Source organism: Phyllobates terribilis, unplaced genomic scaffold (genome assembly GCF_046119375.1).
Source record: "Phyllobates terribilis strain yellow unplaced genomic scaffold, ASM4611937v1 Scaffold_2__4_contigs__length_985480577, whole genome shotgun sequence".
In the NCBI taxonomy this organism is placed as follows: domain Eukaryota; kingdom Metazoa; phylum Chordata; class Amphibia; order Anura; family Dendrobatidae; genus Phyllobates; species Phyllobates terribilis.
Genome location: NW_027362762.1, coordinates 658908917 through 659197274, shown reverse-complemented (window position 1 = coordinate 659197274; position 288358 = coordinate 658908917).

Below are 288358 nucleotides of genomic sequence, written 5' to 3'. Positions count from 1 at the left end.
CTTCTTTTTGTGAAAACATTCTTACTTTGCAGAATTTTTTCTAACAATGCTAAGAACTTTGGCTCAGTACTGTATGTCCAGATGTATAGAATTGTAAACTTGGCACTCTGATGTGAAAACGGTAGATATTTAATTGTGCAGGCAATCCAAAACAGACATTTTGGTCCTAAAATGGATCTTCTTCAGTAACACAGATTGCACAGGTAAAAGGAAATCAGAAGTAACAGGGTAGGTGTCAGGCAGCCGCTGGCGTCTCCACACCAGCTGCGGCTGCCTGACACTTGCGCTGTTATTTCTGATTTCCTTTTACCTGTGCAATCTGTGTTACTGAAGAAGATCCATTTAAGGACCGAAACGTCTGTTTCGAATTGCCTGCACAAATAAATATCTACGGTTTTCACATCCAAGTGCCAAGTTTACTTTACATACTTAAAGGGATAGGATCCTATTGGGGCACCGAATACAGGAGTACCATGCTTTATTCTTGTACAGAATTATATTGGCTGACTATATGCCACAGACGAATGTGGTGAAAATTAAGCTTGAGGCCATATTCACAACATAGTTGTAGATCCTACAAAGAAAACAACAATGATTCACATCTGTTCTGTGTGTTTGGAGTTACTCATGACATACAAATACTGATGAAACACTGACCAAAAATACTGACTTGTGTTTAAGTCATCAGTGACCAACTATATGAAACCAACAGTATATAACTGTATTTTCACAATGACACTTCTACTTATTCTCTATACTATATACAATGTATGTACATCTAAAGCTATAACTAGCAAATTCACTGGACAAAAATAATTGAAAAGTTACAAAAAAATTGTTATTATAGATTGATGGTAAATTCATCAGATTTTTAAAACTAAACTTTATATGTTTATGTGCAACTGTACATCTATGAATTGTATTTAAGACTACTAAGGCTAAGTTTCTATGTAATTTTGCTCTGATTTGTTTATGAAGCCTCTCTTTTGCTATATTTTGTTAAGTCTGTATGTATTTTGGGTTTTGGCTGTCCTGTCATTACCTACTTTATTGTTGCTGTCTCTTTCTTTCCTCTTTATGTCTTTTTTTTTTTAATTTTCTGCCCCCCTCCGCACTTCTCTTTCCCTATGTTTTCTTCCTTTCTATTTTTTGTGCTCCCCCTGCAGCTTTTCCCAACTGCCAGCGGATGACATTTCCTTTCATGTTCGGGCTGTGCGGAGGCTTTGAATGGGGGTTTGATTCCTTTAAGATAATAGCTGGTTCCCTGTCAGATGCAGACTGATCAGTTAAAACCTTAATCACTGGCTGTCTGCTTGCATGGCACTTATTTTTAAGAGATTAATCCCCTAAGCTCTGCACCAGCACACATTCAGAGGGGAGAAAAAAGGGCAGCATTTTCTTTTTCTTATTGTTTCCTCTTCTCTTTCCTTTGTTCAAACCACTTTCCTCATTTGCCTGACCTGGGGAGTACCATTTACAATCTTATTTTCCCTACATTTGTCAAGCAACTTGAGAAGTACAAATATGTAGCTATCTATCTGTAAATGGAAAATTACACATGTAGGTTTTATATTCTCCTGCCAGATATGACATAACTACATTCATTTTTTTCACAACTACTGGGATGCTATCTAGTATGATGATTATATTTCAATTGAATATCTAAGCCCCTATAACTCCATCACTTTTCCAGTTTAGAAAGACATCCGTGCTCTAAATACCTTAATAGTTTAATTCATGCTTTCATACTAACTTTTTTTTAAGGAATGTTAACTTGAAATATAAAAACATTTTAGAATTATTTTCTGACTGAATGAAACAAGTTATAAAGATACCTGATTCACAAATACTAATCAAAAGCGGTTAACTTGGTTCTCATTGAATACATTACGGCAAACGCATTATTGTTTTTGTTTTTGCTAGTTTTGAATGTCACACATTTTGGTACATCTTTTTACAAAAAAATTTGCAACATTTTACTACTTTATGCCACTCTCGTCACTTTGGAAAAGTTGGTATCAAAGTCGGCGTACTTAACTCTGTAATTAACCTGCGATCCAGATTTAATTAATTTTTAAAATGTCAGCAAAAAATTGTCACAATTCCTCTCCAGTGGGGGGGTAAGAAATAAATTTAGACACTAGTATTTATATTTAGATATGCGCCAATTTATGTGCAGCACCTTAATGAAAATGGCACAGATATGGTAAGGCATTCAAAAGGAAATGCGTCTTTAAAAAGTCTCCTCTTAACAGCACTCTACAATTTCCACCGTTTTCAGTTATTATTGATCTATGAGATGTATGGGTAATTTCTGAGTAATTATGGGCAACCTTATGTTGCCACAAATTTGCACCAAAGTCTGCTCACCTTCTGTCTGCAATTGAGCACAGGCAAAGACAACTTTCAGCATCCATGTATAAAATAACTTTCAAACTATATTAATTCCTTTAAAATCCATCAACAGAGTCAAACTGTTAGCGCTTACATATTATGATGTCTACATCAATTAGAAACTTGATAAGAAGCAACAGATGCATATGTGTACAAAATGCGATAAGAAAATGATGGATTAACTTGGTCAATGCGCTAGAGGTGGTGCTCTCATGAACCCAGTAGAAATATTAGGACACCACTGATACATTATTATAATTTGCATCTAATTGTTTAATGTACAAAAGCCACAGTATAGAGATATCACTTGATAAAGTGGCCCATGAACCCTGAAATGCATTATGTTGCTGAGAATATCCAATAAAGAAGATTATTATTCACTTTGCACCAGGATCTGTCTGTTAGGTTTTTTACCTCTATCCACAGACATTACATTTCTTGGATCATCGCCTCCTGGCTCCATCTGGCAACAGCCAGCTGTGGGACAAGGACAGACTCACAGGAGTTGTGCTCACTTGGCACAATCCAAAAAGGTGAGCACCTCTACTATTTATCCATTGATCTCACCTTATTTCCGTTTTTTTCCCATTACCATCGTCTATCTCTTAGCATTTATTCATTAGACAGGCTGGTTATTAGTAATTTCCAGTGACCCTCTTAAAATCCATCCTCAGCAGCTTAGAATGAGCCATCTCCTAATATAAAACTGTATTTTATCACTAAGCGGGGGGCTGGGTTATTTTGGAATCAGAATTCTACTAATTAAATCTCTCAAGTTTTAGTGTATAAATGTTTTCCACAAACATGTTTGACTTTTTTTGTTGTTATGCTGCTCCCGGCATATGTTGTTCTTTTTGAAAAATGCCCCATGTCCCAACAAACTCACTATAATTTACTATAAAAAAATTGGCATAAATTATAAACAAATTTTCATCAGCCCTTAGTAAATTTGCTCTATTATCACACAGATAGGCAGAGGCCTGTATCTCATTTTAACTTGTCGTTTGTTCCATTGCATTTGTCATTAAAACCAGCGTAGAACCGTTGATCTTAAGTAAATTTGGGCCTTATTGCCTGGTATAATCACTATACAGTGGGGGAAATAAGTATTTGATCCCTTGCTGTTTTTGTAAGTTTGCCCACTGACAAAGACATGAACAGTCTATAATTTTAAGGGTAGGTTAATTTTAACCTAGAGATAGAATATCCAAAAAAAATCAAGAGTAATCACATTGTATAAATTAGATAATTTTTTTTGCATTTTGCAGTGAGAAATAAGTATTTGATCCCTCTGGCAAACAACATTTAATTCTTGCTGGCAAAAGCCTTGTTGACAAGCAAAGCAGTCAGATGTTTTTTGTAGCTGATGATGAGGTTTGTGCAAATGTCAGGAGGAATTCTGGTACACTCCTCTTTGCAGATCATCTGTAAATCACTCAGATTTTGAGGCTGTCACTTGGCATCTCAGAGCTTCAACTCCCTCCATAAGTTTTCTATGGAATTAAGGTCTGGAGACTGGCTAAGCCACTCCATGACCTTACCGTGCTTCTTTTTGAGCCACTCCTTTGTTGCCTTGTTTAGATGTTTTGGGTCATTGTCTTGCTGGAAGACCCAGCCACCACCCATCTTCAATGCTCTTACTGAGGGAAGGAGGTTGTTGCCCAAAATCTTGTGATACATGACCCCATCCATTTTCCCTTCAGTATGGTGCAGTCGTCATGTCCCCTTTGCAGAAAAGCACCCCCAAAGTATAATGTTTCCCCCACCATGCTTCACAGTTGGGATGATGTTCTTAGGGTTGTACTCATCCTTCTTCTTCCTCCAAACACGGCGAGTTGAGTTAATGCCAATGAGCTCAATTTTTGTCTCATCTGACCACAGCACCTTCTCCCAATAACTCACAGAATCATCCAGGTGTTCATTGGCAAACTTCAGATGGGCACATGTGCATTCTTGAGCAGGGGGACCTTGCAGGCACTGCAGAATTTTAAACCTTTAAAGCATAATGTGTTACTAATGGTTTTCTTGGTGACTGTGGTCCCAGCTGTCTTGAGGTCATTAACAGGTTCCCCCTGTGTAGTTTTAGGCTGATCTCTCACCTTATTCATGATCAAAGATACCCCATGAGGTAAGATTTTGCATGGTGCCGTAGATCAATGTCGATTGACAGTCATTTTGTATTTTTTCCATTTTCTTACTATTGCACCAACTGTTGTCTCCTTCTCACCAGCTTATTACTTATGGTTTTGTAGCCCATTCCAGCTTTGTGCAGGTCTATGATCTTCTCCCTGACATCCTTAGAAAGATCTTTGGTCTTGCCCATGGTGTAAAAGTTAGAGTCTGACTGATTAATTGAGTCTGTGGACAGGAGTCTTTTATACAGGTAACTATGTAAGACACCGGTCTTTAATGCAGGTAACGAGTTGATTAGGAGCGTCTAACTGGTCTGTAGTAGCCAGAACTCATAATGGTTTGTAGGGGATCAAATGCCTATTTCTCACTGAAAAATGCAAAAAAAATTATCTAATTTATACAATGTGATTTTCTTGTGATTGCGATTCTTTTTTTTGGATATTCTATCTCTCAATGTTAAAATTAACCTACCCTTAAAATTATAGAGTGTTCATGTCGTTGTCAGTGGGCAAACGTACAAAAACAGCAAGGGATCAAATACTTATTTCCCCCACTGTATATAGAACCTCTTTATTATTTGGGTGGGGAGGATGATGTAGCAACCATACCAGACTTGATTTCATATACTAATTCTAATTCTGTGGTTCTTCAATTTACTTTTTCTGCTGATCCCCATGAGATTGTCTTCTTGTACTGAACTCTGAGGGTATATAATGTAATACTACAGCTAAAAGCACTATTCTCCATGCTATATCTTGCAATCCAAGTCACACCTTAAAATGCATTTCAGTTTGGCAAGTTTACATCACTTTAACCTGTACACTGGAAATTATATATTAAAAATATCATGCCCTGTAGAGATATGAAGTTGATAACTCTTTTTGAAAGTGCCTCGCTTAGAAGTAACCCTGGTGTTGAATTGTCAGGCAACAGCAAAAGAGAAATAAGAGAGAATGACTTAATTTAGAACAGTTTAAAAGGTTAGTTGAAGTATCGGGCTTCAACTTCAAGCATATACACTAGTGGCCAAAATCGAGGCAACACCCTCAAGATTTATGAATTTTTAACATTTTGCCAATACAAATCCAAATTTCATGAATGTTTTTGATTTCACAGTAAAGTTTTTAAGTAGAAATAACAAAATCTCAAATATAAACACAATATTAGCAGGAAATTTGTTCATTTGTCAACAAATTGGACACTATTGTCACTCAGATGACTATGGGAGTTAAGCCATTTATTTGTCCTATTTTTATATCTAACACTAAAATGTTAATACTTAGTTGGATAGCCTTTGGCCTTGATAATTGGCTGGCATTTACTTAGCATGCTATCTACCAGTTTGTTTAAATCAGATGGTGTGATGATATGAAACCATGATTTGATGATGGCTGCAATGAGTTCCTGCCTGTTTGAAGCCCACTGTTTTGACACTGCTCTTTTGAGCCGAGCGCAGAAATTCTCAATAGGATTGAGATATGGGCTGTTTCCTGGCCAATTCAATAGCTGGACATTTTTGTCCTTGAACCAAGAGAGATATTTTTTAGCTATATGGCATGGGGCTCCATCTTGCTGAAAAATAAACGGTGTCCCTTCACCAAATACATCACGTGCCGAAGCAATGAGTTTAGGCTGAAGGACTTCCTTGATGTACTTTTCAGCATTAACTGTTGCTTCAATTACCTGCAGCCTACCAACTGCATCTCTGGACATGCAGCCCCATACCATAACACTCAGAGGATGCTTCATGGTGGGTACTGTACACTCTGGCAAGAAATCCTATCCAGGTCATCATTGAACGTAGCGGACACCGTCGCTGCCAAAGATGTATATGTGTGTCTCATCATTCCATAAAACATTTCTCCATTGTTCAATGGTCCATTTAGAATGTTCTTTGGCCCACTGCAGACGTTTCTGACGCAGTGAGGCATTCAAAAATGTCTTTTTACGTGGTATTCTGGCTCTTAACCCTGCGATTACCAATCGTCGTCGAACTGTCCGATAGGACACTGTCACTCCAGTGTTGACAAGCTCCTTGTTGATGTCAACAGCAGTTGATTTCCTGTTATTTAGGGCAATTCTAACAATTCTTCTATCAGTCTGAGGAGTTGTAGCCTTCTTCCCTCCTCTACCTGGTTTATTCTTTATCCAACCAGTCTCTTCAAACCACTTGCACACTTTGAGAACGCTGGCCGGTTAGATCCCTTTTTCAATTTGTGCTGCAATTTCCCAGTAACTGGACCCTTCTTCTCTTAAAGTAACAGCTTTGGCTCTCTTCTAAGGTGACCACTCCTGTCTAATAATGCTGGCACAATATTGGTCACTATAAACAAACATAGAATACATATCACAGAAGAGGGCGTGTGTTCAAGTAAGTATGCCAGTGAAAACTTTCATTAAATATTGGTGATGGTGAAAAACTGTAGGTGTTGCCTCAATTTTGGACACTAGTGTATATGAGGAGCTGTTATGAAAGTCTGTTATACCTTTGAGGGTATATTAAAGGTGTACAATATTGTAACCACAACTATAACAGAAGGACAGGATTTCCCAGTAAATGTTGTGGACCATTTTTGGAAGCATTGATAGTGTCATTTTTATTGCACAGAGGCAAGACTTCATCTGCACAGTTCCAATTGATTATGGTGGTTAAGCGAGATGTCTTGTGGGCTTGGTTAAATTCCATTCATTTAGAATTGAGGCAGCAATGGTGCTGGGGTTGAATGCTAAGTGTGAGAAAGATGAGATTTAGTTTGAAACATAGAAGTCAAAGGCATAAAAATAGTATGTATGTGGAATTAACTTTTTTTTATTTTTCTCAACAGCCAATAAATGGCTTGGTTGTTAGCCAGTCATTTATATAACTGTCATAAGAGAGAGTGAGAAGACCCTACTGAGAGCAACTAGAAGCTTCCGGTGCCCAGATGCAATGGTTTAGAAAATAAAGGCCCCCCCCACTACCGTCCTACCTCATCCCACTTTTCATTTCCCTATCCCCTTACTCTCCTTCCTTCCCCCTTATTCTGATTAAAAATGTTTCAATAAAAATTATTGCATTATTGAAAAAGAAAATAAAGGTCGGGGACACTAGAAAAGATTGACAAAACTAGTAACACACATGCAGTTTTGGACACAATATTTTAGCCAAAGGCAGAAGTAGACTGAGCAGTAAGTAAAAGTATAAGTCCTTTCTTTATATTTTCCATTTATTTTTAATCCTCTCGTGGACTCCTGGCAGTGGCTTCAAAACCTGCATAAAATTATTCACAAATCTTCATGTGTGATTCTATCCTTAAAGTACCACTCCAAAGTTTTTTTTTTATTCTAGCACTGGAGTGGTGTCACTAATCTAAATTTTCTGCCCCTGGTCTTATACTTACCTGCCGTTTCGGCTCTTCCCGGCGCCGCTCCAGTCCCACACCACCATCTCATGACCCCAACTTCTGACTGACCGGAAGTCAGAGGTAACTGTCACAAGCGCTCAGTGTAAGTCTATGAAAGTCTCGTTCTGGCCTCATTCTGGCTCTCATAAACTTACACTGAGTTGTGACTTCCAGATCTCCAAGCAAACACTAGACCGATCCAACAGGTCACAAACTGCTATGCACTTATAGTCCTTTTTTGTGAGGGCTTAACATGTGTGCATCTAACAGCTACCATGTAAATTTGTTTAAGGTGTATCTAAAGCAGCAAGGGTCCAGTAATCACATTTTGGGGTCCATTTTCTCCCGTTACCCTTGAAAAATGAAAAATTTGGTGCTATAGTAAAATTTGTGTGAAAAAAGTAAAATGTTAATTTTTTCTTTCAACATTCCATTAATTCCTGTGAAGTACCTGACAGGTTAATAAACTTGAATGCTATTTTGAGGGCCTTGAGGGGTGCAGTTTTTAGAATGGTGTCACTTTTTGGCATTTTCGGTCTTATAGGCCCATTAAAGTCACTTCAAATGTGATGTGGTCCCTAAAAAGAATGGTTTTGTAAATTGTGTTGGAAAAATGAGAAATTGCTGATCAACTTTGAACCCTTCTAACTTTCTAATAAAAGAAAATTATGCTTCAAAAATTGTGCAGATGTAATGTAGAAATGTAGTAAATGTTATTTATTAACTTGTTTGTGTAACATATCTCTCTGGTTTAAGGGCATAAAAATGAAAAGTTTGAAAATTGTGAAATATTCAATTTTTTTTGTCAAATTTTCGTTATTTTCATAAATAAACGCAAATCATATTAACCAAATTTGATCACTATTATGAAGTACAATATGTCATGAAAAAACATTCCCAGAATCACTGGGATCCTTTGAAGCATTCCAGAGTTATTACCTCATAAAGTGACACTTGTCAGATTTAAAAAAATTTGGCCTGGTCATTAAGGTCAAAATTAGCTCTGTCACTAAGGGGTTAATTATTTTATTTAATTTTTAATTGTGTGTTAAACACTAAACTTGCAAATTAAAAAAAAACATTTTTTAATTAACTCCTGGTGTTTTCACTGGATCTGGAACAGCTCCCACAGGAAGAACCCATTTTCTAGTTTCTTCTCCATTAATTCATGCAGTGGTAGAACTATGTTCTTGTCATTTGAATCTATACCATTTTTGATGTACCCTTTAATTTAATTTGCTTTGGCAGCAGTTGTCTGACACTGATCAAAATAAATTTTTAGCAAGTGTGTCCCAGTTTAATACGTCGCTTTGTCTTGTATTTTCCTTTCCCAAATGCATAAATTTAATTAAATCTTAGATCTTTTGTTAACATTTATCACTTCTCTGTCCAAACCTCCAATTGACGCAATGCTAAAGTGAACCTGTCAACAAAAAAAAAAAGCAACAGTATTTACCAATTGCCATAGTGGTAATCTGTAGGTAAATACCATTTTAAAAAGTCTAAGGAAAAAGTTACAGAATCGGAGCGCAGTGCACGGATGACTTGCAGCTTTCCTGACCCGAGCATGACAGCTGCATGGAAATACAAGAACCTGTCAGGAGAGATACTGGTCAGTTCGTGCACTGCGTTCTGAGCTCCATCTGATTTATATGACCATCTGACTCTTCCCTAAATGGAAATTGTCGATGTCAGTCAAGAAGCAGCAGAGTGATTACAGCATGCTCACTGTACACAGAAGACACACTGTTTGCAACCGAAAGGTTTGCCACGTGATTGCAAGCGAGTGGCTGCAGGGATAATAAAACTTAAACTTCTCCCTGCAGCCAAAATTTCATTTAGAATGCCGCACATATTTTAAATGGCATTTCCTGCAGATTGCCACTATGGCTGCAGGTAAATACTGTTTTTATGACATGTTCTCTTTAATTACATACTTTAGTATCATCTAGAAAAAATGTACGTTTTACTGTGAAATCCTTCTATAAGGTTCAGGAAATTATTCGTCGGTACTATTATTAGTATGCACAGTCGTGGTCCCACAGACTGTAAGTGTTCTATTTGTAGGTAATTGTTTTGTGATCAACTCTTGTGGTGTTGCCTGTAATTTTTCCCCGTTGCTCTACTTGATATTGGACATTGACTACAAGACATTTATTACCTTACAACTGCAACCTGATAAACTATTTGGAAATACAATCTGTAAATTCTCCGGCATCAAAGTTCACAGCTCCTTTGGGGTTAAAGGTGAAGTCCAGAAAATTCTGTAGACTCTAAGGACTCATTCACACATCAGTATTTTTGATCAGTATTTCATCAGTATTTTTATGCCAAAAACAGGAATGTCTCCAAAACACAGAACAGGTGTCAATCTTTATAAATTTTCTCTGTAAGTTCCACTCCTGATTTTGGCATACAAATACTGATGAAATATTGATCAATAATACTGACTTGTGAATGAGGCCTTAACTCCAAGATAGGATCTGCCAACCAATGTCCCCGTAATTCATTGTTCCTGACTGCTGCCAAACCTGTAAATGAAACTCCTTTAAGTGTGCGTAATTCTTCCATATTCAACTCATATTCTTATAATTCTGCACAGTGTAGCTGACGTGTAAACATGCTAGGTTGTGTCAATCCATGTCACCCCTAAGACATAACCTAAGTTCTGACTCCACTAGCCAGGGACCAACATTGAATACTCTTTTGGTCTTCTACTTAGTATTGATTATTACCGTACATAAATGTAATGGCCTATTGTTTCCTGGCTCATTTTTCATATTTATGAAAGTTACTTTTTTCACACTTTTTCCAGTGTACATATATTGCAGCAATTTAAACAATAAAATAAAACCAAACACCCTTGCCGTCCCTCCCGCCTTGGGAAAAAATGCATGGAATACAACATTTTCTTCAAATCATATAACATATCATGTCACTGACATTAGTAGTAAGTGTTCTGTGTGCATACATAATAAACAGAACCTCTTATGAATATTGGCACCCCATGTGCTACAGTGGTTGTTGGAAGTTTATGACCCCTTCATTATTTTCCATGTTTCTGCAGAAATTTGAGCTAAAACTACAGATTTTCACACGAATACTAAAAGTAGAAGAAATCCATATCAAACAAATGAGTGAAAATGTTAGACTTTGCTTGTTATTATGTAAAATCATCCCTAAAACCCATCCTATGTGATAATATAGGTGAGGCTAATGAAAATGTAGAGTCCCTGTGGGTGGAGATAAGGGAAGGGAGAAAGAATAATAAAATATTGATAGGGGTTTGTTATAAGTCTCCAAATATAATGGAAGTGGCAGAAAATATCCTCATAAAGAAAATAGATGAGGAAGAGATTCAGGGAGAAGTCATTATTATGGGGGTCTTCAAGTACCCTGATATCAATTGTAGAGCAGAAACCTGCAGGTCCAGCAAAGGAAACAGGTTTTTGACAGCAATGCTCCTTTTCAAGTGCAGCTTTTTTAAGTGCACAGCAGAAATATACCAGAAATGTACCAGAAGTGAGCAGAAGGTAAGAGCTACCACTTTTATTAACTGTGCTTATCTCTTTATTTTCCCACCTCACTCTTTCACCATGCTTACATATGCCCTTACAATTTTTGTTCCACTAATCCTTACTCTCCTTCACTATCCTCAAATCCCAGCACTCTCCAAACAAACAACTATCTCATCTTACCTCCTACCCCCCACCTGATCTCATCTGCAGACATACTCCTAAACCTCAAATACCTCCAACTAGAACACAAAACAAGCCAAGCACTCTCCTTCTCCAACTGGTTTGCTCTCTCTTTGCTTCTACTCACTGCTGGCGATATATATGTCACGGGTGTGTCGCCACGAAGATCGTCACGATTACACAGCCTGACTTCTCGCAGCTGACTTTTTGGTGCTTTGTGTTTTCGGCAGTGAGGGAGTTAATTCTCTTTCTCTCTGTGCTAGACGAGGTCCAGCCTCGCCCAGCTGCAATCAATGCTGCTGTAGTGAGTCTCCTTCAAATGCCTGCTGGTCTGTTTGGGAAGTGTCGGTGAAAGCTTTTCATACAGACTTACAGAGCGGATCGTGGTATTTGGAGTTTCTGAGATAAGTGTATTTGGAGTGTATTTTCCCTTCCTCGCTTTATCATTTATCTCCTTTCCCGTTCGTGTTCCCTCTGTTGTAGTAGTGTAGTCTTTGTATGCAAGGTGGTTTTGGTTTTTCCCTTGTACTGTCTCGTTCGTCTAAGTACTGTGTGTGGGCATATTATTACTTGTCCTCTTTTGTTGTGATCGGGGTCCTTCTCAGGACTAGATTACTTAGGTGCAGGGATCCTCAGGAGGTAGGGGTTACGCTGGCGGCCTGGACCTCTGTACCTTTAACAGTACCTCCAGGTTGAGGGATTAGTCAGGGCCCCAGCTTAGGGTCAGCTTAGGCCCCTACCTCCAGTATACAGAGACAGTGTGACATTTTCACCGACCCACTTAGTTTTTCTCCAGCTACCATGGATCCAGTAGCCGGTCTAGCTCGGCAGTTGCAGAGTTTGTCCATGGAGCTGGCGGACGTTAGGTCCAAGGTTTTGCATCCTCTGGAGCAAGCCGGACCAGAACCTAAAGTAGCTCTCCCTGACAGGTTCACTGGGGGGCGGGACAAGTTTTTTGTTTTCCGGGAGGCATGCAAATTGTACTTTCGGCTGCGGCCTCGGTCATCGGGGAGTGAAGAACAAAGGGTGGGAATTGTCATCTCGCTCCTACAAGGGGACCCACAATCTTGGGCGTTCTCTCTTCCCCCGGGCTCCCCGGCTCTCCAGTCAGTGGATAGGTTTTTCGCTGCTCTGGGACTCGTATATGATGACCCAGATCGGATCTCCCTTGCTGAGTCTAAGTTACGTAGGATCCAGCAGGGAGATCGTCCGGCGGAGGAATTCTGTTCGGAGTTCCGTAGGTGGGCCACGGACACCCAGTGGAATGACCCGGCTCTTAGGAGCCAGTTTTGTCAAGGTTTATCCGACAAATTACAGGATGTGTTGGCACAGTATGACTCTCCCGCGTCACTGGAAGCCGCTATGGCCCTGGCTATTCGCGTTGACAGACGGCTTCGGGAGAGGTGCGGGATAACTCGACCCCCTGTGATGACTCCACCTCCTACAAGGTCCCCTCATATGGTGGTTCCCCTGGTCAGTCCAGAGGAGCCTATGCAATTAGGAGGGACATCATTTCGGGGGAGGGGACCGGTGGTGCGCCATAAGACAGGAAGGTGTTTCTTCTGCGGGAGAAAGGGACATTTTATTGGGGGGTGTCCTCCCGTCCCTTGCAGAGTGAAGAGTCGTCGGAAAACTGTTGATCCCAGGTTGTGTGGTGGACGGCAATCTGGGAGTAGGTATTTCGTCCCTAGGTTCGTCTCAGTTTCTCGTACCGGCGGAGGTGGTGGTGGGTACGAGAACTGAGAGGATATCTGTTCTTCTGGATAGTGGGGCCGGGGCTAATCTGGTTGATGCTCGGTTTGCCCGGGTTCAAGGTATGCGATTGAGTGAGTTGGCTAAACCCATCCCCATATTCTCGATCGATGCCAGGCCTCTCGGTCAGGGAAGTTTTTTGCAAGCTGTGCATGACGTAAAACTTCAAGTGGGGGCGATACATAAAGAACTGTTGTCTTGCTACGTGTTGGAGGGTCTTCCCACTCCTATAGTGTTGGGCCTTCCTTGGTTAACTAAGCATAACCCGGTTATTAATTGGCAAACCAGAGAGATAAGCCAATGGAGTAAATTCTGTAATAAAAACTGCATGAACACGGTCATCGGTGCGGTTACTCCTTGGGTCTTACCTCCATTTCTGGCGGACTTTGAGGATGTATTCTCGGAGAAAGGGTGTCAGGAACTACCTCCTCATCGCGAGTATGACTGTTCTGTAAAACTGCTCCCTGAGGCCAAGTTACCTAAAGCTAGGTTGTATAACCTTTCTGGTCCTGAGAGGCAGGCCATGAAGGATTATATTTCAGAAAGTCTGGCTAAGGGGCATATTAGACCTTCATCTTCACCGGTGGCTGCGGGGTTCTTCTTTGTTAAGAAGAAAGATGGAGGCCTACGCCCTTGCCTGGATTTCCGTGAACTTAATCGGATTACGGTCCGAGATCCGTATCCACTCCCACTTATTCCCGATCTCTTTAATCAGATCGTGGGCGCCAAATGGTTCTCTAAGTTGGATCTCAGGGGGGCGTACAATCTGATTAGGATGAAGGAGGGGGATGAGTGGAAGACGGCGTTTAACACTCCGGAGGGGCATTATGAGAACCTTGTCATGCCATTCGGTCTGACTAATGCCCCGGCGGTGTTACAACACTTTGTTAATGACATTTTTCGCCGCCTGGTGGGACAGTTTGTTGTCATATATCTGGATGATATCTTAATTTACTCGCCGGATCTGGTGTCTCATCAGGAGCACGTTAGGCAGGTGTTACAGATCTTGCGGGATAATAAACTGTATGCCAAATGGGAAAAGTGTGTGTTCGCCGTACAGGAACTCCAGTTTTTAGGCTTCCTGGTTTCAGCGTCCGGTTTTCGTATGGACCCTGGGAAAGTGCGGGCAGTTCTTGAGTGGGATCGGCCAGAGAATCTTAAGGCACTACAACGTTTCCTGGGGTTTGCTAATTATTACCGGAAGTTCATTCGTAATTTCTCGTCCATGGTTAAGCCTCTCACAGACATGACTAAAAAGGGGACGGATTTTTCTAGGTGGTCTGACAAGGCTTGTCAAGCATTCTCCTGCTTGAAAAAATGTTTTGCCTCGGCACCCATACTCATTCAACCTGATGCGTCACAGCCATTCATTGTAGAGGTAGACGCTTCCGAGGTAGGGGTGGGAGCAGTATTGTCACAAGGTTCGTCCCCTGGTAAGTGGCATCCGTGCGTCTTTTTCTCTAAAAAATTGTCGTCCGCTGAGAGGAATTACGATGTCGGCAATAGGGAACTCTTAGCCATTAAGTTAGCTTTTGAGGAGTGGCGCCATTTTTTGGAGGGGGCAGTCCATCCGGTCACCGTCATCACCGATCACAAGAACCTGCTATATCTGGAGTCCGCGAAACGTCTGAATCCCAGACAAGCTAGGTGGTCATTGTTTTTTACCAGGTTTAATTTTGTCGTTACATATCGTCCTGGGTCAAAAAATGTAAAGGCGGATGCCTTATCTCGTAGTTTCCCTGGGGCCGGGAATACGGACGACCCGATTCCTATCCTTCAGGAGGGGGTGGTGGTTTCGGCAGTATGCTCTGAGCTGGAGGAGGAGGTATTGGAGGCTCAGGGGGACGCCCCTGTTGGACCTCCGGGGAGACTGTTTGTTCCAGATCAGTTGCGACAAAAGGTGATCGAGGCACACCATAACTCAGTTTTGGCAGGACACCTGGGGAGTAAAGCAACTGTGGATCTTCTCTCGCGTCGGTTTTGGTGGCCTAACTTACATAAGGAGGTGGTAACTTTTGTCGCGTCCTGTGGGGTTTGTGCGCGCTCTAAGACCTCACATACCCGTCCGTCTGGGGCCCTCTTACCTTTGAAGATCCCGGAGCGTCCTTGGACTCATCTGTCTATGGACTTTATTACGGACCTCCCTCCGTCTTCGGGTAAAACGGTCATACTCGTTGTAGTGGACAGGTTCAGCAAGATGGCACATTTTATCGCTCTTCCGGCTCTCCCTAATGCTAAAACTCTTGCGCAGGTGTTCATTGGGGAGATTGTGAGGCTTCACGGGGTACCCTCCGATGTGGTGTCTGATCGGGGGTCTCAGTTTGTGTCCAAGTTCTGGAAGGCGTTTTGTGCACGGCGGGGGATGCATTTGTCATTCTCATCGGCTTTTCACCCTCAGACCAACGGTCAGACGGAACGTATGAACCAGAGCTTGGAGACATATCTCCGGTGTTTTGTGTCAGAGAACCAGGAGGACTGGGCTTCTTTCTTACCTCTGGCAGAGTTTGCTCTCAATAATAGGCGGAGCGAGTCCACTGGTAAGTCCCCGTTTTTTGGGGCATATGGTTTTCACCCCCAGTTTTGTACTTTCAGTAGGGGGGGCTCTTCGGGGGTTCCTGAGGAGGAACGATTTTCCTCATCACTCGCTTCAGTATGGAGAGGGGTGCTGAAGAATCTGAATACTATGGGGAACCGATACAAACGTATGGCTGATAGGAGGAGAGTGTCTGGTCCGGACCTAAGTGTGAACGATCGGGTATGGTTGTCTACCAGGAATATTAAACTTAAGGTTCCCTCCTGGAAACTGGGTCCCAGGTTCATCGGGCCGTACAGAATCAGTTCTATTATTAATCCGGTGGCATTCCGTCTTGACCTCCCCCCTACGTTTAAAATTCACAACGTGTTCCACAGATCGTTGCTTAAGAGGTATGTGGCGCCGGTGGTACCGTCACCTTTACCTCCCCCTCCAGTGGTGGTCAATGGTAACTTGGAGTTCCAGGTATCAAGGGTCATCGATTCACGTTTTAATCGCCGGTCCCTTCAGTACCTGGTTCATTGGAAAGGGTATGGTCCTGAGGAGAGGATGTGGGTTCCTGCGTCGGATATTAACGCAGACCGATTAGTTCGGGCCTTCCACACGACTCACCCGGATAAACCTGGCCCTGAGGGTCCAGAGGCCCCTCGTAGAAGGGGGGGTACTGTCACGGGTGTGTCGCCACGAAGATCGTCACGATTACACAGCCTGACTTCTCGCAGCTGACTTTTTGGTGCTTTGTGTTTTCGGCAGTGAGGGAGTTAATTCTCTTTCTCTCTGTGCTAGACGAGGTCCAGCCTCGCCCAGCTGCAATCAATGCTGCTGTAGTGAGTCTCCTTCAAATGCCTGCTGGTCTGTTTGGGAAGTGTCGGTGAAAGCTTTTCATACAGACTTACAGAGCGGATCGTGGTATTTGGAGTTTCTGAGATAAGTGTATTTGGAGTGTATTTTCCCTTCCTCGCTTTATCATTTATCTCCTTTCCCGTTCGTGTTCCCTCTGTTGTAGTAGTGTAGTCTTTGTATGCAAGGTGGTTTTGGTTTTTCCCTTGTACTGTCTCGTTCGTCTAAGTACTGTGTGTGGGCATATTATTACTTGTCCTCTTTTGTTGTGATCGGGGTCCTTCTCAGGACTAGATTACTTAGGTGCAGGGATCCTCAGGAGGTAGGGGTTACGCTGGCGGCCTGGACCTCTGTACCTTTAACAGTACCTCCAGGTTGAGGGATTAGTCAGGGCCCCAGCTTAGGGTCAGCTTAGGCCCCTACCTCCAGTATACAGAGACAGTGTGACAATATATCTCCCAATCCTGAACCTCTACAGCTGATACCCACATTAATTCTCCCTCCTATCACTCACCACCTACTAGAAACTACCGCAATCTCTACAACACAAAACCCATTCTTTTGACTCCTACTTCATCACTCCCTTTCTCGGAAGCACTTTGGAACGCCTGTTCCGTCTGAAGTAAGCTCCATGTCATTCACAACCTCTTTATCTCTCACACTCAATCCTTCCTGAGCCTCACTGAAGCATTGATGATGCCCTCCGATATGGCCTAACCTGCTGCACTGTGTTAGGGTGACTTCATTTCACCCACACTCCTCACCCTGGCAATAGTCATGGTGGAGGAATGGGTCCTCTCCTTTCTAACAATAGCTCTTTCAACAAAATCCCACCTCTACTCTCCCTTATCCTTCTTTCTTTTGAAGTGCACTCTGTCCACAGCTACTCTTTCTCCAATCTCCAAGTGAAAGTCATATACTGACCCCCGGGCCCCGCAACTGCCTTTATTGACTACTTCTCCACCTGGCTTCTATACTTTCTTTCTGCTGACATTCCCACCATCATCATGGGTGACTTCAACATGCCCACTGACACCTGCCAGCCGACAGCCTCCAAACTCCTGTGGCTACTGTAGTTTCATCTTGCTCAGTGGTCCTCCACAGCCATCCACACAGACGGACATACACTAGACATTATCTTCACCCACCTATGCTTCCTATCCAACCTCACCACCTCACCTCTCCCCCATCTGACCACCATCTACTCACTTTCTCATCTCTGTCCTCATCATCTGCCCCCCATGTCCAGAAACTAGCACACCCCCGCTGACACCTCGCACGTCTAGACATTCACATACTCTCTGACTGTATTCTACTGCTGTCTTCCATGTCTTCACTCCACAACACAGAGACAGCCACCATTTTCTACAATGCCACACTGCCATCAGCTATCGACTTGATCACCCCTCTCATGCATGGCAGAGTGTGATGAATCAATAGACATCTCTGGCACAACAACCTTACTAAAAATATTCGACAACTTTCGAAGACTGCGAAGCGACACTGCACGATAACGCACTCAATAGACGACTTTCAAGTCAGACCTCACCTCTGCTAAAGTGGACTTCTTCGCAACCCTCGGATCCTCCTTTTCCAAAAACCCCAAACAGTAATTTAGCACTTTTAACTCCCTCCTCCACCCACCCCTGGCCCCTACGACCTTCCTCATCTCTGCAGAAGACTTTGCTACACATTTCAAAAATAAGATCAACCAAACAAGTCTTTACTGCTCAAACACTACAAACCCTCCATAAATACTAATACCCTACCCCATAACATTTCTCTCTACCACAACTGAAGGAGAGCTTACTCATCTTCCCTACAAATCACTCGCCACTTGTGCATTTGACCCATCCCACCTCCTCCCCAACCACCATGCTTATCCCGGCCCTAACCCACTTTTTTAACCTATCGTTATCTTCTGGTACCTTCCCTTATGCTTTCAAACATGCCATGATCACACCTATCCTGAAGAAACCATTCCTCGACCCGACCTCTAGATCCAGCTATCGTCCCATATCTCTGCTCCCGTTTGCCTCCAAACTCCTGAAACAGCATGTCCATGCTGAACTTTCCTCCCACTTCTCATCTAACTCGCTCTTTAACAAGCTACAATCTGGCTTCCGTCCCCACCGCTCAACTGAAACTGCCATGGCCTAAATTACTAATGACCCATTTACTGCCAAAGCTAACTGGTACAATGTGACAATCTGAACTAAGGGAAAGGGGCCTAAAACTGTCCCTGGAACTGGGACCCTAACTATCCGGGTCCCAGGGATACTCTGGATGGGCCACATGGAAGGACTGAATAAGTTTACTGCCATTAACTTCTGATGCCCATACCCACATCCTCTCCTCAGGACTATATTCCTTCCAGTGCACCAAGTATTGTAAAAAAGGTGAACCATTTGGGAATCCAAAATTCTTGCTTCCAGGAACACCAAATTACCATCAACAATAACCGGTGGCAGTGGCAATGGTGACGGCTCCACAGGCGCTACATATTTTTTGAGAAATGACCTGTGGAAAAATTTGTGGATGTTGACAGTTAGAGGAAGCTTAAGATGAAAAGCCACATGATTAATTACAGTGACCACCTTGTAAGGATCAATAAACCTAGGACCTAATTTCCAAGAAGGAATTTTCAGTTTAATATTTCTAGTAGACATATTAAATCATTCACACCCAGGTCTGGAATTGACAACCGTTTCTTATCATCCATGCATTTGTATCTGTCGCCCATGTTTTTTAAGTTGTTCTGAACCCCTTGCCATACAGATGAGAGTGATGAGGAAAATCACTCCTCCCCAGGATCCCCTGAAGACCCATCTTTACTGAAGGTACAGAACTGCAGATGGAAGCCATATGCACCAAAAAATGGCAACTTACCAGTGGACTCACTGCGACGATTGTTTAAAGCAAACTCAGCTAATGGTAAAATATAATGACCAATCCTCCTGATTATCAGACACAAAACACCTGAGGTATGTCTCCAAAAAAAAATGCCCTCCAAAATTTAGATGCAAACTGGGTTCCCCGATCTGACACCACATTGGAGGGAACCCCGTGAAGCTTCATGGTCTCGGTGACAAAGACCTGAGCCAGAATCTTAGCATTAGGGAGAGCAGGTAAAGCAATGAAGTGCACCATTTTACTAAACCTATCCACCACAACTAAGATAACAGTCTTACCAGAGGAGGAAGGAAGATCCATAATAAAATCCATGGATAAATGTGTCCATGGCCAGTCAGCTATGGTTAATTGTAGAAGAGCCCCAGACGGACGAGTATATGCGTGGTCTTCGAACGCGCACAGTCATTACAGGAAGAAACAAAGTCAAGACATCCCAATACAACTTTGGCCACTAAAAACGACGAGAAAAGAGGTCCAAGGTTGCTTTACCACCTGGATAACCAGCAAGAGCCAAGCTATGATGTGCCCATAGAACTTAGAGATGCATATGCCATGGTACAAATAATTTCCTGAAGGACAAGCAGGGGCATCCCCCTGAGCCTTCAATACTTCTCCCTCCAGCTCACAACACACGGCGGAGACAACCACCCCTTCTTGTAAAATTTGGACAGAGTCATCAGAACTACCACCCCCAGGGAAACTCCGAGATAAAGCATCAGCTTTGACGTTTGACGTTCTTAATCCCAGGACGGTAAATGACAATAAAATTAAACCTGCTAAAAAGCAAAGACCATCTAGCTTGTCTAGGATTAAGACATTTAGTGGATTTTTGGTACAACAGATTTTTATGATCAGTAATGACAGTGACAGGGTGTACTGCCCCCTCCAAAAAGTGACACCTCTCCTCAAAAGCCAACTTGATGGCCAAAAGTTCTCTATTGCCCACGTCATAGTTCCTTACAGCCAACAACAATTTTTTTGAGAAAAAGGCACATGGATGCCACTTACCAAGAGGTGACTCTTGTCAACACAGCCCGACCCCTACCTCAGATGCATCAACCTCAACAATAAATGGTTGGGATACATCGTGTTGAATGAGTACAGGATCAGTGGAAAAGCATTTCTTCAAAGAAGAGAATGCTTGACGGGCACAGTCGGACCACCTTGAGAAGTCCGTACCTTTCTTTGTCATGTCAGTGAGGGGTTTGACAATTGACAAGAAGTTTTTAATAAACTTCTGATAATAGTTAGCAAACCCCAAAAAGCATTGTAACACTTTCAGATTTTCTGGCAGATCCCATTCTAGAACTGCACGGACTTTATCAGTATCCATCCGGAAACCTGCAGCTGACACTAGGAAACCCAGGAACTGAACCTGTTGTACGGCGAATACAGTTTTCTAATTTGGTGTACAGTTTATTATCCTGCAACACCTGCCTGACGTGTACCTGATGTGACATGAGATCAGGTGAGAATATCAAAATATTGCCAAGATACACCACTATAAATCTACCCAGAAGGTGATGAAAAATTTTGTTTAAACTGATTAAATAAGTCGGGAATGATTGGGAGGGGATATGGGTCTTGAATATTAATCTGATTTAACTCATGAAAATCTAAACAGGGATGCAGGCCCCCATCTTTCCTCTTAACAAAGAACAACCCTGCCACTATAGGGAAAGAGGAGGGCCTAATATGTCCCTTAGCAAGACTCTCAGAGATGTAATCTTTCATGGCCTGCCTTTCAGGACCAGACAGATTGTGTAATCTGGTCTTGGGTAATTTCACTCCAGGAAGCATGTTTACTGGGCAATCATACACACAGTGGGGAGGCAATTCCTGTCACCACTTTTCTGAGAACTCATACACAAAATCAGACAGAAAAAAGGGTATGCTTTTAGAGGAAACAGTAGAAATTATGGTACTCAGGCAATTATTTTTGCAGAAATCACTCCAGGGAAGACATAACACAATAGAGGTACCTTCCATGATATAACAAGAAGGAGCTCCCTATGAAGAGCCCTTATGCGAAGGTTCACATTATGCACTACCTGCGTAGAATTATCCCTGCCAGAGAGGTGCAGAGCAATCCCAAATATATCCGTACTATAAGAAAGACCATGGTTCCATGCAAACCGAGCATCCTCCATATTTCCCCATTGTTCAAGAGGATAGATATTTTCTCAGTTTTCAAACTTATAACCACTTCTGCTGGTAAGAAAAACTGAGATACACATGCAGAGGAGATATATACACCCAGATTGTCATCCTCCACACAACCTGGGGTTAGAAGTTTTCCGACGGCTTTTTGTGCTTTGGTAATGAAGGACACACCCCAATGAAATTACCCTTTTGACCACAGAAAAAATACACCACCGGTTTGCGGTGAACCGCTGGGAACCCATTCCAAAGAGAGGCCCCCTTAACTGCATAGGTTCCTCAGAGCACACTGGGATAACTTTGGTTTTAGGGAGTACCATAGAGGGAGTCACAACAGGTTTATCCCTGAGGCGCCTATAGCCAGAGTCATTGCGGCCTTGAACGACTCAAGAGTTTCATAAAGCACTAGTGCGTCTTTCAGACAGGCCCTGACAAAACTGACTTCTAAGAGCAGGATCGTTTCACCAGGTGTCAGTAGCCAATCTACGGAACTCTGAGCAAAATTCCTCTGCTGCCTGTCTCCCTGCTGGAGCCCACGTAGATTAGTCTCAACAAGGGAGACATAGTCCGGATCGTTGTACACAAGGCTGACTGGAGAGACAGTGAGTCTGACAGAAGTGAAAAGGCCCAGGATTGAGGATCTCCTTGAAGGAGGGAAATAATTATCCCAACCCACTGCTCCTCACTCCCGGATGAATGTGGATGAAGCCTAAAATAAAGCTTGCAGGCTTCACTGGAAGCAACAAATTTATCTTGTACCCCAGAAAACCTATCCGGAAAGGCCACCTCAGGTTCAGGTTCAGCCCGACTGCCCGCCAGACCAATAGTCTGCTGCTGCGAGACCCTAGACTCCAGGTTTGACAGTTCGAGCAACAGACCCTGCAATTGTTTAGTAAGGACTTGTGGGGCCTGTGTCTGCAGCACCACAAAACACCTGCATTTGTAGTATAATTTGATATGTATTGCCAGCTATGGTGGGGGCTGGTTTCTCTGCTGTTATAATTGCATCCACACATTGTACCCAATCTCTTACTGAAGGACTGTGCACTTTTGTCTAAACCAGGAAGTGTGCTTCTGAAGTGAAGTGTGCTTCAGTGGAGCAGTGAAATGTGAGGATGATGGAGCATCATGGAGGTGCAGGGGAGAGCAGTGTGTTCTCTGCAAGTACCAGCTGCACGAGGCAGGGTATCAGTCCCTAGAGCACATAGACTTCCAGAGTCTGTGCTAAACTGAGAGACTGCTCAGTCTTCATATAATGAAGCTTTTGCCCAGGAGCTCAGTAGCCGCATAGAATCAAGAACACTGTTACAAGAGAAAATAAGTGTTTTCCCAGAGGATTAAAGTTGCCTGCTCGCTGGAAGGGATGAAAGATCCAATAACTGTTCACCTTGGATCCCTAGGGATCAAGTGACCAGCACTTGAACCACCGCACACCAGTACCGTGACCACAGAGACCGGCCGGGGTGGCACAGACTGCTAACAAAATGTGGGGTCGGTGAAAATGTCACAATATGAATGTCTGAAGTAAGGGTGAGGGGCCTACAACTGTCTCTGGAACTGGGACCCTAACTATCCCTGTCCTAGGGGTACTCTTGATGGTAGAGAGGCCTAGGTCTCCAACCTTACTATGCTCCTGTCAAACCCTAATCTGTCCCCTCCCCCACTTCAGGAGACATGGGACAGAAATGTAAGGGAAACCAGACACAAAGACAGACAGGGATAACTGAAAAACAATATCATACAAAACACTCACGAAAAATAGGGAGGAAGATAGGAAAAGGGAGGAACAAACAAAATAAATAGGAATAAAGACAAGGAAATCAACTCTCACAAACCCACTGCACACAGAACACTCCAGTAACTACTACGACCTCCAAAACTACACACCTCTACACTTTCCAGGAAGAAGATTCTTTCACTGGCAAGTAAGAAACACCCAGAGCCAGTATATGTAGGAGAAGGAGGTGATTTTTAGCAGCTGCAGCTGAGAGCTACAACCTGTATGTTCCCTGCCAGCAAGAAAAGAGTTCTTAAACCTTTCAGCACCGAAAGGAAAACCATTTCAAATAGGACACGAATCACACCATCTTTAAAGAGGACCTGCAATTCATTACCTGTTGTGACTTTCTAACTCCAGGTCTCCCAAGGGGACATGACACCCTTGTGACACTAACAGACAATACTCTATACTAGTGTTGAGCCACCCCCGTAGTGTTCGGGTTCGGTTCGGTTCGTCGAACACCGGGATGTTCGAGGAACTGTTCGTCGAACTGTTCGTCGAACACCTTAGAACACCGTCGAACACCGTTAAAACCAATGGCAGGCAAACAAAAACACATAGAAACACATAGAAAACACCTGCAAAGGTGTCCAAAAGCTGACAAACTGCTCAGAAGACACTCTCTTTAAAAAAGCCGGCCGGCAAATTCAGCAGCGGCATACACCGGTACCCGACAATTTAGACAAGAAGGAATAGAGCATCACACATAGATTAGATAGATAGAAACATGTCAGTCACACATATAAGAAGCACAGTGACAGTGTTGGTTACTGCACTTGTCATTTAGTGTAAAGGATTTATTAAAAAAAATATTAGTGTTTTCATGCACCGTCTCTTTAAAAAAGCCGGCCGGCAATTCAGCATCTGTACCCAACAATTTAGAACAGAAAGAATAGAGCTTCATACATAGATTAGATAGATAGAAACATGTCAGTCACATATATAATAAGTACAGTGACAGTGTTGCTTACTGTACTTGTCATTTAGTGTAAAGGATTTATTTAAAAAAATAATAGTGTTTTCATGCACTGTCTCTTTAAAAAAGCCGGCCGGCAATTCAGCAGCGGTACCCGACAATTTAGAACAGAAAGATAGAGCATCACACATAGGTTAGATAGATAGAAACATGTCAGTCACATATATATGAAGTACAGTGATAGTGTTGGTTACTGTACTTGTCATTTAGTATTAAAATAAAGGATTTATTATTAAAAAAATTGGCGTGGGGTTCCCCTTAATTTTAGGCTCTAGCGGAGGTTAAGCAGACGGCTGGGGCAGATGTTTGAAGCCTGGGAAGGGGGTAATACCCACGGAGCTTCCCAGGCTACTAATATCAGCCCCCAGCTGAATACATAGCCTTTACTAGCTATTAAAATGGGGGACCCCCCAAAAAAAATGACGTGGGGTCCCCCCTAATTTAATAGCTAGCAAAGGCTAGGCAGACAGCTGGGGGCTGATATTAATAGCCCAGGAAGGGTGCCATGAATATTGGCCCCCTCCCAGGCTAGAAACACCAGCCGTCAGCCGCCCCAGAAATGGCGCATCCATAGGATGCGCCAATTCTGGCACTTAGCCTCGCTCTTCCACGCTGCCCTGGTGCGGTGGCAGGGGGTAATAGGGTTGGGGTTGATGTCAGCTTATAATGCCAGCTGACATCAAGCCCAGGTTAGTAATGGAGAGGCGTCTATAAGACACCCCCATTACTAACCCCATAGTCAAAGTTAAAAAAAACACAAACACCCAGAATAAAGTCCTTTAATTGAAATAAAGACACAATCCTTTATTGTTCTAAATTAAACCATACTTACCATCACGCCCATTCCAGCTGAAGCCAACGATCTCCTGCAATAAAAGAAAAATAATAAAGCAACCTCATCCTTACCTTTCCATGGTTCCCACGACAGCTTCAGCTCTGCTACATCGAGATGACAGGCTGGACCGCAGCAGAACGCTGCCATCCAGCCTGTCATCCCGCAGACACTGAGAAGCGCAGGCTTGCTTGCGCTGCTCAGCGTCTCTCTGTGACGACATCCAGAGGAGCCGAGTTCATGTCCAATGAACTCGGCTCACCTCATGCACGTCACTGACAGCGTGGGAAAATTCTCACGCTGAAGCGCTGATTGCAGGAGAATTTTCCCACGCTGTCAGTGACGTGCAGGAGGTGAGCTGAGTTCATTGGACATGAGCTCACCTCATGCACATCACTGACAGCGTGGGAGAATTCTCCTGCACTCAGCACTTCAGCGTGAGAATTTTCCCACGCTGTCAGTGACGTGCATGAGGTGAGCCGAGTTCATTGGACATGACCTCGGCTCATCTGGATGCCGTCACAGCGAGACAGTGAGGAGCGCAAGCATGCCTGCGCTTCTCAGTGTCTGCGGGATGACAGACTGGATGGCAGCGTTCTGCTGCGGTCCAGCCAGTCATCTCGATGTAGCAGAGCTGAAGCTGTCGTGGGAACCATGGAAAGGTAAGGATGAGGTTGGTTTATTATTTTTCTTTTATTGCAGGAGATCGTTGGCTTCAGCTGGAATGGGTGTGATGGTAAGTATGGTTTAATTTAGAACAATAAAGAATTGTGTCTTTATTTCAATTAAAGGACTTTATTCTGGGTGTTGTGTTTTTTTTAAATACTTTACTAGAAATTCATGGCGGTCATGTCTAATACTGGCGTGACCCCATGAATTTTGGGCTTGGGGCCAGCTGATAATACCAAGCTGGCCCTAACCCCTTTATTACCCAGTGAGCCACCGCACCAGGGCCCTGGATGAGTTGGGTACAGCGCCAGAAGATGGCGCTTCTATGAACGCGCCATTTTCCGGGGTGGCTGCGGACTGCAATTTGTAGCGGGGGAGGGCCCAGAAAGCTTGGGCCTCCCTGCGCTGCAGATTCCAGCCCCCAGCTGCCTAGTTGTACCTGGCTGGACACAAAAATAGGGCGAAGCCCCACGTACTTTTTTTTTAATTATTTCATGAAATTCATGAAATAATTAAGAAAAAAAGGCCTTCCCTATATTGTTGTGTCCGGCCAGGTACAAATAGGCAGCTGGTGGTTGGGGGCAGCCCGTTCCTGCCTGCTGTACCTGGCTGGACACAAATATAGTGCGAAGCCCCACTTCAATTTTTTTTAATTATTTCATGAAATTCATGAAATAATTAAGAAAAAAAGGGCTTCCCTATATTGTTGTGTCCGGCCAGGTACAAATAGGCAGCTGGTGGATGGGGGCAGCCCGTTCCTGCCTGCTGTACCTGGCTGGACACAAATATAGTGCGAAGCCCCACTTCAATTTTTTTAAATTATTTCAGGAAATTCATGAAATAATTTAAAAAAAATTGACGTGGGGCTTCGCACTATATTTGTGTCCAGCCAGGTACAGCAGGCAGGAACGGGCTGCCCCCAACCACCAGCTGCCTATTTGTACCTGGCCGGACACAACAATATAAGGAAGCCCTTTTTTCTTAATTATTTCATGAAATAATTTAAAGAAAATTGACGTGGGGATTCGCCCTGTTTTTGTGTCCAGCCAGGTACAACTAGGCAGCTGGGGGCTGGAATCCGCAGCGCAGGGAGGCCCAAGCTTTCTGGGCCACCCCCGCTGCAAATTGCAGTCCGCAGCCACCCCGGAAAATGGCGCGTTCATAGAAGCGCCATCTTCTGGCGCTGTACCCAACTCATCCAGGGCCCTGATGCGGTGGCTCACTGGGTAATAAAGGGGTTAGGGCCAGCTTGGCATTATCAGCTGGCCCTAAGCCCGAAATTCATGGGGTCACGCCAATATTAGACATGACCACCATGAATTTCTAGTAAAGTATTTAAAAAAAACACAACACCTAGAAAAAAGTCCTTTAATTGAAATAAACACACAATTCTTTATTGTTCTAAATTAAACCATACTTACCATCACGCCCATTCCAGCTGAAGCCAACGATCTCCTGAAATAAAAGAAAAATAATAAAGCAACATCATCCTTACCTTTCCATGGTTCCCATGACAGCTTCAGCTCTGCTACATCGAGATGACAGGCTGGACCGCAGCAGAACGCTGCCATCCAGCCTGTCATCCCGCAGACACTGAGAAGCGCAGGCTTGCTTGCGCTCCACAGTGTCTCTCTGTGAGGGCATCCAGATGAGCCGAGTTAATGTCCAATGAACTCGGCTCACCTCATGCACGTCACTGACAGCGTGGGAAAATTCTCCTGCACTCAGCGCTTCAGCGTGGGAGAATTCTCACGCTGAAGCGCTGAGTGCAGGAAAATTCTCCCACGCTGTCAGTGACGTGCAGGAGGTGAGCTGAGTTCATTGGACATGAGCTCACCTTATGCACGTCACTGACAGCGTGGGAGAATTCTCCTGCACTCACCGCTTCAGCGTGAGAATTTTCCCACGCTGTCAGTGACGTGCATGAGGTGAGCCGAGTTCATTGGACATGAACTCGGCTCATCTGGATGTCGTCACAGAGAGACGCTGAGCAGCGCAAGCATGCCTGCGCTTCTCAGTGTCTGCGGGATGACAGGCTGGATGGCAGCTTTCTGCTGCGGTCCAGCCTGTCATCTCGATGTAGCAGAGCTGAAGCTGTCCTGGGAACCATGGAAAGGTAAGGATGAGGTTGCTTTATTATTTTTCTTTTATTGCAGGAGATCGTTGGCTTCAGCTGGAATGGGCGTGATGGTAAGTATGGTTTAATTTAGAACAATAAAGAATTGTGTCTTTATTTCAATTAAAGGACTTTATTCTGGGTGTTTTTGTTTTTTTTTTTAACTTTGACTATGGGGTTAGTAATGGGGGTGTCTTATAGACGCCTCTCCATTACTAACCTGGGCTTGATGTCAGCTGGCATTATAAGCTGACATCAACCCCAACCCTATTACCCCCTGCCACCGCACCAGGGCAGCGTGGAAGAGCGAGGCTAAGTGCCAGAATTGGCGCATCCTATGGATGCGCCATTTCTGGGGCGGCTGACGGCTGGTGTTTCTAGCCTGGGAGGGGGCCAATATTCATGGCTCCCTTCCTGGGCTATTAATATCAGCCCCCAGCTGTCTGCCTAGCCTTTGCTAGCTATTAAATTAGGGGGGACCCCACGTCATTTTTTTGGGGGGGTCCCCCATTTTAATAGCTAGTAAAGGCTATGTATTCAGCTGGGGGCTGATATTAGTAGCCTGGGTATTACCCCCTTCCCAGGCTTCAAACATCTGCCCCAGCCGTCTGCTTAACCTCCGCTAGAGCCTAAAATTAAGGGGAACCCCACGCCAATTTTTTTAATAATAAATCCTTTATTTTAATACTAAATGACAAGTACAGTAACCAACACTATCACTGTACTTCATATATATGTGACTGACATGTTTCTATCTATCTAATCTATGTGTGAAGCTCTATTCTGTCTGTTATAAATTGTCGGGTACCGCTGCTGAATTGCCGGCCGGCTTTTTTAAAGAGACGGTGCATGAAAACACTATTATTTTTTTTGATAAATCCTTTACGCTAAATGACAAGTACAGTAAGCAGCACTGTCACTGTACTTCATATATATGTGACTGACATGTTTCTATCTATCTAATCTATGTGTGATTCTCTATTCTTTCTATTCTAAATTGTCGGGTACCGCTGCTGAATTGCCGGCCGGCTTTTTTAAAGAGACGGTGCATGAAAACACTATTATTTTTTTTGATAAATCCTTTACGCTAAATGACAAGTACAGTAAGCAGCACTTTCACTGTACTTCGTATATATGTGGCTGACATGTTTATATCTATCTAATCTATGTGTGAAGCTCTATTCTTTCGGTTCTAAATTGTCGGGTACAGGTGTATGCCGCTGCTGAATTGCCGGCTTTTCATGTTTCACTGTTGGCACTGTTCCCATCGATTTGGGCAATCACTGTAATGCCACAACCACCATGGCTGTGGCATTACAGTGAGTGGCAGACAATCCCTGCATGATTGGTGCTCTAAATAGCGCCAGACATGCAGGACACGCTTTTGGTGCACGAACAGTTATTGAACATAACCTCAAACAGCCGAATTTTTTGCAAATCGTTTGGGTTCGTCGAACAACTCGAACACCGCCCAAAACAGCTCGAATTTGAGATTGGCGAACAGTTCTAGTCGAACACCGCTCATCTCTACTCTATACTCCTCCTTCTAGACCTGTCCTCTGCTTTTGACCACTCCCTCCTTCTACAGATCCTCTCTTTGCTTGGCAACAAAGACCTTGCCCTCTCCTTGATCTCCTCATAACTTTCTAATTGCACATTTAGCATCTCCTACTCCCATACTACCACCTCATCCTGCCCTCTCTCTGTCGGTGTCCCTCAAAGTTCTTTCCTGGGACCCCTACTATTTTCAATCTATAACTTTTGGTCTGGGGCAACTTATAAAGTCCCATGGCTTCCCGTACCATCTATATGCTGATGACACTCAGATCTACACCTCTCTGGTAGTGTTGAGCCACCCCCGTAGTGTTCGAGTTCGGTTCGGTTCGTCGAACACCCGTGTGTTCGCCGAACTGTTCGTCGAACTGTTCGTCGAACACCTTCGAACACCGTTAAAACCAATGGCAGGCAAACAAAAACACATAGACACACATAGAAAACACCTTCAAAGGTGTCCAAAAGCTGACAAACTGCTCAGAAGACACAACTAACACTTGGAAAAGTGACAAGTACATATAGTCATGCGAAAAGAAAAGAGGTGGAGGAGTAAAAGGAGGGGGAGACACAGATATAGGCATGTCATGCCCTTCTAAAATCCAAAAAGTGAGAAGCCGACACGTTCAGTCCGCTCCTGCCCGTGCCACCTCCGCGTCGCCGGGTTTGTGCCAGAGCCGCGGTGAACCCTGATGGCCAGCCCCCCTCTCCCAATACTGGTGCCTGTCCGCTGGTGGGTCGAGCGAGCCCCCCTGTGGTGGAGGCAGCTCTAAGCTTTTTAATTTAAATTGTCTCTCTAATTTGAATGAATACACTTTAAATCCATTTACAAGGATCTATTGGAGGGCAAGTCTCATGCCAGCAGCCGCGTAATTCCAGCTCCAGTAGCGTCCACTAAAGCTGCTGCAGTTAAAAGCTTTTATAAGGATCGAGCTCGGCTGTCCACCGCAAGGCATCCTACTGCCAGTCCCAGCCCCTATGCCTTGGGGTGCCTCCTGATGCTCTTCACTGAGTATCCCGTGGTCCCGAAGCATTTCCTTTGAAAAAATTAAGTGTCCAAACTACAGGTGGTGTAGCTTGGTTAACAGCCGGGATAATCCGCTGACTAGCAGACACTGCTACTAGGCACAAAGTATTTCCTGGGCTAGATACAGTTAAAAATTTGTAATTAGATACTCTCGTTGGATGCTGAGAAAGCATTCCATAGAGTCTCCTGGCACGCCATATATGATTCTCTTAAAAAGCTTGGGGTAGGGGTCTAGGGGACCCTTTTATAGCCAAAATCACGGCCCTGTATCGCAATACGTCACCTAGGCTGAAGATAAATGGAACTGTAGCACCCTGAGGGCTCGGTTGCTACAGAGGTATTGCACCTCACCCAGAGGTGTGATATCTCACTCTCAGGTAAGGATGTAGTGTGGATCAGCACCCGACACCTGCATGCATTACACCACATTGCCGTGGGGCAGAGCGACCAATATGCCCCTGAGATGGGCACGACAGTCCCTGTCCCTGGCTGGAGTGGGGGGAGGGAACACTGAGGAAGGGGAACCCTGTAGTGCAGGAGCAGGGAGGAAGCAGTTCCTGGGTGCATTGAGAAGGGAGTATAAAAGGTGGGCACCATCTTAGTTCAGTGCAGAGAAGTCTGAGCAGAAGTGGCAGGGAGCAGGGGCTCTGCATGAGCTCTGCTCCGGAGGCGGGCCTAGTAACAGAGGCCCAGGCCTGGAAGAGGGAGAAGGAAGGAAGAGGAGCGGAGAAGGCTCCAGGAACGAGGAACGAAGGGATCTCAGGGTGCGGACGGGCGAGTCGCCACCGCACGCCCGAATCCACCTGCGTGGAGGGGTCAGGCCAAAGGGGGAGACCGGTCCCCGAAACTAGTGGAGGCAGGAAACGACCCTCAGCTAGAAACAGGAGGCTGTGACATTTTATGTGGCGCAGCCCCTCGCTACACCCGCTAGGAAGGCACCACATAGGGTCAGGGAAATTGGCGCCAAGTTTACCAAGAGGAGGCCCGAGGCAGCCGGACAGAAGGGTTGGTAAGAAAGGCCAGACAAAGGACACACAAAGGGGGTCCTGTGAAGCACTCCAAAGTTATCTGGGAGTTGTCTGAGCCCCTCACCTGGTGAGCACAGTACGACGTGGGCAGCCGTTACCTGCAGACGTGGTCTGGATAATAAGAACTGTGAGTAAAGGCCCTGGACTGCATCACTGACTCCGTGTCATTACTGCTGCTGCCCTGCACCATCACCCCCATCCTCCGCATACACTGCCCTGAGGCTATACTCCTCCCGTGGGGAGTTATGCTACGCTCTGCTGCACCCACAACACCAGCCTCAGCGGTCTGCCCTGGAGCGGCGGTTCACTCTGACCGCAATCCACGGGTGGCGTAGTCGGACATTTAAACATCAAAACCACATAAATAGTTCCGCCACTGGTTTGACTGCCCTGAGCCACGGAACCGGGTTGCCGCCACGGAGACTACAACCACCAGCATCCACCAAAAAGGGTCCGGCTCCGGGTGTCCCAAGGCCCAGGGGGCGCGTCAGAATATTTTCATCACCTTTCACAATCACCAATGGGACAAGGCAGGGATGTTCTCTGTCCCCTCTCTTATACATCCTAGTGACGGAGCACCTGCTCTCATCAATTCGCCATAACCCCAATATTAGGTGGATTGAGGTGGGAGGCACCGAGTACAAGTGCTCTCTATTTGCTGATGATGTCCTAGTATATATCACTCAATCACATATATCCATCCATGCTGTTATGGCTGAAATAGATCACTTTGTTACATGGTCAAATTTTAAAATCAATGCAGCGAAGTCTGAGGCCCTCGATGTCTCCCTCCCCAAATCCATATAGGATTCCATCCAGTCCAACTTTCCCTTTGCCTGGCCCTCACAGGGTATCAAATACTTAGGAATTCCTATTCATAGAGACCTCTCCCATCTATGTTATCTTAATTTTGGGCCCTTTATTGAACAACTCCATACAGACCACGGTTGGCAAGTTAGAACTGTAAGATTCACTACGTGAACCACTGGTGTTTTGTGGAAAAGCACATGTACACTGTGTTCCAAATTATTATGCAAAAAGTGTTTAGGAGTGATAAGGGAAGAATTTGTTTGTTTGTCAGTTAAACTCATTGATGGTGATGTGTGTCAGGGCTCTTTATATCACAGTAAGCAATTGCAGACACCTGTGCTAATTAGTTTGGCAGGTGTGTCCAATGAAAGGCAAGACTACTTAAGAAGGCTGTCTCACATTATTAAGCAGCCTACATTTTCTGCCAAAATGGGAAAGAAAAAGGATGTGTCGGCTGCTGAGAAGCAACAAATTGTGGAGTGTTTAGGTCAAGGCATGACTACAATCAACATTGTGCGATGATCAGGATGAAGTGTCTTGGCAATCAAGAAGTATGTAGCTGATTCACAGTACACACGTGTGCGTGCTGATAAGGGCAAATTGAGGACTCTTTCCTACAGGCAATTACGTCAGGTTGAAAGAGCAGCGGCAAAAAAGCCTTGTCATAGCAGCAGACAAGTTTTTGAAGCTGCTTGTGCCTCCAACGTCCCACGAACAACAAGATGCAGGGTCCTTCAGAGGTTTGCAGCTGTGCATATGCCATCCTGTCAACCTCCTCTATCCACTTCACACAAGCAGAAACGGCTCCAGTGGGCCAAACATTACATGAAGACTGATTTCAAAACTGTTTTGTTCACGGATGAGTGCCGTGCAGCGCTCGATGGTCCAGATGGATGGAGTGGAGGATGGCTGGTTGATGGACACCCCACGCAAACACGGCTACAGCGCCAACAAGGAGGAGGTGGAGTAATGTTTTTGGCTGGAATCATGGGGAGAGAGATTGTCGGCCCTTTTAGGATCCCTGAAGGCGCTAAAGATGAACTCCATAATGTATGTGGATTTTCTCAAACAGCACTTCCTGCCATGGTTCAAGAAGAAGAACCGTGTATTTCACAGCAAGATCATTTTTCTGCATGATAATGCACCATCTCATGCTGCACATAAAACATCTGCATCTCTGGCTGATATGGGCATAAAAGGGGACAAACTTATGGTGTGACCCCCATGCTCCCCTGACCTCTACTCCATTCAGAACCTTTGGAGCATCATTAAAAGGAGTGTCTATGATGGCGGGAGGCAGTTCACATCTAAGCAACAGCTCTGGGAGGGTATTCTGTCCTCATGCAAAACAATTGAAGCAGAAACCATCCAAAACCTGACAAATTCAATGGACGAGAGAGTTCAGAAGCTCCTTTCGAACAAGGGGTCCTATGTGAAAATGTAACATCACCTAGAATAAAGTTTTGAGTTGAAAACTGTTTGATTTCAGTTTCTAACAACCTGCTAATGCTTATAATTTCAAAAATGACCATTTTTTTGGTCTTTATTAAAATGAAAAGGTTGATCGAAAAGTTTGGGGGATCTAAGAGTGTGGCAACCCAGTAGTCATGATTACTTCGAATTCTGACAATATGAGGGTCATGCTGAAAGTAGTGCAGCAAGAAGGCACTTATGTGTCTTGCGCATATCGGAGCCCCAAAATTATTTTCCGGGCTAGATGCAGCTAAAAATTATTATTAATTTTAAATCTGGTGAAGCTTTAGTATAGATGGCCTAATAGGATCAGTGCTGCACACTGCTACAAAGCCCAAATTATTTTCCAGTCAAGATACAGATAAACATGATTAGTAATTTTAAATCTGGTGGAGCTTATTATAGATGGCCTAATAGAATCAGTGCTGCACACTGCTACAAAGCCCAAATTATTTTCCAGCCAAGATACAGATAAACATGATTAGTAATTTGAAAGCTTAAAACGGTTGGTAGGGTGATTTTAACCAATCATCAAGCTTTTACTCTCCCCAGGATGACACAGGGGTAGAAAAGTCGTTTCGGATCCATGATTTGTTCATCTTTATGAACGTGAGTCTGTCTACATTATCAGTGGAGAGCCGCGTGCGCTTATCTGTCAGCACACCACCAGCAGCGCTGAACACACGTTCAGACAGAACGCTGGCTGCGGGGCATGACAAGATCTCCAAGGCGTAAGTGGCTAGCTCCGGCCATTTATCCAGATTGGAAGCCCAAAAAGAGCAAGGGTCCAGTGACACAGTCGTGGCTTCAATGTTTACTTGGAGATACTCCTGTACCATCGTCTCTAGGCGTTGACTATGTGTCAGACTTCTTGTCTCCTGTGGCCTTGCAAAGGATGGGCTAAAAAAGTGGTGAAATGATTCCGCAAAATTGATGTTACCAGCAGATACTGTGGTTCTGTTACGGTTTGAGTGCTGAACACTTGACGGTCCCACGGTTGGCAAGTTGGAACTGTGAGATTCACTACGTGCACCACTGGTATTTTGTGGAAAAGCACATGTAAGATTCTGCAACAGTCTCTGCTGATACTCCTGCATGCGTGCATCCCTTTCTATGGCAGGAATAATTTCTGCAAATTTACTTTTGTACCGGGGATCTAACAGTGTGGCAACCCAGTAGTCAGGATTATTTCTAATTCTCACAATTCGAGGGTCATGTTGCAGGTAGTGCAGCAAGAAGGCACTCATGTGTGTTGCGCATCCAGGAGCACCAAGTCCCTGTTGTGTTGGTGGCGAGGTAACAATCATGCTTCCTTCCTCTGTCCTCTCCCCCCAACCTCGCACAACAGAAATGTGATCAAGGTCTCCCTCATCAGATGAGTCTTCCATCAGTCCGTCCTCCACTCCTTCCTGGGCTCCTGCACCTTCCTCACTAGTTTGGCTGCTACCATGCGCCCTGGTAAAACCATCTTCCCCACCCTCACATGCCTGCCGCCTTGGTGCTGCCGACCGTCTGGACCTTGCAGATGTTAGCCCTTCCGCATACAACTCCTCCTCCTCTACTTCCTCCACCTCCTCTTGTGCCACCACCTGACTCCGAATTCTGTTTAACATGTGCTCCAGCATGTAAATCACCGGAATAGTCATGCTGATAATGGCATCGTCAGCACTAAACATCTTCGTCGCCATTTCAAAACTGTGCAGAAGAGTGCATAGGTCCCTGATCTGAGACCACTCCTCCAGCGTGACTTGCCCCACCTCTGGATCTCGTTGGCCCAGGCTATACGTCAGAACGTATTGCACCAGGGCTTGTCGGTGCTGCCACAGTCGCTGCAACATGTGCAGAGTTGAATTCCACCGGGTAGGCACATCGCATTTTAGCCGGTGAAGTGGCAGGCCCAACGACTTCTGTAGAGATGTAAGTCGCTGAGCTGCGGGATGCGAACGGCGAAAGTGAGCACACAGCGACCGTGCCCTCTGCAGAAGGCCATCTAGTCTGGGATAGTGGGCTAAAAATTGCTGGACAACCAGGTTCAACACGTGAGCCATACAAGGCACGTGTGTGACATTGCCCCGGCGAAGGGCCGCACCCAGGTTTGCAGCATTGTCGCACACGGCCGTCCCTGGTTTCAGGTCCAGTGGAGACAACCATTCATGAAATTGGTTCTCCAGAGCTGACCACAACTCCTCAGCTGTGTGACTCACATTTCCCAGACATTTCAATGTAAAAACCGCCTGATGACGTTGAGCCCTACTGCCAGCATAGTAAGGAGGTGTGCAGGATCCCTTCTGCGCAGTTAGAAAGCTTGTGGCATGACCAGACAGGCTTTGGGTGCAGGTGGAAGACCGAGAGGAGGTTGAGGAGGCAGAAGCAGTGGAGGAACTTTGACATAAAGAGGATTGACGCACAACTCGTGGGGACTGCAAGACTTGGACAGCAGCCCCTTGTCCTGCTGTCACCATAGTTACCCAGTGCCCAGTCAGCGACATGTAACGCCCCTGTCCATGCCTACTCGTCCAAGTGTCTGTGGTGAAATGCACCCTGTCACACACAGAGTTTCTCAAAGAAGCGGTGATGTTGTGTGCGACATGCTGGTGGAGCGCAGGCACACCTTTCTTTGAGAAGTAGTGCCGACTGGGCATCTGGTACTGGGGCACTGCGACGGACATAAGGTCTCGAAAATCCTCTGTGTCCACCAGGCGGAAAGGCAGCATTTCTGTAGCCAAGAACTTGCAGATGGTGAAATTCAACCTCTTAGCTTTCTCATGGCTAGGAGGAAATGGTCTTTTACTTGTCCACATCTGAGGGACCGAGGGCTGGCTATTGTGCTTAGACGGGGTTGATAAGGGTGTCCCCGGCAAACTGCCGGTCTGTGAGGAAGATGCAGGCGGACATGTTAGGTTGCCTTGATCCAAAGGTGGTGCTATCGATGTCGGACAGCGCTCAACACCAGCTGGTGTTACCACCTCCAAAGAAAATGATGACCTGCCAATCACGCTGGCTGTTGCGGGTAAAGAGGTGGCAGGTCTGCGCCCCAAAACAGGTGTGACTGCTGTCCCCCCAGTCACAGAGGATGAAGAGGCCGCGGATGCACAAGATATGGCAGACGGTGGTTGGCCCGGCCGGCTAGGCCGCATTGTAGCACACTGAGCTTCCCACTGCAACTTATGCTTCATGTCCATGTGCCGGTTCATGCATGAAGTACTCAAACTATGTATTTTTTGGCCTCTACTTAGCTTTTGCTGACAAATGTTACAGATAACACGAGTTGGGTCATCTTTATCGATCTGAAAAAATGCCCAGGCTATGCAAGGCTTAGCACCCATGCGACCTGAAGAGCCACCACGACTTGTGGTGAGAGGCAGAGTTGTGTTTGAGGATGCAGTTGTTGACGTGCTTCCAGTACTACGTCTCTGTCCAGGAAGGCGCAACCTGACCTCGTCGTCACTAGCATCTTCCTCCACCTCCTCTGCTGACCTCATCTCTTGGCTGACTGTGGGTTGACAGTAAGTGGGATCTCCAACCTCATCATCATCACCCTGTGCGTTATCACACCCGTCGTCCTCAGAGCCAACCTGTTCCTGCCCTGACAAAAAACTAAAGTTGTCGCTCCAATCAGGTATTTGAGTCTTATCATCGTCTTCCTCATTGTCTCCACCAACAGGAGTTACAGTTTGGGAATGAGGGTCTACATTATTGTCAGAACCTTCTGCGTCTGGTCCTGGATCCGACTCATAAAGATTCTGGGCATCAGTGCAGATCATTTCCTCGTCTGGATTCACAGAAGCGCTGGAGTCGACCTCTGATTCCCAGGCTATAGTATGAGTAAACAGCTCTGCAGACTCAACCATCTGTTCTACCTCATACTCAGACGGGCAGCTGGAGATTTGCGAGCTGTGAGGAAGCAAGTGCGATTGGGGTGACATCTTTGAGGACTGGAGTATTTGTGATGTTGAAGTTGATGTGGAGGAGAGCCCACTTAAAGGAGCACTTGATATCCGTTGAAGCACCTGCTGTTTTTGTGCCTCATCTGGAATTTGTAGCGATTGGCGTGGCGGTAAGAAAGGGATCTTATCACATTGTCCGCTAAAAGAAGTAGACATTTTAGTTTGGCTGGAAGATGGTCTTTCTTCTGCAGATGTTACTGTTGCTTTAACACCTACCGCACGGACACAACCTTTTTTCCCCTTCCCAACACGCCTATTCCCCTTTCCACCAGCAGCAGGCCTTTTTCCACTCATTTTGGTGGTTAACTAATTAACAACTCTGGAGTTGTTTGCACAAAAAAACGATGGATGGGAACCGAGCAGAGCTGAGTGGCCAAACTGTGGTATTAGGCCAAAACTATTGGCTGGGTTAGATGCAGAAAAAAATTATATTCAATTTGCAACCTGATGGAGGTCAGTATAGATGGACTAATAGAGAAAGTCCCACACACTGCTAGAAGGCCAAATATTTTTTCAGAGCTAGATGCAGATAAAAATTATTTTTAATTTGCAACCTGATGGAGGTCAGTATAGATGGACTAATAGAGAAAGTCCCACACACTGCTAGAAGGCCAAATATTTTTTCAGAGCTAGATGCAGATAAAAATTATTTTTAATTTGCAACCTGATGGAGGTCAGTATAGATGGACTAATAGAGAAAGTCCCACACACTGCTAGAAGGCCAAATATTTTTTCAGAGGTAGATGCAGAAAAAAATATATTCAGTTTGCAACCTGATGGAGGTCTGTATAGATGGATTAATAGAACAAGTCCCACACACAGCTAGAAGCCCAATATTTTTTCAGAGGTAGATGCAGAAAAAAATATATTCAGTTTGCAACCTGATGGAGGTCAGTATAGATGGACTAATACAACAAGTCCCACACACAGCTAGAAGCCCAATATTTTTTCAGAGGTAGATGCATAAAAAAATATATTCAGTTTGCAACCCGATGGAGGTCTGTATAGATGGATTAATAGAACAAGTCCCAGACACAGCTAGAAGCCCAATATTTTTTCAGAGGTAGATGCAGAAAAAAATATATTCAGTTTGCAACCTGATGGAGGTCAGTATAGATGGACTAATACAACAAGTCCCACACACAGCTAGAAGCCCAATATTTTTTCAGAGGTAGATGCAGAAAAAAATATATTCAGTTTGCAACCTGATGGAGGTCTGTATAGATGGATTAATAGAACAAGTCCGACACACAGCTAGAAGCCCAATATTTTTTCAGAGGTAGATGAAGAAAAAAATATATGCAGTTTGCAACCTGATGGAGGTCAGTATAGATGGACTAATACAACAAGTCCCACACACAGCTAGAAGCCCAATATTTTTTCAGAGCTAGATGCAGAAAAAAATTATATTCAATTTGCAACCTGATGGAGGTCAGTATAGATGGACTAATAGAATGATGCTATGCCCAAAAGATTTTACTTCACTAGGTGCAGTAAAAAAATTGGTATTCTATACACAGGTGGTATATCTTGCAACACAGATAGGCTACTCCACTGACTAACACACTCTGCAATAGGCCAAAAAGGATTAGCTTTGCTAGATTCAGCCAAATGCTGTGAAAAAAACTTGCACAGCACTGGCACAGACCTGCCTGGCAAAAACTGATAGGAACTGATGTAACCTAGTCCTGAAAAGGACTCCAATTACAATTAGTCTTTACTCCCACAATCTATCTATTTAAGAGCACAGACCTCCCTGATAAAAGTCGTAGGAAATGCTGTAACCTAGTCCTTAAAAGGACTGCAATCACAACTATTCCCTACTCCCAAGCTATCTGTAGATTTGTGCGAAAATTGGCTTGAAATTAACAAGGTATAGCGCACACAGCAACAGCGGTGCCGTCTAACACGCAGCTGCAGCAGTGAGAAAATGGTGGCGACGGGGAAAATGGCTTGGTCTTATAGGGCAAGGACATGTGACATACACTGCCAATGACACATGCCCTTGCTTGTGTGAAAAAAAGCACTTCGCTCCGTGTGTGCGCTGCTGATAGACTGACAGATTGCACCTCCCCACTGTAAATGCGGGAAAGAGAAAAAAAAAATGGAGATCTTCATTGTTCCTGCAGAGATCTATTCCCTGCCCCTCCCCCCACCCCGCTGTACACTCAAACTGCGTATTAACATTAATTTTCATCATTACTGAGAAAAAATCCAGTTATGATTTTGGTGCACGAACAGTTATCGAACATAACCTCGAACAGCCGAATTTTTCTCAAATTGTTCGTGTTCGCCGAACGGCTCGAACACCGCCCAAAACAGCTCGAATTTGAGATTGGCGAACAGTTCGAGTAGAACAACGCTCATCTCTACTCTCTGGCCCAGATGTCACCTCTTTGCTATCCAGAATCCCAGCCTTATTCTCTTTCTTCTCTCTATTCCTAAAACTCAATGTGGACAAAACTCATCTCACCTAACTCCTCCACCTGATCTATCTATCACAATAAATGACATCACACTTTCCCCTGTACCTAAAGTTCACTGCATCAGAGTAGCCCTCGACTCTGACTCGTCCTTCAAAATGCACATCCAATCTCTTGCCACCTCCTGCCGCCTCTAACTCAATAATATTTCCAGACTCTGTCCTTTCCTTGACCCTCATTCTACTAAAATGTTAGTCCATGCCCTCATCATCTCCCGCCTCGACTACTGCAATATCCTCCTCTGTGGCCTTCCTGGTAACACTCTCACATCTCTCCAGTCCGTCCTTAACTCCGCTGCCCGACTGATTCACCTCTGTTCCTGCTAATCCTCTGCTTCTCCTCTCTGCAAATCTCTAATTGGCTCCAGTTCCCCAACATATTGAGTTCAAACTGCTAACACTGACCTACAAAGCCATCCATAATCTGTCTTCACCTTATATCTCTGAACTAATCTCGCAATATCTTCCAGCACGTAATCTCCAATCCTTCTTCTTTCCTCCACACTTATATGTTCCTCACCCAATCGCCTCCAAAATGTCGCCTGCGTATCCCCCATCTTCTGGAATTCGGTGCCCCAACACATCTGATTATCCATCGAACTATGAACTTTCAGACGGAACTTGAAAACGCATCTCTTTAAGAAAGCTTACAGCCTGTAATAACCCACCTCACCACCATCGAAGCTGCGGCGAATCCCCTATCCTACTGTCTCCTTCCCCATTACCCTATAGACCATACGTGTCAAACTCTGGCCCTTGGGCAAATCTGGTCCACAGGGTGATTAGATTTGGCCCGTGACACCAGAAACACCACCCCTATGTTTGGCCATTTTTATGCATGGAGGACTATATGGGGCTATTATTCTGTATGGAGGACTATGTGGGGCCCATTATACTGAATGGAAAACTGTGTGGGGCCCATTATAATGGATACTGGTGGGCCCGCAACTTTGTCCCAAGTTTTTCATTTTGGCCCTCCAGTGTGTTTGAGTTTGACATCCTTGCTATAGACTATAAATCCGCAAGGGCATGGCCCTTTCATTTGTGTGCCAGTCTTTCATTGCTAGTTTCTTGACTGTAATTTATATTTGTATTTTATATGTAACCCATTCTCATGTACAGCATCATGGAATCAATGGTGCTCTAAAAATACATAATAATAACAACAATGAATGACAATTACCTTTAAAAATTGGTTCAGGGCTCAACAAGAAGGGGAGCACTTCTAGACACAATAGGGACTGCACCAGGTAAACGTAATGGATGTTGTCTATATCGACTTTTCAAAGGCCTTTGACACTGTGCCACACAAAAGGTTGGCATATAAAATGAGAATTATGGGACCGAGGAAAAATATATGTAACTGGGTTAACAACTTGCTCGGTGATATGAAAGGGTAGTTATTAATGGAACACACTCAGATTGGGTCACAGTTAACAGTGGGGTACCACAGGGGTCAGTATTGGGCCCTCTTATTTTTAACATATTTATTAATGACCTTGTATACACAGTATAAAATTAAAATATTTGCAGATGATACTAAATTCTTCAGGGTAATAAACACAGAGGAGGATAATTGAATATTACAGAAGGATTTATATAAGCTGGAGGCTTGGGCTGTGAATTAGCAATTGAAGTTTAATGTAGACAAATGTACTGTTATGCACTTGACCAGAGGAAATAAAATTTATAATTATGTACTAAATTGTAAAACACTGAGAAACATTGTCACTGACCAAAGATTTGGGTGAATGGGTGGATAGCAAAATGCATTTTAGTGACCAGTGTCAGACAGCTGCTGCCAAGGCAAATAAAATAATGGGATGCATTAAAAGAGGATTGGATGCTAATGATGAGAAAATTATTTTGCCTCTATACAAGTCATTAGTGCTGCCACACTTAGAATACTGTGTACAATTTTGGTCTCTGGTGTATTAGAAGGACATAGCTGAACTAGAGCTGGTGCAGAGAAAAGCAACCAAACTTATTAAGGGAATGGATGGACTACAATACCAAGATAGGTCATTCAACCTTGACCTACACTCACTCTCTGAATCCCTTCTCCCTCTTACAGGCATTAGCTCCTTACATGATGCAGATGTTGCAACACCACAACAGCTAAAGCTCTCGATTCGGTCGACCCCCTCACACATACCAAACCTCGCACAATCAACAGACAACCCTGGCACACCAGCCTAAATAAAGAACTGCGACGGGCCTCCAGGGTTGCTGAGCGTAGATGGAAAAGGTCCCACTCCAATGAGCACTTCATCGCATTCAAACGGTACTTCTCCACCATTACGGAAGATCAACTTTCCTCTTTACTTTACAAATCACACCTCACCACCTGTAAACTTGACCCAATCCCGTCCCACCTCATCCCAAACCTTACCACTATCTTCATCCCAGCCCTAGCCCACCTCTTCAACCTGTCACTAACAACTGGTGTCTTCCCCTCATGCTTCAAACATGCCTCAATCACACCCATCCTCAAAAAGCCCTCCCTTGACCCATCCTCTCTGACTAGCTATGGTCCCATATCACTTCTCCCCTATGCCTCAAAACTACTGGAACAACATGTCTATTCTGAGCTGTCCTCCCACCTCTCCTCCTGCTTCCTCTTCGCCTACAATCTGGTTTCCGACCGCACCATTCTACTTAAACCGCACTGACTAAAGTCACCAACGACCTACTAACCGCCAAATCTAAGCGACACTACTCTGTCCTCCTCTTCCTAGACCTGTCATCTGCCTTCGACACAGTGGACCATTCCCTCTTACTACAAACTCTGTCATCTCTCGGCATCACAAACTTGGCCCTATCCTGGATCTCCTCATACCTAACAGACAGGACATTCAGTGTCTCCCACTCACACACCACCTCCTCATCTCGCCCCCTATCTGTTGGTGTCCCCCAAGGTTCAGTTCTAGGACCCCTGCTCTTCTCCATCTACACCTTAGGCCTGGGACAGCTCATAGAGTCTCATGGCTTTCATTATCACCTCTATGCTGATGACACACAGATCTACCTCTCTGGACCCGATATCTCCTCCTTACTAACCAAAATCCCACAATGTCTGTCTGCTATTTCATCCTTCTTCTCTGCTACATTTCTAAAACTTAACATGGACAAAACAGAATTCATCATCTTTCCGCCATCTCATTCACCCCCCCCCCGACTGACCTATCTATCATAGTCAATGGCTGTCCACTCTCCCCAGTCCCTCAAGCTCGCTGCCTTGGGGTAACCCTGGACTCTGAACTCTCCTTCAAACCACATATCCAAGCCCTTTCCACTTCCTGCCGACTCCAAATCAAAAATATTTCCTGGATCTGCACATTCCTCAACCATGAATCTGCAAAAACACTAGTGCACACCCTCATCATCTCCTGCCTTGACTACTGCAACTTCCTGCTCTGTGGCCTCCCTTCCAACACTCTCGCACCCCTCCAATCCATCCTAAACTCTGCTGCCCGACTAATCCACCTGTCCCCCCGCTATTCCCAGGCCTCTCCTCTCTGTCAATCTCTTCACTGGCTCCCCAGTGCTCAGAGACTCCAGTTCAAAACCATAACCATGACATACAAAGCCATTCACAACCTATCTTCTCCATATATCTCTGACCTAGTGTTACGGATCCGGGTGGTGGAACCTCTGTGCCGCGGTGCAAGGAGGGACCCAGAGGGGCGTGACTAAGTATCAACTCAGACCGACCCTGGTTGTACGGCGGCTAAAGACTCCTTGACCAGGGAGGGACCAGGTGCTACTCTGGGGACGACCTTATAAGAGAGCAGGTGGCTCCCACGGGTCAGCAGACTGGGACTGACCGGTATAGCGGATGGACACAACGGGCAGGCAGGAGTCTCTGGATAGTTGACAGGTGGTCACGGCACGTGACGGCAGAGCAGGTTGAAGTCTCTAGGTAACAGACAGGTGGTCACGGCAAGTGACAGCAGGAGCCTCCAGGTAGGCTACTGCAAGTGATGGCCAAGCAGGCTGAAGTTTCTAGGTTAGTAGGCGGGTGGTCACGGCTAGTGACAGCAGGAGCCTCCAGGTAGGCTTTCAGGTAACAGGCAGGTAGCAGGCGAGTGCTCCCAGGTGAGCGGGCTAGCAGGCACGGCAGGTAGCAGGCAGGTGCTTCCTGGTAAGCAGGCGGACTTGCTCATAGACAGACTGGCGGGTAGAACGGAAGGCAGACTGTCGGGCTGGAGAGTAGTCAGGCTGGCGGACTGGAACAGTAGTCAGGCTGGCAACTGGACCTGAGGGCTGAAGCAGAGGTAAGTATGCTGTGCATCAACTTTTGCTCGGGCACCTCTATTTTGGAGGAGGTGCTTTATATATGGGAGGACCCTCGGCTATTGGCCGGGGACTCCTTAGAACGGCGCGCGCAGCCCCTTTAAGAGAGAGGGAGCGCGCACGCCCTAAGCACAGTGCCCAGGAAGCTGCGTGCGCCGGCAGCAGCAGGAAGAGGATCGCAGGAGGATGCCGCGCGGGGAGCGGGGAGGGGAGAGGGACGGCGTCTCTGCCTGGCAGGGGGCAGAGACGCCGATGCTACACCTAGTCTCCCGTTACATACCCGCACGCAACCTCCGATCCTCACAAGATCTCCTTCTCTACTCCCCTCTTATCTCCTCCTCCCACAATCGCATACAAGATTTCTCCCGTGCTTCCCCCCTACTCTGGAACTCTCTACCCCAACATATCAGACTCTCGTCGACTGTGGAAACCTTCAAAAGGAGCCTGAAGACCCACCTCTTCTGACAAGCCTACAACCTGCAGTAACCACCACTGCACGACCAGCTCTACCCTCACCCTCACCTACTGTATCCTCACCCATCCCTTGTAGATTGTGAGCCCTCGCTCCTCCAGTACCAGTCGCTGTCACATTGTGTTCAAGATTATTGTAATTGTTCTTGCTTGTATACCCCTTTTTCACATGTAAAGTGCCATGGAATAAATGGCGTAATAATAATAAAGAATAATAATAATTCAACTCGGGATAATTCAGTTTGGAAAAACAAAGGCTTATGGAGGATCTTATTAGAATGTATAAATATATGAGGGGACAGTACAGAGATCTTTCTAATGATCCTTTTAAACTTAGGCCATCGACGGGGGCATCCTCTACATCTAGACGAAATAAGGTTTAATCATAATCACAGATACAGATTCTTTACTGTAAGAGCGAGACTATGTAACTCTCTGCCACATGATGTTGTAATGACTGATTCACTATTACAATTCAAGAAGGGTCTGGTGCTTTTCTTGAAAAATATAATATTACAGGTTATGGACACTAGATCCTGTGTTGGACTTTGATCCAAGGAACTAGACTGATTGCTGTATGTGGAGTCGAGAAGGAATTTTCCCCTAATATGAAACTATTAGTGTCTGCCCATGGGGGGTTTGCCTTCCTCTGGATCTATGTGTTAGGCTATAGTTTGAACTTGATCGATTTATGTCTACTTTCAACCTTAAAACTATGAAACTATTATGTTTGGAGAATGAAAAACACTGCTTAAGATGAGTGGATCTAACAAAATTCTAATTCACCTCTTCTCATGGATTTTCCCTAGGAAATTTGATTTTCAGAAAACTTAGACGTTATTATCATCAAATTTATTGTCCCAAATAGTACAGCCAAGAAAATTAAAGAAAAGCAGCACTCACCAGGTATGCGATTCAACCAGTCCTTTATTTCCAATTCATTGAAGCAAGATAACTGGGCAGGGAATGTGCAAAGGAAGGAAAGAGAACGACGGCGTTGCTGCGCTTCAACGGATTCAAATTTAATGTCCCTTATCATGCTTTCTAGATCCCAAAAGATAATAAACAAAAGATGAAAAAAATAGAAAAATACTTATAGTTACTTCACCACTCACCTTTCTGCCCGCTGTTAGGTTCTCCAAGCCTTCATTGCGTCATATCTCCTTCCCCAGTATTCATTCTAGGCGGAAGCTTCCAGCTGTGAGCAGACCAAAGAGTTTACTAGACTGCGCACTGACCTCCGGAGCCTGTGTCAAGAAGTTGTGGCCCAGTGTTCACTACAGGCTGGGACTTCCCGCCATGAGTAGGTACCCGAGCATGTCTAGTGAGCTCCAGGGCCTGCTCTCGGTCAGAAGCCCATGCCTAGAGTGTACACCGGGCTGGAAATGCGGTATGACTGAGGCACAAAAGACCGTTGATCAGCAAGAGTGGCCAGAGAAATGAGCAGTGAGATGAGTATGTTTCTTTTTTTTTAACCTTTTGCCAGCACTCATTTCATCAAGATGGCAGGCGCAGCAGACCGCGTATTCTCCATAATGCGGATTTTTGTAAAATTTGAGTTGAATTCAATTCCACTCAAATAAATTCACCCATCTATAGTCACTGCGTTACAGCATAAAAACCTCAGACCAAATATGAAACACGGAGGTGTTAGCATCATGGTTTGGACCAGTTTTGCTGAATGTGCATCAGGACGGCTTGCCATTACTGATGGAATGATAAATTCTAAATCATACAAGCAAATTCTAAAGGAAAATGTCAGGACATCTGTCCATGAGCTGAATCTCTAGAGAATGTTTTTGGTCACAAGAACACAACCAGAAGCATACAAGTAGTTCTACAAAAGAAGAGTTAAAGAATAAAGTTAAAGTTTTAGGATGGTCAACGCAATGTCCTGACCTTAATCCCTCTACCCCCGAAGGTGATTTGCACGTTAATGACCAGGCCAATTTTTACAATTCTGACCACTATCACTTTAACTTTAACAGATCCCCCTGATTCTGAGAATGTTTTTTCTTGACATATTGTACTTCATGATAGTGATAAAATTTATTCAATATGACTTGCGTTACTTTGTGAAAAAATCAGAAATTTGACGAAAATGTAGAAAATTTTGCAATTTTCAAACTTGGAATTGTCATGCCCTTAAATCAGAGAGATATGTCACACAAAATAGTTAATAAATAACATTTCCCACATGTCTACTTTACATGAGCACAATTTTGGAACCAAAATTTTTTTGTTAGGTAGTGATAAGGGTTAAAAGTTGACCAGCGATTTCTCTTTTTTCCAACAAAATTTAGAAAACCATTTTTTTAGGGACCACATCATATTTGAAGTGACTTTGAGGAGCCTTTATGACAGAAAATACCCAAAAGTGACACCATTCTAAAAACTGCACCCCTCAAGGTGCTCAAAACCACATTGAAGAAGTTTATTAACCCTTCAGGTGCTTCACAGGAATTTTTGGAATGTGGTAGAAAACAATGAACCTTTAACTTTTTTTTCACAAAAATGTTACTTTAGACCCACATTTTTTTATTTTTGCAAAAGTAACAGAAAAAAAATGGACCACAAAATATGTTGTGCAATTTCTCCTGAGCACGCTGATACCCCATATATGGAGGAAAAACACTTTTTAGGCGCACAGCAGGGTTCGGAAGGGAAGGAGTGCCATTTGACTTTTTGAATGTAAAATTTACTTGAATAATTAGCGGATGCCATGTCGCGTTTGGAGAGCCCCTGATGTGCCTAAACAGTGGAAGCCGAATACAGCTGACCCCATTTTGGAAACTATACCCCTCAAGGATTTTATCAAGGGGTATAGTGAACATTTTGAGCCCAGAGGTACGACACAGAATTTGATAACATTGCTCGCTACTTGAGTTTGCATCAGGTACTCAGGAGTCCCCGCTTTGCATGTTGTTTGACACCCAAAAATAACATGCGAAGATCGCTTGTGCATGGCAGGCAATCAAGTGGTTTTTTTTGGCTCCATAACAGCCTCAAAACATATGGGGCGGAGACTCGAGCATGTCACTAGAGCACCCGAGATACTCGCTTCATACCCGAGCACCCGATGCAAACTCAAGTAGCGAGCACTTAGGCTCAACACCAGTTGCCATATCGTCATCATTTTTTTTCTTTACTTTTGAAAAAATCCCAACCCCAACACAACCCTAAGCCCAACCCCTATACATCCCCAGCCCTAACACAACCCTAACCCTAGCACAAACCTAATCCTAGTACAACCCTAAACTTAGCACAACCCTAACCCTAGGACAACCCTAACCCTAACACAACCCTAACCCTAGCACAACCTTAACCCTAGCACAACCCTAACCATGGAAAAACCCTAACCCTAGCACAACCCTAACACAACCCTCCATTCCTCGTGCGGTATAAGTGATTAGACGACTTTATTCTTCAGGTCAGTGCAATTACAGCAATACCAGATTCACATGGGGTTTTTATGTTTGGCAGCTGGCAAAGACTAGTTTTTACAATAATTTTTCCATATTTCAGCAGACAGACTCATGTAAGGGCTTGTTTTTTGCGGGACAAGTTGATGCTTTTATTGGTGTCATTTCCAGGAAAATGACATTTTTGATCGCTTTCTATTCCGATTTTTGGGAGGCAGAATAAAAAAAAAAGAACAATTCAGGAATTGTTTTGTTTTTTTTATGCCGTTCCACATCTACTATATAATTGCTTTATCCCGTCTGTCTGTCTGTCTGTCTGTCTGTCTATCTGTCTATCTGTCTGTCTGTCTTTCTGTCTGTCTGTCTGTCCTGGAAATCCCGTGTCGCTCATTGGTCCGGCAGCGGCCAATCAGCGCCGCGGGATTTCTGAAAAAAGATGGCGGCCGTTAGCGGCTCATCTGCGGGACGGAGCTCAGCGGCGATGCAGCCGGGAGATGACCGGCGCGAGGCGCTCATTTCCTGGCCGGTAACAGCAGAAGGACCTCGACCGCCGGAGCCATCTGCGGGACGGAGATGCAGCCGGGAGATGACCGGCGCGAGGCGCTCGTCTCCCGGCCGGTAGCAGCAGAAGGACCGCCGGCGTCGTTGACCTCCATGCGGAAGGGAGGACCGGGGAGCGGCGCTGCGGGTCGGGATACTTCTGCTGCGAGCACCCGCTCATGTGCCGGGTTCTCGCTGCGGAAGTACCCGCACAGGCAGCGCCGCTCCCCGGTCCTCACCAAGACGATTCGATGATTGGTCACGGTCTTCGGACTCGACCAATCACTGATCTTACCACAAAAGTTAAACAACACTGTGCTGATTGGTCGCGGACGTTGCCCGCGACCAATCACCGATTTGGGCGCCAAATTTAAATATCGGCCGCGACCAATCACCGATCTTGGCTCCACATTTAAACACCGCTGTGCTGATTGGTCGCCGATGCTGGGCGCGACCGATCACCGATTTTGTCGCCACATTTAAATAGCGTCCGCGACCAATCAGCACAGCGGTGTTTAAATGTGGAGCCAAGATCGGTGATTGGTCGCGGCCGATATTTAAATTTGGCGTCCAAATCGGTGATTGGTCGCGGGCAGCATCCGCGACCAATCAGCACAGAAGTGTTTAACTTTTGCGGCAAGATCAGTGATTGGTCGCGGGCCAAGACCGCGACCAATCACAGATTTGTGCGGCACATTTAAATAGCGGCCGCGACCAATTGGATGTCAGCGCCGCTCCCCGGTCCTCCCTTCACACCCTAGGCGCATGGATGTCAGCGGCGCTGCCTGTGCGGATACTTCCGCTGCGAGAACCCGGGACATGAGCGACTGCTCGCAGCAGAAGTATCCTGACCCGCAGCGCCGCTCCCCGGTCCTCCCTTGACACCCTAGCCGCTGATGTCCCCACAGTATCCGCATGGTGTTACAAAGGTCCGGACATTTGTGTTAAAAATTGCTGATTGGTCGCTGGCGCTGCCCGCGACCAATCACCAATTTGGCCGCCACATTTAAATATCGGCCGCGACCAATCACCGATCTTGCCGCCACATTTAAACACTGTGGATGCCAGCCACGACTAATCAGCGAGCTTGGCGCCAAATTTAAACAATGCTCTGCTGATTGGTCGCGGACGCCAGCCGCGACCAATCAGCGAGATTGGCGCCAAATTTAAACAACGCTCTGCTGATTGGTTGCGCCCGCCAGCTGACCGCGACCATTCAGTGAGATTGGCGCCTAATTTAAACAGCGCTATGATCTCCCGACGGCAAGTGTGAACGGAGGACCGGGGTGCGGCGCCGCCGGTCGGGATGCTTCTGCTGCGAGCAGCGGAAGTACCCGCACAGGCAGCGCCGCTCCCCGGTCCTCACTAATACGACGCTGATTGGTTGCGGCTGCCGGCCCCGACCAATCATCGATATGGGCGGCAAATTTAAACCCCGCTCGCGGTGGCCGGCATCGACCAATCAGCGATTTTGGTGGCAAATTGAAGCACCGCTCTGCTGATTGGTCGCGGATGGCAGATGCGACCAATCAGCGAGATTGGCGCCAAATTTAAACAATGCTCTGCTAATTGGTCACGGTCGCCGGCCGCGAACAATCAGCAGTATTGGCGCAAAATTTAAACCCCGCTCTGCTGATTGGTCGCAGCCGCTGGGAGTGACCAATCAGCGATTTTGGCGCCAAATGTAAACCCCGCTCTGCTAATTGGTCGCGGTCGCCGGCAGTATTGGCGCCAAATTTAAACACCACTTTGCTGATTGGTCGCGGTCGCCGGTCGCGACCAATCAGCAGTATTGGCACCAAATTTAAACCTCGCTCTGCTGATTAGTCGCAACCACCGGCCGTGACCAATCAGCGATATTGGTGCCAAATTTAAGCACCGCTTCGCTGATTGGTCGCGGTGGCCGTCCGCGACCTATCAGCGATATTGGCGCCATATTTAAACACCACTCTGCTCATTGGTCGCGGTTATCGGTCACGAATAACCAGCATTATTGGCGACAAATTTAAACACCGCTCTGCTGATTGGTCGTGGCCGTGACAAATCACCATTATTGGCGCCAAATTTAAATACCGCTCTGCTGATGGGTCGCGTTGGCTGGCCGCGACCAATCAGCATTATTGGCGCCAAATTTAAACCCCGCTTTGCTGATTAGTCGCGACCGCCGGCCGTGACCAATCTGCGATATAGGCGCCAAATTTTAACACCGCTTTGCTGATTGGTCGCGGTTGCCGGCCTCGAGCAATCAGCGATTTTGGCGCCAAATGTAAACACCGCTCTGCTGCTTGCGCCCGGTCGGCCGCATGCCTATTCTAGAATACCCGATGCGTTAGAATCGGGCCACCATCTAGTATGGTAAAATTGATAAGGCAGCTTTATTCTTCTTGTCAGTATGTTTACAGCGATACTACATTTATATAATTTTTTATGTTTTGGCGCTTTTACTAATGATGAGCAAGCACTAAAATGCTCGGGTAACCGTTGCTCTGGTCGAGCCAATTGGAATGCTCGAGTGCTCGGTCCGAGTAACGAGTAGTGTTGAGCCACCCCCGTAGTGTTCGAGTTCGGTTCAGTTCGTCGAACACCCGTGTGTTCGCCGAACTGTTCATCGAACTGTTCGTCGAACACCTTCGAACACCGTTAAAACCATTGGCAGGCAAACAAAAACACATAGAAACACATAGAAAACACCTTAAAAGGTGTCCAAAAGCTAACAAACTGCTCAGAAGACATAACTAACACATGGAAAAGTGACAAGTACATATAGTCATGCGAAAAGAAAAGAGGTGGAGGAGTAAAAGGAGGGGGAGACACAGATATAGGCATGTCATGCCCTTCTAAAATCCAAAAAGTGAGAAGCCGACACGGCCAGTCCGTTCCTGCCCATGCCACCTCCGTGTCGCCAGGTTTGTGCCAGAGCCGCGGTGGAACCTGACGGTCAGCCCCCCTCTCCCAATACTGGTGCCTGTCCGCTGGTGGGTCGAGCGAGCCCCCCTGTGGTGGAGGCAACTCTAAGCTTTTTAATTTAAATTGTCTCCCTAATTTGAATGAATACACTTTAAATCCTTTTACAAGGATCTATTGGAGGGCAAGTCTCATGCCAGCAGCCGCGTAATTCCAGCTCCAGTAGCGTCCACTAAAGCTGCTGCAGTTAAAAAGCTTTTATATGGATCGAGCTCGGCTGTCCACCGCAAGGCATCCTACCGCCAGTCCCAGCCTCTATGCCTTGGGGTGCCTCCTGATGCTCCTCACTGAGTATCCCGTGGTCCTGAAGCATTTCCTTTGAAAAAATTAAGTGTCCAAACTACAGGTGGTGTAGCTTGCTTAACAGCCGGGATAATCCGCTGACTAGCAGACACTGCTACCAGGCACAAAGTATTTCCTGGGCTAGATGCAGTTAAAAATTTGTAATTAGATACTCTCGTTGGATGCTGAGAAAGCATTCCATAGAGTCTCCTGGCACGCCATATATTATTCTCTTAAAAAGCTTGGGGTAGGGGTCTAGGGGACCCTTTTATAGCCAAAATCACGGCCCTGTATCGCAATACGTCACCTAGGCTGAAGATAAATGGAACTGTAGCACCCTGAGGGCTCGGTTGCTACAGAGGTATTGCACCTCACCCTGAGATGTGATATCTCACTCTCAGGTAAGGATGGAGCGTGGATCAGGACCCGACACCTGCATGCATTACACCACATTGCCGTGGGGCAGGGTGACCAATATGCCCCTGAGATGGGCACGACAGTCCCTGTCCCTGGCTGGAGTGGGGGGAGGGAACACTGAGGAAGGGGAACCCTGTAGTGCAGGAGCAGGGAGGAAGCAGTTCCTGGGTGCATTGAGAAGGGAGTATAAAAGGTGGGCACCATCTTAGCTCAGTGGAGAGAAGTCTGAGCAGAAGTGACAGGGAGCAGGGGCTCTGCATGAGCTCTGCTCCAGAGGCGGGCCTACTAACAGAGGCCCAGGCCTGGAAGAAGGAGAAGGAAGGAAGAGGAGCGGAGAAGGCTCCAGGAACGAGGAACGAAGAGATCCCAGGGGTGCGGACGGGCGAGTCGCCACCGCACGCCCGAATCCACCTGCGTGGAGGGGTCAGGCCAAAGGGGGAGACCAGTCCCCGAAACTAGTGGAGGCGAGAAACGACCCTCAGCTAGAAACCGGAGGCTGTGACATTTTATGTGGCGCAGCCCCTCGCTACACCCGCTAGGAAGGCACCACATAGGGTCAGGGAAACTGGCGCCAAGTTTACCAAGAGGAGGCCCGAGGCAGCCGGACAGAAGTGTTGGTAAGAAAGGCCAGACAAAGGACACACAAAGGGGGTCCTGTTAAGTGCTCCAAAGGTGAGCCCCTCACCTGGTGAGCACAGTACGACGTGGGCAGCCATTACCTGCAGAAGTGGTCTGGATAATAAGAACTGTGAGTAAAGGCCCTGGACTGCATCACTGACTCCGTGTCGTTACTGCTGCTGCCCTGCACCATCACCCCCATCCTCCGCATACACTGCCCTGAGGCTATACTCCTCCTGTGGGGAGTTATGCTACGCTCTGCTGCACCCACAACACCAGCCTCAGCGGTCTGCCCTGCAGCGGCGGTTCACTCTGACCGCAATCCACGGGTGGCGTAGTCGGACATTTAAACATCAAAACCACATAAATAGTTCCGCCACTGATTTGACCGCCCTGAGCCACGGAACCAGGACGCCGCCACGGAGACTACAACCACCAGCATCCACCAAAAAGGGTCCGACTCCGGGTGTCCCAAGGCCCAGGGGACGCGTCAGAACATTTTCATCACCTTTCATAATCACCAATGGGACAAGGCAGGGATGTCCTCTGTCCCCTCTCTTATACATCCTAGTGACGGAGCACCTGCTCTCATCAATTCGCCATAACCCCAATATTAGGTGGATTGAGGTGGGAGGCACAGAGTACAAGTGCTCTCTATTTGCTGATGATGTCCTAGTATATATCACTCAATCACATATATCCATCCCTGCTGTTATGGCTGAAATAGATCACTTTGTTACATGGTCAAATTTTAAAATCAATGCAGCGAAGTCTGAGGCCTTCGATGTCTCCCTCCCCAAATCCATACAGGATTCCATCCAGTCCAACTTTCCCTTTGCCTGGCCCTCACAGGGTATCAAATACTTAGGAATTCCTATTCATAGAGACCTCTCCTGTCTATGTTATCTTAATTTTGGGCCCTTTATTGAACAACTCCATACAGACCACGGTTGGCAAGTTAGAACTGTAAGATTCACTACGTGAACCACTGGTGTTTTGTGGAAAAGCACATGTACACTGTGTTCCAAATTATTATGCAAAAAGTGTTTAGGAGTGATAAGGGAAGAATTTGTTTGTCAGTTAAACTCATTGATGGTGATGTGTGTCAGGGCTCTTTATATCACTGTAAGCAATTGCAGACACCTGTGCTAATTAGTGTGTCCAATGAAAGGCAAGAATACTTAAGAAGGCTGTCCCACATTATTAAGCAGCCTACATTTTCTGCCAAAATGGGAAAGAAAAAGGATTTGTCGGCTGCTGAGAAGCAACAAATTGTGGAGTGTTTAGGTCAAGGCATGACTACAATCAACATTGTGCGATGATCAGGATGAAGTGTCTTGGCAATCAAGAAGTATGTAGCTGTTTCACAGTACACACGTGTGAGTGCTGATAAGGGCAAATTGAGGACTCTTTCCTACAGGCAATTACGTCAGGTTAAAAGAGCAGCGGCAAAAAAGCCTTGTCATAGCAGCAGACAAGTTTTTGAAGCTGCTGGTGCCTCCAACGTCCCCCGAACAACAAGATGCAGGGTCCTTCAGAGGTTTGCAGCTGTGCGTATGCCATCCTGTCGACCTCCTCTATCCACTGCACACAAGCAGAAACGGCTCCAGTGGGCCAAACATTACATGAAGACTGATTTCAAAACTGTTTTCTTCACGGATGAGTGCCGTGCAACGCTCGATGGTCCAGATGGATGGAGTGGAGGATGGCTGGTTGATGGACACCCCACGCAAACACGGCTACAGCGCCAACAAGGAGGAGGTGGAGTAATGTTTTGGGCTGGAATCATGGGGAGAGAGATTGTCGGCCCCTTTAGGATCCCTGAAGGGGTAAAGATGAACTCCATAATGTATGTGGAGTTTCTCAAACAGCACTTCCTGCCATGGTTCAAGAAGAGGAACCGTGCATTCCACAGCAAGATCATTTTCATGCATGGTAATGCACAGTCTCATGCTGCACATAACACATCTGCATCTCTGGCTGATATGGGCATAAAAAGGGGACAAACTTATGGTGTGACCCCCATGCTCCCCTGACCTCTACCCCATTCAGAACATCTGGAGCATCATCAAAAGGAGTGTCTATGATGGCGGGAGGCAGTTCACATCTAAGCAACAGCTCTGGGAGGGTATTCTGTCCTCATGCAAAACAATTGAAGCAGAAACCATCCAAAACCTGACAAATTCAATGGACGAGAGAGTTCAGAAGCTCCTTTCGAACAAGGGGTCCTATGTGCAAATGTAACATCACCTAGAATAAAGTTTTGAGTTGAAAACTGTTTGATTTCAGTTTCTAATAACCTGATAATGCTTATAATTTGAAAAATGACCATTCTTTTGGTCTTTATTAAAATGAAAAGGGTGTGGGGGATCTAAGAGTGTGGCAGCCCAGTAGTCAGGATTACTTCGAATTCTGACAATCTGAGGGTCATGTTGCAGGTAGTGCAGCAAGAAGGCACTTATGTGTCTTGCGCATCTAGGAGCCCCAAAATTATTTTCCGGGCTAGATGTGACGCGCCCCCTGGGCCTGTGCTGCTGCTGCGGAATACCCGGAGCCGGATCGCTGAGATGCTGGGGGTTGTAGTCTCCGTGTGGCGGTGACCCGGTCCGTGCCCAGGGTGGTCAAACCAGTGGCAGTCTATTTGTATTGTAATAAGTGTCCGACTACGCCACCCGTGGATTGCGGTCAGTGGGGACCGCCGCTGCGCTGCCGACCGCTGAGGCTGATGTTGGTTGCGCAGCTGAGTATGGGATAACTCCCCATGGGAGGAGTATTGCCTCAGGGCAGCTAATGTGAGAGATGATGGGAGTGATGGTGCAAGGGTCCCAGTTCTAATGGTGCTGGTGCGGCAAGGAATCACAGAGACTTGTAATTGCAGTTTCCAAAGCTTTACTCACGGTTGTTATTCAGGTCAATGCTGCAGGCGATGACTGCCCAAGTCGTGCTGCGTCCACCAGGTGAGGGACTCGGTCAACTCCCAGGCAATTCCAGAGCGTGGCTCAGAGCTCCCCTCTCTTCCTTTCTACTGGCCGTCCCCACTAGTGACCCACCTTTGTCCAGCTTCCTCGGGCCTTCTGTTGGCGAAACCTCTCCCGGTTTCCCTGACCCTATGCGGTATGCCTTTCTGGTGGATGTAGTGAGGGGTCGCACCAAGATGTGGTCACAACCTCCGGTTTTGGCTGAGGATTAGTCGCCTCCACCAATTTGGGTTCCGGTACCCTATTCTGCCAACCCTTCACCCAGTTTCTCCTCTGGGCATATGGGGTTCCTTCTGTCTTCGTGTCTCTGGGCCTTTCTCTGTGTTCCTTGCTTCCTTTCTCCTCTGTTCCAGTTCCTTTCTTACCTTCCTTTCTGTTCCTCCTCCTCTCTCTCTCTCTGCTGCTTCTGGCCTCCACTCCAGGCCTGCCTCTGGAGCTGGGCCCAGACTGAGCCACAGCTCCCTGTCAGCCCTCTCTGGCTGAGCTCCTCTCCTCTTCTCCTCCTGCCTGAACTGGACCGGACTGAACTCTGTTCTAAGATGGTGCCCACCTTATATACCTCCTTCTAACACCCGAGCCCAGGTGACAAGCAACCAATGGGCTCCTACCTATGCCCAGAGACCCACCCCTATCTGCTACTACACCACTGGGTGTACTTTCCCCTCCCCACTCCAGCCAGGAACAGAAGCTGTCGTGCCTGCACTCTGTCTAGTGGGAGCACCGTTGGTCTGTTCCTCGGAAATGGGGTGTGTGTGGTGCATGCAGCTTACTGAGCCCTGGTCCACACTCCATCCTTACCCGGGAGTGGAATATCACACCTCTGGTTTGAGGTGCAATACCCCTGTAGCAGCCGAGCCCTCGGGGTGCTACAGATGCAGCTAAAAATTATTATTAATTTTAAATCTGGTGGAGCTTAGTATAGATGGCCTAATAGAATCAGTACTGCACACTGCTACAAAGCCCAAATTATTTTCCAGCCAAGATACAGATAAACATGATTAGTAATTTTAAATCTGGTGGAGCTTAGTATAGATGGCCTAATAGAATCAGTGCTGCACACTGCTACAAAGCCCAAATAATTTTCCAGCCAAGATACAGATAAACATGATTAGTAATTTTAAATCTGGTGGAGCTTAGTATAGATGACCTAATAGAATCAGTACTGCACACTGCTACAAAGCCCAAATTATTTTCCAGCCAAGATACAGATAAACATGATTAGTAATTTTAAATCTGGTGGAGCTTAGTATAGATGGCCTAATAGAATCAGTACTGCACACTGCTACAAAGCCCAAATTATTTTCCAGCCAAGATACAGATAAACATGATTAGTAATTTGAAAGCTTAAAACGGTTGGTGAGGTGATTTTAACCAATCATCAAGCTTTTACTCTCTCCAGGATGACACAGGGGTAGAAAAGTCGTTTCGGACCCATGATTTGTTCATCTTTATGAACGTGAGTCTGTCTACATTATCAGTGGAGAGCCGTGTGCGCTTATCTGTCAGCACACCACCAGCAGCGCTGAACACACGTTCAGACAGAACGCTGGCTGCGGGGCATGACAAGATCTCCAAGGCGTAAGTGGCTAGCTCCGGCCATTTATCCAGATAAGAAGCCCAAAAAGAGCAAGGGTCCAGTGACACAGTCATGGCTTCAATGTTTACTTGGAGATACTCCTGTACCATCGTCTCTAGGCGTTGACTATGTGTCAGACTTCTTGTCTCCTGTGGCCTTGCAAAGGATGGGCTAAAAAAGTGGTGAAATGATTCCGCAAAATTGATGTTACCAGCAGATACTGTGTTTCTGTTACAGTTTGAGTGCTGAACACTCGACGGTCCCACGGTTGGCAAGTTGGAACTGTGAGATTCACTACGTGCACCACTGGTGTTTTGTGGAAAAGCACATGTAAGATTCTGCAACAGTCTCTGCTGATACTCCTGCATGCGTGCATCCCTTTCTATGGCAGGAATAATTTCTGCAAATTTACTTTTGTACCGGGGATCTAACAGTGTGGCAACCCAGCAGTCAGGATTATTTCTAATTCTCACAATTCGAGGGTCATGTTGCAGGTAGTGCAGCAAGAAGGCACTCATGTGTCTTGTGCATCCAGGAGCACCAAGTCCCTGTTGTGTTGGTGGCGAGGTAACAATCATGCTTCCTTCCTCTGTTCTCTCCCCTCAACCTCGCACAACAGAAATGTGATCAAGGTCTCCCTCATCTGATGAGTCTTCCATCAGTTCGTCCTCCACTTCTTCCTGGGCTCCTGCACCTTCCTCACTAGTTTGGCTGCTACCATGCGCCCTGGAATAACCATCTCCCCCACCCTCACATGCCTGCCGCCTTGGTGCTGCCGACCGTCTGGACCTTGCAGATGTTAGCCCTTCCACATACAACTCCTCCTCCTCTACTTCCTCCACCTCCTCTTGTGCCACCACCTGACTCCAAATTCTGTTTAACATGTGCTCCAGCATGTAAATCACCGGAATAGTCATGCTGGTAATGGAATGGTCAGCACTAAACATCTTCGTCGCCATTTCAAAACTGTGCAGAAGGGTGCATAGGTCCCTGATCTGAGACCACTCCTCCAGCGTGATTTGCCCCACCTCTGGATCTCGTTGGCCCTGGCTATACATCAGAAAGTATTGCACCAGGGCTTGTCGGTGCTGCCACAGTCGCTGCAACATGTGCAGAGTTGAATTCCACCGGGTAGGCACATCGCATTTTAGCCGGTGAAGTGGCAGGCCCAACGACTTCTGTAGAGATGTAAGTCGCTGAGCTGCGGGATGCGAACGGCGGAAGTGAGCACACAGCGACCGTGCCCTCTGCAGAAGGCCATCTAGTCCGGGATAGTGGGCTAAAAATTGCTGGACAACCAGGTTCAACACGTGAGCCATACAAGGCACGTGTGTGACATTGCCCCGGCGAAGGGCCGCACCCAGGTTTGCAGCATTGTCGCACACGGCCTTCCCTGGTTTCAGGTCCAGTGGAGACGACCATTCATGAAATAGGTTCTCCAGAGCTGACCACAACTCCTCAGCTATGTGACTCACATTTCCCAGACATTTCAAAGTTAAAACCGCCTGATGACGTTGAGCCCTCATGCCAGCATAGTAAGGAGGTATGCAGGATCCCTTCTGCGCAGTTAGAAAGCTTGTGGCATGACCAGACAGGCTTTGGGTGCAGGTGGAGGACCGAGAGGAGGTTGAGGAGGCAGAAGCAGTGGAGGAACTTTGAGGATTGAAGCACAACTCGTGGGGACGGCAAGACTTGGACAGCAGCCCCTTGTCCTGCTGTCATCATAGTTACCCAGTGCCCAGTCAGCGACATGTAACGCCCCTGTCCATGCCTACTCGTCCAAGTGTCTGTGGTGAAATGTACCCTGTCACACACAGAGTTTCTCAAAGAAGCGGTGATGTTGTGTGCGACATGCTGGTGGAGAAGTAGTGCCGACTGGGCATCTGGTACTGGGGCACTGCGACGGACATAAAGTCTCGAAAATCCTCTGTGTCCACCAGGCGGAAAGGCAGCATTTCTGCAGCCAAGAGCTTGCAGATGGTGAAATTCAACCTCTTAGCTTTCTCATGGTTAGGAGGAAATGGTCTTTTACTTGTCCACATCTGAGGGACCGAGGGCTGACTGTTGTGCTTAGACGGGGTTGATAAGGGTGTCCCAGGCAAACTGCCGGTCTGTGAGGAAGATGCAGGCGGACCTGTTAGGTTGCCTTGATCCAAAGGTGGTGCTATCGATGTCGGACAGCGCTCAACACCAGCTGGTGTTACCACCTCCAAAGAAAATGATGACCTGCCAATCACGCTGGCTGTTGCGGGTAAAGAGGTGGCAGGTCTGCGTCCCAAAACAGGTGTGACTGCTGTCCCCCCAGTCACAGAGGATGAAGAGGCCGTGGATGCACAAGATGTGGCAGACGGTGGTTGGCCCGGCCGGCTAGGCCGCATTGTAGCACAGTGAGCTTCCCACTGCAACTTATGCTTCATGTCCATGTGCCGGTTCATGCATGAAGTACTCAAACTATTTATTTTTTGGCCTCTACTTAGCTTTTGCTGACAAATGTTACAGATAACACAAGTTGGGTCATCTTTATTGATCTGAAAAAATGCCCAGGCTATGCAAGGCTTAGCACCCATGCGACCTGAAGAGCCAACACTACTTGTGGTGAGAGGCAGAGTTGTGTTTGAGGATGCAGTTGTTGACGCGCTTCCAGTACTACGTCTCTGTCCAGGAAGGCGCAACCTGACCTCGTCGTCACTAGCATTCTCCTCCACCTCCTCTGCTGACCTCATCTCTTGGCTGACTGTGGGTTGACAGTAAGTGGGATCTCCAACCTCATCATCATCACCCTGTGTGTTATCACACCCGTCGTCCTCAGAGCTAACCTGTTCCTGCCCTGACAAAAAACTAAAGTTGTCGCTCCAATCAGGTATTTAAGTCTCATCATCGTCTTCCTCATTGTCTCCACCAACAGGAGTTACAGTTTGGGAATGAGGGTCTACATTATGGTCAGAACCTTCTGCGTCTGGTCCTGGATCCGACTCATAAAGATTCTGGGCATCAGTGTAGATCGTTTCCTCGTCTGGATTCACAGAAGCGCTGGAGCCAACCTCTGATTCCCAGGCTATAGTATGAGTAAACAGCTCTGCAGACTCAACCATCTGTTCTACCTCATACTCAGACGGGCAGCTGGAGATTTGGGAGCTGTGAGGAAGCAAGTGCGATTGGGGTGACACCTCTGAGGACTGGAGTATTTGTGATGTTGAAGTTGATGTGGAGGAGAGCCCACTTAAAGGAGCACTTGATATCCGTTGAAGCACCTGCTGTTTTTGTGCCTCTTCTGGAATTTGCAGCGATTGGCGTGGCCGTAAGAAAGGGATCTTATCACATTGTCCGCTAAAAGAAGTAGACATTTTAGTTTGGCTGGAAGATGGTCTTTCTTCTGCAGATGTTACTGTTGCTTTAACACCTACCCCACGGACACAACCTTTTTTCCCCTTCCCAACACGCCTATTCCCCTTTCCACCAGCAGCAGGCCTTTTTCCACTCTGGAGTTGTTTGCACAAAAAAACAATGGATGGGACCCGAGTAGAGCTGAGTGGCCAAACTGTGGTATTAGGCCAAAACTATTGGCTGGGTTAGATGCAGAAAAAATTATATTCAATTTGCAACCTGATGGAGGTCAGTATAGATGGACTAATGGAACAAGTCCCACACACTGCTAGAAGCCCAAATATTTTTTCAGAGCTAGATGCAGAAAAAAATTATATTCAATTTGCAACCTGATGGAGGTCAGTATAGATGGACTAATAGACCAAGTCCCACACACTGCTAGAAGCCCAAATATTTTGTCAGAGCTAGATGCAGAAAAAGATTTTTTTTAATTTGCAACCTGATGGAGGTCAGTATAGATGGACTAATAGACCTAGTCCCACACACTGCTAGAAGCCCAAATATTTTTTCAGAGCTAGATGCAGAAAAAAATTATATTCAATTTTCAACCTGATGGAGGTCGGTATAGATGGACTAATAGAATGATGCTATGCCCAAAAGGTTTTACTTCACTAGGTGCAGTAAAAAAATTGGTATTCTATACACAGGTGGTGTAGCTTGCAACACAGATAGGCTACTCCACTGACTAACACACTCTGCAATAGGCCAAAAAGGATTAGCTTTGCTAGATTTAGCCAAATGCTGTGAAAAAAACTTGCACAGCACTGGCACAGACCTGCCTGGAAAAACTGATAGGAACTGATGTAACTTAGTCCTGAAAAGGACTGCAATTACAATTAGTCTTTACTCCCAACCTATCTATTTAAGAGCTCAGACCTGCCTGATAAAAGTCGTAGGAAATGCTGTAACCTAGTCCTTAAAAGGACTGCAATCACAACTATTCCCTGCTCCTAAGCTATCTGTAGATTTGTGCGAAAGTTGGCTTGAAATTAACAAGGTATAGCGCACACAGCAACAGCGGTGCCGTCTAACACGCAGCTGCAGCAGTGAGAAAATGGTGGCGACGGGGAAAATGGCTGGGTCTTATAGGGCAAGGACATGTGACATACACTGCCAATGACACATGCCATTGCTTGTGTGTAAAAAAGCAGTTCGCTTCGTGTGTGCGCTGCTGATAGACTGACAGATTGCACCTCCCCACTGTAAATGCGGGAAAGAGAAAAAAAAATGGAGATCTTCATTATTCCTGCAGAGATCCATCCCCTGCCCCTCCCCCCGCCCCGCTGTACACTCAAACTGCGTATTAACATTAATTTTCATCATTACTGAGAAAAAATCCAGTTATGATTTTGGTGCACGAACAATTATCGAACATAACCTCGAACAGCCAAATTTTTTTCAAATCGTTCGTGTTCGCCGAACGGCTCGAACACCGCCCAAAACAGCTCGAATTTGAGATTGGCGAACAGTTCGAGTCGAACAACGCTCATCTCTAGTAACGAGCCCAATGTAAGTCTATGGGAAATTCGAGCATTTTTCTGGGGGCCCCCTCGGCTGTCCGCAGAGGGCCCAAATCGATGGGAAAAGTGCTCAAATGGCATGGTAACAGCATGGGGAAGACCTCTGGAAGCATTTCTGACTCCCAGGTCACTGCTGTAATCAATGTTGTCAGAGGTATTACGCCACTTTTGCAGACTCACAATAAAACATACAAAAACGAAACCAAAATGGATTTACCTTGGAAATATGTTAAGGAACATCCTTTCCAGGGTAATGACTTGTATATAAGACAAAATAAATATACAAAAACAAAAATGTTCCTCCACACATTGAGCTATGTTCACATGTAGCATTTTTGATGCATTTTTGCACTTTTGCATTGCTTTCAACCAAGACAAATGCATTCACCTGGAAATGTCATTTTAACATTTTACAACCTCATCTGGCCATGTGGTGTGTGAGACACTTGAATACAGTGCTGAAAAGACATGAGAACAGCATGGGAAAGACTCCTGGAAGCATCTCTGACTCCCAGGTCACTGCTTAAAAGTCTGCCCATCATAAGTTATCCGTGGCGCATGCAAGGATGCCTCCCGCCATGCACCTGTCGTTGCAGACTTGCAACAATCACCATCCACGTCCTTGTCCCAGTGCAGCGTTCAGTTGTCCCTACCCCATTCCTTGGAATGCAAGCACAAGTATGCAGCCAGTCACCGACCCACAGGCCGCAATAGCAAACTGTCAGATTTCTGGGCAGCTGCTTGCACTTGAAATGTGGCCTTTTAGGCTCGTGGAGGCGGAAGCTGTCCACAGCCTCATGGCGGCAGCGGCTGGCTGTCCATACTTGGTCCCCAGCCGCCACTATTTCTCCCAGTGTCATCTCCCCCTTCCACATGCACGGGTCCCACAACATTATCCGTGCCCTCCCCAGTGGACTTAAGTGGGAAGGACGGCCCAACCGCAAACACGTAGACAGGTGAATGTGGCCATGGATGGTACATCTCACTAGAGCCAAGTCCACAGTAAAAAAGCAGCCATAAAGTGTCCAGGAACCTTCCCACACACTTTTCTTAGCCAGGGCTGCTGCTCGGCCGGGTTGGACGGGCCCACCAGAGAACCGGAGACTCCTCCGGTGGGCCCTAGCTTCTCCATCAGGAGAGTTCATAATGCCGAGGTGAGGTCGTGATGATGATAGAGGCCACCATCTCCTTAGCTTGCTGCTGGTACTTTTCTATGGGAATCAGCTTGGATCCAACCAGCCTGGAATATTTCCAGTGAACTATGGCACGACGCCATGGTATTAGCAGTGCCCCCAGTACCAGTAGCGAAGCCATCCACAATTTCCTTTTCTATTGCCCAAATACATCAGTTTCTCAAAAAAGGAGCTGAACATACTGATTGGCAGTAGGTGCAAGTTTCTCCAGGATGTTAGATATCAGAGGGAGAACAGAGAGGGCAGCACAGTAGCTCAGTGATTAGCAGTGCTGGGGTCCTGGGTTCAAATCCCACCAAGGACAACATCTGCAAGGATTTTGTATGTTCTCCCGTGTTTGCATGGGTTTCCCCCTGAGTAAAAAAGCAGCCATAGAGTGTCCAGGAACCTTCCCACACAGTTATCTTGGCTAGGGCTGCTTCTCGGTAGGGTTTTACGGGCCCACCAGAGAATGCTTGGGTGGGCCCTGGCTTCTCCATCAGGAGAGTTTATGATAGCGCAAACTTTGCAGCTGCTATGGAGCTCTTGAGTGGGGGGAAATGTGGGCCCTCAGAATCAAATCCTCTGGTGGGCCCAATGTTTTTCAGTTTGACACTGCTTCTTGGTGAGAGTTGTATTTCACCACAGCCATATTCTTTAGCTCGGTGAAAGGACTGGCATAGAGGGAAACCGTATCTACTCCAGCTGTCATTTCTCCACCATCAGGTTCCACCCATTGTCACACACGACCATGCCTGGCTGTATGTTCAGCGGTGAGAGCCACAGATCAGGCTGCTGTGTTACAGCTTTCAACAACTCTGCCACGGTAGGCGGTTTGTCACCTAAGCATTAAGCATATTATTTTCAGCCAAGCCTGTTACCGCTTGGCCAAGGCAGTGCTGCAGTGCTTCCAGCTTGTGACTAATGTGGTCATTTTGGAGATGGAGTCTGAACTGGAGGAGGAGGTGCAGGAGCTGAACAACGTGATTACATTGAGGTTACATTGATGAGTCTGGTTTTTATAGTAAAGAAAGATCCTACTGTGTGTTTTTTTTTTTTTTACGTCTCTTCGAATGTGTATTGGAGTGTGTCCTAATTTTTTGAAGCCCTTGAAATTGTTGCATATGCAATAACAGTATAGGAGACACACTCCTTAAAAATGGGAAGGACAATTCAAATAGATTCTATGTTCTAAAATATTAACTGTCTTATCTGAAATTATTTTACAGGTGAGGTATCACAGTATGGATAGCGTATTACACCAATCCAGCCAGATATAATTGCCTTATACTGCGTGCTGCTGGTGCTGCCCAAAAAAAATGTAAATCTATTCTGTTCTCTATCGATAACGCTATCAGATGCATTTACAATAGGAACAGATGCTGCTGCTAGGTGGTATCATCACCAGCTACACATGAGTGTTCATTCTGGTCGCATAAATGTCTTCCACAGTCCATAACTTTAGTTTTCTTTATTTCTTTGACCTTATATACAAGTCATTACCCTGGAAAGAATGTTTCTTAACATTTTTTCCATTTTATCTTGTTTTTTGTATGTTTTTTTTGGGTCAGTCCACAAAAGTGGCGTAATACTCTGACAACATTGTTCACATATATGCTATTTGTCAGCGGCCAACTGAGAAAAGCTTTGAACCCTCAACTTCAATACTTTAAATGGAGTGTAATATTTGACATGCTCACAATAATATGGATTATTAGGGCAGTCATATGGGATAACGTCTGATGGCCACGGTTATAGACAGTCGCCTAATAGTATGGTATTTGTCAGCGACTAAGTGTCAATTGGTTCAACAAAACACAGGTGGCTGACTTTAAAAGGAGTGGAATATTTGGCACGCTCCACAAAATGTCTGTATTATTATGGCAGTCATATGGATCACATGCATCTGATCATTGAAAAAAGTTCCTCTGCTTCCACAATACAGTAATATGAAAAAAAATTAAAAAATCTGGCTGTATTCTGCGAACAAGCAAATGGAGCTGTAAAATGGTGTACACTGACACACTGCTACACTCTATAAATGGAGGAAAATATTTTCCACGTTCACTACAAATGGCTGGATTAGAACCGCAGTTATATGTGATACATCTGACTAAGAACCACAAATTTAAATAGCAATCCTGTAATTTACTAATGTTATTGTACACAGAGACCTAGTGTGAACAGCTTGACCGACACACTGCAACGAAATGAAAATGGAAAAAATGGCTGATTTTGGAACACTCGTATAGGTGATATGTCTGATAGAGAACCACAGTTTTAAATAGCAGACCTGTAAATTACTAATACTATTCTTCACAGACACCTAGTGTGAATAGCTTGACCGACACACTGCAGCGAAATGAAAATGTGTTATGCACACGCCCGGGCTGAGCGGCGTGTGCGTGTGATTGTAGTGATTCCACTGGACCATGAACCGGAGAGTGCCTGGAGGGGCGTGACTAAGTATCTGGCCGATCCGACCAAGATGGCACGACGGCATACGACGCCAGTGCACCAGGGAGAAACCGGGCAGAGGGACCAGGTGCTACTCCAGGTCAAACTCCGGACACGGGGGTTGACCCACACAGGGATTACTGGATCAGGCTGGTTAGGCTGGCGCACAGACTGGAGGGTATAGGCAGGCACGACTGGTATGCAGGCAGGCGGGTAAAGGCAAGCGCAGCTAGAGTGCAGACAGGGAGGCACTAGCAGGTAGGAACACAGGCGGGATAGGACCCAGTACACACTGGGACTCAGGAACAATACAGGTAGAGGGGTACAGGCAAGCACAGCTAGAGTGCAGACAGGGAGGCACTAGCAGGTAGGAACACAGGCGGGATAGGACCCAGTACACACTGGGACTCAGGAAAAGGCAGGTTAGGCTGGCACAGACTGGTGGATATAAGCAAACACGGCAGGTATGCAGATGGGTGGATACAGGCGAGTATGCAGGCAGGGAGGTACTGGCCGAAAGGATGGGCTGGAGCACAGAAAGGTTAAGACCCAGTACAGACTGGGTCACAGAACCGCAGATGCGGTAGACAACCACAGCAGAGAGGGAACGCCCGAAGCGGTGGGCAAGAACAGAGCAGGACGGGGCTGCAGGAGCAGCGAGCACAAGCAGGGCAGGACAGGACTGCCGGAGCAGCGGGCAGAAGCAGGGCAGGACAGGACTGCCGGAGCAGCGGGCAGAAGCAGGGCAGGACAGGACTGCCGGAGCAGCGGGCAGAAGCAGGGCAGGACAGGACTGCCGGAGCAGCGGGCAGAAGCAGGGCAGGACAGGACTGCCGGAGCAGCGGGCAGAAGCAGGGCAGGACAGGACTGCCGGAGCAGCGGGCAGAAGCAGGGCAGGACAGGACTGCCGGAGCAGCGGGCAGAAGCAGGGCAGGACAGGACTGCCGGAGCAGCGGGCAGAAGCAGGGCAGGACAGGACTGCCGGAGCAGTGGGCAGAAGCAGGGCAGGCTAGAACCGCCGGAGCGGTAAGCAAAGGAGTCAGAGCAGACTAGAACCGCCGGAGCGGTGAGCAAAGGAGTCAGAGCAGGCTAGAACCACCGGAGCGGTGAGCAAAGGAGTCAGAGCAGGCTAGAACCACCGGAGCGGTGAGCAAAGGAGTCAGAGCAGGCTAGGCTGAGTAGGGGGGACAGGGCTCTGTTCACACGGAACAGACAGGAAGGGAAAGGCAGAGCCAGACACCCACAGGGTACTAGCAGAGAAGTAGCGAGTGGACCACAAACTCACAAACGGGAGTACAGAGACAACAAGCAGGAGTTAGGTACGAGTTCAGACTCTGCAGAAAAAGGAAGGGAACGGACATAGAGGCAAAACAGGTAAAGGATAGGAGAGAGTTCAGACTGGAACTGAGTGTACGGAGGAGACCGACACTGCAGCGGAATACAGGAGCGGGTCTGGGAATACGGCCCCCAGAGAGGCAGGACGAACAGGCAAGGTGCGTGTTCAGACAGGACAGACAAGATACAGGAGCAGGTCTAGGTAATCGGCCCCTAGAAGGCAGGAGGAACAGGCTAGGAGCGTGTTCAGACAGGTCAGACAAGATACAGGAACGGGTCTAGGTAATCGGCCCCTAGAAGGCAGGAGGAACAGGCTAGGAGCGTGTTCAGACAGGCCTGGAAATACAGCCTCCAGGATAGGCAGACAAGAGAACACAGAACGGGACCTGGCACCTTCAGAGTGCAAGCACACACTGAATGAAACACTATGCTCAGGCAGGGATAGATGGGCGCAGCTGAGCTATATACCAGGTGACAGACAGCAATAGGCTGAGGACGCACAAGAGGTGTGACCCACAGCAGGTACAAAAAGCAGGAAGTGATCGGGCGCCGCCCTTAAGCAGCAGAAACAGACACAAACAGACAGCATGGAGGGAAGCCAGAGAGACATTCTGGACAGGAGATCAAGTGCGCGCTCTTGCACAGTGGGAGATGGACCACTATGCAAGGACGCCGCCAGGTATGTTACAGTACCCCCCCCCTTACGCCCCCTCTTCTTCAGGCCTGCCAGAATCTTCCGCAGGGAATTCGAGGGCCAATTCTTCACTTCGAAGAGATCACTTCCACTGTCCACCGGAAAAACTGGTCTCCTCTGGGTAGCTAGGATGCTACCTCCCATCCAGCCACCCTTAGCAACAGACGAAACGGGTGGAGTACCAGGAACAGCACACAAGGAAGTCTCTCTCCACATATTTTCAGGTGGCACCCCAGAGGGTACAGGAGACAACTGGAAGTCCTCCACCGGGTTGGAGGGGGACAGAGACTTGGGGGTAATCTCTGCTTCGAGGTACATCTTGTCAAGCTCACAGGAAGAAATAGACGGGTTATCAGGTACATAATGAGGAAAAGTCACTGTCTCTTTGTTTTCTGGTGGTACCCCGGAGGATTCAGGAAACAACTGGAGGTCCTCCGCCGGGTCAGAAGAGTGCAGAGGCTCAGAGAAAACATCTGCTTCAGAGTACACTAGGTCGGACTCACTGGACGAAGCAGGCGAGGTATCGGGTACCGAGTATAGGAAAGTCTCTGTCCATTCTCCACCAGGTGGCACCCCGAAGGGTTCTGGAGACAACTGGCGGTCCTCCGCCTGGTCAGAGGGGTGTAGAGACTCACGGGTAACCTCTGCTTCAGAGTACACTAGGTCGGACTCACTGGACGAAGCAAGCGAGGTATCAGATCCAGGATATAGGAAAGTCTCTGTCCATTTACCACCAGGTGGCACCCCGAAGGGTTCTGGAGACAACTGGAGGTCCTCCGCCTGGTCAGAGGAGTGTAGAGACTCGGGAGTAACCACTGCTTCAGAGTACACTAGGTTGGACTCACTGGACGAAGCGAGCGAGGTATCAGGTACAGAGTATAGGAGAGTCTCTGTCCTTTCGCTACCAGGTAGCACCCCGAAGGGTTCAGGAGACAACTGGAGGTCCTCCGCCTGGTCGGAGGGGTGTAGAGACTCGGGAGTAACCTCTGCTTCGGAGTACATTAGGTTGGACTCACTGGACGAAGCGAGCGAGGTATCAGGTACAGAGTATAGGAGAGTCTCTGTCCTTTCGCTACCAGGTAGCACCCCGAAGGGTTCAGGAGACAACTGGAGGTCCTCCGCCTGGTCGGAGGGGTGTAGAGACTCGGGGGTAACTACCACTTTGGGGTACCCATTGTCAGGCTCACAGGACGAAGCGGACAAAGTATCGAGTACCGGGTGTAGAGAATTCTCTCTCCATTTGTCATCGAGTGGTATCCCGGAGGATTCAGGAGGCAACAGGGGGTCCTCCGCCAGGTAGTAGAGGTGCACAGACTCTGAGGTAACCACAGCTTTGGAGCATCCTTGGACATGCACACCGGTTAAAGTGGGTGAAGCATCTGATGCCGGGTGCAGGAAGTTCTCCTGTGTGGAGTCTGGATGGGCAGAAGTCTCTTCGGGCAGGAGAACTGGTGCACTACCCACGCACATTACCCGTTGGGGCTTCTCCGGGATACAGGGAGATGAAGCTTCAGTAGGGACTTCAAGGTTGGGGTCAGGAGGTCTCAGGGAGGACAGACCCTGGCGTGACGGCTTGCCTCTACGTCTAGCACATCTGGACTGCCTCTTGAGGTTGGGAGAAGTATTCCGGAAAGCGTAGTCACCCTGTGAGGATTCTGGGTGGGCAGTAGTCTCATTGGGCTGGAGGACTATTGCGCTACCCACACACATTACCCATTGGGGCTGCTCCGGGATATTGGGAAGTGAAGCTTCAGCAGGAGCCTCCGGGTTAGGATCATCGAAGACCATTAGAAAGGCCATCAGGAAGGCCATTAGGTCCAGGAGGATCGGATCCTGTGTTTCATATAGGGGGTTGATCCATTCCAAGGCATCACCCGCCAGGTAAGACATAATGAATGCCACCTTAACCCGATCGGTGGGAAAACATAGAGGGTAGAACTTGAAGTGTAGCATGCATTGCTCCACAAATGCACGACTTTGTCTAGGATCCCCATAATAACGTAGCGGATCCGCGGGAACGAGAGCAGATAGATCCATCTGGACGGGTGCGTAATTCGCCTGGAACTCAGCTAAAGGAAAAAAAAAAAAAAATTATTTATTTATTTTAATGCATGTATTCGCTGGAAAACTTCTCAGAGAGCGAAGGCCGTGGGGCTCAACGGGAACCATGGCCTGAGCATGCTGTTATGCACACGCCCGGGCTGAGCGGCGTGTGCGTGTGATTGTAGTGATTCCACTGGACCATGAACCGGAGAGTGCCTGGAGGGGCGTGACTAAGTATCTGGCCGATCCGACCAAGATGGCACGACGGCATACGACGCCAGTGCACCAGGGAGAAACCGGGCAGAGGGACCAGGTGCTACTCCAGGTCAAACTCCGGACACGGGGGTTGACCCACACAGGGATTACTGGATCAGGCTGGTTAGGCTGGCGCACAGACTGGAGGGTATAGGCAGGCACGACTGGTATGCAGGCAGGCGGGTAAAGGCAAGCGCAGCTAGAGTGCAGACAGGGAGGCACTAGCAGGTAGGAACACAGGCGGGATAGGACCCAATACACACTGGGACTCAGGAACAATACAGGTAGAGGGGTACAGGCAAGCACAGCTAGAGTGCAGACAGGGAGGCACTAGCAGGTAGGAACACAGGCGGGATAGGACCCAGTACACACTGGGACTCAGGAACAGGCAGGTTAGGCTGGCACAGACTGGTGGATATAAGCAAACACGGCAGGTATGCAGATGGGTGGATACAGGCGAGTATGCAGGCAGGGAGGTACTGGCCGAAAGGATGGGCTGGAGCACAGAAAGGTTAAGACCCAGTACAGACTGGGTCACAGAACCGCAGATGCGGTAGACAACCACAGCAGAGAGGGAACGCCCGAAGCGGTGGGCAAGAACAGAGCAGGACGGGGCTGCAGGAGCAGCGAGCACAAGCAGGGCAGGACAGGACTGCCGGAGCAGCGGGCAGAAGCAGGGCAGGACAGGACTGCCGGAGCAGCGGGCAGAAGCAGGGCAGGACAGGACTGCCGGAGCAGTGGGCAGAAGCAGGGCAGGACAGGACTGCCGGAGCAGCGGGCAGAAGCAGGGCAGGACAGGACTGCCGGAGCAGCGGGCAGAAGCAGGGCAGGACAGGACTGCCGGAGCAGCGGGCAGAAGCAGGGAAGGACAGGACTGCCGGAGCAGTGGGCAGAAGCAGGGCAGGCTAGAACCGCCGGAGCGGTAAGCAAAGGAGTCAGAGCAGACTAGAACCGCCGGAGCGGTGAGCAAAGGAGTCAGAGCAGGCTAGAACCACCGGAGCGGTGAGCAAAGGAGTCAGAGCAGGCTAGAACCACCGGAGCGGTGAGCAAAGGAGTCAGAGCAGGCTAGGCTGAGTAGGGGGGACAGGGCTCTGTTCACACGGAACAGACAGGAAGGGAAAGGCAGAGCCAGACACCCACAGGGTACTAGCAGAGAAGTAGCGAGTGGACCACAAACTCACAAACGGGAGTACAGAGACAACAAGCAGGAGTTAGGTACGAGTTCAGACTCTGCAGAAAAAGGAAGGGAACGGACATAGAGGCAAAACAGGTAAAGGATAGGAGAGAGTTCAGACTGGAACTGAGTGTACGGAGGAGACCGACACTGCAGCGGAATACAGGAGCGGGTCTGGGAATACGGCCCCCAGAGAGGCAGGACGAACAGGCAAGGTGCGTGTTCAGACAGGACAGACAAGATACAGGAGCAGGTCTAGGTAATCGGCCCCTAGAAGGCAGGAGGAACAGGCTAGGAGCGTGTTCAGACAGGTCAGACAAGATACAGGAACGGGTCTAGGTAATCGGCCCCTAGAAGGCAGGAGGAACAGGCTAGGAGCGTGTTCAGACAGGCCTGGAAATACAGCCTCCAGGATAGGCAGACAAGAGAACACAGAACGGGACCTGGCACCTTCAGAGTGCAAGCACACACTGAATGAAACACTATGCTCAGGCAGGGATAGATGGGCGCAGCTGAGCTATATACCAGGTGACAGACAGCAATAGGCTGAGGACGCACAAGAGGTGTGACCCACAGCAGGTACAAAAAGCAGGAAGTGATCGGGCGCCGCCCTTAAGCAGCAGAAACAGACACAAACAGACAGCATGGAGAGAAGCCAGAGAGACATTCTGGACAGGAGATCAAGTGCGCGCTCTTGCACAGTGGGAGATGGACCACTATGCAAGGACGCCGCCAGGTATGTTACAAAATGGAAGAAATGGCTGATTTTGGAACACTCTTTTAGGTGTTATGTGTGACAGAGAACCATGGTTTTAAATAGCAGGCCTGTAATTTACTAATACTATTCTTCACAGACACTTAGGGTGAATAGCTTGACCGACACACTGCAACGAAATGAAAATGGAAGAAATGGCTGATTTTGGAACACTCTTTTAGGTGATATGTCTGACAGAGAACCACGGTTTTAAATAGCAGGCCTGTAATTTACTAATATTATTCAACACAGAGACCTAGTGTGAATAGCTTGACCGACACACTGCAACAGAAGAGAAAAGGAGGTTAAAATTTCTGGATTTTTAAATATGGAACAGATCTTGCTGTATTCTGCAGTGCTAACAAGCAAATGGTGTACTCTGGATTGCTTTTTAAGCAAATAACTAGGATTAAGATAAAAAAAAAAAATTGCCCTGGCCCCTGATATCTGAGGCTATGTCCACAAATATCTGTAATTATTACAGAAGCAGAAGACAGGACGTTCAATGGACCCTCTTGCGCTATATGCATTGCAGTCTGCCACATATACTGCCTGCCCGCCTAACTCCTGCCCAACACTGTTTATATGCAGCTGGATTAGTCCTCAGAAGGACTGTTAGTTCAGATGGATATATACAGTATATATATATATATATATATATATATATATATATATATATATATATATATGTTGTGGAATACCTATACTAACTAGAAACAAGCAAATCTCTCCCTGGCTCAGCAGCACCTTTTTCTACTCCTCCTGTTTCCGGGGTAGACTGTGATGAGCATAGAGGCGCCAGGTCTTATATAGACCTGATTATGCTGTGCGGCCAGCTAATCACTGTAATACCCAAAATCAACATGGCTATGGTATTACAGTGAGTGGCAGGCAATCCCTGCATGTTCATTGGCTCTCTAAAGAGTGCCAAAAATGCGGAGAGGGGACCCGAGTTCCTGCCCGAGTAACCCAGAAATACTCGCCGAGCACCGAGCTTGTCTAGCACCGTGATGCTCCGGCGAATACCGAGCAGTGGCAAGCATGTTCGCTCATCACTAGCTTTTATCCAATAAAAACTATTTTATAAAACAAATATTTTTTTTGCATCGCTTTATTCTGAGAGCAATAACTTTTTTATTTTTGGGCTGATGGAGCTGTGTGGCAACTTGCTTTTTGCGGGACAAGATGATGTTTTCAGCGGTACCATTTTTATGTACATTCATCTTTTTGATTGTGTTTTACTCCAATTTTTGTTTGGCAGTATGATGATAAAGCATAGTTTTTGGTATCTTTTGGACCCGTGGAAGCCCGCTGTGCGCGAAACGGCCATCGTCCTTCAATGTCTACCATCGACCCCCCCTGCTATGGATTTTTAACGGATGAAATAAAGGAGGATTCTTTAAACCGATGAGTGCTCTCTTGTTTTTCTCCATATTGTTACTTGTACTCGCTTTTCGCACTTGGAGTAGCACCCGGTTTCCACAAGGCGAGGTGCCTCAGTTTACCTTAAACAGCAATTGATTACAGACTCCATGACAGTACTTGGTGCTGGCTTTCTCTTCTTCCCAATTTGGAAGCATCATTTTTTGCTTTGTTTTTTATTTATTTTTTTACGGTGTTCACTAAAGTGGTTAACTAGTGGGACAGTTTTATGAATCAGGTCGTTCCGGGAGCGGCGATACCAAATACGTGTACTTTCATTGTTTGTTTTTTTTTCTCATAATAATATTTATTTATGGGTACAGTATATTTTTATTTTTTGGGGATTTTTTCATTTTTTTTATATTTTTACAATTTTTTTTTCACTTTCTGACACTTTCTTTCACTATGGGACTTTCATTTTTTGCGGGACCACTCCTGGCACATAGTACCGGGTGTCAGCTGTTAGAATCAGCTGACTCCTGGTGGCAATCATGCCCGCACAGTCTCTGTGTGGGCGCAATCGGTGAGGCGTAATAATACATACCTGGTCATTAAGGCCCAGGTCACAGATACATATTATTATGCCTCATGTCAGAAAGGGGTTAATCTTATAGAAATGTTATGGAAAGACCTGAGACAAAGAATTTAGGGGAAAGAATTCACTAACATAACAGAGTTGAAACTATTTTGTAGAGCGGAATGGGCTAAAATTCCTTCAAGCTGATGTACAGGACAAATCAACAATTACCAGAAACACTTAGGCCATTGTTGCTACACTAGGGGGTCATAACCAGATACGATAGGAAAGGTTCAAATAATTTTGCCACTCACACACATGTGATATTAGATCATTTCCTTTATTCAAAAAATAGCAAAGTCCAATATTTTTAACTCATTTCTCTGATTTGGTTCTCTTTATGTAATTTTAGGTTTGTGTGAAAATATGATGTACTTTTAGGTCAAAATGCAGAAATATGAAAAATTATGAAGGCTTCCCAATCCCTAGAAGTCTCAGGCAGCCCTTAACCAACTGAGCATTGAAATGCTTGCTGGTATGTTCACAAATAGTTTCCATGTTAGTGTGAAGTTAAAGGGAACCTATTAGGTACCCTATGCCTGGCAGATCAACACTATAATGTTTGATTGGCTTATCCTTACATTCTAACAGTGATTGATGTCCAACACAAATCTGTCTATGTAATAAAAACAACTTTTATGCCCCATTCGATATTTGCAAATAAGTTAGGACTAGCCAAGCACAACTTCGCTTCTGCCAGGCTAGTCTTGCCCAGGGGAATGTGATTGATATCCTCTATAATCTCCTCTGAATTTTGGACAGCCTGTTTTAGAATTAGCAAACATGCCAGGTGTTCTTTCCCCTGCTTCATCGATGCACAGTGTTGAAAAACTAAAGAGAGCTCCTCAATGGCTGCTTGCTGTGTATTAGTGCAACATATCCATGACTATTTTGGTGACTTTGATCTAGAGAACTCCTTGCATTTATTATGGGTAAGGTACAAGGCATCCTTATAACTTTACAACCAAATTTAGTCAGTGCTAAATGGATTTATACTTAAAGAGTCCCCATGTCTGCTATGTGAACATATGTATTAAAGTAGCACTCCAGTATTTGTTTTTTTTTAATTTTGTCATGGGTCCCATATTTAGTTGTATCTTTCTATCTGAAAATTCATGATATATTTTTCATCAGCTAGGTTACGTGATCTGACAATGACAGTCTGCATGTTCTTTTAAGGGGTCACCATCTAAGTTCTTCAAAGGGTGAATCTGAAACTCCTATCACAGATGCTGATGATGATTGCATATCTTCTGTCACACAGTTATAATGTAGAAGAACACTGCTCAGTCTCTCTGATTGTACACTTATAACGTAGGAGAATATAAAGGGAAGGATAATCACAGTGTTACAACAGCGGTCAAATATGGTTCTGACTCTAGGTGATCATTTGATGCTGTACTGAAGCATGATCGGATTTATAGCAAAGCTTAGAGGAGTAAAATCAGGATAAAATTTGAGGCTGAAGATGAGGATAAAGGCAAAGATGAGGCTAAACTACAGAACTACAGGAAGTAAGTTCAATGTATATCAGAGATGTAAGTTGAAAAGGAGATCCAGCTTCAATTATATAAAATCAAAATATTTTTATTATGTCCATTAAAATATAGGCCAAATCTTTCACATACGATGGAGGAAAAGAAGGTGCAAATGAAAAACAACTGAACGCGTTTCAAGCACCTTACGTGCGCTTAAACTCAATTTGACTGGATCTTTCCTCCATTGTATCTGAAAGATTTGGTCATTACAATTGCCTATATTTTAATGGACACAATAAAAATATTTTGATTTTAGATAATTGAAGCTGGATCTCCTTTTCAACTTGCAAGCTGCTTACTACGTTTGGCAGGGACGTGTTTCCGTGCTTCATTCCATGGATCATATGGGACAACTCCCAAGGAGTTAGCTGAAAATACCTCTCCTTCTTTTATGATATCAGAGATGTGCAGAGTGTGATTGACAATCAGGTGAGGGGTACAGGGTTGGAAAAAATGCTGGACTTATTTTTTATATCATGAAATTTCAAAATGTGTAATTTGCCATTTGCATGCAGTATTAAAAGATGTTTATTTTTCTATTATGTTGCCATATATGAGATTCTACATATGAAAAGTAGAACATTAACATAGTGAGCATAATAGTGTACATAAGCCTCTTGGCTCTGATAAATGTAGAGCAGGCAGGAAAGAAAGTTAAATAGTGGGGATATAATTAAAATGATGAACTGATGATTCTAATTTAGCCGTGGGCTCTCCCTCGGTTGGGCAGCTTGATTGCTCTTTCACTGATGGTAGCTATTAATTACACTTGTGTTATAACAATGGCCTAGCGCTCACAGGAGAGACAAGACTAAATGGCTCATACTAAAGGACTGAATCTTGTGCAGTTAAACAATACTGGATTTGAACAATTCTCTGATAGTGAGAAGTCTTGAACTAGGTTTCAAACAATTAAATTCTACTTGACCTGCTGCAATTTTTAAAGGCAACCATTGCAAAACCTTTGGTAATATTCCTAAAACTAAATCCCTAAATATTTAGCATTATAGTTAATTCATGATTTTATAGTTATCATGATGTTGTGTAACTTTTTAAGTATATATAGAACAGCATTACTTGTCTTTGCCTTTAAAATACTAAGAAATAACTGGTGGGGCCTAAATGTTTATACATTTTACAATAACATTTGTATTCTTAGCGGCATGAAAAGGATTAATAAAAAATAAGTCCATATTGCCGCAGTAAGAGGTTTAGCAATCTGAGAAAAACTCTTGTTAAATTTCCTATAATAGTTGGCGAATCCCAGAAAACGTTGCAAAACCTTAAGATCACGAGGTGAAACCCAATCAATTATGGCCTGCACCTTCCCAGGGTCCATCCTAAACCCTTCTGCTGACAAGATAAACCCCAAGAATGAAATTCCCAGAACAAAAAAATAAATTTCTTTAATTTAGCAAACAAAGAGTTCTCCCTCAGCCTTTGTAATACAAATACGGACATGTTCCTGGTGAGAGTCCAAATCGGGCGAGAAAATAAGAATATCATCCAGGTAAATCACTGCATATCTTCCAATGCAATCAGAGAAAATATCATTCTTAAAATTTTGAAAAACAGCAGGTGCATTGGATAACCCAAATGGCATGACAAGATTTTCAAATAGACCCTCAGACGTTTAGAACGCCGTTTTTCACTCATCACCCTTCCGGATGCGTATCAAATTGTAGGTCCCTCTAAGATCAAGTTTAGAAAGCCACCTGGCCCCCAAAAGCTGATTATATACAGCACAGACTAAAAGTTTGGACACACCTTCTCATTTAAAGATTATTCTGTATTTTCATGACTATATATACTTAACAAAAAAGTGTGAAACAACTGAAAATATGTCTTATATTCTAGGTTCTTCAAAGTAGCCACCTTTTGCTTTGATGACTGCTTTGCACACTCTTGGCATTCTCTTGATGAGCTTCAAGAGGTAGTCACTGGAAATGGTCTTCCAACAATCTTGAAGGAGTTCCCAGAGATGCTTAGCACTTGTTGGCCCTTTTGCCTTCACTCTGCGGTCCAGCTCACCCCAAACCATCTCGATTGGGTTCAGGTCTGGTGGCTGTGGAGGCCAGGTCATCTGGCGTAGCACCCCATCACTCTCCTTCTTGGTCAAATAGCCCTTACAGAGCCTGGAGGTGTGTTTGGGGTCATTGTCCTGTTGAAAAATAAATGATGGTCCAACTAAAAGCAAACCGGATGGAATAGCATGCCGCTGCAAGTTGCTGTGGTAGCCATGCTGGTTCAGTATACCTTCAATTTTGAATAAATCCCCAACAGTGTCACCAGCAAAGCAGCCCCACACCATCACACCTCCTCCTCCATGCTTCACGGTGGGAACCAGGCATGTAGAGTCCATCCGTTCACCTTTTCTGCGTCGCACAAAGACACGGTGGTTGGAACCAAAGATCTCAAATTTGGACTCATCAGACCAAAGCACAGATTTCCACTGGTCTAATGTCCATTCCTTGTGTTCTTTAGTCCAAATAAGTCTCGTCTGCTTGTTGCCTGTCTTTAGCAGTGGTTTCCTAGCAGCTATTTACCGTGAAGGCCTGCTGCACAAAGTCTCCTCTTAACAGTTGTTGTAGAGATGTGTCTGCTGCTAGAACTCTGTGTGGCATTGACCTGGTCTCTAATCTTAGCTGCTGTTAACCTGCGATTTCTGAGGCTGGTGACTCAGATAAACTTATCCTCAGAAGCAGAGGTGACTCTTGGTCTTCCTTTCCTGGGGCGGTCCTCATGTGAGCCAGTTTCTTTGTAGCGCTTGATGGTTTTTACAACTGCATTTGGGGACACTTTCAAAGTTTTCCCAATTTTTCATACTGACTGACCTTCATTTCTTAAAGTAATGATGGCCACTCGTTTTTCTTTACATAGCTGCTTTTTTCTGTCCATAATACAAATTCTAACAGTCTATTCAGTAGGACTATCAGCTGTGTATCCACCAGACTTCTGCACAACACAACTGATGGTCCCAACCCCATTTATAAGGCAAGAAATTCCACTTATTAAACCTGACAGGGCACACCTGTGAAGTGAAAACCATTTCCGGTGACTGCCTTTTGAAGCTCATCAAGAGAATGCCAAGAGTGTGCAAAGCAGTCATCAAAGCAAAAGGCGGCTACTTTGAAGAACCTAGAATATAAGGCATATTTTCAGTTGCTTCACACTTTTTTTGTTAAGTATATAATTCCACATGTGTTAATTCATAGTTTTGATGCCTTTGGTGTGAATGTACAATTTTCATAGTCATGAAAATACATAAAAATCTTTAAATGAGAAGGTGTGTCCAAACTTTTGGTCTGTACTGTAGGTCGAGGATGAGTGGAAGCACGTAAGTGTTTTTAACCATGATTTTGTTTAGTTCTCAAGGTAAGGATGGAGACCCTTATCTTTCATTTTTACATAGAAAAATCCGGCAGCTACAGGGGAGGAGGAAGGACAGATATGATCCTTCCGCAAACTTTCGTTAACATATTCTTTCATGGTGGTCCGTTCAGGCAAATTGTAAAGTCTAGTTTTAGGTAATTTGGCATTGGGGACAAGAGTAATAGTACAGTCATAAGGACTATGGAGAGGTAGCATCTCTGACGCTTTTTCCGAGAACACATCACCGAAGTCGTCAGGTACCCCGGCAGACCCTTCAGACTAGTGAAGCATATTTGTGCAAATTTTAGACATTTCTTGTAACAATTGGGGCTCCATGTAACAATCTCCTTCTGACACCAATCAATAACAGGATTATGAATATGCAACCGTGGAAGCCCCAGTACCAACCCAGTAGGTAAATTATCCAAAACAAAACAGGAGACGGATTCTGACTGCTCCCACTTGGAGAGTGAAACCCACCGATACCCTCTTGACCAAATTTCGAGCTAATGGTGCCTTGTCAAGGGCAAAAATTTGAATGGGTTTTTCTAAGCTAACTGTCCCTAATCCTATCTTCAGAACCAGTCCTGAATCAATAAAGTAAGCAGCAGACCCACAGTCAATGAACACTAATGTTAATAACATCTGTTTCTTGAAGGATAACACTATATTTATCAGTACATTATCAGAGGAAGAAAAGGTGCATGTGAGTCTGGGTGACCTCCTCAGCCATCACCCAGACTCAGACATTCTCCTGATGGTTTGCATGTCTAAGGACGAGTTGGGCAATTCTGGAGAAAATGTCCAGAGAGACCACAGTACAGACAGAGTCCAAGATCTTGTCTACGTTTTTTCTCCACAACACGATGACTGGCAACTCTAACCACCAATGGCTCCACCCCGGTAAATGGACTTGCTCTGGGGAGGTATAAGGGGCAGCCTGCTGTTCACCACATCTCTCACAGATTCTGCGGTCCATTTGTATGGCCTGGGTCATGGCCTCTGCCAGAGAACAAGGGGTGTCATGAAGGACCAGAGCATCCTTAAGAGTTTCAGACAGGCCTTTGTGAAACTGGCACCTGAGAGATGCATCGTTCCACAGAACTTAAGTGGACCACTGCTGTAACTCAGTGTAGTAGTCCTCAGCTGTGCGACCGCCCTGTGCCAATTTATGATCATAGCCTCAGCGACCTTGATCCTGTCGGGTTCATCATAGATCAGACCTAAACTGTCCAAAAAGGCATCAACAGAAGATTGTTCTGGGGCTTGTGGGGACAAGGTAAATGCCCAGGTCTGAGGACCCCCTCGCAGTAGGGACATGATTATTCCCACTCGCTACAACTCATTCCCTGATGACCAGGAGCGCAGGGTAAAATATAACCTAAAGCTCTCTCTGAACACCCTAAACTTGTCTCTCTCTCCCGAAAATTTAACAGGGAGGGCCAATACAGATTCAGGATAGACCAACTGTACATCAGAGGGTACTGACGTCACAGCCACTGCCAGCAGTGGAGGACTATAGGAAGTATTCATAAAATTAATTATCTGACCCTGCAACTGATATAGTGATGACTCCAGATTCTGGCATTCCTTAGCCATATCTTTAGACATCTGCCTCAAATTCGCCACCTCGTCTCTAAGTGTGTGAACAGGATCCATAATGGCAAATAAGAAAAACAAATAGACCAGACGTAATGTGATGCTGAGTCAGTTCTCACGGACAAGCCGTGAGTTGGGATAGTCAAGAAGTCCAAGGTCAAAAGCCAAGAGGGTATGTCATAAACTGAGGGAATCAAAGAGCGGTGAAGGTAGAGATATACGTCCGCACTGCTGAAAAATCCTCAAATCAGGAACATATAATAAAATCCTTGTTTATTGGTAAATGCCTACGTGTTTCTGAGTGTTCCACACCCCTTTATCAGGGCACCAACAGATATAAACTGAGGGAAGAGACAAAGGTGTAGTCAGGTAAAAAAAAAACAGGAAGATAGCAGATCAGAACAAAGGGATTAAACAGATGGATGGTCAGAACAAGGTCCAAGGTCAGGCAACAAAAGATCAACAAGCAGAACACAAGGTACAGAAGGACAAACCACACAGAGCAGAATGTACGTCTGGCAGAGGTCTGGGACTAACAGCCCAGCTAAGTAGCAGAGCAATCACCTGGGACAATGGACACCTGGAGACAGCCAGCACCTCCCAATCTCAAATTGGATGGCCGAGCTGTCAATCAAAACATCGACAGCTCAGCACGTCCCTGCAGCAGGCTGGACACTGAGCTGTCAATCAAAGTACTGACAGTTTCAACACGCCACTGTACCAGATTGGACAGCTGAGCCATCAATAACTGTTTCCCAGACACACTGAGGGATGTTATAGTGACATGATGCCTGTGTATACTGACATCTTTCTATCATGGTCAGCAGTAACTTTTTCAGCAATTTATGCTACAGTAGTTTTTTTTTTTTTAGATCCCCCGCATCCCATGTGCATAAAAGAGCTTTGGGTATCCTTAGGCTGTGTGCCCACGATGCGTTTTTTAAGCGTTTCCGCAGCGGCAAAAATGCTGCAGAAACGCTTAAAAAACGCATGGTAGAAGGCCTGCCATGTCCCCCAATGATAATCCGCATGTGCTGTGCACATGCTGCTGAAATTTCCGCTGCGGATTATCATTGCGGAAAAAAACGCAGCACTACCAATTATTTTGCGGAAGTGCTGCGTTTTTACCACCATTGACTTGCATTAGAATGTGCCAATTCTGCAAGACTGCATCTGTACTTGCGTAATTGGCGCTTTCTAATGTGCGGATGGTACCCGGGTGTGGAGGACAGGAGACTCTCCTCCACACCCAGGTACCATTAAAAGCTGTAAAAAAAAGAATGAAATAAAAAATAAAGATTATATTCACCTTCCGACGGCCCCCAGACTCCTTCCCTGTGCTTGCCGATAGATCGTGCAGGACTGAAGGACCTGCGGTGACGTCACAGTCATATGACAGCAGGTCCTTCAGTACAGCGCACCTCGATCTGCCGGCAGCCAGCACAGGAGCGCAGCAAGACTCCGGGGGCCATCAGAAGGTAAGTATAGGTTTATTTTTTATTTTTTACCAGACTGAGGGGACCCCCAACCAAAACCCACACGCTCAGCCCCCCTACCGCCACCCCTTCCTTAACAATACAATAATGTAACTCTTACAACTGGATGGGTGAGGATCGGTCACAGCTTCATTATCTCTTTAACTCATTCCATTAGAAAGGCATTTTATTTCCAAAAATAATTCAGCTTGTTGCAGCATGCCCTGTGTCTCCACACCGGCAAGTTGGCCAACAAGAGTAACTTTCCAACATGTCCTTTCTATTTCAGGCCGCTGTGACTTAAAAAGTCTTTGATTGTCCTTCTTGCAGTCTTCACATCAGGGAAGGCGGGTGGGATGTTCGACTCCGGGACCAACAAAGAAAGGAGGTAACGTGGGATGTCCCGGTGTTTATGTATCCATGGGACGGCTTGTAGCAGCCGTCCCTTTCGCTTCATTGGACCCTTCCGGGGGCTTCAGGATCACTGGTCAGTAAGGGGCAGCGAAGGGAGGGGGTCACCAATCGCCACGGCCCGGGGAGGGGCCACCACAGTCAGTAACTCCTTTCTTATTTAGTATGGAGTCTACCATTCTCTCAGGTCACACTATATAAATCCATGCCATTTGCATGGATTTATATAGTGTGACCGAGTTGACAAGCACTTTCCAAGTGATACTAAAATCGCTTGGAAAGTGCTTGACAACCCGCATGCGGAAATGCATGTGAAGAACGCTTCACATCCGCATGTCCCTGGCAGGAAAACGCATGTATAATCCGCATGCGTTTTTCTGCCAGGGAGATGCTGAAAAGCTCAGGAAAAAATCCTGTGCATTTCTGCATTGTGGGCATATAGCCTTAATCCAAATAAATGATTCACAATTGATCTTCCTTGGTTTAATTATGGTAGCTATCAGCCATTCTTTATCAGACACACTCCACAAGTCGTACCCTTACTCAGACCAATAGTCATGTAGTTATCTAGAATTTACTGCTTCTAACACATCAGTGTCAAGATCTAGATGTTTACTTGCTGCTTAATATTTCCCACTGCTTTGAGTGTTGCCATTGTCACCAGATATTTTTATCCATCGCTGGGTTTCATGTAATGACTGATAGATTTAAATTCCTGTTGCTTATAAAGCGCCAACATATATCGTAGCACTGTACAGAGATAACCAGTACTCAAATCACATTCTAAATTACTTTTCTCTGTAATATTCTTTACATGCTATAGCAGTTCTCAAAGCCATCCAATTACTTTTCAATATGTTTTAAAAACCCTTTTCAGACAATTTTTGGAAGCTATACAGTATGATAGAGAGAGAGAGAGCAAGACAGACAGACACAGTTAATTCCTGAGGATTCCGATCAGTGTGATTTAGGAAATGCTGCAAATTTGACCTTTGCCAGTTCTGCTCTCCAAACATCTTAAAATAATGTTTTATGACTATTTTGACATTTTCTGGAAAAGATTTGTAGTTTTAGACTTTGAAACTTTGAAAGCTTCATTACACAGCTTAAATTATATGCAGCAGAAAAACATAAGACATGGCAAACAAAGTGTCAAATATGTGATACCTTCACCCTGAGCACCCTAAAAGTCCAATTGTGACTAGAATTCCAGGGTCAACAAGTGTCCAACATGCGGTAATAGGGTCACTGTGAGGTTAAGAAAGACTCTTTTTTTTGTCCAGTCCATCTGTCCAGTACAGGACAGCTTTCACAAAGAAGCACTGTATTGATCAGCTGGACCACAGCTCCTACCCCCCATCCCCTGCTGCCTCAGACAGCAGCAATTAACATAATCAAGCAGTTGACTCCAATTAAGGCTTCCTCTTATAAGAGCCGATGGAAGGGCCACGGCAGGACTGAGAGAAAATTAGCAGCCGCCTCGGTTTTGCATATCTTAATTTAAAATGACAGGGTGTGTCACGGGGGGATGGTGACCCTGCCAGTGCTCAGAGGCTTTCGTGTGGCAACAATTTCCCCGCACTAAAATGACTCCTCTTAGTTCATTCTCCCCTGGACGATGGAGGCCGCAGGAGACAGCCAATGGGGTCCTCAGCTCCCCACCTCCCACAACAGGCTCATTTGCATTACGAGCCCCTTCTCATCTCTCCATAATTAAAAATGATATTATCATTCGCCTGTGTGTTTATAAGATTACCCAGGACGCAGTGCTGCTCCTCTCATTGTGACACTGAGGAGATTTATAACTGTCACCAAAGCTATTCACAGCAATTACACTGACAGAAACTTCCCTGAGCGTCTTGAAGTGGCTCCGTTCAGTGGAGTCTTGGCTGATTATAACACTAAAGGCACGTTAACGATTATTGTTATTCTCAGGAGGACTAGAGGCATTTGTACGATTTCTCACTGAAGATGCACAAGTAGCAATAGTATTGCTTAACAGTGGAGAAAATCAATGAGAATGGCTTAACCATATCACAAAAAAATCTCCTGTAGAATTTTTACCTTTTAACACTTGATATTATTATGTACTTTGCTTATATAGCGCCATCATAGTCCACAGCGCTTTACATATATTATCATCACTGTCCCCATTTGGGATCACAATCTAAATGTGTTGGCAGTGGATCAGTCTCTGTACTGTCCAGCCATTCAACAGTGAATATATGTTTATGTAGGAACAAAGATAACACAGCTTACAACTGGTATTTCATATAGCTTAGGATCTTAGCATCTTCTCTGTCAACTTGCAAAGTGAAAGTGTACTTCAGGTACACACAGTGAACAGGAACTTCCTGTTTTATTTCTTATTTTTTTAACAGTGCTTTACTGGCAATATAATACTATTGCTGGAGGCAGAAACTTATGCACTATTAAACAGTAGTAAAAAGTAGTTGTTGCAATATATACAATAATAAGTATTATTCCAACACCTCCACTCAACAACTACTCACAGTATACTATTACTTCCACCATAGTGGTTCTGAATTCTTCATATTTGGCTCTTGGAAGTGTCTTTGTCATACCATCAGTTATTATGTGGTCAGTCTCACAATAAACAAACTCAATTATGCCACGTTCTATCAAATCATGCAGGTAATGATGTTTAACGTCAATGTGTTTGGTTCTCGCATTGATCTTCTCACTGCATGTAAGATTAATGCATCCATGGTTGTTGCTAAGGGGACGGTTGCAAACAACTTTATTAAATAATGGAAAGCAACCGAACCCGGGGTCCACGATGCAGCCTGGTGGACTGCGGCCGAACACCTTCCGGGTGAGAAGGTTAAAACAACCAACTTAAATAACAATTCCCTCCGTGTTACAGCACACCGGAGCGGGAATAGGGATTCGCACTATCTCCGTTAACTGCACGAGAGATGTGCGATAAATAAAGTATCTGTAGTCCTGTTGCAGCACAGGGACTACACAGTTGGCGCTGGGATGCGTGTGTGACTCACGCCGGCGAATACGTGTTCCCAGCCAGCGTGCTACTGGACTGAGGTGTATCTCTCCATGTGGCTTACAGGTGGTACCGGGAATAGGGTGTCTGCAGACTGCTCAGGGTGTAAGGCGACCCCTTTGTCGGAGCCAGACTGTCAGATGAAGCTGCCTGCCTATTTCATCTAAACCTGCCTGCCAGAAACTAAAGCACACATGGAGCCCAAGAGACCAAATGTCCACACAACACCATCACAGCTCAATGATCAGAGCGCGCCGCCATGTTTGTGAGCGGGCTTTTTAAAGATTAAGCCCTGCCCACCGTCGCACCATTGATGACGTCACTCGCGACCAATCAGGCGGTGCCAGGTCTCAGGATCAGCGGACTCCCAAACCACCAATCACGGTCCGCCATTTCACGGGCATGCTCAGTACAGAGAATCCTGGACTTAAGCTTTAACAGCCCTGTCTCCCTCGGCAACCTATCCTTCATGTTGCTAGGAACAAAGACCCAATAGACAACCTGTACGTCTCGTGGACCAGCTGGGCGTTGGGACTGATGATGATGCTGAGCAGCATCAGCCCTGGCTTGACCAGAATGGGAGACCACAGAAGGCTCTGAACCCATTTCAAATCCAGCAAATGCCTGACACCTAACTGTTGTCTTCATAAATCACCATTAGCTGAGTTGATAGCTTACCAAAAGCACCTAACAATTGGTTTAACCAAATGACCTCTTGATTTGTGTGGGCTGCAGACACATAGTCTGCTTCTGTAGATGACAATGCTCCAGACACCTGTTTTCTGCTAGACCAAGAAATTTTACTTTCTCCAAGCTTGAACAAATAGCTGCGTGTCGATTTACAATCACTTAAAGTCAACAGCCCAGTCTGCATCCACATAGCCTGTGAGTTTTAGATCTCCTGTTGCAGATATCCTTAAATTTATGTCTGTCTCTTTCAAATATGGAAGAACTCTCTAAATGGCATTCCAGTCCTTTTGGCACGTTTTTTCCACATATCTGCAGAGAATTCCAATTGTTGCTGCGATATCCGGTCGAGTCATAGTTGCTATCTATAGAAGTGTCCCCAATGCCTGTCCGTATTTCTCATTGTTAGGTAACAGATCATCTTCTCCTTCCAACTTTAAGTAGGATGGTTCCATTGAAGTTTATATACTTTTGGCTTTTGACATTCCAAACTTATTCAGAATTGAGTTGATTTTTGCACTTTAGTTTAGAAGAAAGCTTCCATTTTCTTCTCTTTGGACTTGGATTCTTAGATAATATGTCACATTTCCAAGGTCTTTAGTTTCAAAATGCTGATTCAGAATTTTAGTCATCTGTGCAATTTCTGTTTCCTTTTGATGAACCATAATCACATCGTCCACATATAAGAGAATATACATCCATTTTCCATCTGTACATTTTGTATATAAACATAGATCTGCTTTAACTCTTTTAAATCCTTCTTCCAATAAGACTTTGTTCATTTTGGTATTCCATGCTTTTGCCAATTGTTAAGACCATAGAGAGATTTTTGTAGTTTGCAAATGAGATTCTCTTCACCCTGTTTGTTATAATCCTCAGGTTGAGTCATATACAAGTCCTCTTCAATGTCACCATTTAAAAAGGCAGTTTTGATGTAAAAATGTCTGACAAACATCAATTTATGAGAACATTCTTTTGCAACTAATCTTGCTTTACATCTGTGAACCTTGCCTTCAGAGTCATACTTGGTCTTAAAAACCTATTTACATTTGATTGTTTCTTGCCTTGTGGTAGTTTGGTGAGTTTCCAAGTTTGAAATTGATGAAAGAACTTAATTTCCTCATTAGCAGCATTAATCCACTTCAGTTTTTCATGGACAGGTAGTTATTGCATCTCATCCTATGAATATGCCTCTGACTTAGGTAGTGTTTTGACAAAGTAGGATAGACGCTTAGCTGGTATACCCTTGTTTGATCTCGACGTTCTCCTGACTTCAGGTTGACCTGATTTTTCTGTTGCCTCTTTAGTGGTTGAAGAACCTAACCAAGCTACATGCTTTTTCCTGTTGTTTTAAAATTGTGACTGAGATTGTTGTTGCTTCAGCTGGACTACTGGTATGATGTAATGAAACTTGAGAGACACACAATTCTCATCAATCATTACATCACTGCTTATTATGTCCTTGTTCGTTTCTTGGTGCAGAATTCTATATCCTTTCTGGGTTTCACTGTAGCCCATCAGGATACTTTCTTTTGCATGAGATTCCCACTTGGGACATTTTTCTTTGGGAACATGTACAAATTCTTTATTTCTGAATATTTTTATGTGTTGTAGCTCAGGCTTCTTGTTGTTCCATTGTTCAAATGGAGTTTTCTCAGTAGCTTTACCTGGTAGTCTGTTTTGAAGATAGCAAGCTGCCATGATTGTTTCACCCCAATAAGCCCTTGGCAAATCTTCATCAAATAGCATACTTCTTCCACTTTCACAAAGTGTCCGGTTCCTTCTTTCCTCTACACCATTTTGTTCTGGGTTGTATGGCACAGTGGTCTGAAACACGATTCCATTTTTCCTTAAAATGTTTTGTGTCTCATTACAGAATTTTTTACATTTTCCCAAGTGTGTTATATACTTCAGCGAGATATATTTCCAGTTTCTCTGGAACTTCATCTTTGCTGTGAAGCAGATACACAATTGTGTATCTTGAATAATCATTGATGAATGTGAGAAAATAGTTTCAGTACTCATTGGACCACAAACATCTGTGAGTATTAAGTCCAGAAGCTGCTCTAATTTTGTAATACTATTCTTAGGAAAGGATTTTCTTGCCATTTTCCCTTTAAGACCACTAGTGCATTTCATTGATTACACTGATCGACTGTAATATCATCAGCCAGTTGTTTTTTAACTAATTTTTTTATTGCTTCTGAGTCATTATGTGCAAGACGCCTGTGTCATACATGGATCCAATTCTTGTGCTGTTCATGCTTATCAGTGTATACACTTTCCTTGCATTTTAGCTGGTACAACTCATCTTTGATTTTTCCTTCTGAATTCATATACTGACGATTAGCCAAGATCACATTCTCTGATTTACTTTGGTCAAGGTTAAAGAAGAAGCTTCTTTCATTAGTCATATGACTAGCTGCCCCAGAATCTATACACCATGCATGCTTTGATGTACTTGCATTAACAGTAAACGCAGCTTCAGTACTTGAAGTGTCATATTCTTCAGTAATGACACTTTTAACCCTTTGATGGTTATTTTGCTTTTTCAGCTGATTCATTCTAGCTTTCCAGACTCTGCAGTCAGCCTTTAGGTGCCCAGTTTTTTTTGCAGACAAAACATTCACATGTTTTCCTCAAATAAATGTTATTTTTTGGTAGATCTTTGGTTTTTAAAGTGGATTCTGCTTTGGATACCCTACTGCTGATTACATTTTCTGTCTTTTGCTTAAATGCATCAACAAGCTTTCCTCTGACATGCTCCAATGTAAGCTCATAATCTGAATGCGCATTTAGTGCAGTTACAAGTGTGTCATAGCTTTCTGGTAGATGGCTTAATATTAGTGCAGCAAAGTGCAAATCTTTTAGATCTTCCCCAATGCCCCGTAGGCTCTCCACAATTTCTTGAGTATTTCTTCAGTAATCCTGCATATCTTATCCTTTATTTAGCTTAGACTGATACAGCTTTCTCATTAAATAGAGCTTATTGCTCAGATTTATCCTTTCATGCACTTTCTGCAACTGTTCCCACTGTAACGGGTCTGGGAGGTGGAACCTCTGAGCAACGATACAAAGGGGCAGTCCTTGTAAGGAAACGGGTGGCTCCCAGGGTAGGCGGGTAGGTAGTCACGGCAAGTGACGGGGACAGTCTCTGGGTAGAAGGGCAGGAGGTCACGGCAAGTGACGGGGACAGTCTCTGGGTAGAAGGGCAGGAGGTCACGGCAAGTGACGGGGACAGTCTCTTGACAGGTGGGTGGTCACGGCAAGTGACGGCTAAGCCTCCAGATAGGCTAGCAGGCGGGTAGCAGGTGGACGCTCCCAGGTGAGTGGGTAAGAGTCTCTGGACAGGCAGGTGGTCACAGCAAGTGACGGCTAAGCCTCCAGATAGGCTAGCAGGCAGGTAGCAGGTGGACGCTCTCAGGTGAGCGGGCAAGAGTCTCTGGACAGGCAGGTGGTCACAGCAAGTGACGGCTGAGCCTCCAGGTAGACTAGCAGGCAGGTAGCAGGTGGACGCACCCAGGTGAGCGGGCAAGAGTCTCTGGACAGGCAGGTGGTCACAGCAGGTGACGGCAGAGCCTCCAGGTAGGCTAGCAGGCAGGTAGCAGGCGGACGCTCCCAGGTGAGCGGGTAAGAGTCTCTGGACAGGCAGGTGGTCACAGCACGTGACGGCAGAGCCTCCAGGTAGGCTAGCAGGCAGGTAGCAGATGAGCGCTCCCAGGTGAGCGGGCAATCAGATCCATAGACAGACTGGCAGGCCTGGTAGGCAGACTGTCGGACCGCAGGAATGTAAGTAGATAGACAAGTATCAGGCAGGTATCAAGTAGGAATCTGGCAGGTAACTGGCAGGTAACTGGCAGGTATCTGGTAACGGGACCTGGGGGCTGAAGCAGAGTGATAGGCTATGCAACAACATTGCTCGGGCACCTCCATTTTGGAGGAGGTGCCTTATATATGGTGAGGTCCTCCGGCCATTGGCTGGGGACTCCTTAGGACGGCGCGCGCGGCCCCTTTAAGAGAGGGGGAGCGCGCGCGCCCTAAGCACCGTGGCCGGGAAGCAGCGCGCGCTGCCAGCAGAGCGGGAGGAAGACGCCGGGCACGGAGCTGAGAGGTGAGGGGAACAGCGTCCCTGCCTAGCAGGAGGCAGGGACGCCGACGCTACACCCACATTTCTTTTGCAGTTTCACATTTACATACATGGACAATCTGATCATCATCTATACTGAGGGAGATAGTGCTTTCTGCTTTTTGATCCTTCTCTACCCAGTCTTCTGGTAGTGAGTCAGGTCTAGACTCCTGTATGTATTTCCACATACCTTCTCTTATCAGCAGCATCTTTATCTTGAATTTCCAGAATTGGTAGTTCTGGTTAGTCAGATTTGGCACTGTGAACTTCACAGAGTTGCTGCTGATGGCCATCTTAGCTTCTTCTTCTTAGTACACTGTTGTTCTCTCTCCTCTGGATTGTTCTCTGGGTCTTTGGGTTTCTGAGTCATTGTGTTTCTGGGCCCATAACCTGGTGGCAGCGGATTAATCTTTGTACTGTCTTGCCCTTCAAAAGTGAATATATGTCTATTTAAGAACCAAGATAACACAGCTTACAACTGGTATTTTTTATAGTTTAGAATTAGCATCTTGTCTGTCAGCTTGCAAAGTGAAAATGAAAGTATGTTCCAGCTACACACACACAGTGAACAGGAACTTCCGGTTTTGTTTTGGAGTTTTTTTTAACAGTGCTTTACTGGCAATATAACGGTATTGTTGGAGACAGAAACTCATGCACTATTAAACAGTAGTAAATAGTAGTTGTTGTAATATATACAATAGTAAGCAGTATTCCAAAAAACTTCCCTATCAGTATGTCTTTGAAGTGTGGGAGGAAACCCGGGGAGAATATACAATCCCCTGCAGACGTTGTCCTTGGTGAGATTTGAACCCAGGACCCCACTCTACAAACCATCAGTGCTAACCACTGAGCCACCGTGCTGCCCATACATGTAGTTCTTGTCATGGTTTTCCTCTCAATTTCTGTTCTGTTTTAAAATTTTCCAAGGGAAACCGCATTATGGTATAGCATTAAAACAAAAAAATTTGAAGCTGTCCCATTCAACAAAGTAACAAAATGTGATGTTAGGGTAATGCATTGTACTTTGAAGCATACAGTTTTCATTTGCACTTTGCAACTGAATTCTGACCAAGATTACATAAAATGTAACATCTGTAGTAATTGAGCTATTTTACATGTGGCATCAAAATAAACAATCTCTCAGAATAGTTTTATTTAAAGAGGAACTAAACTTACACTCTACTTATTTAATCATTTTTCCAGCATGGAAAGTTATGAAACTTTTCAAAACACTTTATTAGGGGATTCCTGTAAAAGAATTGCATGTAGGTGGCTCCCAAACCCCTGCTTTTCCCAAGTCTGCTTGCCTATCCTCAGCTGGATTGATATCAGAACGTATTTGGAGTACTGATGATGGTAGTAATGGGTCAGCACCTGTCTCCTCCTCTAAATGCACTTATCAGAACATTCTACTGCAGCAGCTTATCCTCAGTTAGTGAAAGTGCTCGCTCACACTAGCGAGAGAATCGAGCCTATTATACTAATGAAGAAAGGAAGTAATTCCCGACACTCACATGTTCAGTGAATAATTGCTCTTTTATTTCATTGCCAATTCCAGTGGATGCTTCAGCCTGTCCCAGGCCTTTTTCAACAATGTAGTCAATATACAATCCCTAGTTTATAAAGGGTTATGTGTCACCCTGGCCTGGATGCCACAAGTGTAATTAAAGCTGTGTCTGAGAGCAAGGGGGGGTTCTCTAGTCAGGGGAACATTAGCATGCAGTACCTCCTGTCTCAGGCCAGTAGGGGGAGCAGGCTGCCCCTATAAAAGCTGGTGCTGGGTGCAGGGTTAGAGAGAACTTGATGGCCTGTCTCAGCACTGAGACTTGTCCCAGAGCAGAGAGGGACAGACAGTTGCACTGCACCTAAGAGGAAGTGTGGCAGGCGGAGAGCCACAAGCCAGAGACAAGAGGCGAAGCAAGCCTGTCTTGGCAGATAACGGACTTAATCTACCAGACTTTGGTGTCTGAGGCTGGGAGGATTCTACATCCTCCAGCAGAGAACCAGTCCGCAAGGGACTGTATATTCCTTGGCCTAAGAAGCCTGGAGGCCCTGCCACAACCGAGGGGACCAGTAAAGCCGTACAAGGCTGGGAGCAGAAAGGAACCCACGTCGCAGGCCATACAGGCGAGAATACACGGAAAGCTTGGAAACGTGGGCTGTTACCCTATAACGAGGAGATAGCCAGAAGGAGCGCAGAAAGCACGGTAGGCCTACACCCTCACCCTGACCAGGGCCAATTTCCCCGTTGCTCTCAGACATCCAGGTCCCCTCCTAGCCGGGACTGTTTATGGGTCAGTTTACCTGTTTTAGTAAAGACCCTGGACTGCAACTTGTTGTCTGTGTGCTCCTTGCTCCTCCAGCACTATAGGCACCGGGACTCTCACTACCATCACTCCCACCATCCACCACACTGCCCTGGGGCCGCACTCTTCCCGTGGGGAGTCACACCATCCCAGCTGCATATAACATCAGCCCCAGCGGTCTGCCCTGCAGCGCCGGTTCCTAATGACCGCAAATCCACGGGTGGCATAGTCGGACATAATCAATAGCACATAACGGACTACCACTGGCCTGACCACCCTGAGCCACGGAACCGGGTTGCCACTACTACTCCCATCGTTCCCCTATTGCCCGGATCCGAGTGCCCCACGGCCCAGGGGGCGAGTCAGCTTTGGCGTAGTTGGCAGGATTTCGTGCCCGCAACCACCGGGTACTGCGTGCCTGAAAAAGACTTTTGTAACTTACCTGTGGCGAAGTTTCCCGCCGTCCGGAGTCGTTTCCCGCCATCCGGAGCCGATTCCCGCCATCAGACGCCATCTTGGACCGGTTCCCGCCATCTTCAGCTGTTTTCCCGCCATCTGAAGTCGTTTTCCCGCCGTCGGACGCCATCTTCAGGACGCCGCGTGGGAAGAAGAGGGGCGTGGACGTCCAAAGTGCGCGAGACCTGAAGCTCCGCCGCACCGACGCTGCGCAAGGTCCTGGAAGGGAGAGAGAGCGACGCTGACGTCATCAGGACGCGACGCAAGGTCCTCGTCCAGCGCAGCAGCAGCGGAGCCGCGGCCTACAGAAGAGGATCGTCGGAAGGTAGGCCACGCTTAACTAGGGGGGAGGAAGATGTCGGATACAGAGGCGCCCACTACCACCAACGCAGCTGCAGCAGCGGTGATGCCCTTTTCCCTGCCCTATATCCCTGGAGCAGCCTGGCTGCCCAAATACTCAGGGGAGCCCCATGCCCTAACTGACTTTAAGGAAAGGCTGTACAGTTTGTTCCAAGTCTACCCCCTGACAGAGGAACAGAAGGTCAGCATACTAACAGGGCAGTTAACTGGTGCAGCCCAAAGGGAGGTAAAATCATGGCCCACTGAGGAGAAAAGGACTGTGAAGGGTATTCTGGCCCGGCTGCGGGGTACCTTTGACACACGTACCTCCGCTGAGATTAAAATGAGGTTCTATGGATGTAAGCAGCGGGCACAGGACAGCATCAGAGACTATGCCCTAAATCTGCAGGAAGCCTTGAGGGCTATTCAACAAACTGACCCTGGCAGTGTACAGGAAACGAATAAGTAGCTAACAGAACAATTCATAGAAGGTCTGCTGTCTAGCGCCCACAGGGCCCAACTGCGCCTCATGCTCTTTCAGAACCCTGACCTGACCTTTGCCCAATTTAAGGACAGGACCATAAGGGTGCTCCGTGAATCGGCAACCAGTGGCGCTATAAACCCCCGGCGCCCTGCTCTCACCTACCACAAGGAGGCGGCGTCCTCCTCTATGGACCCCGTGGGGGCTGATGCACAGGCCCTGAAGCAAGCCCCGTCGAAAGACCTGCACCACCAAGTCCAGGAGCTGACCAGGAGCGTCGCGGCGTTGACCAAGACCGTCCAGGCGTTGCAAGTGGACCCGTCAAGACCCATCGAGCTGGCTTCAAGTCCGGAGGATGTCCCGTGGCGTCGACAGAGGAGGATCCCGTCGTTCCGAGGGAGGCCCACAGACCGCTACACAGAGGATGGACAGCCCATTTGCCGTCGATGCAACCAGCCCGGACACATTTCCAGATACTGTAATTTAAACGGGTCCAACCTGGGGCAGAGGGCCAACCCCCAGGCATAAGATCACCAGGCCCTTACAATTGGCGTAATAAGTACGTTGGGGGGCGCCCGGTTTTACCCGTGGTGCTGGACGGTATCCCCATGAGCGCTTTGCTGGATACTGGGTCGCAAGTAACCACTATCCCTTATGTACTTTTTAAGCAGTATTGGACTGATGCTGATATCACACGGTATCCAGACAGTAACTTGAGCATCATCGCCAGTAATGGCTTACCCGTGCCGCAGATGGGGTTCAAGGAGATGACCATTAAGATTGGTAAAGTTGAACTACCGGCACAGGGAGTGATTATTGTGGACATTGACCATCGTGAAAGTCACCCTAAAATAACTGTGGGTACTAACGTAATTGAAAATTGTCTTCCAGAGGTAATTGCAATTTTACAACAGGTGGCGGTGAATGCTAGTTCCAGCCAACAGAGAGTCCTCACCAAGGAGATAAAAGCCCTGATGAGACGGCAGCAGGTAGAACTGTCTGGCGGTGAGATTGGTAGCGTAAGAATGAGTGACCCATTCCCCATTTCCATGCCTCCCAAAAGTGAAATGATGATCTGGTGTCGGACTGCAATCGGGTTGAGAGGTAGAGACTACCAAGCCATGGTAGAACCCGTGTACTCAGACAGCAGGCCCACCATTTTGACAGCCCGGGGGGTGGTTGATGTCCGTCATGGGAGGGTGCCCGTCCGCATCCTCAACATTGGGGAGAGGGAGGTACACTTACCCAGGTACGCTACACTCGCCAAACTGTTTGTTGTCGAACACAAAGCTATCAGGGCCGTGGAACCCTTGCCTCCATCTCCACAGGCGGAGGGTAATGGCTCCCAGAAACAAAAGGAGGACTGGTGCCAGAAACTCCATGTGGGTGCTGACTCCACTCCCCTGCACCAAAAACAAGGAGTCTACCGGGTGGTACAGGAGTACGAGAGAGTCTTTAGTAAGCACCCGCTAGACTTCGGCAGAGTAAAGGGGATAGAACACCACATCCCCACAGGGAGCCACCCACCGATAAAAGAAAGACACAGACCTGTACCCCCTGCACACTACCAGAACGCAAAGGGCATGCTAAAAGAAATGAAAGAAGCTGGGGTCATTAGAGACAGCTGTAGCCCCTGGGCAGCCCCCTTGGTTCTGGTCAAAAAGAAAGACGGCACCATGAGAATGTGCGTGGACTATAGACAAATCAACCGTATCACCCACAAAGACGCATACCCGCTGCCTAGAATAGAGGAGTCTTTAGCCGCACTAAAATCAGCTAACTTCTTTTCTACTTTGGACCTTACTAGCGGGTACTGGCAGGTTCCTGTGGCAGAGGCTGACAAGGAGAAGACCGCCTTCACCACCCCGATGGGACTGAGCGAATTCAACTGTATGCCTTTCGGGCTCTGCAACGCACCAGGGACCTTCCAGCGGCTGATGGAATGCTGTCTAGGGCACCGAAACTTCGAGACGGTCCTCCTTTACCTGGACGACATGATCGTCTATTCGAAGACCTACAAGGACCATCTCAAACACCTGGCGGAGGTGTTCGAAGCCCTGGCAGGCTATGGCCTGAAGGTGAAACCATCGAAGTGTCACCTGCTGAAACCAAAGGTCCAGTACCTAGGGCACGTGGTAAGCGCGGAAGGAGTGGCCCCCGAACCTGACAAGGTCACGGCAATCAAGAGCTGGCCAAGCCCCTCGAACATCAAAGAGGTGAGACAGTTTCTCGGGTTGGTAGGCTACTACCGAAGATTCATCCCCGGGTTCACCAAGATGGCAGCTCCTATGCAGGACCTCCTGATCGGACAGTCTAAGTCCAGGAGCCAAAAGCCGCCCTTCAAGTGGGATAAACCGGAAGAGGAGTCCTTCCACCAGCTAAAGATGGCCCTCACAGGGGACGAGATCCTGGCCTACCCTGATTATGGCCAGCCTTTCATTCTCCACACAGATGCCAGTAATGTGGGACTGGGAGCCGTACTGTCCCAAAACCAACAGGGCAGAGAACGGGTGATCGCATACGCCAGTCGGAAGCTGAGGCCCACCGAGAGGAACCCGGAGAATTACAGCTCCTTCAAGCTAGAATTCTTGGCGGTGGTGTGGGCCGTGACGGAACGCTTCAAGCATTACCTGGCCTCCGCAAAGTTCACCGTGTACACGGACAACAACCCGTTGACACACCTGGACAATGCAAGACTGGGTGCCCTGGAACAGTGGTGGATGGCCCGTCTCTCCAACTATGATTTCGTGATCAAGTACCGGGCAGGCAAAACCAATGCCAATGCGGACGCCCTATCAAGAATATATGCATAATACCTACGCAACGGGTAATAAACTCACATAATGTCCCATTCATGGGAGAAGCGGGGATTTTACCATATTATAATATATATGAACCTATAAGAGAGATGGTACACCCCAGAAAATACAATTAGTGCGGACAGATGAATTTAAAAGGTATATATTTTATTTAGGTATGTTAAGAACAAGAAACACTACAAAAGTATAAGATGAAGGTCAATAGGTATGAAAGTGAGAAATACATAAAAAAGACGATCACAGAAGGACATAAGGGCTCAATAGGCAGTGCATGAGGAATCCTCTATGTAAATTAGCACAAAAAAGGACAGTGTACATCGTTAAAGGCACAAACATACATGGACCCATATGACGGTACCACTGTCATACGCATAATTACCAGTGTCAATTTAACCATTAGTGTATGGGTATATCTATGCGCTCGCTATTAAATATAAGTCAGTGTAAATCAAGCTTACCCATATATGTCCGCTGTGATCGCGCCCCGACGCGCGTTTCGCGTGGTGGGCTTCCTCGGGGGGCAGTGTGGTGTGTATGTAGTCCCATGTCTCTTTATATATCCCTCCTTACCACAGCCATTGGTAGCGGCGCACGCAGGCGAGATCCCGGTGTCCATACATAATTTCCGGCTGTCCTGATGACGGCGCGGGTCAGGAAAGCATTTCCTGTGACGTCACTTCCCGCGTCGCATCATACGGATGCCTTAGATGATAATGGTACTATGGGGACTCACTACGCGTGCGCACATCCAGTTGGCCATCTTTCTTGTGGGCAAAAGGTGAAGGGCAGGACTTATCACTCACTCATTCAAAACCAATGTTAAGTTCTTATCATATGGGAGATATTTAAGAACAGGGAGCCAGGAGAGGAGCGTAAAAGAGCAGCAGACAAAACAGTCACAGTTCATATGAGAGGAAAAAAGCATATTAATCTCATTATATGGGACAAACACTCAAATGTATATCAGCATATGTGGTCCCAAAGGAGACAGTCCTATATTTCCTCTGCATTTCCAGACATGTGACTGTATTTTTCTCCATACGCGCTCCATTCCTCACAAGATCCCATAAGGATATATAGAGTTGAGATCACGTCCATCAATAGGTAGGGCATATAGATAGAGACATCAAATATAATCGTATCCAACTATAAAGTGTGAAAAAACATATAAATAAAAAGATAATTAATTAAAAGAATAACATACACTTTAAAAACAAATAGAAGAGAGAGGTATCGAATGACGCGGATTGGTTTTTATAGAAAAGGTGAAAATGATAGTTTTTCATTAAGTCCAGAGGGGGACATGGTATTCAGAGTAAAAATCCAACGACATTCTCGTTGGGCTAAGATTTACCTTCTGTCACCACCCCTGATACCATACCGCACAATACTCTGTCTATTCCAATGAATTTGATTTCATCAATATTGCACTTGTGATGTAGCCTGAAGTGTTTTGGGATGGTTTTTAGTGTAGAAATATCCTCAGCTGTACTCGCAGCTTTAATATCTCTAATATGTTCCCTCACTCGTATGCGGAACTCACGAGACGTGAGTCCCACATAGTGGAGGTTGCAGGTGCAAGTGGCCCGGTAGATAATATAACTCGTGCTACATGAAATGTAGTGAGTGATCCGGTAGTCCCTACCCCCATCAAAAGATGCAAAATTAGTGGCTCTAGTGATGTTTCTGCATGCCATGCAAGATCCACATGGAAAACAGCCCCATCTCTGTAGACCAGCACCGAACTGATTCAGAGGATTTGCCACATCAAGAATGCCTCACTTACCTGAGGATGACGAAGACCCAGAAGAGCTGAAGGAGGTAGAACTCCCCGCGTTTCACCGGTATGGAGCCGCTCAACACTCTCACCGCGTGAAGGAGGAGGATCTAACAACTGTGATGATCAATCCCCTACCTCACCACAGCTGGGCCGAGACCCAAGATAGTGACCCTGCAGTCCGCCTGGTGAAAGATCTGCTGACCCGGGAAGACGCCCGCCTAGATCCAGATGCCCCAGAGGAAGCCAAGCAGCTATGGAAGGAGAAGACCAAGCTGTTCCTCTACGAAGGCAAGTTGTGCAGAAGGATTGTTAACCACCGGACGCACGAGCTGACCTGGCAAGTCGTGGTCCCAAGGCGGGATGCAGCTATGGTCCTGGGGGCTTACCATGACAGAGCGGGACACTTCGGTTGGAAGAAACTGGAGTTCCTGCTAAGAGGAAGGTTCTTTTGGGTCGGCATGAGAGGAGCTGTAGAAAAGTGGTGCAGAGACTGTGGCCCTTGTCACCTAAGGAGGAAGGACCGCACCAGCCAGAAGACACCCTTGAGGACCATCGTCACCACGCAGCCTCTTGAGCTGGTAGCTCTAGACCACGTCAAGTTGGCTCCAGGCCGGTCAGGGTACATCTACGCCCTGACAATCGTGGACCACTATTCCCGTTTTCTCGTGGTGGTCCCGGTAAAAGACTTGACAGCCCAAACAGCGGCCAGAGCCTTCCAGCAATATTTCTGCCGTCCACACGGGTATCCGGAACAGGTCCTGACAGACCAGGGTCCAGCGTTCGAGGCTGAAATCTTCCAGGAGTTCTGCAACCTCTATGGCTGTAAGAAGATTCGTACAACGCCTTACCACCCCCAAACCAACGGGATGTGTGAGAAGATGAACAATATAGTCATTGATCTGCTGAAGACGTTGCCCCTGGAGGAACGCAGCCTGTGGCCAGAAAAACTGCTGGACCTGATAGACCTATACAACAATATCCCGGTGAATGCTACAAACTGCACCCCGGCTTACCTGATGCGAGCTAGACCAGGTAAGCTGCCCGTAGACCTGGAGATGGGATTCCTAATACCTGAGGACACCTCCCCGGATGCGGACTGGGATACGGAAAGGCAACTGCAGTACAAGAAGGTACAGGAGAGTGTGGAGAAGAGCCTGGCCCAGGTGAGAGAGAGGCAAGAAAAACTCTTCAATCAACACGCCCCTGCTGGTCCCCTAGAATCTGGTGAGCAAGTCCTAAAGCGAAAAAGAAGGCTACATAAGTTGGACGACCAGTGGGAAAGGGAACCCTACACCGTACTGCAGTCTGACCACGACAACCTAAAGGTGTGCGTGATCACCAAGGACGGAGGAGAAACCACTAGCACCGTCTCCAGAGACCACCTCAAAAGACGCCCCGAGCAACTCCGTAGTGCAGAAGAGGATCAGAGTGACCTTGAACCCGCAGAGGACAAGGAAGAAATGATCAGCACCGTTCTCGGAGAGTTCCCTCAGTCCTGGACTCGCATAAATGATGCCATAGTGGTACCTGTCCTGCATTTCCTGCAACCAACTGCGCAACAACCTGCACCAGAGCCGGAAGGTGAAGAGGAGCAAGCAGTTCCAGAGGCAGAAGAGCCTGTACCAGCAGCCCAGGAGAGTCACCCCTCTGCTGACAGTGAGCCTGCCATGCCTGCGGTAAGCCAAAGGACCCGCAGACAGCTGCCTGCCCTACCTGTACACCCAGCTGGTAGCTGTACCCCTAACGCTAGTGGGGAAAGCCAGGTTGGTCCACCACCAGACAGTGGGTTAAGGAGATCAACCAGGAGCACAAAGGGGCAGATACCCGCTCGCTGGAGAATATAGAGCGCGCTAAGATTGTAAATTACCCTGTTGCCAAATGTTGAATTGTTTGCAAAGTTACATGCATGTTTGGTAATTCTGTGTTTCAGTTTCTTGCAGCTACCGTAAGGACTCAAAGGTTATGGACTTTTTATAACCGGGACCTTGTATGGACTGCGTTCGGAGCCTAACCCAGGAATGAACTAAGACTGTAAAGGACTTGGGGTAGGACAGACCCCCACCTGGTTAAGGCTCCCCGTTGTGCTGGTGATATGGACACCTGGTCACAGGCCACACTGTGACCTTAAGAACTCAAACTGTGCGTCGTTTGTCTATTAATGTTTTATGGTCATGTATATTATCTTTGTTTACTGTTTAGTCCCGGAGTACTAAATTTCATTAGGGGGGAATGTGTCACCCTGGCCTGGATGCCACAAGTGTAATTAAAGCTGTGTGAGAGCAAGGAGGAGGTTCTCTAGTCAGGGGAACATTAGCATGCAGTACCTCCTGTCTCAGGCCAGTAGGGGGAGCAGGCTGCCCCTATAAAAGCTGGTGCTGGGGGCAGGGTTAGAGAGAACTTGATGGCCTGTCTCAGCACTGAGACTTGTCCCAGAGGAGAGAGGGACTGACAGTTGCACTGCACCTAAGAGGAAGTGTGGCAGGCGGAGAGCCACAAGCCAGAGACAAGAGGCGAAGCAAGCCTGTCTTGGCAGATAACGGACTTAATCTACCAGACTTTGGTGTCTGAGGCTGGGAGGATTCTACATCCTCCAGCAGAGAACCAGTCCGCAAGGGACTGTATATTCCTTGGCCTAAGAAGCCTGGAGGCCCTGCCACAAATGAAGGGACCAGTAAAGCCGTACAAGGCTGGGAGCAGAAAGGAACCCACGTCGCAGGCCATACAGGCAAGAATACACGGAAAGCTTGGAAACGTGGGCTGTTACCCTATAACGAGGAGATAGCCAGAAGGAGCGCAGAAAGCACTGTAGGCCTACACCCTCACCCTGACCAGGGCCAATTTCCCCGTTGCTCTCAGACATCCAGGTCCCCTCCTAGCCGGGACTGTTTATGGATCAGTTTACCTGTTTTAGTAAAGACCCTGGACTGCAACTTGTTGTCTGTGTGCTCCTTGCTCCTCCAGCACTATCGGCACTGGGACTCTCACTACCATCACTCCCACCATCCACCACACTGCCCTGGGGCCGCACTCTTCCCGTGGGGAGTCACACCATCCCAGCTGCATATATCATCAGCCCCAGCGGTCTGCCCTGCAGCGGCGGTTCCTAATGACCGCAAATCCACGGGTGGCGTAGTCGGACATAATCAATAGCACATAACGGACTACCACAGGCCTGACCACCCTGAGCCACGGAACCGGGTTGCCACTACTACTCCCATCGTTCCCCTATTGCCCGGATCCGAGTGCCCCACGGCCCAGGGGGCGAGTCAGTTAGACATCGGAAGTGTCATCATATGCAAAACACAAAAAAATCGCCTACCCAACATAATTCTTTATACATAAATCCCATATAACAATTCAAAAAATACATAAAATCTGAAAAAATATATATTATTCACAATTATATTGACATCATTGTGTTAGATATAATTATTCAGAACTATATTGATGAATCACATACTATACAAAAAAAAATATTTTGTTTTTTCCTACAATACTATAGTATATCAAATTTATTCTATTAGTTCTTTTAAATTGGTTTTCCACTATTAAATTCCAAGTGCTGGAACTGGTGATAATCCCTAGGAGGGGTGCTAACATTAAGACAATGCTCCTCCGAAGGGAGGCGTATTGGATAATCTAAAAAAGTTATCCCCGAATGGATTAAATAAAGATTATGAAATAAGTCGCATTATATGAAATTAGATTTTTTATTTTCTCTTTGAATTTGTTTGTGTTAATAGGAAATATCAATGATGATGAAGTGAGGGATTTTTTTATCTCAATGGAAAGGAAAGGGAAAGAAAAAGAAAAGAAAGAAAAAAATATATATTTTTTAAAAAAAAATTATAAGATAATTTACATATGATACAATATAATGGGATAATCATATTTCAACTTCATATTAGTAAATTGAATAAATAATAAATTTAATAGAGGAGAACCAATTTAAAAGAACTATTGGAATAAATTTGATATACTATAGTATTGTAGGGAAAAAAAAATTTTGGATAGTGTGTGATTCATCAATATAGTTCTCAATGATTATTTCTAACACAATGATGTCTATATAATTGTGAATAATATTTTTTTTTTCTTATTTTATGTATTTTTTGAATTGTTATATGGGATTTATGTATAAAGAATTATATAGGGTAGGCGTTTTTTGTGTTTTGCATATGATGACACTTCCGAGGTGTAACCCTTTATAAACTAGGGATTGTATGTTGACTACATTGTTGAAAAAAGCCAGGGACAGGCTGAAACGTCCACTGGAATTGGCAATGAAATAAAAGAGCAATTATTCACTGAACATGTGAGTGCCAGAAATTACTTACTTTCTGCATATTTTACTCCATGTGCACCACGCTAACAGAGTGCTGATCCACTATTCCTGCGTCCATATTATACTAATGACACTTGGCTCAAACTCTGTCTGAGTTTGAACTGAGTGTCACCTTACTGTTAACCGATTCTCTATGAGTAGTGTTGAGCATTCCGATACTGTAATATCGGGTATCGGCCGATATTCGCGGTATCGGAATTCCGATACTTAATTCCGATACTTTTACAATATCGGATACCGGAATCGGAAGTTCCCATAATGCCTGCGCTCTGTAGTGTCTGTGAAGGATGACAAGTTGGATGGCAGCGCGATCCAGCCTGTCATCAGAATGCCATCCCAGCGGGGGAGAATTCTCCTGATTGTTTAAAAGCCGGCGCGCGGTAAAAAGCCGCCGGCTTTTAAACAATCACACAGCCCCATACTGCTTCCCCGCAGCCTCCCACCCCGATCCTCCGCTCCCCTCGCCACCTCCCATCCCGATCGTAAGTTAGGACCGGGCGGGGAGCGCAGCTCCAAGGAGCGGGGAGTGAAGGACCCGGGCGGGGAAGCCGGCAGTGAAAAGACTTCACCGCCGGCTTTCCCGTTCTGTGCTGCGCTTTCCCGCCGGTTATTTCAAATGAACAGCTGAGGTATCAGGTGATGCTGATCAGCTGTTCATTTGAAGTCGCCGCGTTGCCCTCAGAGGGTTCATGTGAGTTCATGCTTGACTGCATGAACTCACATGAACTTTCCCACGGCCGCACAGGTCAGCCTCACCTCCCAGACCCGTCATGATTAGTGTGTGTGCGGGGTGTGTGTGCGGGATGTTTGTGCGGGTGTGCGCGGTGTCTGTGCGATGTGTGCGGGGTGTGTGTGCGGGGTGTGTGTGCGGGGTGTCTGTGCGATGTGTGCGGGTGTGTGCGGTGTGTGTGCGTGCAGGCAGACATAGGCCGATGTGACACTACTACTCCCATCGGCCTATGTCTGTCCCCCGTCCACTCCTGCCAGCAGGATCAGCTCGATGGGAGCAGTAGTTCCCATCAGACTGATCCTGCTATTTAAATTGCCCTACTGTGTCCCCAATAAATGTTAAATACATGTCATTGGTGGCCAGTGGTTACCTAAAAGAAATTAGTTCATACATTACCTGTCCCCGCCGATCGCCACCTAAAATAAAGTAAAAAATAAAAAACTACACCTATACTCACCAAGACACCTAATTCCCCGAAGCCATCGATCTCCTGTAATAAAATATAAAATAATAAACCACAACCTTATCCTTACCCCTCCGTAGTAGTCCACGAGTGTCCCATGAAGATCTCCAGTTCAGAGCAGCCACATAGAATGTGACCGCTCTGAACCGCTGCCGCCGCTAGAATGACAGCATAAGCGGGTTCACCGGAGTTCAGGCAGCGCTGCTCCGGTTAGCTGCTTTACGGCCCTGCTGTATAGTGAGAAATTCCCACGGTACAGCAGTGCCGTAAAGGAGGTCTCCGGAGCTGCGCTGCCTGAATGCACTCCGGTGACCTCAGTCAGTGGCTCCCGCTGCCGGGAGCGGACGTGTTCCCGGCAGCGTGAGCTTACAGCAGCCATGCACAGCTGTCACCATCTCCAGATGTGACAGCTGTGCATGGGAGATCAGCGCAGGAACGTGGACAGGTAACTATTATTTTTAGTAAACTAAGAATTAAATAAAATTGTGTGTTTTATTTCAAATAAATTATTTTTTTCTGGGTGTAGTGTGTGTTTTTTCTTTTTAACACTTTGTAGGTTAGTAATGGGGGTGTCTTATAGACGCCCATAATTACTAACCTGGGCTTCATGGCAGCTGGCGCTGACATGAACCCCACCACTATTACCCCCTGCCACCGCACCAGGGCAGCGTGAAAGAGCGAGGCTAAGTGCCAGAGTTGGCGCATCCTATGGATGCGCCATTTCTGGGGCGGCTGACGACTGGTGTTTCTAGCCTGGGAGGGGGCCAATATTCATGGCACCCTTCCTGGGCTATTAATATCAGCCCCCAGCTGTCTGCCTAGCCTTTGCTAGCTATTAAAATAGGGGGGACCCCACGTCATTTTTTTGGGGGGGGTCCCCCATTTTAATAGCTAGTAAAGGCTAGGTATTCAGCTGGGGGCTGATATTAGTAGCCTGGGAAGCTCCGTGGGTTTTACCCCCTTCCCAGGCTTCAAACATCTGCCCCAGCCGTCTGCTTAACCTCCGCTAGAGACTAAAATTATGGGGGATCCCACGCCATTTTTTTTTTAAATAAATCCATTATTTTAACACTAAATGACATTTGAGGAGTTAATAAAGATGCAGTCCCTAAATTATTATTTATTTTTTAATTAATTTTTCCCAAAACTTTTGACGTGGGCTTCGCCATATTTTTGTATGCCAGCCAGGTACAGCATCCAGCTTCTATGAACGTGCCATTTTCCGGGGCGGCTGCGGACTGCAATTTTCAGCGGGGGGCAGAAAGCTTGGGCCTCCCTGCGCTGCAGATTCCATCCCCCAGCTGCCTAGTTGTACCTGGCTGGACACAAAAATAGGGAGAAGCTCCACGTTTTTTTTTTTTAAATTATTTCATGAAATTCATGGAATAATTAAGAAAAAAAGGGCTTCCCTATATTGTTGTGTCCAACCAGGTACAAATAGGCAGCTGGTGGTTGGGGGCAGCCCGTTCCTGCCTGCTGTACCTGGCTGGACCCAAATATAGTGCAAAGCCCCACGTCAATTTTTTTTTTAATTATTTCAGGAAATTCATGAAATAATTAAAAAAAAATTATGTGGGGCTTCGCCCTATATTTGTGTCCAGTCAGGTACAGCAGGCAGGAACGGGCTGCCCCCAACCACCAGCTGCCTATTTGTACCTAGCCGGACACAACAATATAGGGAAGCCCTTTTTTTCTTAATTATTCCATGAATTTCATGAAATAATTAAAAAAAAAAATACGTGGGGCTTCGCCCTATTTTTGTGTCCAGCCAGGTACAACAAGGCAGCTGGGGGCTGGAATCCGCAGCGCAGGGAGGCCCAAGCTTTCTGGGCCCCACCCGCTGCAAATTGCAGTCCGCAGCCGCCCCGGAAAATGGCGCGTTCATAGAAGCGCCATCTTCTGGCGCTGTACCCAACTCATCCAGGGCCCTGGTGCGGTGGCTCACTGGGTAATAAAGGGGATAAGGCCAGCTTGGCATTATCAGCTGGCCCTAAGCCCGAAATTCATGGGGTCACGCCAATATTAGACATGACCACCATGAATTTCTAGTAAAGTATTTAAAAAAAACACAAACACCCAGAAAAAAGTCCTTTAATTGAAATAAAGACACAATTCTTTATTGTTCTAAATTAAACCATACTTACAGTCACGCCCATTCCAGCTGAAGCCAACGATCTCCTGCAATAAAAGTAAAATAATAAAGCAACCTCATCCTTACCTTTCCATGGTTCCCAGGACAGCTTCAGCTCTGCTACATCGAGATGACAGGCTGGACCGCAGCAGAACGTTGCCATCCAGCCTGTCATCCCGCAGACACTGAGAAGCGCAGGCATGCTTGCGCTCCTCAGTGTCTCGCTGTGACGGCATCCAGATGAGCGGAGGTCATGTCCAATGAACTCAGCTCACCTCATGCACGTCACTGACAGCGTGGGAAAATTCTCCTGCACTCAGCGCTTCAGCGTGAGAATTTTCCCACGCTGTCAGTGACGTGCATGAGGTGCGCCGAGTTCATTGGACATGACCTCACCTCATGCACGTCACTGACAGCGTGGGAAAATTCTCACGCTGAAGCGCTGAGTGCAGGAGAATTCTCCCACGCTGTCAGTGACGTACATGAGGTGAGCCGAGTTCATTGTCGGCTCATCTGGATGCCGTCACAGCCAGACACTGAGGAGTGGAAGTATGCCTGCGCTTCTCAGTGTCTGCGGGATGACAGGCTGGATGGCAGCTTTCTGCTGCGGTCCAGCCTGTCATCTCGATGTAGCAGAGCTGGAGCCGTCGTGGGAGCCATGGAAAGGTAAGGATGAGGTTGGTTTATTATTTTTCTTTTATTGCAGGAGATCGTTGGCTTCAGCTGGAATGGGCGTGATGGTAAGTATGGTTTAATTTAGAACAATAAAGAATTGTGTGTTTATTTCAATTAAAGGACTTTTTTCTGGGTGTTTGTGTTTTTTTTAAATACTTTACTAGAAATTCATGGTGGTCATGTTTAATATTGGCGTGACCCCATGAATTTCGGGCTTAGGGCCAGCTGATAATGCCAAGCTGGCCTTAACCCCTTTATTACCCAGTGAGCCACCGCACCAGGGCCCTGGATGAGTTGGGTACAGCGCCAGAAGATGGCGCTTCTATGAACGCGCCATTTTCCGGGGCGGCTGCGGACTGCAATTTGCAGCGGGTGGGGCCCAGAAAGCTTGGGCCTCCCTGCGCTGCAGATTCCAGCCCCCAGCTGCCTAGTTGTACCTGGCTGGACACAAAAATAGGGCGAAGCTCCACGTTTTTTTTTTTAAATTCATGAAATTCATGGAATAATTAAGAAAAAAAGGGCTTCCCTATATTGTTGTGTCCGGCTAGGTACAAATAGGCAGCTGGTGGTTGGGGGCAGCCCGTTCCTGCCTGCTGTACCTGACTGGACACAAATATAGGGCGAAGCCCCACATCAATTTTTTTTAATTATTTCATGAATTTCCTGAAATGATTTAAAAAAAATTGACGTGGGGCTTTGCACTATATTTGTGTCCAGCCAGGTACAGCAGGCAGGAACGGGCTGCCCCCAACCACCAGCTGCCTATTTGTACCTGGTTGGACACAACAATATAGGGAAGCCCTTTTTTTCTTAATTATTTCATGAATTTCATGAAATAATTAAAAAAAAAAAATACTTGAAGCTTCTCCCTATTTTTGTGTCCAGCCAGGTACAACTAGGCAGCTGGGGGATGGAATCTGCAGCGCAGGGAGGCCCAAGCTTTCTGCCCCCCCCCCCCCCCGCGCTGAAAATTGCAGTCCGCAGCCACCCCGGAAAATGGCGCGTTCATAGAAGCTGGATGCTGTACCTGGCTGGCATACAAAAATATGGCGAAGCCCACGTCAAAAGTTTTGGGAAAAATTAATTAAAAAATAAATAATAATTTAGGGACTGCATCTTTATTAACTCCTCAAATGTCATTTAGTGTTAAAATAAAGGATTTATTTAAAAAAAAATTGACGTGGGGCTTCGCCCTATATTTGTTTCCAGCCAGGTACAGCAGGCAGGAACAGGCTGCCCCCAACCACCAGCTGCCTATTTGTACCTGGCCGGACACAACAATATAGGGAAGCCCTTTTTTAAAAAAATTATTTCATGAAATAATTTTAAAAAAATTGACGTGGGGCTTCGCACTATATTTGTGTCCAGCCAGGTACAGCAGGCAGGAATGGGCTGCCCCCAACCACCAGCTGCCTATTTGTACCTGGTTGGACACAACAATATAGGGAAGCCCTTTTTTTCTTAATTATTCCATGAATTTCATGAAATAATTTAAAAAAAAATGCGTGGGGCTTCGCCCTATTTTTGTGCCCAGCCAGATACAACTAGGCAGCTGGGGGCTGGAATCCGCAGCGCAGGGAGGCCCAAGCTTTCTGGGCCACCCCCGCTGCAAATTGCAGTCCGCAGCCGCCCCAGAAAATGGCGCGTTCATAGAAGCGCCATCTTCTGGCGCTGTACCCAACTCATCCAGGGCCCTGGTGCGGTGGCTCACTGGGTAATAAAGGGGTTAAGGCCAGCTTGGCATTATCAGCTGGCCCTAAGCCCGAAATTCATGGGGTCACGCCAATATTAGACATGACCACCATGAATTTCTAGTAAAGTATTTAAAAAAACACAACACCCAGAAAAAAGTCCTTTAATTGAAATAAACACACAATTCTTTATTGTTCTAAATTAAACCATACTTACCATCACGCCCATTCCAGCTGAAGCCAACGATCTCCTGCAATAAAAGTAAAATAATAAAGCAACATCATCCTTACCTTTCCATGGCTCCCACGACAGCTTCAGCTCTGCTACATCGAGATGACAGGCTGGACCGCAGCAGAACGCTGCCATCCATCCTGTCATCCCGCAGACACTGAGAAGCGCAGGCATACTTCCACTCCTCAGTGTCTGGCTGTGACGGCATCCAGATGAGCCGAGGTCATGTCCAATGAACTCAGCTCACCTCATGTACGTCACTGACAGCGTGGGAAAATTCTCCTGCACTCAGCACTTCAGCGTGAGAATTTTCCCACGCTGTCAGTGACGTGCATGAGGTGAGCTGAGTTCATTGGACATGAACTCGGCTCATCTGGATGACGTCACAGAGAGACACTGAGGAGCGCAAGCATGCCTGCGCTTCTCAGTGTCTGCGGGATGACAGGCTGGATGGCAGCGTTCTGCTGCGGTCCAGCCTGTCATCTCGATGTAGCAGAGCTGAAGCTGTCGTGGGAACCATGGAAAGGTAAGGATGAGGTTGCTTTATTATTTTACTTTTATTGCAGGAGATCGTTGGCTTCAGCTGGAATGGGCGTGATGGTAAGTATGGTTTAATTTAGAACAATAAAGGATTGTGTCTTTATTTCAATTAAAGGACTTTATTCTGGGTGTTTGTATTTTTCTTTAACTTTGACTATGGGGTTAGTAATGGGGGTGTCTTATAGACGCCTCTCCATTACTAACCTGGGCTTGATGTCAGCTGGCATTATAAGCTGACATCAACCCCAACCCTATTACCCCCTGCCACCGCACCAGGGCAGCGTGGAAGATCGAGGCTAAGTGCCAGAATTGGCGCATCCTATGGATGCGCCATTTCTGGGGCGGCTGACGGCTGGTGTTTCTAGCCTGGGAGGGGACCAATATTCAAGGCACCCTTCCTGGGCTATTAATATCAGCCCCCAGCTGTCTGCCTAGCCTGTGCTAGCTATTAAATTAGGGGGGACCCCACGTTATTTTTTTGGGGGGGTTCCCCCATTTTAATAGCTAGTAAAGGCTAGGTATTCAGCTGGGGGCTGATATTAGTAGCCTGGGAAGCTCCGTGGGTATTACCCCCTTCCCAGGCTTCAAACATTTGCCCCAGCTGTCTGCTTAACCTCCGCTAGAGCCTAAAATTAAGGGGAACCCCACGCCAATTTTTTTTTAAATAAATCCTTTATTTTAACACTAAATGACAAGTACAGTAATCAACACTATCACTGTACTTCATATATATGTGACTGACATGTTTCTATCTATCTAATCTATGTGTGATTCTCTATTCTTTCTATTCTAAATTGTCGGGTACAGATGCTGAATTGCCGGCCGGCTTTCTTAAAGAGACGGTGCATGAAAACACTATTATTTTTTTAAATAAATCCTTTACACTAAATGACAAGTACAGTAAGCAACACTGTCACTGTACTTCTTATATATGTGGCTGACATGTTTCTATCTATCTAATCTATGTGTGAAGCTCTATTCTGTCTGTTATAAATTGTCGGGTACCGCTGCTGAATTGCCGGCCGGCTTTTTTAAAGAGACGGTGCACGAAAACACTATTATTTTTTTAAATAAATCCTTTACACTAAATGACAAGTACAGTAAGCAACACTGTCACTGTACTTCATATATATGTGACTGACATGTTTCTATCTATCTAATCTATGTGTGATGCTCTATTCTTTCTGTTGTAAATTGTCGGGTACCGGTGAATGCCGCTGCTGAATTGCCGGCTTTTCATGTCATTCTACATTATTCTTAGTTGTTTTACTTCATGTAGAATTAACCTACAAGGAAAGAAAGGGTTTATTTTCATTCCGATATTTGTGTCCCATTGACTTGCATTGGTTTCCGGTATCGGAATCGGCGATATCCGATACTTTTTGGGTATCGGCCCGATCCAATCCGATACGATATTTCCTGATATCGGAAGGTATCGCTCAACACTATCTATGAGTAGATATTTTACAAAAACATACAAACACAGGACGCATAAGCCCACTGGCAGTAATAATCTTTATTCATATTTCCACAATGTACATGATTAGCCCCTTACCGTCATATGGTCTAATGTGGGCCTGCAAGCTGAGCCCACATTTTTCCCGGCAAATGATGCCTGATTTAATCAGTCATCATGTGCCTTTAACAGCAGCAGGTAAAGCAGAGTTCCGCCCCCCGCAGCTGTTAACCTGTTAAATGCTTCTGTCAATCTTTGACAGCAGTATCTAACATGAACCGGCAAGGGGGGGGAACGCTCTGTTCCACACTCCCATAGGCACGCCCGTGATGTGATCGGGGGAAGAGATGGGCTGTCATACCAGCCGGGGGTCTGCTGATGACCCCGTGCCTGTCATTATGATCATCCTGTGAAACGTGGCTGGCATTCATAGGAGATCATGGTCTTCTCTGTACATAACAGTGCTGATTCACAAGCGATCAGATGATCGCAGTCCCCTAAGTGGACTAAGAAATACAGTGTAAAGTGAAAAAGAAAAAGTTTTTAAAAATACTATTTTTTTTAAAAAACACAAGTTCAAATTATCCCACTTTAGCCCCATGAAAATAAAACAATAAAAAAATACACATATTTGGTATAGCTGCCTTCGTAAAAGTCCAATCTCTCAAAATATAAAATAAATTAATCTAATTGATGAACGGCATAATGAGAAAAAAGAATTGAAACACTAGGATTAGGGGTCTTTTTGGCCACCGCAACATTGCAAAAAAATGCAATAAGGCATGTTCAAGACATCTACCCCAAAATGGTATCAGGAAAAACATCAGCTAAGGGTGCAAAAAACAAGCCATCACACAGCAGCATATCCAGAAAAAGGAAAACGTTACAGGTCTAAGAAAATGGCAGCAAAAGCCAATTTTTTTTTTCACCACTTAAATAAAAAGCCATACATACAGTAATTGTTATCTACATAATCATACTGACCTGGAGACTCATATTGCCAGGTCAGTTTTACCGTATAGTGAACATAGTAAATAAAAAAAATAAAAAAATTGTGGAATTGCACTTTTTTTGCTATTTCGACACACTTGGAATTTTTTTGCCACTTTCCAGTAGATCACATGATAAAATGAATGGTGTCATTCAAAAGTACAACTCGTCCCACCAAAAACAATCCCTCACACAGTTATGTGGACAGAAAAATAAAAAAGTTATGGCTCCTAGAAAAACGAGAGGAAAAAAATAAAATGAAAAAGCGGAAAATGGCCATGGTGTAAAGGGGTTAAAAGCATACAATAATAATAGAGAATGTAGTGCAGGAAGGAAAATCTGTACCACAAAGGGATAGCCCAAACAGAATCAGAAGTCAACAATGCACAAAGCTATAGCCAATGGATTGATTCTCATTTGGTCTGACATGCACTGTGAGCTGTGAGGTCTTATATAGACAGGTGTGTGCCTTTCCAAATCAAGTCCTATCAGTTTAATTAAACACAGCTGGACTCCAATGAAGTAGTAGAACCATCTCAAGGAGGATCACAAGGAAATGGACAGCATGTGACTTAAATATGAGTGTCTGAGCACAGGGTCTGAATACTTATGACCATGTGATATTTCAGGTTTTCTTTTTTAATAAATTTGCAAAAATTTCTACATTTCTGTTTTTTTTCAGTCAAGATGGGGTGCAGAGTGTATTTTAATGAGAAAAAAATGAACTTTTTAGAATTTTCCAAATGGCTGTAATGAAACAAAGAGTAAAAAATTTAAAGGGGTCTGAATACTCTCCGTACCCACTGTATGTTTAATTTAGGGTCTGCATTTATTTTGAGTTTTTTTGGCGTGAGGTATTGTTCTAGGGTAAGAATTGGAATTCTTACCTGCAATATAATCTGGTGCTGTATATTTAAATAATCAATGGGGGAACACACTGTGGCTAATGAATATTTATTTTGATAGAAACCATAGTTATCAATACATTTATAGTTTTAATTATATTTTTTATACTTTTAATTTGTAGCTAAAGGGGAGTAGCACATAGCTGGTTAATTAATTAATATTTTATTGGGAGGTGCAGTAACGAATTCTATTAATGGTGTGATATATATTTGTATTCACGGTCACAGCCTGTATATTTTTTTATTCAGAAACTTTATATATATATATATATATGTGTTTTTTCAGGGATGTGCACATCTTTTGAAACAGTGAAACATCTAGGTGGAAACTCTTTGGAGACTAGTTTTGGCAGGAAGAAGAAGAAAGGAAAGAAATGACTCTAATCAGATGGGAAGTCACCAGAAGTCACTGAATGTAAATATCTATTCTATATCTAAACTGAATAACCTGCAGAGAGATGATGAGAAGTCTTGCTTGTAAAACAACTTCCTTTATTTTGTATAGCACTGTCCCATACAATATTGTGTCCTCCCTTATTTTGTATAGAACTGTCCATTTATTATATATTATCCTCAATTATTAACATATAGTGTTGTCTCTTATTATTATATGCATTGTCCTTTGTAATTATATACAGTTAATGATGTCTCTTTGTATATGGAGTAGTATGTATTTACGTACCTACTTTTAAGTAGTGATATCTATTACTTGTACATAGGGTAGGTAATGCATTGGATGAAACACTACACAATGCCCATTTAATGCCTCCTAGATGTGCACTGGACAAGATAACCTCCGAGTCACATGAACCCAATCATGTGATCTTAATCATGTGACCAGGGGCCCAAAGTGTTGAAGAACCCAGGGCCCATAGTACCCTTTATTCACATATTCTATTTACCACTTAAACATATCAGATACCAATAATCAATACTAAATATAGAATTACAAGTAGTAGAATTTCTGCTTAAGACAACAAAGAGAAAATCAGGACCAAATTTTATCTCTGATACCTCAGATTTTGCCCAGGGTTTTAACAAAGTTTGACCACAAATTATATCCTTTTGAATTTCAATATGAATCTAAGGCCTTAGCCTCATAGAGAAAAAATAAAAACCATAAAGACATCTCCGGGGAGGGAACATATCACCCTCACATTGAATAAATGGGAATAATTATAACTAGGGAAGTCAGAAACTAATTATAACTGAGAAAGTGAGAGAGAGCTGACGCCTCGACCTCCATTGAAGTAGGGACCTCCTGCAGCGACCAGGTAATTTCAGCAGAGATCGGCTCTGAAAGCCAGACACTAGGTCGGAGATTTTTTTACATAGAGGCAGAGAACTACAGGGGCTTCTTCTGTTCAAAGGATTGTCTGAGACATTGACAATATGGAAAGGAGTCTGCTGCTCACTGAGCAGCTGCTCACTGGGGTAGATGTGGGGGAGGGTGGTAGTAGGGAGCTGCAGGACAGTGAGGCAGCAAGCTGGGTGACAGTTAGAAGGAGGGGTAGAGGGAAGAGTGTCAGGGAGGCTAGTCCTGATCTGGCACACCCCAATAAGTTTGCAAAGTAGGCAGATGAGGGGGGTGTCGGTACAGGGGTAGCACTGCTGCAGCAAGGCATGTCCTCTGAAAGCCGGAGGAGTGTCAGCTCCAGTAAGGGGGGAAATAAGAGAGCAGGGCAGGCCAGGCAGGTGCTGGTAGTGGGGGACTCAATTATTAGGGGAACAGATAGGGCAATCAGTCGCAAAGACAGGGATCGTTGAACAGTATGCTGCCTACCTGGCGCTCGTGTCTGGCACATCGCTGATCGGGTTGACAGATTACTGGGAGGGGCTGGTGAGGACCCAGCGGTCATGGTGCACATTGGCACAAATGACAAAGTTAGAGGTAGGTGGAAGGTCCTTAAAGATGATTTCAGGGAATCAGGCTGCAAGCTTAAAGCAAGGACCTCCAAGGTGGTATTCTCTGAAATACCACCTGTACCACGTGCCACTCCAGAGAGACAACGGGAGATTAGGGAGATAAATAAGTGGCTTAGGAACTGGTGTAGGAAGGAGGGGTTTGGGTTCCTGGAGAACTGGGCCAACTTCTCAGTTGGCTACAGATTCTATGCTAGGGACAGGCTGCGCCTCAGTGGGGAGGGTGCAACTGTGCTGGGGGAGAAAATGGCTAGAAGGTTGGAGGAATGTTTAAACTAGGGATTGGGGGGAGAGTATTCATTTTATAAGTGGGGAAGATAGAGAAGATAATGAGCTGGTCACAAATAAAGAAATTGGGGGTAGGGTTAGAACAGTCAATATAGTAAGAAGGAATAGAGGTACAGAGAGATACATAAAATGCACGTACACTAATGCCAGAAGCCTCACCAACAAAATGGAGGAATTAGAATTAATTTTGTTGGAAAATAATTATGACATGGTGGGGATATCTGAGACATGGCTGGACGAGAGTAATGACTGGGCAGTTAATTTACAGGGCTATAGTCTGTTCAGAAATTACCGTACAAACAAGCGAGGGGGGGTGTGTGTTTATATGTAAAATCATCCTTAAAACCCATCTTGCGTGAGAATATACGTGAATCTAACAAAAATGTAGAGTCTTTGTGGGTGGAGATAAGGGGAGGGGGAAAAATAATAAATTACTGATAGGGGTTTGTTATAAATCTCCAAAAATAATGGAAGCAGCGGAGATTATCCTCATAAAGCAAACAGATGAAGCAGCGACTCAAGGAGAAGTCATTATTATGGGGGACTTCAACAACCCTGAAATACACTGGGGAACAGAAACCTGTAGTTCAAGCTAAGGTAATAGGTTTTTGACAACTATGAGAGACAATTATCTTTCACAACTGGTTCAGGACCCAACAAAAGGGAGGCACTGCTAGACCAAATATTAACCAACAGGCCAGACCGCATATCAAATATACGAGTTGGGGGTAACTTGGGTAATAGTGATCACAGAATAATAAGTTTTCATGTATCCTTTAATAAGATGTGTAGTAGAAGGGTTACAAGGACTCTAAACTTTAGGAAGGCAAATTTCCAACGGTTGAGAGATGATCTTAGTGCAATAAACTGGGACGATATCCTGAGACAAAACTACAAAAAGCAAATGGGAAACATTTATTAGCATCCTGAATAGGACCTGTGCACAATATGTACCCTATGAGAATAAACATGCTAGAAATAGGAGGAAACCACTATGGCTAAATAGAGCTGTAAGGGGCGCAATAAGTGACAAAAAGAAAGCATTTAGAGAACTAAAGCAAGTAGGTAGTGATGAGGCATTAAATGAATGCAGAAAATTAAATAAATTCTGCAAAAACCAAATCAAGGCAGCAAAGATTGAGTCAGAGAGACTCATTGCCAGAGAAAGTAAAAATAATCCCAAAATATTATTTAACTACATAAATAGTAAAAAACTAAAAAATGATAGTGTTGGCCCCTTTAAAAATAGTCTGGGTGAAATGGTGGATGAGAATGAGGAAAAAGCCAATATGCTAAATGATTTTTTTTTCAACCATATTTACAAAAGAAAATCGCATGACAGAAAACATGATTAGTGATGACAAAAATTCTCCATTAAATGTCACTTGCTTAACCCAGCAGGAAGTACGGTGGCGTCTAAAAATCACTAAAGTTGACAAATCCCCGGACCCGGACGGGATACACCCGCGAGTACTGCAGAAATTAAGTAACATCATAGATAGACCATTATTTTTAATCTTTAAAGATTCCATAATAACAGGGTCTGTACCACAGGACTGGCATATAGCAAATGTGGTGCCAATATTCAAAAAGGGGACAAAAATCGAACTTGGAAATTATAGACCAGTAAGCTTAACCTCTACTGTGGGTAAAATCCTGGAGGGTTTCCTAAGAGATGCTATACTAGAGTATCTGAAGAAGAATAACCTCATGACTAAATATCAGCATGGGTTTACGAGGGACCGTTCCTGTCAAACTAATCTGATCAGTTTTTATGAGGAGGCAAGTTCTGGACTGGACCAAGGAAATGCAGTGGATGTTGTGTATATGGACTTTTCAAAAGCTTTTGATACGGTTCCACACAAAAGGTTGATACATAAAATGAGAACAATGGGGATAGGGGAAAATATATGTATGTGGGTTAAGAACTGGCTCAGTGATAGGAAACAAAGGGTGGTTAATAATGGAACACACTCAGACTGGGTCACAGTTAACAGTGGGGTACCACAGGGGTTAGTATTGGGACAGCTTCTTTTTAAAATATTTATTAATGACCTTGTAGGGGGCATACAGAGTAATATTTCAATATTTGCAGATGACACTAAACTCTGCAGGGTAATCAATGCAGAGGAGGACAATTTTATATTACAGGAGGATCTACAGTATGTAAACTAGAAGCTTGGGCTGATATATGGCAAATGAGCTTTAATGGGGATAAATGTAAGGTAATGCACTTGGGCAGAGGAAATAACATGTATAATTATATGCTTAATTGTAAAACACTGAGCAAAACTGTAACTGAAAAAGACCTGGGTGTATTGGTGGACGACAAGCTCACGTTTGATGGCCAGTGTCAGGCAGCTGCTGCAAAGGCAAATAAAATAATGGGATGCATTAAAAGAGGCATAGATGCTCATGAGGAGAACATAATTTTACCTCTATACAAATCACTAGTGCGACCACACTTAGAATACTGTGTACAGTTCTGGACTCCGGTGTATAAGAAAGACATAGCTGAACTAGAGCGGGTGCAGAGAAGAGCGACCAAGGTTATTAGATAACTGGGGGGTCTCCAATACCAAGACAGGTTATTACACTTGGGGTTATTTACTTTGGAAAAACGAAGGCTTAAGGGTGATCTTATTACTATGTACAAGTATATGAGGGGACAGTACAAAGAACTTTTTACTGATCTTTTTACTCTGAGGCCTGAGACCGGGACAAGGGGGCATCTTCTACGTCTGGAGGAAAGAAGATTTAATCATAATCACAGACGCGGATTCTTTACTGTAAGAGTAGTGAGACTATGGAACTCTTTGCTGCATGATGTTGTAATGAGTGATTCACTACTAAAATTTAAGAAGGGCATGGATGAAAAGTATAATATTACAGGTTATATATACTAGATTCCTTGATAGGGCGTTGATCCAGGGAACTAATTTGATTGTCGTATGGAGTCAGGAAGGAATTTTTTTCCTCAATGTGGAGCTTAGTGTTTGCCACATGTTTTTTTTTTGCCTTTCTCTGGATCAACATGTTAGGATATGGGTTGAACTAGATGGACTTAGTCTTCCTTCAGCCTTAAAAACTATGTTACTACGTTACTTTGGAGCCATTGGTCAGTGATAAATATTGGGGTTTGCATTGATCCGATATTTATGGGAGGTATATTCTCGGCATCGTAGCGAAGGGGCAAACATAACGCATTCACTCACATCACTGTCAGGTCGGCAGACCCCCTTCAACTTAATATGATGCTATCTATGCCATGTTTCATCTCTATAATATGTAAGATCGCGATAGGACACATGACAATAATATCTACATCCTGGGACCTCCAGGGGCGAAGATATCCTGAAACTTAGGGATCTCATAAAATTCTAACAGACTTAGCACATTCCACGACCAGCCACCATATGAACTCACCAAAGGGAGGTATAAGGGCGTAACCGAGAGCTAATAAAAATTGGAATTTGGGTTTCTGTCATTGTTCATTTTGGAAGACATAGTTCACTGTGAGAGTGTTCCCTTTTCCTAATCTGAGCGCTTCCCTCCATAAACATAGGAGTCATTCATGTAGTTTAGTACTTGTCTTTCATTCCATTTTATTAATTGTAATTGTATATACCATATTGTCTTATTCCCATTTTGTATCATCTTTGTATTTTTTTTTATAAACACTGCCTTTCCGGATTAAATAGATAAAATTTAATAGCTCTGTTCCTCTTATTCTGTAAACTGCACCCCTGAAGCTATTAGCATACCTGTAACAGTGGTCAATCAGTTTGTATAAACAATTTCTGATGGCAGCTAGTAGTTCCCTTTTTGTTATTGTGGAGTTGGCTGTGACCATACTGGGGTATATATATATTCCATGAGCTGAAATCGGAGGTGTATATACTATATGCTCACTGTGACTTCCCCAATAACCAGACTAGTAGCGGAAGCAGCCGCGGCCTCGTCCATTACTCATCAGTTAATTGCGTAATTGCTCTGATGATTCGAGGCAGCAGAGATGCTTTCCGTGACAAACTGATGACAGCGGTGAGATTTGTGTGATCTCTCCGGTGTATTCTGTGACACTGAGCAACAGCAAAGTCTGCAAAATAAATAGCACATGCTTCAATACAGTCTAAGCAGATTTCATAAGATCTTAAAGTTGTGGGGCAAACAAGCCAGCTGCCACACACAGCCAGACTTCCCAGAGAAATTATAAACATGGTTCAGTACCATGGTTACCTTGTCAATCTCTGTGTATACTAGTGCAGTATGTATAGATTAGAAAGCACTTACCATGCTTCCATCTCTTTTCCCAATGAACATGTGATCACTGGGTGTAGGGATGGATCCAGAGTGGCTGAGTCCTAGGAAATCCAGACAACTCTGCTCTACAGTCTGCATGCTGAAATTCCGTTGTAACCCCAACCCCAGTTACAAGGGAAATTCACAAAAAAACATTTTATTGATATGTTAACATGCTGCCCCAAAGGTCTTTTAAGACTTTATGAGTGGCACAGACTATAAAATAAATGAAAAACTAAATACATTTTTGTAAATTAGCAGAAATAAAATAGAAATAAAAACAAAACGAAGAATCACTGTCAGTCTAAATCGCTGTTTCCAGCATTGGCCTCATCAGAAAAAAATTGTCCAATATATAAAAATAATTTCTAGGGATAAATAAAGTAAAAAAAATAGCATAAAATAAATATAAATAAATAAAAAAGTGAAGGATAGACAAGTATTGTAATGGGGATAGAGCAACAGAGAGGAGCCAAAATCGCGGCGTCTGGTTTCACGAACTCCTGCAGCAATTAGAACTGCTTCACCATCCTATTAAACAGTGCAGTTTTTTTCCTTGCTGGCAGTGCAAGGGTTAATCAGTTTAGTTGATCACCTGGAGCTCAGTGTTGGCCACTCCCCTCTGCTACATATGCTCACCACTATCACTTGGGAATTGCCAGTGATAGTTCTTTCTGACTAGTTAGTAGTTGGAAGTGAAGTTCATGTTTGGAGTAGGCATTTTGAGAGTTGTTCAGGAGATTATTTTGTGGAGTTTGTTTGTGTGTTCATCCTCATCCACTCCTATTTGGTTTCACTTTCCTATACCTCCCCTGTGTTACACTCTGTTATTTGGTGAGTGTATTTTTTGTATGATTGTAGTTTTCATTTATCCCTGTGCGTCTTTCCTTGTTTGTCTGGTTAGTGTTATCCTATACACTTTGGCCTCACACCTCCCTGGGTGGATGAGGGAACAGATAAGGGTAAATATAAGAGCATAGCAAGGCACGTGACCCTGGCATCTTCACCATCAGGAGTAAACATGGGGACAGAGATAGACTAGGGCGCCCTTAGTTTGAGGGATTGGTCTCTAGTCACTATGTGACAAGTAATTTCTGTATTTCTGTGCATTTTACCCTGATATAAAAAAAATAATATAAAAATGACATTAAAACTAATCACCATGTGTTGAGGGAAATAAAGTAAAAGATATTTAAATATCCGAACGAGAAAAAATTGTAGTGGCCTTAAAAGCACATTTACGATAAAACCCCAAAATGTGCCTGGTCTGCAAGAGGGGTAAATGACCTGGTCATGAACTAGTTAAGCAGCAGTAAGGCTAGGTATGCTTATAAATTTCGTATCAGTAATTTAATCTAAATGCTTCTGGTCAAAAAATATCCAGTAATCTAGACATGGGAAAATAGATATAAGACACTGATTTACAAACCATATGATGTCACAGATTCCCAAGGTATGTATATGTAATGACAGACATAATGTTCTAAAAAATATATGTTTTGGTGCACTAATTACAATATTCAGCCAGGCAGTCAGCCAAAACAGGATAAGGATGTTATCAAATAACAAACATGTGCAGCCAAATCACTGTGCCCTGCATTTGTCAATAGCCACTGGCCACCGTGAGTAGGCGGGTTTGTCATTTGACAGCTTGCATTCAGTCCCACCAATTGGGTCCAGAGATTTTCCGACGCTCGGGGGCGCTACACTGTTATTCCTCAGCGCTATTAAACAGTGGTGCTGAAGAATAAGTACCCATAACTGACACAATGAAAATACATTATGGCTCCCATTAAGGGGCTAAACTATCAATCTGTGGAATAGTCTAGCTCAGGAGCTGGTCACAGTGGGAACCGTTGATAGTTTAAAAAATAGGCTTTCATGCCATTTTTTTATACAAGAAAATAACATATGTAATTGTATACATGTGTAAAGTTCTTTTCTAAATGTTTAATCCAGTTGATCGACAATTGGGATCAGGAGAGAAAGATTAGCTCTTCTGAGGCGGACCGGATCATGTGTTGCGGTTGTTTATACAGTGCGGAAAATAAACAATTGATAAACTGCCGATTTTGCAAATTTTCCCACCTACAAAGAATGGAGAGGTCTGTAATTTTTATCGTCTGTAATTTTTATGTGCCTGCTGAGATCTGCCAGCAGGTACCCGGCAACAATAGGGAACCCTATCACAGTGATCAAAAGAAAATAAATAAATAAATCATATCCCCTTTTGTCATCACCTTAGGAAGATAAAAATTATAAAATAAAATACATTTTTTTCCTATTCTTTTCAGTTAGGGTTGGGGTTACGGATACGATTAGAGGCAGGGTTAGAGGTAGACTTAGGGTTACGATTAAGGTTAGGATTAAGGGTAGGGTTATGTTGTGGTTAGGGTTAGGATTAGGGTTAGGATTGTGTTAGGGTTGGGGTTAAGGTTGCGTTGGGGTTAGGATTAGGGTTGTGTTAGGGTTAGGATAGTGTTAGGGTTAGGGTTGTGTTAGGGTTATGTTAGTGCTGTGTTGGGGTTGGGATTTTTTCAAAAGTAAAGAAGAAAAAAATGATGATGATATGATGACTAATGTTGAGCGCAAGTGCTTGCTGCTTGAGTTTGCATCGCGTGCTCGGGCATGCACCGAGTATCACGGGTGCTCAAGTGACATGCTCTAGTCCCCGTCCCATAAGTTTCGCAGCTGCTATACAGAAAAAAAACATTCAGGGATTGCCTGCCATACACGGGTTATCCCCGCATGCTTTTTTCTGGGTGTCTAACACTCGCAAAACGTGTGGGGTGGGGACTCAAGCATGTCACTCGAGCACCCTCCATACTTGGTGCATACCCGTGCACCTGATGTAAACTCAAGTAGTGAGCAATTGCGCTCAACACTAATGAAAACATATTCAATATGACGACCTAATGTTATCAAATTCTGTGTCGTACCTCTGAGTTTAAAATGCTACCCCTTGATAAAATCCTTGAGTGGTGTAGTTTCCAAAATGGGGTCACTTGTGGGGGGGTTCCACTGTTTAGGTACATCAGGGCCTCTCCAAATGCGACATGGCATCCGCTAATTAGGCCAGCAAATTTTACATTCAAAAAGTCAAACAGTGCTCCTTCCCTTCCGAGCCCTGCCGTGCCCCCAAACAGTGGTTTTTCCCCATATATGGAGTATCAGCGTACTCAGGAGAAATTGCACAACAATTGTCAGGGTTCATTTTCTCCTCTTACCCTTGAGAAAATAAAAAAAATGGGGCTAAAAGATCATTTTTGTGGAAAAAGTTTGATTTTTTTATTTTCATGGCACTACATTATAAACTTCTGTGAAGCATCTAGGGGTTCAAGGTGCTCACCACACATCTAAATAATTTCCTTGGGCTTCCACTGTTTAGGCACATCAGGGGCTCTCCAAACGCTACATGGCATCCGCTCTCCTAGATTCCAGCCAATTGTGCGATCAAAAAGTCAAACGATGCTCCTTCCCTTCCAATCCCTGCTGTGTGCCTAAACAGTGGTTTTCTCCCACATATGAGGTATCAACATGCTCAGGAGAAATTGCACAACATATTTTGTGGTCTATTTTTCTTGTTACCCTTGCAAAAATTAAAAAATTGGGGTCTGAAGTAAAAATTGTGTGAAAAATGTTAAATGTTCATTTTTTCCTTCCACGTTGCTTCAGTTCCTGTAAAGCACGTGAAGGGTTAATAAACTTATTGAATGTGGTTTTGAGCACATTGAGTGGTGCAGTTTCTAGAATGGTGTCACTTTTGGGTATTTTCTGTCATATAGACCCCTCAAAGTCACTTCAAATGTGAAGTGGTTCCTAAAAAAATGGTTTTGTAAATTTTGTTGGAAAAATGAGAAATCGCTGGTCAACTTTTACCCTTATAACTTCCTTACAAAAAAAAAGTTTTGTTGCAAAAATTATGCTGATGTAAAGTAGACATGTGGAAAATGTTATTTATTAGCTATTTTGTGTGATATGACTATCTGATTTAAGGGCATAAGAACTCAAAGTTTGAAAATTGCAACATTTTCTAAATTTTAGCCAAATTTTTATTTTTTCACAAATAGTCATATCGAAGAAATTTTACCACTATCATGAAGTACAATATGTCACAATAAAACAATCTCAGAATCAGTGGGATCTGTTGAAGCATTCCAGAGTTATTACCTCATAAATTGACAGTGGTCGGAATTGTAAAATTTAGCCTGATCATTAAAGGGAACCTGTAATGTCCTATCTACACTGCCCCCATTGCATTGTTAGTGATGCAATGTGCATCACTCACATGCTTTTTTCATTAAAATTGGAGGTAATATAATGAGTCTAACTGACTGAATTCCAGGATCACACCCCTATGATTAAAAACGAGCAGGTAGGATATGAGTGTATAAAATGTTATAGACTCATTATATTACCACCAATTTAAAAGAAAAAAAACTTATTAGTGATGCGCATTGCATTACTAACAATGCTATGGGGGCAGTGTAGATAGTAGATAGGACATGACAGGTTCCCTTTAAGGACATAATTGGTTCCGTCACTAAGAGGTTGAGGTAAAGAAGGTTTGTCTCCTCTGGAGATTGAACCTTTTTTTCTCCATGTGAAGGGAGTCCCCACTTGCCTTTTGAGGGGGTTCTAAATGAAACAGTTTTTGACCATACTTTTTGTATCGGCCATTTATGTACCTGTCCAAATTAATCATATCCCCCATAGATGGCTCTTCTGAAGACTAGATAACGGAATGAAAGATAGACTTTAAGGATCACCCTGCTGCTGCAGAAGATAAGAAGTTTCACACTCCAAGGTTGATGCAAATAGTTTTTTATGCATTGTTCCTCTGTCCTCTTCATCTCCTGACAGTTGCTCGCCTCTTCCACCTCCATTTGTTCCTCGGCTCTTGCACCTTGATTAACAGTTTGTCTGGTATCACCAGCCCACCTTGATCTCAGTAATTCACCTTCCCTTGGCATCCGCCTGTGTGACGATAGTCTGGAACTTTGAGACATTGTTATCCCTTCCGCATCCTCCTCTTCCTCCGTGATCACCACTGGTGTTGAGCAAATTTGTTCGGCAAATGTTCGAAAGTTTCAAATTCGGCATGAATATGGCACATTTGGATTCGTGATCGCAAAAGCGAGCAAATTTTCTTAAAATCGGAAAAGTTTGATGACTTTGCGCGGGACCGCGAATACAGGGCAACCACGGCGTTTTGAACAGTTTTGTTAGCATAGTGAAAGTGTATAATGAGCGGTGACATGTGCCTTCTGAGTGTGGGGGCTGTGGAGAGCTTAGAACAGCTCAGATCAGCGGCGCATTGTTTTTTTGTTGTTTTTTTTCCTGTAGGCAGTAACTTTAACTGAGGAAAGTGCGGCCAGCCAATCATAGTGCAGGAAGCATCTACACCGTCCAGACATAAGGGCTTTTGCAATTGGCTGCAGAAATCACATGTCCTCTCAATATAAAAAGCGGCCACGTTCCCTCAGCGCCATTATATCCATGTCACTGCTGGAGGCAGACGCAGCTCAGTGTTCTCCTGTGTAATGAGAGATATTAGCTAGATAGATGGGCGCTTGTGTGGTAGTCAGATAGTGTAGAGAATTTCTGGCCTGTGTACCTCTGCAACCGCTGGTGCAGCACATTTTTGGTGTTCTTGTGCAAGTACTGAGATTCGGACAGAAACAGAGGGCCCATGCCATACAATAGTGCTGTGCACCGCTGGTATAGAGCTCTAGGTCTCAGTATACCTTGAATTTTTTTTGCAGTTGCTAATGTGATCAAGCAAGCGCAGTGCACCTTTTCATTTAGTGGGGTTGAAATTGTGCTCTGCAAAGTCTGCAGAGCTTCTTATTGCAGAGCACAAAATCTGTTTATTTTTTCTGTTGATATTGTGATATTGAAAGCTGTGTGCACTAAAGTTTTTTTAGTGTCAGATACTATTTTAGTGGAGTTGAACTTCAGTGGTTTCAGAGTAAAAAAAATACATTTTTTCTCTTGCTACGCCCAGTCCAAAAAATATTTTTTCCTGAGCCAAAAGTTATACAATTCAGCTTCTACGCACAGTTAAACCTATATATATTTTTGGCTGGCAGGCAGAGACCATCAAAGGTTTTTTACTGTGGCAAAGTTGATCCAGTCCGCTAAAAGGCAGATCCTATTTTTGTGGCGTTGAACTTGTCCTGGTTTCACAGTGAAAAAAAACAACTTCTCTTACTAGGCCCAGTCCAAAAAATATTTTTTCCTGTGCTAAAGGTCATACAGTGCTATAAGCCAGCTACTACGTCAGTGGCGGTCAAAGTCAGCTGGACGCATTGTTTATGCAGAGTAACCCAAAAATATTTTTTGCTCTGAGTAAAGTGATACAGCTGGCTAGACCTGAGTTTGAAATATTTTGGAGCATATATTCTATGTCATACTGGCCTCATCCACATTCAAAAAAAAAATTTCTTCTGTTCCTAAAGTAATACAGCAGGGGACATCTCAGTTTGAAATTATTTGGAGAATATCTCATAGGTTTTATCGGCCTCATGCACACTAACAAATTTCTTTTGTCTGTTAGTAATGTTATACTGCAGGCCATATCTTACCTTGTCATTTAGTGTCGCTGAAATTCAGGTGTGTGCTGAGCTATTGCACAGGAAAAAAACATATTTTTCTTTAGTTAATTGCTTGCTCCTACAACTGTATCTGACCAACATGAGTGAGAAAAAGAGAGGGCGTGGTGGAAGGGGGAATAGGCTTGGTGTATGTGGGGTACGTGGTAATGTTAGTGAAAGCACAAACAGGTCCTATCCAAAGACAACTGACAACTTATGTTAGTGGACGGCCTACTGCACTCCCTTCCTTCGGCAGCCGCACAGCGATACGCCTTGTTAATAAGGCCCAGAAAGAGCGAGTGCTCCAGTGGATGGCAAGCTCTGCTTCCATTGGCCTCTCCTCTTCTTCCTCCACCTCAACATCACACACAGTACAGTCCACAGAGGTGGCACCCCAATTACCCATGCTTCCCCCCGCGTCATAACTGGTCAACTGCCCAACTGACTGTAGCAAACCACAGATGGGTGAGTCTGTAGAACTCTCCACCCTTTCTATACCATCAGCATCAGAAGTGTACTCCAAACAGTCACAGAGTCAAGGCACAGATGCCCAAAATTTTTTTAGCTTTGATTCGGGGCAGGACGTAGTAGGCTATTGACCCTCTTCACCAGATGTTAACCGCAGGAGAGAGAGGTGATCCCGATGAGACTCAGATACGTGAGGCTCATGCGGGCTGTAATGTGCTGTAAGTCGCAACAAGAGAAGAGGGGTCACTCTGAGGGCAAGGAATGGGATAACACATTGGATGATGACGAGATTGAAGATCCTACTTGGTGTGAACCCAGAGTCACGCAGCCGAGTATCTCATCTGAGGAAGTGGAGTAGGAAGATGAGAAGGTTACATTTCGCCCTACAGCACAGAAACGGAGTGATGCAAGCATGAGGAGCACTGTATCCTTAGCCACAAGGATGTGGCCAGCAGCGGTCATGGGTCTGCAGCTGGCAGGGGCAGCAAGGGTTGCCTAGCATGGGCCTTTTCTGTCACTGCAAAGGATGAGCCAACTCACATTATCTGCAAACTTTGCGATAAAAAACTCAGTAGAGGGAAAAACTGCAATAATTTGACTACATGCATGAACGTTCACATGCTCAAACAACATTCTTTATGCTATGGATGTGCCATTTCTGGGGCGGCTGACGGCTGGTGTTTCTAGCCTGGGAGGGGGCCAATATGCATGGCACCCTTCCTGGGCTATTAATATCAGCCCCCAGCTGTCTGCCTAGCCTTTGCTAGCTATTAAAATAGGGGGGACCCCACGTCATTTTTTTTTTGGGTCCCCCATTTTAATAGTTAGTAAAGGCTAGGTATTCAGCTGGGGGCTGATATTAGTAGCCTGGGAAGCTCCGTGGGTATTACCCCCTTCCCAGGCTTCAAACATCTGCCCCAGCCATCTGCTTAACCTCCACTAGAGACTAAAATTAAGGGGAACCCCACGCCAATTTTTTTTTTTAATAAATCCTTTATTTTAACACTAAATGACAAGCACAGTAATCAACACTATCACTGTACTTATTATATATGTGACTGACATGTTTCTATCTAATCTATGTGTGATGCTCTATTCTTTCTGTTTTAAATTGTCGGGTACTGATGCTGAATTGCCGGCCGGCTTTTTTAAAGAGACAGGTGCATGAAAACACTATTATTTTTTTTAATAAATCCTTTAACACTAAATGACAAGTACAGTAACCAACACTGTCACTGTACTTCTTATATATGTGACTGACATGTTTCTATCTATCTATCTAATCTATGTGTGATGCTCTATTCTTTCTGTTCTAAATTGTTGGGTACCGGTGTATGCCGCTGCTGAATTGCCGGCTTTTCATGTCTCACTGTGAGCACTGTTCCCATCGATTTGGGCAACCACTGTAATGCCACAACCACCATGGCTGTGGCATTACAGTGAGTGGCAGACAATCCCTGCATGATGTGAAAAAATCCAGTTACGCTTTTGGTGCATGAACAGTTATCGAACATAACCTCGAACAGCCGAATTTTTTGCAAATCGTTTGCGTTCATCGAACGACTCGAACACCGCCCAAAACAGCTTGAATTTGAGATTGGCGAACAGTTCTAGTCGAACACCGCTCATCTCTACTTATTTACACTATTTCTACTGTAGTGAAATTGATTAGACATTGCTAGAGTCTGCCACTAATTTTTTGAAATGTGGAGAATAATGAATGGGTTGGCTGTAGTGGAATCTTCCTATTCTGCAGTCTAAGTTGTGTAAGGTTGCGTACCAGTCCTGGCTGCACTCCTGATACAGACTCTGCCTGCTGCACTATGATACAGACTCTGCCTGCAGCACTCCTGATACAGATGCTGCCTGCTGCACTCCTGATACAGACTCAGCCTGCTGCACGCTGAAACAGACTCTGCCTGCTGCACCATCTAGTCTGTCCTACTGGGTCCAGCTGCTGCGTGTCCATTGGTCTGTCCTGGAGTGGCACCTGGCATTCATCATGAGCCAAGTCTAACCTCACCATCAGAGGCTCTAGTGAACAGTCCGGTGCTCGCTTAGTCATGTCCCTCCAGGCTCTCCGTGGTCCTTGGCACACTGGTTCCACAAACCACGTCCGTGACAGTGCACCCTCGCAGGCAGGGTCCTCTCTACTGTTGTACCAGTCGGTGACCCCTTTTGACATGTAAAGCGCAACTGAATAAATGTCACAGTAATAGTAATTATAGTACTTGTACTCTGGGTCAATTGATAGCACTTCCCTGGTGTCTACACCTAATTTGATGTGTTTTGGCAGCTTCTGGTCCCGTTTCTAGGTGCTGTCTATGTATTTTTTTGGTCCCCCCATTGACTCCTATGGGTTCGGAAATGTTCGACGAACATTCGGCGAATATCAATTTGTTTCCGAACCGAACATTGAAATGTTCGCTCATGCCTAACCACCACCTCCTCCCACAGCCTATGCAAAGTCTGCTCCAGCATGTAGGTGACCGAAATAGTGATGCTGATGACGGCATCGTCAGCACTATCCATCTTAGTATGCATTTCGAAACTGTGCAGAAGGGTGCAGAGGTCCTTAATCAGTGCCCACTCCGTAAACATCATACAGTTGAAACCAGAAGTTTATATACACTATATAAAAAGACACATATGCATGTTTTTCTCAACATCTGACATGAAATCAGAATAAACCTTTCCTGTTTTAAGTCAATTAGGATTACCATAATTTTTAATATTTGCCAAATGCCAGAATAATGAGAGAGAGAGAATGTTTTAAAGCATTTTATTATTTTATGAGGTGCAGGCAGAGATGTTACGATGGATTGATAAAGTTGTGGTGTGCTCGTTCTCTGAGATCGGTCAAAAACAGCAGGCATGTCCGCTTCCGTTACAGCTGGTGGCCTCTCACTCAGCCTGACTGGAGCAGGTAAAGAACCGGAGGTTCTGCGGTTGGAGACCTGCGTGACAATACTTGGCACGATAACAGAGGAGGAGGAAGAAGCAGCAGATGTGGTTGATGGGGTGGCTGATGGTTCTTGAGGTCCGCTGGTCCATATTTTATTGCAGTGGGATTGCCAGAGTAACGCATGTTGATTGCGCATGTGAAGGTTCATGCATGTAGTAGTCAAATTATTGCACTTTTTCCCTCTACTGAGTTTTTGTTTGCAAAGTTGGCAGATAACGTAAGTTGGCTCATCCTTTGCAGTGTCAAAAAGGCCCAGACTAGGTAGCCCTTGCCGCCCCTGCAAGCTGCAGACCCACGAACGCTGCTGGCCACAGCCACAGTTGTGTCTGAGGATGCAGTGCTCGTCGTGGTTGCATCACTCCGTGTCTGCGCCATAGGGTACAACATAACCTCCTCATTTTCCTCCTCCTCCACCTCCTCAGATGAGCTATTCAGCTGCGTACCTCTGGGTTCATGCCAAGTGGAATCTACAGCCTCATCATCATTCTCTGAGTTATCCCATTTCTCGCCCTGAGAGTCACCCTCCTCCTTTTCCTGCCCTGACAGCACATTAAAGTCCGCGTGAGCCTCAAGTATCTGAGTCTCATCAGGATCACCCCCCGGTTAACGTCTGGTGGTGAGGGTCAGGATGCTGCTTTGGACCCTACTTCATCCTACCCTGGCTCCAACCTAAAAAAAATTGGGCAGATGATTTCCTCCTCTTGACTCTGTGAATCTTTGGAGTACACTTCTGATGCCCATGGCATAGAATGTGTGAACAGCTCTGCAGACTCACGCACCTGTGGTTCCCTGCAGTCAGTTGGGCGGTTGGAAAATTGTGATGTAGGGAAAGCAAGGGTAATTGGGGTGCCACCTCTGTGGACTGTACTATGTGTGATGTTGAGGTGGAGGAAGAGGAGGAGTGGCCACTTGAAGCAGCGCTTGCCATCCACTGGAGCACATGCTCTTTCTGGCCCTGTGCGGCTGCCAAAGAAAGGGAGTGGAGTAGTCCGTCCAGTCACAGAAGTTGTCAGTTGTGTTTGGATAGGATGTGACTGTATTGGTTCACTAGTGCTTTCACTAACATTACCACCTACCCACATACACCTTGAACACCAAGCTTATCCCCCCTTCCAGCATGACCTCGCTTTTTCCCACTCATGTTGCTCAGATAGTGTGGTAGGAGCACACTATTAGCAACAAAAAAATAAATTTATTTTTTTACTCTGCACCATTTTCCTGTGAAATAGATCAGCACACAGCTGAATTTCAGCAGCACTAAATGACATGGTGAGATATGACGTGTTGAATCATGTTAACAACTGAAATAAATGTTTTTTACTCTGCACACAGCTGAATTTCAGCGGCACTAAATGACAAGGTGAGATATGGCATGCTGAATCACGTTAACAACTGAAAAAAATGTTTTTTTACTCTATAATAGCTCTGCACACAACTGAATTTCAGCGGCATTAAATGACGAGGTGAGATATGGCATGCTAAATCACGCTAGCAACTGAAAAAAATAGTTTTTTTTACTCTGCACACAGCTAAATTTCGCCGCCACAAAATGGCAAGGTGAAATATGGTGTGCGGAATCACATTAGCAACTTAAAAAAATATGTTTTTTTACTCTGCACCAGCCCTGCACACATCTGAATTTCAGTGGCACTAAATGACAAGGTGAAATATGGTGTGCTAAATCACATTAGAAGCTGAAAAAAGTTTTTTTTTATTCTGCACACAGCTGAATTTCAGCGGCACTAAATGACAAGGTGAGATATGGCATGCTGAATCATGTTAGCAGCTGAAAAAAATACTTTGATGAATGGCAGCAGAGAGATCCCGCAAAATCCCACCGCTGCCACCAGTGTGATGAATGGCACAGAGGGACCCCGCAGAATTCCACCGATGCCACCACTTGTGATGAATGGCAGCAGAGAGATCCTGCAGAATCCACACATAGCCACCCGCTTGACGTCACAATTACGTCAGACGGATCACGTGATACAGATCTGCCTTTGCACTACACCCTCCCGGGGACTCGTAAGATCAGATTGGTACAGTTCTACACAGACACCCCCTGTCCACATGGGTACAGGAAGGCACCGGGAGTGAGAAGAGGTGGCCCACTCAGTCACCGACGTGGCACCACACTCGCTCACACCCCCGACAGGCTGAGAGGTCCCTTCACTAGCCCCAGTGAAGCAGAACCTTGTTAGCCTGGTCGAGCTGCCACCAGTTTCTATTAGATATAAGTCCCTGGTCCGTTAACGGAGATTATATCTGACCAGAAACCCGCTCCGGTAGCATGAGGATTAAGCCGAACAATGGACGTGTGGGTTCGTGGATCGAGATAAAAGAGCAGCCCAAAGTTAAATTATATATTTTATCATATATCACACTAGACATTACACTATATACATAAGGGTTATACATACATAATGGTTAGAGATGCAAACACAATAGTAGAGGTACAAAAGATATAAAGAAGTTATTTAGTCAATTACCAGTCAGATGAAAGGCCTGGCTTGCGGGGGAGGGGCTGCCACATGGGAAGCTTGTGGGGCCCTCTCTCTTTGTTGCAGGACTTCTCCCACACAATGTATCCTTGTGACCTCCCAGGGAAAAAGACAATGAAGCCAGAGCTGCTGGGCTCTTAACCCCTCTGGGTCACTCCCCCTTCTGCCTCCTGGCTGCACCTAAATCTCCACCCCTGGCCTCTATCAGCTAAAAACTCCAAAAACTAAAATGGGCTATACATCCTTAATGGACAGTCCTAGGGGTGATGGTTCTGGTGTAATCGGATCCAGCTGGGCCCCTTCTACGCGTGGATACCAAGCACAGGGGCTCCAGCAAGGCTATGCCGTGTATCTCCCTTTCCCTATGCGCTGGACTGTGCTGAAAGCCAGGGTGGCATTCAGCCAGTTTGTGTATTTCCAAAAATCTATTTGGTGTATCACTGGGATGTTTCGTATTCCCATAACTCGGTGTTGAATTATAATTGCCTGATACAAAGAACATGGCTTGGAAGCCACAGGGGGCCTTCCTGTGGCAGCTCACAGCAGCTGGTGGGGTTTTTTGTCACTTACTGTGTCACTCAGCCCCCTCCATTGCAGAGTGTCCATTTACATCTGTAAACTGTGATCTGTATAATCCCCAGCCAAACAGGGCACAATGATTGACATAGGATTATGTTTTCAATATTCTTCACAAATACATTTTTTTACTCTGCACCAGCTCTGCACACAGCTGAATTTCAGTGCCACTAGAACACAAGGTGAGATATCGCATGCTGTATCACGTTTGTCACAGAAAAAACATGATTTTTTTACTCTGCATGAGCTCTGCATACAGCTGAATTTTATCACTACAAAATGAAAAGGTGAAATTTGACTTGCTGTATCACATTAGCAACTGAAAAAAATAGATTTTTAAAGGTGTACTGGAGCACAACAGAAGCAGTGCACAACAGACATCTATGAAGTGTGCCCTGCTGCCTGTAGTGTCCACGCGGTACAAGGAATTCAAGAGAGTAGATTTTAACTGCATTTTATTCCTCTCCTTCTTCCTCCAGCACACCGCATAACATGTTTCTCATCAGGCTAAAAACTGAAAACCTCCCCAACTCACTTCCTGTTACAAGACCTCGTTTTCTTAAAGAGACAGATCTAACTATTATACATTACATTGTCTTTGTCTGGGCCTCATTAATGGCACAAGAAAAAAAATCTGCTGGAAGGTAGATTTCACAGCTACACAGGACACTAACTATCTAAAACTATCTGACTTAGAAGCAACCGCCTAGCTAACTAGCTAAAATCTCTAATGAATCCATGAGCAGACCAGGAGCACACCAGAAGCATCCTCTCTCATCTATTATAGTCACAAAATGGCACTAAAAGAACATGGCCACTCTTTATATAGAGAGGGACATGTGATTTCAGCAGCCAATGGCACAAGCCCTTGTGTCCGGACATTGTGGATGGTTCCTGTGCCCTGCTTGGCTAGCCGCAATTTGCACACATAAAGTTAGGGAAAAAAAAAATTACAGGCATGCCGCTCCTCTGAGCTCTCCCACCCCCTCCCCCTCCCCTTATCAAACACATCCCTCTCCCCGCTCATCATACTCCACCACTATCCTAGCCAAAGTGTTAAAAATACTTTAGTGGCAACGCAATCATTTCCTGCACTTTTACCGAATCTCACAGAATTTTGCAGATTTTAAGAAAAAATGCTCGTGTTTCCGATCATGATTCTGAATGTGCCATATTCGTGCTGAATTTGAAATTGGCAATCGTTTTCCGAACATATTCGCTCGTCTCTAATCAAGACCATTATATGATTTTAATTAGCTGATACTGACAAGAGTAAATATTGCAATAAGCCACATCGTAGTATGTATTAGGAGTAGCAGTTAGACAATATGCATAATAATTATAATAATATTATATATTAATATTGAGCACAATTCATTTCAGTTTATTGGTTTAGCCCTCCACAACAGTCAAGGTCTCTCATGTGGCCCCCTAGAAAAATTAATCCTATCAGGAGGAAGATTTTCCTGTTTTATGTTAACACCTAATCTTGCCAATCATAGAAATATGTGCAAAAGATACAAATGTAAAATAAGCTTTAACGTGATGAGATAAATTAAATAGATGTTTTAGTTTGGAAAACTAAAAATGACACAACAATAATGCTGTATGTTAGGATTTACTCGCAATAACTCAAAAACGCACTGCAAATAACTGTTCATGCCTGTAGGAAATCTTAAATTCTCTGATATTACCCTTCAAGAGCCATAAGTAGTACACAGGCACCATTTACAGCTGTGTAATTTATTTCAATGTTACATCTGTCAAAATGACCATCAGTTATTTCCACATCTTGTGCCAGTATTAAGTTGGCATATCATGAATGGCACCTGTCTTCAAAAACTGACAGCGAAATATTGTTAAATGGTTTCTGATTGTGAAGGAAGCTATTAGAGATTAGCAAATTTGAGGCAACTTGAATTTGCCTCAAATTTTACAAAAAATTTGGATTCCAATTTTTTAATTCATTATTTTGCAATCCACTTCATGACCCCTCTTAGGAGGAGGAACTTATTTCATAAGGAAATATTAAGACGTTTTGCCTTCTTTCTTTTTCCTTTTAACCTTAAAGGGAATCGGTCATCAGGTTTTAGCTCCCCATCGGAGAGCAGCATGATGTAGAAGCAGAGACCCTGATTCCAGCGATGTATCAGTACCTTCACAGATCTGTGTGACACTTCCTAATGCTGTCCATATTTTTCTTGGACAGCACCCTGACCCACAGAGTTTCATTGATCCATACACGCATCAATTTTAAAATCAAGTCCGTGTCTCCGGTCCATAAGACTTATAGTTTGTCCTATTCTCATCCATTTTGCTTGACAATTAGTCTATGGGGATCCATGAGACACGGATGAAACTAGGAACACATTTTATACTTCAAAGTTCCATCCCAGTTTCATCCATTTGTAACTGATTCATTCTTAAGAGTCAATGCTAAGACAGTCTATCTCCTTGACTAAAAAAAAAAGTTGATGAGAAAAAACCAACTTGGAAGAAAAAACCAACTTGTAACACATGGATGTGTGAATCTAGTCTAACTGGGCTGCTTGTTGCAGTTTTGATAAAATCACTCACTGCTTTATCTGCTGCAGATCTCGCAGTTCTCTGAATATTGAGCTCTGTATAACCTCTACACCACTGATTGGCAGCTTTCTGTCTACACTGTGCATAGGCTGCAAGTTACCAATCAGTGGTGGCGCCATTATACAGAGCTCATAAATATGGAGGACCACCTGGCAGCAGGTTTACTAGTCCTCTAGTGATAATCTCCTGCTTATACAACAGTAATTTTATCAAAATTACATCAATCAGCCCAGTAAGTCATGCATCACTGGTATCAGCGTCTGTCTTTACATTATGCCACTCTCAGATTAGGTAGCAAAATCCTGGTGACAGAGTACCCTTAATGCAATTTGATGTACACATACGTCATTGCGAGGGTGCCATCTGAGGAGCACTCAGGGTCGCTGAGCTCCCATCGCTGCTGTTAACCATTTAATTGTCGCTGTCAATCTCTGACAGTGGCATTTAAATTATGCCATTTCCAATGGTTACCATGGCAACCAGAGGCATTCTGAAGGTGACTCCTGTCGCTACCATCTTGGTACTTATGTGGAACTCCTTGTTTAATCTGCATTTGAAGTTTTCTTGTAATCATATCTTTGTACATTGGGGTGGGACTGCGGGAAAAGTCTTAAGCTCTGGTCCAGTCCCTCTGGTTCCTGTGGTGTCTTTATCTTCTTCCTGTTTTAAATTTCGCGTCGGCACCGGCCTAGCTGCGGGTAGGGGGCGCTTGTGCAGATTGATCTCGAGGTGGGCTTCAGTAAAATAGTGCCAGTGGCATTGAACATCTGCACATATGCAGCCACTGGTGCCATTTATTAAAACTGTACAAACTTTGCACTATATACTATTAGATTGGAGAGTCATTTCCCAGACCTGGTGTACAGTCCCCTTGCTTACTATATTGGCCTGCAGAACATCACAGACAAAATCGACTGTTATATCGTTCTAATCGCCAGTATATTTATTTTTCTATTGCTACTGCTGATGAGGTTTCGCTTACCTAAATGAATGTGGATGCTCCTGTCAGACTCACTTTCCAAAGATCAGCAGAGGAAGGTTCCCACTACAACACAATATACAGGCACATCTCACTAAATTAGAATATCATCAAAAAGTTAATTTATTTCAGTTTTTCAATGCAAAAAGTGAAACTCATATTATATAGAGTCATTACAGAGTGATCTATTTCAAGTGTTTATTTCTGTTAATGTTGATGATTATGGCTTACAGCCAATGAAAACATAAAACTCATTATCTCAGTGTAGCATCGGCGTCTCTGCCCCTTGTTAGGCAGAGACGCCGTCCCTCTCACCTCCCTCCTCCTGGCACGGCGCCCTCCAGCGCTTCTCTCCCCGCTGCTGCCGGCGCGCACTCCGTCCCCGGTAGTGTGCTTACAGCGCGCACGCTCCCCCTTTCTTAAAGGGACCGCGCGCGCCGTCCTAAGGAGTCCCCGGCCAATTGCCGGAGGACCTCCCATATATAAGGCACCTCCTCCAAAATGGAGGTGCCCGAGCAAAGTTGTTTGCACTGTGTCTGATCTGTGCTTCAGCCCTCAGGTCCCTCTGTTAGCCTGACTTCTCGTCCTGCCTGCCAGCCTGTTATCTGTCCGTTACCTGCTGAGCCTGCCAGCCTGCTCACCTGGAGCGCTCACCAGTTACCTGCCTGTTACCTGCCTTGGCTATCTGTCCGCTCACCTGGGAGCATCCACCTGCCTTGTCTGTCAGACCGCTCACCTGGGAGCGCCCACCAGTTACCTGCCAGTTACCTGAATCATCTGTCTGCCCGCTCACCTGGGAGCACCCGCCTGTTACCTGCCTCGTCTGTCTGCCCGCTCACTTGGGAGCGCCCACCAGTTACCTGCCAGTTACCTGCCTCGTCTGTCTGCCGGCTCACCTGGGAGCGCCCACCAGTTACCTGCCAGTTACCTGCCTCGTCTGTCTGCCCACTCACCTGGGAGCACCTGCCTGTTTCCTGCCAGCCTGCCTGGAGACCCTGCCGTCGCTTGCTGTGACCACCTTCCTGGTAAACCTAAAGACTGCTACTTGCCCTGATTTCTCGAACTGTGACCACCTGTCTGCTACCAGAGACTTCCGCCTGCTTGCCGTGTCCATCCGCCATACCGGTCAGTCCCAGCCATCTGACCCGTGGGAGCCACCTGCTCTCTTACAAGGTCGTTCCCAGAGTAGCACCTGGTCCCTCAGCCCGGATCCTCCCTGGTCACGGTGTCGTTTGCTGCAGTAAGACCAGGGTCGGTTCAGGTGGATACTTAGTCACGCCCCTCTGGGTCCTTCCTTGCACCTCGGCACAGAGGTTCCACCACCCGGACCCGTAACAGTTTGCTCGGGCCATGGAACCCGGTGGCCCCCAGATCTCCGATCTGCACCAGGAAGTCTTACGCCAGAGAACTCAGCAGGAAGTGGTGCTGTCCTATCTACGGCCCGTTAACTCTCGTCTAGGCGCATTGTTTGACTCGTCTATGTCTGTCTATCTCTGGCCAAGCCATGCCTGTTCTTGCGGCACCGCAATCCAGTCCCATTATGGCACCCGGCTATGGACCTCGGCTCCTGGCACCTCCACGCTTTGCTGACGACCCCGCTTTAGCTCGGGGTTTCATAAACCAGTGCAACCTGCACTTTGAGCTCTTGGCATACCAGTTCATCTCCGACCGGGCCAAGGTGGCCTTCATCATGTCCCATCTCACTGGGGAGGCACTGGCATGGCTAAATCCCCTGTGGGAGAGAGGGGACCCCCTGGTGTCCGACCTGTAGTCTTTCCTCGCTGCTTTCCGGAAAGTCTTCGATGAACCTGGACGGAGAACCTCTTCTGCCTCCTCTCTGCTACATCTCCGACAAGAGAGTCTCACCGTGGGCCAATATGCCATACGGTTCCGTACCCTCGATTCTGAGCTTGCCTGGGGAAACGAGGCTCTGGTGTCCGTCTTCTGGGAGGGTCTTTCCGGTCGGATTAAGGACGAGTTAGCCGGTCGGGACATTCCTACCACCCTGGATGACCTGGTGTCACTAGCTACCCAGATTGACATCCGGTTCCAGGAACGTACCAAAGAGACTACCCGGGAGAGAGAGTCTTCATGCCTTACTCATATTTACCAGAGACCAGCCTCTCAACCAGTCAGTCCCCGGATGCACTCGCCTGAACCTATGCGGATCGACCTAACCAAGATGGTCAAATCTCGCCAAGACTCACGCCGAGCCGAGGGAAGCTGTCTCTATTGTGGCAGTAAAGAGCACTTAATCCGTTCTTGTCTGGGAAACGCCAGTGTCTAGGACCGCTCGGAGAGGTCGTCCTAGACAAAAGTAAACCCTCTCCATCCCTGACTTTGTCTGTCTCTATCTCTTGGGGAGAGAACCGTCACTTTGAACTCGCCCACCTGGATTCTGGAGCTGCTGGAAACCTCATTTCCCAGTCCCTGGTGGAAAAAAAACGTATTCCCACCAAATCTCTGGCTGAACCACTGTCAGTCGCCTCCGTGGATGGAAGACTCCTTCCGGTGACCATCCTGCTCATCACTGAACCCATAACCTTGCAGATGGGAATGCTGCACTCTGAAAATATCTCCCTCCATGTGCTCCCCGGACTCTCTCACTCCCTATTGCTAGGTCTGCCCTGGCTCCAGACACATGAACCCGTGTTGAACTGGCAATCCGGTGAAGTACTCCGGTGGGGTCCAGACTGCCATAGGACCTGCCTGGTTCCGGTTCATCCGGTTCGTCCACTACCCACTCCAGCTAATTTACCTGGTCTTCCGTCTCCATACTGGCCCTAGGCTGACGTCTTCAGTAAAAAGGAAGCAGAGACATTGCCACCTCATAGGCCATATGATTGCCCGATCGACCTGGAACCTGATGCCACTCCCCCCCCGTGGACGCATTTATCCGTTGTCTGCGGCTGAAACCCGGGCCATGTCCGAGTACATAGAGGAGAATCTGGCTAGCGGATTCATCCGGAAGTCTACTTCCCCGGCTGGAGCCGGATTCTTCTTTGTCAAAAAAAAGGATGGCTCGCTACGCCCCTGTATTGACTATAGAGGACTCAATCAGATCACAGTTAAAAATAAATACCCCCTTCCGCTCATCTCCGAGTTATTTGATCACCTTAAAGGCGCCAGGATCTTCTACAAGCTGGATCTACGTGGAGCGTATAACCTGGTCGGTATCCATCAAGGAGACGAGTGGAAAACAGCATTTAATACCCGGGACGGACACTATGAGTACCGTGTGATGCCCTTCGGCCTCTGTAATGCTCCCGCCGTCTTCCAAGAACTGGTCAACGACATCTTCCGTGACCTTCTTCACTCCTGCGTGGTACTATACCTGGACGACATCTTGGTCTTCTCTCCGGATCTTCCCACACACCGGAGGGATGTTCGTCAGGTCCTGCTTAGGCTCAGGCAGAACCACTTCTATGCCAAATACGAGAAGTGCCTATTGAGCAGACCTCTCTTCCATTCCTGGGCTATGTTATCTCCCAGACAGGCTTGCGAATGGATCCCGAGAAGCTCTCTGCTGTCCTAAAGTGGCCCCGTCCAGAGGGGTTGAAGGCGATACAGCGATTCCTGGGCTTCGCTAATTACTATCGTCTCTTCATTCCACACTTCTCGTCTCGGACTGCTCCCATATCTGCGCTCACCCGTAAGGGAGAAAATCCCAAGGTATGGCCACCCAAAGCTGAGGAGGCCTTCCTTTCCCTGAAGCAAGCCTTCTCCTCTGCCCCTGTGCTGCACCGTCCAGACTGCAACAAACAGTTCTACCTGGAGGTTGATGCTTCCTCCTCTGGAGCCGGAGCGGTGCTCACCCAAAAGTCTTCATCCGGGAGAATGGTAACCTGCAGCTTTTTCTCCAAAATCTTCTCCTCCTCTGAGCGCAATTATTCCATAGGAGACCGAGAACTCCTAGCCGTCAAATTGGCGCTGGAGGAGTGGCGCTATCTGCTTGAAGGGGCTCTATACCCAGTGATCATCTACACGGATCACAAAAATCTGGCATATCTCCAAAATGCCCAGAGACTTAATCCACGTCAGGCCCGGTGGTCTTTGTTTTTAGCCCGCTTCGATTTCATCCTTCATTTCCGCCCGGCGGACAAGAATGTCAAAGCTGATGCCTTGTCTCGATCCTTCCTGTCCTCCGACCAAGAGGAGCAGCTTATGCACATTATCGACCCTTCCAAGGTGATGAATGTGGCCCCCTTGGACTTGACTCGTCTTCCACCCGGCAAGATGTTTATGGCACGGCTAGAGTGCAGACAGGAAGGCACTAGCAGGTAGGAACACAGGCGGGATAGGACCCAGTACACACTGGGACTCTGGAACAGAACCACAGATGTGGCAGACAAACACAGCAGAGTGAGGCCGCCCAGAGAGGTGAGCGAAAGCAGGGCAGGACGAGACCGCCCGGAGCGGTGAGCAAGAGCAGAGCAGGACGAGACCGCCCGGAGCGGTGAGCAAGAGCAGAGCAGGACGAGACCGCCCGGAGCGGTGAGCAAGAGCAGAGCAGGACGAGACCGCCCGGAGCGGTGAGCAAGAGCAGAGCAGGACGAGACCGCCTGGAGAGGTGAGCAAGAGCAGAGCAGGACGAGACCGCCGGGAGCGGTGAGCAAGAGCGGAGCAGGACGAGACCGCCGGGAGCGGTGAGCAAGAGCGGAGCAGGACGAGACCGCCGGGAGCGGTGAGCAAGAGCGGAGCAGGACGAGACCGCCTGGAGCGGTGAGCAAGAGCAGAGCAGGACGAGACCGCCTGGAGCGGTGAGCAAGAGCAGAGCAGGACGAGACTGCCTGGAGCGGTGAGCAAGAGCAGAGCAGGACGAGACCGCCTGGAGCGGTGAGCAAGAGCAGAGCAGGACGAGACCGCCTGGAGCGGTGAGCAAGAGCAGGACGAGACCGCCTGGAGCGGTGAGCAAGAGCAGAGCAGGACGAGACCGCCTGGAGCGGTGAGCAAGAGCAGAGCAGGACGAGACCACCTGGAGCGGTGAGCAAGAGCAGAGCAGGACGAGACCGCCTGGAGCGGTGAGCAAGAGCAGAGCAGGACGAGACCGCCTGAAGCGGTGAGCAAGAGCAGAGCAGGACGAGACCGCCTGGAGCGGTGAGCAAGAGCAGAGCAGGACGAGACCGCCTGGAGCGGTGAGCAAGAGCAGAGCAGGACGAGACCGCCTGGAGCGGTGAGCAAGAGCAGAGCAGGACGAGACCGCCAGGAGCGGTGAGCAAGAGCAGAGCGGAGCGAGCCTGAGCAGGGGGAACAGGGCTCTGTTCACACGGAACAGACAGGAAGGGAAAGGCAGAGCCAGATACCCACAAAGTACTTGCAGTGAAGTAGCGAGTGGACCACAAATACACAAACGGGAGTACAGAGACAACAAGCAGGAGTTAGGTACGAGTTCAGACTCTGCAGAAAAAGGAAAGGAACGGACATAGAGGCAAAACAGGTAAAGGATAGGAGGGAGTTCAGACTGGAACTGGGTGTACGGAAGAGACCGACACTGCAGCGGGATACAGGAGCGGGTCTGGGAATACGGCCCCCAGAGAGGCGAGACGAACAGGCAAGGAGCGTGTTCAGACAGGACAGACAAGATACAGGAGCGGGTCTAGGTAATCGGCCCCTAGAAGGCGGGAGGAACAGGCTAGGAGCGAGTTCAGACAGGACAGACAAGATACAGGAGCGGGTCTAGGTAATCGGCCCCTAGATGGCGGGAGGAACAGGCTAGGAGCGAGTTCAGACAGGACAGACAAGATACAGGAGCGGGTCTAGGTAATCGGCCCCTAGAAGGCGGGAGGAACAGGCTAGGAGCGAGTTCAGACAGGACAGACAAGATACAGGAGCGGGTCTAGGTAATCGGCCCCTAGATGGCGGGAGGAACAGGCTAGGAGCGAGTTCAGACAGGACAGACAAGATACAGGAGCGGGTCTAGGTAATCGGCCCCTAGAAGGCGGGAGGAACAGGCTAGGAGCGTGTTCAGACAGGCCTGGAATACAGCCTCCAGGATAGGCAGACAAGAGAACACAGAACGGGACCTGGCACCTTCAGAGTGCAAGCACACACTGAATGAAACACAATGCTCAGGCAGGGATTGATTGGGGCAGCTGGGTTAAATACCAGGTGACAGACAGCAATAGGCTGAGGACGCACAAGGGGTGTGACTCACAGCAGGTACAAAAAGCAGGAAGTGATCGGGCGCCGCCCTTAAGCAGCAGAAACAGACACAAACAGACAGCATGGAGGGAAGCCAGAGAGACATTCTGGACTGGAGATCAAGTGCGCGCTCTTGCACAGTGGGAGATGGACCACCATGCAAGGGCGCCGCCAGGTATGTTACACTAGGTCCGCACTTCTTCAGTCCTCCGAGTGGATGAAGAGATATGCTGATAAGAAATGTTTGGATCCGCCTCAATTCCGTCTGGGAGACAAGGTTTGGCTCTCCTCCAAACATGTGCGGCTCAAGATAACTTGTAGGAGGGTAGGTCCGCGCTTCATAGGCCCTTTCAAAATCTTCAAGCAATTTAATCCAGTGGCCTACAAATTAAAACTCCCGGCCACCCTACGGATTCCCAACTCCTTCCACGTATCTCTCCTCAAACCCGTTGTCTTTAACTCTTTTTCCAACAATCCAGGTGCTCCCCCTGCTCCGGTTTCTGCTGAAGACGTCTTTGAGGTAGAGAGTATTCTGGCCACCAAGAGGGTAAGAGGAAAGACTTTTTTTCTGGTAGATTGGAAGGGGTTTGGTCCTGAGGAGAGAACTTGGGAACCCAGGGAGAACATAAACGCCCCGCTTCTCCTTGAAAAATTTCTTTCTGGCCAAAAAAAGAGGGGGCCTAAAGGGGGGGGTACTGTAGCATCGGCGTCTCTGCCCCTTGTTAGGCAGAGATGCCGTCCCTCTCACCTCCCCGCTCCTGGCGCGGCGTCCTCCAGCGCTTCTCTCCCCGCTGCTGCCATCCTAAGGAGTCCCCGGCCAATTGCCGGAGGACCTCCCATATATAAGGCACCTCCTCCAAAATGGAGGTGCCCGAGCAAAGTTGTTTGCACTGTGTCTGATCTGTGCTTCAGCCCTCAGGTCCCGCTGTTAGCCTGACTTCTCGTCCTGCCTGCCAGCCTGTTATCTCTCCGTTACCTGCCGAGCCTGCCAGCCTGCTCACCTGGAGCGCTCACCAGTTACCTGCCTGTTACCTGCCTTGGCTATCTGTCCGCTCACCTGGTAGCATCCACCTGCCTTGTCTGTCAGACCGCTCACCTGGGAGCGCCCACCAGTTACCTGCCAGTTACCTGCCTCGTCTGTCTGCCCACTCACCTGGGAGCACCTGCCTGTTTCCTGTCAGCCTGCCTGGAAACCTGCCGTCACTTGCTGTGACCACCTTCCTGGTAAACCTAAAGACTGCTACTTGCCCTGCATTCTCGAACTGTGACCACCTGTCTGCTACCAGAGACTTCCGCCTGCTTGCCGTGTCCATCCGCCATACCGGTCAGTCCCAGCCATCTGACCCGTGGGAGCCACCTGCTCTCTTACAAGGTCGTCCCCAGAGTAGCACCTGGTCCCTCAGCCCGGATCCTCCCTGGTCACGGTGTCGTTTGCTGCAGTACGACCAGGGTCGGTTCGGGTGGATACTTAGTCATGCCTCTCTGGGTCCCTCCTTGCACCTCGGCACAGAGGTTCCACCACCCGGACCCGTAACACTCAGTAAATTAGAATACTTTATAACACCAGCTTGAAAAATGTTTTTAAAATCCGAAATGTTGGCCTACTGAAATGTATGTTCAGTAAATGCACTCAATACTTGGTCGGGGCTCCTTTTGCATCAATTACTGCATCAATGCGGCGTGGCTTGGAAGCGATCAGCCTGTGGCACTGCTGAGTGTAGCGCCGGCGTCCCTGCCCTCTGCTAGGCAGGGACGCTGTTCCCCTCACCTCTCTGCTCCTAGCCCGGCGTCCTCCTCCCGCTCTGCTGGCAGCGCGCGCTCCTTCCCGGCCACTGTGCTTAGGGCGCGCGCGCTCCCTCCCTCTTAAAGGGGCCGCGCGCGCCATCCTAAGGAGTCCCCGGCCAATGGCCGGAGGACTTCACCATATATAAGGCACCTCCTCCAAAATGGAAGTGCCCGAGCAATGTTGTTGCACTGTTCACTACTCTGCTTCAGCCCTCAGGTCCCGTTGCCAGTTACCTGCCAGTTTGCTGTCTGATTCCTGCCTGATATTCTACTTACCTGCCTGCTAGCCTGAGGTCCGACGGTCTGCCTACCGACTCCTGTCAGTCTGTCTAAGGACCAGCTTGCCCGCTCACCTGGGAGCGCTCCTCTGCTACCTGCCTGCTAGCCTGAGGTCCGACGGTCTGCCCTCCAACTCCTGTCAGTCTGTCTATGGACCAGCTTGCCCGCTCACCTGGGAGCGCACATCGGCTACCTGCCTGCTAGCCTACCTGGAGGCTCCGCCGTCACGTGCTGTGACCACCTGCCATTCCAGAGACTCCTGCCCGCTCACCTGGGAACGCACACCTGTTACCTGCCTGCTAGCCTACCTGGAGGCTCCGCCGTCACGTGCTGTGACCACCTGCCATTCCAGAGACTCCTGCCTGCTCACCTGGGAGCACACACCTGTTACCTGCCTGCTAGCCTACCTGGAGGCTCCGCCGTCACGTGCTGTGACCACCTACCATTCCAGAGACTCTCGCTTGCTCACCTGGGAGCACACATCAACCATCTGCCTGCTAGCCTACCTGGAGGCTCTGCCATCACAGGTCATACCTACCCTTTACCCAGAGACTGCCCCGGTCACTTGCCGTGACCTCCTGCCCGTTCATCCAGAGACTGCCCCGGTCACTTGCCGTAACCTCCTGCCCGTTCATCCAGAGACTGCCCCGGTCACTTGCCGTGACCTCCAGCCCGTTCACTCAGAGACTGTCCCGGTCACCTGCTGTGACTGCCTGCCCGTCTTCCCTGGTCGCCACCCGCTCCCTTACAAGGACCGCCCCCTTGTATAGTAGCTCAGAGGTTCCGCCTCCCAGACCCATTACAGTTTGCTCGGGCCATGGAACCCGGTGGCGCCCAAGCTCCCTCGCTCTCGGACCTGTGTCATGAACTGTCCCGTCAGAGGTCCCAACAGGAGTCCATCCTGGGTCACCTGCGGAATGTCAATTCTCGCCTGGACACTCTGACTGCTCCGCCAGCAACCTCCGCCAGTGCCATGACTCGCAATCCGGCAGCTCCGCTGCCCACCAATACTATGGTATCCTACCCCGGACCCCGGCTTTCTGCACCTCCTCGCTTCGAAGGTGACTCCGCCCAGGCTCGGGGCTTCATAAATCAGTGCACCCTGCACTTTGAACTCCTGTCCCACCAGTTTAACTCCGACCGGGCCAAAATTGCCTTCATCATGTCCCATCTCACCGGGGAGGCCCTGGCCTGGCTAAATCCTCTATGGGAGAGAGGAGACCCCCTGGTGTCCGACTTGCCTGCCTTTCTCACGGCCTTCCGGAAAGTCTTCGACGAACCCAGACGGAAGACCTCATCCGCATCATCACTGCTACGCCTCCGTCAGGGAAGTCTCACCGTGGGCCAATATGCCATACGGTTCCGTACCCTTGCCTCGGAGCTGGCCTGGGATAACGACGATCTGGTATCCGTCTTCTGGGAGGGTCTGTCCGGCCGTATTAAAGATGAACTTGCCGGTCGGGACATTCCTACCACCCTCGATGACCTAATAACTCTTGCCACCCGGATTGACCTACGGTTCCAGGAGCGTGCCAAAGAGGTCACCCGTGAGAGGAGGTTTCCACGTCTAGCTCCTACTTTTCAGAGACCCGTCACTCCCTCCGTCTCTTCCCAGGTACACTCTCCTGAGCCTATGCAGGTCGACCAGACAAAGATGGTCAAAACCCGTCAGGACTTACGCCGTGCCGAGGGGAGCTGCTTCTACTGTGGCAGTAAGGAGCACCGGATCCGTGCCTGCCCAGAGAGGTCGGGAAACGCCTGTGTCTAGGTTCGCTCAGAGAGGTCGACCTAGACAAGAATAAATCCTCTCCATCTCTGCTGTTGTCAGTCTCAATCGTCTGCGGGGAGAACCGTTATTTCGAACTAGCCCAACTTGACTCTGGAGGAGCCGGGAATCTTATTTCACAGTCCCTGGTAGAGAAATACCGCATCCCCACCAAACCTCTGGCTGTACCCTCGTCTGTTGCTGCCGTGGATGGGGGTCTCTTACCACGCCCCATCCAACTCATCACCGAATCCATTACTCTGCAGGTGGGAATGCTGCATTCTGAGAGTATCTCCTTTCATGTTCTGCCTGGACTCTCTCACGCCCTCTGGCTAGGCCTACCTTGGCTCCAGAGACATGCACCCGTGCTTGACTGGCAGACCGGAGAAGTCCTTCGCTGGGGACAGGACTGCCATAAGACCTGTCTGGTTCCCGTCCATCCCGTCCGTCCTTCTCCTACCCCAGCTAATCTACCTGGACTTCCGATTCCTTATTGGTCTTATGCTGATGTCTTTAATAAAAAGGAGGCAGAGACACTACCCCCTCATAGGCCATACGACTGCCCTATCGACCTGTTACCCGGTACTACTCCTCCCCATGGGCGTATTTATCCATTATCCGCTGCTGAGACCCGGTCGATGTCCGAATATATTGAGGAGAATCTGGCCAGGGGATTCATCCGGAAATCTACCTCCCCGGCGGGAGCAGGCTTCTTTTTCGTCAAAAAGAAGGACGGCTCTCTCCGTCCCTGTATAGACTATAGAGGCCTTAACCAGATCACGGTGAAGAATAAGTACCCCCTTCCGCTCATTCCGGAGTTATTTGATCGTCTGAGGGGGGCTAGAATCTTCACCAAACTGGACCTCCGTGGGGCGTACAACCTGGTTCGTATCAGTCAGGGGGATGAATGGAAGATGGCATTCAACACCCGGGACGGCCACTATGAATATCTGGTAATGCCCTTTGGTCTCTGTAACGCTCCTGCCGTCTTTCAAGAGTTGGTCAATGACATCTTCCGGGACCTTCTCTACTCCTGCGTAGTGGTGTACCTGGACGACATCTTGGTCTTCTCTCCGGATCTCCAGACTCACCGGAGGGACGTTCGTCAGGTCCTGCTCAGGCTCAGGCAGAATCACCTCTTCGCTAAATACGAGAAGTGCCTCTTTGAGCAGACCTCGCTTCCGTTTTTGGGCTACACTATTTCTCAGACCGGCCTACGAATGGATCCAGAGAAACTGTCTGTCATCGAGAAATGGCCTCGACCGGAGGGGTTGAAGGCCATTCAGCGATTCCTGGGCTTCGCCAACTACTACCGCCTCTTCATACCACACTTCTCTTCCCGGACTGCCCCAATTTCCACGCTCACCCGTAAGGGTACTAATCCCAAAGAGTGGCCGCCCGAAGCAGAGGAGGCCTTTCTTTCCTTAAAACAGGCCTTCTCTTCCGCCCCGGTGCTGCATCGCCCGGACGGCAACAAGCAGTTCTTCCTGGAAGTTGACGCCTCCTCCTCTGGAGCCGGAGTGGTACTTACTCAAAAATCATCTTCCGGGAGGATGGTAACTTGCGGCTTCTTCTCTAAACTCTTCTCCTCCTCAGAGCGCAATTCTTCCATAGGAGACCGAGAGTTATTGGCCATCAAACTGGCATTGGAGGAGTGGCGTTACCTGCTCGAGGGGGCTCTTCACCCGGTAATAATTTACACTGACCACAAGAACTTGGCTTACCTCCAGCATGCCCAGAGACTTAACCCGCGCCAAGCCCGGTGGTCCTTGTTTTTTGCTCGCTTTGATTTTGTTCTTCATTTTCGCCCGGCTGACAAAAACGTCAAGGCGGGCGCCTTGTCTCGATCCTTTCTGGTGTCTGATCTCGAGGAAGATCCGAAACACATCATCGATCCCGCCAGAGTAATGCAGGTGGCTCCCGTGAGTCTAAATCGTCTCCCTCCCGGAAAGACGTTCGTATCTGTACCTGATCGGGAGAAGATCCTTCACTGGGGTCACTCGTCTAAACTGGCTGGCCACGCCGGTCAGAAAAAGACCCTCCAGCTTATTACCCGGCACTACTGGTGGCCTACCCTGCACAAGGACGTAATAGACTTTGTTTCTGCCTGTGTGTCCTGCGCCCGCAACAAGGTTCCGAGACATCTGCCAGCCGGTCGCCTCCTTCCGCTTTCTGTACCTGCTGCCCCCTGGCAGCATATAGCAATGGACTTTATAACTGACCTCCCAGTCTCTGCCGGTTGTACGGTCATTTGGGTGGTCGCTGACCGCTTCTCCAAGATGGCTCATTTCGTTCCCCTGCCAGGCCTCCCGCCTGCACCCGAGCTAGCTAAAGACTTTATTCGTCACATCTTTCGTCTTCATGGCCTGCCCCTCCACATCGTGTCGGATCGTGGGGTACAGTTCACCTCACGCTTCTGGAGAGCCACTTGTAAACTGCTAGACGTCACCCTGGACTTCTCTTCCGCTTACCACCCACAGTCCAATGGTCAAGTGGAGCGGATCAATCAGAACCTGACCAGTTACCTCCGGCACTTCGTTAATGCCCATCATTCAGACTGGGTGGATCTCCTACCATGGGCCGAGTTCTCTTACAACAATCACGAGAGCGAATCCTCCTCCAAATCCCCGTTTTTTGTAGTCTTCGGTCAGCATCCTCGGATTCCTTTTCCCGTCTCCACCTCTGTGGACAACCCGGCTGCGGAATCTCTCGTTAGCAAATTTTCCTCCATTTGGGAGAGTACCCGATCCGCACTCCTTCAGTCGTCCGAACGGATGAAAAGACACGCTGACAAAAAACGCCTGGATCCTCCACAATTTCGTCCTGGAGATAAAGTCTGGCTCTCATCTAAATATGTCCGACTCAAGATACCTTCTTACAAGTTAGGGCCTCGGTTCATCGGTCCTCTGGAGGTCATCAGTCAGATCAACCCGGTGGCCTATAAATTGAAACTCCCGGCCAACTTACGGATCCCTAACTCCTTCCATGTATCTCTCCTCAAACCTGTGGTACTTAACTCTTTTTCCAAGTCTACAGGTACGCCTCCTGCTCCGGTTTCTGCTGAGGACGAGTTTGAGGTAAAGAACATTCTTGCCACCAAAAGGGTAAGAGGAAAGACCTTTTTTCTAGTAGATTGGAAGGGTTTGGTCCTGAGGAGAGAACGTGGGAGCCCCGGGAGAACATCCATGCCCCTCTCATCCTAGCTAAATTTCTGTCTGGCCTAAAAAAGGGGGGGCCTAAAGGGGGGGGTACTGTAGCGCCGGCGTCCCTGCCCTCTGCTAGGCAGGGACGCTGTTCCCCTCACCTCTCTGCTCCTAGCCCGGCGTCCTCCTCCCGCTCTGCTGGCAGCGCGCGCTCCTTCCCGGCCACTGTGCTTAGGGCGCGCGCGCTCCCTCCCTCTTAAAGGGGCCGCGCGCGCCGTCCTAAGGAGTCCCCGGCCAATGGCCGGAGGACTTCACCATATATAAGGCACCTCCTCCAAAATGGAGGTGCCCGAGCAATGTTGTTGCACTGTTCACTACTCTGCTTCAGCCCTCAGGTCCCGTTGCCAGTTACCTGCCAGTTTCCTGCCAGTTTGCTGTCTGATTCCTGCCTGATATTCTACTTACCTGCCTGCTAGCCTGAGGTCCGACGGTCTGCCTACCGACTCCTGTCAGTCTGTCTAAGGACCAGCTTGCCCGCTCACCTGGGAGCGCTCCTCTGCTACCTGCCTGCTAGCCTGAGGTCCGACGGTCTGCCCTCCAACTCCTGTCAGTCTGTCTATGGACCAGCTTGCCCGCTCACCTGGGAGCGCACATCAGCTACCTGCCTGCTAGCCTACCTGGAGGCTCCGCCGTCACGTGCTGTGACCACCTGCCATTCCAGAGACTCCTGCCCGCTCACCTGGGAACGCACACCTGCTACCTGCCTGCTAGCCTACCTGGAGGCTCCGCCGTCACGTGCTGTGACCACCTGCCATTCCAGAGACTCCTGCCCGCTCACCTGGGAGCACACACCTGTTACCTGCCTGCTAGCCTACCTGGAGGCTCCGCCGTCACGTGCTGTGACCACCTACCATTCCAGAGACTCTCGCTTGCTCACCTGGGAGCACACATCAACCATCTGCCTGCTAGCCTACCTGGAGGCTCTGCCATCACAGGTAGTACCTACCCTTTACCCAGAGACTGCCCCGGTCACTTGCCGTGACCTCCTGCCCGTTCATCCAGAGACTGCCCCGGTCACTTGCCGTGACCTCCTGCCCGTTCATCCAGAGACTGCCCCGGTCACTTGCTGTGACCTCCTGCCCGTTCATCCAGAGACTGCCCCGGTCACTTGCCGTGACCTCCAGCCCGTTCACTCAGAGACTGTCCCGGTCACCTGCTGTGACTGCCTGCCCGTCTTCCCTGGTCGCCACCCGCTCCCTTACAAGGACCGCCCCCTTGTATAGTAGCTCAGAGGTTCCGCCTCCCAGACCCGTTACACTGAGGTGTTATGGAAGCCCAGGTTGCTTTGATAGCAGCCTTCAGCTCATCTGCATTGTTGGGTCTGGTGTCTCATCTTCCTCTTGACAATACCACATAGATTCTCTAGGGGTTAAAGTCAGGCAAGTTTGCTGGCCAATCAAGCACAGTGATACTGTTGTTTTTAAACCAGGTGTTAGTACTTTTGGCAGTGTGGACAGGTGCCAAGTCCTGCTGAAGAATGAAATTTCCATCTCCAAATAGCTTGTCGGCAGAGGGAAGCATGAAGTGCTCTAAAATTTCCTGGTAGACGGCTGCGCTGACTTTGGTCTTGATAAAACACAGTGGACCTACACCAGCAGATGACATGGCTCACCAAACTATCACTGATTGTGGAAACTTCACACTAGACCTCAAGCAGCTTGGATTGTGTGCCTCTCCACTCTTCCTCCAGACTCTGGGACCTTAATTTCTAATTGAAAATTGGAACTCTGGGACCTTGTGGAGTGTGTCAATGACAGCCTTCTGGACATCTGTCAAGTCAGCAGTCTTCCCCATGATTGTGGAGCCTACTGAAACAGACTAAGGGACCTTTTTAAATGCTTAGGAAGCCTTTGCAGGTGCTTTTTGTTAATTATTTTAATTTACTGAGATAATGACTTGTGTTTTCATTGGCTGTAAGCCATAATCATCAACATTAACAGAAATAAAACTTGAAATAAATCACTCTGTAATGACTTTATATAATATATGAGTTTCACTCTTTGTATTGAAGAACTGAAATAAATTAACTTTTTGATGATATTCTAATTTAGGGAGATGCACCTGTATGTAGCTGACTACCTCCTGCTTCTGTTCATCGGGAGCTAGAGTAGAGCCACAACGTAAAAATGTATATGTATTAGTATTACAGAAATCAATATTGTGTGTATGGGGAATTGAGATCCAGTTCAGCAAACAAATATTTTGTTAAAAAAGTTTGAATTAAATAGCAAGGAACAAGAACAACTGTAGCATTTCTCCAAATTTGCTTATAGTCTCTATTAATTAGTGAAAAATAATCTATTTGCTTATAGAATGCATTGGAGACAGGTACCGGAGGAGGTGCATAACTTTATTTTCTACTGTTAAAGGATGATCTGTGCCTCCAACAGGACAGGATTGTTAGGGATCAGTTTACATAAGTACTTCTCCAGATGAAAAAATAATTTAGTGGCATTAATAGAGGAAAAACTTTCCCAGGAATGTCAGGCAGGCCCCTTAGACACAGGTGGGTTCTTTCACTGGCAGGATGGAGAAGGAAAGAGAGAGAGAGGTAACATGACTCCAGGAGAAAGAAACGAGAGAGTGACAGCAGCAACAAACCAAAGGAAAATATGCATTGTGTAAACACTGCACGGAGACTGATCCCAATCTGATTCATTCTAAAACGTACATCTCCAAACAAAGCCTGACTTTATAGGCTCAGACAGTCAGTGAAGGGTAGAAAGAAAAAAAAAATGCAGAGCTGTGTCTGGGGGTAGCACGTAACATTAGAAACATTTTATACTTTCTATTTATTTTTTAATATATAAATGTGTCTCCACCAGGAATTAATAATGCGGCATACAATTATCAAAAGTTAACTAGAAAGTACAGCATGGTAAATATCGTGATCATAAAATTCTCCTGTCTTTCTATCACAGGAGCTAACATATTATTGGTGCAACCTCGGCAGTCACACAGGGGTCCAAGAGGTAAAGGAGCCCATTTCCATCTTCAGAACAGGTGGAATTGTGCATTATGTTGAGCTATTGGATTGCAAATGGCCCATATATTGTTCTTGCACAGGTGCCCTTTTCTGTCTGTCTGCTACTGGCCCATAAGTATATTGTGGCCTATCCAAAGCTGGCCATAGATGTGCAATATTTATAGCTGAATGATCAGTCACCCCAGTGGTGAACCTAAAAAAGTGAGTAATAGCAAAGATAAAACAAAGTCACTCATAATGCAGGATTTTGCCACCCAAAACAAAAGAGCTTGTTTTCTTATTTGACACTGTCATGAAATATCCCACCCCTGCCACCAATGTGTCACAAACATGACTTGCTCATGACACACGTGGCTAGGATGCAACCGTAAAGGGGGACTCCGCTTCCCACTCATTCATCAACTCATCTATTGTAATGGGCCAACAATATGCGAAGACAATCCCCACATCCACGTCACACTTTACGCTGCTGTAATGACCGGAGGTCCGAGAGAGATCCAGAGAGTCACAAACTGAGACAGAGACAGAAGTAAACAACACTCTTTACTGAAACAGGGGTTAGACTATCAGTATTGAAAGAATTAGTCTCAGCTTCCCCCTAGGACACTATAATAGATACACACTCAGCAAAAGCAGAAATCAATGTGCCAATCCCAAGGTTCCCAGGTTATGTGAGTTACACTAAAGTTCTGGATCAATTTTACCTAAACACAGTGTCAATCTAGTGAGGGTGTTCTATGGGAATCCCTGAAATGGCACACTGAGTACAAACCTACCAAAATTAACAATAACAATACATAACACTACACCAATGGCTCTTATACCCCTAGTATAGGGATACCCGGGTATCTTAAAGCTACGGTACCATTAACCTCAGATGTGGTCTCTCACAGGCCTGTAATTCGCGGTGGCTGCAGCTAGTCCCGAAAAACTTTGGTGCCAAATAAAAACAACTTTTCCTTGTCTTGTCGGCCGATGCCGAGCCCACACACGGGGGACTTTAGTCCTGTAGCCTTAGGTTACAGTCCGGGGAGAACTCTTCACCAGGCTTGTCAGTATCCTCGCAATGTGAATGGCACCAGACCCCATGTCTCCTCTCGCGGTTACTCACTGTTTCCCAGGCCAACGACCACGCGCTCCATCACAGAGATGATATCCTTTGTCTCTTTCCAAATCCTCGCTACTTAGCCCGTTCAGCACAAAGTCTCTAGTCCACTCCGCATGGACTTCCACAAAACTCCAAAGAGCCACATAGCTTTCCCCAGCTCAGCAATCGTTCTTAAACAGGGACACCGCTTCACTAGGGACAGGGGTTAATAACCCCCACAGGAAAGCTTGTGGAGAGAGTCTCACCGAAGTTCAATCCTTACATTTCTCCTCAGACTCAGCTTCCTGCGTCTCACACAGCAGTCTGCTTCACAACACACACGGTCTCCCGGTCTGCCCCTGCTCTCTGCTCAGCCACGCAAAACCCACAGGGTCCTAATGCTCTCCTGCTGCTATTACAGTTTACACTCTCACACTGCCACCACTCACTGTTTTACCAGGCCAGCAAAACACCTGCACTGGGCAACACACTAGTACATATAAACACCTAGATTTTCGAAGTTCCTTAATGGTTCGATACTTGTACTCTGGCTACAAGCGGGGGCGTAACTACTGTAGTCGCAGCAGTCGCCACCGCGACAGGGCCCGGCAGGTGAGGAGCCTGCCTCTTCGGACACACATTCAGCTGAAGTGAATTGCTGCGCACAGACCCTTCGGGTCCATGCCCGGAAATACACACTGCCAGCCAAGCAGCTGACGTCGGTGTGCATGTGACTGGGGGCACATGGCAGTAACTTCATGCGCTCCCGTTGTTTGCACACTGAAGTCAGCTGCCAGCTTTAGAAGAGGTCACCGTGCAGTGAAGGAGCAGTGAGAAGGTGAGTATATTTTTTTTAAAATCAGTGAGTACACGGTGGCCATACTACTACATGATGACTATGGTGAAAATTACTCACAGAAAAAATCAGTATAGAAATTATAAAAGTATATATAATCATGTTATCCATAATGCTGCATATATTAGGACTAATAAGGACTAATCATCGTGAACATGATACAAAAGAGGGGGTTGAAAAACCAAAGCCAACGATCAAAAAAGTCCATACAATTGTTGATAATATAACAAACTTTATTAATTACAATTAAAACAGTCAGGTAGGGGAAATACTGGAGCACACATGCAATCTGGATGAATGTACAAAGGATAACCAAGTTATTTTCTCTCTTCGAGATCGCTGGTACGTTAGAGTAACGAGGAGCAAATTTATTACATTTTTTAATTAATATACAAAAAGAAGTGTAATGCTTAAACAAGGTTACAAAAGGTGAAATATCAAAAAGACATTTGTTCATGCAAAAACAATATAAAATAAAAGGGATAAAATACAGATACTGTATTTTTCGGACTATAAGAAGCACCGGACCATAAGACGCACCTAGGTTTTAGAGGAGGAAAATAGAAAAGAAAATGTAAGCAAAAAATGTGGTCATGATGCACTGTTACGGGGGAGGGGGTCTGCTGCTGACACTGGTATTGGGGTAATGTCCCCAAATTCTGTTAATATCCTCCATCCTGGTATGTATGGCCCCTCCTTCCTGGTGTAAGTGGCCCTCATTCCCATCCTGGTATATGTGGCCCTTATCCCCATCCTGGTATTCGTGGCCCTCATCCCCATCCTGGTATGCATGGCACCCCAATCCCCCATCCTGGTATGCATGGCACCCCTTGATCCCCCATCCTGGCATGCATGGCACCTCTTGATACCCCATCCTGGTATGCATGGTGTGAAGCCCAGCTGTGCGTGGTATCACAAATCCTAGAAGGGTGTATTGATGGATTCCTCCACAAGAGGCCCCCATAACCATTCACACATCTCCACCTTCCACCTCAGACCAACAGAGGGAGCCCGTTAGGGAGATATAAAAGGGAATGTGGAGCCAGGCAGCAGTTAGTCTAGACTGGAGTTGACAGAAAGCAAACCTGTTGAGAGAGTTCCTGCAGTGCAAAAACCTGAGAGAGGCCAGTCTGCAGTGGAGCACGTTCTAGACTCCGTTGTAGCTCAGAGAGGTGAGCTTTAGGCGTGCCGGCGCCATAAGATCGGTGAAGCACGGCAAGCTGCCGTTAGTGTGAGTAGCCTATTGAGGGTCCGAGTAGTAACATAGTAACATAGTAACATAGTTTGTAAAGCCGAATAAAGACTTGCGTCCATCAAGTTCGACCTGTTAATTTTGTAATTCCTAAAGTTGATCCAGAGGAGGGCAAAAACCCCAAATGATTTAGCCAATCTTCACCTGTGGAAAAATTCCCTCCCGGCAGTCAGAATAAATCCCTGTATCAACATACTATTTTATTCTATTTTTAAGTATATGCTGAAATCTGCCTGGTATCTAGAAATGCATCCAGTCCCCGCTTGAACTGGTTTAGTGAATCCGACATTACCGTCTCCTCACTCAGTGAATTCCATATTCTCACTGCTCTTACCGTAAAGAACCCCTTCCTATGCTGGTGCTGAAACCTTTTCTCTTCTAGTTTTAGTGAATGCCCTCTTGTTACCGTAATATCCCTCCTTTTGAACAAATCCCGGGCAAGGTCTCTATACTGTCCCCTAACATATTTGTACACATTTATTATGTCCCCCCTCAACCTTCTCTTTTCCAGGCTGAATAGTCCTAGTTTTGCCAACCTCTCTGGGTATTGCAGTCCCTTCATTCCCTTTATTAATTTTGTTGCCCTCCTTTGTACCTTTTCAAGCTCGTTTATATCCTTTCTATATATTGGGGCCCATAACTGAGCACAGTATTCCAAGTGTGGTCTGACCAGTGCTTTGTACAGTGGAAGAACAATGTTCTCATCCTTTGCAGCTATACCTCTTCTGATACATCCCATTACCCTGTTTGCCCTTACAGCAGCGGCCTGACTTTGGGCACTCCAATTTAGTTTGCTATCAATCAAGATGCCCAAGTCCTTCTCCATCTCTGAATTCCCCAATGATTTCCCATTCAGTGAGTACTGGTGACTTCCATTTTTCCTTCCCATATGTATGACCTTACATTTCTCCTCGTTAAACCTCATTTGCCATTAAATGCGCCACCTACCCAGCTTATCCAAATCCCTCTGTAGGTCTGCACTGTCCTCTTTTGTATTAATTGTTTTACATAACTTTGTGTCATCTGCAAATATTGATAATTTTACTATTTATCCCGTTGACCATGTCGTTAATAAAGATATTAAATAACATTGGGCCTAGTACAGACCCCTGTGGTACCCCACTAGTGACGCTTACCCAATCTGAGTATATTCCATTTATAACCACCCTCTGCCTTCTATCCCTTAGCCAGTTAGCTACCCACTTGCAGACATTTTCCCCCAGCCCCATCATTCTCATTTTGTATACCAACCTATTATGTGGCACGCTATCGAACGCTTTTGAGAAGTCGAGATACACGACATCCACTGGTTCCCCCTGATCTAGTTGAGAGCTAACCTCCTCGTAGAAGTCAATCAGGTTTGTTTGGCAGGAGCGATTCCTCATGAATCCATGTTGGTTCGGGATTAAAAGATTATTAGCATCAAGATGCTCCGTAATTGCCTCTTTAATGAAGCTTTCAAAAATTTTGCCCACAACGGACGTCAGACTCACCGGCCGATAGTTTCCGGCGTCACTTTTTGCTCCCTTTTTGAATATTGGTACTACATTCGCCTGTCGCCAATCAAGTGGTACAGACCCAGTCTCAACAGAGTCCTTAAATATAAGATATAACGGTCTGTCTATCACATTACTTAGTTCCCTTAGTACCCGTGGGTGTATGCCATCAGGTCCTGGTGATTTGTTTATTTTAATGTTACTGAGTCGTTTCTGTACCCCAGCTTGGGTTAGATTAGTCATACTTAGTGGAGGATTAAGCTTGTCACTTCTCATTTCGTCTGTTAGTTCTATTTCCTTTGTGAAAGTTGTCGAAAAAAAATTAATAGATTAGCTTTATCCTCATCTTTCTCTATGATTTTGCCTTCCTCACTTTTTATTGGTCCAATATTATCCGATTTAATCCTTTTACTATTTATATACGTAAAGAACAGGTTGGGATTTGATCTACTTTCCCTAGCAATACGTCTCTCTGCTTCCTCCTTCGCTATTTTTATTTGTTTTTTGCAAGTTCTCATTTTTTCCTTGTAACACTTTAGTGCCTCCTTACTGTTTTCCTGTTTTAATCTCTTGAATGCCTCTTTTTTGCTATTTAACGCCCCTTTTACGTTCTTGTTCAACCATATTGGTTTCCTCTTATTTCTGGCCCTTTTATTCCCATACGGTATATACCTCTCGCACTGAGTATTCAGAATTCTTTTGAAGGTTTCCCATTTACTATTCGTATCCCTTTGATTAAGAACTTTGTCCCAGTCAATAAGTTGAAGGTTTTCTATCAGCTGATCAAACTTCGCCCTCCTAAAGTTTAATGTTTTTGTTGTTCCCTTATTGATAACCCTACTGAAGGGCATTTTGAAGTCGATAATATTATGATCGCTATTACCTAGGTGCCCCCCTATCTGTACCTCAGTTATTCTATCAGGCCTATTAGTCAATATTAAGTCCAACACGGCCTTCCCTCTCGTTGGTTCCTGCACTAGTTGGGAGAGATAATTATCCTTAATATTTGTCAAGAACCTTTTTCCTTTCTGAGATCTACAGGTTTGTGTTTCCCAGTCAATATCCGGGTAGTTGAAATCCCCCATTACAATCACTTCATTATGTTTTGCTACTTTGTCTATTTATCCTAATAGCAGATTCTCATTCTCCTCTGTTATATTGAGTGGCTTATAGCAGACCCCCAGTAATATTTTATTATTATTTTTTGCCCCCTCTATCTCTACCCACATGGACTCGACCCCCTCTTCTCCCTCTCCTATATCTTCCCTTAGTCTGGGCTTTAGACATGACTTTACATATAAGCAGACTCCTCCGCCTTTCCCCTGTTTCCGGTCCCTTCTAAATAAACTATAATCTAATAAATTTACCGCCCAGTCGTAGCTATCGTCTAGCCAAGTCTCTGTTATACCTACGATGTCATACCTCTCCTCCGATATAAGCGCCCGCAGCTCATCCGCCTTATTGGTCAGGCTTCTTGCGTTGGTCAGCATGCAAGATAAAAACTTTGGTGTTATTTAGCATCCTATTCTTCTCTAACGATCTAACTGCACTATCCCCACCCCCCTCTCCACCCTCATTATATTCACTTCTCCCCTTCCCCCTTGCTTGCCTCACATCCCACCTATTTCCTTGGTTTCCCCCCCCCCCCCCGTCTCTAGTTTAAAAACTCCTCCAACCTATTAGCCATCTTCTTCCCCAGCACCGCTGCACCCTCCCCATTGAGGTGCAGCCCGTCCCTACGGTAGAGCCTGTAGCCGACCGCAAAGTCGGCCCAGTTCTCCATGAACCCAAACCCTTCTGCCTTGCACCAACTCTTTAGCCACTTATTCACCTCCCTAACTTCCCGTTGGCGCTCCTGTGTACCTCACGGGATTGGTAATATTTGAGAAAACTACCTTGGAGGTCCTTGCCCTAAGCTTCCTACCTAGGTCCCTGAAATCATTTTTAAAGGACCCTCCATCTACCACTCACTTTGTCATTGGTGCCGATGTGGACCATGACCGCTGGGTCTTCGCCGTCCCACCCAGTAACCTGTCAACCCGATCCGCGATGTGCCGGACTCGAGCGCCAGGGAGGCAGCACACCGTTCGGCGATCCCGGTCTTTGTGACAGATTGCCCTGTCTGTCCCCCTAATAATAGAGTCACCCACTACCAGAACCTGTCTAGCCTGCCCTACACTTCCCCCCTCCCCCTCATTACTGGAGCATACACTCAGGGCCGGCTCCAGGTTTTTCTGGGCCCCGGGCGAAAGAGTCTCAGTGGGCCCCTTTAACACATACCACGATTCATGATGCAGAGATACAGCGGAGAAATATATATATATATAGTACAAGGTCAAAGATTTCACTTCATGAGTGATATCTATTGTAAATTCCACAATAGCTCAGAAACCGGTGAATCGCTCCACACAGAATAGTGGCCCCCATATAAGGCTCCATACGGAACACTGGTCCCCATATAACGCCCATACGGAATACTGGCCCCCATATAAGGCCCCATACGGAATACTGGCCCCCATATAAGGCCCCATACGGAATACTTGCCCCCATATAAGGCCCCATACGGAATACTGGCCCCCATATAAGACCCCATACGGAATACTGGCCCCCATATAAGACCCCATACGGAATACTGGCCCCCATATAAGACCCCATACGGAATACTGGCCCCCATATAAGACCCCATACGGAATACTGGCCCCCATATAAGGCCCCATACGGAATACTGGCCCCCATATAAGACCCCATACGGAATACTGGCCCCCATATAAGACCCCATACGGAATACTGGCCCCCATATAAGACCCCATACGGAATACTGGCCCCCATATAAGACCCCATATGGAATACTGGCCCCCATATAAGGCTCCATACGGAATACTGGCCCCCATATAAGGCTCCATACGGAATACTGGCCCCCATATGGAATACTGGCCCCCATATAAGGCTCCATACGGAATACTGGCTTCCATATAAGGCTCCATACGGAATACTGGCCCCCATATAAGGCTCCATACAGAATACTGGCCCCCATATAACGCTCCATACAGGATACTGGCCCCCATATAACGCTCCATACAGGATACCGGTCCCCATATAATGCTGCATGCAGGCTGTTACCCCCCACATAATGCCCCATACAGGCTGTCCCCCCCCTTATAATGCTCCATGCAGGCTGTTACCCCCCACATAATGCCCCATACAGGCCCCTCCCTTTTAATGCTCCATGCAGGCTGTTACCCCCCACATAATGCCCCATACAGGCTGCCCCCCCCTTATAATGCTCCATGCAGGCTGTTCCCCCCCACATAATGCCCCATACAGGCCCCCCCTTTTAATGCTCCATGCAGGATGTCCCCCCCTCTCTTTATAATGCCCCATGCAGGATGTCCCCCCCTCTCTTTATAATGCCCCGTGCAGGCTGTTCCCCACCTTATAATGCCCCATGCAGGCTGGTCCCCACCTTATAATGCCCCATGCAGGCTGTCACCCCTCCTCATTATAATGCCCCAAGCAGGAATCCCCCCCTCTTTATAATGCCCCATGCAGGCTGTTCCCCACCTTATAATGCCCCATGCAGGCTGTCACCCCTCCTCTTTATACTGCCCCATGCAGGCTGTCACCCCTCCTCTTTATAATGCCCCATGCAGGCTGTCACCCCTCCTCTTTATACTGCCCCATGCAGGCTGTCACCCCTCCTCTTTATACTGCCCCATGCAGGCTGTCACCCCTCCTCTTTATAATGCCCCATGCAGGATGTCCCCCCCTCTCTTTATAATGCCCCGTGCAGGCTGTTCCCCACCTTATAATGCCCCATGCAGGCTGGTCCCCACCTTATAATGCCCCATGCAGGCTGTCACCCCTCCTCATTATAATGCCCCAAGCAGGAATCCCCCCCTCTTTATAATGCCCCATGCAGGCTGTTCCCCACCTTATAATGCCCCATGCAGGCTGTCACCCCTCCTCTTTATACTGCCCCATGCAGGCTGTCACCCCTCCTCTTTATAATGCCCCATTCAGGCTGTCACCCCTCCTCTTTATACTGCCCCATGCAGGCTGTCACCCCTCCTCTTTATACTGCCCCATGCAGGCTGTCACCCCTCCTCTTTATACTGCCCCATGCAGGCTGTCACCCCTCCTCTTTATAATGCCCCATGCAGAATGTCCCCCCCTCTCTTTATAATGCCCCGTGCAGGCTGTTCCCCACCTTATAATGCCCCATGCAGGCTTGTCCCCACCTTATAATGCCCCATGCAGGCTGTCACCCCTCCTCATTATAATGCCCCAAGCAGGAATCCCCCCCTCTTTATAATGCCCCATGCAGGCTGTTCCCCACCTTATAATGCCCCATGCAGGCTGTCACCCCTCCTCTTTATACTGCCCCATGCAGGCTGTCACCCCTCCTCTTTATAATGCCCCATGCAGGATGCCCCCCCTCTCTTTATAATGCCCCGTGCAGGCTGTTCCCCACCTTATAATGCCCCATGCAGGCTGGTCCCCACCTTATAATGCCCCATGCAGGCTGTCACCCCTCCTCATTATAATGCCCCAAGCAGGAATCCCCCCCTCTTTATAATGCCCCATGCAGGCTGTCACCCCTCCTCTTTATAATGCCCCATGCAGGATGCCCCCCCTCCCCTCTTTATACTGCCCCATGCAGGCTGTCACCCCTCCTCTTTATACTGCCCCATGCAGGCTGTCACCCCTCCTCTTTATACTGCCCCATGCAGGCTGTCACCCCTCCTCTTTATAATGCCCCATGCAGGATGTCCCCCCCTCTCTTTATAATGCCCCGTGCAGGCTGTTCCCCACCTTATAATGCCCCATGCAGGCTTGTCCCCACCTTATAATGCCCCATGCAGGCTGTCACCCCTCCTCATTATAATGCCCCAAGCAGGAATCCCCCCCTCTTTATAATGCCCCATGCAGGCTGTTCCCCACCTTATAATGCCCCATGCAGGCTGTCACCCCTCCTCTTTATACTGCCCCATGCAGGCTGTCACCCCTCCTCTTTATAATGCCCCATGCAGGATGCCCCCCCTCTCTTTATAATGCCCCGTGCAGGCTGTTCCCCACCTTATAATGCCCCATGCAGGCTGGTCCCCACCTTATAATGCCCCATGCAGGCTGTCACCCCTCCTCATTATAATGCCCCAAGCAGGAATCCCCCCCTCTTTATAATGCCCCATGCAGGCTGTCACCCCTCCTCTTTATAATGCCCCATGCAGGATGCCCCCCCTCCCCTCTTTATACTGCCCCATGCCTCCATACATTAAAAAAAAAAAAAATCAAATACTCACCTCCCTTCTCCTCACCTGCTACCTGCTACCTGCTGCCCGCTGCCTGCTGCCCGCCGCTCGCTGCTCGGCTCCGAACTCCAGCGTTGTCGGTATCTTCCCGCTCAGCGCTCCCTGTGACGGCTCAGGGGAGGGCGCGGTGTAAAGACGTCACCGCGCCCTCTGACCTGAGACGTCACAGGGAGCGCAGAGCAGGAAGACAGCTGATCTGCGGAGGCACGGGGAGAGGTAAGTATCGGGCTGCCGGGGCCCTGAGCAAGCGGCGGAGAAGGGCGGGCGCTGACACCGCTCTCCTCCGCCCATAGCCCAGCGGGGTGCGCGACCGCCAGTGGGCCCCTCTGCCTGCTCAGGGCCCCGGCATTTGCCCGGGTGCGCCGGGTGCTGACGCCGGCCCTGCATACACTCCCCCGGCGGTCAGAGGATCTGTCGTGCTCAAATAATGCCGGTTCTGAACCAGCCTTCCTATTCTTCTACCCTCTATCCCTCCTAACTTATCCAGCTCCCTGCCTGTTCAGCCTGCACTTCCCCTCTATGCTCCACACCCAATATTGACCCATTGAGTGTCTGCTCGGTGAGCAGCAAACTCCGTTCCATGTTGTCGATGCTCCTCAGTATCGCTATCTGAGCACTTAGATCCAGGATTTGGGCTTCCAAGTGCACGATATGCTCACATCTCTCACAGCAGTATGGATCCTCGAGCAGTTGCTCACAGAATGCATACATTGCGCAAGATGTACACTGCACGGCTCCGGCCAACATGGACGTCATTCTAAATAAGGGGATACAGTCAGTATATATGTACAAGTACAAAACACAATTATTTATATATAGGTGTATGGACAGGGATCAATTAGGGATGTGCAAGTGTATCGATTAGATATCGGCGGGGGATCAGTTAAGTATGGACGGGGGATCAATTAAGTATCAAGTATGGACGGGTGAATCAGCTAAGTAGGTCAGGTGGATTAATTAAGTGTGGACGAAGGCGAGTATAGAGAGTTAGTTCATAGGGGGCAGAGGAGCTTAACTAGCTCACCCCGAAGAAGCAGTTACCGGACACCGGGTCCGAAGCTTACCGGGATCTCCATGACCCAGTAAGATAAACCGGAATCCCTGGAGAACTACAAGTCCCAGGATCACTAAAGTGCTGATACGTAACAGAGCCAGGAGACACATAGGCCCCCTAAGTCAGGAGCGGGCACTCCAAGAGAAGGCCCAACCACAAGGTCAGCCAGCGCAGGACAGAGACAAAGTTAGGCCCAGCTCCAGGCAGGTCAGAAACTCACTACGCAGAGTCAAGAAACAGGAGGCCCAAAATCCGCTCATTGGGGAGGATCCGGACATACACCCTTCACCCTACAGTGCTCTGGGGAGTGCCTGAATTTCCATCAGTAAAAGGTACTGAAGTGACTATCGTGTCTGTCCCTGTTCTTGCTCTGACCCGGCGGGGTTTCTTCGTCCTGCTTTCCCCGTTCATACACTGCCCTGAGGCCTAGCTCCACTTGTGGGGAGCTATACCATCCAGCTGCCTTATCACCAGCCTCAGTGGACTGTGCAGCGCTGGTGACCCTTCACCAGAATCCACAGGTGTCTTCATGAACACTTTAATAAAACTTAACAAATCACCAACCCTTTTAAAGGAGCGGCCCAGGGTACGGGCCCGGGAGCCGACCACCGCGACATCCCTAAAGGCCAGGCTAAAAGCCCGGGTACTGAGTCATCCCCATCCCCCTGGGCTAGTCATCTCCTTCCTGGCATCACGAACAGGATTGCGTGCCCGCTGCAACGACGCCGTGTTTTGCCCGTTGCCACCGGGTACTGTGCGCCTTTATTCTGAAATGTGTACGTAAAGTTGTGGTGAAGGTTGCCGCCATTGTTGGGCCGCTGAGCGAGAAGAAGGGCGTAACCGCAGGAAAATAAAGGGCGTAGCTGCAAAAGAGCGCGAAGTCCCGGACACGCCCCACGCCTCGACGTCAAATCAGGAAGCGCCAGGTCCTGTACGGAGTGTCGCTGAACGCTCTGACGTAGGACGCAAGCGACGCAAGGTCCTGAAGATAACCGTCACCTGCGGATCTGCGGCCTACCGGAAGAAAAACCAGAAGGTAGGCCACGGTTATCTGGGGTGGCGCTAAGATGTCCGACGAGCAGCAGAACGCCGACCTGCCGGTCAACGTCCCTGAGGTTCAACCCGCGCCCGATGATGAGCAGGCCGAAGCCACCGCTCCACCAGCAGCGCCTGTAACAACCGTTAATCCTTTGACTTTACCGTACATTTCTGGAGCAAAGTGGCTCCCCCAGTACAACGGCAAACCAGATACCCTGTCGGGATTCAAACGGAAGATATGTGGTATCTTAGACATGTACTTTATGATCGGCAAACAAAGAGCTGCCGTTGTATTAGGACAACTGACCGGTGCTGCGGAATGGGAAGTGGAAACATGGTCAGCCGCAGACCAGGAGTCAGTGTCCGCAATATTCCAAAAACTACAGATTGTATTTGAGGACCTTACTGAGGCGGATCTCCTGATGAGGTTCTACAGCTGCTCCCAACAACCAGAGGACAATGTTCGGGACTACGCCTGGCGTCTCCAAGGGGCCCTGCGGGCTCTGAACCAGGTTAGTCCAACCAGCGTTGAGAATAAGAACAAAATGCTGAAGGAACAGTTTGTCCGGGGACTGAAGTCTCCAGAGGAGAGCAGGACTGTGCGTTGGTGGTCCCTGGATCATCCGGATGCCACCTTTGACAATCTTAAGGAAATGGCTATAAAAGGACTGCAGCCCCTGGAAACAAATGCTATCCAATGTTACCAGGGTGGGGCTACTCCAGTGCCTGCTACACCCACCTTTTCCCCAGTGGCTGCTGAAGCTAAGGTTCCAGCAACGTCCCCTAAAGAACTGGACAGTTTGCGCTCTGAGGTGCGTCAGTTGAGCAAAACTCTGACCACCGTGCTGAGTGCTCTGCAGCTGCGGACGGAGCCCGAGGAAGGAGGGAAGATCCTGCTAGCAGACAGCCCTGAGGATGTCCGCTGGATGCGGAGGAGGAGGCCAACACCACCCTCGCCAAGGACCAGTGACCAGCGCCACCCACTGAGGGAACCAACCTGCTACCGCTGCCGCAAGACCGGACACCTCGCCCAGAAGTATCCTTTAAATGAGAAAACCCTGGGTCTGAGGGCTGACACCCAGGAGTAGATTCACCAGGCCCATCAGACTGGTACAACAGGTTCATCGGAGGAAGACCTTTCCTGTCCATTGTACTGGACGGGATCCAGACGCATGCCCTGCTGGACACAGGATCTCAGGTAACCATCATGCTTGAAGTCCTCTACAAGAGGTTCTGGTCCATGGACGATCTACGTCCGCCAGCTCCAAATTTGACTGTCTATGTGTAGTGCCGGCGTCCCTGCCCTCTGCCAAGCAGGGACGCAGTTCCCCTCACCTCCCTGCTCCGTGCCCGGCGTCCTCCTCCCGCTCTGCTGGCAGCGCGCGCTCCTTCCCGGCCACTGTGCTTAGGGCGCGCGCGCGCTCTCCCTCCCTCTTAAAGGGGCCGCGCGCGCCGTCCTAAGGAGTCCCCGGCCAATGGCCGGAGGACTTCACCATATATAAGGCACCTCCTCCAAAATGGAGGTGCCCGAGCAATGTTGTTGCACTGTTCACTACTCTGCTTCAGCCCTCAGGTCCCGTTGCCAGTTACCTGCCAGATACCTGCCAGATTCCTGCCAGCTTGCTGTCTTATTCCTGCCTGATATTCCGCTACCTGCCTGCTAGCCTGAGGTCCGACGGTCTGCCTTACAACTCCTGTCAGTCTGTCTAAGGACCAGCTTGCCCGCTCACCTGGGAGCGCACTTCAGCTACCTGCCTGGTTGCCTGAGGTCCGACGGTCTGCCTTCCAACTCCTGTCAGTCTGTCTATGGACCAGCTTGCCCGCTCACCTGGGAGCGCACATCTGCTACCTGTCTGCTAGCCTACCTGGAGGCTCCGCCGTCACGTGCTGTGACCACCTGCCTGTCCAGTGATTCCTGTCCGCTCACCTGGGAGCGCTCATCTGCTGCCTGTCCGTTAGCCTACCTGGAGGCTCTGCTGTCACGTGCTGTGACCACCCGCTTATCCAGAGACTCTCGCCCGCTCATCTGGGAGCGCTCTTCTGCCGCCTGTCTGTTGGTCTTCCTGGAGGCTCCGCCGTCACATGCTGTGACCACCCGTTTATCCAGAGACTCTCGCCTGCTCACCTGGGAGCTCAAGTCTACCATCAGTCGCCACAGGTCGTACCAACCCTTTACCCAGAGACTGCCCCGGTCACTTGCCGTGACCATCTGCCCGTTCTTCCAGAGACTGTCCCAGTCACTTGCCGTGACCATCTGCCCGTTCACCCAGAGACTGCCCCGGTCACTTGCCGTGACCATCTGCCCGTTCACCCAGAGACTGCCCCGGTCACTTGCCGTGATCTTCTGCCCGTTCTTCCAGAGACTGTCCCGGTCACTTGCCGTGACCATCTGCCCGTTCACCCAGAGACTGCCCCAGTCACTTGTCGTGATCTCCTGCCCGTTCTTCCAGAGACTGTCCCGGTCACCTGCTGTGACTGCCTGCCTGGTCGCCACCCGCTCCCTTACAAGGACCGCCCCCTTGTATAGTAGCTCAGAGGTTCCGCCTCCCAGACCCGTTACACTATGCTTCAAATGGACTCCCCCTTAACCTACTCTGGGTTAAGAATGTGACTGTAAAGGTGGGGAGACTGGAGCTGAAGGACCAGGGACTAATTGTAGTGGAGACTAACCCTGATGACAGCAACCCATATATGGTACTTGGCACTAACATTGTTGGTAACTGTTTGGGAGAGGTTGTGTTCTTGCTCCAACAGATCGCCGACACAGCCAGACCAGGACAGAGAAGGGCACTGCAAAGGGAGATCCGAGTCCTGATGTATCAACAGCAAGTAAGGCTAACAGACTGTGAAATTGGTAAAGTGAGGGTAACAGACCCCATACCCATTGTCATCCCCCCAATAAGTGAAATGCTCTTCTGGTGTAGAGCTGCCATAGGTCTTAGAGGACAGAGTTACCAGGCGGTAGTAGAACCCTTTTGCTCCGAGCATAGATCCACGCTCTTAACCACCAGGGGAGTGGTAGATGTACGTAATGGGAGGGTGCCCGTCCATCTTCTCAACTTAGGGGAAGATGAGGTCAGACTGCCACGTTATGCCACTGTTGCCAAATTACATGCTGTCAATAATAACTGCATCCATGAGGCAGAGTCCTTAACCTCACCAGATGAAGTAGAGGATAATGACCCTGCAACCCAGGTGGAGGATTGGTGTCAACAGCTCCATGTTGGGACAGACACCACTCCTGCCCATCAAAAACAGGGTGTACACCGGGTGGTTCAAGAGTACTCGCAGGTGTTCAGTAAACATCCACTAGATTTCGGGAGGGTTAAGGGGATTCAACATCATATCCCCACAGGCAACTATTCCCCAATCAAAGAACGTTATAGGCCTATACCCCCAGCTCACTACCAGAAGGCAAAAGAAATGCTGCATGACATGAGGAAGGCGGGAGTGATGAGGGATAGTTGTAGTCCCTGGGCGGCTCCCCTAGTGCTGGTTAGGAAAAAGGACGGGAGCATGAGAATGTGTGTAGATTACTGTCAAGTAAATCGCATTACACATAAAGATGCATACCCTTTACCACGCATAGAGGAGTCCCTAGCTGCCTTGAAGTCTGCAAATTACTTTTCCACCCTTGACCTCACTAGTGGGTACTGGCATGTAGCTGTGGCTGAGGAGGATCGAGAGAAGACGGCCTTCACCACCCCGATGGGACTCTGCGAGTTCAACAGCATGCCGTTTGGACTCTGCAATGCCCCCGGAACGTTCCAGAGATTGATGGAGTGCTGCCTGGGACACCGCAACTTCGAGACTGTGTTACTTTACCTGGATGATGTAATTGTGTACTCCAGAACGTACGAGGACCACTTGAAACACCTGGCAGAGGTACTTGAGTCACTGTCCCGGTACGGGATGAAGTTGAAACCCTCAAAGTGCCATCTGCTCAAGAAGAAGGTATAGTACCTGGGACACATTGTCAGTCCGGAAGGCGCAGCACCAGACCCGGAGAAAGTCACAGCCATTCAGAAGTGGCCGGAGCCGAAGAACCTCAAGGAGGTGCGTCAGTTCTTGGGACTAGTAGGATACTACCGGAGGTTCGTAAAGGACTGCACAAAGAAAGCAGCTCCTCTGCAAGACCTCCTGGTAGGGCAGTCCCCCAAAGGCAAAAACCCTACATTCCACTGGGGTAAGGAGCAAGCAGAGTCGTTTCAGGAGATGAAGGAGATCCTGACAGGTGATGAGAGCCTAGCCTACCCTGACTACAGCCAACCGTTCCTGCTGTATACGGATGCCAGCAACAAAGGCCTGGGCGCTGTCTTAAGTCAGAAGCAGAATGGGCAAGAGAAAGTCATCGCATACGCAAGCAGGAAGCTCCGTCCGACAGAGGAACCCAGAGAACTATAGCAGCTTCAAGTTGGAGTTCCTGGCCTTAGTCTGGGCCATCACTGAAAGATTCAAGCACTATCTGGCTTTCAGCAAGTTCACTGCCTTTACTGATAACAACCCCTTGACCCATCTTGAAACAGCTAAGTTGGGGGCACTGGAACAACGATGGATGGCACGGCTGTCAAACTACCAATTTACAATCAAATACCGGGCGGGCAGCAAGAACGCCAACGCCGATGCCCTGTCTAGGATGCCTCACCAGTCAGACACAGAAGAAGAAGTGGATGACCTGGAAGAGATTGAGCTACCTGCCTTTCACCGGAATGGGATGATCCATGAGCAGAGAGCCTCGAGGAAGCAGCGTGGAAAGATGTTAAACCCCCTTCCTCACCACAGCTGGAAAGAGACCCAGGACAGCGACCCGGTTGTCAGCTGCATTAAACAGCTGATAACCCAAGAAGGTGCCTCCATGGAGAAGGAAGCGTCTCTGCAAGCAAAGCAGCTGTGGAACGAGAGAAGCCGGCTGTTTATTTACCGTGAGAAGCTGTGCCGGAGGTACGTCAATCCAAAAACTCATGAGATGGTATGGCAGATAGTAGTCCCTAAGACAGACATCCAGATGGTATTGGAAGCTTACCACGATCAGGCGGGGCACTTTGGCTGGAAAAAGCTAGAGACCCTGCTGAAGTGTCGATTCTACTGGGTAGGAATGCGCAGCTCCATTGAAAGGTGGTGTCGGGACTGTGGACCCTGCGGCCTAAGAAGGAAAGACTTCAGCAGCCAGAAGGCACCCCTGCAGCCCATCAAGACGACTCGGCCCCTGGAGATTGTGGCCCTGGACCATGTCAAGCTCTCCCCCAGCAGGTCAGGGTACTCCTATGCTCTAACCATGGTAGATCACTACTCATGTTTTCTGGTGGTCACCCCCGTCAAAGACCTGACGGCAGAGACAGCAGCAAAAACGTTCCAAGCGTATTTCTGCAGACCCCATGGCTACCCTGAGCAGGTGCTGACGGACCAGGGCCCGGCCTTTGAGGCTGAGTTGTTCAAGGAGTTCTGCCATCTCTACGGGTGTAAAAAGATAAGAACTACGCCTTACCACCCACAAACAAACGGTCTCTGCGAAAAGATGAACAACATCATCATCGACCTGCTAAAGACGATACCACTTGAGGAGAGAAACCAGTGGCCAGACCTACTACCAGACCTAGTGGATCTGTACAATCATATACCAGTCAGTTCCACCAATTGCACTCCGGCATATCTCATGCGGGCAAGGCCAGGAAAGCTGCCCATGGATCTGAAGCTTGGTGTTGTTGAACCTGAAGCTGATATGACCACTGAGGACTGGGACAAGACCAGACAAGAGCAGTACAGAAGGGTACAAGTTTGTGTCAAGGACAGTCTTACTCGGGTGAGAGAAAAGCAGGAAATGCACTACAACAAAAACGCACCAGCAGAACCTTTCACACCTGGTGAAACAGTACTAAAAAGGAAAAGACGTAACCACAAACTTGATGACCAGTGGGAAAAAGAACCCTACACTGTGTTACCATCAAGATTTGATAACAAAAAGACATGCATAATCAGTCGTGATGGAGGAAAAACATCTGCTACAGTGTCCAGGGACCACTTAAAGTTGTGTCCAGATTTACTGAAACCCCAAGAAAAAGTGCCTCTCACAATCCAGGAAGAACCTAAAGAAGCGGTGATACACACTGACCTTGGAGACTTCCCAGCTAATTGGCCTCAGATAGGAGATGCAGTAATCATTCCAGTACTCCAATTCTATGAACAGCTAGAAAACCCTCCACAGCAAGTTGTACCTGTAAGTGCTGCAGAAGAGCCAGCTCAAGAAGTATTCCCGGATGAAGGATCCCCGGCAGGAGCAGAGCAAGAAGACCCAGCCAATGGTAGACTTGCCAGTCCAAGAGAGAGGTTAAGGCAGTTTTACAACATTCTTACACGTAGAACTGATAGAGTAATGAGGATACAGACACACACTCCACCAACCACAGCACTACGCAGATCAGTACACAACACAAGAGGTAAACCTCCTGCTAGGTACACACAGTAGATGATCAAAATTGCTGAAAGTGTAGATAGTTACCCCTGGGGTATAGTATGTTAAATTGTAATGTACTGCATAATTGTGTATTTTCCATGCATATGTACATTATTTTGTGTTTTGCTTATTTTTGAACAGTTTAAGCGATATGGACACTTTGCCTATTTACTTCTTTATTTACCAAAGAACTGCGTGGCTGAGGACTGTGTGCAGCCCAAAAAAAAAAAAAATCTCTTTATTGTATATAATTGTACTCCCTGGAGTGCCCTTTAGGTGACCTCAGAAGGAAAACCTGTCTGGAGTGGGTCTCTTGGAGGTCCAATACGGGATCTTCATGCCCTGCAGCCACCCCAGGGCCTACGTAGAGGGTTTAGGACAGGTCCCTCAAAAACACCAAGTACTCTACTTTGTGAGATGGACATCCTTTTTGGGAACCTCACCATAGGAGACTCGAATTCTGAGGACACTCTGTTTTGTTATAGTTATGCAACGTTTAAGATTCGTGCCTCTCATAAAGGGAAGATTGTCCTTATTGTTCTTGTATTGCTTATGTTCCTATTGTTACTGTTTTATAAAATGTACTTCAGCCCGGGAGTGCTGAGTTTAACTAGGGGGGAATGTGAAGCCCAGCTGTGCGTGGTATCACAAATCCTAGAAGGGTGTATTGATGGATTCCTCCACAAGAGGCCCCCATAGCCATTCACACATCTCCACCTTCCACCTCAGACCAACAGAGGGAGCCCGTTAGGGAGATATAAAAGGGAAGGTGGAGCAAGGCAGCAGTTAGTCTAGACTGGAGTTGACAGAAAGCAAACCTGTTGAGAGAGTTCCTGCAGTGCAAAAACCTGAGAGGCCAGTCTGCAGTGGAGCACGTTCTAGACTCAGTTGTAGCTCAGAGAGGTGAGCTTTAGGCGTGCCGGCGCCATAAGATCGGTGAAGCACGGCAAGCTGCCGTTAGTGTGAGTAGCCTATTGAGGGTCCGAGTAGGCCGAAGGCGAGTAGAGAGAGTTAGTTCATAGGGGGCAGAGGAGCTTAACTAGCTCACCCCGAAGAAGCAGTTACCAGACACCGGGTCCAAAGCTTACCGGGATCTCCATGACCCAGTAAGATAAACCGGAATCCCTGGAGAACTACAAGTCCCAGGATCGCTAAACTGCTGATACGTAACAGAGCCAGGAGACACATAGGCCCTGTAAGTCGGGAGCGTGCACTCCAAGAGAAGGCCCAACCACAAGGTCAGCCAGCGCAGGACAGAGACAAAGTTAGGCCTAGCTCCAGGCAGGTCAGAAACTTACTACGCAGAGTCAAGAAACAGGAGGCCCAAAGCCCGCTCATTGGGGAGGATCCGGACATACACCCTTCACCCTACAGTGCTCTGGGGAGTGCCTGAATTTCCATCAGTAAAAGGTACTGAAGTGACTATCGTGTCTGTCCCTGTTCTTGCTCTGACCCGGCGGGGTCTCTTCGTCCTGCTTTCCCCGTTCATACACTGCCCTGAGGCCTAGCTCCACCTGTGGGGAGCTATACCATCCAGCTGCCTTATCACCAGCATCAGTGGACTGCGCAGCGCTGGTGACCCTTCACCAGAATCCACAGGTGGCGTCACGAACACTTTAATAAAACTTAACAAATCACAAACCCTTTTAAAGGAGCGGCCCAGGGTATGGGCCCGGGAGCCGACCACCGCGACATCCCTAAAGGCCAGGCTAAAGGCCCGGGTACCGAGTCATTCCCATCCCCCTGGGCTAGTCAATGGCACACCTTGATTCTGGTATGCATGGCACCCCTTGATCCCCCATCATGGTATGCATGGCACCCCTTGATCCCCCATCCTGGTATGCATGGCACCCCATGATCCCCCATCCTGGTATGCATGGCACCCCATGATCCTGGTATGCTTGGCACCCCTTGATCCTTGTATGCATGGCACCCCTTGATCCTGGTATGCATGGCACCCTTTGATCCCCCATGATATGCATGGCACCCCTTGATCCCCCATCTTGGTATGCATGGCACCCCTTGATCCCCCATCCTGGTATGCATGGCACCCCTTGATCCCCCATCCTGGTATGCATGGCACCCCTTGATCCGGACATGCATAGAACCCCTTGATCCTGGTATGCATGGCACCCCTTGATCCTGGTATGCATGGCACCCCTTGATCCTGATATACAGTACATGGCACCCCTTGATCCTGGTATGCTTGGCACCCCTTGATCCTGGTATGCATGGCACCCCTTGATCCCCCATCCTGTTATGCATGACACCCCTTGATTCCCCCATCCTGGTATGCATGGCATCCCTTGATTCCCCCATCCTGGTATGCATGGCACCCCTTGATCCTGGTATGCATGGCAACCCTTGATCCTGGTATGCTTGGCACCCCATGATCCCCATCATGCTGCCCACAAAAAAAAATAAACAATCATACTCACCTCCTCTCTCCTCCAGCACTAGGTCCCGCTCTGCTGCCGACACTCTTACTGTGTAAGCCGTGCATGGCAGGGTGCGCATGACATCCCTGCCATGCGCCCTCACACAGTGAAGTGCTGTGCCGGAATAGTCACGACTCTGTGCGTGGGGAGCAGTGACCATTCATTCTCTTCAATAGCGTGCACACTGTAGCCGGAGCCGCTATTAACCCCTTTAAAGCCCAAGATATATTAATACGCGTCTGTGCCCTGGGCTTTAAGAGCCTGACCCGTATTAATATGTCATTGCGATCGCGCGCGCACACAGGCTGTGCGGGCGCGATCGTCACCGGGTGTCAGCTAATTGTTACAGCTAACACCCGATGCTATGTGCAGGGAGCGGTCCCGCACGGCTCCCGGTACATTAACCCCCGCAATGCTGCGATCGAAGTCGATCGCAGCATTGCGGTGGATAAGGGGAGGTGATCGCAATACTGACCTCCTCTTCCGGCCTCCAGCGCTGTCTGCCGCGGCTTCCCGGATGTTGCCATGATGACCCGATGTCATCATGACAACATCCGGGTCACCAGACAGCAGGAAGATTTTTTGGTCATGCGCAGTGCATGACCAAACTATCTTCTCCCTGTGCAGCGCTGACAGCCTGCATAGCACAGGTATGATGCTCCATTCCTGTGCTATGCAGGCGATCAGAATAAAAAAAGTGAAACTCCCATAGTGGGACAAAGAATAAAATTAAAAAAACTGTCAGAAAGTGGAAAAAGTAAAAAATAACTTTGTAAAAATATTTAAAAAAAAAGTAAAAAAAATAATCCACCAAAAATAAAAATATAATGTACCCATCAATAAATATTATGAAAAAAAAACAAAAAAAACAATAAAAGTACACATATTTGGTATTGCTGCGTCCAGAACGACCTGACCTATAAAATTGTCCCACTAGTTAACCCCTTCAGTAAACACTGTAAAAAAAAAAGAAACAATGCTTTATCATCATACCAAACAAAAAATGGAATAACACGCGATCAAAAAGACGAATATAAATAAAAATGGTACCGCTGAAATCGTCATCTCGTCCCGCAAAAAACAAGCCACCATACAGCTCCATCAGCCAAAAAGTAAAAAAGTTATAGCTCTCAGAATAAAGCGATGCAAAAAAATATTTTTTTCTATAAAATTGCTTTTATTATGTAAAAGCGCCAAAACATAGAAAATCGATATAAATGTGGTACCGCTGTAAACGTACTGACCCGAAGAATAAAGTTACCTTATCAATTTTACCACACAAGGAGCAGAATAAAAAAAAATTTTAAAAAAATTCCTGAATTGCTGGTTTTTGTTTATTCTGCCTCCCAAAAATCAGAATAGAAAGCGATCAAAAAAGGTCACGTGCCTGAAAATGGCACCAATAGAAACGTCAGCTCATCCCGCAAAAACCAAGCAGTCACATGACTCTATCGGCCAAAATCTGGAAAATTTATAGCTCTCAAAATATGGCGATGCAAAAACTAGATTTTACAAAAAAATGTGTCTTTTAGTGTGCGACAGCTGTCAATCATAAAAACCCGATATGATTCTGGTATCGCTGTAATCGCACCGACCCGAAGAATAAAGTCGTCTAATCACTTATACCACACAAGGAACAGTGTAAAAAATAAACTCTTGGGTTAGGGTTGTGCTAGTGTTATGGTTGGGGTTGGGGTTAGGGTTGGGATTGGGATTTTTTTCAAATAAAAAAAAAAAAAGATGATGATATGGCGACTAGTGTTGAGTGCAAGTGCTCGCTACTTGAGTTTGCATTGGGTGCTCGGGTATGCATTGAGTATCGCGGGTGCTCGAGTGACATGCTCGAGTCTCCACCCCATATGCTTTGCGGCCAAAAAAACCTTGCGGGGATTGCCTGCCTGCCATGCATGAGTGATCCCCGCATGTTTTTTTTTGGGTGTCTAATAACCGTGAAACATGCGGGCGGTGATTCGAGCATGTCACTCGAGCACCCTTGATACATGGTGCATACCTGAGTACCCGATGCAAACTCAAGTAGCGAGCACTTGCGCTCAAGACTAATGACAAGTTATTCAATATGATGACCTAATGTTATCAAATTCTGTGTCGTACCTCTGGGTTCAAAATGTTCACTATACCCCTTGATAAAATCCTTGAGGGGTGTAGTTTCCAAAATGAGGTCACTTGTGGGGGGTTTCCACTATTTAGGCACACCAGGGGCTCTCCAAACGCAACATGGCGTCCGCTCTCGATTCCAGATGATTTTGCGTTCAAAAAGTCACACAGTGCTCCTTCCCTTCTGAACTCTGCCGTGCGCCCAAACACTGTATTTTCCCCACATATGCGGTATTGGCGTACTCAGGAGAAATTGCACAAAAGTTTTTGGGGTCCATTTTCTCCTCTTACCCTTGTGAAAATAAAAAAAATGGGGCTAAAACATAATTTTTCTGGAAAAAGTTAGATTTTTTTTATTTTCACGGCTCCATGTTATAAACTTCTGTAAAGGACTTGGGGGTTCAGGGTGCTCACCACACATCTAGATAAGTTCCCTGAGGGGTCTAGTTTCCAAAATGGTGTCACTTGTGGGGGGTTTCCACTGTTTAGGCACATCAGGGGCTCCCCAAATACAACATAACGTTCGCTAATTATTTAAGCTAATTTTACATTCAAAAAGTCAAATGGCGCTCCTTCCCTTCCGAACCCTGCCGTGTGCCCAAACAGTGTTTTTTCCCCACATATGGGGTATCTGCGTGCCAAGGGGAAATTGCACAACATATTTTGGGGTCCATTTTTTCCTGTTACCCCTGCAAAAATATAAAAAATTGGTTCTAAAGTAACATTTTTGTGAAAAAAGTTAAATGTTCATTTTTTTCTTCCACATTCCAAAAATCCCTGTGAAGCACCTGAAGGGTTAATAAAGTTCTTGAATGTGGTTTTGAGCACCTTGAGGGGTGCAGGTTTTAGAATGGTGTCACTTTTGGGTATTTTCTGTCATAAAGACCCCTCAAAGTGACTTCAAATATGATGTGGTCCCTAAAAAAATGGTTTTGCAAATTTTGTTGGAAAAATGAGAAATCGCTGGTCAACTTCTAATCCTTATAGCTCCCTAATACAAAAAAATGTTGGTTCCAAAATTGTGCTGATGTAAAGTAGACATGTGGAAATGTTATTTATTAACTATTTTGTGTGACATATCTCTCTGATTTAAGGGCATAAAAATTAAAATTTTGAAAATTGCAAAATTTTCAAAATTTGTCAAATTTCCATTGTTTTCACAAATAAACGCAAGTTATATCGAAGAAATTTTACCACAATCATGAAGTACAATATGTCACGAAAAAACAATCTCAGAATCAGGGGGATCCGTTGAAGCATTCCAGAGTAATTACCTCATAAAGTGACAGTGGTCAGAATTGTAAAAATTGGCCTGGTCATTAATGTGCAAACCACCTTGGGTTGTAAAGAGGTTAAAGACCATGAATATTCACTACAACCCATGGGAGTGGGTTGTAGCAAATATTCATGAGATTTAATAGCAGGAACACAGACCGCCGGCCACAGCAGGAGCCGTGCTGCGGCTACAGTGTGCCGACTATTAAGGAAAATGAATATTCATTGCTCTCCCCGCCCATGGGCATGGGGAGCAGGGAATAATCATTTTCTTTAGCAGCGGGCACAGCATAGGCTGTAGCAGGCGGCTGCCACCTGCTGTGCCCCGCGCCTCCGCCGCTCCTCCCCAACACCACCACCACCCATAGCCACAGAACATTTGGACTATAAGACGCACCCCCCACTTTCCTCCAAAATATTGGAGGAAAAAAGTGAGTCTTCTAGTCTGAAAAATACAGTAAGTCTTTCGAATTTACTTAAAGAGAGCTTCTGTAGGAAGAGAACACCGCAGGAAATTTGGACTGATCTGCAATACTCATTGCTTATCCTGGGGTCTGACACTTAATTTGTGTGGCTCACATGTTATAAAGAGTCTCACCAGACTCCTCACTCCTCCCTCAGCTGAGGTAACAGAAGGACGGCTGATTAGATTCGATTATAATCCAAGTTTTAGGTCATATTTCTGCTGTCCGACATATTTTGCCCAGTGACCTCCAGGAAAAGCAATATGGCAGTGATCTTACCGAGCCTCCTTCAAGCATTCTATACATACCACACATGAATATATTATAGCCATAGTTTATTTATTTTGCTCACTTATATAGCGCCATTAATTCCACAGTGCTTTACAGACATTATCAAGGGAATATTGCATTCCTGTGCGATACCAACTACCAAAACTTTAGCAATTTTACCCACACATGCAAATATGTTATCTGTTCATGTATATCTCCATGGTTTGTGCTAATCTCAGATTTTATAAAAGCGTTGTGGTAAATATTGTACTCCTATTGTCATTTGAGGCCTCTGATATGGAAATGTGCAATCTGTCTTCAGGACAGTATTCTTCACCTTACATTGATTAGTACCTCTTTAGTAATTAGGATGTACACGGTCAAAGTTTTCCCTTCCAAAATCTGTCATGGGGAACATCAGCCAGGTCTCAGACAGATTTTAGGCAAATCTCTTACGAATGTGGATGTGTGACCCACTACTCAGGTAGCGTCAGCCCTCTCTGGGAAAGGTGTACTCGGACGGCGGGCCGGTGGAAAAAGGAAGGGGATGCAGTCGCGGCCTTGGCCCGGTCCATGCCCAGGGCGCACACGCCAAAAATATGGGCTTCAGGATGGATGAGTGGTTATTAACGACTACGCCACCTGTGGTTTCTGGTGATCTTCCACCAGCGCTGCGTTCAGTCCTCTGAGGCGGGATGTAGTGGCAGCAGAAGATGGTATTACTCCCCACAGGCGGAGCAGGGCCTCAGGGCAGAGGAAAGGACAGGTGGAGGATAGGAGTAGTAGTGGGAGATGAGGTGCGGTGTGGTGCAGTGCCGCGCTTCAATAAAGGACCGGAGGCCATAGGGGTAGTCTTCCAAGCTTTACTCATGGTAGTATGCACAGCTGCAAGGCTTCTCCCTGCTCCTCACGGTGCGCTGCGGCCACCAGGAAAGGGTTCAGCACACTCCGGATAATTCAGATGCGCTAATCAGGACCCCAAGCACCCAGGTGTTCCTAGAATGTCCCACTAGGTCCTATCCTGTCCGTATGTGTGTGGAAAGGCCAGGTGTCCCTCTGGACTATGCACAGAACAACGGTACGTGTGGCGACTCCGCTTCGTCCGTTACCCGTTGGGATCCACTGAGCCTCCGGGCTTCTCCGACTAAGACTTGAAGTGACACAGTCAGATATCGGGGGCAGGTACCCCTTTTGCAGCAGGAGTCCCTCTGGCTAGGCCAGAATAGTGAGGACAGGTGGCGTACGCCGCTCCGTCTGCATCCTCCTGGGATCCTTTTGCCTGTGGAGCTTTTCTCCTCTACTCCCCTCCAGGCCTTCTTAGGTAGGGACCTTGACCGGGTAGAGACAGCCTTTAACTCTTGCCCGCTCCTCGCCTCAAGGCCAGAGCACGAGGACCGTGTCCCCATCAACTGCAGGTTCACACAGAAAGCCACGTTCAGTGATGAAGATCACAATCAAAAGACCATGAGCCCAAGATGGCCGTTTATTAAATATGAATCAGCAAGTGCAACCTCTAAGTGTGTCCTCCACCCTCACCCACTACTTGGTTCCCCTATCTCCTCCCATCCCGGCCGGGGCAGCACGCCGGCGCATATCAGCCCCCCTACAGGTGGGAGAGGTGTAGTGTTGAATGCAGAGGTGGGGTCCTGAAAGGCACTCCATCCTTACCTCGGAGAGGCGATACCACACCTCATTGAAGAGATGCAGTACCCCTGTGGTGACCGAACCCTCAGGGGCGCCACATGGGAATCTGCTGAGGGCATTCTGCATACTAATTGCAAATAGCAGCCTGTAGCAATCTAACTTCCTAATTCTTGTAAGTGCCTGTCATTTATTCCAAATAAACCCCCAGATCCATAATCTGACGTGCTACCATTTTATGATGCAGTACTGGCTAAAAGAATCATAGTGATATCTTCAAACATCTGAATGTAGACCAAAGACAGCCAGTAAAAGAAAGATCTCCGGTTGTATCAGTTGACATTTAACAGACAGGACACTGGCAAAGTTTAAATATACATTAATATTGAAAAAAGTTGCTGAATGGGAGTGAAATGTTTACATTGTCAGTTCCACATGAAAAATGAGCAGTTTTGGTTTTAAAGATTGTTTTTCCCCCTGCATTGTCTGTGTGGAGTAGTGTAAAACATACCATACTGTGTGGGTGATGCAGACATGAACAATAACACCATCTCAGCTCACCATGCTCCGCAAATGCTGCTCTCAGGATGTCCTGTAAGCAAGTTCAAATGCCATAAAAGGACAAAATGAATTTCTGCTGTATAAAGTAAAACAGTGAAGGTTCTGTTCTCCTGCTCCTGTAAGAAGGAAAAAAAATGAATATACATATACATACATATGGAAACGCATTTTTTTCCACGGCCCAATTTTTTTTTTTTTTTTTTTTTTTTTAAGAAAAATATAATACATTCCAGGAAAGGGCTGCAGCTAAGAAAACGAAAACCAGAAAATGCTTAAAGATGTTTTAATGACTTAAACACAGACTTGGTTATGTCTAAAACTTTCCACATTTGAAAATGAAAATTTTATATTATGTATCCTTTCCTGCGAGATGCTAAATTAAATATTACAGGACTCTATACAAACTGAGGTTTCCACTAGGTTATTCTTTCCAATTATTTCTATTAATGTCCCTATTGATTTAATGGTATTGTTCTGGTGGCTTAAAAGGGTGTTCCACTTTGGACAAAAGCTACTTGTTAGAAGTGTATCATGATAATATGCAGTAAGTATTCAGTCTTCCTCAGTGGAAATTAAGCATTGCTCAAGGTCCATACAAATCAATGGGATGTTCTTGTAATGGAAGAAAAGAATGGATTTTCAGAGTGAGGGTAGGTTCACATGACAGTATAAAAAAATCGTTCAGAGTTGCATCTAGGAAAGTGGGACGATTTTTTTTCTCACTTGTCATCTGTGTACAGTCTGTGTGCAGTCCATATGCAATCCATTTTTTTACAGGAGCTAGGAATAATTTTCAAGACCATTTACAGTTTCATATGTTACAGAACTGCAAGGTATCCATAAAAATCGGATGCTCTGCTGTGGCTCCATATGGAATCCGATTTTTTTCTCACACCCATACACTTGAATGGGTAAGTCTCATACGATTTTTGGAGGAAAATCTTGCATTTTTTTCACATGCAGATTCAGTCAGTCAAAAAAAAATCATTCATCTGTACTGCCCCATTGAAGAACATTGGTCTGAGTACGATAGTTTTTTTTAAAGGATAGCACTCTGACCAAAAATATGGTTGTCTGCACGAGGCCTACAAGACGTTCTTAATTTCCACTCTCTATGGTAGCCTAGAGACCAGATTCCTGTGCAGAGGATTTAAACTATCAATTCTGTAATGTGGATTCAGTGAAGACTGTTAAGCACACGCCCGGGCAGACTGGCGTGAGCGTGATTAGTGATCCCACTGGTCTATGAACCGAGGAGTGCCTGGAGGGGCGTAACTAAGTATCAACCCGGTCCGACCAAGGTCGCACGGCAGCTCAATCGACTCCGTGAACCAGGGAGGAACCGAGCAGAGGGACCAGGTGCTACTCCAGGTCAGACCCCGGTCACAGCTGTTGACCCAAACCGGAGAGTGCAGGAACAGGCAGGTTAGGCTGGCATACAGACAGGTGGATACTGGCAGACACGGCAGGTATGCAGACAGGTAGGTACTGGCAGGCACGGCTTGTATGCAGACCGGTGGGTACTGGCAAGCACAGCTTATATGCAAACAGGTGGGTACTGGCAGGTAGGAACACAGGCAAAATAGGAACCAGTACAGACTAGGATACAGGAACAGGGCCGCAGGTGCGGTAGACAAGCAGAGCAGAGCAAAACCCGCAGGTGTGGTAGACAAGCAGAGCAGAGCAAAACCCGCAGATGCGGTAGACAAGCAGAGCAGAGTGAAACCCGCAGATGCGGTAGACAAGCAGAGCAGAGCGAAACCCGCAGATGCGGTAGACAAGCAGAGCAGAGCGAAACCCGCAGATGCGGTAGACAAGCAGAGCAGAGCAAAACCTGCAGATGCGGTAAACAAGCAGAGCAAAACCCGCAGATACGGTAGACAAGCAGAGCAGAGCAAAACCCGCAGATGCGGTAGACAAGCAGAGCAGAGCAAAAGCCGCAGAAGCGGTAGACAAGCAGAGCAGAGTAAAACCTGCAGAAGCGATAGACAAGCAGAGCAGAGCAAAACCTGCAGATGGGGTAGACAGGACAGGGCTCTGTTCACATGGAACAGACTGGAAAACACAAAAAGATAGCTGGAACCCAGGAATTAGATACGGAGGCAGGGAAACAGAACGAGCAGAACCAGATACACACAAGGTACTTGCAATGAAGTAGCGAGTGGACGCAAAACTCACAAATAGAAGTACAGAGACAAGGAGTTGGAGTTAGGTGCAGGTTCAGATACTGCAGAAAAAGGGGAAGGTACAGACATAGAGACAAACAAGTAATGGACTAGGACACTGTTCTGACAAGATCTGAACCAGGAACAAGATACAGGAACGAGCCTGGGAACTCAGCCCCCAGGGTGGCGGAAACTGACTAGAAGTCACAGGTACAGGTAACAGGCCTGGGTATACAGCCCCCAGGGTGGCAGAAACAGACTAGATACAGGACAGGACCTGGCAACTCAGTTGCAAGGAACACACAGATGGAAAGTGTTGCTCAGGCACCTCCTACTGGGTGGAGGGGGTTTAAGTATCCGGAGACGCACAGCAATAGGCTGGGGACACATTAGGACTGCGCACACTGCAGCTTTAAGAATCAGAAAGCAACAGTGCCGCCGCCCTAAGCCAGCAGACAAGAGACATACAAACAGCAGGTACTGGAGAAAAGTGTGCAGCCTGGCCTGATAGGTAAGATTGCGGTCTTGCATGGTGGGAGGTGGTAAGCCATGCAAGCTTGCCGCCAGAGATGTTACAAAGACATTCTAGAGCAGGATTCCCCAGCCTATAGCTCGGGAGCCACATGTGGCTCGTGGTCCCATGAATCAGCCAGCTTGGTGCATTAGCTCCAGATCTGGCAAACAAGTATGGAGACCACATCTCAAAATGGTGAATTTTGTGAGTAGCCCTGCACAGAAGAGCAGATCTGGATGCACATTTACTGGCCTTAGGGGTTTAGAGATAATTTAGGTGTGGTACGCTGGAGACAGGATACTACCTGTCAGAGTAGGTGCTTGAAGCTGGATGCAAAAGTGTGTTGGGAGTGCTTGATGGGAGAATACTGAATGGGGGGTATTGTGGGAACCCCTGGTTCTTGGTATACTGCTTTGGGTTAATTTCTTTGGAAAAGCTTTGGTTATCATTATACCCGTAATGAGGGCTTTGGTTGCCACTACTGTGAGGGGGACGGGAACTGGATGTGGCTCGCGACCCTCTTTCAGAGCTGAATGTGGATCACGACCCTCTCTCAGAGCTAAATGTGGCTTTCAAGGTCAGAAAAGTTGGGGACCACTGTTCTAGAGCAATCAATTATCCTTTTTGTGGTCTGTTTTGTAGTAAACAACAGTCAATGTGTATACAGTGTATGGGAAGAATGGCTGACAAATTCACAACTAAAGAACAATGCATTTCAGTAGAGTTTCACAAAAACCCTGGGAAACCTGCACAGGATTTTTTTCAGATGTACTGGAAATTTCACCCACTACTATGTGAAAGGTGATGCTATACTACAGACAATTATGGATTCACCAGGACCTGGATTCATTAATCGATATATTACTTTATTCTCATAATATATTTTAGCACTTGATTAACTTCGATTTATCTGTGCTAGAAACAGTGGTTGTACTTGTATAGTTAACCATTATTTCAGTGAACTGCCCAAGGTGAAGTTTTTTTGCCTTTACATACTACTAGACGACTTAAAATCTAACAGAACAAATCATTGCCTTCTAATATGCAATTAAATGCTATAAAGGCACACAAATATATTTTTAGGTTAAAGTTATTGTTTAACGCCTTCAAGACATGGCAATTTTACTTTTTTGCTCTTTTGTTTTTTCTCCCCTTGTTCTAAGAGCCATTTTTGAGTTTGGTTTTTATGGTATTCATTATACGGCAAAGATTAATTCTAAACATGAGTCTCCAAGTCAGAACGAATACAGCGATATCAAACTTGTATAGTTTTTTTTTCCATATGTAAAAAAATCCATGTAGATTTGCACAAAATTTTTTCCTGTGTTATCATTTTTCGAAATCCAAAACATTTTCCTTTTTTTGGTCAATGAATCTGTATGAGGGCTTGATTTTGCGTGACAAGGTGATCTTTTTATTGATACAAGTTTGAGGTAGATACAACGATTTGATCGTTGCTTATTGCATGTTTTTACAGAGTTAAACAGACAAAAAAAAGCAATTCTGTGGTTCAAATGATTTATCATTATGGTATTTATTGTAACATACCTGGCGGCGTCCTTGCATGGTGGTCCATCTCCCACTGTGCAAGAGCGCGCACTTGATCTCCAGTCCAGAATGTCTCTCTGGCTTCCCTCCATGCTGTCTGTTTGTGTCTGTTTCTGCTGCTTAAGGGCGGCGCCCGATCACTTCCTGCTTTTTGTACCTGCTGTGGGTCACACCCCTTGTGCGTCCTCAGCCTATTGCTGTCTGTCACCTGGTATTTAACCCAGCTGCCCCAATCAATCCCTGCCTGAGTATTGTGTTTCATTCAGTGTGTGCTTGCACTCTGAAGGTGCCAGGTCCCGTTCTTTGTCTCCTGCTTTGTGGTATCAGTTCCCGTGTCTGAACTGAGTCCTGTCTATGTCTCCTGCCTTGCGGTATCAGTTCCCGTGTCTGAGCTGAGTCCTGTCTATGTCTCCTGCCTTGCGGTATCAGTTCCCGTGTCTGAACTGAGTCCTGTCTGTGTTCTCTTGTCTGCCTATCCTGGAGGCTGTATTTCCAGGCCTGTCTGAACACGCTCCTAGCCTGTTCCTTCCGCCTTCTAGGGGCCGATTACCTAGATCCGTTCCTGTATCTTGTCCGTCCTGTCTGAACACGCTCCTAGCCTGTTCCTCCCGCCTTCTAGGAGCCGATTATCTAGACCCACTCCGGTATCTTGTCTGTCCTGTCTGAACACGCTCCTAGCCTGTTCCTCCCGCCTTCTAGGGGCCGATTACCTAGACCCGCTCCTGTATCTGGTCTGTCCTGTCTGAACACGCTCCTTGCCTGTTCATCCTGCCTCTCTGGGGGCCGTATTCCCAGACCCGCTCCTGTATTCCGCTGCAGTGTCGGTCTCCTCCGTACACTCAGTTCCAGTCTGAACTCTCTCCTATCCTTTACCTGTTTTGCCTCTATGTCCGTTCCCTTCCTTTTTCTGCAGAGTCTGAACTCGTACCTAACTCCTGCTTGTTGTCTCTGTACTCCCGTTTGTGAGTTTGTGGTCCACTCGCTACTTCACTGCAAGTACCCTGTGGGTATCTGGCTCTGCCTTTCCCTTCCTGTCTGTTCCGTGTGAACAGAGCCCTGTCCCCCCTGCTCAGCCTTGCCTGCTCTGTCTCCTTTGCTCACCGCTCCGGCGGTTCTAGCCTGCTCTGTCTCCTTTGCTCACCGCTCCGGCGGTTCTAGCCTGCTCTGACTCCTTTGCTTACCGCTCCGGCGGTTCTAGCCTGCTCTGACCCCTTTGCTCGCTGCTCCGGCAGCCTCGCTCCACTCTGACCCTTTTGCTCACTGCTCCGGCAGTCTCGCTCCGCTCTTATCCTTTTGCTCACTGCTCCGGCAGTCTTGCTCCACTCTTGCTCACCGTTCCAGGCGGTCTCGTCCTGCTTTACTCTTGCTCACTGCTCCGGCAGTCTCGCTCAGCTCTGACCCTTTGCTCACCGCTCCTGGCGGCCTTGTCCTGCTCTACTCTTGCTCACCGCTCCAGGCGGCCTTGTCCTGCCCTGTTCTCGCTCACCTCTCTGGGCGGCCTCACTCTGCTGTGTTTGTCCGCCACATCTGTGGTTCTGTTCCTGAGTCCCAGTGTGTACTGGGTCCTATCCCGCCTGTGTTCCTACCTGCTAGTGCCTCCCTGTCTGCACTCTAGCTGTGCTTGCCTGTACCCCCCTGCCTGCGTACCCGCCTGCCTGCATACCAGTTGTGCCTGCCTATACCCACCAGTCTGTGTGCCAGCCTACCAGTCTGTTCCTGTATTCCCCTGTGTGGGTCAACAGCCGTGTCCGGGGTCTGTCCTGGAGTAGCACCTGGTCCCTCTGCTCGGTTCCTCCTTGGTGCACTGGCGTCGTATGCCGTCGTGCGACCCTGGTCGGATCGGGTGCATACCTAGTTACGCCCCTCCAGGCATTCACTCTCCGGCACGGTCCAGTGGAATCACTACAATCACATGCACACGCCGCTCAGCCCGGGCGTGTGCATTACATTTATCAATTGGGTTAATTAATTGTATGTTTTTATACACATGACCTTCATGGACACAGTGATACTAAATGTGTTTTTTTTTTTGATTTGTTTATTTTAATGGGTTTTAAATTTTTTTAAAATATTTTCAACCCCTTCACGATGTTTCCATGTTTCCGTTTTTTCCTCCCCTTCTTCCCAGAGCCATAACGCTTTTATTTTTCTGTTTACATAGATCACCAAGCACTACACACTATATATTGCACTTCTAGCTCCATAGTACAATCCTTTGTGCACAATTGATATTTAACCCCTTTACGACATAGGGCGTATTAGTACGCATCTGTGCCCTGGGACTTATGGACCAGATACGTATTTATACGCCCTGGTGATTTCGCCCGCTCACAGGCTGTGCGGGCGCGATCGCCGCCGGGTGTCAGCTGTGACAATGTGCAGGGAGCGGTCCCGCACCGCTCCCGGCACATTAACCCCCGCAATGCTGCGATCGAAGTCGATCGCAGTTGATCGCAGCATTGCGGTGGCAAGGGGAGGTGATCGGGATACTCACCTCCTCTTCCGGCCTCCAGCGTTGTCTGCCGTGGCTTCCAGGATGTTGCCATGATGACCCGATGTCGACAACATCCGGGTCACCAGACAGCAGGAAGATTTTTTGGACATGCGCAGTGCATCTCCAAACTATCTTCTCCCTGTCCAGCGCTGACAGCCTGCATGGCACAGGGATGGTGCTCCATTCCTGAAAAGCGATCAGAGAAAAAAAAGTGAAAGTCCCATAGTGGAACAAAGTAAAAAAGTAAAAAAACTGTCAAAGTGAAAAAAAAAAAAAATTGTAAAAATATAAAAAAAAAATTTAAAAAAGAATCCACCAAAAATAAAAATATAATGTACCCATCAATAAATATTATAAAAAAAAACAAAAAAAACAATAAAAAAGTACGCATATTTGGTATCGCCGCATCCAGAACGACCTGACCTATAAAACTGTCCCACTAGTTAACCCCTTCAGTGAACACGGTAAAAAATAAAAATAAAAAACGAAGCAAAAAAACAATGCTTTATCACCATACCGCCAAACAAAAAATGGAATAACACGCAATCAAAAAGACTAATATAAAAAAAAATGGTACCGCTGAAAACGTCATCTTGTCCCGCAAAAAACAAGCCACCATACAGCTCCATTAGCCGAAAAATAAAAAAGTTATAGCTCTCAGAATAAAGCGATGCTAAAAAATATTTTTTTCTATAAAATTGCTTTTATTATGTAAAAGTGCAAAACATAGAAAAACGATATCAATATGGTACCGCTGTAAACGTACTGACCCAAAGAATAAAGCTGCCTTATCAATTTTACCACACACTGAACAGAATTAATAAAAAATTTAAAAAAAACAAATTCCTGAATTGTTTGTTTTTGTTTATTCTGCCTCCCAAAAATCGGAATAGAAAGCGATCAAAAAATGTCACGTGCCTGAAAATGGCACCAATAAAAACGTCAACTCATCCCACAACCAAACAAGCCATCACATGACTCTGTCTGCCAAAATCTGGAAAAATTATAGCTCTCAAAATATGGCGATGCAAAATCTAGATTTTACAAAAAATGCGTCTTTTAGTGTGTGACAGCTGTCAATCATAAAAACCCCATATGATTCTGGTATCGCTGTAGTCGCACCGACCCGAAGAATAAAGTCGTCTAATCACTTATACCGCACGAGGAACGGCGTAAAAAATAAACTCTCGGGTTAGGGTTGTGCTAGGGTTAGGGTTGGGCTAGGGTTAGGGCTGGGTTTGGGGTTAGGGTTGTGATGGGGTTGGGATTTTTTTCAAAAGTAAGAAAAAAAGATGAAGATATGGCGACTAGTGTTGAGCGCAAGTGCTCGCTACTTGAGTTTGCATCGGGTGCTCTGGTATGCATTGAGTATCGTGGGTATTTGAGTGACATGCTCGAGTCTCCGCCCCATATGCTTCACGGCCAAAAAAACTTTGCGGGGATTGGCTGCCATGCACGAATGATCCCCGCATGGCTTTTTTTGGGTGTCTAATAACCGTGAAACATGCGGAACAAGGACTCGAGCATGTCACTCGAGCACACGCAGTACATGCTGCATACCCGAGTACCCGATGCAAACTCAAGTAGCGAGCACTTGCGCTCAAGACTAATGACAACTTATTCAATATGATGACCTAATGTTATCAAATTCTGTGTCGTACCTCTGGGTTCAAAATGTTCACTATACCCCTTAATAAAATCCTTGAGGGGTATAGTTTCCAAATTGGGGTCACTTGTGGGGGAGCTCCACTGTTTAGGCACATCAGGGGCTCTCCAAACGCGACATGGTGTCCGCTAACAAATTGAATGGAAAATCGGCTCAAATTGTTGGCGGACACCATGTTGCATTTGGAGAGTCCCTGTGTGCCTAAACACTGGAGCTCCCCCACAAGTGACCCCATTTTGGAAACGAGACCACCCAAGGCACCTATCTAGATGCATAGTGAGCACTTGGAACCCCCAGGTACTTCACAAATTAATCCGTAAAAATAAAAAAAGTGTTTTTTTTCCACTTTTTCATTTTTACGGAATAATTTGTGAAGCACCTGGGGGTTCCAAGTGCTCACTATGCATCTAGATAGGTGCCTTGGGGGGGTCTAGATTCCAAAATGGGGTCACTTGTGGGGGAGCTCCAATGTTTAGGCACACAGGGGCTCTCCAAACGCAACATGGCGTCCGCTAATTATTCAAGCAAATTTTACAATCAAAAAGTCAAATGGCGCTCCTTCCCTTCCGAGCTCTGCCGTGCGCCCAAACAGTGGTTTTTCCCCACATATTGGGTATCTGCGTGCCCAGGAGAAATTGCACAACAAATTTTGGGGTCCATTTTTCTTATTACCCCTGTGAAAATAAAAAAAATTGGGTCTAAAGTAACATTTGTGTGAAAAAGTTAAATGTTAATTTTTTTCTTCCACATTCCAAAAATTCCTGTGAAGCACCTGAAGGGTTAATAAAGTTCTTGAATGTGGTTTTGAGCACCTTGAGGGGTGCAGGTTTTAGAATGGTGTCACTTTTGGGTATTTTCTGTCATAACGACCTCTTAAAGTGACTTCAAATGTGATGTGGTCGCTAAAAAAATGGTTTTGTAAATTTTGTTGGAAAAATGAGAAATCGCTGGTCAATTTTTCACCCTTATAGCTCCCTAACAAAAAAAATTTTGGTTCCAAAATTGTGCTGATGTAAAGTAAACATGTGGGAAATGTTATTTATTAACTATTTGTGTGACATATCTCTCTGATTTAAGGGCATAAAAATTCAAATTTTGAAAATTGCAAAATTTTCAAAATTTTCGCCAAATTTCCATTTTTTTCACAAATAAACGCAAGTGATGTCGAATACATTTTACCACAATCATGAAGTACAATATGTCACGAAAAAACAATCTCAGAATCAGGGGGATCCGTTGAAGCGTTCTAGAGTAATTACCTCATAAAGTGACAGTGGTCAGAATTGTAAAAATTGGCCTGGTCATTAACGTGCAAACCACCCTCAGGGGTAAAGGGGTTAAATACAGAAGGTAGATACTACTTACACTTAAGAATGTTATTAGGTATCAGCAGATAGACTCTTTAGAATAAAACTTAAGACCACAAATAGAAATTGTGTTCACTGATAACATCAGTTTAAAATCCTCTACATGAGCTATTATTAAAAGGAAAATTATACTTTCAAGTAACTTTTCTAAATAAGCTGTAACATATATGTACAAGAGAAATACCGCTATTCTGTCCATTATATGACTTGTATGCTAGTATGAGGCCTCCAATATAGAGCACAGCACTTAGAGACAGATTACTGCTCTAGGGTGTGATAAAAGGCTTGTTAGTAAGCTAAGAACTATCTTTCTGTGTCTACCTCTGCAAGTTTCCTTACTCTGCTCCTCCTCTCTCCAAGAGTATAATAGACTGTGTAAGATGTATAAGACAGAGTAGAGCTGTGTTTCAAAGTAGTAAGTTCAGGATGAATGGGGAAAAGGAGTGGCTAATAAGGGTAGAAAGAAGCAGATTTCTTTAATAAAATATATAACAAAGTTTCTAATATTTACCTTTACTGTTGATTTAGGCAAAGTTTGTGCAGCACAGTTCCCATTTAACCTCTTTCCCAACATATGATGTAATATGTCATATGTCAAGTCCATGTCTCCCGGGCCTGCATCTTTCCTAGTAGATAATGGCTGTGTTAAACAGCCATTATCTGCTTCTAACATTAGTTCCACTCACAGCTTTATAACCACTTAAAAGCCACTGTCAACAGTTGCAATTACAGCATGTCGCTTGGGGCAGTGCCATTCCATAAGCCCTTCTGCACGACTGCTGGGTATCGGTTGGTTGCCATGGTAAGTGGGCCTCTACGGAAGGCCACTGTACCTGTTGCCATGACTGACCATGGCTGTCAGTGATAAAATAATGTAATTGTTACAATATACTACAGTATTTTAGTATTTAAGTATATAATACCAGCAATCACAAAGGGACTACAACATAAAGTAATAAAAAATATTTTTAACCCCTTCACAACATCCGCCGTACATGTATGGTGCAAGTTGGAATTGGGTTTATGAAGCGGGCTCACACAGGGTGAGCTCGCCTCATTCTCAGGAGTCCATTTTCCCCATGATATTCCTGCTGTGGGCTTTGGGAAAATGACCGCCGAAGGCGGAGCATGCGCAGATTACCCCTAGGTAAGCTGCCGTTAAAAAGGAATATGAGATGCACCACTATTTTATTAAAAATAAAAATTTCCCTATATTCCACCCCAAAATTTGGGGTGCGTCTTATAGTCCAGTGCGTCTTATAATCCACAAAATACGGTAAATATATTACTAAAGGTGCTATGGACATGAAATTCTCACCAGATGTTGGTAACAACCCATCCAATCTACACAGGAAAAGCAATCAAACCAGAGATGTTTGATTAAAGAAGTTGTACACTACTTTATATTACCCCCCAATGTATCCCCCCGGGGCTCCTAAGCCTTTTTGTAAATACCTTATGCTGCAGATAATGCCTGTGAGCGGCACTATCGATGGCCGCTCACAGGCATCACGTGACCCCACGCTGACGTCATGACAAGTGAGGCGTGACTCAGCGCTGTGGTCCCCGCGGTGGCTGCTGGGTTGTGGGTGGGGTTACCCCCCGCGTCACACCCAGCATCCACTGCGCGCTTTCCCAATGAATGGGGAGAGGCAGATCGCTCGGTGGATGCCGGGTGTGATGCAGGGGGTAACCCCACCCACAGCCCATCACTCACCGTGGAACGTGGAAGAGAGACCCCCGGCTGCAGTCTGGACTTGTCGTGACGTCAGCGGATGTCAGAGCCGGCGGCAGCGGGGGTCACGTGATGCCTGTGAGCGGCCAGTGATAGCACAGCTCACAGGCATTATCTGCAACATAAGGTATTTACAAAAAGTCTTAGGGGCCCCGGAGGGATACATTGGGGGTGTAATATAAAGTAGTGTACAACCCCTTTAATGTAAGTTATGTGTAATAATGAGAAATGACACAGGGAAAAAGTATTGAACACGCTTACTGAAATTTAATTAATACTTCGTAGAAAAGCCTCTGTTGATGATGACAGCTTCGATGCACCTCCTGTAATCTTTGATTCTGCTAGTATATGTAGAGTGCCTATAGTACATTGTTTGGACACTGAGCAACCCAATTTCCTTTCTTTGCATTTTCAGTCTGTGGTGACTAAGGGCCCATTTTGACGAGCCAATAATTGTGGAAGGATTATTCAAAGAAAAGCTCATTCCTGACCATCAGCCCGTCTAAACAGGCTCGTTCATCTGGTGTAATGATTTTTAAGCAGGCTTAGACATTAACATTATCAGTAGCATATCATCATGTGTAAACAGGAGATGTGCTGCAGATAACATGATATAACATGATATTCTATGTCAACAGTATAAGTATTCCATCCCTCAGTGTGTCTTAGGACACAGTAATTGACAGCTCAGTCATCCAGTCTGGTGCAGGGACATGCTGAGCTGAGTGTGCAGTGATTGACAGCTTAGTTGTCTAGTCTGGTGCAGGGGCGTGCTCAGCTGTGTGTTTTTATTGACAGCTTGGCCATCCAATCTGATATTGGGAGGTACGGAGCTCTCGCCAGATGCTCCCTGTTCCCTTGATTAGCTGAGTAGCTATTTAACTGGGCTGGCAGTCACAGATAGCTGCTAGACGTAGCTTGAGCTCAGTGTGGTTTGTTTTCCCTGTGCCTAGTGCCTTGCTTGTTGATCTATCACTGCCTGACCTTGGTCCGCGTTCTGACCATCTGTTTGTCTAATTCCTTTGCTCTGATCCGCTATTCTCCCGGTATTTTGACCTCGGACCATTACCTGACTACACCTTTATCTCTTCCCTCTGTTTTTGACGTACCATCCTGGCTATTGAGCTCGGACTCTTTGACTATCCTGACTCACTGCTTGTCTGTGAGAAGTGACTCAGCATAACAAACAGAACAGACATATTAATGACCATTCTGTGCTCTTAGAATTATTTAAACAGGCCATTACATTATTGCCCATCAGCTGTTTAACGGATCGTGCAGTGTAAAACAATATTACTGATACAGTTTTTATGTTCCACTTTCTGTATTGTAGTTGTTATAGTTCACTACATTAGGAAACTTAGCTCATGATATATTTGCCAATCATATACATTATTTTAGTTTACATGAATTATATTGTTCTGCAAATTACACAAATTACATTACTTTGCAGGGGCTAAATAATACTACACCATCTACATAATACAAAAAAGGTAATTTTCATTGCAAGGAAACAAGTTTCAGTATATTTACATTGCAACATGCTGCTTTCCATAATTTTTTTATTCTGCAGAAATGTACCCACCCTGTGACCCCTTACACACAAGCACAAGCCAGGCCAGATCCTGAGATCATATTTTAATGGGTTTTCTCACTTTACTTGTTCCAAAAGAGTAGGAGGAAGAGTCAGTAGACTTGCAAACACCAGACGTTACTCTCCAGACCATACTTTCCAAATTTATTTTTTTTTAGCAGCTGATCTTTGGAAAAATATAGGAAAAATGAAAAGCCCCTCTTTGTTTTTTTTTTCCTTCTCACTTAGCTGTGCCAAGTGAGAAAAGAAAAATTGTGAACACGGAGGGGGGACGAGGACTCTTTAATCAGAGGCTTTGATAAATAGAAAAATGTTCTAGTCATAATAAAGTGTAGTTTACATCTTAGAAGCAGACAAGAGGGGGAGTGGTAAAGTGCTGGATTGTACAGATTGCCTCAGAGTCCAAACAATGAGGTTAAGAAACATAACTGTAACACATTAGTAAATTGACAATGAAATTGCAGTTACTTCACTAGCTCTTTATTAAATAAACATAAGCTGAATTGGACTAGTCTGCCCAAGTTATTTGCAGAGAGCTCAGATTACTAACTCAACACTGCTGAATATCACACGTTCTGAGGCTCCCTCCATCCTCCAAATCCAAATACATTCCAATAGATGCAGCCCCCGCCCAACCAATCATTATGCCCTCGCTTCCTTTTTTCTGTTTTTCTACAATATTTCCACTTAAACCTGTAAAAGCTGATGTCAGTCATGATGAGACAAGTTTAATTCATACACATATTAATTGTTTAGCATGCATACTGCTGGGATCAGCCTTATTATTTAACTGATGAATCTCATGAAAGATTCAACAAATGCAGTATAGATCCCTATGAGGCTGTTAGCTTACACTGCTTGTCCTATTTTAGAAAACTATCTACCATATGATATAGTTAACCCCTTAATGATTACTGATACGTCTTTTCATTGTGGCCATTAAGGGGCCCTAAGCCTTAGCGCCACTTTTTAACGGTGCTGAGGAATAAGTGTGTAACGTCCGCCGGCGGGCAAAAATCCCATGAATGATAGGTATGTATGACAGCAGACACCCTGTTGCATCTGCCCTGACTGATTTTTGAACCAGTCGAGGCTTATTAACTCCTTAAATGTTGCTGTCAATTGCGATAGTAGCACCTAAGTGATTAAATATTAGAGATGAGCGTTGTTCGACTCGAACTGTTCGCCAATCTCAAATTCGAGCTGTTTTGAACGGTGTTCGAGCCGTTCGGCGAACACGAACGATTTGAGAAAAATTCGGCTGTTCAAGGTTATGTTCGATAACTGTTCGTGCACCAAAATCATAACTGGATTTTTTCACAGTAATGCTGATAATCAATGTTAATAGACAGTTTCAGTGTACAGCGGGGTGGGGGGAGGGGCAGGGGATGGATCTCTGCAGGAATAATGAAGATCTCCATTTTTTTTTCTCTTTCATTTACAGTGGGGAGGTGCAATCTGTCAGCCTATCAGCAGCGCACACACGGAGCGAACTGCTTTTTTTCACACAAGCAAGGGCATGTGTGATTGGCAGTGTATGTCACATGTCCTTGCCCTATAAGACCCAGCCATTTTCCCCGTCGCCACCATTTTCTCACTGCTGCAGCTGCGTGTTAGACGGCACCGCTGTTGCTGTGTGCGCTATGCTTTCAGTGTTAATTTCAAGACCATTTTCTCAGAAATATACAGATAGCTTGGGAGTAGGGAATAGTTGTGATTGCAGTCCTTTTGAGGACTAGGTTACAGCATTTCCTACGACTTTTAGCAGGCAGGTCTGTGCAAGTGTTTATCACAGCATTTGGCTAAATCTAGCTAAGCAAATCCTTTCTGGCCTCTTGCAGTGTGTGTTAGTCAGTGGAGTAGCGTATCTGTGTTGCAAGCTACACCACCTGTGTATAGAATACTATTTTTTTTACTGCACCTAGCCAAGAAAAACCTTTTGGGCATAGCATCATTCTATTAGGCCATCTATACTAAGCTACACCAGCTTGCAAATTAGTAATAATTTTTATCTGCATCTTGTCTGGAAAATAATTTTGGGCTTGTAGCAGTGTGTGGGACTCATTCTATTAGTCCATCTATACTAAGCTCCACCACCTGTGTATGTAATAAAAATTGTTTTACTGCATCTAACCCAGCCAATCCTTTTGGGCTAATACCACAGTTTGGCCACTCAGCTCTGCTCAGTTCCCATCCATCGTTTTTTGTGCAAACTACTCCAGAGTTGTCAATTAGTTAACCACCAAAATGCGTGGAAAAAGGCCTGCTGCTGGTGGAAAGGGGAATAGGTGTGTTGGGAAGGGGAAAAAAGGTCGTGTCCGTGGGGTAGGTGTTAAAGCAACAGTAACATCTGCAGAAGAAAGACCATCTTCCGGCCAAACTAAGATGTCTACTTCTTTTAGCGGACAATGTGATACGATCCCTTTCTTACAGCCACACCAATCGCTACAAGTTCCAGATGAGGCACAAAAACAGCAGGTGCTTCAACGGATATCAAGTGCTCCTTTAAGTGGGCTCTCCTCTACCTCAACATCACAAATACTCCAGTCCTCAGAGGTGTCGGCCCAATCGCACTTGCTTCCTCACAGCTCGCAAGTCTCCAGCTGCCCGTCTGAGTATGGGGTAGAACAGATGGTTGAGTCTGCAGAGCTGTTTACTCATACTATAGCCTGGGAATCAGAGGTCGGCTCCAGAGCTTCTGTGAATCCAAATGAGGAAATGATCTGCACTGATGCCCAGAATCTTTAGGAGTCGGATCCAGGACCAGACGCAGAAGGTTCTGACCATAATGTAGACCCTCGTTCCCAAACTGTAACTCTGTTGGTGGAGACAATGAGGAAGACGATGATAAGACTCAAATACCTGATTGGAGCGACAACTTTAGTTTTTTGTCAGGGCAGGAAGAGGTTGGCTCTGAGGACGACGGGTGTGAGAACACAGGGTGATGATGACAAGGTTGCAGATCCCACTTACTGTCAACCCACAGTCAGCCAGTCGATGAGGTCAGCAGAGGAGGTGGAGGAGGATGCTAGTGATGACGAGGTCAGGTTGCACCTTCCTGGACAGAGACGTAGTACTGGAAGCACGTCAACAACTGCATCCTCAAACACAACTCTGCCTCTGAACACAAGTCGTGGTGGCTCATCAGGTCGCATGGGTGCTAAGCCTTGCATAGCCTGGGCATTTTTTCAGATCGATAAAGATGAGCCAACTCGTGTTATCTGTAACTTTTGTCACCAAAAGCTAAGTAGAGGCCAAAAAATACATAGTTTGAGTACTTCATGCATGAACCGTCACATGGATATGAAGCATAAGTTGCAGTGGGAAGCTCACTGTGCTACAATGCGGCCTAGCGGGCCGGGCCAACCACTGTCTGCCCCATCTTGTGCATCCACGGTCTCTTCATCCTCTGTGACTGGGGGGACAGCAGTCACAGCTGTTTTGGTACACAGACCTGCCACCTCTTTACCCGCAACAGCCAGCATGATTGGCAGGTCATCATTTTATTTGGAGGTGGAAACACCAGCTGGTGTTGAGCGCTCTCCGACATAGAGAGCACCACCTTTGGATCAAGGCAACCTAACATGTCCTCCTGCATCTTCCTCACAGACCGGCAGTTTGCCGGGAACACCCTTCTCAACCACGTCTAAGCACAACAGCCAGCCCTCGGTCCCTCAGATGTGGACAAGTAAAAGACCATTTCCTCCTAGCCATGAGAAAGCTAAGAGGTTGAATTTCACCATCTGCAAGCTCTTGGCTACAGAAATGCTGCCTTTCCGCCTGGTGGACACAGAGGATTTTCGAGACCTTATGTCCGTCGCAGTGCCCCAGTACCAGATGCCCAGTCGGCACTATTTCTCAAAGAAAGGTGTGCCTGCGCTACACCAGCATGTCGCACACAACATCACCGCTTCTTTGAGAAACTGTGTGTGACAGGGTGCATTTCACCACAGACACTTGGACGAGTAGGCATGGACAGGGGTGTTACATGTCGCTGACTGGGCACTGGGTAACTATGGTGACAGCAGGACAAGGGGCTGCTGTCCAAGTCTTGCCGTCCCCACGAGTTGTGCGTCAATCCTCTTTATGTCAAAGTTCCTCCACTGCTTCTGCCTCCTCAACCTCCTTTCGGTCCTCCACCTGCACCCAAAGCCTGTCTTGTCATGCCACAAGCTTTTTAACTGCGCAGAAGGGATCCTGCACACCTCCTTACTATGCTGGCAGCAGGGCTCAACGTCATCAGGCGGTTTTTACTTTGAAATGTCTGGGAAATGTGAGTCACACAGCTGAGGAGTTGTGGTCAGCTCTGGAGAACCAGTTTCATGAATGGTCGTCTCCAATGGACCTGAAACCAGGGAAGGCCGTGTGCGACAATGCTGCAAACCTCGGTGCGGCCCTTCGCCGGGGCAATGTCACACACGTGCCTTGTATGGCTCACGTGTTGAACCTGGTTGTCCAGCAATTTTTAGGCCACTATACTGGACTAGATGGCCTTCTGCAGAGGGCACGGTCGCTGTGTGCTCACTTCCGCCGTTCGCATCCCGCAGCTCAGCGACTTACATCTCTACAGAAGTCGTTGGGCCTGCCACTTCACCGGCTAAAATGCGATGTGCCTACCCGGTGGAATTCAACTCTGCACATGTTGCAGCGACTGTGGCAGCACCGACAAGCCCTGGTGCTATACGTTCTGACGTATAGCCTGGGCCAACGGGATCCAGAGGTGGGGCAAATCACACTGGAGGAGTGGTCTCAGATCAGGGACCTATGCACCCTTCTGCACAGTTTTGAAATGGCGACGAAGATGTTTAGTGCTGACGATGCCATTATCAGCATGACTATTCCGGTGATTTACATGCTGGAGCACATGTTAAACAGAATTCGGAGTCAGGTGGTGGCACAAGAGGAGGTGGAGGAAGTAGAGGAGGAGGAGTTGTATGTGGAAGGGCTAACATCTGCAAGGTCCAGACGGTCGGCAGCACCAAGGCGGCAGGCATGTGAGGGTGGGGGAGATGGATTTACCAGGGCGCATGGTAGCAGCCAAACTAGTGAGGAAGGTGCAGGAGCCCAGGAAGAAGTGGAGGACGAACTGATGGAAGACTCATCAGATGAGGGAGACCTTGATCACATTTCTGTTGTGCGAGGTTGGGGGGAGAGAGCAGAGGAAGGAAGCATGATTGTTACCTCGCCACCAACACAACAGGGACTTGGTGCTCCTGGATGCGCAAGACACATGAGTGCCTTCTTGCTGCACTACCTGCAACATGACCCTCAAATTGTCAGAATTCGAAATAATACTGACTACTGGGTTGCCACACTCTTAGATCCCCGGTACAAAAGTAAATTTGCCAAAATAATTCCTGCCATAGAAAGGGATTCACGCATGCAGGAGTATCAGCAGAGACTGTTGCAGAATCTTACATGTGCTTTTCCACAAAACACCAGTGGTGCACGTAGTGAATCTCACAGTTCTAACTTGCCAACCGTGGGACTGTAGAGTGTTCAGCACTCAAACCGTAACAGAAACACAGTATCTGCTGGTAACAGCAATTTTGCGGAATCATTTCACAGCTTTTTTAGCCCATCCTTTGCAAGGCCACAGGAGACAAGAAGTCTGACACATAGTCAATGCCTAGAGACGATGGTACAGGAGTATCTCCAAGTAAACATCGAAGCCATGACTGTCACTGGACCCTTGCTCTTTTTGGGCTTCCAAACAGGATAAATGGCCGGAGCTCGTCACTTACGCCTTGGAGATCTTGTCATGCCCTGCAGCCAGCGTTCTCTCTGAACGTGTGTTGAGCGCTGCTGGTGGTGTGCTGACAGAAGCGCACGCGGCTGTCCACTGAGAATGTAGACAGACTCGCGTTCATAAAGATGAACAAATCATGGATCCACAAGGACTTTTCTACCCCTGTGTCATCCTGGGGAGAGTAAAAGCTTGAGGATTTCGTAAAATCACCTCACCAACCGTTTTAAGCTTTCAAATTACTAATAATTTTTAGCTGCATCTTGTCGGGAAAATAATTTTAGGCATAGCAGCAGTGTGTGGTACTCATTCTAACACACCATTTTAAGAAACTCTGGGGCAATTGATGCCACTTAAGTGGTGTCTGTGCCACAAATTTTTGGAAAAAATGGAGACTCTTTTTGGAGTCCCTTTGCTTTGTTTTACGTGACGTTGCCATCATCAATTAGAGGTGGGTTGGGTCCCCCCCCCCTTTTAACCATAAGAAACTACATACACTATGGCTTGGGGTAACACAGATGGTTGAGTCTGAAGAGCTGTTTACTCAGAGGTCTGCTCCAAAGCTTCAGTGTCTGCTAGTCAGCGTAGTAACCCAGCTGCGAAGCAAGCAGCTGCACCGCCTGTGTATCTAATAATGATTTTTAAATGCATCTAGCCTAGGCAGACTGTGGGGACCCCTAACCAAACCCAGACGCTCAGCCCCCTAACGCCCCCCTTTCATTGACAATACAATCATGTAACTCTTACAACTGGATGGGTGAGGATCGGTCACAGCTTTATTAACTGTTTATACTCATTCCATTAGAAATGCATTTTATTTCTAAAATAATTCAGCTTGTTGCAGCATGCCCTGTGTCTCCAGTCTCCACAACGGCAAGTTGGCCAACAAGTGTTACTCTCCAACATGTCCTTTCTATTTCCAGGCCACGGAGGACCCTGCTTACTCGTATGCAGGACTCAGACCCCCATCCATCACTCTTAACACTTGTTCCACTCCGTCCTGGAGTCCTGACAGTAATATGTCCAGTCCAATATCCATTAAGTGAACACCGTCGGGCCGTATGAGGCCTGCTTTATCTCCTTCCAGTTGTCGGTGTCGTATCACTACACAGCCTCTGTCTCTTATAAATTTTGCCATCCGAATATTTATTACCTGCCTTGTCCATTCGATGGCCGTGATGTCTCACGCACCTTGCCATACCGTTCTCAGCACAATCTCTGACCATACTATAGTTAGTTTTGTGAAAAATTCTCTGAAGCGCTCAGTGTTTAGTTTCATTATTGCCATTAGTTTTGCGCTCTTGTGATAAGCTATGTCGTTTCCCCCGGCCTGTATAACTAAGATGACCGGACCTCTTGCCTCTCTCCCTACCTTGATTACCTCCATTAGTACCTGTGGCCATTGCAGGCCTCTAATACCTCTCCAGTTCAAATATATGTGTTATGAAACTCAAATTTCCTCCCGCCTGGGCGGACTTTCACCCTTCTTTCTGCACAATATATATACGAGTTCTTAATCATTGCATAGCAAAAAAACAGCAAGGAAGTGGTATTTATATGTCATGTCCTGCTATGCACCTGTTCAAGGCGGAGTTAATCAGAAATTTAAACACACATACCATGTTAAAATCGTATAGCATAGAAACAATGCATATAAATGTAAATAATGAAAAAGAAAAAGAAAAGAAGAAAAAAGGAACATATATATAATAATAATCTATAAATGATCACTCATAATGATACATCAAATCATGTCTGATGTTTAAACCCGCTGGTACACGTGTATTTAAAGTATAAATCCACCAACCTTCTCTATTAAGGATCTTTCTCCTATAATCATCCACCAAATCTCCACCAATCGCCACGGCCCACGGAGGGGTCACCACAGTCAGTGAATCCTTCCTTATTTAGTATAGAGTCTACCAATACTTTGGGCGTATTAGCCCAGCTGCGAAGCAAAGTGCATCGCCTGAGAATTTTTAACTGCATCTAGCCTAGGCAGACTGTGGGGACCCCCAACCAAACCCAGACGCTCTGCATCTAACCTAGCCAATCATTTGATAGTATTGCTAGTAGCAGAGTCGCATGGGCTCTAAACCTTGCATAGCCTGTGCATTTTTTCAGATCACTAAGGATGACCCAACTCGTGTTATCTGTAACATTTGTCACCAAAAGCTAAGTAGAGGCCAAAAAATACATAGTTTGAGTACTTCATGCATGAACCGTCACATGGATATGAAGCATAAGTTGCAGTGCGAAGCTCACTGTGCTACAATGCGGCCTAGCGGGGCGGGACAACCACCATCTGCCCCACCTGTCATCCTGGCGAGACTAAAAGCTACTGCGTAGTCTTTTCCAAAAATTTGAGGGAATTACTACGGGAATGGTTTGGAAGAGGTATAAGAGTTTAGGTAGGACGTTCATTTTTAGTATACTTATTCTGCCGAACCAGGAAAAATCCTTCAACGTCCAAGAAGTAAGATCTTTATGGAGTTGTTCAATAAAGGGCCCAAAATTAAGATAAAAATAGACAGGAGAGGTCTCTATGAATACGAATTCCTAAGTATTTGATACCCTGTGAGGGCCAGGCAAAGGGAAAGTTGGACTGGATGGAATCTTGTATGGATTTGGGAAGGGAGACATCGAGGGCCTCAGACTTCGCTACATTGATTTTAAAATTTGACCATGTAACAAAGTGATCTATTTTAGCCATAACAGCAGGGATGGATATATGTGATTGAGTGATATATATTAGGACATCATCAGCAAATGCAGAGCACTTGTACTCGGTGCCTCCCACCTCAATCCACCTAATATTGGGGTTATCGCGAATTGATGAGAGCAGGTGCTCCATCACTAGGATGTATAAGAGAGGGGACAGAGGACATCCCTGCCTTGTCCTATTGGTGATTATGAAAGGTGATGAAAATGTTCCATTTATCTTCAGCCTAGCTGACGGATTGCGATACAGGGCCATGATTTTGGCTATAAAAGGGTCCCCTAGACCCCTACCCCAAGCTTTTTAAGAGAATATATGGCGTGCCAGGAAACTCTATGGAATGCTTTCTCAGCATCTAACGATAGTATCTAATTACAAATTTTTAATTGCATCTAGCCCAGGCAATACTTTGGACCTAGTAGCAGTGTCTGCTAGTCAGCGGATTATCCCACCTGTTAAGCAAGCTACACCACCTGTAGTTTGGACACTTAATTTTTTCAAAGGAAATGGTTCGGGCCCCCGGGACACTTAGTGAAGAGCATCGGGGAGGCACCCCAAGGCACAGGGGCTGGGACTGGCGATAGGACGCCTTGCGGTGGACCGCCAAGCTCGATCCTTATAAAAGCTTCTTAACTGCAGCAGCTTCAGTGGACGCTACTGGAGCTGGAATTCCCGTGGCTGCTGGCATCAGACTTGCCCTCCAATAGATCCTTGTAAAAGGATTTAAAGTGTACTCATTCAAATTACAGAGACAATCTAAATTAAAAAGCTTAGACCTGCCTCCACCGCAGGGGGGCTCGCTCGACCCACCAGCGGACAGGCACCAGTATTGGGAGAGGGGGGCTGGCCGTCAGGGTCCACCGCATCTCTGGCATAAACCCGGCGACACAGAGGTCTCACGGGCAGGAACGGACTGGCCGTGTCAGCTTCACACTTTTTTGGTTTTAGAAGGGTATGACATGCCTATATCTGTGTCTCCCCCTCCTTTTACTCCTCCACCTCTTTTCTTTTCGCATGACTATATGTACTTGTCACTTTTCCATGTGTTAGTTGTGTCTTCTGAGCAGTTTGTCAGGTTTTGGACACCTTTGAAGGTGTTTTCTATGTGTTTCTATTTGTTTTTGTTTGCCTGCCATTGGTTTTAACGGTGTTTGACGGTGTTCGATGAACAGTTCGGCGAACATACCGGTGTTCGACGAACCGAACCGAAATCGAACACTATGGGGGTGGCTCAACTCTATTAAAGAGTGCTATAACACCCCCTTTAACAGTAACGGCACCCCGCGATTGTCACTGTGGAACCCTATAACTGCCATCACACCCCAAGGTCATCTGATGACCCCAGGGTATGGTGGCCTGTTGGGCACTATCAGCATAGTCTACCAGGGTGAGTCAGTGTGATACTGCAATGCATGAGACCAGCGATCAAAGTGAAAATTATTCATGTCCCACAGTGGGACTAAGTGAAAAAAGTCAAACTGTCATGTTTTTTTTTTTTATGGTGTAGAGCATAAATAAGAAAATTACATAAAAAGTCTCTTTTTCCTCATAATGACACAAAAAAGTAAATAAGTAACCAAAAAGTAGAATGCAAAAAAAATGGTTTAAACAAGAACGCCAAATTGTCCGCCAAAAAAACTAGCTCATTCGGCAAAAAAATGTAAAAAGTCACGGCTCTCAGAATGATACAAAAAAAATACATTTTTGTAAAATATTGTTTTTACTGTAGTGTGAAAAACTAGCATATACACTGAAGCATTCCAGAGTTACTACCACATAAAATACCACATTATAATTATATTATATATTATATAACATTGCTACCAATTTTTCAATTTTAAAAATAGATTAGTGGACAACTAATGCAGAATTGAAAAATATTTACAAAAAAAAAAAACGTGCTACAGAATATATTTTTACTGGTTGAACGTCATTGAAAATGTTTCTAAAGATGGAATAAGCCTAATAAGTACTTTTTAATTTGAAAGGAAGCTGTCATGTCCAGAAGTGCTATTTACTGACAGATAAAGGGTTAATCTGCAGATAAATAGCGTAAGGGTTCGCTCACACTGGTGTATAAATTGGACAAGTGTAATCCAATAAAAATTCGGATTGCACTTGGACCAACGTTATTCAATGAAGCAGTGCAGATCTGCGTATTTTTCCTCAGCTATATTCGGCATAAGAAAAAAATTGCAGCATGCTGCGAGTGGCCCTGTGTATCGGACAAGACTTGTCAATGCAAGTCTATGGGTGCAAGAAAAAAAAACAGACAGCACATGAACCATCCATATGCCGGCAGATTTTTACGCAGAGAAGAAAATAAAAAAAAGTGACACAGGATATTCAATCATCCCATGACAGGAACTTACATACACAGGAAATTGTTGGCACCCTCCCCTAACTTTAGCCAAGACAAGCCATACATGCCTCCATGGAGTGAAGTGAAATAGAGGATGTCTTGGCCCATCAATGTGGAGATGCTCCTGGTCCTCGTACAGGAGTGGCCTAAGTTGTGGGACACCAGGGACTCGAGCTGTGTCGACAAACTGAAGCGGGATGACTCATGGATGTACATTTGCAGACAAATGTACCAGCAGTGTGACGATAATCCACAGAATGTCCAAATTAGAATTAGTAAGTTTTGCTTTCATTTTATTAACTACAATGTTTGCTACACTCATTTCTGTCCCACATATATTTTACTCACCAACATATCTACTATAAAAAAAAGTCATTGGCAAAGTACTGGAGGGGAGATTTATTTCACTGAGGCTATTAGCTTCAGTGATTTGAAACCTAGATGTTTGCTCCAGCACACAAGCATTTAATGGGCTAGGTTTTATGTGAACAGCTGTACAGTGGGTCAGAGGCTGTTCACCATATCTCCACTCCAGGGTGGGGTCCAGAGGATAAATAGCCAGCCTTTTGAGTCATTAAGTGTTCAGTGGGTCTGGAGGCGACACCTCCAGAGAAGTGTTCTGTTAAACTCTGTTGAACCTGGTTGTATCCGGAGTGGGCGGATCCCCACAGACATATGGACTGTGCTATACATTTTCTTTTGCTTTCCCATTATGCAAGAAAGGCTGTGTTTGTTTGTTTTATGCCGTACTTTAATAAACCAGTGAGAAGATTTGAAAAGACAGTGTTCGTGTGTCTACCCCCATTTGCAGCAGAGTGAGCTGATCTACCACACTACTTAGAGTCCATTTTTCCATTAATTTGGCCAAGCTTACCTATTGCCACATCCAATATCATGCTACATGTCGAACACACCTCATGCACACCAACATTGAACAAAAAGGTTTCCTATGTAATGTATCTGTTTTTGCTTTTGATAATTTCTTTCTACGTAATGTCGAATGTTACCAAATGACCAACTCCTTATTAATACCTACCTTAATTTTTGTCTGAAATTCACATTTGTTGAAAAGGAACATCCCATAATTTTTGGGTTCAGGCTTCCTCGAACTGGCAGTGTGAATTCCGACCTAAAATAAATCCCCCAAAAAGAGGTCTCACATGCTTCATAATTTGCAAACATACACATATTCCATTGCAGAAGGACAAAACCCCTACACATGCTTTATTTGTGGGTTTTTTGATTACGGCGTTGGTTGCTTTTCTATTGTATTTATTCCAGTGTCTGATGTCACAAGACAATGGTACAGTCGTTAAACAGCGGCGCTGAGGAATAAGTACCCTTAACTGCCACCCTGAAAATGCGTTAAGGTGGTCGTTAAGAGCAATAACTGTGTAGAGCCCCCAGCATTGGAAAATCTCAGGGGTCTCAGCTACCGGGGGTAGCTGAGACTCTGAAGAACATGATCAGGGCAGATTTTACCGGTCCCAGATCACGTGATCGCCGTTATTCATGGAATAACGACGATCACGAAAAAAAGTGTGCCCGCGGTTACAATGATTTCTCTCTCCTCTGACATGATATACATGTCAGGGTTAGGATTAGGGCTAGGATTAGGGGTACGGGTAGGATTAGGGTTGTGTTGGGGTTAGGATTAGGGTTAGAGTTGTGTTAGGGTTGTGTTGGGGTTATGATTAAGGTTGTGTTGGGGTTAGGGTTGTGTTGGAATTAGGATTGTGTAGGGTTGTGTTGGGGTTGGGATTTTTTCAAAAATAAAGAAAAATAAATTATGCTGATATGACAACTAGTGTTGAGCGCAAGTGCTCACTACTTGAGTTTGCATACATACATAATCGCTGTCCCCATTGAGGCTCACAATCTAGATTCCTTATCAGTATGTCTTTGCAGTGAGGGAGGAAACCGGGGAACCCAGAAGAAACCCACGCAAACACAGGGAGAACATACAAACTCCTTGCAGATGTTGTCCTTTGTGGGATTTGAACTCAGTACCCCAGCGCTGCAAGGCTGCAGTGCCAACCACTGAGCCACTGTGCTGCCCTGACATACATGGCCAATCCCCGCATTTTTTTTGGGGGGGTGTCTAACGGCTGCATAATATGTGGGGCGGGGACACAAATATGGCACTATAGCACCCGTGATACTCGGTGCATACCCATGCATCCGATGCAAGTTCAACTAGTGAGCACTTGCACTCAATATTAATGACAATATATTCCATATGTCAACCTAATGTTATCAAATTCTGGTTTAAAATGCTCACTATACCCCAGTATAAAATCGTTAAGGTGTGTAGTTTCCAAAATGGGTCTATTGCGGGGGGGGTTCCTCTGTTTAGGCATATCTAAGGTATAAGAATTCAAAGTTTGAAAATTGCTAAATTTTCAAAATTTTCACCAAATTTCCATTTTTTTCACAAATAAACGTCATAAAAGTCATATCGAAGAAATTTTACCACTATCATGAGTATAATATGTCACAAAAAAAACAATCTCAGAATGGGTGGGATCCGTTGAAGCGTTCCAGAGTTATTACCTCATAAATTGACAGTGGTCAGAATTGTAAAATTTGGCTGGGTCATTAAGGACATAATTGGCTCTGTCACTAAGGGGTTAAATAAAGCTGCTTTGTTTTTTATTTTTAAATGGTATTTTGCTTTGACAAAACTTTATTTATACAGTCATATGCAGATTACATGCATTATTGATGTGTTTCCGCCATGGTAATGCACTAAAAACTAATGTGCGGTTTTTTTTACCTTAGATGCGGTGATTCTGACGTAGCAAAAATACTCAGTATGAAAACCACGCTGATGTCACTTTACTGCTATTCACAGTCGCAGGAGACATCGGGGAATGTGGACTACAGCGCAGGTTCATGGGAACATCTTGGGTAATAAATTTGTGAACTAGGGACTGTCTTGTTTTTATTTCAGTCTTTCTATTTTTCAAACATTTTTTTCTGGATTACTTTGGATTCATTGGAAACTGCATGGGATTTTTTTTCCAATAAATTGATGAACGAGGGATAGTGTTGGGTAGTCTTTATTCAAATAAAGTGTTTTTTTTCTGTATGTGAGTTTCTATAAACTCAATCTTGGCTATAAAGTGAGCATAAATCACATCACCAACACAGACTACACAACACGGATACAGATGCGCAGCACTCTGTCACCACTCATCAAACACACGGGGTGATGAGTCCCCGAAATATATGTTACTGTCAGACGATCAAAAAGGCCACATACTCTCTGAAAGGTTATGGATTCTTTAGAGCAAACAGTGATCACATTTAAGCTTGAATATTAAAATATAGTGCATACAACAAGAAAATATATAAAAAGGGAAAGAAAGCTATACACAAATATGCAAAACAGTTATAAAATAAAAAGAAATACCTGAACTTTCCATCTACAGTTATCTTCTGTTTCCTTGACGGAAGGTGAAATTAATTATGGATCACAATCAACAGAAGCTTATCCCCACATGTGAACAACTTTCTTTTGCGCAATCCAGCTTATATATGCTTGACCCTGACTCGAGTTTCCAGGACTTCCTGGATTGGACTTTTTAAAAATTGCTGTTTATGACTAGATGGTGGGCTAATTTAGGGGTTAGGGCTTGCATTTCAAATATCCTGTGTCTCTAGCTAGCCCCTCCATACAGTACATAGGAAATATTCAACTTAGTTATAAGGACCATTTGCTAACCCTTTGAAGCTCAGAGTGACCAGGGTGGGGTGTCGGGATTGACACTTCTGTACTCAGCCACAAGACCCCTTTGTTCTGAGTTCTTGAGATACTGGTAAATCCAGTTTGTCCATTTGGTGTAGGAGCTGTTTGCTAATGTCAGACTCAAATCCATGCAAATACATTCCCCTTACAAAGCCAAATGGTGTTTATGGTTTGGTTTCATTTTCTAAGAAAGGCCCTTTAAAAAGTTGACACTGACTTTTAGGATTGCTTCTTCCAAAAGGTGGCACTCGAGTTCCAGTCCACTTCTTCTATGAAGAGGAAATTTGCATATCTTTGGCCCTCAGAAACCTCCTTTGTTCATGCCATGAAAAAAACTTTCACAAACATGTTGTGAAGATCAGACTTTGATAGAACCTTATACTTAAAATTGAACAAATACTCACCTTTCCGGCGTCCCCTGGTCTCCTCTGAGTGGCGCTGCTGTCTCCTTGGCTTCCTGCGGTGGTCTGCAAGGACCTTCCGTGACGTCATTTAGTCATGTGACGGTCACGCAACCGCTGACGTCAGCAGTCAGGTGATGGTCATGTGACCATCACATGACTAAATGACGTCATGGAAGGTCCTTTTCAGAGCCCCGGGAGCCGCCTAAGATACCGGACGCATCGCTAAGGAGACTGGGGGCCATTTGATGGTGAGTATAATGTTTTTTTAAATTTTTTTTTATTATTGATCCTGCATTTGCCGCATCGTAACTTGGTCACATTATATAAATCCATGCCGGTTGCATGGATTATATAGTGTGACCAGGTTGTCAAGCACTTTTCCAAGTGATGCTAAAATCGCTTGGAAAAGTGCTTGACAACCCGCATGCGAAATTGCATGTTAAAAACGCTTCACTTATGCTTCTACCTGGCAGAAAAAACGCATGTAAAATCCACATGCATTTTTTTCTGCCAGGGAGATGCAGAAACGCTCAGGGAAAATCTGGAGTATTTCTGCATCGTGGGCACATAGCCTGACAGTAAATTCAAGCCATGGACCGTGCTGACAAATCGGGACCCAGAAACCCTATGTCTAACGTACAAGTACTGTACGAGGAGGTCCTTTTTCAGCAAGAGCGTCAAGACCAGATGATGCAGCCTATCAATGTGGTGGCAACTCAGTTTCAGAATCTGACCACTGTAATGTCCTCCTTGTCCTCCGTTTCTACCATGTCTGACCATACTACTACATTACAGACTGCTTCTCCAAAAGAACTGACAATGACTCCAGTTTCTGGTGGAACAGTTCAGCTACAGCTTCCTCTCCCATTTCACTATGATGGAGATCCCAAGGAGAGCCGTGGCTTCATTAACCAGTGCCAGATACACTTCCCTCTTCTCACCCACCTGTTTCCAGCAGGCCAAACCAAGATAGCATTTATGGTCTTTCTGCTATCTGGACTGGGAAAATACCATTGGGGAGCTTGGAGGTCCAGAGCCCCCCAAGTTAGGGAGGTCCCTGGAGGAGTTCCAAGCAGTGTTCGAGGTACCAGACCACACCTCCTCAGCTGTGGCACAGTAAGCTCTACATTTCCGTACCCTGGCTGCTGAGCTAGCCTGAAATGAAGAAGCCCTGGTGGCAACCTTCTGGAAGGGCCTGCCTGGTAAAATTAAGGATGAATTGTCAGGCAGGAATCTACCTTTTTTCCTGGATGTTCTTATACATCTGGCTTCTAAGATTGATCTCCACTTTCATGAGCATGCTTCGGAACAAGCCCAAGTATCATTCGATGCCAGGGAACCCTCCAGGCTGGCCCTAGCCTTCCAGTATCCATTGTTGCCACAAGTCACACCTCCTGCTGTTGAGCAGATGCTTGTGAAGGAGGCAAAACTTTCTGTACAGGAGTGTCAGTGAAGGTATAGTGAGAACAAATGAATGTAATGTGGAAGCAAAGGGTATTATGTTTGCTAGTGCCCAGTGAAGCCAGGAAACTCCAGCACCTAGGGCTGGTTGGAGAGATGACCTTAGGTGAGGAATATTGCTCTCCAAAATTAGTAACCAAAGTCACACTGCTCTGGGATGAGAAGTCTCTCTCCACGGCAGCCCATATTGATTCAGGTTCGGCTGCCAATTTTATCCGTCAAGAGCTGGCTCTTGAGCTTCAACTTCTGACACAAAGGCTTGATCAACCCCTGGCTATTGCTTCCATAGACGGACAGCTCCTGTCTCAGCATATCCGATTCATCACACGGCCCGTCACGTTGCAAATTAGAGCCCTGCATTGCTAAAGAATTTCATTCTACGTGCTGTCAAAATCTGTGAACTCTGACCTACTGGGTCTGCCATGGTTGTGTTCACAAGCAGCGGTTGCCGATTGGTAGGATTTCACTCTGACTCATAACATTGTGTATTGTACTATTAAGACTCGGCTGTTTTCACACTCTCTGAGCCTGTCACATTACCAGACTGTAAGGCAGCGCTAGTCATCATGCTGGGGGTCAATGGGTCAATTAAAGCACACCAGCAACACCTTTCCAGTATTTCACAATCCAGCAGTTTATTACACTTCACTACTGCTTATCACCGAGTCCAACTCAGTGGCTCGCCGACATTTTACACATATAATGTCCAAGAGCCTTTCCAGTGGCAGACAGGCCCACTTGGCTCCAGTTACAGCCTTCAGCAAAGTCACTTTTATAAATGTCCACATCAAGCAGTGTTTTACCTTTGCTGGGTTTTAGCTGCTTCAGACTTGTTCTGCCACAGCTGTGGCTTTACGGCTTCCCAGATGGGGGTCTCCAGCCCTCGTACCTTCAAAGGCTACTGGTATGTTTTCACACCTAACATCCAGCCTCTGCCTTCCAGGACTCTTGCCTTCCAAGCCTCTTGCCCTCCAAGGCTACTGGCATCACTTACACATAAGAATCCAGCCTCTGCCTTTCAGGCTTCACCAGGCTTCAGTAGGCCTCACTAGGCCTCACTAAGCCTCTCCAGGCTAACGGTGTCCCACACAGGGAACAGGCCTCACGCCTTTCACACCCTGTCTCAAAACTACCAGGGTTTATATATATTCCAGTGCACACACAGGACCTGTGCTGATGTCACAGTCATGTGATCAGACATTCTGTGTGCACAGGACTGTGCTGATGTCAGTCATGTGACCAGTCACCTGAGGGGGAGGTACATGGTCAGCCAAAACACACCCTGGACCATTACAGTAATGCCGCAAGCTGCTCCATTACACAGACCATATGCAATTTGCATAGAGACAATCACCTACCAACTACTTTCTCTTCGGATTTTCTCATTGTCTCAATAGAGGAACAATGCAGAAGACAAAGCTTGGCAAGTGATTGTAAGTAGGAAAACTGCATATGGAGCGGTGATGTGATGCACGCAGAGGGTGTGAAAGCAGACAAACCCTAACAATATCCAAAAATTAAATCACAATATATTTTTTGCGGGAGTTTTATTTATTTATTTATTTTTAAAGGTGGTGTGCAAAAGGGCTTCACTAAATAGCTTTTATAGTGTTCAGCTTTTGTCAACAACAGCTGTTTCATGAATTAAGAAAAACATGCAGTTTCCAAGTAACAGACATTTTATTCTGACATTCTGTTGTGTTCCCATATCTCTGTAGTAAGCTTGGTTTTGTTCCTGTATCTACGCAGACACAAAGCAAGAAAATCCAGCATCCACAGTAATAAAGAAATGTTTTAAAACATGACTTTTAATAGCGACATATTTAAAAATCTAAGATCAAAAAACGTATAATGTCAGAAAAACAAAAAGCCTACATATAACATATAAGGTCATAAAAAAATAAAAAAGGGGGAGGAAGGAAGTGGGAACGAGGGGAGGGACACAGGTTTACACGTATTGGGTTCAGAAGCTGATGTAAGGACTAAGGGCTTCTGAGCCCGATACGCGTAGACATGCGTCCCCCCTCCCTGCTCCCACTTCCTTCCTCCCTCCTTTTTTTATTTTTTTTTTTACCTTATATGTTATATGTAGGCTTGGTTCTGTTCACCTATCTGTGTTGTAGTTTCTTTTTGTAGAAAAAAAAAGGAGGTTTATCCAGCTCACCGTGATGTTGTTCCCATTCAATTTGGAGCACAAATGGCGGCCCTGCCTAGGCACAGGAAGACTGTAGTAAAGGAAGGATAATCCAGCCCAATGGACTTGCAATCTTCTTTATTCAAGTAGGTATTGTGACACCGAGTCACTTATCACAAACAAGCTGTGAGTTAGAATAGTCAAGGAGCCTGAGGTCAATAGCCAGGAGGGTACGTCATAAGAGACAAAGGCATAGTCAAGTAATGGTCCGAAGTCAGAATACCAGGAAGATTGCGGATTAGAGCAAAAGGAGTAATACAAATGGGTAGTCAATAGGAAAGTCCAGGGTTTGGCAACAAAGTATCCAAAAGTCAGAATGCTAAGAACAAAGCACAAAGGAACAAGCCACACAGAGCTGAAAGCTATGACTGGCAGCTATCTGGGCCAGATAGCTCAGATAAGTAATCACTGGAACAGCAAACACCTAGAGGGAGCTCAGCACTTGCCAGACTCAGATTTAATATCAAAACTGTCAATCACTGCACAGACTGCTCAGCATGCCCCTGCACCAGACTGGATGACTGAGCTGTCAATCACTGCATTCTAAAACACACTTAGTGATGGAATCATTATTCTACAAAGGATGACTGGTAAAACATTCATGTTAAAATCACAGGTTGCGTCTACGCATTTCAGGTGCTGCAGCACCCTATCATCATGATGCATCACCTAAACTACGTAGATGCCATCTGTGATTTTAACATGTATGTTTTACCAGTCGTCCTTTGTAAAGTACTTACTTGAATAAAGAAGATTGCAATTCTCTTGGGCTGGATTATCCTTCCTTTACTAAAGTTTTTTCTGTTCCTGTATCTATGTAGTAAGCTCCATTCTGTTCACATAGCTACAGAGTGGGCCATTTATATTGATACACCTAAATTAAATGGGAATGGTTGGTGATATCAACTTACTGTTTGTGGCACATTAGTATATGGGAGGGGGAAAACTTTTCCAGATGGGTGGTGACCATGGTGGCCATTTTGAAGTCGGCCATTTTGGATCCAACTTTATTTTTTTCAAAGGGAAGAGGGTCATGTGACACATCAAACTTATTGAGAATCTCATAAGAAAAACAATGGTGTGCTTGGTTTTAACGTAACTTTATTCTTTCATGAGTTTTTTATGAAAGAATTTTTTAGTTTATGACCACTTATAAAATGTGTTCAACGTGCTGCCCATTGTATTGGATTGTCAATTCAACCCTCTTCTCAGAGTCTGGAGGAAGAGTGGAGAGGCACACAATCTAAGATGCTTGAGGTCTAGTATGAAGTTTCCACAATCAGTGATGGTTTGGGGAGCCATGTCATCTGCTGGTGTAGGTCCATTGTGTTTTATCAAGACCAAAGTCAGCACAGCCATCTACCAGGAAATTTTAGAGCACGTCATGCTTCCCTCTGCCAACAAGCTCTTTGGAGATGGAAATTTCATTCTCCAGCAAGACTTGGCACCTGTCCACACTGCCAAAAGTACCAATACCTGGTTTAAAAACAACAGTATCACTGTGCTTGTTTGGCCAGCAAACTCGCCTGACCATAACTCCACAGAGAATTTATGGGGTATTGTGAAGAGGAAGATGAGAGACACCAGACCCAACAATGCAGACGAGCTGAAGGCTGCTATCAAAGCAACCTGGGCTTCCATAACACCTCAGCAGTGCCACAAGCTGATCGCCTCCATGCCACGCCGCATTGATGCAGTAATTGATGCAAAAGGAGCCCCGACCAAGTATTGAGTGCATTTACTGAACACACATCTCAGTAGGCCAATATTTTGGATTCTAAAATCATTTTTCAAGCTGTTATAAATTATTCTAATTTACTGAGATAATGACTTGTGTTGTCATTGGCTGTAAGCCATAATCATCAACATTAACAGAAATAAACACATGAAATAGATCACTCTGCTTGTAATGACTATATATAATATACGAGTTTCACTTTTTGTATTGAAGAACTGAAATAAATTAACTTTTTGATGATATTCTAATTTTGTGAGAAGCACCTGTACATGTGCATCTACATAGGGGTGATTTCCTGCTGGCAGATTCCCTTCAATGGCAAAACATTTTTCAGGTATTTTTTTCCTACTTTATGTTAATGTTTTTTTTGTTGTTTTTTTTACAATTTATTTACTTTTTTACTTAGTCCTTCTAAAAGAAAAATAGAGAGATAGATTGTAGCAATGTAATGAATATGGCAAAAGTCATCCTGTCCTGACCACTCAAAATTATAAATCCAATATAAAAGCAGAAAGGTGCATATATTAATATAGAAAAAAATGTTTAAATAGTTTTATAAAGTTTATTAAAAATATATGTTTGGACATTAATAGGAAATATCCTGGTTGTGAATGGATTTTATCCTGCATCAGAGCTCATTGCACATAGCAGTATTCCAGGTTCCTTCACTCACATGACTTAAGTTGTGTTCAGGAGTTCTAATATGGGCCATAATATTTTAGATTAAATTTACATTTAAGATCTAATAATTAACTCACTCTTCATCAGATCTTTAGCATGCTGTATTATCTTTATCTCTTTAAGTGCCCATGTTCTTTGCCTTTTTCAAGAAGGTTGCTACATGACTTCTATACTTGTTAAGCCAATAAAAATAATGTGTCATTTTCCCCATTCACAGAAGCAGAAGGTTTGATAAATATTTAAAGTTTTTTCTCTGCCACTTACTCAATAACCTTTAATTTCTACTCAGTTCCCCATAATGACATCTATGGAACTTTGGTGAACCAAAAACATCAATTTGAATCATGTTCTGAAAAACCATAGTCTCCTTACTTTGTTTTTGTTTCCCATTCGTTCATATTCTGTGATGGTGGAAAATTGAATACGTATATGTCAGACATTCTTCTTGTGCTTTTTCAAAGTTAAAAAAGTACTCACATCAAGCTTTCATCCTCTTAATATATTGCAATCATCATATTATATACCACTGTGTACTTACAATTGCTCATTTTGCCCTTCTACCCAGTTAATTATTCTGTTTTCTCTGCTCTATGTAGAAACAGGAAGTCTCTTGGTCCTGAATTTATCATTCCCCTCTTCAACTCCTGACCCAGCTGCTCCCTCCTCCCCCTGCCATAGACTTTTGTAGTGACTCATAAGTTGTGCAGAGAAAATTGACCTCCTATTTCTGCATAGAGCTTCAAAGGATTCAGCTAGTCAGTTTTTAATCATGTGATGTCATAGACCTAATGGAAATAGAAAAATGAACTGGGTAGAAGAGCAAGATGAGCAATTGTAAGTACATAGAGCTATATAACATGATGATTGCAATATATTAAGAGGATAACACTTTGATGGGAGTGCTTCTTTAACTTCCAATTTAAGCAGATTAAATTATTTGCTCTAACTGGACAATCCTTTCTTACTATTCTTCTGCTCCACTCAGTTGATCATGCTTAGTTTGGCTGCTAAAACCAGTCCTAATGAGTGTCATGACAATATGTGCTCAATAATACATTTCTGCTGGAAGAAAATTAAATACATATTCTCTAAATATGTCCTTTCTAGTGGCTCTTCATTCTGGCTAAAAAGTCGGCAGAGAATAGGAGACCAAACTATGTGTTATTGAAAAACATAAGGATGAGATTACAAGTGACAGATATGTTGCTCAAACTTTTGCAATTCCTTCTTCTTCTGAAAGGAGCTTGTAGAAAATAATGTTCTTACCCAAAAAATACATCCCACTGATGAAAAAAGTTCCATATATGAATATACTCTAATAGTGCTGAGATGAGAAACTCTTTTTCAGAGGTTATCTGCTTTAGACAGCCACTATTGCTTAGAAACTTCCCTTAACAATAATGTGACATGCAGAAGTAGTGCTGTTGCTTCAAAAGCATTCAGCAACTGTTAAAAATAACACGAGCACAGCAGACAGGAAGTGTTGTGCTTCAGAAGCATCCAGCAACTAGAGGGGTTAACACAGTCACAGGAGACAGGGAGTGTTTTAGCAGAGCCCCAGGGGGATTGTGAGGAACTTGTTATTGTAGTCTGGCTGAAGCCAAATAGAAACGTGGTGTGTTATCTGGATCTGACAGAAGGCAACAGAACAGGATTCAGATCAGGAGAGAAACTAAACACAGGTCAGACAAACTCCATGAACTAAAAGTGCAGAGTATTATCGGGCAGGAAGATAAGGACTGGAATGAATTGTGTCACAGGGATCATCTCCCTCATCAACCCCCACCCTCCATCTCCATGCAGGATAAAGAATGCTGTGTACTATTGTGTCCTTGTGAAGGAAAAGCCTGTGGCTGTGTATGCATAGAAGTGTGCTGCTAAGGGATCTAATCTATGCTGAATTATGCTACTGAAGAGACTGTAATACTGTGCCTTGTGAAGAAACTACTGTATTGTTACTGGAGCCAGTTGCTCAAGAAACTCAGACTGTACTGTAATGAAGATTGTTGCTGTATATCCCTGAATTGCACTGGCCATGCTTCACATTAAATTTCACTGTTAAACTGTTGAAAATGACTCGTTAAATGTGTCTGGTCAGCAATTGAATCTATCGTGTGCCGGAGAGAATCTGCAGCCTATGGTTGCCATGAGTAACGGCTCCCCTAGGATTCCAAAGAATTCATGAAACCCGTCTCGCCCTATCTGAACCTAGTGGCGTGCGTGTAACATTGGTGGCCAGTACGGGGAGTCCTGAGGGGCAATTAGCATGTAGAGGGAGAAGATGAAAAGTCCCTGAAAAAACACAGCAGCACAGCACCTCAACTCAACTACACCAGTTAAAGGGGACCAGCCCTTAAGAAAACTCACTAGCAGCAATGGATGTGGAAATACAAATGGACAGAATTAGTGAGTTAACCTGTGAAAAATTGAGAAAAGTAGCAGAACATATAAAGATTTCAGAAGAACATATTTCTAAAGCACACAACCGCAGACAACTGTTAGCTGTCATTAATGCAAAAATGGATGAGCTGGGGGAGAAAGAAGCTGAAGACGTCATGGGGACGTTCCTCCAGGAGCTAACACAGTTTCTAACCAGGTTGAAGTTGGAGGATGGAGGGGCGGCACCAATTAACAAAAGCGTGAATCTCCGTCCGCTGACTGAACTACAGGACTTGAAAGAACAATTCAAAGCCCTAACAACAGCCCTGCAGGAATCGGACAAAACCGCTGAACAGGTGACAGACCAGAAGGAACCTTTAACCTGCTCGGGTTAGATAAATCAGGAAGACAGTCCTCTCTAACACCACAAATCACCATAAGGAAAGAATTCAAGATCCTGGGACAGATTGGAGACTGCGAACAGAAAGAGAAACTGTCTTATATGAACTTGTTGCACCAGATCGATGCAGGCTTACAGAAAGGCTACCAGCCAGATGAGATTGTTGAGGGTGTGGTGAAAGCGATCAGCCCAGGACTGAACCTCCGCAGTATGCTAGAAATGAAGAGTCAATTGACCTTGCAACAGCTAAAGATGATTTTAAAAGGGCACTATAAAGAAGAGAGTACTTCAGAACTCTTCCACCAACTCATTAACCTCTCACAGAAAAAAAATGAATCACCCCAAAGTTTCTTGTTCAGAGCACTTGAACTGAAGGATAGACTGTTGTTTGTAACCAGGATGTAGAAGCAGAGGAGAAGTTTGATGTTGGACTAGTCCAGAAGAAGTTCTTGAGATCATTGGGAACGGGGTCAATCAGCAAAGACATCAAGTTGCAGCTGAAACAGTACCTAGAAGATTCTGGCATTCTGGACAAAGTCCTTATTGAAATAATGAATGAGGCAGCTAGTTTGGAGTCAGAGCGAACAAAAGTTAAAGAAAGGCTCTGCTCCTAAAATCACCAAAATGAGTCAGCTGAAGCTGGAGACTCCCAGTGGCCAGTCCGAAGATCATCATGGAGACCCTCCAGTACCACCTCCGTGAGGGAACCTTAAATCACCAACAAAAGAGAGGACCGCCATCGCTGACTGGGAGAAAGTAATAGAACTGCGAGCCGAGTTGATTGAGGTGAAAAAGTTGATTCATTTCAGGCCAGAACCTGTATCCCTCAGACCCAGGAGTGGGTTCCAAAACAGAAGATACCTGGCTTGTGAAGCATGCTATTCATCAAATCAGAGTATTGTGTGTGTCCACTGTCTAAGATGTGGTGAAGAAGGACATTATGCCAAGGAATGCCAGTGGTCACGGTCGTTTGGGTTTAAAGACAGGAGGTGTGGGGCGGCTGGTAACCGTGACACAGAGGAGGCCCCAGAAGCAAATCCAAATCTCACCAAACCCCAGAACGGCGCATGAGGTAAAACAGCTGTCAGTACTATCCCCAAGTGTGTTCCCGTCTACAGCAGCTGCAAGACAGACAGGGGCATCAGTTATTTAATGCCCAGTGCGGAGGTCAAATGATGTACTCCTGGGAGGAGGATTCCTCGGTCAGTAAAGATGGCCTAATCAGCCTAATCAGTGAAAGGTGCTTTATACAGTGCTAGCTAGATGGACTCCTGGTAAAAGCACTGTGGGACACAGGAGCCCAAGCAAGCCTTTTAAATGAAGAATGGAGAAGGTGCTATTTGCCACATACCTGCCTTTGGTCACTAAAAGAACTCTTAGGACCAGTGGAACTCCACGGCAAAGCTGTCAACCAGACCGAAATCCCTTTCATAGGCTGGGTGAAAGTGACTTTCCAACTGAGGGCCATGAAGAACAGCAACCCCATTGAGCTTTTGGTACCTTTTATTATGACTAGTGATCAGAACGTGGCAGAGGATCCTATCCTAGGTTATAATGTAATCAGTGAGGTCATCACTAAAACACAAGTCAGGGACGCTGGTGGTGGATGCAATTGCCACATCGCTTGCCATACCCAACGCCATGGCAGAAAATGTGATTCATAGAGTAAAGAAAGCACAGAATACAATGAAGTCAAGAAGTCAAGGTCGGCTGGCGCCCAACCATCATTCCTGCAAACCAAGTGGTGGGGGTGAGTTGTGGAGTCTGGGTAGAACCGGGAAGAAAAGTCCAGAAAAGACTGTTCATGCCAAAAGACTCCTCAGGACCTCCGGAAGGCCTAGTTCAAGGTGAGACTGTGCTTACAATTCCTACTGGTGGGTTTGCTCGAGTGACAGTACCGGTGATGAATACTATGAAACACGAAATTAGACTGGATCCAAAGACTGTGTTAGGCCACATCGAAACCGTTAAAACGGTATATCCAGCCAATGTGAGACCTGCCAGGGGTCTACTGTGAATTCAGTCTCCCAACCAAGGAACAGGAGTTGCCCAGGGGAGGAAATTGCACGACCCACCTCGGGGTTCTGGTATCCCCCAGTACTCCTGGAACACTTGTGTGCTGAAGATCGAGCGGTAGCAAAACAGATGCTGAGAGAAGAGTGTCATGTATTCTCCAAAGATGACTCTGATATAGGCTGTATCCAGTCGTTGCAGTTGAGAATCAATTTGAAAGACACGACCCCAGTAACCAGAAGTTACATGTCTGTGCCGAAACCATTACACCGTGAAGTGAAAGAGTATTTACAAGACCTAATCAACAGAGGTTGGGTCCAAAAGTCAAAGTTGTGTTATTCCTCTGCAATTGTGTGTGTTAGGAAGAAGGACGGTACGTTGAGACTCAGCGGTGATTACCGGGAACTAAATCGAAAGTCCGTACCTGATCGGCACCCGATACCAAAGATTCAAGATATGCTGGATAGCCTATCAGGAAGTACCTGGTTCTCTGTCCTCGATCAGGGTAAAGCTTACCATCAAGGGTTTGTTGAAGAGTCTAGTACACCCTTGACAGCATTCATCACACCGTGGGGGTTATATGAGTGGATCCACATACCGTTTGGGCTCAGTTCAGCTCCAGCAGAATTTCAGAGGGGCATGGAGACCTGTTTGGAAGGTTTGAGGGATGATATCTGCCAGCCGTACTTGGATGACAATATCATACACAGCAAAACCTTCCGGAAGCATGTTGAACACGTGAGGACCGTATTACAGTGGTATCAACAACACAGAGTTAAGTTGACCCCAAAGAAGTGTGAACTGTTCAAAAGGCAAGTCTGATTTCTAGGGAAAATTGTTTCTGGAAAAGAATGTACCGTGGACCCAGCAGAAATAGCTCTGGTACTGGCCTTAAAAGACAAGCGGGCCTCTACTGTCAGGGAGTGGAGGTAGATCTTAGGATTCCTCTCCTACTTTCGTACTTCTATTCGGAACTTCTCCAGGCTTGCCGACCCGCTATACCTCCTCTTGGGGGGAATGACCGAGTCAACAACACCCACAGAGAAAAAGAAGAATGCGGGTAGGACCAAGCTTAGAAGAAACAATGCTCTTTCGTCCCAACAGCCCATTCTCTGGAGAGCAGACCACCAGGAGGTAGTGGAAGAACTAGTAGACTACCTGGTAAAACCACCCATCTTGGGATATCCTGATTTCAACTTACCATTTGTTCCTCATTGTGACGCTTCTCAATTTGGACTGGGAGCAGCCCTGTATCAGCATCAAGATGTTAAATTGAGAGTCATCGGTTACGGTTCTAGAACGTTGACAGGCGCCGTGAAGAAATACCATCTACATTCTGTAAAATTGGAGTTCCGGGCATTGAAATGGGCTATCTGTGAACTATTTAGAGAATATCTCTACTACAGCAAAGAGTTTGATGTATACACTGACAACAACTCTTGACCTATGTCCTCTATACAGCCAAATTGAATGCAACGGGTCAGAGATGGGTCAATGAACTAGCTGACTTCAGTTTCAGCATCAAGTACAGGCCAGAAAAATGCAATGCGGATGCTGACGGATTGTAGAGAATGCCACTAGAGCCTGAGGAGTTCATGCAAGAATGCTCAGAGGAAGTCAGTCTGGAAGCAATTGAGAGCACTACCCAAGCAATGCAAGCTTATTAAGAGGAAGACACACCATTGTGGTGTCCGTTGACGGTGTAAACCACCATAAAAATGAGAGAACAAGATCACCCCCTGTCCATTCAACAACTACCAAAAGGAAAAATCTGTAGAGCACAACGGGAAGTTCAGATAATTGATAGAATACTACTTAATGTGTACCAAAATCAGTTACCAAGTAAACGAGAGAGAGATAATGAGTCACCAGCAGTATCTATTTTATTTAAAGAATGGACAAAGCTCTACCTCATTGAAGATGGTATCCTGTATCATAAAGGAGGACAAAACCGGCAGTTGGTACTACGAAGAGTATTCCGTAGGGTGGTCTTCAAGGACCTCTATGAAAACATGGGACACCTGGGAGTGGAAAGGACAACCAGCTTAATCCGAGAACGTTTCTTCTGGCCGTACATAGAGAGGTACATGACCAGGGAGTGTGGGTGTCTGAAAGATAAACGTCCCAACACATCAACCCGGGCACCTATGGGCAACATCAAAACTACGTATCCATTTGAGATCGTCTCATTAGACTTTCTACATCTCGAGATGTGCAAGGGTGGTTACGAATATATATTGGTGGTGATGGACCATTTTACTCGATTTGCCCAAGCATATGCCACCACCAATAAAGCTGGTCGAACAGCGGCAGAGAAGATCTTCAATGATTTTGCTTTGGGTTCCCTATGAGGTTACAAGATGACCAAGGAAGAGAATTTGAGAACCAGCTCTTTGCCTAGCTAGGAAAGTACTGTAGAATTCAGAGATCCCACACAATACCCTATCACCCAGAGGGTAATGGACAAGTGTAACCTTTTAACTGGACATTATTGTCCATGTTGCGTACTTTAACAGCTGATGAGAATAAAAGACTGGAAGAGTTCTCTGTCAGAAGTGGTACATGCCTATAACTGTACAAAGAGCGATTCAACGGGTTACTCACCCTTCTTCCTATTGTATGGACGATCGCCAAGACTGCCAATCAACATCATATTCGATACTTCGGTGTCAGAGACTTACAGAACATATCCGGAGTACGTTCGGAAATGAAAGGAACGGATGGCAGAACCATGCAACATAGCGTCTTAAGTGGTTAGGCAAGGACAGAGCAAGAGGAAGGAGTACTATGATCAAAAATGATATGGAGCAGAATTGGCATCAGGAAGGCGGGTGCTAATCAAGAATTTACGTGAGAAAGGTGGTCCAGGAAAACTTCGTTCATACTGGGAAGACAAGGTGTATGTGGTCATAAAGAGGAAAACCAATGAAGGTCCAGTGCATCTAATCCGATTGGAAAGAGGGGACAAGAAAACCAGAAATAGTCCATTGGAATTTATTACTACCCTTCGATTATCTCCCACCACAACAAGACTTCCCAGAAGCAGACCGACATGGACCGAGACAGACTAAGAGACCACTACAGATTGAAGCTCCGGTGGTGGATAGTGACCTTGAAATTTCAGATGAAGAAGAGCACACCGTTTTATTTCTCGGACCGCCAAGGAGAGGGATGTACCATCCTCAGGAGAGTGAACTAAGTCCCGAGGCTCCAGAGTTTGTACCAAGGAGTACAGATGAAGTCCAATTCAGATCAGATGATCGAATACCGGTCACTGGAGAGACCGATCGACGCTCAGGAGAAGTGGAATTACCAGACCATGTGGAACCAGGCGATTCAAGAGTAGTACAGGAATTTACAGAGGCAGTTCCAGGAGCATCTGAGGAAGCACAGGAAATGAGTGCAGCGGAAGAAACTCCTGTGACCAAAGAACCCGTAGTATCTGAGGAACAACCCACCAGGAGGAGGTCGACTTCAGAAGTGAGGAGGCCCGTGATGCTGACGTATGAGACACTTGGTGAACCGAGTCAAGTGCCAAGGACTGTCGACAGGAAACTTATGATCTGCAACATAAACTAAGGAAAGATAAGGAAAAGCTGTCCCTACAATAAGACTAAGCTGAATCCCTATGATGTAGCGGGCTGCCTGTTCCTTGTGAACAGACCCGCCTTCATCCTCGGCTAGTCTGAACGGAGACCGATAGAATTAAGGGAGGGGTCCCTAAAAGAACTAAGGACTGGGACAAAAAAGGGACACCTCCTAAACAGAAGTTGTTGCAGAGCAAAAAGTACAAACTGACAAAAAGTACTAAAGGTCCCAGAGGACCATGAACTGACAGAGATAGGCACCGAAGCACCTGGCTAGAGAGAGAGTCAAAACAACACTGAAGTCCAGCAAAGCCAGAAGGGCGGAGCTGGAATATATAGGCAGCTGGTCACGTGACCGCAAAACACAAGATAGCAAAAACTAACAGGAGGGTTCTAACAGAACAGGTATCTCTGCCTATGGAACAGGTCAGCTCACAGTAGTGGTATTCACCACCGAGAGGCAGTATGGAAGATGTTGCATGCTTTGATTTTCCTTAAAAGACTTTGTAGAAACAAAGAACTGTTAAGCCCTAGTGAGAGAGAGAGCTGGTTGAAGACATCTGAAAAGCTACAGCTGAAAAGATGCTGATTGTGTTAATTGTTTATTTCTAACAGGAGTACTACAAGAAAAAGGTCGTAGAATAGGTTATTATAAATGTTTATAAATATTATGCCAATTTGCATATAAAGTTCCTCAATAGTGTTGAGCAAGCACTAAAATGCTCGGGTGCTCGAAGCTCAGGCCGAGCTCGCCGTGATACTCGGGTGCTCGACCCGAGCAACGAGCCCAATGTTAGTCTATGGGAGACTCGAGCATTTTTGCGGTGGCACCACCCGGCAGTCTTTTAAAAGCCTAACAAGTGCCCAAAACGATAGTGACAGTGCTCAAATGACATGGGGACAGCATGGGGATCGCCCCAGGAAGCATTTCTGACCCCCAGGTCACTGCTGTCAACAACGTGGTCAGAGGTAATAAGCCACTTTTACGGGCTCACAATAAAATGTTCAAAAACGAAAGTGAAACTTTTTTCCTGTGAAATATGTTAAGGAACATCCTTTCCAGGGAAAAGACTTGTGTACAAGTTAAAATAAATGACCAAAAACAAAAATACTCCTCCACACCTTTGGCTATGTTCACAAGTAGCATTTTTTATGCGTTTTTGCACTTTTGTATTGCTTTCAACTATGACAAATGCATTCACCTGGAAATGTCATTTTAACATTTTACAACCTTATCTGGCCATGTGCTGTGTGACACATGCATAAAGTGCTGAAAAGACATAGGAACAGCATGGGGAAGACCCCTGGAAGCATCTCTGACTCCCAGGTCACTGTGTCTAAAAGTGTGCCCATCATAAGTGATCCTTGCCGCATCAGAAGATGCAGACTTGCAACTATCCCCATGCAAGTTCTAGTCCCAGGGCAGTGTTCAATTGTACCTCCCCCATTCCTTGCAATACAAGCGCAAGTATGCAGCCTGCCACCCACCCACCCCCAGGCTGCAATACCATACTGCTTGCTTGCTTGAACTTGAAATTGGGCCTTTTAGGCATGTGGAATCTGGCCACCACGCCATGGCTGGTATCCATACTCAGGCCCCAGCCGCCTGGTGGCCGGGTGTCCCCGCTTGCTCCCCAGCCTCCAGGGGGTGGCCTGGTGTCCATACTCTGTCCCCAGCCACCCCTATTTGTCCAGGTAACCTTTCCCACACTTTTCTTAGCCTGGCCTGCTTTAGGGCAGCATTGGCCGAGCCCACCGGACTATCAGACTCCTCCGGTGGGCCCTGGCTTCTCCATCAGGGGAGTTGAGAGTGCCAAGGTGAGGAGCATGATGAGGATGATAGAAGTTAGCATCTGCTTTGTTTTCTTGGAATGCAAGCGCATGTATGTAGTAGCGGCTAGACCTGAGGTGGTCAGCGTTTTGTTGAATATCCTACCTCCTCCGAGGATTGCTGGATGTTTTCCTGCTACTATCCAAGTTCTATGACTCCCATTAAAACAAAGCTTCAGGTGATAAATGATGGATGAGGTAGTGGCAAAGGAGAAAGAGCAGGAGGAACAGGGACCATTCACATCAATATCAGGCCAGTCAACCAGATATGTCTTGTAGGATATGTTTCTGTAACAAAAGGAGCGGTTCGGCTACACAGTTATAGGGCATACAGTGAGTGCAATGCCTACCAAAAATTTTGAGGCACTCCAATGCCCCTTGGAAATGACATGGAGGTCAGAGGGCGTTAACTAAACCTTTTTTTCCCATTTATAGCAACTTCGTCTCCTGTGCACTGTTGGCCTAAGCAGTGAATGGAAGGCTTTCCAAAAATTATGAGGAACTGCAATGCCCCTTACAAGAGCCATGTGTGGCACCCCAGGGGTCTGGTCACCACAGTAATAGACATATTACATGGGAGAGCAAGTGGGAGGTTTCCTGGTCAGGATCCCATAAACATGCAACATCCTCCTGCCCCAGTCCTGGGAGGGGAGAATTCTGCCCTTATAAACTGGATCTGGGGCAGGGTTGAGTGAGTCAGAGAACAGTCAGAGTCAGAGTGAGAGCAAGGGAAAGTAACAGCAAGGAGCTCTGTAGGAGCTAGGCGCTAAAGACCAGGGGCTGGAAGCTGAGCAGAGCTCGCCCTGGCAGAAGACAATAGGAACCGGACACAGGAGTCCGAGGCTCTGAGGACTTATATATCCAGCAGCAGAAACCAGCCGGCAGGGGATTTCAGGTTCCCTGGCCATAGAAGCCCGGAAGCTCAGTCACAAGCAAGGGACCAGCACCGCCGTCGTGGAGCGGAGGCTAACAGAAGGCCCCAAGTCACCAGACATACAGGTGAGCACTACACGGTACACTCAGGGACGTGGGCTACTTCTACCCGCTTACAGCAAGGTAGCCAGGAAGAGTGCAGACAGACGGGGAGGCCTACAACTCCACCTGGCCAGGGGAACTCCTGCTTGCTCACAGACTGACCAGGCCTCTTATGCTAGCCAGTACTCCCGGGAGGGTCTACCTTATAATCATCAGTAAAGACCCTGAACTGCACTGCAAAGACTGAGTCATTCCTGCTGCACTCGTGCACCAACACCCCCATAATCCACACTCAATGCCCTGAGGCTATACTCCTTCCATGGGGAGTTATCCCATTCTCTGCTGCGCAAACACCAGCCTCAGCTGTCTGCCTCGCAGCGGTGGTACTCCCTGACCGCAATCCACGGGTGGCGCAGTCGGACAATTAACCTCAAAACCTAAGAAAGACTGACACTGGTTTGACCAGCCTGAGCCACGGGACCGGGTCACCGCCATGGAGACTACAGACCCCAGAGACCCGGCACCGGGTATCCCACACACGTGTACACACGGCCCAGGGGGCGCATCACATGCAGTACAGCATATTACAAGCATAAGTCCCATTATTGGGAAGTGGGTGTCCAATAGTATTTGCTTATGCTTTCCAAGCAAAGCTGCCTAAAATTAGGACGGAGCAACTTGCAATGCCCCTTTCAAGAGCCATGCAGTACAGCATATTACAAACATAAGTCCCATTATTGGGGAGTGGGTCTCCCATAGTATTTGCTTATGCCTTGCAAGCAAAAGCTGCCAAAAATTAGGACGGAGCAACTTGCAATGCCCCTTACAAGAGCCATGCAGTGCAGCATATTACAAACATAAGTCCCATTATTGGGGAGTGAGTCTCCCATAGTATTTGCTTATGCCTTGCAAGCAAAAGCTGCCAAAAATTAGGACGGAGCAACTTGCAATGCTGGCACCCTGGTGGTACAGTGGTGGTGGAGGCTGAGGATAAGGAGAAGAAGATTAAAAACAGCCGAAACGAGGAAGCGTATACCCATGTGTGGGTGTGAAGCGGTGCATGTGAATACACCTCCCGAAATAACACAGTGGATTTGACTTTATGTTACTCTGCTGTCATTTGGTGGTGATGAGAAGTCTGGCCCAATCCAGCCCTTGTTCATTTTGATAAGGGTCAGCTTCTCAGCATTGTCAGTTGACAGGCGAGTGCGCTTATCAGTTATAATTCCCCCAGCGGCACTAAAAACACGCTCCGATAACACGCTAGCAGCATGGCAGGCCAGGACCTCCAAGGCGTACAAAGCGAGTTCTTTCCAAGTGTCCAGCTTGGATACCCAATAATTAAAAAGGCACAGAGGAATCACGGAGGACGCTGGTACGGTCGGCAAGGTACTCCCTCACCATCTTTTGAAACTTTCCACTCCTTGTGAGAGTACCCCACGCCTCAGGGCCTGTAAGCTGGGCGGGTGTTAGAAAACTGCCCCAGAACGTTGACAGTGTTCCCCTGCCTCTGCTGGATTGGAGTTGCATCTCTCTCGCCTGTACGCCTTGGTTGGGCAACGAACTGTGACCTCTGCCGCTAGCGTGTTCAGATAGGAATTTTTTTTAAGAGTTCTGCAGCAAGGGCCTTCTGGTACTGCCCCATTTTTGTAGACCTCTCCACCTCAGGAATAAGAGTGAAAGTTCTCCTTGTAGCGGGGGTCTACAAGTGTCACCAACCAGTAATGACTGTCACCCAACATTTTGACAACGCGAGGGTCACGGTTAAGGCAGCGTAACAAAGTCAGCCATGCGTGCCAGACTGGTAACGGGCAAGATTTCCGTGTCCTCACCAAGATGACGACTGACCATGCTCTCCTCCTCCTCCTCCTCCTCTTCCTCCTCCCCCCTGTCCTCAGGCCACCCACTCTGAACCGACGGTATGACACTTGTACAGGTACTACCGTCTACAAAGCATGATAGCAGCTCCTGTTCTTCCTCCTCCTCCTCCTCCTCCTCCTCTCCCTCATTGTCCCCCAATGCACGTTGGGATGAGATGAGGCTGGGCTGTGTGTAATCGCCCGCTACGGCTTCTTGATCCATCTCATCATACTCTGGCTGCAATGCCTCCTCTTTAATTCTCTGCAGAGAGCGTTGCAAAAGACAGGCAAGTGGGATGCTGACACTAATGATGGCATCATTGCCACTCACCATCTTGGTGGCCTCCTCAAAGTTTGTCAGGATGGTACATATGTCAGACTTCCAGGTCCACTCCTGAGGTCTTATGTGTGGAGTCTGACCTGAATATCGACGGCCTTGTTGCAGCTGGTATTCCAAAACTGCTCTCTTCTGCTCACAAATCCTTTGCAACATGTGGAGGGTAGAGTTCCAACGTGTGGGGACATCACACACCAGTCGGTGTGCCGGAAGCTGCAAACGCTGCTGCAACACAGCAAGGGCGGCGGAAGCTGCAGCCGACTTGCGAAAATGAGCCGACAGGCGGCGTACTTTCACGAGCAGATCTGGCAACTCGGGGTACGATTTAAGAAACCGCTGAACCACGAGGTTAAGCACATGAGCCAGGCATGGTACGTGTGTGATCTCACCTCGCCTCAGAGCCGCCACCAGGTTACGACCATTGTCACACATGACCATGCCGGGATGTAGGTTCAGCGGTCTCAGCCACAGATCTGCTTGCTCTTTCACGGCTGTCCACAACTCACAAGCAGTGTGAGGTTTATCACCTAAGCTTATGAGTTTCAGCACAGCCTGTTGCCGCTTGGCGGAGGCAGTACTGCAATGCTTCCAGCTTGTAACTGATGTGGTGATATCGGAGATGGAGGCTGAACATGAGGAGGAGGAGGAGGAGGAGGAGGAGGAGGAGGAGGAGGAGTTGTACACTGTGGGGGCAACTCTGACTGACATAGGGCCCGCAATCCTCGGTGTGGGGAGGATGTGTTCCGTCCCAAGGTCCGACTGGGTCCCGGCTTCCACTAGGTTTACCCAGTGTGCCGTCAGAGAGATGTACCGTCCCTGGCCACAAGCACTTGTCCACGTGTCCATTGTCAGGTGGACTCTCCCAGTAACTGCGTTGTTGAGGGCACGGCAGATGCTTTGGGACACGTGCTTATGTAGTGCGGGGATGGCACACCGGGCAAAATAGTGTCGGCTGGGGACCGAGTACCGAGGGACGGCCACCGCCATAAAAGATTGCGGAAGGATTCCGTCTCCACCAGCCTAAAAGGCAGCATTTCCAACGCAAGCAGTCGTGAAATGTGCGAATTTAGGACTGTGGCCTGTGGGGCGTTAGCTGCGAATTTCCGCTTTCGTTCAAAGGTCTGGGATATGGACAATTGAACGCTGCGGTGGGATGTGGACGTGGACGTTGATGCTGTTTCTTGAGAAACTGCCATAACAAGTGAAGACTGAGAGGAGGGGGCATCTTTACATGCAGTATGGACAGGGGATTGAATTGCACACACAACAGGGGGTTCTATTGCACGCACAACAGTGGAAGAAGCAGTGGTGACACCCGCTGACACTGGTCGTGGACCCTGGGTTTCGCCCCACAAAGTCGGGTGCTTTGCTGCCATGTGCCTGATCATGCTGGTGGTGGTCAGGCTGGTAGTTTTGTCACCCCTGCTGATGCTGGCATGGCAGGTGGTACATATGGCCTTTTAGGGGTTATCAGCAGAGTCTTTAAAAAAATTCCAGACTCTGGAAGACCTACCGCTTGTACTGGCAACGTCCTACGTGTTGGTGTTACGGGGAACGTTTGCCTGCCTTCTGTCTGCGGCCACCACACTGCTTCTTCCTGCCTGTTGGGGTACTCTGCCTCCCTCCCCCTGTGTGCTGCTGGCCTCACTCTGCATGTCCTCCTTCCACGTTGGGTCAGTTACTAGATCATCCACCACCTCCTCCTCTTCCACTTGCGCACCACGATCCTCCTCCTCACTTCCTGGTAATTGTGTCTCGTCATCGTCCACCTCTTGTGACAGATTGCCAACGTCGACTTCCTGTGGCCGTGGCTGTTCAAATATTTGGGCATCGCAACATGGGATCTCCTCTTCCACCACTTCAAGCGTATCAGGCGAGGGGCCCAAATATGGAAATGGACCAGTGAACAGCTCTTCAGAGTGTCCAAGTGTGGGATCACTTGCTGTCTGACGACACTCGGCATGGTGGGAGGAAGGAGCATCAGGGTGAGGAGGAGTATGCGGTCTAGACTCACGGCTACTAAGAGTTGACCGTGTGGAAGACAGACCGGAGGTGGTGGTGCCCAGGTAACTGGAAGTATTACCTGCTATCCAATTAATAACCTGTACACACTGATCAGTTCTCAATACTGGTGTTGTTCTGTGCTTCCCAAGTAATTCGGTCAAGAAGTGGGAGCGAGAAGATGTGGCTGTTGGTTGTGGCACATTTTCACCTTGGCCACAGCCCCGTCCTCTGCACGAACCATCACCAGAACGTCCACTTTCACGTCCCTGGCCACGCGCCTTGCCCATTGTAAATAAAGTAAAATAGCTTACACTTGCACTATCAATGGAAAAAGGGTAATAAAGAGTAGATTAGAACCGTGGAAGAGGAAAACCACAGTTATTGTTTACTGGGGTATACCACACTTTTAAATAGAGATATTTGCGGCTGAACAGTGAGCGACACACTCAAACTGCTTTTTTTTTTTTAGATACCAAAGGCCCAAAACTGGATATTACAGCGATTTGACCCGTGAAACTGTGAAACCACACTGGGATGTCGGGCCTACACAAGACTATTTTCAACAGCTATATTTTTGTGTCAACAGTCAGGAGACACTACTGTTTTTCTTTACGGAAAAACCTACCAAAAGCTGAATAATAGAGATTTTTTACCGTGGGATGGCAAAACCACAGTTATTGTTTACTGGGGTATACCACACTTTTAAATAGAGATATTTGCGGCTGAACAGTGAGCGACACACTCAAACTGCTTTTTTTTTTTTAGATTCAAATGGCCCAAAATGGATAATACAGAGGTTTGAACTGTGCAAAACAACACTTCTGTTTCTCTAGCCTACACCAGACTATTTTCAACAGTTATATTTGTGTCTGAAAAATCAGAGACACACTTTTTTTTTTTTTGGGGGGGGACACACCAAAAGGTTAATAAGATGGGTATTTGTACAGTGTGAAGGAGGAAAAAAAAGGAGGATTTAGATGAAAAAAAAAAGGATTTTTCCTGGCCCCCGACACCTGGTGCTAAGTCCAGCAATTTCAGCAACAGGAGCACACAGGACTGTAATGCATCGTTTGCTGGTATAACTACTGCGTCTCCTATACAGCCTGCCTGCCTGGTATCTGGGATGGATATTAGTCCTGAAAAGGACTGTTTGTTCTGGCAGCCTTTACAGACCCTACACTAACAATTTCGCAGTTTATATCTCTCCCTAAATCAGCAGCGCTGTCCCTACACTGTCTAATCCGGAGCGACTGTGTCCAAGATGGCGGCGCCCGGTTTTAAATACTCGAGGTGACGCTGTGCGGCCAGCCAATAACTGTAATGCCCACAACCAACATGGCTGCGGCATTACAGTGACTGGCTGGCAATCCCTGCATGTTCATTGGCTCTGTAAAGAGCGCCAAACATGCAGGGCGGAGACCCGAGCTCCCACCCGAGTAACCCGGAAATGCTCTGTGCTCGCTGAACATCCCGAGTAGCGTGATGCTCGGGCGAGTACCGAGCAGTGTCGAGCATGTTCGCTCAACACTATTCATCAACTTTCACCACTGTCTCAGAATTGGTCAGATTGACCAATTAAGATGAATGTCGAGGATGACATTCAAAAAGGAGCGAAGAGTGTGACATGCAGAAGTAATGCTGTTGCTTCAAAAGCATCCAGCAACTGTTACAAATAATACAAGCACAACAGACAGGAAGTGTTGTGCTTCAGAAGCATCCAGCAACTAGAGGGGTTAACACAGTCACAGTAGAAAGGGAGTGTTTTATCAGAGCCCCAGGCGGATTGTGGGTAACTTGTTATTGTAGTCTGGCTGAAGCTGAAGAGAAAGGTGGTGTGTTATCTGGATCTGACAGAAGGCAACTGAACAGGATTCAGATCAGGAGAGAAACTAAACACAAGTCAGATAAACTCCGTGAACTAACAGCGCAGAGTATTATCGGGCAGTCAGATAAGGACTGGAAGGAATTGTGTCACAGGGATCATCTCCCTGATCAAATCCTCCCCCCTCCATCCCCATGCAGGATAAAGAATGCTGTGTACTATTGTGTCCTTGTGAAGGAAAAGCCTGTGGCTGTGTATGCATAGAAGTGTGCTGCTAAGGGATCTAATCTATGCTGAATTATGCTACTGAAGAGACTGTAATACTGTGCCTTGTGAAGAAACTACTGTATTGTTACTGGAGCCAGTTGCTCAAGAAACTCAGACTGTACTGTAATGAAGATTGTTGCTGTAATATCCCTGAATTGCACTGGCTGTGCTTCAGATTAAATTACACTGTTAAACTGTTGAAAAAGTCTCTTGTCAGATGTGTCTGGTCAGCAATTGAATCTATCGTGTGCCTGAGAGAATCAGCAGCCAATGGTCGCCCTGAGTAATGGTTCCCCCAGGATTCCAAAGAATTTATGAAACCCACCTGGCCCTATCTGAACCTAGCGGCGTGCGTGTAACAATAAACTGATCACTAAGTTTTCTTCTTCTCAAATTCTTCGCAATAAGCCATAAACTATGGGGTAACCTAACAATAAGGTTGGTTTCACGCAGCTCACATTCATAGTCGGAATATGCACTGTGATGTGCGGATCCGGCCAAGTATCTTTACATCCAAACTCAACAATCTCATTTATGCCTATGAGACTGTATAGCTCAGGTTATGGAGACCAGCGTGGTCAAGACTTCGTGGTCCATACTCAGACCGTGAATGTAGGACATGTGAAACCAGCCTAAAGCAGTCCTGCAGTCACGGAATAGAAGAAATTAAGCATTACCCAGTGTCCAATAAAAGCAATGATTTATATGTATATTAAGCCACATTCACACACTCAGTATTTCACATTAGTATTTGTAAGCCAAAATCAGGAGTGGAACAATCAGAGGAAAAGTATAGAAACACATCACAACTAGTGATGTACGAGAGTCCTCGCTACTGCTCGGTACTCGTCCGAGCATCTCACTGTTTGAGATGCTCGGCGCTCTGCGAATACTTCCTGGATGCTCGGACGGGAGCTCGAGTCCCCGCTCTGCATGTTTGGTGCTGTTTAGACAGCGAATAAACATGCGGGGATTGCCTGCCACTCACTGAAATGCCACAGACCTGGTGACCCTATGCTCGTCACAGTCTGCCCTTCAGACAGGCAGAGTAGGGAGAGGTGTTGCTGAGGTAGGGAGAGAATTGGCAGTTTATTTAGTTAGGTAATAAGTATTCCAGAGAAATATACATCTCAACTAACAGTCTTTCTAAGGACTAATCCAGATGCATATTATTAATCCCGATGATCGCAGGAGTTAGGCAGACAGCGTTTGTGGAGAGTGTATAGAGCAGAATAGGGTCCATTGCATGTTCTGTCTACTGCTGTTACTGATATCCATAGCCCTAGATATCAGGACTAATTCTTTTTGCTCTTAATCCTGATTATTTGCTTGAAAAATAATATAATACACCATTTTTACTGCTCCATTTGCTTGTTAGCAGCATACAGCCAGATTTGTTTCATTTTATTTGCATTGCTGTATTGTGGAAGCAGAGAAACTTGTCCATCATCAGACGTGATCTAATATTACTGCGGTAATAATCGTGACATTTTTTGAAGCATGCCAAATATTATACTCCATTTAAAGTCTGCCAGTTGTGTGTTGTTCAACCTATTCACATTTGGTCGCTGACCAATACCATACTACAAGGCCACTGCCTAAAACCGTAGTGATCAGACATGATACGATATTACTGTGTTAATAATCGTGACATTTTTTGGAGCGTGCCAAATATTATGCTCCATTTAAAATGGGCAATTCGCGTGGCAAGGGACGGGGAAATGGACATGATGGTGATGGTGCCAAGGCCATGGGCAAGATGAAACTGTGCCTGCTGAGGGAGCACAACAAACACCCACATCATGTCGAACTACCTTCCTGTCCCAATTTCTAGGGGGCCATGGAACACCACTCTTGATGCCAGATCAGTGGGAAAAGGTTGTTGGTTGGATAGCAGATAATGCTTCCAGTCACTTTGCCACCACCACTACCACTGTGTCTTCCACACAGTCCAGTCTCAGTAGCCGTGAGTCTGGCCCACATATTCCTCACTCTGATCCTCCTTCCTCCCACCACTGGAGACAAGTGAACCCACACTTGGGCACTCCGAAGAGCTGTTCACTTTTCCATTTAAAGAGTTGGGCCTTTCGCCCGGCCCGCTTCAAGCGAGGCAAGAGGAGATCGCATGTAGCGATGCCCAAATATTTGAGCAGCCATGGTTACATGAAGTTGATGGTGGGAAAGTGCAATTACTTTAGCAAGAGGTGGATGATGATGATGATGAGACAATTGCCAGAAAGTCAGGAGCAGGTCCAGGGTGTGTACGTGAAAGACGAGGTGGTTGAGGATAAGGTCATTGACACAACTTGGCAAGGTGACATGCATAGCGAGGACAGCAGCACAGAGGTGGAGGGAGGCATAGCACCACAACAGGCAGGAAGAAGCAGTGGGGTGGCCATAGACACAAGACGGGCAACTGTTCACCGGAACACCAACACGAGGGAAGTTGCCAGTCCAACTGTTAGGTATTGCCGAGTAAGGCTTTTTTTTTAAAGACTGTCCAGTTAACCACAAAAAAGACCATTTGCAACATCTGCCATGCCAGCATCAGCAGGGGCAGCAAAACTACCAGCCTGACCACCACCAGCATGCTCAGGTACATGACAACAAAGCACCCAACTAGTTGGGCTGAACGCCAGGGTCCAGAAACAGTGTCTGCGTGTGACACTACTGCCTGTTCTGCTGTTGTGCATGAACGCCAATCCCCTGTCTATGGCGCAGGCGAAGATGCCTCCCGCCCTGTACCTGTCGTTGCACACTTGCAACTACCACTATCAGCAACCATGTCCACGTCTTTGTCACAGCGCAGAGTTCAGTTGTCCCTACCCAAGTCTTTTGAACGCAAGCGCAAACACGCATCCAGCCACCCACAGTCTACAGCGCTAAACTGCCACATTTCTCAAATGCTTGCACTTGTAATCTTGCCTTTTAGGCTCGTGGAGATGGAATCTCTCTGCAACCTCTTGGCGGCGGCTGTCTATCGGTACTCGGGCTCCAGATGCCACTATTTCTCCCGGTGTGCCGTTCTCGCCTTACGCAAGCACTAGTCCCAGAACATTCCCTGACCCCTCAAGTGCTTGTGGCCAGGGACGATATATCTCACTGACTGCACACTGGGTTAATATAGTGCAAGCCGTGAGCCAGTCGAACCCTGGGACGGAACACGTCCTCCTGACGCCTAGAATTGCGGGCCCTGGGTCAATCAGGAAAAAACCAAAGACAGAAACGCAATAAACAAATACCCTGCAATAAATAAATAAACCACAATAGTGCATGAAAATAATAAAGGGTACTTAGTTAACATAATTTTGATCAAAATAATGCGAAAACCATCCCACCTCGTCACGGTTACCCTTATGGGACAGTCCTAACTCCAATATTTAAAACCTTACCGTTTGTCAAGTGACATGCATGTGGATAAGGGCTGAGAGACTGAACCAAGCTAGTGGAAACACAGACCTGGAAAGCAAGATGAATGAACCTTCCAGCTCAAGGAAAGGGCAAACACACCATTATATGCACTTGTGCACATTAGACTGAAAAAACCTGAAGAACTGAACTGGAATGTAAATGTAAAGTTCAGCAGCATTTGCAGCTTCCAGCTCACCGACTGGTGTACGATGTAACCATGCATTGTAACTTAACGTTGCATATGTTGGGAAGGATTTGTGAGCAGCAGAGGGCAGTTGTTGAGTACTAGCTTCAACACACCGGTCAATAGTCAGGTCAGCCTCCGCACATAAGAGCTGATGAGTGGGCATGGATGTCTGACATCTATGCCATCCTCCAAAACTTTGAAAAAGTTGAAAAAAAACTGCTTGTCCACCAAGATGGCGAGCAGTGATGACACTATAATTAGCGTCACCATCCCGCTTCTCTGTCTACTGAAATGCTTGCTGCTCACAATTAAAGAGGAGGCATTGCAGGTGGAGTACGATGAGATGGAGCAAGGAACCATACAGGGTGATGCCACACAGCCCAGCCTCATCTCATCTCAACGTGGATAGGGTAATAATGAGGAGGAAGAGGATGAGAAGGAGGAACAGTAGCTGGTTTTCTGCACTACAGATGGTACGACCCACACAACAGTCAGACCGTCTGTTCAGCGTGAATGGCCTGAGGAGAGGGAGAATGAGGAGGAGGAACAGGAGGAGGATGAGGAGGAGAGCATAGACAGTCATCTTCTTGGTCAGTACAAGTCTTGGCTGTTGACAGTCTGACACACATGGCTGACTTTATGTTCCACTGCCTTTCCTGTGACCCTCATGTTGTACACATTTTGGGTGACAGTCAGGGGCGGACCTACCACCGGTGCAGCTGGATCAGAGCCCGGAGGTGCAGGGGGGCCAATCGACGGACGGCTAATGATGAAGGCAATCTGGCCTGCTTCTCGGACCCCCAGGCTCTAGGGGGCCCATGGCCAGATTGCCCCCATGGTATGTTGCGGACAGGGAGCGATCCCTGCAGCTCCGCTGCTGACAGGAGGAAAATGGCAGCAGAGCTGGAGGGATCCACCCTTACCTCTTCTTCCTGCCTGGTGCTTCCTCCCTGACACAGGCCCGTGCTGCTTGATGACATCATTAAGCAGCGCGGGCCTGTGTCAAGGAGAAAGTTACCGGAGACGAGAATGCTGCAGGGGAGCGGGTTGAGAGGTTAGTTGTGTCTTTTTTTTTATACTGAAATGCTGGGAGAGGAACAGGAGAATGAGGGGAGGTGGGAGAGAGCAATGACGGGGTTCCGGGGAGAGAGCAATGACGGGGTTCCGGGGAGAGAGCAATGACGGGGTTCCGGGGAGAGAGCAATGACGGGGTTCCGGGGAGAGAGCAATGACGGGGTTCCGGGGAGAGAGCAATGACGGGGTTCCGGGGAGAGAGCAATGACGGGGTTCCGGGGAGAGAGCAATGACGGGGTTCCGGGGAGAGAGCAATGACGGGGCTGGGGAGAGCAATGAGGAGGCTGGGGAGAGCAATGAGGAGGCTGGGGAGAGCAATGAGGAGGCTGGGGAGAGCAATGAGGAGGCTGGGGAGAGCAATGAGGAGGCTGGAGAGAGCAGTGATGAGGATGGAGAGAGCAGTGATGAGGATGGAGAGAGCAGTGATGAGGATGGAGAGAGCAGTGATGAGGATGGAGAGAGCAGTGATGGGATGGTGGGGATGGGGAGAGCAATGATGGAGCTGGGAGAGAGCAATGACGGGGCTGGGAGAGAGCAATGATGGCATGGTGGGAGGGCAGTGACGGGGTTCCTGGGAGAGAGCAGTGATGGGGGTGGTGGGAGAGAGCAATGATGGGGGGTGCTGGGACAAAGCAATGATGGGGGGTGCTGGGACAGAGCAATGATGGGGGTATTGGGAGAGAGCAATGATGGGGGTATTGGGAGAGAGCAATGATGGGGGTTTCACTTTGCTTATATTGTAAAACCTTGTAGATTTTCCATGTGCACAGAACCTTACAGTCAATTGGGGAGAGTCACAGAGACGGAATAATTTATATTATTGGCCGGTGAAGATTATAGTTAATGGGGGGCACACTGCTGCTTATCACTTTATACTCTGATTACTAAGTGGCTAATAGTATATTAATGGTGGGGGTACATATCTATATTCAGGGGCGCAGTGCTGGGGAGACATGTATATATACAATATATGTGACCTTGTTATTTTCTAGGCTGGAGATCATCATGACAAGACAAATCGTGGCTGGGAGATGTCGACATGAAGGTCTGACCAGACGGAGAAGAAGCAGCAGAAACCGACTCTGATTAATTGAGACGTCAACGGTAAGGGCCTGGATGTAAATATTATTCTACAGTGCTGGCCAAAAGTATTGGCACCCCTGCAATTCTGTCAGGTAATACTCAGTTTCTTCCTGAAAATGATTGCAATCACAAATTCTTTGGTATTATTCTCTTCATTTAATTTGTCTTCAATGAAAAAAAAACACTAAAAGAATTGTCCTAATGCCAAATTGGATATAATTCCACACCAAACCTAAAAAAGGGGGTGGACAAAAGTATTGGCACCCTTTAAAAAATCATGTGATGCTTCTCTAATTCGTGTAATTAACAACACCTGTAACTTACCTGTGGCACCTAACAGGTGTTGGCAATAACTAAATCACACTTGCAGCCAGTTAACATGGATTAAAGTTGACTCAACCTCTGTCCTGTGTCCTTGTGTGTACAACATTGAGCATGGAGAAAAGAAAGAAGACCAAAGAACTGTCTGAGGACTTGAGAAACCAAATTGTGAGGAAGCATGAGCAATCTCAAGGCTTCAAGTCCATCTCCAAACACCTGAATGCTCCTGTGTCTTCCGTGCGCAGTGTCATCAAGAAGTTTAAAGCCCATGGCACTGTGGCTAACCTCCCTAGATGTGGACGGAAAATAAAAATTGACGAGAGATTTCAACGCAAGATTGTGCGGATGGTGGATAAAGAACCTCGACTAACATCCAAACAAGTTCAAGCTGCCCTGCAGTCCGAGGGTACAACTGTTATGATCTGCTACAAGCACTAAGGAAAGACAGGAGATCTGTCCCTACAATAGAACTAAGCTAGATCCCTACGATGTAACGGGAAACCTGATCCTGCGATCAGACCCGCTAAAGTCCTCGGCTAGTCTGTACGAAGACCTATAGATGCAAGGGAGGGATCCCTACAAGAACTAGGGACTGGGATAAAGTTGGACACCTCCTAGCAGAAATTGTAGCAGTAAAAGACAAACACACAACATAGAACATGAAAGGTCCGAAGACCTAGCTAAACTGACTGAGAATGGTAACTAAGCACCAGGCTAGCTTAAGAGTATAAATTACAATGAAGTCCAGCAAGGCCAGGAGGGCAGAGCAGGATTAAATAGGCAAAAAAGGTCATGTGACCAGCAAGATAGAAAAAAACCTAACAGGAGAGTTCTAACAGTACCCCCTCTTCTATGAGGATCCTCCGGATCCCCTAGGCCCAGGCTTATCAGGAAACCTCTTGTGAAACGCTCTTACAAGTCTGGAAGCAGAAACATCATCCTCCCTCACCCATGAGTTCTCATCGGGTCCGAAACCCTTCCAAGCGACGAGATACTGCAAACTCCCTCTATACCGTCTAGAATTTAGGATGCGGGAAATTTCATATTCCCCGTCCTCCACCACCAGAGAAACAGTGGCAGTGGCGTCTCTATCAGATACATAAGCTTTTTTCAATAGAGAAACATGAAACACCAGATTAATCTTCCAGGAGGTAGGAACCTCCAACCTAACAGCAGATTGGTTAACTACCTGAAGCACCTTAAAGGGCCCTACAAACTTGAGACCCAATTTTTTAGAAGGAATCCTCAACCGCAGATTCTTAGAGGATAACCAAACCATGTCACCAATAGGAAACAAAACCTCTTGCCGTTTCCTATCAAAGTACCTCTTAGATTTTTTGTTAGCCTCCTGAAGATTACCACGCACATCCGTCCAAACTCTCTCCAAATCACCGGAAAAACTCTCCTCCTGAGGCACAGCCGATACCAATTTGGAGAATGACCCAAAAGACGGATGTCTCCCAGAACAACAAAAAAAAGGCGAACAACCAGCAGAAGAGGATGTATGGTTGTTAAGAGCAAACTCAGCAAGTGGCAGAAACTCAGACCACCCCTCCTGATTGTCTGCCACAAAACAACGCAAGAACTGCTCAACATCCTGATTCTTCCTTTCTCTCTGGCCATTAGACTCAGGATGATATCCGGATGAAAACGACAAATGAACTCCCAACCTGTCACAAAAAGCACGCCAAAAACGAGCCACGAACTGAGGTCCCCTATCCGAAACAATGTCAGTAGGAACGCCATGTAGTCTGACAATTTCCTTGACAAAGGCCTTAGCGAGTGTCTTAGCGCAGGGCAGTTTGATGAAAGGAACCAAGTGACACATCTTGCTAAAACCGTCCACGACCACCCAGATGACCGAGAAACCCTCAGAGGAGGGAAGGTCAGTAATAAAGTCCATAGCCAAATGTGTCCAAGGAGCACTAGGAACCTCCAGAGGGCAAAGCAACCCCGCTGCAGGAGTATGTGAAGACTTAGATCTAGCACACACCGTACATTGACGCACCCACTTAATTACTTCCTTCTGCCATCCAGGCCACCAAAAACTGCGACCCACAAGTCTCTTGGTCTCAGAAATTCCTGGATGACCTGCCAACCGAGACTCATGACACTCCACAAACAAATCTCTCCTAAAGGTCCTAGGCACAAACAACCTCCCATGGGTAGTGTTAGATGGGGCATTCTCCTGTACTTTAAGAATCTCATCTTCCAAAACGGAGTCCAATGCAGCAATCACAACACCTTCTTGTAAAATGCTCCCCTCCTCCTCAGCACCGACCATGGAAGAAAAGCTGCGAGACAAAGCATCAGCTTTAACATTCTTGGTACCCGGGATGTAAGTAATGGAAAAATTAAACCGCGAGAAAAAAAGTGCCCACCTAGCCTGACTGGCATTCAAGCGCTTGGCAGCATCAAGATAGATCAGATTTTTATGATCAGTGAAAACCTGAATGGGAAATTCAGCACCTTCCAAGAGATGACGCCAGTGTTCAAATGCGAGTTTAATAGCCAGCAATTCCCGATTACCAATATCATAATTAAGTTCTGTCTCAGAAAATTTTTTTGAAAAAAAGGCACAGGGATGTACTCCATCCTTGTTTTTCTGAGACAACACCGCACCGACCACCACCGAAGAAGGATCAACCTCAACCAAAAACGGCTTAGTCACATCAGGCTGCATAAGGATGGGGGCAGAGCTGAACCTCTCCTTTAGAAACACAAAAGCTTCAATGGCCTCAGTAGTCCACTGAACCGCATTAGCACCTTTCCTGGTGAGATCGGTCAGTGGTTTGACAATAATAGAAAATTTATTAATGAATTTTCTGTAATAATTGGCGAAACCCAAAAACCTCTGTATCGATTTCAAACCAATAGGCCTAGGCCATTCCTGCACAGCTTGAACTTTCACCGGGTCCATCTCAAAGCCCTCGCTGGAGATAATGTAGCCCAAAAAACTAATTCTCTGTGCAGCGAACTCACATTTCTCCAGCTTAGCAAAAAGCGAATTGTCAATAAATAACTAATACCTCACGTACGATCCGCCAATGAGACTCCAGATCCGGTGAATAAATCAAAATGTCATCCAAATACACAACCACATTTTTGCCGATCAAAGGTCTAAGGATGTCATTAATAAGATTCTGAAAAAATGCTGGAGCATTGGTAAGACCAAAAGGCATAACCAGATTCTCAAAATGACCCACAGGAGTGTTAAAAGCAGTCTTCCATTCATCACCCTCCTTCATGCGCAACAAATTGTATGCCCCCTGGAGATCAATTTTAGAGAACCACTTGGCCCCCACTAACTGGTTAAACAAATCAGGAATCAATGGCAGTGGGTAGGGATTGCGTACAGTAATTTTATTAATCTCACGAAAATCCAGACAAGGACGTAAACCGCCGTCCTTTTTTTTAACAAAAAAAAATCCAACAGCAACAGGAGACTTGGAAGGCCTAATGTGACCGGCGGCCAAGCTTGTCTGTATATATTCCTCCAAAGCCTTTCTCTCAGGAATAGTAAGATTAAATAAATGACTTTTAGGAAGAGTCGCTCCAGGGACAAATTCAATGGTACAATCATAGTCTCTATGGGGAGGCAAAATTTGTGACTCCTCTTCAGAAAAAACTCTCCAAAAATCCTGAATAGGGACAGGTAATTCCCCTTTTTCCACCGCAGCAATACGTCCGTTACAACACTTGTCATAACACTTAGGGCTCCAGGACTTCATTTCATTGGTAGACCAATCCAGTACTAGATTGTGCAATTTTAACCAGGGTAACCCCAAAACTACTGGAGAAGGCAAATTATTTAATACTGCCAAATCCAAATTTTCTTGGTGAATACCATTAATAGTGAGGGGAAATTCACAGACCGTGTGTGAGTAACACTCTTCAAGGGGGAGCCATTGACAGAAACCACAGCAATAGGGGATGACAAAGGTTTGGGTTTTAATTTAAGTTTTTCCAAGAATCCCCCATCAATCACATTCAGAGTAGAACCACAATCCACAAATACCCGAAATTCAATTAATTCTTCCTGAGCTGCAGTAGTAGCAGAAAGAAATACCCCCTTAGTATTTAAACAGGCTATACGGGCATAACTGACCTTTTTTTTTTTTTTCTTTGTTCATATGAAGCACACAGTTCTTAATAAAATGGTCAGATTTCCCGCAATAAAAGCACAAACCTTCAGAAGACCTGCGGTCTTTTTCCGGAGAGCGGGGTGCCATCGCCCCAATCTCCATCGGCTCTCCAATGTCAGTACAGACCCTCTCAAGACTCGGAGCTGACATGACAGAGGATTTACTCTCATTAACCCTTGCACGCAGTCTCCTGTCCACCCGTATAGCTAATTGCATTGCCTCCTGCAAGTTTCCAGGTGTGGGATAAGCAATCAGCAAATCCTTAACCCTTTCACCTAGCCCCGCAAGAAACAAACTTTTCAAAGCTGAATCGTTCCACCCCACCTGGGCAGATCACCGACGGAAGTGAGAACAATATTTTTCCACATTACCTGATCCCTGCCTCAAACGTCTCAATTCAGTCTCAGCTGATGAGACACGATCAGGATCATCATACAACAAACCCAAAGCAGAAAAAAAAATATCCACTGATCTAAAGCATGTATCACTAGGTTGGAGAGTAAGGGCCCATCCCTGAGGTTCTTTGCGCAAAAGTGACATTATGAACCCTATGCGCTGTGATTCATCACCAGAGGATCTGGGTCTCAAACGAAAATACAAGAAACAAGCATTTTTAAAGGAAAAAAATTCTTGTTGATCACCAAAAAATAAATCAGGCAAACGTACCTTTGGCTCCACAAAATGTGCTCCAGAACAGCTACTCACGTGTTGTTAGAGCTCGGCCACCTCCAGAGAGAGTCCCTGCAGGCGTTGAGCCAAATCCTGAACCGACACCATGATGGAAACTGGAGGTCTTTCCTTAGAGATATTTTTTGGCTGGACTTACTGTTATGATCTGCTGCAAGCACTAAGGAAAGAAAGGAGATATGTCCCTACAATAGAACTAAGCTCGATCCCTACGATGTAACGGGGAACCTGATCCTGCGATCAGACCCGTTAAAGTCCTCGGCTAGTCTGTACGAAGACCTATAGATGCAAGGGAGGGATCTCTACAAGAACTAGGGACTGGGATAAAGTTGGACACCTCCTAGAAGAAATTGTAGCAGTAAAAGACAAACACACAACATAGAACATAAAGGTCCGAAGACCTAGCTAAACTGACTGAGAAAGGTAACTAAGCACCAGGCTAGCTTAAGAGTATAAATTACAATGAAGTCCAGCAAGGCCAGGAGGGCGGAGCAGGATTAAATAGGCAAAAAAGGTCATGTGACCAGCAAGATAGAAAAAACCTAACAGGAGAGTTCTAACAACAACATTGTCAACCCGTACTATCCGTCGGTGTCTGAATGAAAAGGGACTGTATGGTAGGATACCCAGGAAGACCCCACCACTTACCCAGAGACATAAAAAAGCCAGGCTGGAGTTGGCCAAAACTTACCTGAGAAAGCCTAAAACATTTTGGAAGAATTTTCTCTGGTCAGATGAGACAAAAGTAGAGCTTTTTGGCAAAAAGCATCAACATAGAGTGTACAGGAAAAAAAAAAAGAGGCATTCAAAGAAAAGAACACGGTCCCTACAGTCAAACATGGCGGAGGTTCCCTGATGTTTTGGGGTTGCTTTGCTGCCTCTGGCACTGGACTGCTTGACCGTGTGCATGGCATTATGAAGTCTGAAGACTACCAACAAATTTTGCAGCATAATGTAGGGCCCAGTGTGAGAAAGCTGGGTCTCCCTCAGAGGTCATGGGTCTTCCAGCAGGACAATGACCCAAAACAAACTTCCAAAAGCACTATAAAATGGTTTGAGAGAAAGCACTGGAGACTTCTAAGGTGGCCAGCAATGAGTCCAGACCTGAATCCCATAGAACACCTGTGGAGAGATCTCAAAATGGCAGTTTGGAGAAGGCACCCTTCAAATATCAGGGACCTGGAGCAGTTTGCCAAAGAAGAATGGTCTACAATTCCAGCAGAGCATTGTAAGAAACTCATTGGTGGTTATGGGAAGCGGTTGTTCGCAGTTATTTTGGCTAAAGGTTGTGCAACCAAGTATTAGGCTGAGGGTGCCAATACTTTTGTCCTGCCCTTTTTTGGAGTTTTGTGTGAAATCATCAATGATTTGATTTTTGCTTCATTCTCTTTTGTGTTTTTTCCTTGCAAGCAAATTAAATGAAGATAATAATACCAAAGAATTTGTGATTGCAATCATTTTCAGGAAGAAACGGAGTATTATCTGAGAGAATTGCAGGGGTGCCAATACTTTTGGCCAGCACTGTATATCTGCACTGTGTGACTTGGAGTGATAATGTTATTTGTAAAATCCCATAGGCTGCATTCTCACATTTGTGTGAAATGTCCGTGTGCTGGCAGATTTTTTTATCGGATGGTCCACGGACTCGTAGAGTTTAATAGATCCATTCACATATCCATGAAAATCATGGATCTGAGAATGAGATCTGTGAGGGTCAGAGAATGTCCTTTTTTGTCCGAATAGGACATGCTCAATGCGTCTGTAAAAGTGGGCAGCACACCGACACTGCACACAGATGCAGGAATGTAGCCTTAATATGTATAGCACAGTCCCTTAGCATATAGTGTACTTACTTATTATGTATAGCACCCTCCTTAGTTACATAGTTTCCTCTTTTATTATGTATAACACCCTCCTTTATTACGTACCATCCTCTCTAGTTATATATGGTGCCGTCTCTTATTATAAAGCTTCCTCTGTTATGTACAGTGCTGTCCCTTACATTGCGTATTCTTGTTATTTGTGTCAGTCACAGTGCCCTCTCTTTATTAAATAGTTGTCTCTTGTTAGATAAAAAATGACTGCTGATTATGCTGCCGGTGACCAGAAGACCAGTCCATCAGCTCCTCCAGTAGAAAAGAAGCTTTCTCATGCTTCATCAGCAGTCATTGCATTATATCTAACAAGAGAGGACGCTATGTAATAAAGAACAGGGCGCTATAGATAATTCAATATGTAAGGGACGGTGCTATACATATCAAGAGGGCACTGTGTTATAAGAGGCGGCAATATACATAATAAAGGAGGCTATGTAAGGTATATATGTGTGTGTGGCTATATATACACATCTGTGGCTATGTCGCTATAAAAGGTGGGGGGCCCAGACACATTTCTTGCACAGGGGCCTCAAGCAGTCAGTGTCCGCCCCTGGCAACAGTAATTACTGGTTGGTCACACTTCTAGACCCATGCTACAAGGAGATCTTTCTAGCTCTCCTTCCTGTGGCAGAGAGGGCTAATAAAATGTTGCAGTACCAGAAGGCCCTTGTAGAATTATTAAAAAAATTCCCATCTGAAAACACTAGCGGCAGAGGTCACCGTTTGTTGGACAACCAAAGAGTACAGGCGAGGGATACATAAATATGATGCAGCAGAGGCAGGAGAACATTGTCAAAGGTCTGGGGCAGTTTTCTCAGCCCCACCCAGCACCCAGGCCATGATGCTTGGGGTAATCTGACAAGGAGGGAGAAGTTTTGGAAGATGCTGCAGGAGTACCTTGCCGACTGTACCAATGTCCTCCGTGATTCCTCTGTGCCTTATAACTATTGGGTATCCAAACTGGACACGTGGCATGAACTGGCTCACTACGCCTTGGAGGTCATGGCCTGCCCTGCCACTAGCGTTTTGTCAGAGCGGGTTTTTAGTGCCACCGGCGGTATTATAACTGATAGGCGCAGCTGCTTGTCAAATGAAAATGCTGACAGACAGACTCTCATCAAAATGAACAAGGGCTGGATTGGGCCAGACTTCTCAAAACAATCGGATGATAGCAGCGGAACAAAGTCAAAACCAGTGGGTTTTTTTTTTTTGGGGGGGGGGGGGGGTCTATTCCTATGCACCTCTTCACACCCAGGAATAGGAATACGATTCCTGATTTTGTCTATTTTATGTCACCCTCCTCCTTCTCCTCATCCTCCATATCAACAGGGTGACCATCATGCAACACCCAATTTTTTTTAAAGGTGTTTATGATGCCCGTAGGAAATTTTTTTAGAGGCCTATGTCTAACATTCTGTATGTAATATAGTATGTTCATGTATAACCCCCAGGGGTAAATGTTTTTCAGCCCATGCACAATTTTTTTAATGAGGACCTCCTCTACGTCTCTTCAAAGGGGAATTGGAATGCGTCTAAATTTTAGGCAGCCCTTGTAGTCACTGAATGGGCATTACCACTATAGAAGACCCACTCCTTTATAATGGGAACATTTTTTTAAATGAGTCCCTTCTTTACATCTCTTCAAAAGGGGTATTGGAGGGCGTCCAAATTTTTGGCAGCCCTTGCCATCACTGCATACGCAATAACAGTATAGGAGATCCACTCCTTTATAATGGGGACATTTTTTTTTACAGAGGCCCTCTTCTATGTCTTATCAAAGGGGTATTGGGGTGCGTCCATATTTTGGCAGCCCTTGCAGTCACTGCATACGCAATAACAGTATAGGAGACTCACTCCTTAATAATGGGAACAACAAAGCATAGCCGGCTGATGGCCCTCTAACAATAGTGAGGAACGACTGCTGGCCCTCTAACAATAGTAACGGCCCCCTGATGGCCTTGTAAAAATAGGCTTTATGACTTTCAGAGTCCCTCCTTCATAAATGAAACAGGATGTGTCTGATCAGTCTCACACACCCCATTGCCAGATAAGGTTGTAAAATGTTAAAATTACATTTACTGGTGAATATATTTTTTGAAAGCAATGCAAAAGTGCAACAACGCATCAAAAACTCTACGTGTGAACATAGCCCAAGGTGTGGATTTTTGTTTTTGGTTATTTATTTTGCCTTATATACAAGTCATTACCCTGGAAATAATGTTCCTTAACATTTTTTTCCAGAAAAATCCATTTTGGCTTTGTTTTTGTATGTTTTATTGGGAGTCCGTAAAAGTGGGGTAATACTCTGATAACATTGTTCACAGCAGTGACCTGGGAGTCAGGGATGCTTCCAAGGGTCTTCCCCATGCTGTTCCCATATCATTTGAGCACTGTTTCCATCAATTTGGACAATTTTTAGCCCCCCTCCAGACCTCCGGGGAGGGGGGGGGGGGCCGCTAGAAAAATGTTCGAGTTTCCCATTGAATTGCATTGGGCTCGTTGCTCGGATCGAGCACCTGAGCATTACGATTTGCTTGACCCGAGCATCGAGCACCTGAGCGTTTTAGTGCTCACTCATTACTAGTCACCACTTCTGCATTTTTCACCCACTCCTGGTTTAGGCTTACAAATGCTGATGTAAAATACTGACCAAATACTGAACGTGTGAACGTGGCTTCACTATCTATAGTAATAAATAAGCAAATGCAAGTATGTAAGTTCAACATTTGCAGTGCTGTTGCATAATAACATTCACTTTGTACTGCATCCACAATGTACTTCAATCTACATATTCATTTAATAATATAATGATTAATAATCACTTTATTTATACAGCGCCAACATATTCTGCAGCACTTTACAATTAAGCGGGGATATGTACAAACAATAAAAATAATACAAAGTAACACATAGTTCAACAGTTACAGAAAGAATGAGGGCCCTGCTCGTAAGTTTACAATCTTTAAGGAAAATATAGGTAACAGACACTATTACCTATAAAATCTCAGCATTTTCTGCATTATTCCACCTTTGTGGTCTGTGCAACTTATCCATTCATTTTTTACAGACTGTTTTAATTAGAGCAAAGTATAGCTGGTTACTACTCTTTCCCATTTCGTTTGAGGTATAGGCACGTTCCACCCTTAGGAGTGTAGAAAAGCGCATCGGCCGTGGAGAAGACTTATCTAATCTATATAAGTAGTTTACATATTCTTTGGCCACATCTATGATATATATCTATTTGCCAGCATGTTTGGCTTACCTAAAAGCACTATGCAGTTTTAACTGCATCATTCATTGTATGTACATTATATATTTGAGTATGGACATTTTAGTGCACCTTCTACCTTATACAGTGGGGAAAATAAGTATTTGATACACTGACAATTTTGCAAGTTTTCCTACCTACAAAGAATGGAGAGGTCTGTAATATTTATCGTAGGTACACTTCAACTGTGAAAGACAGGATCTTAAAATCCAGAAAATCACATTCTGTGATTTTTACTTAATTTACATTTGATTGCAGGAAATAAGTATTTTATACAATAGAAAAACAGAACTTAATATTTGGTAGTGAAATCTTTGTTTGCAATTACAGAGGTCAGACATTGACCAAATTTGCACACACTGCAGAAGGGATTTTGGCCCAGTTCTCCATACAGATCTTCTCCAGATCTTTCAGGTTTCGGGGCTGTCGCTGGGAAACATTGAGTTTCAGCTCCCTCCAAAGATTTTCTATTGGGTTCAGGTCTGGAGATTGGCTAGGCCACTTCCCCTCCAGAATCTGCTTTTTATTTGTTCATTCTGCCTCCCAAAAATTGGAATAAGGCTCGGGTCACATTTATCTTGCACTCTGAGCTGAGCGATTACCTCAGGGTTTCCGTGTAAATACAAAAACTCGTGATTCAAATAAAACCCCTAACAGAACCATCTCACTATAATGAGGCAGATAGAACCTCTTTGAACTCCGTCTGGTCTCTATTCTGGTGGAGGCAGGGTATTTTAGGCGTCTTTTCAGCGCACAACTGTGGTCGTAATTTTCGTTTTCATATCCGTATTTTAAAAAATTTAGTGAAGCACCTACGGGTTCAACATGCTCAACACAGCCCTAGATGAATTTCTTGATGGGTTTAGTTTCCAAAATGGGGTCACTTGTGGGGGTTTCTGCTGTTTTGGTACCTCAAGGGCTTTGCAAATGAGAGATGGTGTTTAATCAAATTTACATTATAAATACCAAATGTCTCTTTTCCCCTTCCAAGCCCTGCCGTGTGTCCAGTAGCGTAGCTAGCCGTGGGCAGGAGGTGCAGTTGCCCTGGGCCCCACGCTCTGAGAGGCCCACCCTTAGTTTCGCTACTTTTAACTGTATCGGCTTGTGCAGTACGTCGAAACAGTTAAATTCTCGGCACTGAAGGAAGACACTATCTCCCTGCACTGCCATGTGGACGATATGGTGCCCATGAGCTCTTCCCGCTATCGCAAGTTCAACTATACAAGATGCCAATGCAGTTAAAAGCAATGAGAGAGGGGGTGTCAGCTGATGCACCCTCTCCCATCATTCCACCTTTGTGTCTGACGTCTCAGCACAGCGGGCATGATGATGTCACGAAATGGCATGAGATGTTCGGGCGCTCAGAGCGCTTGCTGCAGAGCAACAGGGGAATGAGAAGAAGAGGTGAGCATTGTATTTTTTAAGGGGAGTACATTATACTGTATGGAGGCCTATGGGGAGTGCATTATGTTATATAGAGGCCTCTGTGAAATTAAACTGTCCACTTAGGAAGCAACACTGATTGACAATCAATTTCACATGTTGTTGTGCAAATGGAATAAACAATAGATGGAAATTATTGGCAATTGTCAAGACACCCTCAATAAAGGAGTGGTTCTGCAGGGGGGGGACCACAGACCACATCTCGGCACCAATGCTTTCTGGCTGATGTTTTGGTCACTTTTGAATGTTGGTTGTGCTTTCACACTCGTGGTAGCATGAGACGGACTCTACAACCCACAGAAGTTGCTCAGGTAGTGCGGCTCATCCAGGATGGCAGATCAAAGCGAGTTGTGGCAAGAAGGTTTGCCGTGTCTGTCAGCGTAGTGTCCAGAGGCTGGAGGCGCTACCAGGAGACAGGCCAGTACACCAGGAGACATGGAGGGGGCCGTAGGAGGGCAACAACCCAGCAGCAGGACCGCTACCTCCGCCTTTGTGCAAGGAGGAACAGGAGGAGCACTGCCAGAGACCTGCAAAATGACCTCCAGCTGGCCTCAAATGTGCATGTGTCTACACAAATGGTTAGAAACCGACTCCATGAGGGTGGTATGAGGGCCCGACGTCCACAGATGGGGGTTATGCTCACAGCCCAACACCGTGCAGGACGCTTGGCATTTGCCGCAGAACACCAGGATTGGCAAACTTGCTACTGGGGCCCTGTGCTCTTCACAGATGAAAGCAGGTTCACACTGAGCACATGTGACAGACGTGACAGTCTGGAGATGCCGTGGAGAGCGATCTGCTGCCTGCAACATCCTTCAGCATGACCAGTTTGGCAGTGGGTCAGTAATAGTGTGGGGTGACATTTCTTTGGAGGGCCGCACAGCCCTTCATGTGCTCGCCAGAGGTAGCCTGACTGCCATTAGGTACCGAGGTGAGATCCTCAGACCCCTTGTGAGACCATATACTGGTGCGGTAGGCCCTGGGTTCCTCCTAATGCAGGACAATACCAGACCTCATGTGGCTGGAGTGTGTCAGCAGTTCCTGCAAGATGAAGGCATTGAAACTATGGATTGGCCCGCCCATTCCCCAGACCTGAATCCGATTCAGCACATCTGGGACATCTTGTCTCGCTCCATCCTCCAACGTTGCACCACAGACTGTCCAGGAGTTGGCAGATGCTTTAGTCTAGGTCTGGGAGGAGATCCCACAGGAGACCATCTGCAACCTCATCAGGTGCATGCCCATGCATTGTAGGGAGGTCATTCAGGCACGTGGAGGCCACACACAATACTGAGCCTCATTTTGACTTGTTTTAAGGACATTATATCAAAGTTGGATCAGCCTGTAGTGTGTTTTACCACTTTAATTTTGAGGGCGACTCCAAATCCAGGCCTCCATTGGTTAATAAATTTGATTTCCATTGATGATTTTTGTGCGATTTTGTTGTCAGCACATTCAACTTTGTACAGAACAAAGTATTCAATGAGAATATTTCATTCATTCAAATCTAGGATGTGTTATTTGAGTGCTCCCTTTATTTTTTTGAGTAGTGTATATGGAGGCCTATGGGGAGTGTGCATTATACTGTATACAGGTCTATGGGGAGTTAATTATACTGTATGGAGGCCTATGGGGAGTGCATTATACTATATGGAGGCCTATGGGGGGTGCATTATACTATATGGAGGCCTATGAGAAGTGCATTATACTGTATGGAGGCCTATGGGAAGTGCATTATACTGTATGGAGGCCTATGGGAAGTGCATTATACTGTATGGAGGCTTATGGGAGTGCATTATACCGTATGGAGGCTTATGGGAGTTCATTATACTATAATGGAGGACTATGTGGTGCATCTTACAGTGTGGGCATTACAGTGAGGGGACCATCATACAGTGTAGGAGCTAATTTGGGGTTCTTCTACAATGTGGGGGACATTATACAATGTTGGGACCATCAAACAGTTTTGGGGCTACTAATGGGTCAGTATACTGTGTGGGCGGGTATTATACAGAGTGGGGGCATTATACGGTGTATAGGAGAGAATCATACTGTGTAGAGGGGAGCTGTACAGGGGAAGACTTGGGACATTATTAAATGTTAAGTGGGCACTTATTGTTATAGGGGAACTCAAGTTATTGAGACTGTAAAAGGGGCACACAGAGAGCATTATTACTTTCTAGGGGGGGGGAAATGAGGGCACTGTTTTCTAGGGCACTTGCACATGGCATTAATATATTCTAGAGGTTTGTTTTACCATCTAGAGGGCACACAGTATCACACAGTAGGTGCAGTAATAGGGACACATATGGCAGCAGCAGCTCAGCTTTGGGGTATCAGCAGGATAAGGAGTTTGTGCAGGTTGGGGATACTGTAGATGAAGATGGTACTGGACATGTGATAAGTCAAATATGTCTTTGTTGTAATCTCTGTAGCAGAGTCCTGGCTGGAAGAAGTTATCATGTCGGTCTGGGCCAGATGGAAAGACAGGAAAAGTGAATGACTCCACCAGAAAGAATGTCAGCTGTAAGTCACTATCTGTAACTGTACTGTAATCTCTTACATGTTCTGCAGCACTGGTATCTACTACTTTATGGCCACCATATGGCGGTAATATCAGTGTTGATCTTTGTACAGAGATTTTTTTAGTAACAGCACAGTGACCTGTTGAGGTTCTCCTACAGCCACTATTAGGGTGTGCCAGCATAATTGTAATCAGGGTTACCTGGTTAGGGGCTCACTCAGAAATCTCGCCCCCCTGAACTAAAACCCTAGCTATGCCTCTGCACGTGTACAAACAGAGCTTTTGACTACATGTTGGGTATTGCCATGCACCGAAGACAGTGGGTAACAAATTGTGTTTTTTCATGTTTCCTCTTGCAAAAGTGAAAAATTTGGGGCTAAAGCAATATTTTCTAATCATTGAAAATACGCAGCAAACAAAAAGCAACATGTGGGAACAGTGAATTCTGATTTCTCATACACTTTGCTGGTACGGCCAGGCGCAGCTGAAAATTTACATAAAAATCTGCAGCAAATACGCAGCAAAACACAACGTGTGTGCACTTACCCTAATTCTCTCTTTGCAACAAATTTTCTATTGTGATTTGAACACAATGCCTACATGAACAATTTGATGCATAGAAGGGTATAACAATGCCCAATAAACCTTTTTGAGCTCCCTAATTTGGCTCTATACTAAATGCAGCCATAATACGACAATGTAACTGCAGTAATTACTAAAGTGTTTGTTTGTGGTGTATAGATTTTATAATGACCATAATTTGACATTATATCTACAATCTGGTAACAATTTACATAGTTTTTTACATGGTGGCTAGAAAATAAATAAACCTAATCTAATGGCTAATATTTCGAGCATACATTCTAATGGGTTCAATATGTTGACTAGTTATGGTAAAACATATTGGATGTTTCTGGAATTTTTTTGCAGACATGGCAAGAAGTAACTTTTTATGCAATTTTTAAAAATCAGTTCCTCACTCTTTAAAAATGATCAACACTTTAAAAATTGGATTTCAACATATGCCATTTTTCTATTGGTAGTGATTGAGAAGTGTAGTCTATCATCATATGCGCTGGTTAATTAGAGCTTTGTGAAAGATATATTAGTTGTCCTGATATATCCATCATAGGCTCATGCTGAAAACTGAAATGTCATGATCAACAGTTACTTATGGCTCTAAGTACTCCCTACTGTGACCTGATTATTGGATTGCCAATATATTCTAATGGTAGCCAGGGGCTTAACCTCATAGCAGTGACATCCATGTGCTATCAATATATGGAGCAGGTTCAGGAGCTCAGAATAGGTGCTAGCTACATCACATAGCCAGCACCCTAGAGTAGCTGACTATGTAAATGCTGTAATGCATGACAGTGGTATTTAAAAAGTATCCAAGATGGCTACTGTTACTTCATATCCCTTTGCTCCCCTATGAGATTGTGGAGTGCTGATGAGTTGCCATGGCAGCTGGGGGCCTTCTGAAGGCCTCTGTGTCTGCCATGGTATTATTCCTATGAAGCCCAGCTCTGGTGTGCAAGATTTTTTTGCTGCGCTTCATAGGAAATCAGTAATTTCACAATACACTGTAATACCATAGTATTGCAGTATATTGTATCAAGCGATCAGTTGGTCAAATCCCCAAAGGTGACTACTAAAAAATGCAAAATAAAACATAAAAAATAAAAAAGTTTTGATTTTCATCAAACATAAATTGCAAGATGCAAAAAATAAAAAAATTAACTTTAGCATTTGGTATTGACGCAATCATAAGTGCCCAAACTAATAGAAAATATTAAAATATTTATCCAATGTGGTGAATGCCGAAACAGAAAAAAAATTAAAAACACCAGAATAGGAGCTTTTGGTTGCCGCACTTCACCAGAATAAAAAGAGATCAAAGCATTGTATATACCAAAAAATGGTACCAATAAAAACGTTACATAAAAATTGAGCCTTCTCCTAGGTCAAATTTTGGAAAAATAAAAAAAACTTATGGATAAAGGAGTTAACCCTAGAATTCCCACTTTACTGTGTGATGCTGCTTATGATTGCAACATGTCAGTGGTTGTTTGAGAGTTTTCAAGAAAAGCAATAGAAGGAGAAACCACATGATCTTCCAGAGAGACAGACAGATGATAGATAGATAGATAGATAGATAGATAGATAGATAGAGAGTCCTTTGCGTGTGTAGTTTTCTGCACTTGTATTTAGCTAATAAATTTCTACAAAATGAAAAAAATGGTGTGGGATTCCCCTTATTTTTAGTAACCAGCTAAGGGAACGCAGACAGCTGTGAGCTAGTGTTATTATTCGGTGAAGGGCCCGATATCATGGAGCTTCCCAGCCTATTAATATCAGTTTACAGTCTCTACTTAGCCTTTACAGGTAATGAAAAAGGGGGAACCCTCAAAAAAATGACATGGGGGTCACCCCTATTTTTAATAACCAGAAAAGGCTAAGCAGACAGCTGGGGCTGATAGTAATAAGCTAGGAAGGGCAATAGATATTGGCCCCTTCTCAGCCTAATAGGACCAGCCCTCAGCCACCCCAGAAATGACATATCCATTAGATGCGTCAATAATGGTGCTTAGCCTCGGCTCTTTCTGATTGCCCAGGTGCAATGGCAATTGGGGTAATGTTTTTGGGGTTGATGTCAGCTATGTAAGTTCCACTGACATAAAGCCCAGGAGTTAGTAATGGAGAGGCATCTTTCAGCCCCCCCCCATTACTAACACTGTAGTCAAAAGAAAGAAATAATCATATAAAAGTTCTTTCATTGTAAAAAGCACTCCCCGACAATTACCTTCTTTTACCCAATTATTTACAAAAAAAAGTAAACACACCTGTCCGCTGTAATCCATAATCCTTTGGAGGTCCTATGATTATTCCCCTCTTCTTTGTCTGGTCTATGGAGCCCCGTTCAGAGAATGCAGCTCGATAGAGTGAAGCTGCAGCCACTGCCGGTTCTCACGCTGAGAAGCGCGAGAAACCGGCTGCTGTGATGAGCGGTGACGTCAGTAAGGTTACCGCAGGTCACAGCTGCTTAACTGCAGTAACCTTCTTGATGTCACCGCTTGCAGCATGACAATTTACTGCGTAGCATGAGAACCAGCAGTAAGTTCACAGCAGTGACATCAGTAAGGTTACCGCAGGTCAGCGGATGTGAACTGCGATAAACTTACTGACATCACAGCAGCCAGGTTCTCGTGCAATGCAGCGTGGAACAAGCAGTGGCTGCAGCTCCAGTCTATGGAGCCGCGTTCTCTGAACAGGACTCCATTGACTGGACGAAGAAGACAGTGATCGTCGTGGGACCTACATATTATTGGTTATGGCAGACAGGTGTGGTTACTTTTTTTGGTAATAAATGGGTAAAAGAGGGTAATTGTCGGGGAGTGCTTTTTTTTTTACAAATAAAGGACTTTTGTGCGTGTTTCTTTCTTTTGACTACAGTGTTAGTAATGTGGGTGTCTGACAGACTCCTCTCAATTACTAACTCCTGGTCTTGATGTCACCGGACATTACACAGCTGACATCAACTCCAAAACCATTACTCCGATTGCGAATGCACCAGTGCAATCGGGAAGAGCCATGGCTAAGCACCAGAATTGGCGCATCTAATGGATGTACCATTTATAGTACGGCTGAGGCTGCTTTTATTAGGTTGGGAAGGGGCCAATATCCATGGCCCTTCCCAGCCTATTAATATCAGCCTGCAGCTGTCTGCTTAGCCTTTGCTGTTTATTAGAAAAAAGGGGGAGACCCCACATCATTTTTTGGGGGTCCCCCCTTTTTAATAACCAGTAAGGGCTAAGCAGACATCTGTGAGTTTCCATTAATAGGCTGGTGTGATGACACAGCATTTATTCTTAATTATGCCAGACATATTTTTCATTAGGGCAGAAGACATAGCCCATTGTTCATATGGGCCTGAACATTGACTCTTGAATTGATATTTAGTTTTGGGAGACAGGGACTCAGGGTAACTGAACAATTGATGCTTGCTAAAATGTTTATAACCCATTGTGTCAGTCCATGTAGTTTTTTGACCTGCAAACACTGATGAACAAACTATGCAGATTGATTGAATACTTGAACAATGAGAGTTGACCTCATACCACCTTCCCCCTAATCTGTGGATGATGGCCTGAAGGATAGATGAGAGTATAAAAAGAGACTACAAAACAGCAGCCAAGGCACTATGTCTCCAACTGGAGGAATACAGATTTGAGACTCTCCCGGACGCCAGCTTAAGGGATCACAGCCCCAACTGGAGGAATACAGATCTACTCCATTGACCATCACTGACCCCATGGGGATGTTTGGAGATGCCAGGTTGGGATTATCCGGTCACCTGGCCCCATGGTAATGTTCAAAGAAGCCAGGTTGGGACCAACTGGTCACCTAGTCACATGGAGATGGTCGGAGAAGCCAGGTTTGGACAATCAGGTCACCTAACCCCATAAAGACGTTTGGAGAAGCCAGGTTGGGACCATCTGATCACTTGGCTCCATGGAGATCGTAGGAGAAGCCAGGTTGAAACAATAAGGTCACCTGGCCACATGGAGACGTTTGGAGAAGCCAGGTTGGGACAATCAGGTCACCTGGCCCAATGGAGACATTTGGAGAAGCCAGGTTGGGATAATAAGGTCACCTGGCCACATACCTCAATGGACTGTCGGCTTCCTAAGCTTGTCGTTAACTCCTCTCTGTGGGTGCCCACAAAAACTGGGGTGCCACTGGTGGGGGTTGTCGGCCCTGGAAGCCCCGAACTCGCAGCTGCTCTAATCCCAGTGAGCCAGCGGAAGGGTGAGACTCTGTAATTTGCACCATCTTGTGTACTTGCTGGGACTGTACTATATATTTTATTGTCTGTTTATGGTTCAATAAAGTATTGCCATACCGTTTTACCCTCACCCTCTGTTGTCTGAGTAGTATTCTGCCAACAGGAAAGAAGAGCGGGTGTTAAGTGGGATGAGCCCTGGTCCATGCGGTCTTTCTAAAGATGGCCAGACCAGCGGACAAGAGCCCCCACTGACCCTTATGTCTCCATAGCTAGGAAGCTCCATGGTTGTTGGGCCCTTTTTAGACTAATAAGACCAGCTCACAGCTGGTTATTAAAAATAAGGGGACCCCATGCCATTTTTTTCATTTATTTTTTGATTTATTAGCAAAATACAAGTACAGAAAATTACTACACAAGAAAAGCATTGATTATATTTCTCACTAACATATTTCTAACTATATAGTATCTATTCTATTCAGATGGTCCAGGCTGTGACTTTATTGTACTTGGCTGATGAAATGTCAGGTTTCCTTTGAGATGTGTGAGTAAAAATTGGACAGCATGTGCATGGTCCATGTGCCGTGCAATTTTTTTCTCGCACCCATTGACGCGGCCACTCAAAGCATGGTGCAATTTTTCCTCAGTCCAATCCAAGCTGAGAAAAAACTTACAGATGAGCACTGAATCAATGAATAACATTAGTCAGAGTGCAATCTGATTTTTTATCTGATTGCACTCGTCCGATTTATATGCAGATGAGAACGAGCCCTAATTGTGTAAATGGACTGGCAGAGTAAAGAGAAAGAAGTTCAAGTCATTCCTCCTCCTATGTAGCAGAGTAATGTTCAAAGATGTAAACATACTTTTTAGAAGTTTTCAGCCTTCATTCGAAGACTAGCAAGTTCACATGAGAAATAAAAAATAGCACATAAACAATATGGACAACAAAATTGAGAAGCACATTTCTTAATCATTGAATTTGGCTTTTTAATTCAGTCTTATTTCCTTACACAGTGGGATACCATTTATAGTGGCAGACCATGTGATCGCTATGGGGCCTGTGAGTCGGGAATGCCCACCTGCTGAACGTCACTATTTCAACAGTATCTGCATCCTCTGGATTCAGAAACCATTAAAAGCAATGGTGGAACAGGGAGCTGTCATCATTCAGTCTGTGCATCTGAGTCTCAGCAGAGCAGGCACAATGAGGTCACCAGATTGAGCCTGCTGCAAAGTGCCTTAGTACAGACGCTGCTACGGACCACTTATTGTTTGGAGAGTTGTGAGGGCAATCATACTGTCTGTGGAGCTGTGGAGGTATCATACTGTATTCTGGCTCACTGTGGGGGCATTATACTGTGTTACTATGTAGGAGTATTGTGTGGGGGGCTGTGAGGGCTAGCATAGTATGTGTAGGTGCTATCACAGTGTCTGACGGCTGTGGGGGCCATCATGTTGTGTCGGAGGGGGCTGTGGAGGCTATTATACTCTGTGGGGGTTGTGTGACATAACGTCGAGGGGATCAGTGGGGGCATCATACTGTGTAGGGAGACTGCGGAGGCTATTATACTTTGTGAGGGGCTGTGTGACATAATACTGTGCAGTGTGTCCGTGTGGGCATCATACTGTGTGAATATCAATGTGTTGATCACTGGGCCTCAAAATGAGTGTGGGGGAACTGTGGGGGACATCATACTGTGTGAGGGTATTCTAGGAACATCATACTGTGTTTGAGGCACTGTGGGAGCATCATACATTGCTGGGGTCATTGTGTGGTCATCATACTGTGCATGTTTCTAGTACTAGGGGAAATTCACTTTGGAGATACTGGGTGTGGGGCATTTTTGTTGGCCAATATTCTTTCAAGACCATGAAAATGGATATTAAAGTAGAAGAGGATTAAAGGGGGTTCAATAGGGGCACAATTACTGGGTAATAGCCGCAATACATGTCCCTCTCTCTCTTTAAAGCTGCAAGGTATGCATTTTTTGTGACTGCACCTATGCGCCATGACTCCACTTTGTTGAATATTTTATGGGAGGAGGAAGGGGGATCTAATTAGGACATTCTATGTATTCTTCTTTCAACATGTGTATAAAATCAACCCTTAGCCTTGCAGTATGCCTCTACAAACAATTTTGAAACAATGGCTCATCCTAAAGAGCTCACTGAATTTGAAATTGGCACTGTAATTGGATATCACCATTGTTACAAGTCAGATAGTTAACTTTCGTCCCTTCTACATATTCCATCATCAGCTGTGAGCAGTATTATTGAAAAGTGGAAGCTCTTAAGAACCACAGCGATTTAGCCACAAAGTGGCATACCACATAATTTATGAAGTGGGATCACCAAACTCCGAGGTGCATAGTGCATAAAATTTGCCAATGCAGGCACTGTACTGATTAAGGAGAGTGCCTCTGACTGCGGTGCCCCTCCCCAGTCAGCTGTGGGACAATTTGTGGCCCCCTCCACTACCCTTTTTGCCTGTGGGTAAGAGGAAGTCCCCGTATGGACCAATAAAATAACAGGGATGGCTGTCACAAGTATAAAACCCAGCGCTGAAACAGCCTCCTTCCTCTTCCCCTTGTTCGGGTCCTGGAAGTGCCTGTCCCACCCTCCCTCCCCTTTGAGATGATGGTTAAAGTGGCTATTTTCTTTAGACTTTGCAAGTCACAGCGGCCTGGAAATAAAGAAAGGACATGTTGTGAAGTTACTGCTCGTTGGCTGACTTGCCTGTGACGAGACAACAGGGCATTTGGCGACGAGCGCATTGATAAGTGATGTGCCTTTCTGCCAGTAAATAAATGGATAATTAATAAAGCTGTGACTGACCTTCACCCATCAAGTTGTACATTGTGTATTATTGGAGCGGAGAAGGGGTAGTAGGGGATTAAGCACGCGTCAGCGTTTGGTTAGGGGTCCCCGCAGTCAGGTCTGCTGACTCAGTAACTGCTGAGTTACAAACTTCCTGTGGTAATAACATTAATAGTGTTGAGCGAACATGCTTGACACTGCTCGGTACTCGCCCGAGCATCACGCTACTCGGGATGTTCGGCGAGCAACGAGCATTTCCGGGTTACTCGGGTGGGAGCTCGGGTCTCCGCCGTGCACGTTTGGCGCTCTTTACAGAGCCAATGAACATGCAGAGATTGCCAGCCAGTCACTGTAATGCCGCAGCCATGTTGGTTGTGGGCATTACATTGATTGGCTGGCCGCACAGCGTCACCTCGAGTATTTAAAACCGGGCGCCGCCATCTTGGACACAGACGGCTGGGATCAGTCAGTGTAGGGACAGCGCTGCTGATTTAGTGAGAGATATATACTGCGAAATAGTTAGTGTAGGGTCTGTAAAGGCTGCCAGATCAAACAGTCCTTCTCAGGACTAATATCCATCCCAGATATCAGGCAGGCAGGCTGTATAGGAGACGCAGTGGTTATACCAGCAAACGCTGCATTACAGTCCTGTGTGCTCCTGTTGCTGCAATTGCTGGACTTAGCTCCAGGTCTCGGGGGCCAGGAAAAATCCTTTTTTTTTCATCTAAATCCTCTTTTCTTTTTCCTCCTTCACATTGAACAAATACCAGTCTTATTAACCTTTTGGTGTCCCCCCCCCCCCCCCCCCAAAAAAAAAATAAATAAATGCGTGTCTGTGACAGTTCAGGCACAAATATATCTGTTTAAAATAGTCTGGTGTAGGCCAGAGAAACAGAAGTGTGGTTTTGCAGTTCCACGGGTCAAACCTCTGTATTATCGACTTTTGGGCCATTTGTACCTTAAAAAAAAGCAGTTTGAGTGTGTCGCTCACTGTTCAGCCGCAAATATATCTATTTAAAATTGTCTGGTATACCCCAGTAAACAATGTGGTTTTGCCATCCCACGGAAAAAAAAATCTCTATTATTCAGCTTTTGGTATTCTTTCCGTAAATAAAAACAGTAATAGTTTCTCCCTGATTGTTCAGATTGTTTAAAAGAGTGGGGTGTGGGCCAGAGAAATAGAACTGTGGTTTTCCTCTTCCACGGTTCTAATCTACTTTTTATTACCCTTTTTCCATTGATAGTGCGAGTGTAAGCTATTTTACTTCCTTTACAATGGGCAAGGTGCGTGGCAAGGGACGTGGAACTGGACGTTTTGGTGATGGTGCGTGCAGAGGACGGGGCCATGGCCAAGGTGAAAATGTGCCACAACCAACAGCCACATCTTCTCGCTCCCACTTCTTGACCGAATTACTAGGTAAGCACAGAACAACACCAGTATTGCGAACTGATCAGTGTGAACAGGTTATTAATTGGATAGCAGATAATACTTCCAGTTACCTGGGCACCACCACCTCCGGTCTGTCTTCCACACCGTCAAATCTAAGTAGCCGTGAGTCTCGACCACATACTCCTCCTCACCCTGATGCTCCTTCCTCCCACCATGCCGAGTGTCAGACAGCAACAGCAACTAATCCCACACTTGGACACTCTGAAGAGCTGTTCACTGGTCCATTTCCAGATTTGAGCCCCTCGCCTGCTCCTCTTGAAGTTGCGGAAGAGGAGATCCCATGTAGCAATGCCCAAATATTTGAACAGCCACGGCCACAGGAAGTCGACGCTGGCAATTTGTCACAAGAGGTGGACGAGGACGAGACACAATTGCCAGGAAGTGAGAAGGAGGATTGTGGTGCGCAAGTGGAAGAGGAGGAGGTGGTGGATGATCTAGTAACTGACCCAACGTGGCAGGAGGACATGCAGAGCGAGGCCAGCAGCACACAGGGTGAGGGAGGCAGAGTACCCCAACAGGCAGGAAGAAGCAGTGTGGTGGAAGCACACAGAAGGCAGGCAACAGTTCCCCGCAACACCAACACGAGGGACGTTGCCAGTACAACCGGTAGGTCTTCCAAAGTCTGGAATTTTTTTAAAGACACTGCTGATAACTCCAAAAAGGCCATTTGTACCACCTGCCATGCCAACATCAGCAGGGGTGACAAAACTACCTGACTCACCACCACCAGCATGATCAGGCACATGGCAGCAAAGCACCCGACTTTGTGGGGCGAACCCCAGGGTCCACAACCAGTGTCAGCGGGTGTCACCACTGCTTCTTCCGCTGTTGTGCATGCAATAGAACCCCCCTGTTGTGTGTGCAAGGCAATCCATGTCCATACTGCATGCAAAGATGTCCCCTCCTCTCAGTCTTCACTTGTTATGGCAGTTTCTCAAGAAACAGCATCAACTTCCACGTCCACGTCCCACCGCTGCGTTCAATTGTCCATATCCCAGACCTTTGAACGAAAGCGGAAATTCGCAGCTAACGCCCCCACAGGCCACTGTCCTAAATTCGCACATTTCACGACTGCTTGCTTTGGAAATGCTGCCCTTTAGGCTGGTGGAGACGGAATCCTTCCGCAACCTTATGGGGGTGGCCGTCTCTCGGTACTCGGTCCCCAGCCGACATTTTGCCCGGTGTGTCATCCCCGCACTACACAAGCACGTGTCCCAAAACATCTGCCGTGCCCTCAACAATGCAGTTACTGGGAGAGTTCACCTGACAACGGACATGTGGACAAGTGCTTGTGGCCGGGGACGGTACATCTCCCTGAGGGCACACTGGGTAAACATAGTGGAACCTGGGACCCAGTCGGACCTTGGGACGGAACACATCCTCCCCACACCGAGGATTGCGGGCCCTATGTCAGTCAGAGTTGCCCCCACAGTGTACAGCTCCTGCGCATCATCCTCCTCCTCCTCATGTTCAGCCTCACACTGCTTGTGAGTTGTGGACAGCTGTGAAAGAACAGGCAGATCTGTGGCTGACACCGCTGAACCTACATCCAGGCATGGTCGTGTGTGACAATGGCCGTAACCTGGTGGCGGCTCTGAGGCGAGTCGAGATCACACACGTACCATGCCTGGCTCATGTGCTTAACCACGTGGTTCAGCGGTTTCTTAAATCGTACCCCGAGTTGCCAGATCTGCTCGTCAAAGTACGCCACCTGTCAGCTCATTTTTGCAAGTCGGCTACAGCTTCTGCCGCCCTTGCTGTGTTGCAGCAGCGTTTGCAGCTTCCGTCACACCGACTGGTGTGTGATGTCTCCACACATTGGAACTCTACCGTCCACATGTTGCAAAGGATTTATGAGCAGAAGAGAGCAGCTGTGGAGTACCAACTGCAACAAAGGCGTCGATATTCAGGTCAGACTCCACACACAAGACCTCAGGAGTGGACCTGGATGTCTGACATATGTACCATCTTGACAAACTTGGAGGAGTCCACCAAGATGGTGAGTGGCGATGACGCCATCATTAGTGTCAGCATCCCACTTGTCTGTGTTTTGCAACGCTCTCTGCAGAGAATTAAAGAGGAGGCATTGCAGCCAGAGTATGATGAGATGGATCAAGAAATCGTAGCGGTCGATTACACACAGCCCAGCCTCATCTCATCCCAACATGCATTGAGGGACAATGAGGGAGAGGAGGAGGAAGAAGAAGAACAGGAGCTTGCATCATGCGCTGTAGATGGTAGTACCTGTACAACTGTCATACCATCGGTTCAGCGTGGGTGGCCTGAGTACAGGGGGGGGGGGGGGGAGGAGGAGGAGAGCATGGTCAGTCGTCATTTTGGTGAGGACACAGAAGTCTTGCCCGTTACCAGTCTGGCACGCATGGCTGACTTTGTTACGCTGCCTTAACCGTGACCCTCTCATTGTCAAAATGTTGGGTGACAGTCATTACTGGTTGGTGACACTTTTAGACCCCCGCTACAAGGAGAACTTTCACTCTCTTATTCCGGAGGTGGAGAGGTCTACAAAAATGGGGCAGTACCAGAAGGCCCTTGCTGCAGAACTCTTAAAAAAATTCCCATCTGAACACGCTAGCGGCAGAGGTCACAGTTCGTAGCCCAACCAAGGCGTATATGCGAGAGAGACTCAACTCCAATCCAGCAGAGGCAGGGGAACACTGTCAATGTTCTGGGACAGTTTTCTCAGACCCTCCCTTCGGACAGACCCTGAGGCGTGGGGTACTCTCACAAGGAGTGGAAAGTTTCAAAAGATGGTGAGAGAGTACCTTGCCGACCGTACCAGCATCCTCTGTGATTCCTCTGTGCCTTTTAATTATTGGGTATCCAAGCTGGACACTTGGAATGAACTCGCTCTGTACGCCTTGGAGGACCTGGCCTGCCCTGCCACTAGCGTGTTATCGGAGCGTGTTTTCAGTGCCGCTGGGGGAATTATAACTGAAAAGTGCACTCATCTGTCAACTGACAATGCAGATAAGCTGACCCTTATCAAAATGAACAAGGGCTGGATTGGGCCAGACTTCTTATCACCACCAAATGACAGCAGAGTAACAAAGTCAAATCCACTGTGTTATTTCGGGAGGTGTATTCACATGCACCGCTTCACACCCACACATTGGTATACACTTCCTTAATTTGGCAGTTTTATGTTCTTCTCCTTATCTTCAGCCTCCACCACCACTATACCACCAGGGTGACCGTGGTCCGTGTTGCCATTATTGAAAGTTCCTCCGTCCTTATTTTTGTCAGCTTTTGCTTGGAAGGCATAAGCAAAGACTGTGGGAGACTCACTCCCCAATAATGAGAATAATATTTTTAAGATGCTGTACTGTACGGCTCTTGTAAGGGGCATTAAAACAGTCTTGTTAAGCTACTGCGACCTCCACGTCTCTTCCGAGGGACATTAAAACCATCTTGTTAAGCTACTGTGACCTCCACGTCTCTTCCGAGGGGCATTAAAACCGTCTTGTTAAGCTACTGGGACCTCCACCACTTTTCCAAGGGGCATTGAAATGTTGTTTTTAATTACCTCTAACCTCCACGACTCTTCGAACGGGCATAGGCAAAGACTATGGGAGACCCACTCCCCAATAATGGGAATGTTTGGAATATGCTGTACTGCATGGCTCTTGTAAAGGGCATTAAAACCGTCTTGTTAAGCTACTGCAACCTCCTCATCTATTCCGAGGGGCATTGCATTTCCTCCTAATTTTAGTCAGCTTTTGCTTTTCAATACATATGCGAACACTAAGGTTTTTAGTACTCTGTAATCCACGTCTATTTCAAGGGGCATTGCAGTTCCTCATAATTTTTGAAAAGCCTTCCATTCACTGCTTAGGCCAACAGTGCACAGGAGACCCAGTTGCTATAAATGGAAAAAACGGTTCAGTTAAGGCCCTCTGACCTCTATGTCACTTCCAAGGGGCATTGGAGTACCTCTAAATTTTTGGTAGGCATTGCACTCACTGTATGCCCTATAACTGTGTAGCCGAACCGCTCCTTTTGGTACAGAAACATATCCTACAAGACATGTGTGGTTGACTGGCCTGATATTGATGTGAATGGTCCCTGTTCCTCCTGCTCTTTCTCCTTTGCCACTACCTCATCCATCATTTATCACCTGAAGCTTTGTTTTAATGGGAGTCATAGAACTGGGATAGTAGCAGGAAAACATCCAGCAATCCTCGGAGGAGGTAGAATATGTGCCAAAACGCTGACCACCTCAGGCCTAGCCGCTACTACATACATGCGCTTGCATTTCAAGAAAACAAAGCAGATGCTAACTTCTATCATCATCATGGTCCTCACCTTGGCACTCTCAACTCCCCTGATGGAAAAGCCAGGGCCCACCGGAGGAGTCTGGTTCTCTGGTGGGCTCGTCCAATGCTGCCCTAAAGCAGGCCAGGCTACAAAAAGTGTGTGGGAAGGTAACAGGAGAAATAGGGGCGGCTGGGGACCGTTTATGGACAACCGGCCGCCCCCTGGCGGCTGGGGACCGAGCGTGGACACCCAGCCGCCGGGCGGCTGGGGATTGAGTATGGATACCTCGCTGCTGAAGCAGCCATGAGGTAGTGGCCAGCTTCGGCTTCCTCCAAATTAAAAGGCCCCATTTCAAGTGAAAACTAGCAGTATGGTATTGCAGCCTGCGGGAGGGTGGGTGGTTGGTTGGCTGCATATTTGCGCTTGCATTTCAAGGAATGGGGGAGGTACAATTGAACACTGCCCTGGAACAAGGACTTGCACGGGGATAGTTGCAAGTCTGCATCTTCTGATGCGGCAAGGATCACTTCTGATGGGCACACTTTTAGGCAGTGACCTAGGTGTCAGATGCTTCCAGGGGTCTTCCCTATGCTGTTCCCATGTCTTTTCAGCACTGTATGCATGTGTCACACAGCACATGGCCAGATAAGATTGTAAAATGTTAAAATGACATTTCCCGGTGAATGCATATGTCACGGTTGAAAGCAATACAAAAGTGCAAAAACGCATAAAAAATGCTACTTGTGAACGTAGCCCAAGGTGTGGAGGAGTATTTTTTTGGGGGGTTATTTATTTTACCTTATACACAAGTCTTTACCCTGGAAAGGAACATCCTTAACATATTTCACAGGACAGCAGTTTCAGTTTCGTTTTTGAACATTTTATTATGAGCCCTTAAAAGTGGCTTAATACCTCGGACCACGTTGTTGACAGCAGTGACCTGGGGGTCAGAAATGATTCCTGGGGCGATCCCCATGCTGTTCCCATGTCATTTGAGCACGGTCACTATCGTTTTGGGCACTTGTTAGGCTTTTAAAAGACTGCCGGGGTTGCAGCTGCAAAAATGCTCGGGTCTCCCATAGACTAACATTGGGCTCGTTGCTCGGGTCGAGCACCCAAGTATCACGGTGAGCTCGGCCCGAGCTTCGAGCATCCGAGCATTTTAGTGCTCGCTCAACACTAAACCTTAACACAAAAATTGTGCACTAGGAGTTTCATGTCATGAGTTTCATGGCTAATTAGCTGCATGCAAGCTGTACATCACCATACACTATGCCAAGCATCGACTGAAGCAGTTTAAAGCATGCTGCTACTGGATTCTGCAGCAGTGCAAAAATGTTACGTGGAGTGAACAAATCACACTTCTCTATCTGGAAGTCCGATGGATGAGTGTGGATTTAGTGAATGTCAGGAAAACTATCTGCTTGACTGCATTGTACTGAATTGTGCCAACTGTGAAGTTTACTGGAGGAGGGATAATGCTATGTAGGGATTAGCCTAGGCCCCTTAGTTTCAGTGAAGGGAAATGTTAATGCTCAAGGATACCAAGGCATTTTGGAAAATTGTATGCTTCAGAGTTTTTTGGAACAGTTTGGGGAAGGCCCTTTTCTCTACCAGCATTACTGTGTACCAGTGCACAAAGCAACGTCCATACAGGCATGGCTGTGTGAATTTAGTGTGGAAGAACTTGACTGGCCCACACAGAGCCTGGATCTCATCTCCATCAATCATATTTGGGATAAACTAGAAAGAAGACTGTAATCCCGGCCCTCTTATCCAAAATCAGTTCATGACCTCACAAATGCTCTTCTAGATGAATTGGCAAAATTTTCCAAAGAAACATTCAAAATTCTTTCCAGTAGAGTGGAAGCTATCAAAGCTGCAAACCGGGATCAACTCCATATTAATGCCTATGTATTCAGATTGGGATGTCATAAAATTTCCTGCAGGTGTAATGTGTAGGAATCCCAATACCGTTGTCCACATATTGTATATTAACAGTGGCTGGTGTAGCATGGGTTGCCATCACTAGGGGCAAGGCAAGAATTCTGAACTAATTCTTTGAGTCCTTTCCACTAGTGCAAAAATTTAAAACCTTGTCCACCATGCACATGTATTATATTTTGAGAAAAATACTTGTGTTATTTTCATTTTTTTTGCTGAAATCAGACATAAAATGTAAAAAAAAAAATGTGTATATTATCATTTTTTTTTTTTACTTTTTGTTACATTTTTGGGGTTCTTTTAAATAACCGAGTCTAAACTCTAGCGCTATCCCCAGCCACAACCTTAACTAACTCTAGCCCTAACCCTATCCTTAATCCAAAGCGGAGAAAAAGTGTAAAAAAAAAGAAAAAAAATGTAAAAGGAATAGTGATGGGCGAGCACTAAAATGCTCGGGTGCTCGTTGCTCGGGTCGAGCACATTGGTATACTCGGTGCTCGACCCGAGTAACGACCACAATGTAAGTCTATGGGAAACTCGAGCATTTTTCAGGCGGCTCCACCCGGCGGTCTGCAGAGGGCCTAAAAATTGAACAAATCGATGGGAACAGCATGGGGAAGACCCCTGGAAGCATTTCTGACTCCCAGGTCACTGCTGTCAACAATGTTGTCAGAGGTATTAAGCCACTTTTACGGACTCACAATAAAACATACCAAAACTAAACCAAAATGGATTTTCCTGGGAAATATGTTAAGGAACATCCTTTCCAGGGTAATAATTTGTATAGAAGGCAAAATATATAACCAAAAACAAATATACTCCTCCACTCCATCGGCTATGTTCACACGTAGAGTTTTTGATGCGTTCTTGCACTTTTGTATTGCTTTCAACCGTGACAAATGCATTCACCGGGAAATGTCATTTTAACGTTTTATAACCTTATCTGGCCATGTGGTGTGTGAGACATGATCAGACACATCCTGTTTCATTTATGAAGGAGGGACTCTGAAAGTCACAAAGCCTAGTTTTATAGGGCCATCAGGCGGCCTTTACTATTCTTAAAGGGTCAGCAGTCGGTCCTCACTATTCTTCGAGAGCCATCAGCCGGCTATGCTTTGTTGTTCCCATTACTAAAGATTGGATCTCATATACTGTTATTGCATATGCAGTGAATGGCAGAGCTGTCCAAAATTTGGACGCATCCCAATACCCCTTTGAAGAGACTTAGAGGAGGGCCTCCTGAAAACAATGTTCCCATCATTAGGAAGTGGGTCTCCCATACTGTTTGCCTATGCAGTGAATGCAAGGGCTGCCAAAAATTTGGACCTACTCCAATGCCCCTTGGATGAGACATAGAGGAGGGCCTCCTGAAAAAAAATGTTCCTATTATTAGGAAAATGGGTCTCCCATTGTGTTTGCCTATGCAGTGAATGCAAGGGTTGCCAAAAATTTGGAGGCATTCCAATGCCCCTTGGAAGAGACGTGGAGGTCAGAGGGCCTCCTCAAAACAATGTTCCTATTATTAGGAAGTGCGTCTCCCATAGTGCTGGCCTATGCAGTGAATGCAAGGGTTGCCAAAAATTGGGAGGCACTCCAATGCCTCTTGGAAGAGACGTAGAGGGCCTCATGAAAAAATGTTCCCATTATTAGGAAGTGAGTCTCCCATAGTGTTGGCCTATGCAGTGAATGCAAGGGCTGAAAAAAATTGGGAGGCACTTCAATGCCAATTGGAAGAGATGTGGAGGAGGGCCTCATAAAAAAATGTTCCCATTAGAAAGGGGCAGGTTTCCTATACTTTTAATGCCCATGCACTAAGTGTATGGGCTGACAAACATTTACCCCTGGGGGGTATACATGAACATACTGTATACAAAAAATTTTGTATGGCCATCATAAACACCCTTTAAAAAAATTATGTGGGCGTTGCATCACGGACCACGGTCACCCTGGTGAGTAGAAGGAGGAGGACAAGAGCAAATAGCCAAAATCAGGAAGGGTATAACCATGTGTGGGTGTCAAAAGGTGCATGGGAATACACCTCCCAAAGAAAGACACAGGATTTGAGTTTGTTACGCTGCTATCATTCGGTGGTGTTGAGAAGTCTGGCCCAATCCAGCCCTTGTTCATTTTTATAGGAGTCAGCCTGTCAGCATTTTCAGTTCACTTATCAGTTATAATTCCACCAGCGGCATTAAAAACCCACTCTGATAAAACGCTAGCGGCAGGGCAGGCCAGGACCTCCAAGGCATAGAAAGCCAGTTCATTCCACGTATCCAGCTTGGATACCCAATAATTATAAGGCACAGAGGAATCACGAAGGACGTTGGTACGGTCAGCAAGGTACTCCCTCGACATCTTCCGAAACTTTTTCCTCCTTGGGAACGTACCCCACGCCTCAGGGCCTGTGCGATGGGAGGGTCTGAGAATATTCTCCCAGAACATTGACAGTGTTCCCCTGCCTCTGCAGGATTGGAGTTGTGTCTCTCTCGCCTGTAGTCCTTGGTTGTTCAACGAACTGTGACCTCTGCCGCCAGCGTTTTCAGATGGGAATTATTTTAATAGCAACAAGGGCCTTCTGGTACTGCCCCATTTTTGTAGACCTGTCCACCTCAGGAATAAGAGATATAAAGTTCTCCTTGTAGCGTGGGTCTAGAAGTATCACCAACCAGTAATGACTGTCACTCAAAATTTTGAGAACACGAGGGTCATGGGAAAGGCAGCGTAACAAACTCAGCCATGCGTACCAGACTGCTAACAGGCAAGACTTCCGTGTCCTCACCAAGAGGATGACTGACCATGCTCTCCTTCTCCTCCTCCTTCTCTCTGTCCTCAGGCCATCAACGCTGAACAGACGGTATGACAGTTGAGCAGGTAGTACCATCTATAGTGCATGAAACTGTCGCAGAGTGCGTCTTCTTGCAGTCACCACTGTACTTACGAGAGCTTCAATCAGCAAGATATCTTGAGTAAACCGTATTTACTTCATACTGGTTAAACATGAGATACAATTCAGTGTCACACAGTCTGTGTGCTGCTGACATAACACATTCAGGAAAAGAAAGAAAAACACAGGAAGTAAGAACAACCAACAATTGAGAGCTTTCCTCCTCCACATTACAGCAAGCATATAACTTTACACACTATCGCCATCTGCTGTCTCGTTAGTATAAAGTCCTCCTTTCACTTATAATAAGTCCTAATCTGTTGCATATGCCAACAGAAAATAGCTCCTGTTCTACCTCCTCATCCTCCTCTTCCTCATTGTCACCCAATCCATGTTGGGATGAGATGAGGCTGGGCTGTGTGTAATCACCCTGTATGGTTCCTTGTTCCATCTCATTGTGCTCCGCCTGCAATGCATCCTCTTTGATTGTGAGCAGAGAGCGCTTCAGAAGACAGAGAAGCGGGATGGCGACGCTAATTATGGTGTCATCGCTGCTCACCATCTTGGTGGAGTACTCAAAGTTCTGACATCCATGTCCACTCCTGAGGTCTTGTGTGGAATCTGAACTGAATACCGACGGCCTTGTTGATGCTGGTACTCAATAACTGCCCTCTTCTGCTCACAAATCCTTCCCAACATCTGCAGTGTAGAGTTCCAATGCGTGGGGACATCACACACCAGTCTGTGAGCTGGAAGCTGCAAACGCTGCTGAAACACTGCAAGGGCAGCGAAAGCTGTAGGTGACTTTCTAAAATGGGCACACAGGCGGCGAACTTTAACAAGCAGATCCGGCAGCTCTAGGTAGGATTTGAGAAACCGCTGAACCACGAGGTTAAGCACATGGGCCAGGCATGGTACGCGTGCAAGCTTGCCTTTCCTCAGAGCCGCCACCAGGTTCCGGCCATTGTCACACACGACCATGCCTGGCTATAGGTTCAGCGGTGTGAGCCACAGATCTGCCTGCTCTTTCAGAGCTGTCCACAACTCTTCAGCATTGTGCGGTATGTCACCTAAACATATTAGCTTCAGCACAGCCTGTTGCTGCTTGGCCGAGGAAGTGCTGCAGTGCTTCCAGCTTGTGACTGATGTGGTCATTTCGGAGATGGAGGCTGAAGAGGAGGAAGAGGTTGAGGAGGATGAGGTGCAGGAGCTGTAAACTGTGGGGGAAACCCTGATTGACCTAGGGCCCGCAATCCTTGGCAACGGGAGGACATGTTCCGTCCCAAGGTTAGACTGGCTCCCGGCTTCCACTATGTTAACCCAGTGTGCCGTCAGCAAGATGTACGGTCCCTGCCGACAAGCACTTGTCCACGTGTCCGTGGTTAGGTGTACTTTCCCAGTAACTGCGTTGTTGAGGGCACGGCTAATGTTTTGGGACACGTGCTTGTGTAATGCGGGGACAGCACACCGGGAAAAATAATGGAGGCTGGGGACTAAGTACCAAGGGATGGCTTCCGCCATCAGGTTGCGGAATGCTTCCGTCTCCACGAGCCTAAAAGGCAACATTTCAAGCACAAGCAGTCGCGAAATGTGGGAATTTAGTAGCGTGGCCTGTGGGGCAATGGCTGCGTATTTGTGCTTGAGTTCCAAGGACTGGGGTATGAACAACTGAACGCTGCACTGGGACGTGGACGTGTACGTGCTTCCTGATGCTGCTACTTGAGAGTGTGCAATGACAGGTGCAGGGTAGGAGGCATCTTCGCATGCACCATGGACAAGGGATTGGCTTGCATGCACAACAGTGGAAGAAGCAGTGGTGCCACCCGCAGACACTGTTCCTGGACCCTGGGGTTCGGCCCACAAAGTCAGGTGCTTTGCTGCCATGTGCCTGATCATGCTGGTGGTGGTCAGGGTGGTCGTTTTGCCACCTCTGCTGATGCTGGCCTGGCAGGTGGTGCAAATGGCCTTTTTGGGGTTATCGGCAGAGTCTTTAAAAAAACAACCAGACTTGGGAAGACCTAACAGTTGTACTGGCAACTTCCGTCGTGTTGGTGTTATGGGAAACGGTTGCCTACCTTCCGTCTGCGGCCACCACACTGCTTCTTCCTGTCTGTTGGGGTGCGCTGCCTCCCTCCCCCTGTATGCTGCTGTCCTCGCTCTGCATGTCCTCCTGCCAGGTTAGGTCAGTTACTATATCATCCACCAGCTCGTCTTCCACTTCCGCACCATGGTCCTCCTCCTGACTTTCTGGCAATTGTGTCTCATCATCGTCCACCTCTTGTAACACTTTTCCACTGTCGCCTTTGTGTGACCGTGGCTGCTCAAATAGTTGGGCATCGCTACATGCGATCCTCTTGCCCCGCTTCAAGTGGACTGGGCGAGAGGCCTGAATGCTTTTCGGAGTGTCCAAGTGTGGGATCAGTTGTCTCCGGGCACTCGGCATGGTGGGAGGAAGGAGGATCAGAGTGAGTAATATGCAGTCCAGACTCACGGTTACTGAGACTTGACCGTGTGGAAGACGGTGGTGGTGGTGGTGGTGGCAAAGTGACTGGAAGCATTATCCACTATCCAACCAACAATCTTTTGACACTGCTCTGGGTTCAATAGTGGTGTGCTGCGGTCCCCTAGGAATTGGGATAGGGAGGTCGGGCGAGAAGATGTGGGTGATTGTTGTGGCAAAATTTCAGCTTGCCCACGGCCTCGGCCCTTTGCATGCATCATCACCGTCACGTCCAATTCCCCGTCCCTTGCCACGTGCCTTGCCCATTTTAAATGGAGGACAATATCTTCCACGCTCAGTACAAATGGCTGACTTTAGAGCGAACTTATACTGTATGTGATCCGTGTGACAGAGAAACCACAGTTTTAAATACCTGGCCTGTAGGTAACTATTTTGAACAGCAAACCGGTGTCAAAAACTTCGCTGACACACTGAAACAAATTTTTACTGGAGGCCAGAAATGGCAGTATTTTCTGAAAACGTATATGTGATCCGTGTGAAGGAGAAACCACGGTTTTAAATAGCTGGATTTTTAGCACTGTAATATGGAAAGGACCTGGCTGTATTCTGCACTACCAACAAGCAAATGGCGCAGAAAAATGGTGCTCTCTTGATTGCTTTTTAAGCAAATAATGAGGATTAGGATCCAAAAAAAGACCAACTTTCTTTTCTTGTGAGAGACATTCAGTTCTCAAATGTGCTGTGAGCCACATCCAGTGTCCCCCACAGACACACATGGTAGTGACACCTAGAGCTCCTTTTTACAGATATAATGACCACCAAAACCTTCCCACAGATTGCACACCAAGACTTTGTTCCCCACTTCCTGGCAGCATACTTACATCCAATGGGTTCTCTCTTAACACCCATTTGATATTCATACATTAATCACATTCAGCACACTATTGCATCCAGCTGCCAACATCCTTCTAACTGTCAGTATCATCCTATTTCCAGCTTACCATATTTCTGACCCCCTTTTCCACCAGTGTATGCACATCTAGATCAGCTGTTCTGTACAGTGCTACTCACAAAAGTAACCATCTGAAAATCTTCCCTTCATAGCTGTTTGCTAGATCTGGTGCTAATGCACCAAGCTGGCAGACAGCCGTGAGCCACATACCATGGGCCCAGGAGTTACATGTTGCTCCTAGACCACGGGAAAAATAGGTGGCACTAACCAATCCATAAGAAGTACTTTTATTCAGTACAATGTTAAAACATTGGAGCGGAAACAAGCAGAGCAAAAAAAGAGCAGAAGCTTGCACCACGCTTCAATGGGTCCTAGTACGGTATGACGTGGGACCAATTCTTTTTAGACAAGTCACATCCATACGTCATAGAAATCATAAAAACACACTAACAAAAAATTTATATTAATTAAAATACATTTAGAGAAATACAGATAGATCATTTTTGCTGTTGAAACCTGAAGGACCTTGAGCTTTTGTGTGTATAATCCATTTGGCTCCCCTATTAATCAACCATGTTAGGAAAGAATAATCAATTTAACATTTGTTGGATTAGAAAGTGTTAATTTACTGATTCAAGGAGGTGATCATCACAGATTATTGTTAAGAAGTGAAGCCAAATGTTTGAATGTCAGCATAGAACTTGATAAAGGAAAGTCTGAACTACACACTCCCCATACTGACAATCAATGGCAGGTGTTCCTTAAGAGGTTGGATAAAAAACTAATACAGATTCAAGCTGAGGTTAAGCAGAGGAAAAAGGATACATTTTTAAGAGACAAAAAAAGACTATGAATCTGGACAGGTTTTTTGTGGAATAAAAACAAAATTTATAATAGAAAAAAATAAATGGCAGAGAAACATCAGGAAGAGAAGAACCAATTTAGATCATTAGACAACCGATTAAGACTCTAGCATTTTTGAAGAATGGGTTGGTTTGAGAACTTCTGGCCTTAACCCCTCTGATTCCACAAATTCCAATTGTTCCCTCCCTATAGGAAATCCATAAGAAGGGGCCATAGGAGAAACAAGCTGTTTACTTGGAATCAAACAAAAGTAGATGTCCTGGAAACATTGACTTGTATTAAAGTACAGCGGAAGTTGTAAGTTTCACATTACAACTAATCCCTTACGAATAGGTCCTGATTTCCATAAAGTTTCCCAATTTATCTCATGCAAAACACAATTTTATTGTATATATCATTTTTTGTCCTTGTGTGTTTTTTATATTTGTAAAACAATCATACCTCTTTACATAAGATATAGGAAATACTTTAAATCTATTATCTCTGGTAAACGCTCCCATAGGTTAATCAACCATGTTAGGGAAGAACATCAATCAGACCCCGCGGGTTTTAACATTGGCTGCATTAGAAAGAGTTTACTTACCGGTTAAGGGCGGTGATCATCATCACAGGTTATTGTTAAGAAGGGAAGCCAAATGGATTATTCGCATTAAATCCCAAAATTCTTTAGGTTTCAAACAGCAAAAACAATCTGTATTTCTCTAAATTTATTTTAATTGTATAAAATGTTGTTGTTAGTGTGTTTCTATGAGTACTGTGACGTATGGGTGTGACTTGTCTAAAAAGAAGTGGTCCCACGTCATACCGTACTAGGATCCATTGAAGCGTGGTACATGCGAAATGGCATCATCCAGATTGCTGCTCGCTTCTCCCGCTCTCGTATTTAAGCAATGCATTGAATAAAAGGACTTTTTATGGATTGGTGAGTGCCACCTTTTTTTCCTTCCTAACTTTGCTCAGTCAATTCTTGGTAGGTTGAGCACAATATCCTTCTGCCCGGGTGGTGCCCACACCCACCTGTGTGCGCTTTCATATTTTAGTTCCTGGATGGTGCCAAATTTATTTTTTCCTTTTTTCTCACTACTTTGTCTATTGGTAACCATAATCAACAAAATCATCTTCTGTTTCCTCAAAAACATACTCATATGGAATAGGAAATGAATTAGATCTTATAGTGGAAGACAGTTTGCTGGAAGCTTCTTGATTGGAAAGCATTTGATCCTAAAGAAAGATGTTGGATTCCTAAAAAGAACATTGATGCTCTGAGTATGCTAAAAAAATTTCCATGCCAAACATCCTCTCTCTTTTCTGTTGAACTTGTCTGGGAGATGCCTTAAAAAGGGGTAGTACTGTGACTTACTTCTCCTGTATTTAGCATTAGTTACTGCATCCTCATCGTGCCTCTAGCTCTCTCTCCTCATTGGCACTTGAGGTCGTCCAATAGATGAGCTCTGTTACATCACCACAAGTATGTCTCCTGACTTACCAAGTTCTGCTGTGTTGCTGGACTCTGCTACAGCATTCAACTCTGTTCGATCCCTGCTGTGAGTTTCCTGACCTGCTCTGCTACATTGATGAGACTACACTATTGTTCTGTTATCCGGACTCTGCTTCATCTGTATTTCTTTGATGTGTCTCCAAGGTCTGCAGCCTTTACTTCTCCTACTATCATCCAGTCACTACAGGTTCCATTGCCAAGAGCAATTCTGCTCGTCTGGACCAAGGGCTTTGAGAATCCACCTTACCGGTGAGACATATCTGCAGGGTCAGGTGGGAACTCACTGTGCCAATCAGATAGAAGCAACTTTTGCAAGTTCTGCTCATTTGATAGTGATGCTGGTGGGTAGGCAAAATTTGTTGTCGTCAATTTGCCCCCCCATCTCATGCAATGCCACTGAATATTATTACCAAAGCAGTCACATTTTAATAGATGGAGGGAAATGTGTGTAGTTCATTTTTAAGCATTTAATCTATTTCCACAAACTCAATCTTAAAATCACCTTCCACCAAGACTGCAAAATGAGCATAAAGTCACAACCCAACACAGTCTACATACACCAGAAGCACAAGTCACTGCCCCCAGTTATCAATTATAGGCAAAATGTCTCAATACCACACACACTGCTTTCCAACAGTAAAAAGGTTAAACATTTTATGAAAGATTTTGGATTTGTTAGAGCATACAAAAGCAAAACCTATTAAAGTTTTAAGCTTCCGTATCTCATCTCATGGCAATCAATGTGGGCGAGGGTGACATCTGACATCTATGTGTGTAGAGATTTGCAAGTGTTTGTGATGATACTTAACTCAGCTCTGCAGTGTCTCTACACATTAGCTGCAGAGATCAATGAGGATAAGAGGGCATGTTCTTTTCTCCCCTGAATGATGATGACTGCTTATGGTTGGTCAACCTCATGCAGGGGAAGAAGTACACACCCCCAGACACACATCTCTGATAACACCCAGTTAGGCTAGTCATAAATTATAATCTAAAGTTTACAAATTGGTCAATTCATTTGTGCCTTAAACCGATGGGATTAGTGTTGAGTCAAATACGGAGGCAGTCATCAACTTCAACAGTGTTCTACAAAAATCCAAGACTGACCAGCACCTCCGAACAGAATAAGGCAAGTGTGAATAGGTGCTAGCTGCATTAAACAGAAACTGAAGAATACAGCAGAATGTTGCATGCGGTAAGATATATGCAAAGATTGATCAAAGTGTATTATTTTAAATGGCAATAATGCCAAATACATTGCCTCAATATTTGACTGGGCACTCCCCACATCAGTCTAAGGCTGTTTTTAATAGGTGCTGGATCCTACCTTCTTTTTAAATTTGTAGACTTTTGGCCCTGGAGAGGCATATTTGATAAAAATGCGACCGGTGCGCATACACAAATTGGTTAATTAGTTTGCTAAGTATCTGAATTGTATAAGTATAGTCTATTTGGTCTATTTAGCATTATCGCCATTTAAAATAATTCGTGTGTTCATTGTTTGCATATATATTTTGTGCACACAGAGTGCTGCTGTTTTCTTCAGATTCTGTATATTGCAGTCATAACAGATTGCACATGTTCATATTTGCTTCATTCTGTTAGGAGATGCTGGTCAGTCTTTATTTTTTTCTTATAGTCATCATCCCCGGGCTCAAACATTTAAAATACTACATGAACATGATCAGCAGGGATATATTGAAACCAAGTACACATTTAAGGGGCAGACACAGAAAGAAGAGGGCTCCTATGTAAGAATAGTATATGGATTCCTTGCAGTCCAACAATGTGTCTCTGACAGGAGCTGCTTGCGGCCCCCTAACATCTTGGGCCCTGTGCAACTGCACAGGTTGCACTGATGATATGCCCGTCCATTATTTAACTCATACTGTGCTAAAATCATATGAGCAGAAGATCTTTGATTGTTTTTCTGAAATCAGAATTAAGTAGAGCTCCGACTTTCAGTACACAAAAGGGGGATAAAAGGTTAATTTTCCTCTTCTATAGAAAGATGCCATCATTTACTGTAAAAAATACTTATAAATATTCCATTGCCAGGCAGTTAAGGTATTTGAATAAAAAAAGAGCCTGAAAGAAAAGTATGTGATTGCTAATGATCTCATTTCAATATAATAGGATCTTTCCATTCCAAAGAGCAAGACAGGTTAAGAGATATAATTATGACTTTGCAGACTCTCCCAAGTGCACGAAGATGGCCTGACAGTTGTGATCCTGCTATGGTAGAAAGGAACCTTTGTCTTGTTTCCATGTTAAAGAGGCAGGATCCCTTTCGTAACCTCAGCCTACATCGCAATTTAACTGTCAGGAAGCACTTCCTACCAAGCCCTCTTATTTCAAAACACTGTGGGAAGAAGTAAGACTTCAGAACTGACCTGCCAGGAGCAGCTTCATTTACAATGCAGAATAGATTTCCTAGAGGTTCTTCGGAAAAGTAAAAGTTATTAATACCCTTTGTACAATTTTGGGCAAGTTAAGACAAGTTTTCTTATTTTTATAGAAAGTTTGATTTTGATACTACCAGAAAAACAAAAAGGATTATAATCCAAAAATCTATCATTGGAACCGCAAAGGTGTAATTGTACATAAACATACATATACACATGCTCATATGTATAAATTCATATCTAATGCATAAAAATGTACTTACACACATGCACAAACATACATGTACACTTTTCTCTATATAAATGTACAAACACACACTTATGCATGTACACTCTTACCTATATAAATGTACACTCACATATGTACTCATACATGTAAACTCTTATCTATATAAATGTACACACACTCATGTATATATAAATGCACACACACATACTCATACATATAAACTCTTATATATGCACATATATATGTATATATAAATGTACACATACATACTCAGGCATATATAAATGTACACATACACACACAAGTAAACTGTTATCTATATAAATGCACACACATACACACTCATGTATATATAAATGTACACACCCATACACACTCATGTATATATAAATACATACTCCCAAATGTAAACTGTTATCTACCGTATATAAATGTACACACACACACACACACAATCATACATGTAAACTTTTGTCTATATAACTATGCCCACACATTCATACATGTAATCTCTTATCTATATAAATGTACACACACATACACTGTCATGTGTATATAAATGTACTCATACATGTAAACTCAATTGGACATAAATTTACTTACAAAAACATGTATAATCCAATTTATAGCAAAAAAGTATGAGATTTAGAGACCAAATGTCCATTAATGTATTGATAAAGGTAATCACACCCTTGTTTAGATCCACATAAATGCGTGCTGCTGTATACTATATACAGCATAATGCAGCAGATATTGTCACATCTTGCCTATTAACTCCCCTCACTCTCATTTAAGGTAAGTCACGAACTTTCTCAGGACCAGACTTGGTATAACATCACAGCTGCCTCCACATTATCCATTTAACTTCCTTTTTACTCACAGGTATATGGCAAGGAACTGAGTATACGTTCACTTTTTACTGGCTGAGAAAGAGGAGTGAAGATGCTGCCAACATCAGCACTGTCGGTCTTTACTGAGAACAGGTGAATTAAGAAGATGCCTGGAATAAGGATGCAAGAAGGATACAAAACTGGGACGCCAACAACTTTATCCAGAATCAGAAAGTTGCTTTCTATTGATAGGGATGTGATTGAGTGCACAAAATTAAATACATAAAACAAATTGTAAAAATGTTGAACTTTTTCGAGCGAATTAATGATGGACATTTTCTAAATTTTAGTGAAGAAATAATGCAAGTATTTATAGGCATCTTTTTATACTTATTTAGTTTCCTTTTTTTCTACACTCATCTTGCATTGCTGGTTGTATGTTACTAATACATAGTTAATCCTGTGTATTACTCTGGAGTCATTCTAACCTGGATGCTTTTATAATTACACCACAAAGAATAGTGGACTGTTTTCCATCTACAATTTTCTGTTTTTCCACCCTCACTTCATCAATTTTAAGATGCATAAAAGGGCATCTACATGAATCTGATTTAGAAAATCATCTCTGTAAGAACATATTGGCTTTTATAGAATAATTGTACATTTTTTACCATTATTTGCTTCTGCCAGCCAAGTCTAATAGATAAAATAAGCAATCCATTTTATGACATAGTTATACACACATTAAAAAATATTACAAGCTGTAGAACAAGTCAAGGTTCCATATTATATATATATATACACAGTATATATATTATACAATTTTTCATTCTATCCTATACTTGCATATCAGTTTTCTGACAGATCTCCATTGTGATGGTCTTGATACACTGACTATAGAATTTGGGACATTAGAATCTCTTTAGATTTGCCATCACTTCTGACACTTTTACAAACATAGAATAAATTGCTGTATAAACTGTATAGCGGATTTTAATGGCCAAACGTAAAATAGACCTATAATGAATTGCAACAAGAATGTTACCAAGTTAACAAATGCACATATATTGAATGAGTATTATCAAGTAAATTCACTGCTATGTCTTATTGCAGTAATATCAAACTTTCTCTGAATATGGTACATGCTATACAAAAGTAAATTACTGGCGTATGGCTCAAAAATATACATGCACTAATATAAAAGCTTGAAAAAAGTGCAAGTGTAGCAAAAATTGAATGAAATTATATGTTGATTTTTTTTTTTTTTTATTCTGTATAGCCAGTTTAAAAATTATTGTCTTTTAGATCAGGATTGTGAGCCCCAATGGGGACAGTGCCGATAATGTCTGAAAAGCACCGTGGAATTAATGGCGCTTTATAAGTGAGTAAAATAAATAAATAGGTACCATAAAAAGATTTTCTATAGAAGCAATTATATACGCATCATGTATAAATCCTCTTTTACACGTCGCCACTATTTAAATGTGAACTTGACCTTGAAGTTAGTAATAAAATGTGTTATATTTTGCAATTTATTACATATTTTCCTATTTCTGTCTCTTTCCTATTTATCTATATTATACAACCGCAGCATATGACAGTCTCCTTCTTATTTTGTCAATTCAGGACATTTTCCACCGTCATTTTTTTTTTTTTTTTGTAGATTTGTTTGAGTTTTCTCTTGCAGTCCCTTTATCTATTCTTTAGATACTCTTTTATAATCGGTGTCTCTGTTACTAAGCAGAGTGAAAGAGTCTCATTATGGAGCTTCGACCAATCTCACTTCACTCAAGATTCAAAGTTATTAATGAGACGTCTCTCTTGAAGAGAGGGATGCAGTGTGTTAGAAACTCAGCAGAGGCCCAGACCGGGAGGTCATAGGTCAAGGAGCAGATAGGGGCCATCATTCTTTACAGCTCCGTACACTGCAAAATTTCACAGCAGTAAAGAAATGGTATATCTGTGTGTTTATGTTTGTGGGAAGCAGAAGGTGATCCTATAAGGCATATGCCATAAATTCATTGATAGCTGTGAAAGGTTAGGCCGCTCTCTTATGTGCCACTTTTCCAATTCTCTGTTCTAGAAACAATAAGGTAATAATATTCATCATGTAATGTAACAAACAACAAAATTATGAACAAAACAGTGAGAAAATACATTGATAGATTTAACAAAATGTAATACAGCGTACATAGTGGTCTATTGGGCTCTACTGCACCTCTGTATGCCTCCAATTTAATACAGATGTTTCCGTCTGTCGAATTCCGCTTTGGATCCAACAGAAATAAAACTGGCATGTTTAATTTGATGCTGCATTTTGGTGGGTTTCTTCCCTAGAGATATTGCTCTAGGCACAAGGCGCGTGCATGTGTATTAACTGTACGCTTAAATAAGGGAACACTAACATCAAAATGATGCTGTCCAAAAATTATCACGTGGATGTTCATTTAGAAATTGTAAGGAAAAAGGGAAAAAAACTGTGGTTGATCTGAAACTCTAGAGTTTCAGATATTTTTTAAGGTTAAAATATAAAAATATCAAGCTATACATTTTAGGACAGAAAGCAAACATAAGGACTAGATAGCGCCCTAAAGACTTTGTAAGTGTTAAAATAAAGAAAACTGCTATAACTAAGAAATCTACAAAAAGATAATAAAGTATTTAAGTCTTATCTTAAGGCACACCAATATAAAAAAAAGAAGCACGTGTGATTTAAATGTTTCAGTATTTTATTTCTTTCGCAGAACACACGCTTTAAAGTGCTTAGGACATTAGTCAATGCACAGACAGTAGAAATTGTATAATAAAGGTAGACACTGCCACCTTGTGTTTCATTTTAAATATACTATTATAATTACGTGAAAGGCTATATTAAACCAAATACCATCCTTAAATCTGCAGTACATAGAATTATTCCCATGGGTTAAACCTAATGTTTTGAATTTCTTACTTTTTTATTATTCTGTTAAAGCAAGAGCTGTGCATCTTTACTACAGCCTTTTAGTTTGTTATACAATTGTACATAAAGGAAAAAGACAAAACATATATTATGCCAACACAGGCACTTAAATAAAAAGTAGTAAAAAAACAATAAGGTAACTGCAGAGCATATTTGCAATAAGAGCTGTTACCATGACTTCGCAATACACAATGTCAGTGTTGCTTTTGATGTACCCAATGTTTTGGCTTTAATCCTAAATTATGTGACAAGGCTCGTTAGAGAGTCGATATTGACTTTTAGGATTGCTACTTCCTATACATGGCACTAGAGTTATAGTCTTCTTCCTCTCTGAGATAATTCACATATTTCCCAGTGGAGCATTGCGGCTTAAAAATCTCCTCACCTCGGCATGTCAGGCTTGACATGTCACTCTCCACAAGTACCCCCTTGGATGTACCCAATAAAAGGCTGTTTGCAATGACAACATAAGCTCGACAATGCTTTATAATTCATGCAGCTTTCCTCTTTAGGCCTCATTCAGACTTCCATGTTTGTGCAGCTACAGGTGGTTTTAAGAAGGCACATTTGCTTTTCTGATACACAAAAATAAACTGATTTCCATACGTGCGTTGGATCAGATTTTCATCAGTGTTTGGTCAGGGTGGCTATTTTTACCATCAGTGTTTCATCAGTTTTTCTCATATACAAAAAAAAATCTGATGGAGGTTTCTTAAGCTTATTATAAGGGTATGTGCACACAAATACTAAGTATTTGTTGCAGAAATTGTTAGGAATACCTGCCATGGACGCAATTGTCCTCCTTCAGTTTCCAGACTGCTCCACCTATCTGTTCACACTGGGGGCAGAGCTATTATGCACTTGGGTTGTGCGACTACACACGGTGGTGCCTCATGTGTGGAAGTGGTGAGCAATGTGGGAACACAGGATGCCATGCTTCCCTCTTATTTCACAGCCCGGGAGGCATGGGACACTGTCTCCCTAAGCAACCCAGGACACTCCTCTGCCTGGTGTTAGCCAATGGTGGGAATGTGTGAACCTTGCTGTACAGGTGAGCAGGGAGTGGCTCCCTGGACATGACTGGGAGGAATGCATTACCTGATTGTTATCCTTAGATTTGGGCTGGCTATTTAAGGCCTGCTTCTAATTCAGCTCAGTGCTGCTTAGTCAGTTCCCTTGCATAGTGGTATGGTGAGGGGGCGGTGCTCTCCCAGGGATCCCCTACCCTAACTAATTTGAGGCCATGCACTTTTTTCTCTGTGAAATTTTCTCGGGCAGACAGAGCGAACCAAACAGTGTTTGGAGTCATATTTAAAGTGTTTTTGCTCCCATAACCAGCGCGAATGGGGGGGCTTACCTGGCCTTGGCTGAATTTGCTTTAAACAATAGGCACCATGAGGCTTTTGGTACTTCCTCCTTCTTCTGTAATCTAGGTGTTACAACTCTCCTGTTAGGTTTTTTTTAGTTTGCTGGTCACATGACCATTTTGCCTATTTAATCCGGCTCCGCCCTCCTGGCTTTGCTGGACTTCATTTGTATTTACTACTGTTGAGCTAGCTTGTTGCTCTTTTGCCGTTCTCTGTTAGTTTTGCTAGGTCTTCTGACCCCTATGCCTTTTTGTTGTATGTTTGTCTTTGACTGCTACTATTTCTGCTAGGAGGTGTCCAACTTTTCCCAGTCCCTAGATCTTGTAGGGATCCCTCCCTCACATCTATAGGTCTGCGTTCAGACTAGCCGAGGACTTTAGCGGGTCTGATCGCAGGATCAGGTTCCCCGTTACATCGTAGGGATCTAGTTTAGTTCTATTGTAGGGACAGATCTCCTCTCTTTCCTTAGTCTCTGTAGCAGATCATAACACTAGGTTTCCATCTTAGGTCCCCATGCTTTAAGGGATGGGTGTGGGCCACTTCCGGCAGTCTCTGATAAACCTTCCTGAGATGGTGGAGTGTGAGGGGAGGCTCAGCGTTATCTTAGGAAAGCAGTGGAGAGCTTGAAGAGGCAGGCCAATAGATGTCATCAACAAGGGCTCGAGCTCAGGGTTGGGGATAGCATCTGCGAGTCTACTAAGAACCTTAATATTAAGGTGCCTTCCCATAAGCTGGCACCCATAAGTTTGGACCATTATCGAAAGAATCAATGATGTGGCTGTGAAGACACAGGTTCTTCCGTAGGCATAATACTACTCAGACAACACAGGATGAGGGTTAAACAGTGTGAAAATACTTTATTGAACCACCAAACAGACAATAACATATAGAACAGTTCCAGCAAATACCCAGGATGGTGCCCGCCGGGAGTAGATCAGCTGCAACTTTGGGACTTCCAGGGCCATCTACCTCAACCAGTGGCACCCCGCTTTGGGTGGACACCCACAGACCGGAGGTAGCGGCAAGCTTAGGAAGCTGACAGTCCATTGAGGCACAAGACCAGGAGACCTGAGGGTCCCACCCTGGTTTCTCTGAACAACTCATTGTCCCAGCCTGGCTTTCTCTGAGTGTCTTCATGGGTTCCAGGTGACCAGATGGTCCCAACCAGTCAACCCCAAACAACATATCCATTGTTCCAAGTGACTTCATTGTCCCAACTTGATTACCCCAAATGTATCCATGCGTTCTCTGATGGTCAATGTAGCAGATCTGTATCTTTCCAGTCAGGGCTGTGCACCCTTAGGATGGAAACCTGTAGAATCCAAATATGTGTCCCTCTGGATCGAGCCATGCTACCAAGCTACTGTCCTGAAGAGTCTCTCTGAATCTGAACTTACTTGCAGCACAATAGAAATCCCTCTTTATATTTCACATTTGTCCTCTCAAGCCATCATTCACAGGTCAATAGGGAAGGTGCAGGGCTCATGTCTCATTGTTTGAGCTTTTAATCAATTTGCATAGTTTGTAATCCCCTGCTCTTTAAATAAATAACTATTAGTACAATATGTAAGTTGCATATTAACAAACATTATTGTTCCCAGACCAAGAGAAGTCAACATTCAGGTTTATACAAATAATAGTGTGTCCTTCTTGACCAGCCAAAGAAAAACACATACATTTAAAAGTCAACACAAACACAATAGTGTATTTATCTTGGCCTAACAAATCTTGATGTCCTAATGTGTTTCATAAGGGATTGCTTAAGAAGGTAGTAATTCCGTTTGGTGACCCAGAACCCTCCTCCTCCTATTGTGGTAGACAATGCCAAAGAGTTTGAGGTAGAGAGTATTGAGGACACTCTGAATAATCATAACTCTGTCCATTATTTAATCCACTGGAAGGGGTACAGTCTGGAGGAGGATTTGGGTAGGCTATTTAAGGCCTGCTTCTACTCCAGTTCAGTGCTGTTTATTCAGTTCCCTTGCGCAGTGGTATAGTCAGTGCTAACTGGTTGGGTTCTGGTTGCTTCTCAGTAGTTGCTACTGGTCGTTATTAGTTTTTCTTTATTAGCTATTGTTCCAGGGTTTCCCTTTGGTTTTCATGCTGCTAGCTTTGGATTTATCATTGTACCTAACTCTACATCGTCCGCGTCACCAGACACCAGCTATCCTGCGACAGCATTCTGGAAAGGGCTTTGTAAAGCCCCCTCACCTTCGGAAGTGGGTGAAGAATATCCCGCCCTTAAGGACTTGCCTAGCAGTGGTGGCTTGCACAAAGTGCGTCTGACTGTGCTTTTGCTGGTCCGATGCGAGTCGCTACAGAGTATCTATTCCTATGCAGACCTTTCTGCACTATTTCTGCATCTCTTGGCAGGAAAAACGCAGTGACAAAATGCGTGTCTTTGATGCATTTTTTACTGCTGTTTTTGGTGATTTTTCCCCACTCATTAGTATGGATGAAATCTGCAGCAAAAACATTGAAAGAATCTGCAAGTCACAAATATGCAATGGGTGCATGAGACTTCAGGATTCTCATTCACTTTCCTGGCATCAGGAAACCCTTCAGGTTTTGTGACAAATCAGCACTGAAAAACGGAGCAAAAATGTAAAGTTTGCACACAGCCCAAGGTTGGTTTCACACGTCCAGATATTTCTAGTATTGGAAAAACCCCAACTGGAGATATCCGTGTCCGTGTGCACTTGTGTGGCACACGTGTGCCGCCCATGTGCCACATCAGGAGCTCACGTACCAGCGTTTGGGAATCAGTGGTACAGTTAGCGCTGTTCCCAAGCACCGGGTGCTGAACCCTGCCCTCATCATAGTCCCCTGCCAGCGCTGCAATCAACACTAGCAGGTGTTAATGATGAGAGTTGTAGTCTGCTCCCGGTGTCTCTACCTGTAAAAATAAGAATAAAATGAAAAAAAATCCATATACTCACCTGTCCCAAGTGTCCCCCGCTGTAATTCATGCGACTGCTCAGCAGGGGTGCCGGGGAGAATGACTCCTGCAGTGAGCGGGCCCTGGAGCTGTGCTCAGTGAGTGAAACACACCGACATGTGTGCAGACCCATTCATTTGAATGGGTCTACGTGTGTCAGTGTCTCCGGTACGTGTGGAAACTGCCACCACACGTACCAGAAATACTGACGTGTGAAAGAGCCCTAACAATCAGTGAAAAACAGACTAAACTATAATTCCATCAGTGTGCTGTCTAAATTTTTCATGGGCCCATACACTTGAATGGGTGAGTTTAATCTGCGACTCAGATCAAGAATTGAATAAAAACTGTAGGGACAAAAAGTTAAAAATAGGGTGTTATCCAGACAACAGGTGTTTAAATATGTAGAAAATGCTCACCTGGTAGTGTTGTGAGAAAGTGCAACACTTGGAGGGCTCAGAATTAAAGGGTCCAGCTGCTGTTGCTCTGCAAGTTGGTAGATCCAACTTAGAAATGAAGAGATGTGAAGAAATTAATATGCTACGCCACTTGTATTTAAATTTCAAAACCATGCAAAAATTCTCTCTTCTTGGAGGCAGATGCTTGCATTGCTGGGGTATATAAACTGATTGCACAAATGTAAGAAGGGAAGTGAAAAAAAGATCCATGTTTGGTTAGTATGAAGAGCTTTCTTCTTTGTTAAATGAAGAAGCACTAGCTTTTCACAAGCCACCCTGTTTTGAAAGTGAAGCAATGGCTTCTAATCTAGGAATAAACAAATGTATCCATTTTTTGGGATCCACAAGCGGTTTTCTATCCTCAAAATGACTAAACAATTACAATGGCTTTTTATGGAGTCCAAAAATTATCCCCTACTGTGAGAGCTGTTGTTAGAACCCTCCTGTTAGAAAAAAACTATTTTGTGGTCACGTGACCTGCTGCCTATTTATTCCAGCTCCGCCCTTCTGGCTTTGCTGGACTTCAGTGTTACTTTGACTCTTAATCTAGCCAGGTGCTTTGTACCCATCTCTATAGTTTGCTTGGTCCTTGGACCTCTAAGTATTTTTGTCTGTTTGTCTTTTTGCTCCGCTACAACTTCTGCTAGGAGGTGTCCAATTTTGTCCCAGTCCTTAGTACTTTTAGGGACCCCTCCCTTATATCTATAGGTCTGCGTTCAGACTAGCTGAGGACGAAGGCAGGTCTGTTCACAAGGAACAGGTTGCCCGCTGCATCGTAGGGAATCAGCTTAGTCCTATTGTAGGGACAGTTTTCCTATCTTTCCTTAGTTCTTGTAGCAGATCATAACAGCTGTTTCATATTTGTGTACCCTGAAGACAGTGTATTTCTTAGCAGCAATACAATACAAATGTGTAGATAGTGTGGCTGTGTAGTGGCAGTGGCATCAGCAAAAGCCACACAGTAGAAAAAAAGCGGGAGCAGGTAAGGAGATGTATGGTAATGTAGGGCAAGCAACAGAGCAGCAGTTTAAAACAGAACTGTAAAACACAGTGGACAATCAGGAAATGTGTGGCTGATGTTGCTGTATGTTACAGAATTATGAGAGCAGGTAAGGAGGTGTCTGGCAGTGTAGGGCCAGCCCTGGCTGCAGCAGTACTACAGTATAGATGACATTATATAAAGGGAATAGATGCCCACCTGACCATGGACCATTGGCATTGGCGGCAGCAGAATTATGTAGAAGACAGGTATTGGACAGGCAGTACATGGTACATCTGTACTGATCCATACCTGATTCATTTTGACAAATATTAGGCTTCCCCACCTGTTGAGGATAACCTGGCCTGCTTGGATGTGACAAAGCTATTGGCTGAACTGAATTCCCTTTAACAGTACACTGTAGGCTTCACCCACCAAAAAAATCATTAAGAATTTTTAAAAATGTAGAATTTTGTGAAAGAAAATTGCGTTGAAATTTTATAAAGAATTTTTGCTTGACAATTTACAACAATTTCACCATTTGTGCCTTGCCCTGCACC